The sequence below is a fragment of the Esox lucius genome, chromosome 2, assembly GCF_011004845.1.
Source record: "Esox lucius isolate fEsoLuc1 chromosome 2, fEsoLuc1.pri, whole genome shotgun sequence".
Lineage (NCBI taxonomy): Eukaryota > Metazoa > Chordata > Actinopteri > Esociformes > Esocidae > Esox > Esox lucius.
In genome coordinates, this window is record NC_047570.1 from 19,222,349 (window position 1) to 19,510,706 (window position 288,358).

Below are 288,358 nucleotides of genomic sequence, written 5' to 3' on the forward strand. Positions count from 1 at the left end.
AATCCTCTCCTTCACTCCTCATAAAAACTGAAACGCATGCACACACACACAGAAACACACGCACACGCACGCACGCACACACACACACACACACACGTGAATCCCCTCCGTCGGCAGCTAGGAGCCAAACTGTGTGTGAACAGGAGATGTGTCTGTATGAAATGATCTACTGTATGTCCTCTGCCCTAAAGGATAGGAAATACTTTGCTCAGCCTCATTCAAAAACTCTAAATCCTGACACGACCCCACTGAAGCATACACAATCCGCTAGCCTCCCTCTGCCTCCCACAGACTAACGCTCCACTATATGCTCTATCATAATGTCCTACATGCAGCCTATTAAAACGTGTCTAGCATCTCTGTCTCTTTCACCATCTGGCAATATACAGACTGTCTTCTGAAATCAATGGTGTGTGGTGGTCTCTTCTTTGCTGGCTCATTTCCCTTGAGCAGAGGAGGTGCTGGCTGATATATGAAGTGCCTCACTCACTCACATACATACAGAAATACAGACACACACACACACACACACACACACACAGAGGACCACAGAGTACCATCATCACACAAGAAAGGTTTGAATACATGCAGACATATAAGTGATTACCACGGGGTTATCTGAAATATAATGAGTCAACAAGGCCAATGCACCACATGCTGTTTAGTTGTTCTTACGTTGTTCTTATGCTGTTCTTATGTTGTCCTTATGCACAAAGCAATGCAGTGCCTGGACACAAACATACCTGGATTATTTGGACGTATACAACAAACCCCTGAGGTGCAATTTTGATATTATAAATTATGATTCTGATTACCTATGAAATTAGTAAGATTACAATAAAATATCCATGATATACAGTCTCGTGTACCATGTATTTCAGTCAAACTGCAGTCAGGGTCCTTTTTGCTTTTATTTAACCAGGTGCTACTAGTGGTAGAAAACATATAGGGACTGAGGCATTCGTTTTTTATACAGTACATGGTGAGCATATGAGGTAAAGTGATACAAGCTGTAAGAATACACGTATATCTAATTAATTCATTTAGAGTTGTGTACAAATGTATATTGAGATACACATCTATCTAGATAGAAGGTGGACAGGGGTTTGTAAGTAGTACAGTGCACCAATCAGCAAGTGACAGTTAGGAGGTTTCTTGTTGTGGTGAGCATACTGTTGTCTTGTTATTCTCTTTAGGATTACCGAGGGCCACAGCACAGGGAAAGAAACTGTTCAGGTACAATCGATATGTAGAGTCAAATCTGGATAAAATGGGAGATTTTACATTTATTTTCAGATGCCATGAGTAGGACCTCTGTTGGTGTGTCTTCATGGTAATCATTGTGGTGTCCTTTGCCCTAGATTGTAGGAAATGACAGACCCTAGAAATCGGAATGATTTAGTTGAACTTAGTCATGCAATTTGACGAGGGGTTAGCTTGACAAATGCATTGTTGAAGGCACAGTAACTGGTGTAGAGTGAATAGAGGAGGGGTCCGAGCACACATCTTTCACTGTAAAAATATCTTTGTAATTAAAAAAATAAATAACATACTTTATCTAGCAGAGTAAAGAAAATGTGCTTAATGTGTTGATTTGACACATGGCGTTAAGTTGAGTTGACTTTAACTATAGAAAAATGTGAAAGGTTCAGTTCGCTCAACCTTTTAAACAGAACCAATAACTGAAAAAAACAAAAGCAAGAATACAGTTGTGTTGACAAAAAGGTGAAGATATGATACAAGTCAGTACGTTTTCTTAAATTAGAAAATGAAGTTCACTCAATGCTCGATTCAGATCTAAGAATTAAAATGAAATAAAGCCCAGTATCAATTGTGTTGACTAAACCTACCAAGTTATAATGATTAAAATGAGTTACATTGTCTTAACTTACAAAATCAAGTCGAATTAGTTAAGAACTACATTCATTTGAAAAATTAAGTACACCGCATCTCAAAAGATGTTAAATTTGGACACATGGATATTTGTGCTAAATTCCAATGAAAGTAACCTAATTTAATTAATCACACCAAAAAAAACTTTGAATCCATCAATTAAAATGAACAGAAAATCAATTTCTTTAAGTGTAAAAAGTTTACACACTCCTTGCATTTACCATCACATAGAATGGCTAAAATTTGAATCAGGGGCACCAAAACAGAAGAAAAAGATTAGAAGATCATTGGGGAGTAAATTGTGATGGTCCAGCCTTTCCTAAACATTAGAAACCTGGTCTGGTTTGGTCTCAACCAAATAGGTGAGTGGTAAAGATCAAAAGACCTGTCAGTCCACAGAAGTCCACAGAAGAAAAAATATTGATGCACGTTAGTCTGGAAAGGGTTACAAATCCATTTCCAAGCATTTCTTAGTACATTATTCTACTTATCAACAGATCATTTACACATGCAGAAGAGCTTACCAAAAGATGCTCATGGAAGTCTTCAATAACCCCAGAGTAACATCAAGGGATCTACAGGCCTCTCTTGCCACAAACACTGACGAAGTGAATGAGTCAACTGTCAGAAAGAGACTGAACAAACCTGGCCTACGTGGGAGAAACATGATTGACGTTTGCCAGACAACGTTTGCCAGAGTAAAGACCAATTCCTACTGAAATGCTGTGTAGAGGAGTTGAAACTGGCCATGCATGCAAGAAAGTCCTTGAACATGAAATGGAGTACTCTAAAAAAAGAGTGGTCCAAAATTCCTTCATGTTGATGTAACTATCTCCCTGTATCTCATAGAAAAGATTTTAAGATATTGCTACTCGTCTATAAACCATTGAATGCCAAGTTACATCTCAGACCTTCTCTCTCAGAATGAACCATCTAGACCCCTCAGATCAGGGTCTGGTCTGCTAACTGTTCTGAGAGTAAGGACAAAGTTTGGTGAGGCAGCGTTTAATCATTATGCTGTGTAGAGTTGGAACAAACTGCCAGAAAATCTAGACTTTCTCCAACATTGACCACTTTTAAATCCAGGCAAAAAACTTTATGTTTTCTTCTGCCTTTTATAAATGTTATACTAATCTTTGAGCCATCTTAAATATGATGTTTTTATTTGTATGCTTTGGCTTTTATGCTACATTTATTTCTATAATTTCTACTATTCCTAGAAGTTTTTCTAATGTAATGCACTTTGAATTGAAATGTATGAAATGTGCTACACAAATAAACTTCCCCAGCCTACAAGAAATGCATTTCAGCCAGAAAGGGACAACAACAATTGTTGAATCTAAGGGTGTTAAGATCAGATATATTCAGTGTATTTGTTAAATTGGAATACCATTATCTGTCAATAGTGATAAAGTAAAGATTACATTAACATACAGTATGTCCAAACATGTAAAACATTAAATAAAATGTTAAGAGATCATTTTCCAGAGAATGTACTTAGGATTTCATGTGATTGTATGTGTTAACAAAACTTTCCATTCAGATCTAAACCCCTGTAAAGTCTACACACCCCGGTTAAAATTCCAGGATCTTGAGATTTAAAAGAATGAGACAAAGATAAATCATGTCAGAACCTTTTCCACCTTTAATGTGACCTATAACGTGAAAAATTCAATTGAAAAACAAACTGAAAAAATAAAACACTCACAATAACCTGGTTGCACACCCTTAAACTAATACTTTGTTGAAGCACCTTTTGATTTTTTTACAGCACTCAGTCTTTTTGGGTAGGAGTCTATTAGCATGGCACATCTTGACGTGGCAATATTTGCCCACTCTTCTTGCAAAAGCACTCCAAATCTGTCAGATTGCGAGGACATCTCCTGTGCACAGCCCTCTTCAGATCACCCCACAGATGTTCAATTGGATTCAGGTTTGGGCTCTGGCTGGACCATTCCAAAATGTTCATCTTCTTCTGGTGAAGCCATGCTTTTGTGGATTTGGATGTGTGCTTTGGGTCGTGCTGAAAGGTGAACTTCCTATTAATCTTCAGCTTTCTAACAGACGCCTGAAGGTTTTGTGCCAAAATTGCCCCGGTTCCAGCAGAAGAAAAACAGCCCCAAAGCATGATGCTGCCACCACCATGCTTCACTGTGGGTATGATGTTCTTTGGGTGTTGTTTTTGCGCCAAAAACATACCTTTTGGAATTATGGCCAAAAAAAAACGTGGTTTCATCAGACCATAACACATTTTCCCATGTGCTTTTGGGAGACATGACGTTTGTTTTTGCAAACTGTAGCTGGGCTTGGATGTTTTTCATTGTAAGAAAAGGCTTCTGTCTTGCCACTCTACCCCATAGCCCATTCATATGAAGAATACTCCCGTATTGTTATCACATGTAGCACATTGCCAATACTTGCCAGAAATTCCTGCAGTTCCTTTAATGTTGCTGTAGGCCTCTTGGAAGCCTCCCTGACTAGTTTTCTTCTCGTCTTTTCATAAATTTTGGAGGGACGTCCAGTTCTTGGTAATGTCTCTGTTGGGCCATATTTTCTCCACTTGATGATGACTGTCTTCACTGTGTTCCATGGTATATCTATATGCTTTGGAAATTATTTTGTACCCTTCTCCTGACTCTTTTAACAATGAGATACCTCTGATGCTGTAGAAAGCTCTCTGCGGACCATGGCTTTTGCTCTAAGAAAATGTCAGGAAAGTCCTACAAGAACAGCTAAACTTTATTTGTGATTAATCAGAGTCACTTTAAATGATGGCAGGTGCGTAATGACTTCTATTTAACATGAGTTTAATGTGATTGGTTAATTCTGAAAACAGCCACATCCCCAGTTATAAGAGGGTGTGCACACTTATGCAACCAGGTTATTTTACCCTAACACTAACCAGGTTTTTATTTTACACCCTCAAAGATTTTAGTTTGTTTTTCAATTGAATTGTTCACATTATAGGTCACATTAAAAGTGGAAAAAGTTCTGACATGATTTTTCTTTGACTCATTCTTTCACAGGGGTGTGGAGATTTTTAATATCCACTGTGTACAATGAGTTCACTGTACTGAAATGGCCCCCACAGTCACCAGATCTCAACCCAATAGAGCATCTTTGGGATGTGGTGGAACGGGAGCTTCGTGCCCTGGATGTGCATCCCACAAATCTCCATCAACTGCAAGATGCTATCCTATCAATATGGGCCAACATTTCTAAAGAATGCTTTCAGCACCTTGTTGAATCAATGCCATGTAGAATTAAGGCAGTTCTGAAGGCGAAAGGGGGTCAAACACAGTATTAGTATGGTGTTCCTAATAATCCTTTAGGTGAGTGTATATATGTTTCTTAATTCAGCTGTTGATATCATTAAGAATAAAATAACAAAGTTGGATGTGACAAATGTGAAGGTTGTAACGGTCCCAGCCTGATGGGACCATTCCGCTTTCTTTTTTCTGTTTGTCCTTTGCTTGTCATGTCCTTGTGTGGTCTTTCCTGTTCTCGTTTCAGTTAATCGATCTATTCCTTTCACCTGTGTTTAGCCACCACTTGGTTCTGTTCTCCTTGTTGGTCTATTTATTTAGTTTAGCCATTTTCTCCCTGTTCTTATCGGTCATTGTGTTTGTACGTGTCATGGTCATATTTTTGTAATGCACAGCACTCAGTTTTGGTTTCCCCTTTGGTTTGTCATTAAAAACGCCTCAAACTCTGCGCTTACCTCCGTCTCCCTCATTGGATTGTGACAAAGGTGAATTCAGTTTTATTAATCTTTTATTAATTTACATAAATGTAGCTTTATTTTAAGCAAATCAAGATTTCCATTTTATATAATTAAGAATGTTTATTCATCTTTTGAGATAGTCCTCATACTGACAAAGGTGAAGTGAACTTTTATTAGTCAACATTAATTTGTAATAAGCTACGCTAATGTGTATTACATTATGTCAAATGTAATGTATTCTGATCTTGAAAAAAGGCTCTGAGGTTGAGGTGTTGAAGGATGTAGTGGGTTGATGGTGTCTTCCCTGTTTGTTCTTTAGACAAACTGCAATGGGTCAAAGAAGGCCTAAGTGATGGTTTTGAGAGAGGATGGGATTAGACTATCAAAGGTTTTTGTGATGCCTGAGGTGAGTGACACTGCTCTGCAGTCGTTTAAACTAGACACCATCTGTTTTTTGGGAACTGGACCAATGATGGAGGATTTGAAATAGGCTGGAACAGTGCATTGCTGTAGTTACATATTTAATATGTCAGAGAAAACAGGGGCCAGCTGGTCATCAGTGTTTAAATGTGTCCGGAGAGCCTCCGTCCGGGCCAGCAGCCTTCCTGCAGGTCTGTTAACTTCCTGGTCTGTGATGACAAGGGGTGTGGAAAGGGTAGAGGGCAGCCTGGGAAAGGCTGGAAATGACAAGAGGGTGAGGGACTGTAAGGTCACCTGGTGATTGAGGGACCTTTTAGGGCCTAGTTGCACTACAACATAATTTTCAAATGGTGTGTGAATACGATCGATTATTATTTAAAAAGGACTGTGCATATTAAAACCGCTGTTTTTGTAAAACATCATAATAACAACTGGATTCCAGGTTTCTGAACTGAAAACTGAGTGTCATTTTGATTTAAGGGGCATCACATCCGAAATTACATTCTTGTGTTTTGGGAGAAATGTCAGTTTTTGACAGGGTGCTACTTGTGGTTTTTCAGTAGGAAAACCATCATAAGAAATGTATGTGCTCTGATAATTAATATAACCTACCAAAATGAATTGAAAAAACATTGCTTCCCCTTAACTTTGTTGATAATACATTTCCAATCAAACTAATGAGTAAATTACAAGTTCACTTTCTCACCCATAGACTAAAAACAAAACTCAAATGCAATTGAGCTGTTCAAATATACAAGCTTGGGGCAGTCATGATTTAGCTTAAATAGAAGGGGGCTACATTCTCCTAAAACATTCCAAAAAGTGTCTTTGTCCAAATTGCTCAGTTATGAAATTAGAATTATAGTGCTTCAAATCGTAAGTTTAGACTGGAAGGAAGCTGTTGAATATTTAACAAATATACCACGGCTAAGAGTTTCTCTTAGACACAACATAACGCAGAGTGCCTGGACTGAGCACTTAGCCATGGTACACAACACCACAGTATTCAACAAAGTCTACGGTAGGGCTGACTGACAGCTGTCTTTTTACACTAGCGCTCCACAACATGCATTGTGTTTACTTGTCATTAGCATCGTGTCAATATAACGTTCTACCTCATTCACCAGAAAACCCACCAAAAAGGTATGCCCCTCTCCTTATTTCCATGAATGCGCAAGTCAGCCATGAAAAATATAACCTCTGTGATTCTTGAGACATGGAGGCTGCCTTTAGACGTGACGCCAGCAGTAGAGCAACTGTCATTGATTTCAAAGGAGATATTCCTTAACAGCTGATGGCAACGCCTGATGTTCGACGACTCTAGCAGCGACTTTAAACAGTCAAAGAATGACTTTAAGGGATTGATGAACCCTGGCACATATCCCTTTAAGGAAGATATTCTCCTATTGTAGTTAAAATCCTTTATGATGGTCAATGTACAGTTTGGGTCAGAAGAGCTGGATTTAGATGGTATTTTGATGTCAGTCCACCACCCTTGAATTTATTGCATAGTTCAGTGTCATAATCTAGTTCAACTATGATGTGTCCTGTGGAATCCCAGGAGCTGGGTCAGGGAACACAGTTATAGAGTCTTGTTTATATGAGGAAGCTGAGTTGTGTCCAGTTCTGACAACAGTTAGATATTGTACTCTCTAAAATGTTATTTTCATCACCTCATTATGTTCAATCACCTTTCCTTCCGTAACCCCTCCCACTCTTTCCCCTGTCCAGGCCTGTGCCAATGGCTGAGCACATGAAAGCAAGTGTATCACAAAGAGAAAACAAACACCAGTAGGTTTCTCTGGACCAGAATATTTACCACATTTCCTTCCAGATCCCACTCTCAGTGGGCCAGGGGCCAAACACCTCTCCTCTCTCTGACAAGCTCTCTCTGTGGGCCATAAGCCAAGGTCCTCTCTGTCTCCCTCCCATACCCTCTCTCTCTACATCTACCTTTATCTCTCTCTATCTCTAACGTTACCCCTCTCCCTTTCCCTCCCTCTCTCCCTAACTCTCTCAAGGGATAACACCATTCCAGTGCATGGAAACTACTGAATCACGAGCCCATTTATCCTTGTATTCTTCTTCTGTAAACTTCACTGTCCATCTATGGCAGTGAGCTCTTCATAGGCGTGGTCCACTAGTGTTCCAGGCTCAAGGGAGCAGCAGTGTGTCTAAACTACAGTTAAACAGGCCATGGTATGAGTTTTACGAAGGGTTAAGGGATGAGTAGGAGGACTTAACAAGACCTATTAACCATGTGGATTCTATATACAGAACTTTGCTCTTCATCATTTGGTTAGCCCCCAATAACCGTCTTAAGTTGATGAGATTCTCCTCTGTTTCCAGATCTCTCCAAAGGTCTTTCTGCCGCGGAGATGTACTCTGCCAAAGTTTCCATATGCCATTTATTCCATATACAGTATATCTAGCAATGGTGAAACCCAAAACTCAACAACCAGTATGGAGTCTATGTCCACAAGGGGATATGGCTTCATCTGATCTCCATAGCTACTGATGTACTGCAGTGGAAAAGGTGAATCTGGGGCCAAACTGCTATCTACTCCTGTATAATGGATAATACAGCCTCCAAGGCTCAAGGCTGAACACATCATAGTATGGCACTATTCCTTCTGACTGTCTGGCTGTCTGTCTAATTGTCTATCTTCCTGCCTCTGGAGTTATTTAAGATCATTCATATATAATGGTTTGTATGTCTGGATGAAGGTGTCCAGAACAGTTCTTAGGCCTATGTGGCACACACTTGTCACCAGAAACAAAACAAATCTTGCTGCATGACTGTTTATGTGTGTATGTGATCCACTTTGATGTGTACCTGAAATCCCCACAAGTTCTTTTGGCAGGTAAGGTTACGTTAAGCTAGGAAATAGGGAAATTCATGTCTGAGTCAGGTCTAGGTCCCCACAAGGATAGGAAAACAATTGTGTGTGTATGGTAGAGCACTAGTTGAACAGTTCCTTGTTGGATATGTCTACAAAGTGTGTGTGTTTGTGTGTGTGTTTTAGGTCTTACTAAACTCATGGGGACCAAATGTCCCAATGAGTATAGTAAAACCAGAAAAATGTTGACTCATTGGGACCTTTTGCCGGTCCCCGTGAGGCAAAAGTCAATTTCCGACTCAGGGTTTAGGGTGAAACTTACAATTTATTTTAGAGTTAATTTCTTTGAGGTCCAGGCATTGTTAGTTAAGTTCAGGGTTAAGGTTAGGCATTACATCTAGGTAAAGTTTAGGCATAAATGTTACTTTATTGAGATTGAGGTTAGGTTAAGGTAAGGGTTAGGTTTAGGGTTATGATTAGGGCAAGGGAGCATGCCATTTCTATTTTCTGGTCCCCATGAGGGTAGTTGTACAAACTTGTGTGTGTGAATATGTGGGTTTTGGAGCAAATTGCTGATCTCCAGCTGTACTGAGCAGGTGGTCACATCACATTACTCTGTTCTGAACTGTTTAAAATACACCAGAGAGAACCTGTAAAAGAGAGAGGAAGAGTGAGCTAAAGCATCTTTTTGTGGCTATACGCATGTTCATTTGTGTTTATGTCCAGTGTAACATGCATGGGTTTGAGTAACTGTTTGGAAAGACAACTCCCCTCAAATCTCCCACAGCTTCCCAGTATAATGGCCAGTATAATGTGCGCGTGTTTGTTACTGTGTGGCTGCATGCATGTTTTCATGTGAATGTGTCCAGTGTAATGTGCGTGTGTTACTGTGTGGAAAGACAACTCACCTCAGCTCTCCCACAGCTTCCCGTTGGCTTCCCGGGATGAAAGGCAGTGAAACCCCAGACTGGTGGGGCTCCACAGCCAATTAGGACTGTTTATTTAACCAGTCACCGCTGCACAGCAGCCAAGCACCACTCATTGCCTGCCTGCCTGTCTGACTGCCTGCCTGTCTGCAGGAAGAGTTTCTCTCAATGTCCCACCTCAGTTCCTTCTCCCCCGTTTAGTCTCACCCCTACCCTCCTGCCTCCTTATCTCACCCCTCTCCTCTCTTCTCTCACTTTCTCATTTGGTCAATGCAAACCTCTCCAATCTCTGTTCTGTTTCACCTTTGTCCTGTTTTTCAGCCATTAATGTAATGTTAACAATGATTTTGGTTTGAAGATTCTTGATTATATAGTTTGTTGTGTGTCTGTTCTTTAGGTTTGCAGTTGTGAACCTCTTTCACCTTCATCACCCACATATAACCTTGTTCTCTAGTGCTTTAAAACTAATTTAAACCAAGCTTAAATCACGCCAATTTAACAGTGCCAATTTAACATATGCAGATTTTTATTTATTTATGAAAGGTATTCGGAAAGCTACGCTGACATCCAAGTCAGATACGTAACTTTTGGTTACAGATCTAGTTCATTAACTTAAAGTATGGGTTCTGGCTTACTATGAATGGCGCAGTAATCCGATGGCGTCACATTTTACACCGTGCGCTCGGCATGCTATGATTAGAGGTCCTGGCACAGGACACTTACGAGGGTGAACCAATCACAACGTTTCATATATATTATGCACATTCGCTTAGCTTGTTGACATTTCAGGAATGGGAAACTTAAAAATCAACTCAAGCTTTGTTAGCTATTTACTGGCAGAACTAATTTCCTCTTGCTTGCTTACAAACTTCATTTGTAAAGCCAGACTGTACAATAATACATACTTTGTTCAATCCCAGAAATGCTTCATAGATATTAAGCCAACAAATGTTAATCAACACCACAAGTCTGGATTAGCTGAGTCGATCCATTCACTGACACAATTCGGAGACAATGACATTATATATATAAAGCTTTCAAGAAGTACAAAAGTGTTATAATGATGAAAGTATTATTAATTGAGCCAGTTCTTTGTACACAGACACAGGAGTGTATATTCTCTGTACATATTGTTACCACATAAGCATTATTGAATTATTTTTAGAAAGAATACCTCAACAATCCAGTAATTCCTATTTATATAAATGGACACAACAGACATTCAGTCTACTCACCAAATATCCCACTGATACAGAAGGACACAGAGATTTACTAGACATGTACATTCTTTAAAGGGAAAATCCACTGTGAAACCCAGAAAGGGTACATCATTATGAGTAATTGGAGATTTCCAGACAAAATGATGTACCACTGCAGTACTTCTTTCTCGATGGGAAAGTTCAACCAGTGTTGTCATTGATTTATTGAGTCTCCTGTGTGATCTACACAAGTCACTCTTTATGAAACTGATTGTAGCCTTTGCGTTTTTTGATAACTCGATCACACTAGTGATATGGTTGTCCTTGTTCAATAGAGCCATTGGATTTCTCAACAATGTTTCTATTCGTCACAACATTCCAGAATAGCCAGATTGACACATTTTCCCTGGCTTTGTGATGACTATAGCTTGATGGGAGCCCCGTTCCTAACCATGAAGGTCGGGCTTTTAACTCAAACAACAGGACTGATTGAGGCAACCAAAGCTAGATATGTCATATTAAAAATGTTTTAGTAGTAAAAACTACCAAAGCATTAAATAAAGAAAATGAAATCAATATAACCAATAAATATAATTAAACAAGGAGGGATTGTATCCAGGGCAAAAAAAAATATTGCTCGCTATTCTGCCAGTTGACTCTCAAGCCTGAATAATTTCTTAGTTATGCTTTCTCATTTGTCAGCAGCAGTGAAGTTTTTAAATGGAAAGTAAAGAGAAGTGATCCAAACTGAATTGAACCAAGAAGTGAATCAGATCTGGTAAGGGATGGTTCAGCACCCAGGTGGAAAAACCCTAGCAGTAGGTCAGTTGTGGCCAGTCCATAAACTGTTAAGTTTCCACCCAGACTCTGCTCTTGTCAAATCTCCTATTGTTCAGTCCTAACTCAGGACAGTAATGCAGTTGTGACTTTTACTGTGTAAACCCCCCCCCCAAAAAATAATACTGTTTTTACTGCACAGTACGGTCATAGTGAGTTATATCTGTACCTGGATCCTCACGCATGCTGGACCCAGTCACAGTGTACTGTTGTTTTATTTCCACATGGACAGGCATATACGCAAGAGGAATACACACACCATATGAATGTGTGCCTTTCCTACGACCGTTTTTCTATTTGAGTTATCAGTGTCCTTATTGTCGGAGAGCCCTACGCCACCCACTCATGGAAGGGCATTGTCAACTCACAGTTCCAGTCATACATCAATGCAACCCACTGCCCAACCTGCTCACATCCCCTTTGATCCCCAATACACCCCCATCCCATTAAGGGCACATGTTTTGGTTGAAATTCCAGTGGGATGTTTTGGGGTAAAAGGAAAATCTGTCACATAATGTTCTCTCCCCCCATTAATCACAATGATAACTTTACCATATTCTCCTTTACCACTGTCTCCATTAGCAAGGATACAGTCAGATTAATGTATCTGGTCAACAACTGATGCCTGAGGGCACAAGGGATGGTGGAGGCAGGGGAGATGGTTTGGGAGGAAAGTGGGATGAAGTGAGGAGTGGGTAAAGGGAGGTGGGAGGAAATCTCAGTCCCAGACACATGGGCCTAAATTTGCAGATGATCTAGCAGAAATATCTGTCAAATGTGGCCTATATTAGTTTAAAAGAACCTTGAGAGAAATTCCCACTGCAATCGGCTTCGTCTATCTACCAAACAGGTTTTTACTGTAGAACTACACAGTATGTGCCACTTTGTCCACACCTATAAGACAGACTCTCATATATTCTCAATACCTCTACGCTACAGAGAAATTATCTAATGAATGAAATAACCCTCCTATCAACTGGGCATACACCCAAGCAAGCAAGCTAACTGAGTCTCATTGGCCACCAGAAAAAAAGAGCCTGTCCAGGGTTACACATGTCATAGTTTTTAACTGCTTTGGCTCCACTGCCTATGGAAAACAAACTCACTCTCCATTGCTATCTCTTTCTCTCACACACACACACACACACACACACACACAGACACACCTTCACTTCCATAGTAGCACTACCATTATAGCAGAATTAACGGGGATCTCTGTACACCCTACTGTAAACTGGTCCAGGGATCTGGGAGAAAAACACTGGGCTGGTAAAGTCATGTAATAATAATATAAAAAATAATAATAAATAAAGCTGCATTCAGCATTGACGGGCTTCAGCTGTGTAACACTGTGCCATGGTCAGGACAATTTGGACACGTTGCCACAGTTAAATATCCCAACTCAGCATAGAACACATCATGCATAATTTCTTACATGTATTTTTGCACCATTTTTGACAGACGTTGACTACTTTGAACGTCTGTTTCTGAACAAGAGCTTGTGTGATAACGATCAGCTTTGGTGTATAGCATTGAGGAACCCATATTTATAAACTTAAGTCTTGACAACAACAGTATGGCCGCTAGAAGCCATTGAACTTTCAAGAATGTTTTTCCCGGTCCAACAGTGCCACCATTTGGCCAAAGTGAACCATACTTTGCAGCTTAGCTAGATTCATGTCCCTCAGCTGGAAGTGAAACAGATCAAGAGGTATCAATCATTAGAAACATTAGCATTTTATAGTACCCCCATGTGGTCCATCTAAATGTGCCTGCATGTGTTGTGCCTGCATATGCATCTTGAGATTTTTTATTTATTTTTCACAAACTTGTCTGGATTGACTTGCGTAAAGACAGCTTGGTCCATAGATGCCAGATATCCAGTTAAGTGAAAGACATTTTGTATGATAGGAGTAGTGAACCAGTGAAACACAAATGATTATAATGAATGCCAAGAAACACAAAAGGGATTCAGTGCCTTTGCTTGCTTTTTGGAACAATCCCACTCGATCGACAGGGGGACATGGATTTCATTAGAGGCTGACAGAAACGGTGTCCCCTTGTTTATAGAATAACAAGAAACCAGGCAAGCCTAGTTCAGCCAGCCCGCAACAGAAAGCATTGCCATCTCCAGATTCAAACCCAGGTCACCCACGTGAAAGCCTCTGTTGTTAACCAGGACACCACAGAGCTGTACATTTGCCGGGTGTCAGTATAGCAAAATCCTCTTTTACCACTGGCCGTTTTAACAGTTAATTGGCCATTCGTGAATGACATTCATATAGTTAAACTGAATAACGTGTCTTACTAAGTTTAGCTCCACCAAAAATAGCATCCACGTATGGCTTTTGCCACTGGCTATTTTAACAGCGTATTAGCCAGTAAAAAGCTTTACCGGTATCTACTAAATTATTGGAATATTCATAAGAATTTAGCAATTGCTAGCGAGTCTGCCAAAGCTATTTCATGGCATAAGAAATGTTTTATTTCAGGCTTACTATAATGTAGACACTAATGGTTTTAGCCAGCAAAGTTTTCGTCTATAACCTATAATCAACAAGTCTGCTTCTCTAACCACTACGTTATTTAATAGGCAGTCAGTCAGTTAGTCACTCACTCAGTAAGAGACATTCGCTCTTCTTGGCTGGCTCCGCTTACACAGTCCGGCAAAAATCTAATTTTTCAAACTACCACAATTTTTGTAGAGCTCATTAGGTAGAGCATGTCACTTGCAACACAGAGTTTGTGGGTACAATTCCAACTGGGGACTGTTTAAAAAAGAATTGGGGGGGGGAAATTCCGATTTGACATAACAGGGAAGACAGATTTCATTGATGGCTGACAGAGACCATGCCAGCTTGTTAATTGAATCTATCCAGAATGACATACTCCAGAATGACATAAACCTATTGAATGTATTGGTATAAGAGAAACAATAACAAAATGGGTTTCTATATTTTTGGAACAATCCCTCTCAATTAACGGGGGGCACGAATTTTGGCACTTGTTAACAGAAATGGTGTCCCCTTGTTTGTTGGATGTGATGGTGAGAGAGTGAGAGACAAATTAACAGTAAGTTTTGACAATTTTGAAAGAATCCCTCACGATTGGGGCAGTGGCTGAGAGACACCATTTCCATGTTTATTGAATAACAATCAAGTACATCAAACTTTTCATACTATCTCCACCACTGCTTAGCTCTATTGGTAGAGCGTATGACTTGCCATGCAGAGGATGTGGGTACAATTCCAAAGTGGGACTGCATGCATTTATTTTTGGAAAATGTCATCTTGACATTCCAGGGGACACAGATTTAGCTGAGGACTGACAAACTGTGCCCTTATTTATTGAATGGCCATCTACGCCAAAATGAAAGACTAATTGAATGTGCTGGTGTGAGAGCGAAAACGATATTATATGTTTAGACATTTTAAGAGCAATACCTCACGATGGGGGGGCACAGATTTTTAACAATCCCTCAATATTGACAGGGGGGCACACATTTTGGCAGTAGCTGACACTGTCCCCTTGTTTATTGAATCAGAATTTAGTCTGTCAAGAGTTTTCAAACTATCACAATGACTGTACAGCTGAATTGGTAGAGCATGTCACTTGCAACGCAACGGCTCTCAGAATGATTCTGATGAGTGGCTGTGAACATTTCATAATTTAGGGAAAATTCCATCTTGGCCCTCCTAGGGGACAGATTTCGCCTATGGCTGACAGAAACCGAGCACCCTTGTCTATTGAAGGAATATCTACTTCAGAATGAAATAAACCTATTGAATGTGTTTGTGTAAGAGAGAAACAATCACATTATGAATGATTGAACTTGCTTATTTTTCCCGGTGCCACCATTTGGCTCGAACCATATTTTGCAGCTTAGCAAGATTCATGTTCCTCATCACACTGAGTCAAACGAAAAAGGAGATATCAATTGTTAGAAACATTTGCATTTTATAGCGCCCCCATGTGGTTGATCATAAAGTGCATGCACTTTTTGAGTTTTGCGATTGTTTTGAACATGTGTAAGTACCAATGCATATTTTGCAATATGAATATCCTCGTCTGATTTCTCTGCATTTATGTACCAGCCCATGTCAACACTAATGTTTGTTGGTCATTGGAAGCCATGTTTTTTAACAAAAGGTTTTAACCTTGGACATGAGCTACCATGTACTTTTTGGAACCATTGAGACGTTTTATCTCACAGAAAATGTTTCACCTAGTGATGGCCATTCGAGGCTTCATTACCATTCTTCTAGCAGCAGGATATTTTGCTAGCAGAGCTAACGCAGATTTTCTTTTTCAAAATGAAAGCCATCATTGAAATATATAAGGTAATATAGTTAACAATCTTGTATGTCAATCTAGTCGGTCATTTTATGTTTAATGTATGTTCAAATGTTGTTCTTGTCTGTTCTTTTTACAGACTAGATTCTTAACTATATTGCCTTATATATTTCAATGATGGCTTTTATTGTGATGAAGAAAATCTGGGTGCTGCCAGCATAATATCCTGCTGCTAAAATAAAGCTAATGAAGCCTCGTTTGGCCTTCAATATTTTCACCCAACATGGCAGAAGAAAAATAATAATAATAACAATAATGAATGCCAAGAAACACAATAGGGCTTTAACGCCTTTGCTTGCTGAAGACTTCATTATAAATTTTTCCTTACAGCCAACAACAACAGAGTTGTGGGTTCAGATACCACGGGGGTGTCAGTAAGAGCACTTGACAATTTTAGAAATATGGACACACACTGATCCATCCAATTTTAAAATAGCAATTTTGCCTGTCTTTTTGCAATAAGCTATCAAAAGACATATTCCCTCACCTCAAAATTCCACAAAAGGTATAAGAAACCTATAATTGCCATGTCCAAGGTCTGCAGAGTCAATGTACTACACACAGTGCATTTTCATTGGAAGGGCAACCAAGCGAAGAAGATACATTTCGAAACAGAAAAAATTAGAAAGGAAAGTTTAAGGGACATTAGTGCGTCCTTACGACACCAAAGAAAGAATGAAAATCAAGAAGCATAAAACAGTTGTTGAAGAGGAAACTGACAGTGAACCTCCAGATCCCCATAAGAAATAATTTATGAACTAGAAGAGGACCCAAACAAATCAGTGGTTGTTAACAGAAATGACTAATTGACTTTGCGATTCCCCCAAAAACTGTTTGCTTCAAAATGTCTTCAGCCATCTTTGCTGAATGCAGCAGCTCTTTCCAATCTTTGGTTGTGCAGGGTCAATGATTGGTCACCCAGTATGGCCACTTACATTTGTATAATGTAAAACAGGGCTGAACTTTTCTACAATTCCGCTTCACGGTTTAAGCCACAGGAGCCTGATGTTTGCTGGCTTTATTTTTTCTTTCATGGGTGTCCAGTTGAAACCTCTACAACCAGGTGAGGGAAGATCCATAACTTGTTAGTGTTATAACTAATTAGACACTCAACCCTACATGAAACTGGTTTGACAACAGTGGTTTCTGACCTCCACAGAAATCCCTGCACATTTCTCTGCACAGCCTCATTAAACATTTTACTTTTTGTGAAAATGTTGTCTTTGAAACCTCTGCATTGTTTCTTTGTTGAAATATATAACTGAAACATTCCCTTTCATTGTTAGACAAGAACCATAAAGATCCTCATGCTTCTAAGATCTAGAGAAAGGTGATAATGAATGGAGGCTTCAATAGATACAACTCAAACTCCCACCCGCAGTCTACAGTATGTGTCGACGCATGTGTTGACTTGTCTGTGTTTACACATTTACGTGTGTGGGTTAGCAAGTTTGAGTGTAGCAAAGGAAGTAAGTCTGCCTTGCTCTTTGATTCTGCCTCTGTGTGACCTATGGACTTCCTTCCTCTGTTAGCTATACATACCTGCTCTAGGGAATGCAATTAACCCGAAGCCTTATGGGTAATGCTCAGTGTTTATAGAGTAATCCGTTACTTTGATATCTGTGTGTGTCTGTGCGAGTGTGTGCCTGTTGGTGGGATTAGTTCACACTGCCCCCCACCCTCCTATTTCTGCCTGTCTCTCTGAGGTTGGCAAGGCTTCGGTGCTGGCCTGGCAGGGACATTGTTTTCATTTCCTATCACTAAATACAGCCTGGAAGGAGAGAAGAGTAGGGAGAGAGAGAGAGCTGGAGGGAGAGGCATGGATGGATAGAGAATGAAAAAAATAGAGACAGAGAAAGAAGAGGGGGTGTGGATCGTTGCTACCAGACAGCGTGTTTATCATAACAGCTGCTGTCCACAGGGGAAACTTGGCAGACTACATCAAAGACCCATTCACAGCCCATCTCCACAGGCTGACACACAAAATAAATGCAGCACACAATAAAACGCTAATCCTCAGGTAGGAAGAGGCTGTGTTACACTTTACAGCTGTGAGCCGCCAGCAGTGAGGTCTGTTCTTTGAATTGTTTTAGTTTTTGTGTAAATGAATTAAAGTTCCATTTGAGTGGCGCCCCTTGTATATGCCAACACATTCTTCCCAGGGAGAGCTGAGAGCTGGCTTCTCTTCAACAGTTCTCTCACAGGCACTCGTTAACAGGCTGGAGCTCTTACAATCCCTCTGCGACTACTGCGTATGTGTGTGCGTGCATGTGTGTGTGTGTGTGTGTGTGTGTGTGTTTGTGTGCAATGAAGCGTATATGAGCAAGTGCGTCAGAGAGCAAGAAAGAGTGAGAGGGAGTTTAACCATGCTCTTCAATAGTCCTGAGGGATGGGGTTAGGTTTTATTCTTCAATAAGGCTGCCCTGTAAAGCCCGTCTACTCTCCTGTGGGGCTAACACTAATGCTGACACCTTACTGCCACCTTGAGGCCATAACAATCACCTACACCCAAAACCTCACCTGTGGTCTGTTGTCGTTTCTATAGCAACAGCCTAGCGGTTACCTGGGGGGCAAGAGCTGGGTTAAGGCAAACAACTGTTAAACACTAGGTGAGGCTTGAGCAAATACAACATGAACACCATCTTCTCAGGGTAAGTACCTAGAACACATCGGCATGCTATCCACTCTACACCAGGGCTATTCAACTCTGGTCCTGAACAGCCGAAACACTACCGAAACCATTCTGTCTTTCAAATGAGGCTGACTAAGACTGAGTGCAATTAACCACCAGATAAAAGCAAAAAAAACAGTTGAATAGCCCTGTTCTACACTACTGCTGTAGTACCAATGGGATTGACCAAACAGTTACTGTAAATAGAGTCAGTGTCAGGCTAATCAGTGGAAAGTTTCATTTTATGTAGTTAAGTTCACATTTTCATCCTACTGTAAAGGTTCTATATTTTTCATTTTACTGTCATTTCAAAATGATGCCTGTAAACCACAGCTACAGACGTTTGCCCTTGGGAATACTATACATCTCATGTCAGTGCAACTTAGTCAACACCATTGACCCCTCATGGCTCTTTTGTCAGAGACAGCCAGATTAAGATAATGGAGCTGACTGTGAGCCATGCAGAGAAGTATCTGGGTCAGTTCTGCAGCCTGCTGGCCTCTTACACCCGGAAGACTGCAAAGCTGAGGGACCAGGCTGACATGCTGGTCCGACAGCTCAATGACTTCTCCAACACAGAAGACCCAGAGCTCCGTACCTGTCTGAAAAACCTGGCTGAAGACCTAGCCATGGTGCAAGACTACCGTCAAGCTGAGGTGAGTGGTGAAAGTTTAGTCATTTTTAGTGGGCAGCAGTGATTCCTCTATTGGGCCAGTGTAAGTGTTAATGAAACATCATAACAGTGAAGGTAGTATTGGAGTTATTCAATGCTTCATATAATTTACAAATACAGGTTTGACACCTTGAAATAATGGTCAGATGAACTCCCAAAGTTTTCAGACAGTGAACATTTTTGGGGAATTTGTATTCCAGTACTTAGAATTTCAAGCATTCAATGACAATGGGATATTTTCATCCATATCAGATGAACCATTTAGAAATGACTGCTCGTTCTTGTACATTCAGTGATCCCAAAATTACTGACACCCCTGGTAAAGATGAGCAAATGAAAATATGAATGGACATGGTGATCAACCAACATGGGGTAAAAAGATTGATGACACAAAAGCCCATAAATATGGCACTGATCATACCGATCACATGAACACTTCATTTGCTCTGCTCACTTTCTATGTACATTCAGTGTATATTAGCACATTTAAGGTATCAATTTATAGGCATTACTACACTTAAATTAATAATATTTAATATTGACTATATTTACATATTCCCATTTCTACATTCTCTGGAACTGCTGCTAGTTTATGTTATGTATATTTTTGCTATTATTTTTGCTTTAGATTTTTCTTAACGCCTAATACATAGATGTCGTGTGCCATGTCACAAGAATGTCACTGTTCAGATTGACACTGTTATTTGGTGCATCTGACAAACAAAAATACTTCGACATTGATTAAAAGTAGCTACATTGCCTGAAAATACACATCACCACTATTATGAAATAATGATGGTTTAAATTAACTGAAGCACTGATGAACCAGCCTGGAAAAGGACCCAAGTCTATTTTCCGCCCATGCACAGGGATATTGTTTGTTTGAAAGCCATCCAAAGATCACAGTTGAATAATTGCAGTTGAATCGGGGGCTCCCCAAGTCTCAAACTGCTGTTAGATGTTACCTCTATGTGAGCAAGCTATTTAGACATCTTAGAGATCTGGTACAAAAGAAACAGCTGCCCATTTTCAAGTATAGTCGTGGGTATGTGATGTTGTGAGGCTATTTTGCTTCCAAAGGCCCTGAGAAACTAACTAATGTGGAATTATGGCGTCTTGGAATGTGTCAAGTACCAGGAGATTTTTAGAACAAAATCTGTCAGCCTCTGCTAGGAGGCTACAACCAGGTAATTGTTCTTCTAGCAGGATAATGATCTAAGGCATACTGTACCTCCACACAACAATGCAGATGATGGCAATAATAGCAACACATATTTTTTGGGAAAAAAATATGTATTTCTTGTTTAAGTCTACTTGTTCCTTGTACAATATTTCCTATTCATAGTGTAAAATCTGATTTCTTTTTTTTACATTCATTATGAGGATGAGGAACACTCTCCAGCAGGTAGGTGGTGATAAGTCAGCCGCTACCATCAGCAGAAAACCCCACGTCTTCCTTGATGATCTAGCTGCTGTTAGCAGAAGACCTCACGTCTTCCTTGATGATCTAGCTGCTGTTAGCAGAAGACCTCACGTCTTCCTTGATGATCTAGCTGCTGTTAGCAGAAGACCTCACGTCTTCCTTGATGATCTAGCTGCTGTTAGCAGAAGACCTCACGTCTTCCTTGATGATCTAGCTGCTGTTAGCAGAAGACCTCACGTCTTCCTTGATGATCTAGCTGCTGTTAGCAGAAGACCTCACGTCTTCCTTGATGATCTAGCTGCCGACAGAAGCAGCAGGAGGAATTCTGAAGCATACTGAAATACAACGAAATGCCTCTAAACTCATCATGCTGCACGGCAATGATCCCAAACACTTGGCCATAGCTATAGAGTTTTCAAGGGCAAAAAAATGTAAGGTTCTAAGCTAAAGACAAGACTGATGGCAGAGCTTTATTGTACACAAGGTTAATCTGTCGGAATACTTTTGGTTCCTTAAAGAGGGGACCTATATACAACATGTGCTGTAATTTCTAAACGGTTTATCCAATATGGATGAAAATACCACTTAATTAAAGCTGCAGTGCAGAGCAAAAAAGTCACTGTCCAAATACTTTCACTTCGCTGTATCTTGTATTGAATGACCAGATATATAGTGGATATAACAAATCTACACACCCCCGTTAAAATGCTAGGTTCTTGTGATGTAAAAGATAAATCATGTCAGAACCTTTTCCAACTTTAATGTGACCCATAAAGTAAACAATTCAATTGAAAAACAAACTGAAATCTTTGAGGGAAAACAATAAATAAAATAAACTCGCAATAACCTGGCTGCATAAATGTACAAACCCTTAAACTAATACTGTGTTGAAGCACCTTTTGATTTTATTACAGCACTCAGTCTTTTTGGGTAGGAGTCTATTAGCATGGCACATCTTGAGGTGGCAATATTTGCCCACTCTTCTTTGCAAAAGCCCTCCAAATCTATCAGAGGCGAGCCCTCTTCAGATCACCCCACAGATGTTGAATTGGATTCAGGTCTGGGCTCTTGCTGGGCCATTCCAAAAAGTTAATCTTCTGTTGAAGCCATGCTTTTATGGATTTGGATGTGTGCTTTGGGTTGTTGTCATGCTGAAAGGTGAACTTCCTCTTCATCTTCAGCTTTCTAACGGACGCCTGAAGGTTCTATGCCAAAATTGCCTTGTATTTAGAATTGTTCATAATTCTCGCGACCATGACAATGGCCCCAGTTCCAGGTGAAGAAAAACAGCCCCAAAGCATGATGCTGCCACCACCATGCTTCACTGTGTGTATGGTGTTTTCTGGGTGATGTGCAGTGTTGTTTTTGCGCCAAACATACCTTTTGAAATTATGGCCAAAAGGTTCAACCTTGGTTTCATCAGACCATAACACATTTTCCCACATGCTTTTGTTTTTACAAACTTCAGCCGGGCTTGGATGTTTTTCTTTGTAAGGCTTCCTTCTTGCCACCCTAACCCATAGCCCATTCATATGAAGAATACCCCCGTATTATTGTCACATGTAGCACACAACCAGTACTTGCCAGAAATTCCTGCAGTTCCTTTAATGTTGCTGTAGGCCTCTTGGAAGCCTCCCTGTCCAGTTTTATTCTTAAACAATGAGAGCCCTCTGATGCTTTGGAAGCTCTCTGTGGACCATGGCTTTTGCTCTGAGATGCAACTAAGAAAATGTCAGGAAAATCCTACTAGAACAGCTGGACTTTATTTGTGATTCATCAGTCACTTTAGTGATGGCAGGTGTGTAATGACTTCTATTTAACATGAGTTTGAATGTGATTGGTTAATTCTGATCACAGCCACATCCCTAGTTATAATTGGGTGTGCACTCTTATGCAACCAGTGTATTGTAAGGTTTTTATTTTTCAAAGATTTCAGTTTGTTTTTCAATTGAATTGTTCTCATTATAGGTCACATTAAAAGTGGAAAATGTTTTGTCTCATTCTTTTACATCACAAAAATCTGGCATTTTAACAGGGGTGTGTAGACTTTTTATATCCACTGTACACTATAAGGGCAAAAGTATGTGGACACCCAATCATCACACCTATATGAGCTTGTTGGACATCCCATTCCAAAACCATTGGCATTAATATGGAGTCGCAGTCCACTCACAGTCTTGTCTTTATGGACCCTGCTTTGTGCACAGGGGCACAGTCATGCAGCAACAGCAAAGGGCCTTCCCCAAACTGTTGCCACAAAGTCGGAAGCACCTAGTTGTCTAAAATGTCTTTGTATCCTGTAGCATTAAGATGAGCTTTCACTGGAACTAAAGATGCTAGCCCAAATCCTGAAACACAGCCTCTGACCATTATCCACCCTCCACCAATCTTTACAGTAGGCACTATGCATTCTGGTAGGTAACTTTCTCCTGCCATTCACCACACAGATTCGTCCATCAAACTGCCAGATAGTAAAGTGTGATTCCTCACACCAGAGAACACGTTTCCACTGCTCCAGTCCAGAGGCACTTTAGAACTCTGTGGAGAGCGTTGAAACAGATGATAGTCTCTCTATGCTCTTTAACACTCGGTGGCCCTGCTCCATGCGTTTGTGTGATCTACCACTTCGTGGCTGTTGTTGCTCCTAGACACTTCCACTTCACAATAATTGCACTTACGGTTCACCACAGCAGATGTTGTATGGCAGAAATTTCCATTTTGACGTGTGGAAAAGGTGGCATCCTATGACAGTGGCACATTTAAAGTCACTGAGCTCTTCATTATGACCCATTGTACTGCCAAATGTTTCTATGGAGATGTCATGGCTACGTGCTGGATTTTATGTACCTGTGAGCAATGGGTGCGGCTGAAATGCCTGAACTCAATAATTAGTAGGGTGTCCACATACTTTTGGCCATATAGTGTATCTTGTATTAAGTGACCATTTGTACCTTGTACTACTGAGTGACCAGATGTATCTTGCATAAATGATGTACGTTTGTTTACTCTGTCTACCGTTAAAAGATAGAGAGGCTGGAGGCCAAAGTTGTCACTCCACTCAAGGCCTATGGAGAGATAGTCAAAAACAAAACAGTAAGTCCTCACACATGCAAATGAGCACATTGTAACCTGTACCCAGTAATTACCAGACCAAAGGAAAATCTCACACACACACCCTGTCTCCCTCTCTCTCATTGTCACTTCACACACTCTTCAGAGCCTCTCATGGCATAACAACAACAGTGGATGAATAGGCAGTCTCTTCTGAGACTGTGTTTGAAGTTGGATTGACTGGTCATATCTCTGACATGCAGGCAGATCTGAAGAGGTTCAATTCTGATCGGAACAGAGAGCTGAAAGAGCTGCAGAAACTGGAGAAACTCAGACGGAAGAATCCCTCAGATAGACAGAGCATTGTATCCTTTCTCTCAATCTATTCATATATGACTATATACACAAGTGGCATAATTACAACATGATTATGGTGTTTATATCAACCATCCTTGAGTCAAGACACATTATTGAAAAAATATACTCAGTAGGGAGTGTGTTAGTTGCATCTGCTAAACTATTCAAACGTAAACGTGAAATGGATGCCAGGAAAACATCTCCACACCCCCAACCTGTACCACTGACACCAGCCTGTACCACTGGCACCAGCCTGTACCACTGGCACCAGCCTGTACCACTGGCACCAATCAGTACCACTGAAACAAGCCAGTAGCACTGAGACCAACCAGTACCAAACGTACCAGTCTATATCAATGACACCAGCCTTTACCAATGACAGTAGCCTGTACCACTGACATCAGCCTGTACTGGATGCCAGGAAAACATTCTCCACACCCCTAACCTGTACCACTGGCACCAATCAGTACCACTGGCACCAATCAGTACCACTGGCACCAATCAATACCACTGGCACCAATCAGTACCACTGACACCTGCTAGTTCCACTTGATACCTGCCAGTACCACTTGATACTTGCCAGTACCACTGAAACCAGCCAGTACCACTTGACACCAGCCTGTATCACTGACACCAGCCTGTACCACTGACACCTGCCTGTACCACTGATACCTGCCAGTACCACTGAAACCAGCCAGTACCACTTGACACCTGCCAGTACCACTTGACACCTGCCAGTTCCACTGAAACCAGCCAGTACCACTGAGACCAACCTGTACCAAACACACCAGCCTATATCAATAACACCACCTTGTACCACCGGCAACAGCCTGTACCACCGACAATAGCCTGTACCACCGACATTAGCCTGTACCACTGACACCAGCCAATACTACAGACACCAAGCAGGATGTGTCCATGAACTACGTTATGGCAAGTCATAACTGTTCCCATCAGCATGACACAACACAATCAAGGTTTGGGAAGTCAGGCAATGTTTCACTCCTCAGTTATCCAGTGTTGGTGATTGTGTTTCCACTGGAGACACTTAATGTTTGTAGTTGAAATTAGTGGAACCCAGTGTGGTCATCTGCTGTAATAATCCATCCTTGACAAGAATCAACAACTTGCACATTCTGAGAAATCATTTTGCACACCACTATTGTACTGCACCCTTAATTGCATGATTGTGGCCTGTCTCTTAGCTCCTTCAACCTCTCACAATGAGCTATTTTCGCCCACAGCTAACTAGATGTGTTTTAGTTTGTTGCACCATTCTCTTGATACTGGTGTGTTAAAAAACAAAAAAACAAAAACCTGAAGAGCAGACATTTCTAAAATACTGGAACTGGGGCAGTTGGCACTGACGATCAAACCACACTCAGACACGTAAGTCACCCATTTAGCCCATCAGAAAATGTACTTAAGCATGACTAAATGTATTGGAATGACTGAATGCCTTTCTGTCTGTCTGTAAAAAGCAAGCCACTGAAATGTGAGTCCACTGTCTGTCGTAGTGATCAGTTCTATGCAAATTGGGTGATGTACCTGGTAAATTGACCCTTGAGTTTACTCATTGCCTGTGTTTCCAGGCATATTAACTTTACAGGTGGTACTTTTAGTGACATGTTCAGAATTGCGCATTAAGATCAACTAACCTGGTGTTAAAAATGTGGATGTTCTACAACCCCATTTCCAAAAAATTCATCATCATCATCATCTTCCGCTTATCTGGGGCCAGGTCGCGGGGCCAGCAGTCTAAGCAGAAATGCCCAGACATCCCTCTCCCTAGACACTTCCTCCAGCTCTTCCGGGGGGACACAGAGGCATTCCCAGGCCAGCCGGGAGACTCTCTAAGGGATCGCCCAGCCACCCTGTGGAGAAAGCTCATTTTGGCCGCCTGTATCCGGGATCTTGTCCTTTCGGTCATGACCCAAAACTCATGACCATAGGTGAGAGTAGGAACGTAGATTGACCGGTAAATCGAGAGCTTCGCCTTGCGGCTCAGCTCTTTCTTCACCACAACAGACCGATACATCGACCGCATTACTGCAGAGGCTGCACCGATCCGTCTGTCAATCTTCCCTCACTCGTGAACAAGACCCCTAGATACTTAAACTCCTCCACTTGAGGCAGGCACTCTCCACCAACCTGAAGTGGGCAAGCCACCCTTTTCCGATTGAGGACCATGGCCTAGGATTTGGAGGTACTGATTCTCATCCCCACTGCTTCACACTCAGCTGCAAACCGTCCCAGTGCATGCTGAAGGTCCTGGTTTGAAGGGGCCAACACGACAACATCATCCGTAAAGAGCAGAGACGAAATCGTGTGGTCCCCAAACCTGACACCCTCCGGCCCCTGGCTGCGCCTAGAAATTCTGTCCATAAAAATTACGAACAGAACCGGCGACAAAGGGCAGCCCTGCTGGAGTCCAATATGCACTGGGAACAAGTCTGACTTACTGCCGGCAATGCGGACCAAGCTCCTGCTTCGGTCGTACAGGGACCTGACCCTTAGCAAAGGACCCAGGACCCCATATTCCTGAAGCACCCTCCACAGGATGCCGCGAGGGACAGAGTCGAATGCCTTCTCCAAATCCACAAAGCACATGTGGATTGGTTGGGCAAACTCCCATGAACCCTCCAACACCCCGTAGAGGGTATAGAGCTGGTCCAGTGTTCCACGGCCCGGACAAAAACCACACTGTTCCTATTGAATCTACTATCGGCCGTAAAATTAATTCATCCCAATATTTAATTGAAAACAGTACAAAGACCACACATCAAATGTTGAAACTAAGAAAAACACATGCCCATTTTGAATTTGATGCCAGCAACATGTTTCCAAAAGTTGGGACAGGGGCATGTTCACCACTATGTTGCACAACACATTATTCCACTACAGAATCGTATCTGCTTTTAATGCAGTGCCGCCTGAGGGCCCGAAGATCACAGCCATAAAATATTGGTTTTCAAACTTGTCCCTTGCATACAGAGATGTCTCCGGTTTCTCTGAAACTTTTAATGATAATATGTACCGTATAGAGATGCAATGGTACACGGTATGTTATCAAACCATTCGGTATGCCCCCTATGGTTAAAAATGCACACGTGAACTGCAGAGTTACAAAATGCCAGTCATTTTCCTATAATTTCCTAAACATACTTATTGCGCTGTAGATTCAGAACCATACGCGTAGCTTGTGAACAGGTAGGGCAGGCAATTACTTGGGGCCCCAGGCCTTTAGGGGGCCCCAAGTAATTGCTATGAAGTAACACATTTTACTTCATAGCAATGTCTCAAAATGTGGCAATCGCAATGAACGCAACCCACTTCCCCTTAAACAACCAATGGACGATTTGCAATGACATCTCAGTAGGAAACCTCCCTAAAGTCGCCCCACAGAGTATCCACAGGTTTCAGCAAGTAAAATTTATGATTTTTGCCGAACTGCGTAAGCAAAGCCGGCCAAGAAGAGCAAATGTCTCTGAGTGAGTGGGTGACCAACAGACCCTTGTTAAATAGCGTAGTGGTTAGAGAAGCGGACTTGTGAACTATAGGTCCCGAGTTCATATCTCTTCGCAGGGCGAAGCGCAGAACACATTATGATTTATTCCTAATAGACAAAAACTTTGCTGGCTAAAACCATTAGTATCTACATTATAGTAAGCCTTAAATAAAACAGTTTACAGTTATATTACGACTGTTTCTGGTGGATTTTTGAAGTACGCATCCATGCATTCGTTTTGGGTCAGGATAGACAGACATATTTGCTGGCTTAACATACAGTAGTTATGTTATAGTAAGCCTTAACTGAAACTATATACAGTTATATTGTGCCTGTTTCTGGCATGGAAAAGTTCATCTTCAGTCTCGCTAGAAATTGCTCAATTCTTATGTTTATTTCTAGGAAGTTAGTAGTCTTGATGCTGCCTCTGGCTAGTAAGCTGTTAAAACGGCCAGTGGCAAAAGCAATACAGTTCTTGACACTATGGTGGAGGTAAACTTAATAAGAAACGTTAATCAGTTTAACACAATCCTCAATGGAGTCTAGCAACTGCTAAAATGTATAATGCTGTAGCGTCGTGGTTAAAGACAGTGCCTCTCATGTGGAAGACCTATGTTCGTATCTATTGAGAGCAACAACATTTATTAATTATTTCTGGTAGATTCCACGATTCTCTTGTCCTTTCACTTGATGAAAAAGTTAGTTATCGTCGCCTTTATTGATAGTTATTGTATAAATGTCATTCACAAATTAAAGAAAAAATCTATGTTGTTTTTCCATGAATGAAAAAAATCTGTTCTTATGGCATGAAATTAAATAGCTTTGGCAGACTTGCTAGCAATTGCTCAATTCTTATGACTATTCCAGTAAGCTGGTAGGTACCGGTAAAGCTTATTACTGGCTAATATGCTGTTAAAACCGCCAGTGGCAAACTCAATACTATTTGTGGTAGAGGTAAACTTAGTAAGAAACGTTAGTCAGTTTAACTGTTTCAATGTCATTCACAAATGTCATTCACAACACTGGCCGTTTAAATTAACTATTTAAACGGCCAGTGGCAAAAGAGGATTTGTTCAGGAGAGAGACAAGAGGCAATACTGACACCCAGCAAATGTACAGCTCTGTGGTGTAGTGGTTAACAAAACAACCTTTCATGTGGGTGACTTGGGTTTGAATCTCAAAATGGCAAGGCTTTCTATTGCGGGCTGGCTGAACTAGGCTTGTCTAGTTTCTTGTTTTAATGCCACTACAAACTCAATTTAAAACCAATTTCACAACAACACCCCATGCAAAAATACATAAGGACACAATTTGACCAAAGTACCCACAGTTGTTAGAGGAATAAGACTACTGCAAACAATAATGTTACTGGCTGTACTTCGAGGGTCTGTCGTCTGTGATATGATCAAAATTAACTGAGAAATGCAGGTGTTTGCTGGAGGCTTTTCGCATCGCATTTGTTGTTTTTGTGTTCCTCACAATTATGGGATTCCGCACATTAAAATTCCCGTAAATGTGCCAAATTTGAAAGACGTCTTGAAAAGAACAAAGTGGCTTCATTTTCTTTCCCGTCAACCGATTGCAACCACAAAGAAAAGTTGCTGTAGTCCAACAACTTCTGATTGAATGTGCATTTTCCCATGGCACCTGCGGGAAGTTTAACAGCCAATGTCCACTAGATAGCAAGCTAAATAACCTAGCTTATTGGTACTGGTTAGAAATCTACCTCATGATCATCGGTATTGGGAGAAAAGCAGCCACCCGTCTCAAGTGTCTTGCCAACATTCCAACTGAAATCATATGGTTTCTCACTGCACATGACCAGAGCAAAAATGCATTCACAAACTACACATTATTTCACCTTATATCACCTCTTCACAACGCTAACAGTACTTAAAACATTTAAGACCTTTAATAAGATGAAACAAGACAATATACAATATAATATTTTAAGGTGTATCATTGCATCCCTAGTACCGTAGAGGATGACATCCCCAAACTCTTTGGAATTTTATGTTGAGAAATGTTATTCATAAATTGTTGCACTATTTGCTCAGGCAGTCTTTCACGGAGTGATTAACCCATCCTCACTTTTGACAGACCCATCCTCTCTGGATGGATCTTTTCATTCCCAAACATGTTACAGACCATTTGCCAATTGACCCATTTAGTTTTGTGATATTTCACCAGGTTTAGTGTTTTAGCATTACATAACTTCTCCAGTCTTTTGTTGCCTCTGTCCCAACTTTTTTGAAACATGGTGCTGGCTTCAAATTCAAAGTGGGCATATATTTTTCAAGAAACAATACGTCACAGTTTCAATAATTGATATGTTGTCTTTGTACTATTGTCTATTGAATATACCATTTACATGATTTTCACAACATTGCATTCTGTTTTTATTAACATTTTACACAGCCTCCCAACTTTCTGTGAAACAGGTTTGTATATTCCTCATGCTCAGACATTTATATAAATTATAGATTTGGGATGAACAAGATTTTACCAGGAGAGAACATTTGAAAAATATTACGTCAGCCTGTAAAGAAGGTCACATTTCAAGAGCTGAAATAAAAGAGCTCAGAAATAATCATTTCTCATAAATTGTGCACACATTTGTTCACATCCCTGTTAGTGAGCATTTTACCTTACCATACCATACCATACCATACCATCTTCTTCCGCTTATCCGGGGCCGGGTCGCGGGGGCAGCAGTCTAAGCAGGGATGCCCAGACTTCCCTCTCCCCAGACACTTCCTCCAGCTCTTCCGGGGGGACACCGAGGCGTTCCCAGGCCAGCCGGGAGACATAGTCCCTCCAGCGTGTCCTAGGTCTTCCCCGGGGTCTCCTCCCGGTGGGACGGGACCGGAACACCTTCCCAGGAAGGCGTTCCGGAGGCATCCGAAAAAGATGCCCAAGCCACCTCAGCTGACCCCTCTCGATGTGGAGGAGCAGCGGCTCTACTCTGAGCTCCTCCCGGGTGACCGAGCTTCTCACCCTATCTCTAAGGGATCGCCCGGCCACCCTGCGGAGAAAGCTCATTTCGGCCGCCTGTATCCGGGATCTTGTCCTTTCGGTCATGACCCAAAGCTCATGACCATAGGTGAGAGTAGGAACGTAGATTGACTGGTAAATCGAGAGCTTCGCCTTGCGGCTCAGCTCTTTCTTCACCACGACAGACCGATACATCGACTGCATTACTGCAGAAGCTGCACCGATCCGTCTGTCAATCTCCCGTTCCATCCTTCCCTCACTCGTGAACAAGACCCCTAGATACTTAAACTCCTCCACTTGAGGCAGGCACTCTCAACCAACCTGAAGTGGGCAAGCCACCCTTTTCCGACTGAGGACCATGGCCTCGGATTTGGAGGTACTGATTTTCATCCCCACCGCTTCACACTCGGCTGCAAACCGTCCCAGTGCATGCTGAAGGTCCTGGTTAGAAGGGGCCAACACGACAACATCATCTGCAAAGAGCAGAGACGAAATTGTGTGGTCCCCAAACCTGACACCCTCCGGCCCCTGGCTGCGCCTAGAAATTCTGTCCATAAAAATTACCTTTGGAAAGAAAATCTAAATAATCACCTGACTGGAATATAAAGAAGTTTATTAAACAGCATAACCATTACAAAGGTGCATCTAGTGTTGTGGACAATAAACGGCCAATATAAAATGTGCAACAACACAAAGAATAGATCTCATGTTTAAGGAATTTGGCAATACATCCAAACTTCCAAATCCATACAGCCTTACAACTACTGACAATGTGTAACCACATCAGCCATGGAACACCAAATCTGGCTTCTTCACTTCACTTAACAGACCAGCCACCTGGACAACTGAAGACCTTTGGCACAAATCATCTTTGGAAACCATCTTAGGAAAGCTCATCTGTATAATTGACCATAGTGGGGAAATGTTCACCTTTGTGGGCCATTGAAACAATGGAGAAGTGTGAAGTTCACAGATAAATCCCAGTTTTATCTTTACCTGGCAGTAACACTAAAAGCTTCACAATTGCTGCTTATTGTGTTCAATTTATTGTGAGGACACTGCAACTGACATTTAAGGACACTGTAAATTACATTAGAATAGGAATTTGATGTAAATATTTATTTTAAATTATGAATCATTGTTTCCACCTCAGAGCATATCTCTTCTTATTTATGCATAAATTGCATGTCCGCTAGAAAGGGCCAAAATAAACTGCTGTGTCTAAGGAGGCAATTCATGTTTTGATCTTCTTTTTCTAGGTATGCGTCATTTCCTTATCCAATGTTTTCAGTCACAGGTAACATGATCTCTCCACTCTATAACCTTCCCCAATATCACCAACAACAGCAACACTAACACACTTCAGAGGTGCAGATATCTGATAGCTGGTCAGGTTTTGAGATGGGCTATCATAGCTTTTGGCAGTTGTCTTCAATAATCTCTCTTTTCAAGCAAAATTCTAGTCATTCTTTGTTTTGTTTGATTTTCAGGCGGAGGTAAATGCTCAGAAAGCCATCAACAATTGTAACCGCAGCACCAGACAATTAGAGGAGACCATCAATGACTTCCAGAGACAAAAGCTGGAGGACATTAAGGTTGATCTTAAATTAAGGGCTGTCGTACACACGCAGACACACAAACACAAATAACCAAATTATGTGATAAACTGGGGTTATTTTATACATTTGAATTTGCTAAACATTTTGTCCTAGGCTACTTTTCTTGTTCTTTTAACGGAAACTGATAGAGAACTGCTAGCATTAGGATTATTTACAAAAAGTGTTTTTAGCTGAGAACTACACATTCAACATTGGCCAACTGGAATCGATTACATTTTGTGAATAAAATCAAGTTAGTGATGTAATTTTACCTACTTCTATCTGTTATTTCAAATAATACTTTTTTTATGGTTAAAGGTTTTGTTTTCCTTCAGGTTTATGTTTGAACCTCACAAAAGAGAGATAAATCACTAGTTACCAAAGCTGCCAGTCACTCGGACTGGACTCCCTGCCCTTGATATAGATTTAGGGGACAAATGTACTTTGCTCACTTTTAGAATTGACCATCACCAAAAATCATACCAAAATCTCTAAAGTAGCTACATTATGGGCCTGTTTTTAAAAATACATAATGCAAGATTTGATGAATATTCAGATCAGTGTTTTGGGTGTGCCAATGACAAGGTCCTTCAATCCCCCATGATCAGCATTCAATCAACTTCTTTTCACCGAGTCATGAGCTGTTGTCTCCAGCATATAATCATTGGTAGGCTAACCAGCTAGATAACATTTACTTGAGCTAGACTATTAACATTATGAATTCTTATCAGAAAACGGATGAGATCCCTCATATCCTGTAGCTAACTATCAAGTTCATTTCAGCAACAATGTTATTGGGGCAAGGGAGGGTTAAATTAATCTTTTAAGGTAAGCTCTGGTGTGGTTACCACTGGTTGTGGATTTAAGGTGAGAGAAACATTCGACCATGTTTTGGTAAGGGATTAACCTATGTCAGACAGTGTGGATAACAGGGAATTGTCAAAGGCTTAGAACTCCATTTAATAAGTTGACAATACACTACATCTTCTTCCAGAAGATCTTTAAAGACTTTGTCACAGTGGAGATGGTGTTCCATGCCAAGGCTCTCGAAGTCTACACACATACATTCCAGAACCTGGAGAGCATGGACATTGAAAAAGACCTGGAGGTGAGAGTCACACGCAAACACACACGCGCACGCGCGTGCGTGACCAACAACTGGAGGTGCAAGGTTTGGTCAGTGGGGAGGGCGCTACAATTATGGGTCTGCAGGACTGATATTATCCTCTGTCTACAGCTGTTCACTGGAAGGATCAGGGTGTCTGAGAGCACCCTAGACAACCAGGCCCTGCTGACCTCTTCTATGGCCCACCAGCTTAGCACCTCTCTGGGCTCCAGCTTCAGACATACTGAGGAGTCGGGCAAGACAGTGAGATATCATGTCCTGCTGGCATTACAGATGAACTAATAACCTATAAACGAGAGGAAGCGCACACTGCAAAAATCAACAGTGATTACGCAGACAGGTGTAATGAAATGCCTTTTCATCAGAGTGTTACAAGTGTTTGATCAAATTTCCTGTTCACAGTTCCGTAGCACCATCCTACAGCGACAGAGGGTTGTAGAGGAGGAGGAGGAGGATGAAGAGGAGGAGGATGAGTCAGAAACAGATGCTCAGCAGACCAGGCAGTCCTATGCCTCTCAGTATGTCCGAATACACAGACAAAAGAAGTGACAGATGAGACACACAAACACAATCAAACAACAGTGTACCTTTCACATTTACAAAGCCTGTTGAATGGTCATTTACACACTGTACCTGCAATTTACCACAGCCGAGATAAATAACCCATAAAAACAAGGATCACCTGTCTCTAAGCTAATTAATTACAATTCTTCAAGAGTGAAAGTAATTTCATTTTTATTTAGTAGAAATGCACAATATCTATTTAGACTTTTTACGGTGTCTTGTGTTGTTGGAATATTATTCAAATCTACTGTGAACACAACACTTTCTCAATGTTTTATTAAATGTGCAGAAATGTATTAATCTAGAAAAAGGGTGTGAATTCTTCTGTCTACAACAGTGCATGTTCATGTACTCTAACCATCTCTGTGACACATCAGAACACAGCAGATGAGAATATGGAGTCAAAACCAGTTGTCAGGTTGAAATCATTACTGAGGGAGCAGCAATAGACCTACTAATGACTGTGCAGACATGTTCCTATGGGTGTGTAGTAAAATGATCTGAAAATATGGTTTTGTCAATGGGGGCTATTTAGGGTTAGTGTTGGAGCGATGACACCAAATTTAACACACCCGCTCCCCATTCACACCTTTGACCTTGTAACACTAACGAGTCACGACACCGGGGAGGGAAAATGGCTAATTGGGCCCAATTTGGACATTTTCACTTAGGGGTGTACTCACTTTTGTTGCCAGCGGTTTAGACATTAATGTGTTGTGTTATTTTGAGAGGACAGCAAATTGCATGTGTCAATATCACAATTTCAATTATATTTAGATTAATTGTACAGCCCAAGGCATTTGTCACTTAAGATAAACTACAATCCATTGTAGTCAGGTGTATCTGAGGAGTGCAAATGTATTTACATAATTATTTGGAAAAAGACAACAAGCTCGCAGGTGCCCAACCTTCAAAGAGTTACTAGCAGATGCCGAGGCACGCCAACCCTTATACAATACCAACCATGGATGGCACTGAACAAAATTGCACCATCAGATGTAGGCTGGGCCCAGGATCAGGTAGCAATGAAGCAGCTGAATCGCAAGTCAGTATGCTATTTGGGAACCCCCATGTGTTCATATTTAAGTATTGGAGTGGAAAGAAAAATATGTATTCCTAGATACATATGGAGCTGTTTGAATAAAATCCAAATGAGAACCTTCATCATCATCTTGTTTCCATATGAATGTAGTTATTGATAACAGCCAACTGACTTCCACTGACAGAAAACAATATGGATTGTTTTCTCAGATGAATGCAATAACCGCTTGGCATTGGTAATGCACTCTACACACCCAGTGAAGGATTACTGCAGAGCACAGTGGAGCTAAGCCCTTGACTCAGTAGATGGGTTTACGTTGCATTGCTTCCCCCAGTGGGATTCTTGGCCATTCCTTCCTTTCATGCTATTGTGTCCATGATAAGGCATGGCCTTGTTTCATGCCAGGACTCTTACGGAGACTGCCATTACCTGCGGCCGCCTTGTCATCTTTGTGAATCATGAGCATCATTCAGAGAAAACACAGAACATGCAGTCACTTATGTACTCTATAGAACATTACTATAATGAGGCACATTGTTTCAATGTTTCTACAGAAGTATGCACATGATTTTGCGGCTCACATACTGATGTACAGTTGTGCTAATAAGTTTGAATAGCCTGGCAGAAATTGTGACATTTTGGCATTGATTTTGAAAATATGATTGATCAAGCAAAGAAAATAATCTTTCTGGATAGTGTCATCATATGAAGCCATTTATTATCACATAGTTGTTTGGCTCCTTTTTAAATCATAATGATAACAGAAATCACCCAAATGGCCCTGATTAAAAGTTTACATACCCTTGAATGTTTGGCCTTGTTACAGACACACAAGGTGACACACACAGGTAAAAATGGCAATTAAAGGTGAATTTCCCACTCCTGTGGCTTTTTAAATTGCAATTAGTGTCTGTGTATGAAATGTATAAAATGTACTATAAAATGTATAGTCAATGAGTTGATTAGCTCTCACATGGATGCACTAAGCAGGGTACTGAGCCATGGGGAGCAGAATAGAACTGTCAAAAGTCCTGCATAACAAGGTAATGGAACTTTATAAAGATGGAAAAGGATATAAAAAGATATCCAAAGCTTTGCAAATGCCAGTCAGTACTGTCCAATCACTTATTAAGAAGTGGAAAATTCAGGGATCTCTTGATACAAAACCAAGGTCAGGTAAACAGAGAAAGATTTCAGCCAAAACTGCCAGAAAAATTGTTCGGGATACAAAGAAAAACCCACAAGAAACCTCTGGAGAAATACAGGCTCCTCTGGAAAAATAGTGTGATTGTTTCAAAGAGCACAGTACAATGATACTTGAACAAACATGAGCTACATATGGTCGAGTTGCCAGAAAGAAGCCTTTACTGTGCTAATGCCACAAAATGTGACATGCCTCACAGCTTCTGGCACACTGTAATTTTGAGTGACCAGACCATAATAGAGCTTTATGGTCACATGCATAAGAGCTATGTTTGGAGAGGGGTCAACAAGGCCTATAGTGAACAGAATACCATCCCCACTGTGAAGCATGGTGGTGGCTCACTGATGTTTTGGGGGTGTGTGAGCTCTAAAGGCACGAAGAATCTTGTGAAAATTGATAAGAAATAATATCAATGCTCACTCATGTTTTCTTTCCAAATGATACATATATACCAAATCCCCAAGGGTGTGCATACTTTTGAGCACAACTGTATATAGTGATGCTGTCACAGCAACTTCAATTTCTGTATTGTCACTCACTGACAGTTCTCTGATACAACTCAGAACAGCAACCCAGTGGAAGATTTGGAAATCAAAGCTTTGGCAGTGTGTATTGACCTCTGTGCTTAGGGTGTGATTACAGCGATATCCTCATGGCTATTCTGTCTGTGTTTTCTGTCTCTGGCCTCCCTAGGGCAGCAAGCTGAAATAACATTGGGCACAGGCCACAGTCTAGCCATATTCTATCCCCACAAAGACACTTGAGTCTAAACTAGAAGTTCACCATTTATCTCTTGCCAAAGACCATTCCAAAGAAACACATTTTTATGTAGCTCACATATGAAGGGGTTCTAAACAAGTTGATGCATGGTATATACAATAAGGATTACAATCCACATACTGTACGACTTCAAGGTGTAGCATTGTCACATACATGCATTTCTATGGTCAAAATATTTTAGTTCTAGTTAGTCTGTTTCTATATTCTGTTTGAATCCCCTGTTTTTATTGATTTCACCTGTGTCTCGCTGTATTGCAGTAAAGACCATGTGAAGCAAGACCAATTCAAGACCAATACCATAGCATATAGAGTTTGGGTCAAGACCAAGACTCTGGGGGGTCGAGACTGAGTCCAGACCAAGACCAGGGTAATGCGAGTCAGATTCAGTCAGTTTCACCACTATGCTGATACTATACTGTTACTATTTCACATGAACATAATGGATTCTTTAGACATATTTTGGATTAGTATCAGAAAAATATTAGGCTGGTCGTAAACTAAAGTGAATTCTCAATCACCATATAGTCTGCATTTTATTCTAGGACTTCTTTTAATCAGTGTCTTAAAATCCAAACAAAAGTAAATATATGGTATCCATAATGTACTTGATGAGTGTTAGTAGAAATGAGAGAAGGTTGACGGACAAATTATTTGCACTAAACTATTTGTTTTTAATACAGTATCTCTGAAAATACACTAAAAGTAAATGGTGACATTGTGTACTGTCAGCAGGCCCGGCTCCACAAGTTGGCAAAAGGGGATAGAATTTGTGCCCCCCCAGTTGTGTTTCCCCATAAACCCTGCAAATGGAATATGAATTAGATATGCCCCTTCATTTATAAAAAAAAAAATGCCCCCTCAGTTATTTCATCCTGGACTGTAAGATTTCAAATCCAAAAGGTTAGATTAAATTGAATAGAGCCAAATTAAATGTTGAGCTGCACTGTCAAAATTATAGAGGTGCTGTATATATTATGTAAAACAAGGAAGTCGTATAGATAAGACAGAGTGCACATTTAACACATTTAACGAGTCTTTGGCAGTACTATCTAAAGGTTAGATAAATCACAACCTATCTACAGTGCTTCAGTTCTAACTAGCAAGCAACAGTGTGGGCACCTGTTCACATTATGGAGCAAGCTAGCTTTTAGGTAGCTAGCTTATGTCAACTTACCTTTCCTTGTTTTCTCTCCAGGTGACAATAGTAATTGGATGTTGTCCCTGCTGTCTCAGTTATTTTAATTTTAAATTAAATCGCTCAAATGAACTAGAGTCCTTAATCTAACTTAAATTACAACTAAAACTTAAATGAACACATTAAGGCTTTCAAACAATGCAGCCATGTAGTTTTGTTATAAATAGATATAAAAATATGTATATTTGTATTGATTTCTTTTTCATTTGAGCATATTGGATGAAAATCAGGCTTGGAGAATCTTGGAAACAAAGTAGGTGGATGAAATGGATGCTGCATTTGTTATAATTATTCTAACAAAGCGCAAAGAAATGCTAAGAGGTTATCTGCATTTAATCACATATAATAATACAGACCCATCACATACAGGAATGATACTGTAATGGAAATCACAACATGGGCTCAGGAATACTTCCAGAAAACATTGTCGGTGAACACAATCCACTGTCCCATTCGCCGTTGCCGGCTAAAACTCTATAGGTCAAAAAAGAAGCCGTATCTAAATAGGATCCAGAAGTGCAGGCGTTTTCTCTGGGCCAAGGATCATTTAAAATGGACTGTGGCAAAGTGGTAAAGTGTTCTGTGGTCAGACAAATCAAAATTTGAAGTTAATTTTGTAAAACTGGGACGCCATGTCATCTGGACTAAAGAGGACAAGGACAACCCAAGTTGTTATCAGCGCTCAGTTCAGAAGCCTGCATCTCTGATGGTATGGGGTTGCATGAGTGCGTGTGGCATGGGCAGCCTACACATCTGGAAAGGCACCATCAATGCTGACAGTTATATCCAAGTTCTAGAACAACATATGCTCCCATCCAGACGTCGTCTCTTTCAGGGAAGACCTTGCATATTCCAACATGACAATGCCAGACCACATACTGCAATTACAATGGTCATGGCTGCATAGAAGAAGGATCCGGGTACTGAAATGGCCAGCCTGCAGTCCAGATCTTTCACCCATAGAAAACATTTGGCGCATCATAAAGAAGAAGGTGCGACAAAGAAGACCTAAGACAGTTGAACAATTAGAAGCCTGTATTAGACAAGAATGGGACAACATTTCTATTCATAAACTTGAGCAACTTGTCTCCTCAGTCCCCAGACGTTTGCAGTCTGTTATAAAAAGAAGAAGAGATGCCACACAGTGGTAAACATGGCCTTGTCCCAACTTTTCTGAGATGTGTTGATGCTATGAAATTTTAAATCAACTTATTTTCTCAGTTTAAACATTTGATGTGTCATCTATGTTGTATTCCACATCATTGCATTCTGAAACTTCCACATAATTGCATTCTGTTTGTATTTATTTTTTGGAATCGGGTTTGTAATTGGGGAAAACTAAAGGGTGTGCAACACACTGCCCTATGTATGGAATAATGTAGCATCAAAATGATGTCTCTGTCTCATGTTGAGAAAGCTATTGAAATTTTGAAATTTCAAATGCTCCTCAAAAAATATGTAGGTGCTTAACTGGGAAACCAAATGCTGTGCAATGTGTGAGCCTTCCCTCTAAAGATTATTAGAGTAATTTGAAACATCTAGGTCAAGTGGTTGGGTAGCTATTGAATTTACAAGTGATTTTCTCATGTACAGTGGATATAAAAAGTCAACACACCCCTGTTAAAAGGCCAGGTTCTTGTGATGTAAAAGAATGAGACAAAGATAAATCATGTCAGAACTTTTTCACCCTTTAAAGTGACCTATAACGTGAACAATCCAATTGAAAAACAGAAATCTTTGAGGGGGAAAAAAAACTCACAATAACCTGGTTGCATATGTGTCTTGTTTACCCCAATCATGTTCCTATTTTAGTTTCTCCTGCCCTAGTGTTTCTTGTTGTTCTTTCTTTTGTGTTTGTGACATCCGTGAATAAGTCGTTTAAAAAAGAAAACCTTTGTTTTCCACTTCTGCACCTGTGTCCTGCCACCACAGAACTGTGACAATTTATAAAGCATATAGAATACATCCCAGCTGCACTCCATTAAGGCGAGGTGATGGACATTACATAATCAAGATAGTATGAGTACTAAGCTTCTGAGAAATTGTTATCATAGTCTGTAGAGATACTTCCATGTATTTAGGGTTAGTGTTGGAGAGAGAAAAGTGTGTGTGTGTGTGTGTGTTAATACCTGAGTGCTGTGTAACACAAATGTGACACCACTGTGGCTGTTGCCATTGGAGATGCAGACAGGGACCTCTCTGCTTTAGGAACCACAGAGAGAGAAAGAGACAGCAGCAGCTCCTTTCTGCCAGAACTAATCATTATAAATCTGGTCACCAGGCAAGTGGCACGTTATTGACTCTGTGACATTCCTATTATGGTCATCATGCCCCATTGTTAATTACGGTTTAGTGTATAACAAAAAAGCTGCAAAACATTTACCAACAACAGATAAATACTGAACTGCTTATGTATTTACCAGAGTTGTAAACTGCCCAGGAAAACCTCTGGCCCCCGGTGAGCAGGTTGCTCAGTTGTTGTATAATAAATATGATGTTGTAGGTGAGATGGGTTCAGGGGCATATAGCCCTGTTATAATCCCAGCACCGTTCATAGCTCTGCTCCACAAGCCTGGTTACATTTGCAGAGGAGGCAGAAGGAACCACAGTTAGCAGGGACAGAGAAAAGGAAAGCAAGAGAAAGAAACAGAGAGGGTTGGGAATGAAGAGAAAGAAACTCAAATGTGATGGAGGCATTAATGCTGTGTCTGAAGACCTTACCCCAGAGTAGTTGGCTGAATACTCTCTTCTGCCGCCCAACCAACTCACCGCTAAAGCACCTGTGACCCAAGGAACTTCAACACACTGGTGTTACAGATGGACAGGTTAATGATGTAGTCAGGGACCTTTGTGGTCAAGAACATATCGTTTTTAACTGCCATTTGGCCTGGATGTGTAATATGTTGTTCATAAGTGCACAATCTATAATTAGAATCACTATCATATCTCAGTTAGCCATTGAATTGTAAGTTTAAAAGCAAGTGGTTCCGTGCCAGTCTTACAACCCGTGGCCCAAAGACACAGATTGCGTCTTTATAGCAATAACCTTAACAATTAAAACTAGAATAGCATAACTATTAGAATATGTAATAGCACAAATATTATATAGCAACACTTTTATATCTCTGATTTGCCTTTGAATCAAGTGAAGTAAATAACTGCAAGCCATTCACATTAACGAGAGCTTTTGAACAGAGCCAAAAGTGAATACATATGTTTTACCAGGAGAGGGCAGCAGAAAGTAACATCAGCTGGCCAACCCTGGAGATTACTCTATGACGAACATGAGAAAGCAATCTAAAGCAATCACATCTAGAGCAACAGGGAGTCTCTAACCAATAAGTTGCTCTGTTCCTTCAAATAGATCACATTCTACACCTAAAAAGATGCTATCATATCAACATCTGAATAGGCAGCAGTGCCCTCTGGAAGGGAAAGATGATTCCCTTCCATTTTCTAAATACCCTAACCCTCAAACTAACCGTAACCCTAACACCAAACAGAAGCTAATCTTAACCTCAATAACCTAACCTTTATGCTTAAAGTAACCCTAACCCCTAAAGCCTAAACGTAATACTAGCTCCTTATACTAACACTAACACAATTTTAGGTTTTATACTAAACATAACCACTAAATCAGAAATGTCTTTCATGTTTGTGGGGATTTTTTCAGATGCACATCTGCAAAATAAATGGTTTGGTCTGTCAGGTTTTACTGTTTTTGCGGGTACTTCTGATTCCCACATTTATAGTAAAACCAGGATCACAGACACCCTAACACACAGGGAAGTGTATGTGAGCTGTGTGTCCTGTGTGTGGAGATCTCATCCATTAAAAAGCCATGAATGAATCATGTAGTCTGACTTTGATATGCCAACGTGTGGGCCACAGGCTGGAGCACCTCTGGTCACACAGACACTGCATGTGACCCAGTCTGTGAAATGAGGGAGAGAGGGAGGGAGAGGGGAAGAGGTGGAGTGTTGGAGAGAGAGAGATATAAAGAGGTAGAGAGATAAGTAAATGGGAAGATAGTGAAGGAGAGAAAGAGGGTGAGCGAAAGATAGACACAGTAAGGAAGAGCGATAGAAGGAGAGAAAGAGCGGTAGATACAATAGAGAGAGAACAGGGGAGATAAACGTGACAGAGAGACAAGAGGGAAATACAGGAGGGAGGGGGAGGGTAAGAGACAAAACAGGAGAGAGGAAGGATGTGAAGGTGAAACAGGTTTCATTACTGTTTCATGAGAAGTCTTCTGATTACACTGGATGTCAACACATTATTACAGAGCATTGCCCTTTAGTGTAGCAATAATACCAAGAAGAAACGCTCGAGAACCACACATATAAACGCACCCACAGGCACAAAAAAAACCTACACATGCAGACAAACACACACGCGCACATATTCACATGCACTGACAAATGCTCCTGCATGCTAAAACATGCAGAGGGCTTTTCATGTTCTTCATGCGACGTTGATTTGCGCATGATGTAAAAAATGTCCCAAGCGTCGTCCCATCTGTTAGAAAAGATGGAGCGGGACTAATGGTTTTGAGAAGCATTGGTGGGAGTCACGTTTTGCTGAGTCACTCAGAGCGACAGCAGACTATGGGGAGTGGCCTGTGACATTACACATACAGACAAACAGTCAAGTCGTGTTGAGGAAGCGGGAGGAAGGGGGAGGACGGGGGAGGAAGGGGGAGGACGGGGGAGGACGGGGGAGGACGGGGGAGGACGGGGGAGGAAGTGCAAGGTCTTGGAGTTGTAAACACAATTTTCTTTTTCTGATTGATTTTGTGTGATGTGAAGTCTTGTTTATGCGATCATTTTCAGTATAAAATGACTTGTCGACGAAAGGAAGATCATTTGAGTGGTAGCTTATCCACAGAAAAATCTCACATTAACTGAAAATAAATTTTTGAAATTCTGGGGAACAATGTCCCTCTTTATAAGAAGGGGGACCGGAGGGTGTGTTCCAACTATTGGGGGATCACACTTCTCAGCCTCCCCGGGAAAGTCTATGCCAGGGTTCTGGAGAGGAGAATACGGCCGATAGTAGAACCTCGGATTCAGGAGGAACAGTGTGGTTTTCGTCCAGGCCGTGGAACACTGGACCAACTCTATACCCTCTACAGGGTGATGGAGGGTTCATGGGAGTTTGCCCAACCAGTCCACATGTGTTTTGTGGATTTGGAGAAGGCATTCGACTGTGTCCCTCGCGGCATCCTGTGGAGAGGGCTTCGGGAATATGGGGTCCTGGGTCCTTTGCTAAGGGCTGTCAGGTCCCTGTACGACCGAAGCAGGAGCTTGGTCCGCATTGCCGGCAGTAAGTCAGACTTGTTCCCTGTGCATGTTGGACTCCGGCAGGGCTGCCCTTTGTCACCGGTTCTGTTCGTAATTTTTATGGACAGAATTTCTAGGCGCAGCCAGGGGCCGGAGGGTGTACGGTTTGGGGACCACACGATTTCGTCTCTGCTATTTGCGGATGATGTTGTCGTGTTGGCCCCTTCAAGCCAGGACCTTCAGCATGCACTTGGACGGTTTGCAGCCGAGTGTGAAGCGGTGGGGATGAAAATCAGTACCTCCAAATCCGAGGCCATGGTCCTCAGTCGGAAAAGGGTGGCTTGCCCACTTCAGGTTGGTGGAGAGTGCCTGCCTCAAGTGGAGGAGTTTAAGTATCTAGGGGTCCTGTTCACGATTGAGGGAAGGATGGAACGGGAGATTGACAGACGGATCGGTGCAGCTTCTGCAGTAATGCGGTCGATGTATCGGTCTGTCGTGGTGAAGAAAGAGCTGAGCCGCAAGGCGAAGCTCTCGATTTACCGGTCAATCTACGTTCCTACTCTCACCTATGGTCATGAGCTTTGGGTCATGACCGAAAGGACAAGATCCCGGATACAGGCGGCCGAAATGAGCTTTCTCCGCAGGGTGGCTGGGCGATCCCTTAGAGATAGGGTGAGAAGCTCGGTCACCCGGGAGGAGCTCAGAGTAGAGCCGCTGCTCCTCCACATCGAGAGGGGTCAGCTGAGGTGGCTTGGGCATCTGTTTCGGATGCCTCCGCAACGCCTTCCTGGGAAGGTGTTCCGGTCCCGTCCCACCGGGAAGAGACCCCGGGGAAGACCTAGGACACGCTGGAGGGACTATGTCTCCCAGCTGGCCTGGGAACGCCTCGGTGTCCCCCCGGAAGAGCTGGAGGAAGTGTCTGGGGAGAGGGAAGTCTGGGCATCCCTGCTTAGACTGCTGCCCCCGCGACCCGGCCCCGGATAAGCGGAAGATGATGCGATGCGATGCGATGGGGAACAATGTACCCTTACTGGTTACTATAAACTATAACGGATCTCAACCTATTCAGTTTCAAAGTTTCATTCAGACAGTTGAAGTCAAGTGCTTGTAGACCTGCATCCTGATTTTCTTTTGCCAAGACAGATTTAAAATGTGACTGTTACTGGCCTTCCTGACTTCCTCGGAAATGGAGTAATCTGGATGAATGCATCTGGACCAACTTCCAATTTTAGTTCATTATATGTGACCAAATATATCTTTGCATCCAGTTAAAGGATAGTCAACCGATTTCCACTATTTCGTTTTATTCTCCGTGTCTCCCTACATCATTGCAGAGATTCAGACCAAAATATACACTCACCTAAAGGATTATTAGGAACACCATACTAATACTGTGTTTGACCCCCTTTCGCCTTCAGAACTGCCTTAATTCTACGTGTTATTATTATATTAATATTATATGGCCTGATGACAGCAAAGAAGAGCTTTTTGGCCTCAACGCTAGGTGATTTGTTTGGCACAAGCCTAACACTACACATTACCCCAGAGAGCATCGTCCCTACTGTGAAGCACAGTGGTGGCAGCATCCTGCTGTGGAGATGCTTCTCGTGGCCTGGAAAGCTTGAGAAGATTGATGTGTTAGGATTTAAAGGGAAATCCTTCATTTCCTCCCACCTTGTGGAAGTCAGCTGAATTACAGCAACAGCAAATTCAAACCAACTCTCCCATCGACTCAATTTAATTTTGGTTGATCAGCTTACAAAACAATATCTTTGAAAAAAGTGATTTAGATGGCACGATTACCTATTCAGTGCTTGTTTTCTCACTTGAAGAGAAAATGAGTGAACTGTGTAGAATTTTAGGACTCCTGAATGCTTTTTGATGTGTTTGAGGTGAATGTCAGGCAGGAAGACCCACAATCTTTGTCAGAGGACGAGTGCCCGGAGACGAGGTTGAAAAGGTAACTACAAAACTCCTTGGTAATCCGTTAAATTGATTAGGCCTTTCACACATTCAAGTGCATCAGTACCAGGGACAGCAAAACAAACCTGTTCATTATCAAACCTGCCCAAATGTGAAAGTAGCTAGGGTTTTCCTTTCTTCGAATGATTAATGGTCATTTATATAAATGCTGCTGATGTGCTTTGCCAAAAAGCCCCGATTTTGTTTGAAGGGTGCACAGGACATTTTCTCAGAAGGACATAGGATTGTTAGATTGGTTAGATTGGTTCGACACGAGCACACAGACACACACAAAGCCCCAGGTTCATTCAGGAGTCTCACACAGATCAAAGACAAGCCGAAGGCTGTGTCTACTATGAAGCAATTTAAACTGATTTTTGACTGACAGAAAATGTCTGGACTATAATTTCTGTACATTAACCGGACTTTGATTACTCAGACGGTCAGATACTGAAAGTATTATTTCAAAATGTAACATTTCTATGTTTCTGATCCCTTCTCTGATTAATGTCTTCCCTATGGCCGTTGTGGAGGGGTGTGTGGGGGGTTAAAATGTGTGTATTTATGTGTGTACCTTGTATTTGTGTGTACTTGCATGCATCTGTATTCTGCACACTTGTATGTGCATGTGCCTGTGTGTGTGTCTGGAATGACCAACTGAAGGATGAGAATAGGATAGTCATTATTTATGACCCTGGCTCCAGTACTGTTCCCCATGATATATAACATCTTCTGATGTCTGGATGCACACAGCCCCTTTGGAGAGTTCTATCAACAGTGATGTTCAGAGAAAGAGACAGAAAGAGGGTGAGTGGAGAGATTAGCCAATAAAGGCTGAGATACAAACTATTTAAACATAAATACTCAGCTGATAAAAAAGGGAAAAGTAATGAAAGTAATTCATAGGGAGCACCCACATCATGTTTGTATTTTCTCAGACTTGTTGTTTATTGCTCGCCATTTTCAGAACTAAGCATTCTGTAGCACCCAATGGGCTGTGGTCACTCAAAGATGGCAAGAAATTCCAATATCATGGATTTACCTGCTACTGATAAACAAGGACATATAGACAAGATTGAAATACACTCACCTAAAGGATTATTAGGAACACCATACTAATACTGTGTTTGACCCCCTTTCACCTTCAGAACCACCTTAATTCTACGTGGCATTGATTCAACAAGGTGCTGAAAGCATTCTTTAGAAATGTTGGCCCATACTGATAGAATAGCATCTTGCAGTTGATGGAGATTTGTGGGATGCACATCCAGGGCATGAAGCTCCCGTTCCACCACATCCCAAAGATGCTCTATTGGGTTGAGATCTGGTGACTGTGGGGCCATTTCAGTACAGTGAACTCATTGTCATGTTCAAGAAACCAATTTGAAATGATTCAAGCTTTCTGACATGGTGCATTATCCTGTTGGAAGTAGCCATCAGAGGATGGGTACATGGTGGTCATAAAGGGATGGACATGGTCAGCAACAATGTTCAGGTAGGCCGTGGCATTTAAACGATGCCCAATTGGCACTAAGGGGCCTAAAGTGTGCCAAGAAAACATCCCCCACACCATTACACCACCACCACCAGCCTGCACAGTGGTAACAAGGCATGATGGAACCATGTTCTCATTCTGTTTACACCAAATTCTAACTCCATCTGAATGTCTCAACAGAAATCGAGACTCATCAGACCAGGCAACATTCTTCCAGTCTTCAACTGTCCAATTTTGGTGAGCTCGTGCAAATTGTAGCCTCTTTTTCCTATTTGTAGTGGAGATGAGTGGTACCCGGTGGGGTCTTCTGCTGTTGTAGCCCATGAAAATCCCAGTAACTGAGCAGATTGTGAAATACTCAGACCGGCCCGTCTGGCACCAACAACCATGCCACGCTCAAAATGGCTTAAATCACCTTTCTTTCCCATTCTGACATTCAGTTTGGAGTTCAGGAGATTGTCTTGACCAGGACCACACCCCTAAATGCATTGAAGCAACTGCCATGTGATTAGTTGATTAGATAATTGGATTAATGAGAAATTGAACAGGTGTTCCTAATAATCCTTTAGGTGAGTGTACTTAATTGTGAATCATATTTTGCGCGGAGCAAGCTTTTCATAAACAATCCCTATGTAGTTAGCTAGTATTAGGTAATGACATTACTGACAAAAGTAGCTGCTGTTCAGGTAGGAAGTTAAACTGGCTTCCTTACTCTACATCGTCTGACAGAAAAAGTTGTCAACATGCAGGAGCTGGCTTAGTGCAAGAATAATAATGTTAGTTATAATTACTGACTTAGCAACAGTAGCTGGCTAGCTTGGTTGGAAAAGATTTACCATTGTGCATGATGCAGCATCCCTTTGCTTTCATATGAAATAGTGGCTGACTGATTAGCAGTCTTAGCTAATGGTAGCAACCTATGTTGGATAAATCATTAGAGCTTTGCTACATAGTCAAACTACAGAAATGCTGATCACTGGTGCTAAAGTAACACTGAACAACTGAAATGTGTTATTTAAAGAACATCAACACAATTTACAATATTTACAGATGTTTGTTTTACATTTTGGTTATATCAGCCTGATGGCTGTACAACTCGGTTTTATTTTCTTTACTGTGCACAATAAAAATGGCTGACCACTCCCTTTCAGACTGTGCCATGACGAATGCTATTGTTTCCAGAAGAGATGGAGTAAGGGATAGTGCAATATATTTGGGTGCAATACCTGCAGCTAAACTGCTGATGTTAGTGGTAATGACAGAGTAATATTGTTTATAGCTGGAGGTCAAACGGGTCCCGACTTGTCGCACCCAGCTCATTCTGGATGTGTATGTTTGTGTGAGATCTGTATTAAGGCAGAAAGAATAGGAAGTAGTGATATGTTCGGAGGAACGCCTTGCCTACTTATAGTGGGGTGAACAAGTATTTGATACACTGCCGATTTTGCAGGTTTTCCTACTTACAAAGCATGTAGAGGTCTGTCATTTTTATCATAGGTACACTTCAACTGTGAGAGACGGAATCTAAAACAAAAATCTAGAAAATCACATTGTATGATTTTTAAATAATGAATTTGCATTTTATTGCATGACCTGAGTATTTAATCATCTACCAACCAGTAATAATTCCGGCTCTCACAGACCTGTTAGTTTTTCTTTAAGAAGCCCTCCTGTTCTCCACTCATTACCTGTATTAACTGCACCTGTTTGAACTTGTTACCTGTATAAAAGACACCTGTCCACACACTCAATCAAACAGACTCCAACCTCTCCACAATGGCCAAGACCAGAGAGCTGTGTAAGGACATCAGGGATAAAATTCTAGACCTGCACAAGGCTGGGATGGGCTACAGGACAATAGGCAAGCAGCTTGGTGAGAAGGCAACAACTGTTGGCCGCAATTATTAGAAAATGGAAGAAGTTTAAGATGACGGTCTATCTCCCTCAGTCTGGGGCTCCATGCAAGATCTCACCTCGTGGGGCCTCAATGATCATGAGGAAGGTGAGGGATCAGCCCAGAACTACACGGCAGGACCTGGTCAATGACCTGAAGAGAGCTGTGACCACAGTCTCAGTCTCAAAGAAAACCATTAGTAACACACTACGCTGTCATGGATTAAAATCCTGCAGCGCAAGCAAGGTCCCCCTGCTCAAGCCAGCGCATGTCCAGGCCCGTCTGCAGTTTGCCAGTGACCATCTGGATGATCCAGAGGAGGAATGGGAGAAGGTCATGTGGTCTGATGAGACAAAAATAGAGCTTTTTGGTCTAAACTCCACTCGCCGTGTTTGGAGGAAGTAGATGGATGAGTACAACTCCAAGAACACCATCCCAACCGTGAAGCATGGAGGTGGAAACTTCATTCTTTGGGGATGCTTTTCTGCAAAGTGGACAGGACGACTGCACCGTATTGAGGGGAGGATGGATGGGGCCATGTATCGCGAGATCTTGGCCAACAACCTCCTTCCCTCAGTAAGAGCATTGAAGATGGGTCGTGGCTGGGTCTTCCAGCATGACAACGACCCAAAACACACAGCCAGGGCAACTAAGGAGTGGTTCCGTAAGAAGCATCTCAAGGTCCTGGAGTGGCCTTGCAAGTCTCCAGACCTGAACCCAATAGAAAATCTTTGGAGGGAGCTGAAAGTCCGTATTGCCCAGCGACAGCCCCGAAACCTGAAGGATCTGGAGAAGGTCTGTATGGAGGAGTGGGCCAAAATCCCTGCTGCAGTGTGTGCAAACCTGGTCAAGATTTACAGGTAACGTTTGATCTCTTTAATAGCAAACAAAGGTTTCTGTAGCAAATATTAAGTTCTGTTTTTCTGATGTATCCAATACTTATGTCATGCAATTAAATGCAAATGTATTACTTAAAAATCATACAATGTGATTTTCTGGATTATTGTTTTATTTTCCGTCACTCACAGTTGAAGAGTACCTATGATAAAAATTACAGACTTCTACATGATTTATAAGTGGGAAAACCTGCTAAATCGGCAGTGTATCAAATACATGTTCTCCCCACTGTAACTAGCAGAAGGCAGATTATTCATGATAAGTGCATAAATTATCCATATAGTGGTAGAATTAGGATTAACTATATTTTCTAGTTTAGTTTGGCTCAATCGGGCAGCTTTTAAAATTTGAATGCGATGGTGAGTCACAGGAAACTCCACACAGCTGATCTAGAGACACTTCCCTGAAAAAGACATCTTGATCTGGTCTGATGCATTCTGATGCTCTCTGGGTTAAGCTGCATTTTTGGAAATTAACTCTAATACCCTCCAAACACTTCCCTATTAAGTAGAATGATAAAAATAGAAATTACTTACCCCATTTTATTCATTACTGAGTTACTGAGACATAATGTGTGTTTACATCAGGTCAGGGTTATTCTTTAAAAGAACATGAATAAAACAACAATGAAGGAGAATGAATGAATAAAGATGATATCAGAGGCCGTGCAATAACACAAGCAGAATGAGCTGAACAGAGACCAAAAGGGAGTGATCAGCGATCCAGTGAAGAGGAGGGGAAAAACAATGCATAGACCAGACGGTGGTGTGAGAATGATTCAGTTGGATTGCCTTCACTTTGTATACCCATCATAGGGTGTGGGTTTGTGTGGGTGTGGGGGCGTTGACAAGACATCAAGTCACTGACAAGGCCATGGGTTTCTATCCGAGGGGCAACCAGAGCACCGGCGAGAGATACGCTGAGGACTAAAAAGATGCAAAGAGTTAAGTTGAAAAACACAAAGCTAACTGAGAGACACTGAGCAATAATAGATTACATGACATACAGTATCTCACAAAAGTGAGTACACCCCTCACATTTTTGTAAATATTTGAGTATATCTTTTCATGTGACAACAGTGAAGAAATGACACTTTGCTACAATGTGAGTGTACAGCTTGTATAACAGTGTAAATGTGCTGTCCCCTCAAAATAACACAACACACAGCCATTCATGTCTAAACCGCTGGCAACCAAAGTGAGTACACTGTGAGTACAAGTGAAAATGTCCAAATTGTGTCATTTCTCCCAACCTCCATCTGGCTCCTAATGAATTTTTTTTAATAAATAACATTCATTCTGGCTTTAGTTTTTAATTGTATGGCTTTTGGAGGCATACAATGGGCATTTCTCTTTATTAAGATATATTTTCAGGCATGCTTTGCTAGTCAGTCAGTGGGAATAGATAGATGCGATCAGAATAAGAAGAATCAACAATGGATAGATAGGGTGCCTCATTCTAAGCCATGATAACTGCTGTTTTGACTACAGTAAATATTAGTGTGATAGTTTTTCCATTATTCAGATGCACTCATTTCTTTGTCCAGTTAAATGCAATTTATTGAATAGATTAATTACTAGCTAATGAAGTGCCATAGTAATATAATATGGATGTGACTAGACCTCTGTGTATGTCTGCAGTCTGTTCTTCCATTAAATAACAGATGCCATATACCACGATGATATTACATGAATCTGCTTATTCATCAGAATGGAAAGTGTCAAGGACACACTATTGTGTTAAGGATACATTTTTTCTTAAGCTTATTCTCCTAATCATAACCCTAAATCTTTATACCCGCTTAATAAAATGGATACGCTTGATTGCTAAAAAAGAAAAGGTTTTCATTGTAAGGTTGAAGTAAATGTTAGAATGGTTTGATCCTGTACACTGATTTGCTGAAAGCTGTGGTATTTGAGACCATGTACCAAAGGTATGGCGGCAAATTAACTGGAGCATTAAAGCAATAAGGCACCTCTGGGGCTTGTGGGATTTGTCTTATATACTGTGGCTAAGGACTGCATTTAGTTAGTTCCCTTTGTGTTAGGTTTACAAACAGCCCCATTGTTTAAATTGCCTATGTAGCTGTTATGTGATAAAAGACAGAAAAATGTACAACACATTTTAATTTTCAACACAAAGGCCTTTCCTGCCATTGTTTTAATAAAATATAAGCTACATTACAAACTCACCATAAAAATAAGATGAAGTATTTCAACTGTGCATGCATACAGCTGAAATACAGTATTAAACATTCTTTCCAAACATAATGTCAGTTACCAAGACACATCAACACAGACAGGTGAAGAACTGCAGTACTAATGGTTTGCATAGGTTTAAAAAATAATATTAATAACATTATATGTCCAACTAATGGAAATAATTAGTTTGACATATAATTAGTTGGACATATACTTCCTTCACTCCACACATAATAATAATGTATTACATTTGTAAAGCATTTTTTATTTTAAAGGATAATCTCAAAGTGCATTAAATAAAACAAATACAAAATGAATAGCATAAGTCCTATGTCCAATATTATTTCACAGTGAGAGAATGCTGTGTAAGGTATCAAAGATGAGTGGGGATTAATAACATCTGGTTTAGTGGCTTTTTACAGACATGACAAACATACCAAACCCAACTTTTAGCATACCAAACCCAACCATAGCTCTTTTCTGTTGTATTTCTTCGGTGTACTATGCAAATATACTCAACCTTCACAGCTCAATACTACAATCATTAGTCACACCTTTCGTAAGTTTGATTCCCCAAAGCGCATGTTGTTTTTAGAAGAATGCAAAAAACATGTTTTGCCAAAATTCTCTTTAGCCAGAGTTTGCTTAGGCTGCTTTAATAATTATCCCATTTCGATCAACCTACCTAAACATTCCTTCACAGCTTACACATCCAGTTTGTTCATTTCAGTAAACTTAAGGCAATGGAACCCTCTGCAGATACACTTTATATACAACCTATGGAATATTCCTGGGACTTGCATGTATTTTGGCATGTTTACATCCTATTTGGATTTAATTGCTACAGTATTTTCAATTTCTCTTTTCAGTTCATAATTGGGTAACCAATTATTGATAATATAGTCATATATACAATTCTTGTCTACAACAAAATTACATTTATGGCCATTTCATCTTTCAAGCTTTTATCCAATGATCACAAAACCAATTATATAACGTAAAATGCTAATCATACTTTAACTTTGATTTGGACAATTGAAAATAATCATATAAAAAGGTGTGTACACCATGTAACAACCCACTGCTTGCCATTCAATGTTTTAAATGTTATTATGTAGCTGACAGAATCATAGCTGAAAGGCTTTTGATATGTGACACATATTACAAAGATATATGAACATGTTCATGGAATTATAATATATTCTTAATTTGTTTTGACAAATCACATTGTTTTGACAAAACCTAGAACATAACTATCTGGAAGCCCTTCATTCTTACCCTAAAAGCCATATGTAAATGTTTGCACTCACTACTGTAAGACACAAAATAGGACATAGCCAAAATAGTAGGTATGCCAAAATCTACTGGTACATTAAGATGAAGAAAGAAAGCACTGGTTAGCTCATCAATGGCAAATGAACTTGTACATCAAAACCTCCACAGTGGATTACCAAATAACCATTTAATTGTGGCTCACCATAATGAAAAACAAAACAAAGAACTCTTTAATATAAGGAACACTCGCCAAGAGATACCCATGGATGTGTCAGCAACTACCATTCACAGGAGACTTAACCAGACAAACTACAGAAGCTGGATTGCAAGGTGCAAAAATACTAATTAGCCACAAAAACAGGATGGCCTAAAAAGTACCTAAAAGACTCTGGAGAGTTCTGGATAAGGTATTGTGTACAGATTTGAAAAATACTAATCTGTACCAGAGTGGTGGCAAAAGGTATGTTTTGGGTTTTAAAAAAACTGACATACGAACTGATCTGCAAAATAAGATGGAGGGGGTTTTATGTTTGGGCAAGTATGGTTACCACTTGTCCTTACTGATGATGTAATTGCTGAAAGCAGCAGGATGAATTCTGAAATTTACAGAAACATATTGTTTGCTCAGATTCAACTACATGCCTCAAAACTCATTGGATGGCATTTCACCTTGCCGCAGAACAATGACCCCAACCGCATATTGCAATGCAGACAAGGGGTTATTTCGGGCCTTAAAATGGAATGTCCTTGATGGACCAAGTCAATCAACCAGCCTGAACATAACTGCGCATGTGTTTCACCTGCTGAAGGCAAAAATGCCCCAAATTAAAAGAGGAACTGAGGACGGCTACATTATCTGCCTGGTAGATGTGTGACCAGGAAAGACACCCAAAGCCTAGTGATGTCTATGGATCGCAGACTTCAGGCAGGCATTAAATACAAAGGATTTGAAACCCGGTACTAAATATTAATTCTATATTTTGTCCAATTACTTTTGGTCCCCTAAAATGGGGGGACTATGTACTGCATAGAAAATGGCGGATGTGGGACCTAAGTGAATTTCTTTTGGTCCAACCACACTCTATAGATTTGTCATAGAGATTAAAGGCCAATTCTAGAAACTCTGATAACACAAATATCTGTGATAAATAGTCATTTTGAAATGCTTAGTGGTGTTTTTACCATTTTCAATTTTGGGGGCAGAATAGCTTGGCTAGGCCCCCTCCAGATACTGGATCAACACTCAATGATGTTGACTTTACAGTAAATAACTATTCTATAAATAAATATTATTATTCTCAGAACTGCACTCAAACTAATTTAAGCTTCCTAAACAAAATAGAATATTGATACATTCCAAACTTTTATCACATAGAAAATGTCCACAAATGATAACTCAAATAAATAAAAACTAACATTAAAACATGCTATACAGTACATATAGACAAACGTTGTGTGTGTGGACTTTTGTGTGTGAAGTTTACATCCCATAGTATAATTTGTTCTCCATCTAATTGAGCCCTCTACAGTATGATGCCAATGTGTCCGTAGAGGAGTTCAGTTCAATTGCATTAGGTGTACAATATACTGTTCTAGCATTCAAACACTGCTCTTTTCTATAGGAAACTGTTAGTCAAGTCTAACATTGCAAATTTGAAATCAGCAGAAGCAGTGTAGATTATATCATTACAAGTGTGACAACTACTGTACATTAAATATAACACTACACACTGGAACAGTTATTTACAAAAAAACAACAATTATCAAACACTATGGTTTCACTGGACTGGATGAGTTTTGATAATGCCATGAGTGTCTCTATTTTGGATCTACAGTATAGTAAAAATGTATGTTTTACATTATTTTTTACCTGAATAAAAAGAGAAAAACCTGGATTTATTGGAAGATCGTGAGGTCTGCAAACGACAGTAAAAACGATCTGAGGTAAATGCATCCTTTTCAAGAGAAACAGTTGAATTTCAAGTCCAACAAGGAACACAAACACTTAGGTCCGAAGGTATAACAGAAATGTCAGTACGGTATCTGTGTAGACAATTATAATTGAGAAATGTCCATGTGGGTTTTTCATTTAAAGCTCAACCTTGATAAAGTAGAGGTGCTGCATGGGGGATGGAGTAATCATGACTGCAGAAAGATCTTGGTGCCATAGAAACTCCTCAAATATTTTTTACAACATGATACTTAGGTAATTATTATGACTGGTTGCCAGAGTGCCACAGCAGGAATGTTGTAAAATATAAACAGTAATGCCTACTGAGTTAATCAGATATGTGATTAGTAGTGCTGGACTGAAGATAAAATATAATATCCTGTACAAAATATTCTGTACAATTGTTTTTCTTTGTCAAATATACAATACCTACATGCCCTCTAGTTGAAAACTGACTAAGATATAATTTATGCACACTTTGGCATTTGAGAGTGGTAGAGTTGTAGCTACACATTATATTACTTGTTTAGGGGACATACCAGAGAATTCTACTTGGCTTTTTAGGGATTTTTATGACTTTTTAGGGCTACACTTTCATCAAGTTCACTGATACTGTGTTGTAATGCATTCATAGCCAGCAAATAAGACTTGCAGGTTGATTTCCGTTGTCAAACATCCCCTTGTTAAGCTGCGCCAGAGAGAACTAAATTATTTCCCCAACACTGATATAGTCATTATAAAACTGAATAAACCAATATCGATCAGGGTATACAGGAGCGGTTCCCCGTTATTTGTAATGGTCGACTTAAGGCATAGAAAAAGAGAATTAAAATAGCTAATGTTAAAACAAATGACATGGCAATTTGATGTATTTCCTTTCTTGAAGCAGCAAACATATTTAGGTGTCTGAAAACCTTCGATCTTCCCCATTCGGTACAGGCCTCGGATGAAAAGTGAGGATGAATAAATCGAGCAATGCAGCGTCTTGGAGAGGGGCAATGATGCGTAAAAGGGGAATATTCCGGGCACGTTTCAAATGGCACGTGCCCATGCATTACGTAAGAGTATGTTCACGATCAGGGCCTATCAAAGGGCACAAGGCTCTACAAACATATTCCATGTCAATGTCATTCTCTTCATTAAGGTTAACCGGTTCCTGTAGAAATCGAGCGATTTACGCACACAGTTCGCTGGTGAGAACGCCAAAGTACAAGTTAGATAAAGTGAATCCAGCCATCCTCCCACTCACGGGGTGGTGAAATCTTAAACCTGTGGCGTCGTACTTTATAGTTCTCTCCGTTATTATTGTCCCAATATTCATCTCCACCAACGCAGTATCTAATGGCGAATTGGAATGTGCCTCCGCTCTCCAGAAACGTCGTCGGGGTAATTATCTTAAAGGAGAATTTGTCTGTAACACCGTCGCTTGATTCAGGGACATATGATGCCAGACTGTCCATGAAGGTTATCCAGTTGTTGATTGAGAACCTCAAATAGACACTTTTCTCGAAAGCCAGGTTCAAAACACGCACAACGCCAGATAGACTAAACTCATCGGCTTCCGCACACTCCAACAACACTTTCACTTCTTTCACTTTCTGATTAAAGCCTGGTAGGGTCCCGGGGTTCGAAAATTGCAGCTCCATAAAAGTGGATTGGGTGGTCGGTGCCCGGGGGAACTTGTCGAATGGGTTTAGGTGCAGAGGACCCCGGTCGAATCTGGCCGTTATGCGCTCCGGCACATTGGGCATAACTGTGTCATCGAAGTGCTTTACGGATGTGAGCTCCAGGCCCAGAGAATCGGCGAAACGGACTTTTTTCTGGCTGCAAGGACTCCGGCTACGGGAGATTTCGAGCTTCGCTCTTTCTATGGGGGTTGGCAGAGACTTGCACCTCCGACGCAGGTTTGGACTCTGAGGGGGTTTGAGGAAGGATTCCCGTCCTCTTGGTCTCTCATCTACCACATGCATCTCAATGGGTTCGCATGTTCCGTTCAGCTCCATTCCGTCTACACCGTCTTCTTGTTTCGGCTCTGCTGCCAAGCTCCCGAACAGCCCAGCTATACAGCTGTAGTTTCTCGGGAGGCAGTTCTTGGGAGGCAACATGACCACGACAGGACGCTCAGCCTCGGTTTCCATAAAGCGCGAGAGGTCCGTAGAGTATAAATGGTCGCATCGAGAAAGGAAGAAGACGTGAAAAGCAAAACACACGGATAGGCGCCGTGTTACCCACGTCAGACTGTGACACTGCGCATTTCGTAACCAATAAGACAAGCCGTTGCAAGTGCATCTAAAAGAACAGAAAACATACCTGACCAGCATCCATAAATTCACTTCGCTTTCATTCTTATGTCACAGTCATAGTGTGAGGTGATTGGGAGATTTGCAATGCACTGTGGGATTCAATGTGAGGTTGGACTTCTGCTTAAGACAAGACGTGCCAAATAGTCTAATTTCAGCGATGAGCCAAACTGCTTCCTGATTTACAAGCACACCGCATCTCCAGACATGATGTGTAACCTAATATATCAACAGTCTCTTAAAAGGAACTAATAGATAAGCCTTTTAACAGAGCAACTTACTCATGTGAACCAACTATTTTAAAACCTACTGTATAATAGGCTGTTAGGCATATTATAATAGGCTACATTTATTGAATCGACTATGTTATATAACAGTGAATACAATAGCCTAGTCAATGGTTCCTAACCTTTTTTGGTAACTGTACCACATAATACTTTTTACACTGAATACCGCTACATTTGCATGTAATCAGTAAGCCTACAGCCTCATTCATCTTCTGAAGTAGCCCCTGTTGATCGGCCAAGTACCTTCAGTGGTCCTAGTACCCCTGGTTGGGAACCACTGGCTTCGGGAACCAAGCTTTCTTGACCGACGTTTTTAAACAAGCTTGACTAAATAAAGATTATAGGTTATTTATGTTTAGAAACATACCTACTACTAGGCCTAATAAAACGCATGGTGAAATAATACACAAGTATTAGACGGGCAACAGTGTTGCACAAGTACAGAATTGTATTTTAATATCACGCAGTTGCTTTCCTTTGCTTCCCTCTACGTCACTTCTGTCGGAGAGCGCCTTCTTGTAGCATGGTTGTCATGGGAACAGAGTTCTAGCCAAACAGTGCTTGCGGTCTAGAACGGTCTTAAAGCACACCTTTGAGGGTTTCTCTTGTGAGCCTCAAAACTGTGATAAATATTTTATGACCGTTCTGTGTTACTGTCTTTTATTAAGTTGACTGTAACAACCCCTAAGAGCCAATGAAAGTATTGCATAGTTGTGCTGGTGAGGAAAATCTCGAACTCGACCCCCTTAATTGTAAGTTGTTTGTTATTTTATAGCCTTGCTTGTTATTTTATAGCCTTGCTTGTTTTGTTCTGGCAGCCTAAACCTAAAGTAACGTTCGCTACTTGTTGTGTCTGTCCGTTGCTGTCGTTAGTAGCTTCGTTAGCGAGTATACTGTACAGTAGCTTACAAGAGAGCAATGCAAGAGCAATCTTTTTATAATAGCTAGAGCAAGCTTTCTATGATGACTTAAATACTAGATCAAATGCTTTTGCATTTTATGGACAGGTCAGAGTTTGTAAACATGATTAGATGAATCAAAAAAAGTTAACTATCTAGCTGAGGCTTGGTTGCTGCATAGTTAAATAACTTAATCTTAAAACATTTTTGACAGTGTCGGTCCTTACAATAAATGATAGCTTGTTGTCTCTAAACTATTTTCATACCAACTAGCTGACTGTACCTGTGTTAACCATAATAATTGAGTGCCTTGAGATGGGTGTTTTTTCTCTGCACAGATTTAACCCTGATAGACTTATTTTTAAATGGACATCTTCAATGAACGGGAACAGGATGCTTTTGACGTGCTTAATGAAAGAAATGTGGAATTTGAGGACACAGAATGGGACCAGAGCTTTCAACTACCTGACAGAGACCATGTCAATCTCCTTCTGGATATCAGCGAGGACATCACATCCAAAGAACAGGAGCCGTTTGAGTTCCTCTGTCTCTCCGGTTGGGAGGAAGCTGTATGTAATACATAGATTCTAATTTTTTGGGCCAGATTGTGAGTGACATTTCATTAAGCGGCAACTTTTGTTAACATAAGATGTATCGTGTGCACGTTTATGTTTTCATGCAACTAAGAAAACAGTAAAACAGTCAGTATGTTTGACCACATTTTCTCTGATACACTTCTTAAAAATGTCAGTGTGTCCCTTAATGCTATTGTGTTTGTTGTTGAGATAGATCCAGGGCTGGGGAAGGACTACTCCACTTGGCTGCCTAATTCAGACACAGAGGAGAGAAAAGAGGATCAAGACTGGAGACACAGACCACCACCATTGCCTGTTATGTATAGACCTTGTGAAGCTCTCAGAGCCCCATGAATCTGAGTTCATCTCAACTAAATTCCCAGAGTCCTCCTGTGACTCCTCTCTGGAACCTCTGGAGAAAGATGCCTCAACGGTCCTAGGAGACTTCCTGAACAGCTCTTCTAGTCATACCTCTACTATACCCTCTTCAAAGAAGCCGCCCCCAACAGAGTCCTTTCGGGACCTCCAGAAAGCCGCACAGAAACTGACGCTTCAAGGCAAGACGGTGGAGGAAAACGATGAGCTGTGTGAGACGAGTAACTTACTGTTAGGCTTGGCTTCGTCTCAGGAGCACCACCTCCACCACTCATTCTCACAGTGTCCCATAAGGGACAGACGTGGTGATATGACTATGATTCTCAACAGCTTTGCTATCCTACCGCCTGTGAAGACCTGCCAGCTCAGGCACCAGAGCCTCCCCAGCCAGCTCCAGAGGGGTGCAGCTAGCCGGGGACACAGTGCTAGGTCTGTAGATACCACGCCTGCCAGGGAGAATACAGGAGGTCTGGAGAGGGGAGAGGAGATGAGAGACACAGACACGGTCCCATACAAAGAAACAGTGCCTGATGACACCAACCAGGGACCCCTCACCTACAAGTATTGGCCGACCAAACAGAGCCCCCATTTACTGCCTGCTTTCAGTGGCCGCGTCCCCAAAAGATGTGACATGTCCATCAGTACACTGGCTGATCCTGTACCCTGTGTCACCTACCCCCTGGACAGACACCTCAGACAGGACACTCAGACCAGTAGTGGCCATAGACTATACTTTGGACTGAAGACAAAGAACCTGAAGCATTCGGAGCCCCAGCTGCCCATTCTGTTTGGGACCAGGGTACCTGTCCCAGCCTCGATACAGAGACTACTCTGAACAGAGAACATTGCTCTGCACTCTCCATAATCTCTTCCATCCCAAATGCTCATTATTTGTGAGTTTATGATTAAAAGAAGCTTTCTGCAAGATGCCTTCAAATAGATATATGACCATTATAAACTCTGTTAAATGAAATGAACTTGGTTCATCACACTAACTTACAATTGATCTGAGTTTACAGTTTGCTATTATTGGGATTTTTAGGCTATACCTAGTGTCATCACAATTCCTTACCAGCTTATGTTTCACACGCTAATTATAAGTTTGGGTTTTGTTCATCATCACTGTGATACTCCATTAAACTAGGCAATGCAAAATGTTCCAGATAGACGGAATACATTTTATAGACGTGTCATTTTAATTGGTGAACACTGGTTATTCAGAGGGAAATTTGTTAGGCCTTCCACTCCGTGCACCCACATAGGAATTTAAATATTTAAAATGAAGTGATAAATTAAAGAATATGTGTGTATGATTAAAGCAGAGCTTACTTCTACATTTTGTAGGTGATTTTCTATTCGTGCTCATTGAGTTTTTGTTCACAATTGAGCTTTTAGTTAACCAGAAAGTGTGCTACCTTCTCTACATTTTTGTAGGTCTGGTGCTTGGATTCTAGCATGTTAAACTTTAAACCACAGCCATTCTCATCTCAGAACCCCTCTGTGCTCCTCAGTATGACAGAAATATCCTGAGACTTTGCCAAAGCATCTGCATTTACTACCAACATGAAATGGAATGAAAAGTCAGTGATTATAAGTCTGTTCCTCATTCAAATACTTGCTGGGTGTGACCCCCACTAAAAGATTTGTGTAGCATTACTAGATTTACTGACCATAGTACAAGTAATAAAACCTGTAGTACAATCACCTTTACTGCCATACAGCCAATGGAAAACTGTGAGTGATTTGTAGCCTAAAATGAACAGTGTCTGTACAATGTGGAGTATGGTGTTGTATGTAAAACCTAATAAAATATTTGATTTGACTGTACAGTGCCCTCTGAAATTATTGGACCCCTTGATAAAGATGAGCAAAAAAATAAATAAAAATAATGTTTTTTAGCATGAGAAATCTAACCTTTCATTTAGGTAAAATTGTTCACACAAAAAAATATTAACCAGAGCCAAGGTGGACTCAAATGTTTCTCACCTATGTCTCACTATTATTCACACCCATCCACTCAGTACTTTGTGCACCTTCAACCTGCCAAGATAACAGCAGAGACATCTATAATGTTTATTAAGGTAGGAGATGACAAGAGATTAAAGACCGTTCATCCATGTAGAATCTCCCAAGATGCTTAAGTCCTTGGTCCTAACAGCTCAACTGACAGGTTTTCAATAGTTTTAGGTTAAGGCACTGAGTAGGAAAGGGAAAAGCTTGATCCTTTGGTCAGTTCATGATAACATGTAGCAGAGAAACTGGTTCCCAGGGCCTTTGGAAGCCGAACAGCCCACAATAGTCCATATCCACCACCCAACTTCACATTAGGAAGTATTTTCGGCATAACCATCTTTAAAAAAATATATATTGTTGTTTGTGGCCAGAAAGCTCTCTTGTTTCATCTGCCAATAGAACCCAGTTCCAAAGTTTCAACAGGCATTTAGGAAAAAACCTCTGCACTGACATGTGTTGATGAGTAGAAACCTTATTCTGGCAAGATTTCCAAAAAGCTGATTGGCATTGAGGTGACATCTAGTAGGAGTTCTAAACTTGCTGACCCCAAGATTCAAACTTTTGCAATTCTCCAACTGTGATTCTTTGATTTTCTCCATACTGTGCAGTAGGGAAAAATACACTTGGGTCCTTTCCCAGGCAAGCTCATCACACCTTCAGTTAAACTTAATTATTGACTTAATAGTGGATATGGGTATTATCAGGCGTGTAGCTATGACTATATGCCAATGGAACTTTGTCACTTTTGTCTGTATATATAATCCAGTGAAACAGGAAGTAGTGGATGACCACTTAAGAATTAACTTCTATTAAGACTAGGTCCATAAGAATTCCAGAGTTCTAAAAATGTTGAATTTTTTTCTACATTTGCAAACCATACTTTCCTCTCCTTTGTTTTGAAGGGAACTAAGCTAGTAAAACAACTGGCAACTTCAACTAAAAAATTCAAGTTGTTTCAATAATGATGCAATTTTTTGAAGAGTTTATTTGATCATCTGCTGCATAGCCTCCACAACCAAATAACAAGGCAACCTTTACCAACCCCCTACACACACACACACACACACACACACACACACAAGAAATAGAACAGAATAGTCTGCAAACAGAAATGCAACTGAAATACATTCTTCAGGCACCAAAGACTGCATGCACTCCCTACTGAGAAAAGCCAAAGCACTAGTTGACACCTCGGTGTAGTCCACTGTACATACTTTTTTTACAGCAAGGCAGCTTTCCCTTTGCACTATTATAAATCGAGTTTATTAACAATAATTTAAAATGCAGTAATGTTCAGTGCGGTACAATAAAATTAAGAAATGTAGTGGTTGAGTATGAAAATCTTTTACATACTGGAATGAAACAGTTCAGTTTCTTCAGGATACAGTGCAAAAACATGTATGGGCACAGTGTTATATACATTCTGCAGTTTATCGGTACAATTCAAAACCTACTGCGTGTACCACCGTAGGAGAAATGATGCCTTTGAAAAAAAATACTGCATATAAATTCTTAGAACATAGACATGATGTAGATCAGAGGGGTGAGAAAAAGTATTTACACTGTTGATAAAAATTAACAAAAGTATTCAAATACAGAGCTACGCTTAAAAATTTTTTTGGGATTGTATTAATTTTATGTTACTACAATTGCTCAAAAAAAACTAAAGTTAGTTTCTTTCAAAAAAAAATATGGTCGCCTCCGTTTTAAATATCTCACCTTAGCAAGAATAAAAGTTGCATAGCATCTGTCTAGAGAAGTGTTTAATGCTATTGAGCGATTTCGCTTCCACTGGTCCTGTGGCACTTTAGGTCAACAGGACAAACTTCAAGTCCTTCAATCCTTGTTGATTCTGCCAGGAGGCAGACAGCTAGTCGAAAGTGGATCTTCCAGCAACAATATGAGCTTCACCAACATATGAATACTATCTCACCCCTCTGGAAGACACCGTTTTCCAAATACTAACATTCTAACTTATTGTGCAACACAACATATCGCAAGGACAGAAAATGAAGACAACATGCAAATTAAAGATACTCAAGTGTTCTTTGAATATGCCTCCCACAAATAAATATAAGACTTGTTTTAATCCTCATCTCCTTTGTGCTTCAAGCAGCATTAAGTATCACAAACTGACCAGAACAAATACACAAAATCTGAAATACTTGGATTAAGGCACCAACAAAATCAAACATTAAGAAATACTGAAACCGGAGAGCTCTTGTAAAGTTCACAACGACATTGTATTGACAAATGTCTGTTTGAAAGAATGGGGTTCATGTGCAATGAGGTAGCCTAACTTAGGTAACAATGATACCAGCTAAGACCCATCCATTTCATTATACATCAGATTGTAACAACTCATCAAAAAGTCTGATATAAACTGCAACATTTAGACAGTTTATGATTAGTAAGGTTTAGCCTTGACAATATGTGGTGGACCCACAATCACAATGCACTCAATTCTAAAGAAAAGCTATATCCTCATAGTGTTTTTGTTAAGTATTGTACCACTTCAGCCCACTGTGCCGCTATACACTTACAGCCATGTAATGAATAAGTGAAATACAATGACAAGCTAGTCTGCTTACGCTGTGACCCCACCCAGCTTATACATAGCCCTACAACTACAGGCCGATTTTAACTAGACTGCACTTCACGATCACAGTTCAACAATGAGAGTGAGGCAACTATTTAGAATTTCACTCGTACAGCATGTGTGCCACATGAAAATGCCGGAAACATTCAACAGACATTTAATTAAGGAAAGACCAAAAGGCATTACAGACTCTTAATGAAAACATGACAGTTAGCACACTGGTGCTCTGATGTCGAAACATTGTAAACAGAATAAGCGGGCTTTCTGACAAATTATATACTTAAATAGTATGTGCAAATACATAAACAGGATGAGAACTCATATTTATGGACAGATAAAGTGCTTTGGAGCCTTCTGGGACATGCCATATTTTTTTGTGGAATGTTCTAAGAGAAGGCTCGCTTCTACATCTATACAAACATCCATTAGTAGAGGGATATTGACCATAGAGGATAAGTAGAAGCCCAGAAAACGCCCTCCTGGACAGACAAAAGAAACCTGTTTTATAGACTGATAAGGTAGCCTCTATGGAAAATGGGGTATTCAGCTGTTGGGCTTCTCAGAGTGCTGAAACAGTGCAAACAGCTCCTCACATGTCTGTGTCTCCACTGAGCTGAAGTGGGACTCCATGTTCCAGGCCATGTCAGCTGACAGGAAGTCATCCATTACAGTCTGGGTCTCGTTGCTGGTCAGGAAGAGGTTTCCAAAGCCCTCTGATGCCTTATGGGTAACTGTCTGAGTCTCTGCACTACTTAGAAGCCTGGCCTGGTCGCCATTGACGACAGAGGAAATGGTGTTGGAGTTTGGCGTTGGAGTCAGTGGTTGGCGGAGGTCTGTCTGTGTCTCAGTGTCGGAGGAATCAGTGCTAATAGAGAAGCTTGACTGGCGCAGAATGTTGCCCAGAGGCATGTGGCCTCCAGCGTTCAGCAGGAAGTTAAGGTCTGTCTGGGTTTGAGTGTCAAACATTTCCAGCTCCAGGTCACCTGCCTGGCTCCGGCCTGGCCCCTCACTGTTCACCAGGTCTTCCAAGAGGAGGAAGTCTGTCTGGGTCTGGATGTCCAGAACCTCCAGGTGCGTGTCAGCCCCCAGGCCACCAAGCTCACTCTCCTCCGTCTGTGTCTGGATGTGGGCCGCATTCAGGAACTCTTCAAAGTCAAAGTCAATGCCTGTGTGCTGTTCCTGAACCGAGCCCAGGCCAGACCCACAGTCTGTTGAAGAATCTACTAACACCTGGTGAGCAGATAGAGAGTCACCAGACAAGATGTTCTCAAGGTCGTTGAACAGAGCCAAGGTGGTCTGGGTTTGGTTGTCTGCTACGCTACCCGGCTGGAGATCGTCTGTCTGCATGCCAAAACACATTCCCGCGGCAGATTTGTCGTCGTCATAGAAACCGTGACCTGCGGTGGAGACGGGGCTGTTGACACTATGGGCTCTGAAGTGGGCATCCATCGGTGCGGTCTGTGTTGAGACACTGAGGGAGTAGCTGTCAAAGAGGTCTGAGCACATGATGGGCTGGTTGATCGGAGTCCTCTCTTCCAACCCAGCTAGCGGGAAGTTGGTCTGGGTCTGTCTGGTGATGTAGGGAGACTGGGAGGAAGAGAGGCAGGGAAGTTGGTTGAGACTGTGGGTGTCGGTTTGCGCCCCTATGGTGGTGGTGGCTTTGGCCTTAGAGGAAAACGTCTGGGTCTCAACACTGACCGGCAGTAGGACCTGAGCACTCACGCTAATGTCTGTCTGGGCACACGACGAGACCGATGGCTCACCGATGGGACACACATCCATCCCCATCCCAACAGGCATCCTGGATAAGTAGGATATGTCTGTCTGGATGTTGGTGGAAGTGCTTCGCCCCCTGGGTCCCACCAGGTCATTGGCAGAACCCCCTGGCTCTAGACTCACCTGCACCCCTGTGCTTACAGGCCCCAGGCTGGAGCGAGAGGCAGGCATGCTACCCCTGAAGCAAAGGTTCTTAGGGTCCAGGTGGGGCACCATGGCCCCCATAGACTGGGGCATGAGGTGGAGTGTGCTGAAGGAGCCTTGGCTGTCCACAGCCAGCACCACAGACCTCAAAGCCCCACTCTCTGTGGAGGGGAGGAGGACAGGGAGGTGAGCCAAGTGCATCACAGGGACATTCACCAGAGCCACTTTAGGCTTCGGTAGTAGGAGTTTCTGGAGTTGTTTAGGGGGGTTATTGTGGGAATGTCTGAATGAGTCTGGGGTGTGGCCGATCCTGCCTGAGGGAAGGGAGCCTTCTGAGAGTTCTCTGTGGGTTGTCATGATCTGACACATGGATTCACTGGGCTTGACCTTTGCTGCGCTGCTAATCTGTCTCTCCATCTTCCGCTTTTTCACGGGTGGATATCTACAAAACACAGGTAAGGAGAGAATATGTCAAGCAGCTAAAACATGACAGCATTTTTCTACATGGCCTTAAAAAAAACCTGGGTACTTGTAAAGGTAAAATGTTAACTAGGCATTAATAAAAATAGTACATGCTTTCAGATAAATGTACAGTGGCTATTAAGTCTACACACCCCTGTTAAAATGGCAGGTTTTTGTGATGAAAAAGAATGAGGAAGATAAATCATGTCCCCCTCAAAGATTTTCCAATTTAATTGTTTACGTTATAGGTCACATTAAAGGTGGAAAAAGATCTGACATTTTTCCACCTTTAATGTGACTTTTACATCACAACAACCTGGAATTTTAACAGGGGTGTGTAGACTTTTTATATCCACTGTATAACGTTATCAACCTTGGACAAAACTATATTGAAATTTCGTGAATTTAGTGACAATCCTGGACACACCGTATGACAGAACACCGGAGCAACACTATCATTAGCGTTTCATTGAGGTCAGCAATCACCGGTGGGCAGATGTCTGCCACAAATAGAAGTTGAGATTTTCACTGGCCAGAAGCCAGCAATTACCAGCTAACAGAGACACTGCCCTCAAGTTTGACATGCAGTATGTACCGGTGTTCTGTTGGGACCTCATGGCCAGTCCTGTAGATATGAGACAGTAGTGCAGCCCTGCTGGCGTAGGGGCAGCCACACGTGCAGCAATATGTCCTCCCACAGTCCTCTATGTGCCGCCTCAGGTCCCACTCTGTGCTGTAGCCATTGTTGCATTTGGAACATTTGTGCTTCTTCTCTGCATGCATCTTCATAAAGTGCTGAAAAGCAGAATATACACTATTGTATGATGAGAGATTTACTTGTTAAGAACAATGGACTACATTATTATTCTCTTCTTATTCCGAATTTGGTCATAATATAAACAATGTAATAAATGTAGTCTGATCGCAACAACTCCCAATAGATTCAGGAAAGTTGAAGATTGCAGAAAGCCTTCCTTTGGGGGGCAGCTAGCTTATAAAATAAATATAAGATGTAATTCAAGTATGACATCAATAGGCATTTGATGTTTTTAATTTAAATATCAAAACCATATATTTCATACCAGGGTAGAAAATAAATTACTAATTATCAATATTTGACCGATTGTGTTAAGAGAATTTGGGCCAATAATTGGTGCAGGACATTATTTTTGATTGCAGAACTTGGCTCTAATAGTTTTCCATTACCAAGTTAGTCAGTGACAATCTCAGAATATAAAAATTCTAATATAGAAATGCTCTATATCAGTTTAAATTTCAGAGTATTGTCTACAAGCTCAAGGTAGAGGGTGAGACATAAAAATTGCAAGTTTACTGATTATTCTTAGCTTCCAAGGGTGTCCCCCTGATATCTGAAGAGCATATCTCAGACTGAATAGGGTATTTCACAGTGGTGATGTGGTACCTGCTTAACCAGAGAGAACTGGGAGAAGGGTCTGTTGGGACCACGTGGACAGCCCTCTATTGGACAACAATACAACTTCTGGGAGCCCTTCAAGTCCTTCCTGATGGTGGGGTTGACAAGACCATCCTAAGGGGAGAGAGGATATTAGTTTGTAATTCTATAGGCTTCCTGGTTTAGTGTAGTCGATCTGCACTTCATGTAACTAAAGGCTGCTTAATTATGATGTACAGGGGTCTTCACAATTTCACTCACCAACAAAGAACTGTGGTATGTGTACAGTGTAAGCTTCAAATTCTAGTAAGAAAAACTAAGTAATGGATGAGGAGGATGTAAAATTAACTATCCCAGGTGAAGCCTGTAAAAATCTGAAGTAAGGCTGCCACTTGGAAATTTTATGTTATGATTTAATTTTGACTGCTTAAACTAAACTGCCAAATGAATGGTGAAATGTATAAAGAACATCACATTTTGCCTCTAGGGTAAACGCATGTCAGCCATTTCAGTCTCGGTAGTGCTAAATTAATATTTGTAACAAATGAGCTTAGTCTGACCTTTATTACCAATGTCTTCAAAATGACTAGGTTTAATGTCTCCATGTTATAAGAAATAGGCTTCAGACAACAAATGACAGGTATTGCTGATAATATTACATAAAGAATACAAATATTGTCTGCTGCTGTCACCACATTGAGAACAACTTTTATCATTTAGAAAAATTGGGACACCTGGGAAAAAATTAAAACCACTGTGGTACATGACTAGATAAAAGCTGACAGTCAATTCTTGATAACCTCACTTTCAGAGTGCAGAGCAAAATGCCTAGTCGTCCAAGAATTACAGCAAATGACTATTAAGGGGATGAGATTCAAGTAATTTGTTTAATAGCACAGAGGTTGTGTTTTCCACATTATGGGCTACAGCACTCCACACTCATTGTTCCCAGATACCTGCGTCAAAGCATCTATCAGCAGCTGTCAGCAGCACATGGTATTAAAACAAATGAACAGCATCATGATTACATAAGAGCACATCAGGCACTCAGCTTGGCATGCCTCACAGGCCACAGATAAGACCTCAGCTTCCACGCCTGTGTACAGCCCAACCACCATAATTTGGACTTCAGAGCTTTCACTGTTCACCTGTGGGATACAATTACTCTGCATCACCAGCTCATTTCTGATAAACATAAAATGAGCGGTCTTCACAGTGAAAATATGAACTGTATAAGCATGTCCCTAACTATAGTACAGGCAGTGTATGAGGAGCATAAACGCTAGAACTACTTACAGCAGCAGAGTTACAGGTTAACATTCAGACGATGTTTGAGCCAAAATCACAGGCCTTGAACTACTCTGAATAAGACTCCATTCCTGTATGTCGTTTCCCTAGTCAGAACAGCAACAGTTCAATCATAAACAGTGACTCGGGCAGGCAGGGAGCAGGAAGCTTTATTTCTAGCCACTACAAAACATCTTGGGTATCGTAGCAATATTCTGTACAACATCATATATACACCAGATTTATGGCAATTTTTATATATACTCTATGGGTGGGGCTGCAATAAGCATTGTTTGATAACTGAATAACATCAGGATTGGTATTTTAAAAGAACACATTCCAACAATGTTAAAACAAGGTTCTGAGTGTTTGTTTTCCAAAACACACAGCACTATTTAACGTTGGGCGGTACGTGATCGCAGCATCCTTGAAAGACACTAAACCAGCTGGTGTGATGAAGTAGCCATTGAGCCTGTTGCGTACATCTACCGTGACTACAGTTGACATGTATGCCGACCTTGTCAGCATCTAAGACGTTGGTGTCCCTCGTGTGTAAACTGACAAACATCCCCTTCCATTTCCCCTTTTCACTGGACGCCACTCCTGTGGGCGCTCTTTTTCAAGGGGTGATGAGTAGTCAGCAAAGGTGGGATGGATGTATTGTGCTGATGGATGTGTTAGTGACAGTGGTGCTAAGTCTCTGTGCAGGGCTATGCAGTCCTTTCCCAATGGTCTTCCTCAGAAGCAACTTCAGCAAGGTAACGTTAGTTTAGGACGTGTTATTCAGCAAATATTCTGTTTTCGCTCTTCAATAGATATTAAGCCAACCAATCCAGAACTGTGAGAACGATATATCATGAATTATTGGGAGGATGGACATCCACACAATTTTAAATGACTTCTGCAAAATCTGACATCAATAGTCAATAGCACTTACAAAAAACATGTAATGAAAAATAAATTGTGTGTTAAATTAGGGGAGAATGGACAGCAACAAACACCTTTTTGGGGGTTGAAAATTCAATAGCTTCTTTTTTAAACAATTGCAAAAGTCACATTTATTTTAAGAAGTAAAAACTGGAGGACATGGACTGTTGTCCAACCTCCCAATCCGATGTACATAATTTTAAAAGATGCCATCTTTGGTCACTGGTTGTAGAAGTGGTTCTGTCAATTAACATGTCTGCGTGCACCACTCACTTAAACTTGGAATTTTACACCTCTGAGGCCCGATAGTGATTCTACTTATAGATTATGCACATAAATATTATATATTATACACATCCAGCTTAAACGGGAGGTTAAAACAATTCTTATCCTCAATGTCCCGGAATGCACTTTCAATAGTCATGGCACAATTTTGTAAGTGCTATTGAAGACTGCCATTGGAATCAAGCTTTTTTTCCTCCCTTAACAATAAAAAAATACAATGTATTACATCCAAAATTGTTTTCATGGAAAATTATAAAGAGAAATGCATGATCTATCACCACCAGTATCTAAATGGAAAGTTCCACAACCTCATCTTCAACAGGCGCACCAACAGACAATTGACGACAACTTGATATTTGTATGAGGTTTGATTGAACAGTATTTATCATATGGTCATCTAAACCTGTTAAGACATTAGTTTAGCGTAGCAGAACTTAAAATTTTTTATTATGTCCTTGGTACATCAACTCATTCAATTGAGGATGAAGTAGAGCCCATGAAACAGAAATATAATTACATTTCTACTGGGCAAAGCATTGGGTTATCTTGAACTGTGAGTAGCATATCTGCCATAGAGGGGTGAACTTGCTGTTTAGTCTGTTATTTATTATTTATGTGCAAAGAAGATTAGGGAAAATTAAGTAGTTTGTATTCTGAGAAATAAGCAACTAATCCTGGTAGGCCATTTTCCCTCTCCTTTACGTTGAGGCCACACTACTACACAGATTTGCCCTGTGCTCTGACCTGCACGGCTGGTGGTTTAGATTCTTGGACTCCTTACAATTCTATTGTAACCATCTCAATCGGCAGCAATTCATAACGGAAAACATGCTTAGCCAGTGTATGAACTGCAGCTGAGGCAGAGTAAACAGCCTAACATTTTCCGGCCTGATGACTCAGATAGGGTAGCATTACCTCTGCTGTCAGCTGTTTCCCGCAACCATGGACATTAATTATGTTCGCCCGACACAATTTTGTCCCATTTGACATTGTATTTCCTTCATGAAATAATGCACAATGCATTTACCCCAGCTCTCATTCTTCTGCATTAAGCCAATGAATTAAGATTGAAAACAGTTACTGTTGCATGTACGTAGGGAGCTGAAGGAGCATGAGCTGCATGGAGTGCTTTTCATACCTAATTCAAACAGCTAGATCCCACCTGAGAACCATGTTCATTTTGGGAAAACTAGCCTCTTAAGAACATATGAATGCTACACTAAGCCTGGGAAACATTTGTTTAAAAGGGGTGGAACACCAGTGTATATAAAATACAACACAATAAAATGCTTTGTTTGGGCAGAGTTCCAATAGTTGCACACCAGACCAGTGCTACAGAAAGCTGGACCTTGAACAGAGTTCCACAGAACATCATTGACAACCTCTAATCAGGGATTTATTTAAACCTGGGACACCAGTGGATGGATTTAATGATGAGGCAGAAAAACTTGCAGACTCTGGACATCATAGGCTAAGAGTTGAATACCCCTGTACTAGACTAAAGTCTCAATTGCAACACTGCGGCATAATGGCTGCGAAATCTGTGACTAAAATCCCATCAACATATAATGTAAGCCATGTTTGCTAAGTACATTTCAGTTAGTGCGACTGGACTTGACACAAGCTTTAGGGTATATAAAAAGTATACGTAATGCTGAGTTTCCGAAGGCAGTATGTAGGACCTATCACAATGTCCTACATAAGTCTGGCCTTTGAGTACATTTCTTTAAATCTAATATCCATTAGAACTCTTAGCAATAGGTGTCACTGAAACCGTTCTTAAAATACAAAAATGGAGGACATGGAGGAGGCATGATGGGATATGGCAGTATTGCCATGCATGGCCAGGAAGAACCAAATTACATTAAAACATACTTAACTACACACAAGCGCAAAGACTGTGTGAAGCTAAATATCAGATCATTAAATCGCTCCTTAATATGTGGCCAATTTAAACATTACTTTACTGTAGCAGGGTTATTTTAATGGGTCTAATTGATAGAAACATCAATAATCCAAATGCCGGTCAATGACTAAAGAAAGGCTAATTGGGCATGATGAACGACAATGAGATAGTAAAAACATGCTAGCTAAAAACATTACGGATGAAAATCAATAAAGAAATGTGTAACCGACAGCAAACTTCCGTTAAATATTCCTCAAACAATGTCCAGTGCCGACTGACCGTCAGTGTCACTACTAGCTAGTAGCATGTATCATTTAAAAAAAAAAAAGACGACATACTGAAAGATTTGGTTAGACCCTTTAAGAGGCTAACAAAATAGCTAACGTTAGCTACCTTGACTCTGTGGGACTTTACGAGATGCATGTTCAGGGCTGGCGTGTTCGGTAAAATCTTGCCACATCCTTCCACAGTGCAAAGGATATTGGTCTGCACTTCTTTGGTGAGTTCCATAATGGACGGTTTGATAATCTCTCGCGTCTGTGCGGGTGGCTCTTCGCTGCATTTTTGACTGCCCACAGAAGCATTATCATTCTGATATGCTTTCCCCGACGCAGAGGAAGCCATGTTTCTGTTGACAAGCTACCCAACGTCGCCTGAAGATGCAGCCAAAAATACGAGGACGCTTCCACTTCCGGGAGACCTCTTAGCAACAGACCCCTCCCACAGAAGGTCAAGGATATTCTTAATGAAAATAAGAATATCATTGGCCATTTTATAACGCTTCCTCCCAAGACTAAACAACAAAGGGTCAGATTGTCATGCTTGACAAATCTGAATCAACTAAATTAGCTAAGTACATTACCACACAGAGTTAAAGTATGTTGGGTTGGCTTACACCAGTGGTTCCCAATTACGGTCCTCAAGTACTCATATTCATTGTAGCTCCAGTCAAGCACAGCTGATTCAACTTGTCAACTAATCATGAGGCTCTCATTGAGTTGAATTGGGTGTGCTTGTTCAGGCCTACAACAAAAATGTGTGCTGTTGGGGGTACTCGAGGACCGGAGTTGGGAACCACTGGCTTACACCACCTCGCAATGTTCATTATCTTGTAAACATACTTTGGACAAATTGAGTTTGGTCAATTGTGGCTAAATAAGCTTTTTTTTTTATTTGTAGGCTAGAGTAAATTTAAGCCAAAATGTTGACAAAATGTCTCCTGGTGAGATTCACAAGATTGTCAAACCGCCCAAATCATATGCGTCTATCTGAAGTGATTCTAAAATTCCTTTATTCCTGGAATAAATGAAGAGAAATGCAAAAAGAATCAGTGTCTCTCACTTTGCCATAAGACTTAAAGAGGATTGTCGGGCGTGGACTAGCCTGTTTCAGTTTATAAACCAGCGTTTTATTCCTGTATTCATTTTCAAGACACGCAAATCCATAAATTTTGGAACACTGGTCAGGGTATTACCAACAACCAATCCAGTACTAACATTATTGAGTAGGCTATGTGGATTAACTCTGGTTGGTTATTTAATTTAATATAATAAATAAAATAAATATTTTCCAGTCCTTTTCAGTAGAGGATTTATCCAGGAAATATTTATTTGTATTAATTTAATATTAAGTATTTTGTTATCAAACTACACACAGAAAACAATGACAAATTGATCAACTTTTTAGAATTGTGTGCCAGTTTATTGAAAATGAAAACGGAAATATCTGATGCATTTAAGTCTTCAGACCCTTTGTCATAGCAGACCTCAGTAAACAAAGATTAACAGATTCAGACAAGATCATCACAGACCCAATTTCTAAGGTGGAGGATTGGATAACATTGTATTTATATATGAAATGTTTGGCTATTAAACATATGGCAGAATTAGTTGCAGAGGATACAAACCTTTCCAATCCATGACCGTGGGAGCATGTCAGTTCTCTCAGGCACAATTTTGTAGCAGAAGTATTTGAAACATTATCTAATAACATTCAGTATAGCAGCAGGAACACAAAATCATAGTTAAAAGCGTTTGAGGACCACCCATCGCAAAGTCAAATAATTTAAAATGTTATAAAAGATAGACACACTTATTATTAAAATGTGCATTATCATAATGGCACAATGCTTATAGAAATACCATTAATACTACCATAAAAATAAATCTGTACAAAAACAACAACAGATGAGAGTATACATTGTAGTGAAAATGGTATATTGTAAAAGTGGACTGAATTAAAAAGACAACTCTTATCAACAGCATAAGAACTGAGTTTTAATGTCAACATTGCATTAATTCAGTTACGCATTTGTGAAATTCCTCCATATAATTGCTGACTTTATTTGTTCAAACATAACAAATTGACAAATAAGAAAGAAAACCTCTTTCAGCATGTATTTAGAAATGCCTATTAAATCAGAATATTTAATACACTTAAGGCAGTTTCTCATGTGTTTTTATACTCCTTTGTCAGTTACAACAAAATAGTTTCTCCCTTTCTGTGTGATTGATGAGAGAAGAGGGGTGACTGGGGTCGATGCAATACCTGTCAAACGCAAGCAAAAGCTATTATTGGGCTGCTTTTTGCTCACCCAATTCAATGGATAGGCTGGGCTTGCAGAGGCTTAAAGGTTATTATTCTTAACAGTGTACTTTGTACGGCATTCATGACAACACTATAGTCTACCACAGAACACAGGAAAACTCTGCAACATCTGTATGCATATCCAGATTAAACTGATTGAAATTAAAATGGTTAGCCTAGTAGGCATGTGTTTAATCAGTTTGTGTTCCATTAACATTACACTTTACTGTTATCACAAAACATTTTACCGTAATGCCTTTTTAGATTTCATTTTAAGGCAACCAAATGTGAAGGCTGTGGGAGTGATTGTGTAAATGTTCAAAATGCACTGCAGATATAGTACCTGAAGACACAGCATGCCTGAGTGACTCCAACAGGTTGGTGCTGGTAAACTCAACAACTCCTCTGAAGGGCTCATCACTGCCTGTCAATGTCCTGTTGGAGTTATCTCTGAACTTGGTTTCCAGCTGAGGAGAGAAAAAATTTATTGTCACATACAGCACAGAAGGCCAATAAGGAGAATGTTTCTTTGAAACTGCCACTAGTGTTCATCTTTGTGCACCTGGTATACAGCCTTTTGCAGCTGAGGAAGCGTCCCATCACCAAAAGCCTCACAAGCCATCTGAAGTCGGTTCTCTGTATTCTCAATCTGTTCTTTCTCTATATTGGGGTCTAAAACACAGTGTCAGTGAAACACAAAACAAAATCAATATTCTATTTATAATTAGTTGTGATTGTCATCATGATTAACATCTAATTTATATTACAATTAGGGCTGCAACTAACAATTATTTTAAGAATTGATTCATCTTTTGATTACCACGTCAATTTAAACATTTTACTTAGGAGAAGGGAACAGTACAACACCACAGAGAATCTTACAGTCTTATGTAACTGGGGACGCATTACGCTCAAAGTTTGTAGTGTCCAATCTAACTAAACAATAATGAAAACAGTTGTCAGTAATTTGTATTGATGATGTTAACGACGATTAGTTGTTACAGCACTAATTAAAACTACTTTAGAATCGGACAACAAAACATACTTGTAGGGACATGATTCTTTTCCTGAAGAGGTTTTGGATGTTTGGTGGGGAACACCTAGACATTTGATACAAACAAGATCTTAGTTAGTACGCTAGGGCATTAGGCTTTCCTTGTCAGCTGAAAGCAATGGACTGGTTGTGCTGGCCCTAAGATGGCCTTTTCCCCCTTATAGGCTTTCTGAGCAAAGGAATAAAGCATAGGGCCAAGGCCTACCTGTTGGTATTGCCTCATCAATAGGTCTCTGATGGCAACGAGGTTCCTTCCACTGAGGGAAGCGTCCTTAATAGAGCCATACCTGGTGGTCAAAACCAATGCCTGCAGGACAGAACAGTCTGTTAAACAGGCAACACAGGATTTAGTAACAATTCAACTAACTTGCAATTATGATGTTATAAATCCATGGGTGAGAATTAAGAAAGCATCCTTGCCTGATTTAAAAGAGGCTTATGCTTCACAGTTAGGCCGGTCACAAAGACATAAGGGGTCTGGAGATGGTGGACTGCGTATGTGGGCTTGAGGTGATTAGGCTTTGTGAAGTTGTCCCCCCAGGCAATACGTATCCATACGGCCTCATCTGTGTGCTTCTTTATTTTAATAGACACCTTGTAACGAAAGATACATACAGAAATTGACTGAGATGGCATACACAAGAACATTAGTTGTGAGGGACATTACAAGCCAAGGAATGTTCGCTTTCTGTGAGTCATGTACAGTTAGGTACGGAAATAATTGGACACTGATAATTATATTTTACCAAAATGTATTCAAGTTACAGTTAAATAATGAATATGGGCTTAAAGTGCAGTCACTCAGCTTCAGTTTGAGGGTATTCACATACAAATTGGAATTACAACTCTTTAATATGTAGATTTTGGTCCCTCTTTTTCAAGGGACCAAAAGTAATTGGACAATTGACTCAAGCTGTTTCATGGACAGGTGTGGGTCATTCCTCCATCAATTAAGCAGGTAAAAGTTCTGGAGCTGATTCCAGTGGTGGCATTTAGAAGCTGATGCTGGGAACCGACAACATGCGGTCAAAGAACCTCTCAATGCAAGTGAAACAGGCAATCCTTAGGCTGGAAAAAATATATATATATCAGAGAGATAGCAGGAACAATAGGAGTGGCCAAATCAACAGTTTGGTACATTCTGAGGGAAAAAAGTATGCACTGGTGAGCTCTGCAACACACAAAGGCCTGGACGTTTCCATGGTAAAGAAAAACCACTTTACAACATCCAGCCAAGTGAGGAACACTCTCAAGGAGGTAGGCATAAAATTATCCAAGTCTACCATAAAGAGAAGACTTTATGCAAATACAGAGGGTTCACCACAAGGTGCAAACCATTCATAACCCTCAAGAATAAAAAAAAGCCATCTAAGTCCTGGAACAGCATTCTTTGGATAGATGAAACGAAGATCCTGTACCAGAATGATGGGAAGAAAAAAAATATGGAGAAGGCTTGGAATGGCTCATGATCCGAAGCATACCACATCATCTGTAAAACACAATGGAGGCAGTGTGATGGCATGGGCATACATGGCTTCCCATGGCACTGGGTCACTAGTCTTTACTGATGATGTGACAAGACAGAAGCAGCCGGATTAATTCTGAAGTGTATGGGGATATATTGTCCGCTCAGATTCAGCAAAGTTGATTGGATGGCACTTCACTTTACAGATGGACAATGACCCAAAACATGTTTTTTTAAGGCAATGAAGTAAAATATTCTGCAACTGCTGAGTCAATCACCTGAACTCAACACAATTGAGCATACATTTCTCTTGCTGAAGACAAAACTTAAGGCAGAAAGACCCATGAACAAACAACTGAAGTTATGTCCATGTGTTCCAGACTTCAAGCAGTTATTGCCTGCAAAGGATTCTCTACAAAGTATTAAGTGAACATTTAATTTATGATTGTTCATTTGTCCAATTACATTTGAGCCCCTGAAATAAGGGGACTGTGTATGAAAATGGTTGCAGTTCCCAAATATTTCATACAATATTTTTGTTCCATTTCAAATCCATTGAGGTGGCGTACAGAGCCAAAATTAGGAAAATTGTGTCAGTGTCCAAATATTTCTGGACCTAACTGTATGTTTTACAAGGTTTACATACTTACATGGCTGTTGAGCTCTGTAAGGTGGGCCTTAAACTGTTCCTTGAACTGTGTCAGCTCAATGGATGGTGCATCCTCTGAGGAAAAAATAACTAAATGTGACTAATATGGTTTGATCATGATACCTTCAATACTTCAGAATAACAACACTGAATAGGGTCATTTATTAAAGGTGTTATTGAGAGGACCAAATAGGCTACAAAATGCACAGGAAGATATTAGGAAGCTATAACTTACCCCTTGCATCAAGAAGCTGGAAAGCACGCCACATTACCTGATTTGGATTCTCAATGATATCTGGAAAACATAGTAGACGTCAATTATAGATTTAGTACACAACATTTCTACCCAAACATTTCATGCAATAAATTCAAGGGCATAAAAAGAAATGCAGATGGAAACAAGATGTTGGTAACATTTGACAGAAGTAGACAGATAATTGGTTTGCCAAATGGATGGAAACCTATTAACATGTGGATTGTATTCCCTGTTCTGAACCCCATACAACGGAATCAAGTTGCGAAGTGTGAGCAGACGCATTGCCTTGTATCAGATACTTACATATCATTTCGAGTTCTGTGATGTGTTTCACTGTCGTGCCCTTCCCCTTGGGAGAAATTACATAACGTTTTGATGAAGGTTGATAACAATAAAACATGTCGTAATATATAATGCATTTTGTCCAATATTAACTGAGCTAAACTTAATCTAATACATTAGCTAGACAGAATGCATTTGATACCTCACATAGAGAAAGCAGATTTTCCGTGAATAGACATTTTGGTTGTGTGAAATCCAGCAAAAGCAGGTCCTCTTCTAAAATATGTGCCCACTTGCTTAGTGTTGTCTTAAGCAGTTGAAATGGAATTCGTCGTATCAAACGTTGTAATGTACGCTTCATTGACTGATCCATACTTGTTTGTTTTAACAAACACAACTCTCAAAACGCTTGCATGTAAAAAGCAAAACAAATCGAAAATAAACCGCCGATTTGGAGTCGACCAATCGGATTAATTTGGAGTGTTCACCCTTCCTTTCGTGGTGTTTCTTCTATGGTGTTCGGTTGGCTGTTGGCACGCAATGTTAATGTGCATTACTGCCACCCACTGTACTGGAGGGTAGACAAGAAACCCGCGTACTACTACCACACTGACAGAATTAGAGAGAACCTAATCCACTTATTCATACCACAATCTGTCTGTATATTCTATCGTCCTAAGAAACGCAAATATAACTTTAAAAATAGAATGTTTTTATATTTTAATGTTATATTTGTTCATGGTTTAAAAACAATCTTAGTGATAGGATGGGTGTGAATCTACAGTTGTGCTCTAGTTTGCATACCCTTGTAGAATTGGTAATATACACTCATCTAAAGGATTATTAGGAACACCATACTAATACTGTGTTTGACCCCCTTTTGCCTTCAGAACTGCCTTAATTCTACGTGGCATTGATTGAATAAGGTGCTGAAAGGATTCTTTAGAAATGTTGGCCCATATTGATAGGATAGCATCTTGCAGTTGATGGAGATTTGTGGGATGCACATCCAGGGCACGAAACTCCCGTTCCACCACATCCCAAAGATGCTCAATTGGGTTGAGATCTGGTGACTGTGGGGGCCATTTCAGTACAGTGAACTCATTGTCATGTTCAAGAAACCAATTTGAAATTATTCGAGCTTTGTGACATGGTGCATTATACTGCTGGAAGTAGCCATCAGAGGATGGGTACATGGTGGTCATAAAGGGATGGACATGGTCAGAAACAATGCTCAGGTAGGCTGTGGCATTTAAACAATGCCCAATTGGCACTAAGGGGCCTAAAGTGTGCCAAGAAAACATCCCCCACACCATTACACCACCACCACCAGCCTGCACAGTGGTAACAAGGCATGATGGATCCATGTTCTCATTCTGTTCACGCCAAATTCTGACTCTTGTAGCCTCTTTTTCCTATTTGTAGTGGAGATGAGTGGTACCCGGTGGGGTCTTCTGCTGTTGTAGCCCATCCGCCTCAAGGTTGTGTGTGTTGTGGCTTCACAAATGCTTTGCTGTATACCTCGGTTGTAACGAGTGGTTATTTCAGTCAAAGTAGCTCTTCTATCAGCTTGAATCAGTTGGCCCATTCTCCTCTGACCTCTAGCATCCACAAGGCATTTTCACCCACAGGACTGCCGCATACTTGATGTTTTTCCCCTTTCACACCATTCTTTGTAAACCCTAGAAATGGTTGTGCGTGAAAATACTCAGACCGGCCCGTCTGACACCAACAACCATGCCACGCTCAAAATTGCTTAAATCACCTTTCTTTCCCTTTCTGACATTCCGTTTGGAGTTCAGGAGATTGTCTTGACCAGGACCACACCCCTAAATGCATTGAAGCAACTGCCATGTGATTGGTTGATTAGATAATTGCATTAATGAGAAATTGAACAGGTGTTCCTAATAATCCTTTAGGTGAGTGTATGTACCATTTGTAAAGAAACATTAGTGAGCACATATATTTTATTTATTATGGGATTCACATTCAACTGTAGGTCATAACATAATGGCACAATCATAAAACAAAACAAGGCAAAAAACAAAACAAAGAACTGACCACTGTTTAAAAGTCTGCATACCCTTAGTTCTTAATACTGTGTATTACCCCCTTTAGCATCAATGACAGCGTGCAGTCTTCTGTAATAGTTGTCTATGAGGCCCCAAATTCTTACAGGTGGTATAGCTGCCCATTCATCTTGGCAAAATGCCTCCAGGTCATGCAGAGTCTTTGATTGTCTTGCATGGACCACACATTTGAATTCTCCCCAGAGTAGCTCAATGATATTAAGGTCAGGAGACTGTGATGGCCACTCCAGAACCTTCACCCTTTTCTGCTGTAACCACTGGAGGGTCAACTTGGCCTTGTGCTTAGGGACATTGTCGTGCTGGAAAGTCCAAGAGCGTCCCATGCGCAGCTTTTGTGCAGAAGAATGCAAATTGTCTGCCAGTATTTTCTGATAACATAATTCATTCATCTTGCCATCAATTATCACAAGATTCCTCGTTCCTTCAGAGCTCACACACCCCCAAAACATCAGTGAACCACCACCATGCTTCACAGTGGAGATGGTATTCTGTTCACTATAGGCCTTGTTGACCCCTCTCTAAACATAGTGCTTATGGTTGTGACCATAAAGCTCTATTTTGGTCTTGTCATTCCAAATTACAGTGTGCCAGAAACTGTGAGGCGAGTAAAGGTCTTGTCGGGCATATTGTAACCAGTCTTTTTTGTGGCATTGGCGAAGTAAAGGCTTCTTTCTGGCAACTTGACCATACAGCTCATTTTATTCAAGTATCGTCGTCGTACTGTGCTCCTTGAAATAACCACACCGTCTTTTTCCAGAGCAGCCTGTATTTCTCCTGAGGTTACCTGTGAGTTTTTTTTTGTATCTCAAACAATTCTTCTGGCAGTTTTGGCTGAAATCATTCTTGGTCTACCTCACCTTGGCTCTGCATCAAACAATCCCAGAATTTTCCACTTCTTAATAAGTGATTGAACAGTACTGACTGGCATTTGCAAGGCTTTGGATATCTTTTTATATCCTTTTCCATCTTTATAAAGTTCCATTACCTTGTTACGCAGGTCTTTTGACAGTTATTTTCTGCTCACCGTGGCTCAATAACTACCCTGCTCAGTGCATTCAAGTGAGAGCTAACAAACTGATTTATTATTTATACACAGACACAATTTATACACAGACACAATTTAAAAAGCCAAATGTGAATTTCCCACACCTGTAATTGCCATTTTCACCTGTGTATCACCTTGTGTGTCTGTACTAAGGCCAAACATTCAAGGGTATGTAAACTTTTGATCAGGGCCATTTGGGTGATTTCTGTTATCATTATGATTTAAAAAGGAGCCAAACAACTATGTGATAATAAATGGCTTCATATGATCACTATCCTTAAATATTTTTTTCTTTTTTTGCATGATCAGTCATATTTTCAAAATCAATGCCAACATTTCACAATTTCTGCAAGGGTATGCGATCTTATGAGCACAACTGTAAATGTATTGCATTTCATAAAGGAGTTCCCCAGGGTTCGATTTTGGGTCCGTTACTGTTTACCATATATATAAATTATATTTGTAAACTTGTAGGAAAATTTTTAAACAGTGTTGTATGTGGCAGCTCCTTCTCCTGCACAAGCATATTTGCACTTGCAGTCTGAATTCCATGCTTTACAAAATTCCATTTAAATGCAAATAAAACCAAGTAAATGGTGTTTTCGAGGTCCGGAAACATAGGTGTGGATAATTACCACACTAGACAATTTGGTTTTAGAATGTGTTACTTCATACAAATATCTTGGTATTTGGTTAGATAATAAACTCTATTTTTAAAACCCATATTACTGAGTTGAAAAATATGAGATCAGAATTAGGTTATGTCATTTATTGGATGTTGGTTGGGATTCCTTGGATGCCAGGAAGGCAAGATGCTTTTTATTGTTTGTTTATAAAGCCATCCTAGTGAAACTTCCAAATTATCTTACCTCCAAAATTATATTGAAAAACGGCTCTAATCAAACATGATTGAAAGATAGTTTGAGGAACCACAGGCCAAGTCAAAGATAGTTACAACATCATTCTTCCTCTGTGCCTCTCAAATGTGGAGGATACTGTGTCCATAGCACATTTAAAAAAACTGTCTGACTGAACATTTTAAAGTGAGTTGTCCTTGCGTTTTTTTTATTGTATAATATTAGTTTTAAAATATTTTCTTATAAAGAAATGTATTGATTGAGGTTGTAATACAGGGCACCACTGTAAATGAGATCTTGGACTCGGCTGGTTTTCCCTGTATAAATAAATAAAATTTAAAAAAAATGTCCTGAGGGTTTATTTAATATTGCCTCTGCAATGACAACCTCCATACCCGTCTCCCTTAATAATCTTCTTTTGAAATCATTCCCCTCCCCATTAATGTTGTTTACTTTCAAATAGCACTTGCTGAACAGACTCTCTCTCTGGCAATAATGACACTCCCAATATTCCACTCTGTAAATATAATTGAAATATGTAGGCCTATAGTACTATTTCAATTGCAGAGTCTGGAAAGATTTGGATGGAGTACAGTGCGAAATGTTTAAATATGAGTGTCCCCTTGCTTTATTTAAAGCCACTTCGACCACAATGAAAGTCCAGGAACAATTCCTATGGCGATGACATTGCTTTTTGTGTAAGCTCACAGTTTGTATTCTGCAGATTTTTGAACTAGACTGGACCCTGGTTGCATGGAAAAATTGTTGCAATATTTGTAAACTGTTCTTAATTATGTGACATCAAAAACGGTTTATTGCTTGAAACTTTTAACACTGTTCACCGTAGTGACATCTGCTGGTTAGAAAGAAATATCACGTTTAATGTTTATACAGATGTCTTTTGCCGTCATGGTGGTACCTGGCGAAATGGTTATACATGCGTTTTGACAATGGTGATCTGTGGGTTCCAATCCCTCATATCTCTTGCATTTCCAGTCATTTTTAAAAAAGTTTTTGGATGATGAAGTCACTAGTGTCATAGTATACACCAAATAAAATTTAAATAATGCTGTTTCAACTGAAGACCTTTTCTAAACGCTAACAGTATTTCATCTGGTACCAGATGTCGAAAACCTTTGAACCTCACGTTTCAATCTTCGCACCACTACCGATAAAAGACACAGTAATATTTAGACAATCATTATTCATACTAGAAACATTTGACACATTCTCTTGTATGACTGTTTTTTAAACATCGTGACCCGGAAGTAATGCATTTGTTTCCGATAAATCGAGAAATCAGGTGTCTGTCAATACTATAAGAAATAATTAGCGTCATGCTGGCGTTTTGGGAGCAACATTAAGACTTCCGGTTGTCGGATTTTGCCTTTAAAATAAAAGGAGGCGGTATACACAGTGCAAACACACAGTGCCCCTTGATTTCCAGCATATAATCACTATATACACTCCCCTGAGCATTTCCTACAAACATTCACTGCGGTGAATAGAATATTTTGTTCTGTGAAGGGCAACATGTATTTCAAATAGCCAACAGTCAACTGTATTGTGGCCAATGGTATGGGTGGAGTAAAATGGCAGCAACAATTGCAAATACATAGTGCCCCTTGATCTTTTAGCATATAATCATTCTATACAGTCTCCTGAACATTTTATACAATTTATTCACTGCGGTGTATAGAATAGTTTTTTTTCTGTATTGGGAAATATAAACATGTATATAGTGTTTTGTATTGGGGCTAAAGAGGGTGTGGAAAATATTGTGTTGCTAGATGTAGCACACCATTCCCCATGATACAGGTTTGACTTACTCTACACATTCTCCTGCTTCCTCTGTGGAACATTCAATAGTTTTGATCTATGAAATATATATTTAATATTCAGTCATTCGCATTGTCTGACTTTTGACCTCGGAACGTGTTTTAATACCCACCTTTTATTGATATTATTCTTAAAAATGATAAAATATGAATTGTCATCAACGTTTTGAGAGGTACATTTTCTTAAACAATAAATTACATTTATATCGGTTTTGATGTAATTCGTTAGCCTCCTTTATTTTGAAATGTTCCTGCTTTTTTGTTACCCGGAAGTTTTTCTTTTTAATGTTGCTAACAAGACGCTGATCTGACGATCTCAACACCAGACGCTGATTAAGGAGTAGCACTCTTTCTATACATGTATATACACAGCTATAAATTTTTTTAGTTATTAAGGATTATGTCGTTTTTTTACTAACGTTTTGCATGAGTTTGCTAGAAATTTGACAGTCAGTGTGCTGTTTTTAAGCAAGGGGTTGAAATAACAGCGCGTTTGCCCTTCGGTGTACTATAATTACCCGTGAACTTTTGGCTTTGGCAGCCAAAAGCTAGCTGAATTTGTTTAACTTCTACTCAGTGATTTTGTATTCCTGGAAGATCGCCTGTTTAGATAATTGCTGAATGGTACCAATTTGAACTGGTAAGAACCATATTCAACTGTCTTTTTATCCAGAGAAAATCAACCCTTTCAACAATTTGGTAGCAGCTCTGAACTTGTACACCTGATTCACTGGGGTTTGATGAGCTGAGAAGTCAGGTAAGCTATGGAATACATCAAAGACATGGATCTGCTAGGGGTCAATAAGGAGAGGGTTGAATAAATCTATTTAACTGTTCTGCCATACCACGACCACTCTGATACTGTTATAGCACCGTCAGTGTGGTTTTAATGCATTAATGAATAGCAACAAATACCAGAAATCATAGCAAAGATATTCTTTCGTTTTCCATCCACAATTACCGTACATACCTTGATGGCAACAAGAAGCATTAATTCCATGATTATGATTCCATAATTCATTAAAGGAAATAGTCATAACTGTCTGCAGCAATGTACAGTGATTAAACTGCATCATTGGTTCTTGTTTTATTAGAAGCTTAAACCTAACCATTTAGTTTGTGCAGTTTTAGAAACGCAATAAATCACAAACGTAATACAAATCTGGAGCTTTTAGTGTAGTAATCCTACTAACGTAATACGTTTCCCACAAACGCAATGGCAGTTGCCTACTACAAATGTCTTAACTGTTACGTTTGCAGGGATTTTTTACGTTTGAGGGATGGCGAAATTCTTAAGCTTTCAAAATTATAATAACTTCCCACAAATGTAATAGCTCAGTAATATGTACATCTCTCAAGATTTCAGTCAGTCCTAAGACTAAAAAATAAAAATTGCCTGTGAAAAAGATTTAGAGTTGGCAACTTGTTGATTATATTAGTGGTGATAATAGTGACTCCATTAAGATTGTGATAGTTGTGAATCTTCCTGGGAGTGGGCAACTGGCACAAGTATGCCTCAAAAAGCATGGAGTAAAACAATCTAAACAGTCACAAATAATCATAGAACATTCAGGGATCTGGAGGGCTCTCTTTGTTTATGACTCCACCATATGGCTGAACCAAAGTGGGATTGGTTACACAATAGCAAGGTGGAATCCACAGCTCACTAAGAAGAACATGAATGTTTGTGTCAAGTTTGCTAAAAAAGCACCTGGATGATCCTCTAGAGATAGGTAACAATGTTCAACAGACAGATGAGTCAAAGTGGGACTACCACAGTTTCAGTTTAAGTCTTAGCTTAGTCTTAGTCTTAAGTCTTAGTTGTATTGGGTTACAAAATCCAATTTTGCATGTAATGCAAATTAATTGATAGAGAAAACTCTAACCCTACATTAACTGTTGTAAAGTAAAAGGAGGCCTACTATATAACAATTGAAAATAATAATGTTATATCGTAGGATATTGCATAGGAAAAGCATGTGCATTCTTTGCATAGAAAATGCATGTTTTCTAGCAAGGACTGTTCCTTTAAATCCAGTTGTTTGATGCTACTACCTCAATCCAGATCAGAATCAAACATGGATTCTGTGTAGTTTTGCTTGTAGTGTACACTTGTTTGTTTCACATGTGTATCTTACCAGCTAGCTTTACAGACTCATAATTGGGCAGCATCCATGTTTGATTTGATGGTGGGTAGTGGATTCAGATAATTGGCTTTGGTTTTGCTTATGACCTAAAAGCTACATCACTAAGGTAGAAACTGAGTTATGTCATAGACCAATATGAGCCAATTACACATCCTTTGAAAAACTCTGATGTGCAACAGCGTGAAGACCTCTTTATAGCCAATAGCTTAATGCGCCTATATTGAATAATTTAAGATGGTCTTTCCTTTCATCTGTCTGCACTGTTCCTTCGCTGAAAACCAGCAGCTGTTTCTAGAATAACTTGCTTACAAAATGTCCAGACATTTTTCAAGCCTTGCTTCTAGGTCAGAGAGGGTTCTACATACAGTACCCTCAGTAATTATTGGAAGTGAAGTATTTGTTCTTATTTCGTCTCTGTACTAAAAGATTGGATATTAAATCCAATACTGACTGCAGTATGAGGTTAAAGTATAGTTTGACAGCTTTTATTTAAGGGTATTTGTGTAAATATAGGTTTCACTGTTTAGAATGGATAACACATTGGATACAAAGTCACCCTACTTTAGGGCACCCAAATGTTTTGGGACAGAATAATATAATGGCCATATTAAGCACTCCCGTTTTATGCACATCCTTTTGCATGCAATAACTGCCTGTCTGCTACCCATTGACCACAACAGACTCCGTCTTCTTTGGTTATACTCATCCAGGGCTGTGCTACAAACATCGTTAGCTGTTTTTTTTTTTTTTTTAACCCCAGAGTAATTGTTTGATTTCAAATTGACTTCAGATTTCATTGAGTCCATAACTTTCCATAATGTCCCTTTTGTATGACAAATAAAACATCAAATTTAAACTCAAAACATTGGATTGAATAAATTATGTACTTTTATTGGTAAATGCAATAAGCCTAGAAATAGCCCACTAAACAAAGCCCACTAATATCCAACTGTAGAACTGCCAATAGGACAGTGTTTTATGTGTCTGTGCCGTTCATGCAAGCTTTCCTAACAATAAGCGCTATTCCCTATTTAAACCAAAACTGGTGAACAGCCTTAGTTCATATGTTTAGAAGAAGCTCCTGTGTCCTGTCATAAGGACATAATGCTTAATTCTGGGAACATAATGTGTACTAATGTAGGTTTACTTAACATTACCTGGGATTATTAACAACATTTATTTGACAAATTGACCCTAACTGTTCTGCCTGCAGTCTTATCCACTGTTAAGTGTGGAATATGGACAATATACCAGGCCTTAGAGCTGTTCTTAGGCACAATGCATCACATTGTGATTTATTACTCTTTTAAACTGGTTACCAACATATTTACAGCAGTAAAAAGGGATGTTATACCTGTAGAATATGGTCTACATTTTCTTAGAAATCTGTTTTCTGTTTAAAAGAAATAATCATTTATTTGATAGAAAAAATATTGCCGAAAAGTATCTTGCCTTGCTCACTAACTTGCCTAGTTTTTTTCATAAATGTTGCTCCAAGCATTTCCCTCATTTTTCAGTTCCTGGGATTTTCTAGGGGGGATCAAAACATGTACCAATATATGTAGATTGGATTTCCTCACCAATTAAAATGTTCTGCTCATTGAAATCTCTTGCCAATGCAAATAATTTCCTTGTATATTATTCTGCAAATTAAGTTGACATCTATCTTACCGTTGTTGTCAAATATGGGGTAGAGCCTATAGCAATGTATCATTAGTCAGGCAGAAATGGATTATGTTTTGTAGAGAACCATAGCAAGCATGCAAAAATTCTTGTTATTGGCCATTATTGAAGTTCATATCTTGGTCCGCTATGTTAACATGCAGGGTGAGAATAAATAATATTGCCAATAGCAAGCAGGACTTTAGCTCACAATATATCATTAGAATTTTGAATTTAACCTGAATAATATACTATATTGTACTGAAATAAAAATGCATTATGACTGCAGTACAACAAAAACTCTTATGTTGCAAAATACTGTATATTTCTCAAAACTCTAATAATTTGCATTAGTTATTGCCTTGCATTATGTCAAGAAGACAGTTCAGCTTGGACTTTAATATCCCAAAACAGTCGTGGTTCTCTTAAGTTTTTGTTTTCTTATGTCCCCTAACTGCCAGCTAAAGTTTAACCTGATAGTCAATGTGTTTCAACAGTTTCCCCGCCCAGTCTCGCCCAGTCTATGCAATCCTACAGTAGTGCGGAGTGTTTTGCCCAAAGCCCAGAGTTTCTGCTTGTAGAGTAGTTGGTACAGTATCTGAAAAGCTTGTTTTTAACAATATTTTTTTAAACCGTAAAATGTGAACACATTACAACACGTATTGGAATTGTTACATAATCCATAATATAAGAATATACAGTGGGGAGAACAAGTATTTGATACACTGCCGATTTTGCAGGTTTTCCCACTTACAAAGCATGTAGAGGTCTGTAATTTTTGTCATAGGTACACTTCAACTGTGAGTGACGGAATCTAAAACAAATCCAGAAAATCACATTGTATGATTAAGTAATTAATTTGCATTTAATTTCATGACAAGTATTTGATACATCAGAAGAGCAGAACTTAATATTTGGTACAGAAACCTTTGTTTGCAATTAAAGATCATACGTTTGCTGTAGTTCTTGACCAGGTTTGCACACACTGCAGCAGGGATTTTGGCCCACTCCTCCATACAGACCTTCCCCAGGTTTTCTTTGAGACTGTGGTCCCAGCTCTCTTCAGGTCATTGACCAGGTACCTGCCGTGTAGTTCTGGGCTGATCCCTCCTCATGATCCTTGATGCCCCAAGTGGTGAGATCTTGCATGGAGCCCCAGACCGAGGGAAATTGACCGTCATCTTGAACTTCTTCCATTTTCCAATAATTGCGCCAATAGTTGTTGCCTTCTCACCAAGCTGCTTGCCTATTGTCCTGTAGCCCATCCCAGCCTTGTGCAGGTCTACAATTTTATCCCTGATGTCCTTACACAGCTCTCTGGTCTTGGCCATTGTGGAGAGGTTGGAGTCTGTTTGATTGAGTGTGTGGACAGATGTCTTTTATACAGGTAACGAGTTCAAACAGGTGCAGTTAATACAGGAAATGAGTGGAGAACAGGAGGGCTTCTTAAAAAAAAAATAACTAACAGGTCTGTAAGAGCTGGAATTCTTACTGGTTGGTAGGTGATCAAATACTTATGTCATGCAATAAAATGCCAATTAATTATTTAAAAATCATACAATGTGATTTTCTGGATTTTTGTTTTAGATTCCGTCACTCACAGTTGAAGTGTACCTATGATAAAAATGACAGACCTCTACATGCTTTGTAAGCAGGAAAACCTGCAAAATCGTCAGTGTATCAAATACTTGTTCTCCCCACTATATCCAAGAGAAAAAAAATGTATTTCTTATCTTATGATAATTGGAAAATAGGTCAAGATTCTTGATGTCAGTTATGATTTAGGGAACAGGACCAGATTATTGACAGGAAATGAATTGTCTTTGATCTCATGTTTTATTTTTGAAAGGAAAGTACCTTCATTCATTATCTCCTCATCACCATTATGAATCGAAAACTATCTTCTGGGGTCCTCAGGATGAGAGGGTGGGCTATTACCTGTATAGCCAGTCCTTATCCTGTCTGATGCTGTCAGTCAGTTCTTTCTACACAGGCAGTACTATCCCTGTCTTTACCTGTGCTTGTAGTCATTTTTAATGTGCCCATTTGTGTTTAATACCTGTTTCTCTCTTTTTGCAGGTAAGTGTTAACAGATCTGTGAATTGTATCCTCAAAATGTCTTTGCAAGATGGAGAGGGACTGGGTGGATGGAGTATCCTTTAAAATAGACACTCATTATAGAAAGCCACATGACAGTCATTCTAAGCAAACTGGGTTGATTCTTTTTATTCATGCTTGTGTCTTTCCAGGAGTTGTAAGACCTTAACTCAGAATGCATCCTGATCTGTCACCTCACCTGCACACGGAGGAGTGCAACACACTTATAAACCTACTGAAGCAATGCCACTCAGAGGTAAGATAACAAAACGGTCAGAGTACCTGAGCAGTTAGAACAGGGTTGCCCAAATATTTGGGCTTGCTGGGACAAAATATTCTCTAACAGTTGGGCCGTGAGCTGAACATACACATCATCTACTGCATATGCAAATGTAATGATCAACAGAATCGTTTTGGGGGCCTTTAAACAATAGATTGTTAGAAAACAATCATGAAATCACACTTCAAACAATAATCACATTTTAGCCACATCTTAGCCACAATGTGACACCTAAGAAAACAGAAAATATCTATATATATATATATATATATATATATATATATATATATATATTATATTTTTTTTTTTTTTTTTTTTTTTTTTTTTTTTTTTACAGCACAGGAAGGGGCACCAAATCTTTATGTTCACAAGGTTAATAACTTGATTGTGGTTGAAATAAATGTAATATGGTAAATGTTTACACCTTTGTATGCAGGAAAAATTATCAGGGAAGCTGATCAAGCAAAATCACCCCTAGATCCTCATCTTTCACAATACTTTATTTAACCCCACTTGAGATGGAGATGGTTTTATGAAGTGTGTATAGCAACAGGTGTTTTAAGAAGCTGTTTTAATCATCAGTATAAAAATTATTTAATTCAAACTGTTTTTATTTTTAAAAACTATGAACTCCAATTCCATTAGTACAACCAGGTTGTTTACGTCCTTATTTTTCCACTGATGGCATATACTATAATAGTAGAGTGTTGTACTTCATCCAAAATTGCACTGTGTTTGGATCTGTAAATAGAGTAAAGAGAAATAGAAAAGGTGACACATTGCAGAGATTCTTACACCAAGCACCAAGTGAGTCTGACCTGATACATATTGATCAACATATCTTTGACACTGTCATCTATAACATAGAAAATGCTTGCATGCATGCTTTACTGTAAACAAGCCTCCGGTTTTCATTACCTCAGCATTTAGCTAGCATGCTTGACTGTAAAGATGACATGGATTTCCCACTGGTTAAGTGGTGTTACTGCATTTTTTTAATAGTATTATTATGTAAAATGTCTACATACAAAATATGTGCTGTATTGCTGTACCCTTACAGTGAAAGATACAGTAAAAACACTGTCTAACAACAGAAAAATATTGTAAGAAAACATGACATGAATAATCTGTAAACACAGGGTCATTTTGCTTAAAATAAAGTATTTTCCTTCAATTTCATGGCAATAACCCCAATTCTCACATGAAATCCTCTTGAGCTGGTATTTCGGGTTTTTTACAGTTTGTTTGTAATATTGGGATCAACATTCTTAAAATAACACAAAATAGATTTTTGTCATTCTGCTTCATGGCTTCTTAATTATTTTTTTTATTAGAAAAATGCCTGCTTTTACAAAAATAGTCTTTGAAAGTTCTAACAAATTTCTTCAGTTTTGTGGTTGAAAGAAGACATACCAAAATACAGCTCTACTGTATTACAATTACAAGACCAGGAAACGGACAGAGCACACCTTTCACATGCAGACGTCCATTACAGATCATACCAAACAACATAGTATTCACTAGTATGGTTGCATAACAATTCCTAAAGGCAGGCACTTAACATAAACAACAGGCTGAAAAAGAAAAACTCAAAGCCATCTTCCATACAGTCACAACAAAGATGAATATTAACAGAATTGACAGCCGCAAAACATGTTATTTTCTGTATTCCAGAATAATGGAAGGATGCTGTTGAAATTACAAAGATAGACCAACATTTACCACATCTTCTGTGAAATAACTGCAACAATCTATGATAAAATTGAAAATATTTTCTGTTTCTCTCCAGACTTTGATTCCTTGATTACAAAGATAAACTGTAAAAAAAGCTATATATCTTTTAGTTATGGGTAACCCAACATGTACAAATTGAAAGCAAATTATTCTAAAATAACCTTTTTTGTGCACTGTTGTAGCTGTGTGAAATCAGACAATTTAGCTGCACTCTTACCTGACAAAACATGCCATTATTGTCTCACCCTCAGCACAATGTCTTGAAGTTCTTTGGCCACTGTAATGATATGGACCGTGCCATGAGGGCCTGTTTGAAGGACGAGGTGAGGACTGGCAGAAAATGTATCTAATGAGTTGCCTCAGTAGGTGACTACATTTTGTCATATTTTATTGACGTAGCACTTACGTAGTCAATGAATGTGTTTCGCTTTCTGATCAACAGCGAATTGCAAAGAGGGAGAAGAGCAAACAGCATGCTAAAGAGATGAGACAGAGAGTAAAAGATGGCCTTAAAGAGGAATTCTGAGTTGCACAACTGGCTGAGCCTTGGAGCCAATGCCCCAGGAATGGGCACAGAGACTGGGTACAAGGGAACAAGAGGTCAAGCAACCTATCAAGAGAACCTTATCTCATTGCCTGGATATCTTACAACAAGAGGACTCTAATGTGTTTGATTCAGTCTGTGTTGAATAGTTTTGGGTGGAGTGATTAGTCATGGACAATGATAAATGACGGAGAAGGAGGTCCTGTGGTAATCTCCGGACCCACGAATTAAATGATTCAGTAATGACTGGGATATGGCAATGATGAAAAAACACTGTAGTTTTGTAATAAAGTGTAACAAAACAGAAATACCTTGATGTTCTTTTCATACAGGTAGTCAGAGGCTTTACTTGTTTAACATACCATGTCCTCCGAACAAAAAATATGTATTTCTTAATTTAAAATCAAGTTAAAGGTTTATTTCTTTCATATTTGGAATGTAAGATCAAGCCGATGTATAGCAAAGCAATTTTTTCGTGTTTTTTGCTCATCTTTACCAACGGGTTCTATAATTCTTGAAGGAATGTACTGTCAGCAGTTACATCATCAAGTGAGCCAGTTCCTCCATACATGCTCAAAACATAACACCCCCTCTACCATCTTTCACAGATGAAGAGGTATGCCAGTTCCTTTTTTCTTACCACTCTTTCTTCGTGCCATCATTCTGGTTTGTGTTATTCTTTGTCCACAATACCTTTTTCCATTACTGCAGGTTATTTTAGGTAAGTTTTAAGCCATCCTGTTTTTGAGGCTAACTAGTCCTATTGTCCTGGTGGCAGACACATCCACTCTTTCCAATCATTCTTAATGTTTTCATTCACTTTACATTTTTCCAAATGTTCTTACGTTACAGCTGTATCCTAAAATGTATTTAATAGATTTTTTTTCCACATAATGACAAAGCACAAAACTGAAATCACATTTACATAAGTATTCCGACCCTTTGCTATGACTCTTGAAATTGAGCTCAGGTGCATGTTTCAATTGATTAACATGATTGCACATGATTTAAAGAACTACACACCTATAAGGTCCCACGACTAACCATGCATGCATGGAAAGCATAATTATAATTTATTTCCATGTATATTCCTCTATCGTATTCCTCTCTTTGGTGTCGGTAAGTAGATCACCTCCTACAGGAAAGTAGAAATTAAAGCCATTGGCATTTTGATCAGTAATAGGTCCAAAAACGATCTGTATTAGGGTGTTCTTCAGGGTTTTTACTGTTTATCAGAATTTGGAAAGATATCCATTACAGCTGCTTTTGTTCTGATGGGATATATACATGGGTTTCTAAATTTCTTAAGTTTACCTGTCCATAGACATTTAAGACATTGATTGGAACTGTTCTTGACTCTGATCCTCATATGCTTAACTGCTATGGAGGCAAAAACACAAGTGAAATATTCTATATATGCTGGCTTGGTCTCTGAATTGGCCAAATGCAATCAATATCAGTAAAGAGCTTGTAAAAAAGCTTTGTTCACTAAAATGTATTTTAGTGATAAAATATGGTTTGTCCGTCAGTATAGGCTCTGTGCACCAGCGTAGTGACGAACTTCCGCTTTTGTCTTGAAGTCGGTATTGCAGTTTCCGGTTTACTTACTAATACTCATCCGCATTAGTAAACACCACAACAAGATGAGTGATGCTGTTGTACGGAAAAAAAGGAATATAATGTACGTGACTCATTTAAGTTTCAAGGTGCAATTGGGGCATCATTTTAATCTGGAGAATATCCTCTTTTTAATAAAATATGGCTTGCGCCATTCAATGACTTCAAACGCTAGACTAGAAACCACGTAACGCAGGTTTAAGCGCAATTAATACCAGATGTTTACTTCCTATGCCAGTTGTTATTTTTCAGTTTCGTTGTGAAATGAGGTTACAGTAGTAAAATAAAAGAGGAGTCCTGTTTTAGTGCTTTTTTGGGGCTATGGCTTTTTAAGCTTTATTCAGGTTGAAGAGGCTGAACGAAGGTTCGTTTCATTTCACTTGCTATGGGGACGTGCTAGCGTTCCAGCTCAGCCAGCATTCTTTTGCCGTTTTTGAGGTTAGGGTGAATTTTTATGCGTTCTATTGTCCTGCCTAATACTATACTAAAAAGGAACGCGTCGCTAACTAGCTTAGCCGATAGCCGGCCGGCAAACCACAATAAACTACTTACCCTCCTAGTTGTGCAGATAACTCAATACATAGAGTTTGAATCCCTTGTTCCGCTTGCTTGTTGGAGCAGGGGACCAGGCATCATCAATTCGATGGACATCACTAATGCTTATTTTAGGCAGGTCTTGGAGACATCTACTAAAAACTGAAATATTGGGCGACGTGGGTGATTGCCTTAAGTATACTGGAAAATGATTTGCCGACATCTGGCTAAAGCGGAAGTTCATCCATACGCTTGTGCACAGAGCCTATTCTGACATTTCTAATGCATACACAATCAACAATGACCATTGATATATAGTTGAAATACACCACTTGCCATATAATCTCTGGAATATTTATCAATATAGCTCCAGAAAAAAGTTGAAAAGGATTGTTTTGAGTGAGGAACAGAAACGATCAATTTGCAGTGGTCTCTTGATTTAATCCTGGAGCTGTATATTTTATGTGGATCTTCTAGGCTCCTTTTGGCCATGTGGTGATTAGCTGGGTTAAGTGCAGTCCAAACTATCAGCTTCCAGTGTTTCCCAGTCTAGATTAAAATATGCAACTGATAGAAATGTTGTGTTTAGACACCTCATGAATTAGCATTGCACCATGCCCCCAAGAGAGAAAGCTGGTAGCTTCAGGAATCTTCGGGGGCAGCAAGCAGGGCCAGCCCCACCCCTACACACATGCCTCCAGTTGGGACCTCATCGTAGAGGTATTTATGGGCACCAAGGCCAGCAGTAAACAGGTGACCAATGTGGCACCGGATGAGGAAGACAGCAAGGAGATTACTGCCAACATGTTACATGTTGCATTAGCTGAGGCTTGCTTCTTGTGACTAGCTGATAATGAGTTTATTTATGTTGTGTGGTGATGCTTTGTTGCAATTACAATAACATATTTGTTGAGTAATTTAGCTAACAATTGCAATTGCAATTGCAAATGCAATTTCATTCTATAGAACACAATATGAGAAATTTGTAAAAATGCTGGAAATAGTATTAGGTGTAAAAATAATCTCAAAATGTATAGCAATTATGTGTAAAAAGGTATGGGAAGCACATCGGGTTCTTTATTCCGCCAAAGAAAACATGAGCAAAAATGTTTGCAAGAAAGTTCACAATGAACAAATCCAGGTTTGTCCATCCCCTTTTTGATCTGTTTGACATAACATTGAGGGGCCAATACCTACATATTCTGCAAAAGAACCTCTGTTTGACTTTTTATTTGATGAAATGAATACTACACTGGCTTAGAGTCTTACAAACCCACTGCATTTGTTATCACAGTAACTAAAGCCTTTTCAGAGCAAACAGATTTTGCTCACCTGAGAGTTATTCTCTGCTGCACTGAATTGTTACTGGTTTTGCACATCAGTCAGACAATTTTGCTTCTAGTCTTTGTGTGTTTGAGTCACAACAAAGAAAGGAAGCATCTGGATATCCATACACTCAGCTGGTTAGTTCTGGTTAGAGCAACCCCCCTTCCTGGAAGGATAATTCAGTGAGTCATTTCTGGACAGCATAGTGATAGTGAAAATAAATGCTGAAGAAGCTTGTCAGAGTATATAGGGGAGCTAACAATTCATGTTTTGGTATTTCATGTGGAGTGTTCAAATGGACAGTAATCTAAAGATTGTTTTCTTTTAGTTTGGCCTATAATGACTGTATATTATTAATCTGAGCCAGAATGTGTATCCTTTTATCTAAACATGGATACTACAGAAACAAAGCAAACAAATTCAAGGACATGATCATAATGTGGTAGGGAAACGTTTGTTTTAAAGACACCCCAAAAACACCATGTTAACATGAACGTAGTAGTTTATTCAAAGCAGCTCAACTGCTAACCCCTAATTACGTATGGATACTGCATCCTACAGTCAGTAAGAGATACAACTTCTAAGGCACCCCATGGTGTGATTTTAGACTAAAGGAAGGGAGTAAAAAGTTAACATCCTATATGTAAATGCCTGGATGAGATGCAGAACAAAACTAAATAATTTAACAACAATAAAAAAATGCTTTTACTTCAAATACTTCAAAAGTACCTTTACAACACAATGTTAATTTATGAGATAAAGGAAAACTCAAACCTTTAATATTCATATAAACGTCATCTTACACAATTAACTGATTAACAGGCAACAAAAAAATATTTAGAAAATTTGGAAAATAATTATAATTAAAATATCAGTAATACAAAATGTCTTTGATTTTTTCTCCACTATAAATAGCAATATTACTGGTTATTAACAGCCCAAAGAAATTCTACATATAACTTTTCTTTGTGTTCACCACTACAATCTGAAGGTAGGTAGGGAAAAAAGCCATTTAGTGATAATATCTGGAAGTTGTCAAATTACATTTATTGTGAACCAATATATCCTGTGTTATTTTTTGTGTCATTCTTTTCTATGATAGGGGTGTGAAAAGAAAAATGTTGACAGTAGATAGGGAAAGATGTGCCTTTGGTGAGAGGGAAACTTTGTGGCACTGCAGCTCCAAAGAGAATTTGAGCACAAACTTTAAATAAATAAAAAAATAAATTGTGCAAGATTCCTAACATCACTTAATATAGCAATACAAAACATACCCTGAAATATAAAGTATTTTGACAGGCAACACATGTATCTACAATATTGTACATGCATATAGTTACACAATATCACAGCTACATGGTTTATATATTATGTGTAAAACTGCAAAAATCGACAATTTCCTGAATTATACAAAACATTTTCCACAGAACTACATTTGATTATTGGGTAAACCAAAAATAGATATCCATACATACAACGTATATACAGATATATTTACCATTTCATAAAGCCATCATCACATGCAGGTAAAGTCAGCATCTGCTTCAGCTGCAATACTACTGGGCTGTTCTCCTTGCTGATACTACTGCAAAACTTTCCATTTTCAAAGAAAACTAGTGTTTCTATTGGACAGGTTAAGCAAACGGAAAAATCTTCTTAACTTTTTTCACCAGAAAAGCTAGTCTTCGTTGCAAACAGATTTGGCCTAATGAAAACACACGCTGCATCTTTACAACAATAGTAGCCAATAGACAAAAAGTGCAGTGAACATTGGGACAAAACAAAATGTCTATGCTTTACAAAAATACACAACTTTTCACTAACTTCCGATTGCATGGTAATATCAAAATTAACATCAGTCCAAATATCTGAATTACACACTTCATACTATAACATACACGCCTTTATTATAAATCAGGCATCAAACATTGGCTGTCTTAATGCAAGACAGCAGTAGTCCACTTAGCTAAAGGCAGAACATTAGCTCTGAGAGCCATAAAAGTTTAGACAGTGAACCAACTCTGCTACACGTTTGCACTGTAATATATTTCATATTTACAGTGGATATAAAAAGTTTACACCCCCCAAAATATGCCAGGTTTTTGTGATGTAAAATAATGAGACAAAGATAAATCATGTCAGAACTTTTCCCACTTTTAATGTGACCTATAATGTGAAACATTCAATTGAAAAAAAAAATGAAATCTTCGAGGGGGAAACATTTAAAATAAAATAAAACACTTATGCAACCAATAACCTGGTTGCATAAGTGTGCACCCCCTCTTATAACTGGGGATGTGGCTGTGTTCAAAATTAATCAATCACATTCAAACTCATGTTAAATACAAGTCATTACACACCTGCCATCATTTAAAGTGACACTGATTAATCACAAAATTCAGCTGTTTTAGTAGGCCTCTGTTGGGCCTGACATTTTCTTAGTTGCATCGCATTAGATATACCATGGAACACAGTGAAGACAGTCATCATCAAGTGGAGAAAATATGGCCCAACAGAGACATTACCAAGAACTGGACGTCCCTCCAAAATTGATGAAAAGACAAGAAGAAAACTGGTCAGAGAGGCTTCCAAGAAGCCTACAGTAACATTAAAGGAACTGTAGGAATTTCTGGCAAGTACTGGCTGTGTGCTACATGTGACAACAATCTCCTGTATTCTTCATATGAATGGGCTATGGGGTAGGGTGGGAAGACGGAAGCCTTTTCTTACAAAGAAAAACACCCAAGCCCGGCTGAAGTTTGCAAAAACAAACATCAAGTCTCCCAAAAGCACATGGGAAAATGTGTTATGGTCTGATGAAACCAAGGTTGAATTTTTTGGCTATAATTGCAAAAGATATGTTTGGTGCAAAAACAACACTGCACATCATCCAAAGAACACCATACCCACAGTGAAGCATGGTGGTGGCAGCATCATGCTTTGGGGCTGTTTTTCTTCAGCTGGAACCGGAGCCTTAGTTAGGGTGGAGGGAATTATGAACAGTTCCAAATATCAGGCAATTTTGCACAAAACCTTCAGACGTCCGTTAGAAAGCCGAAAATGAAGAGGAAGTTCACATTTCGGCACGACAACGACCCAAAGCACACATCCAAATCCACAAAAGCATGGCTTCACCAGAAGAAGATGAACATTTTGGAATGGCCCAGCCAGAGCCCAGACCTGAATCTTATTGAACATCTGTGGGGTGATCTGAAGAGGGCTGTGCACAGGAGATGTCCTCACAATCTGAAAGATTTGGAGCGCTTTTGCAAAGAAGAGTGGGCAGATATTGCCATGTCTGTATGTGCCATGCTAACTCCTAACCAAAAGACTGAGTTCTGTAATAAAATCAAAAGGTGCTTCACAAAGTATTAGTTTAAGGGTGTGCACACTTATGCAACCAGGTTATTGTGAGTTTTTAATTGTTCCCCCTCAAAGATTTCAGTTTGTTTCTTAATATAATTTTTCATGTTATAGGTCACATTAAAGGTGGAAAAAGTTCTGACATGATTTATCTTTGTCTCATTCTTTACATCACAAAAACCTGGAATTTTAACAGGAGTGTGTAGACTTTTTATATCCACTGTACATGTACCTTGACTGATGATAATGATGGTGCAACACATGTTGCTGCTGATAGAAATGATAATGCTTTGACCATGCTTTGATGGCTTCCTTTCTCACCCTCTCTGTCTGTTTCCATCCTTTCCTAGGGAGATATCTAATGTTTAAACATTAAAACATCTTAACGACCATGGCATTGTTAACTTTATGAAATATATAACCAAAAAACGATTTTATTCATTTAAAAATATACAAAGATAAAACAGTTATCACTAATAATCATATATTGTTTCTTTTATAAGTTGTCACTGCAACAAACCAAGAGAAGCTATAAGCTAGCTAGCTAGCTCACATTTTTAGCTAACTGTTTGTAGGCCTGTAACATAACATTATAGGCCTAGCTGTTTGTGGCTGTAGCCTGTCCTTTTACTGTATTTATAATGTAGTAACTTATAATAACTTACTACACTGAGGCTACAGCATGACTTTGCTGGTTTGATGACGTTGTGACAACATCAAGCCTGGACACAACATTTCACATGACATATATTTTCCTTAGTTTTAATGGAAAAACGCAAAAAGATGCCTGTTTAAGTGTTACGTGAAATGGTCAGTTTGTCCCATGCCTACTGTTGACAGTATCCACATTCTAAAGAGGAGATACTGTCAGACAGCATCTCTATGGCAGTGTTGATCATGGTAAGAGGGCTCTTCTATACTTCTACAATAAACCAAAGGTGAAAAACACCCTTCGAGACAAACCAAACACTAAATAAACACTTCCAAGAGAATCTCATAAAATGGTCTACCAGTATATCAATCCAGAAAGTGTTCAACAAAGTCCATTCACAGTAAATTCCCTATCCCTTGAATAGGTATAATCAGGCTTTACCTATAATTCTTCCTCAATGCCACTCATATTAAACGCCAATTCAACTGACAGGTTTCCCTTCAATTATTCTTTACATCTTTGGCCAGGATTACTGAATTGTCCAACTCATCATGAGGAGAGGATGGAATATAAAGTGAGATGATCTGTGTTCCACTCTGTCCTCAACCAAACCATTGATTTTCACTTTGCCTACTCAGCGCCCAAGTTGGACACTTCACTTAAAAGCAGGCACGGTGCCAGGATTCTTTCTCTCCCAGGGAAAAGGGGGAGCTTGACAAATACATGGGGGAATAAGACAATTGTAGATTTTCATGACATCAGAGTTTATGGAAGTTCTCATTTTTAAAATACTAAAATGCTTGAGGGGGCTGAACTGGGGCTATGCAGATTTGAGACGTGGCTATAGGCCCCCCTAGCCCCAGTGTATCGCCGTGCCTGCCTAAAAGTGACTAAAGGAATATACAAAAAATAAACAGCAGATCAATGAAACATATATATACACAGTATACTTTCATATTTTTTTGCATTTAGGAACAAATCCAAATACAATTTAAAATAAATAATTAAACAATTACATTAGCCATCAGATTAGCTCTTTTTCCTCCACACACTCAGACAACATTTTGGTGCATTGCCTCTTTTCTAAACAGACACGTTCAGCGCCATTACTTCCTGCTCCAGGTCAGGGCTTCTTCTGGAAGAAGTTTACTGTACTTCTAGCAGGCTGATAGGAAAACAGCATACTGCAGCCTGCTAGAGTACTACAGAGTGATGCTTGACCCACAGCTAAAAAACAGTAGGCCTAGCATATCCTCTGTTACAAGCTAGGAACTTAAGGGATGAAATGAATGTGACCTGCAGGTCCTGATGTTGACAAACAGAGTGAAGGCCTTGTAGAACGGCTGGTTTTTGAAGAAGACCAAGGACCAGATGTGTCTGTTGGAGACTGAAGACCAAAAACCTATATCTTCAGCAATGTAGATCAATAACTGAAGAGTAGATATTTTGGCCCGTAGATAATTCTGCAGGTGTGTGTAGGTAAGAGGTCACAGATGAGTGGTCCAAAGTCAGTTGTCATACACCTTGTTCTGCAGGTAGCTGAAGAGAGCCTCCAGTCCCTTGGTGGAGCACCACAGCTGTTTGAGCATCTGACACTCCTTCTCATTCACCTCCTCCAGGACCGACTTCAAGATACTCCTCACCAGGCATTTAGACTCTTCCAAAACCTTCCATGTACAGATAGAAACAGAGTAAGAGGTAGCCTGTTTCCAGGATGACAGGCCGTTCATTTTCTAACCTTTAATCTGTTACCATTATACTGTATTAGTTTCATACCAAATCCACATAAATACAAATAAACTGAGATTTAAACATATTTCTGATTTCCATTTGTGATTAAACACTATAATCTAAGGGTTGATTTAGTTTACAGGCCAATGCACCTGGCATGACCTTGCCTGTGTAGGGTTTTCCCAGACTGAGACATGTGTACACCACCAGAGTAGGCTGTTCCCACACTTGCTTAAGCGGGCCAAATATTATGGTAGAACCATTAGCTCTCTCAAAATAGGGAACAACTACCGGACTGTAACCTAGAACATACAGGTGCTGGTCATAAAATTTGAATATCATCCAAAAGTTTATTTATTTCAGTAATTCCATTCAAAAAGTGAAACCTGTATATTATATTCATTCATTACACACAGACTGATATATTTCAAATGTTTATTTATTTTAATTGTGATGATTATAACTGACAACTAATGAAAATCCCAAATTCAGTATCAGAAAATTTGAATATTACTTAAGACCAATACAAAAAAGTTTTTTTTAGAAATGTTGGCCAGCAGAAAAGTATGAACATGAAAAGTATGAGCATGTACAGCACTCAATACTTAGTTGGGGCTCCTTTTGCCTGAATTGCTGCAGCAATGCGGTAATTCAGTGTGGTAGAAGCCACTCAGGTGTTATGAGAGCCCAGGTTGCTTTGATAGTGGCCTTCAGCTCTTCTGCATTGTTGGGTCTGGCGTATCGCATCTTCCTCTTCAAAATACCCCATAGATTTTCTATAGGGTTAAGGTCAGGCGAGTTTGCTGGCCAATTAAGAACAGGGATACCATGGTCCTTAAACCAGGTACTGGTAGCTTTGGCACAGTGCCTAGTCCTGTAGGAAAATTAAATCTGCATCTCCATAAAGTTGGTCAGCAGCCGGAAGCATGAAGTGCTCTAAAACTTCCTGGTAGACGGCTGCGTTGACCTTGGACCTCAGAAAACACAATGGACCAACACCAGCAGATGACATGGCACCCCAAACCATCACTGACTGTGGAAACTTTACACTGGACTTCAAGCAACCTGGATTCTGTGCCTCTCCTCTCTTCCTCCAGACTCTGGGACCTTGATTTTCAAAGGAAATGCAAAATGTACAGTACAGGCCAAACGTTTAGACACACCTTCTGATTCAATGCGTTTCCTTTATTTTAATGACTATTTACATTGTAGATTCTCACTGAAGGCATCAAAACTATAAATGAACACATGGAATTATGTACTTAACAAAAAAGTGTGAAATAACTGAAAAAGTCTTATATTCTAGTTTCTTCAAAGTAGCCACCCTTTGCTCTGATTACTGCTTTGCACACTCTTGGCATTCTCTTGATGAGCTTCAAGAGGTAGTCACCTGAAATGGTTTTCCAACAGTCTTGAAGGAGTTCCCAGAGATGCTTAGCACTTGTTGGCCCTTTTGCCTTCACTTTGCGGTCCAGCTCACCCCAAACCATCTCGATTGGGTTCAGGTCCGGTGACTGTGGAGGCCAGGTCATCTGGCGCAGCACTCCATCACTCTCCTTCTTGGTCAAATAGCCTTTACACAGCCTGGAGGTGTGTTTGGGGTCATTGTCCTGTAAAAAAATAAATGATGGTCCAACTAAATGCAAACCGGATGGGATGGCATGTCGCTGAAGGATGCTGTGGTAGCCATGCTGGTTCAGTATGCCTTCAATTTTGAATAAATCCCCAACAGTGTCACCAGCAAAGCACCATCACACCTCCTCCTCCATGCTTCACGGTGGGAACCAGGCATGTAGAATCCATCCGTTCACCTTTTCTGCATCGCACAAAGACACGGCGGTTGGAACCAAAGAGCTCAAATTTGGACTCAACAGACCAAAGCACAGATTTCCACTGGTCTAATGTCCATTGCTTGTGTTTCTTGGTCCAAACAAATATCTTCTGCTTGTTGCCTCTCTTAAGCAGTGGTTTCCTAGCAGCTACTTGACCATGAAGGCCTGATTCGCACAGTCTCCTCTTAACAATTGTTCTAGAGATGTGTCTGCTACTAGAACTCTCTGTTACATTCAGCTGGTGTCTAATCTGAGCTGCTGTTATCCTGCGATTTCTGAGGCTGGTGACTCGGATGAACTTGTCCTCAGCAGCAGAGGTGACTCTTGGTCTTCCTTTCCTGGGGTGGTCCTCATGTGAGCCAGTTTCATTGTAGCCCTTGATGGTTTTTGCGACTGCACTTGGGGACACGTTCAAGGTTTTCGCAATTTTCCGGACTGACTGACCTTCATTTGTAAAAGTAATGATGGCCACTCGTTTCTCTTTACTTAGCTGATTGGTTCTTGCCATAATATGAATTCTAACAGTTGTCCAATAGGGCTGTCGGCCGTGTATCAACCTGACTTCTGCACAACACAACCGATGGTCCCAACCCCATTAATAAGGGAAAAGATTCCACTAATTAACCCTGACAAGGCGCACCTGTGAAGTGAAAACCATTTCAGGTGACTACCTCATGAAACTCATTGAGAGAACACCAAGGGTTTGCAGCGCTATCAAAAAAGCAAAAAGTGGCTACTTTGAGGAATCTAAAATACTGTATAAGACATGTTTTCGGTTATTTCACACTTTTTTGTTAAGTACATAATTACATATATGTTCATTCATAGTTTGGATGCCTTCAGTGAGAATCTACAATGTAAATAGTCATGAAAATAAAGAAAACACATTGAATGAGAAGGTGTGTCCAAACTTTTGGCCTGTACTGTACTTTCATAGAGAACGTAACTCAGCAGCAGTCCAGTCCTTTTTGTCTTTAGCCCAGGCGAGACGCTTCTGACACTGTGTCTTGTTCAAGACTGGCTTGACACAAGGAATGTGACAGCTGAAAGCCTTGTCTTGCATACGTTTGTGCGTGGTGGTTCTTGAAGCATTGACTCCAGCTGCAGTCCACTCTGTGAATCTCCCCCACATTTTTGAATGGGTTTTGTTTCACAATCCTCTCCAGGGTGCGGTTATCCCTATTGCTTGTACACTTTTTTCTACCACATCTTTTCCTTCTCGTTGCCTCTCTATTAATGTGCTTGGACACAGAGCTCTGTGAACAGCCAGCCTCTTTAGCTATGACCTTTTGTGTCTTGCCCTCCTTGTGCAAGGTGTCAATGGTCGTCTTTTGGACAGCTGTCAACTCAGCAGTCTTCCCCATGATTGTGTAGCCTACAGAACTAGACTGTCAGACCATTTAAAGGCCTTTGCAGGTGTCTTCAATATTGAACCATTTAACAATATTCAAATTTTCTGAGATACTGAATTTGGGGTATTCATAAGTTGTCAGTTATAATCATCAAAATTAAAAGAAATAAACACTTGAAATATATCAGTCTGTGTGGAATGAATGTATACATTATACAAGTTTCGATTTTTGAATGGAATTACTGAAATAAATCAACTTTTTGATGATATTCAAATGTTATGACCAGCATCTGTATTTTCAGTAGTAAAAAGTCTGTGGAGACTTGGATATTTTAGCCTACCATGGCACTGCAGGTGGCCATCTCTTTTACGCGCAGCATCACTTCCTGGTTGAACGTGGTTGGCCAGAAGACTTGTGACACCAGGCCCCGACTGCAGGCTTCCTGTGCCGTGAGTTTCCTCCCACAGAACAACATCTCATTGGTCTTTCACAAAGAGGCGAGGACAGAGAATAATTTATGATTATAATTTTTTTTAAACATGGTGATGAAATAACACATTGTTTTGGTGTTTTACTCTAGTACTTAAATAAAATCACAGACTCACCAGAGCCACTCCCAGAATCTGTGGGAATGTATAGGAGGAGCAGCCAGAGGGGGTGAGACAGAGGGCTGCACAAGGCGTTTGGAACCAGGCCCGCTCGCTGGCCCACACCACATCACACAGGGGCAAGATAGAAGCCCCTAAGCCCATGGCAGGCCCATTGATTGCCACGACGATAGGCTTCTTAAAATGGATAAATGCCAGCACAAAATCCCTGGGAGACAAAAAACAAAACAGTGGCTATGTCCAAACTTAAGCTTGCCTATTACTTAAATAGCACACTGTGTCCCAATCTTACTATGTTCTATTTTGCATTAGTTCTATATATTTTAACGGGTACTGTTTAAAAAATATGAAGCCACCACCAGAAACATTACATTTTATTATTTGTATTTAATTCTCCAGCACTGAACTTTGCTGACAGTTAATTCCTTTAGTTAAAGGATTGTCTATTTTTGTTCTGTCCCAGAGAAAAAGTAAAACCCTATTCGCTCCTAGGCTGTTGCCGTAAATTAGCATACATGCCTGATAAAATAATGGTTAAAACTAAATCTCTAAAAGCCTACATTCAAAATCTCTTTTTTATTGTGATTTTGAATACTCAACATTAAAAGGCTTGAGTACGCAGCTAAAAAGCCAAATAAATCTAGAATATTTGACCTAAGCAACTGATGCACTAAAAGTAAGTGGATGATGAGTTATAACATGCTAAACAAAACTAAATATCTATTTAACAATTGGTAGATGGTAGATGACAGGCTCCTACATGTGATCTGATTCCTTATTATTGTAGCCTAGATTAGCCTTTCTAATCAATAAAAATAATACATTTTGCAGTATCTAAGTATTCATGTTTCCTGCATGGTCTGATTTGATTCACGGTGATGATCATCGTGTATAAAAGACAAAACAACAAGAGCTCAGTCTAATTACATGTTAATATGAACCACTAGCTATACCCACATGCATACCAGAGAATGTAACTTAAATTTTAACTGCTTTTCAATCAGATTTGGCAGATAATCCTACTGTAGCCAGCATATAAACATAGGATAGTCAATAAATTACATACATTTCACAGACAAGTACCAGTGTGTGCATTTTAGTACCATAGCAGAATATTTGTTGCTATGAAGGCTCTTCTTGTAATTATGAACCAAATGCTTGCAATTCAAGCTGGATTTAGTTAAAAACTAGCAACTTTGTAAAATGTGTCCAAACTTAATTTTAAAAGCTGGTAAAATATAACAATGCATATGAAGACAAAGTACATTACTGAAAAACTATTACGATAAAAAAATAAGTGTACAAAATGTTAAAAAAGTGCAATATAATATGCGTTTTTTTGTCCTTTAACTATTACGTGGCCTCAACAGCAAGTAACCCTTTCAAAAACATTACATTTTGAACAAGGATCTAGTTCTTGCCTAACTTTAAAAGTAAGACAGCCTCATGACCTTAATATAATCGAGCCACTCTGGGGAGCTATCAAACGTGTGGTTCATGCAAGACGACCAAAGACTTTGCATGACCTGGAGGCATTTTGCAAAGACGAATGGGCAGCTATATCACCTGCAAGAATTCAGGGCCTCATAGACAACTATTACAAAAGACTGCACGCAGTCATTAATGCTAAAGGAGGCAATACACAGTATTAAGAACTAAGGGTATACAGACATTTGAACAGGGGTCAGTTGGAAAAGGACAGTGTGGTTGTTTCAAGTAGCACAATACGACAATACTTGAACAGAAATTAGCTGCATGGTTGAGTTGCCAGAAAGAAGCCTTTAGTGCGCCAATGCCACAAAAAAGACTGGTTACAATATGCCCGACAACACCTTGATACGCCTCACAGCCTCTGGCACACTGTAATTTGGAGTGACAAGACCAAAATAGAGCTTTATGGTCACAACCATGAGCGTTATGTTTGGAGAGGGGTCAACAAGGCCTATAGTGAACCGAATAGCATCCCCACTGTGAAGCATTATGGTGCCTCACTGATGTTTTGGGGTTGTGTGAGCTCTAAAGGCAAGGGGAATCTTGTGAAAATTGATGGCAAGATGAATACAGCATGTCATCAGAAAATACTGGCAGACAATTTGCATTCTTCTGCATGAAAGCTGCGCATGGGACACTCTTGAACTTTCCAAAACTTCCATGACCCTAAGCACAAGGCCAAGTTGACCCTGCAGTGGTTACAGGGTGAAGGTTCTGGAGTGGCCGTCACAGCCTCATGACCTTAATATCATCGAGCCACTCTGGGGATCTATCAAACGTGTGGTTCATGCAAGACGGCCAAAGACTTTGCATGACCTGGAGGAATTTTGCCAAGACGAATGGGCAGCTATATCACCTGCATGAATTTGGGAGCCTCATAAACAACTATTACAAAAGACTGCACGCTGTCATTGATGCTAAAAGGGGTAATACACAGTATTAAGAACTAAGGGTATACAGACTTTTGAACAGGGGTCAGTTCATTTTTTTCTTTGTTTCCATGTTTTGTTTTATGATTGTGCCATTCTGTTATGACCTACAGTTGAATGTGAATCCCATAAGAAATAAAAGACGTGTTTTGCCTGCTAACTCATGTTTTCTTTACAAATGGTACATACAGCTCCGGAGAAAATAAGGAGACCACTGCACCTTTTTCTTTCCTTTCCAAATTTTTTTTAAAGGAAAGTTTTGAATGAGCAACAGAAGTGTTGAATTTGCAGTGGTCTCTTAATTTTAACCCTTCTGTTCCCTCACTCAAAACTTTCCTTTTAAATCCTCACTCCTTTTTGACTTTTTTGGAAAGAAAAGGTGTAGTGGTCTTTAAATTTTTCCAGAGCTGTATATTACCAATCCTCCAAGAGAATGCAAACTTTTGAGCACAACTGTATTAGCTGTGTACATTTTGTATTGAAATTAATAAAAAAATCCTTACATTTAAAGCACACATGAAATAATAAAAAAATATATTGGCCTACTATAGTATATGGACTATATACTATAAAGTACAATGCCAGCATCTCAGTATTTACTTGTGCTCATCCTGCTTTAGTTTAATCAGTGCTAGTATATGTTTCATGCACAGAACATCCGTGCAAATGTGCGTTCAGTTTTCCTTGTTCCAGCGACATCCTACTTCGGGGGGATAATGGCAATAACAATGTGTTAATTCTCTCTGTTTGGGTGGGTTTGAGGCATATGCTCTCCTCTTACCGTACTGCTTCGGTAATTCGGCTGCTCTCTTTCCTGCGGTCCGTAGAGAGGCGTCCTATCAGGTACGATGGGTCCAGGCCACTGCAAAAGATCGTCCCTACAGCACTGAGCAGCAACAGTTTACTGTCATCAGCTGCTGCATTCCCTAGAGCCCGACACACCTCCTTCATTATCTACACCAGGGGAGGGTGCAGGAGAGAGAGAGGGAGGAATGGTGGGTTTGGGAGAGCAAGGGGGATTAGTGAGATAGAGAGAGGAAGATTGATCAGTTCATTCATGATTCATATCATACCCATAATATAAAGACAAGATCAAAGTGAGTGTGTTTGTAATTTGTAAATACATTCATTGTTGTCTTGTACATCAGCGCTGTGTAAAAAAAAAAGCATGACTCATTTGCACTAGCACATGCCGGCCTCCTGCTGCATCTTTTGTCTTTACGACTGCTACAAGGTCCCCATTCTTCAGACTGAGACAAAGTCAACAAAACATTGCTTTTGACACCAGCTTAAATTTAACCCATAATGACAGAGGGTCGAAGCCAAACTTAAAAGAGCAGCAGTTATTTGTCCTCTATTTATCATACATGTATCATAGAGCCGCAGTCAGTCAGTCATTCTGTATTCAGAACCATTAAGATCTTTCTATAAATGATTAGGAGTATGGGAACTGCCACTTGGCAATGCCATTGGTGTATGAAACCAGAGGTTGCCTGGAGCTTCCAAAACCATCCACAGTCTCTTGTTGTTTCATGTCTTCTGATTCCCCCTGACACAAATTAACTAGTTTCCCAGTTAGATAAATTCAGCAAGAAATCCTACACACTGCATGGACTGTAGCTGGATGTGTTGACAGTGTGTGTATTTGCTCCTGCGTGTTTGTGCCAATGTCAGATTAATTGCATGGTCAATTAAACCCGCATAGAGATAGACAGGGCAGGAGAGTGATACTGACAAAAATAGAGGGGGGTGGGGTTGGTTGTCTGTGGCAGTGTTGACACTGCTGCCAAACGATACCATTCAGAAGCCAGCTATACACTGGCCCTGCCCAGAAGCAATTTGTAAATAACTAGCGAAGGGCACCCACAACAAATTGGGTTGATACCATGTTATGTGTCAACTCCCTGGGATTGAAAAAGACACCACCTTGGGGACAGAGATAAAAAAAAAAAGCTGGATGTGTAGTGTATCTGTGTGTTAAACATGGTATAAGGAACCCATGCCAGGACCTAATGTGAGATTTTTTGTTGTTTCTCAACAACAATAAATAAACATATTCTGTGTAAAAACGGAGCAGGGCCAGACTCCATCGATCATTCTACACCAATACACAACAGGCAAAACATCATCTTTAGACGTTAGTAGTAGCGGGGAATGTCTGTCAGGAATATACACCACGAAACCTAGGGAAGGTTTTGTGTGACATTTAAGATTGACACCTATTTATACCATAAAAAATGTATATCCGACACAAATCTGTTCACAAATGTTGTTCTATAGCTTGTGTGACTGTTGTTGGCAACGGTGCTTAGCCACTGACGATATGGGTTTTTGCAAAGGTTAAAGTCTGATATGAGGTCCTCTGCCCTCCTTGGGTCTTTGGCATTGTCTGTTTTCTGTGTCACAAGCAGAGCTGAAAAGGCATGGCCAAGTTTGCACAACTATTCTGGGTTATTTCTGATACTAGCTAAAAGGTGGAAAAAACGTCTGACACGATTTCAGCCTTTACAGCCACAAAAGTCACATTTTCAAAAAGCTGTTCAGAGTTTTGATATAAACTATAGCTACTGTCACTTCTTCAAAAGACTGTTTCAAAAATAGTAATGTTCTCTGATTCAAGTTCCATATGTAAATATTATCTGCTCTTTTTTGTTCTTTTCTGGACCGCCTGTTTGTCTTGTGGCTTATTATGCATCTTTCATTTACATTTATCAGTGTGCTTCCACTAATGTGGGATCATTTCAGATCAGCATGACACTAATATAGTCATGGTAGTTTCAATTTAAACACATCACAGTGTTGTCTAGAATTAGTGCAGACAAGATTTTCACACTTCCAATTTGTCAAGGATGATCTAACATTGTTATAAATACTGAATAAAATACGTTATAGGTGTTACTTTGCATTTATATGCTTGAGATGAGATAGCAGCATCCCATCACTCAATGGCATTCACCAGAGAGTCAGGATTGGATGAAAGCAGACATGCTCCTCTTTCGTATTGCATCCATCAATGCTGAAAAGTTCTAAGTAATCGACAAAGGGAAATCCTTTGGACTGGTTTCATGGCCAAACATGTAGAGATCGCAAAGAACTGGAACATGACCTGAGACAATCGAAAGCCTGCCAAACGCAAGAGTCTTCTTGAGAAGTCGGATTATAAAAATGCCTAATACGTCAAATAGCAGAAGGTTGAAAGTTAGTAGAGAAATGACGTTCTAAAAACAATGCATATAATGTCTTGGAGGAAATGTATTCATCCATTAACAATGTTATCTGATTCATATTTGTGTTTTAAATCAGTAAAAATTTTCAAACCATAAATATTTAACAATATATGATAATATTGATAAATATGTGAACCTTTATAATGAAAATCAACAGTTATCCAATGACAACATCATTTATGGTTTGTAACACTGCACATGGAAAATATCCAAAAAGAATAGCTACACCAGTAGAACGAGAAGAGCTTTTAAGTTATCATGAAACAGACGTTTAGACTGAACTGTGATTCTAACCCTACTCAGTTCCATTTGATGAATTGCATAAAAATATATATGGCGACCTCTGTAATAATTGGGGCAATTAAGGAATTTTTCATTTTTAAGGTTTTGAAATCAAACAATTACTAGGAGGTTAAAGTATAATTGTGCAATCTTTAGTTGAGGGTATTATTGTATATATTGGTTTTACTATTTCTTACTGTTACAATAATTACAGAAAGCAATGCAGCATGTGTAATAAAAAGCAACAACTCAAGCAGAAGCCTTGAGAAGAGATTACATTTTATACTGATATATATATATATATATATATATATATATATATATAATTTTTTATTATGCCAGGTTTAAGCCCCCTGATGATGTGAGGCCTTTGGGAGTTGCCTCTTACTGATTCTACCAATGGTTTAACAATGTTATTATTTTGTGTGCATGCATTTGTGAGTGTATGCGAATTGTATCCAATACCTCTGGTGTTAATGCGTTGTTGTCTGACGTCTGACTGGAGAGTAGCACATGCGTAAAGCCCTCCTCCTTCCGGACAACAATGTCACGGAATCGACAGTTGGTCTCATTCTGTCGCACATTGTACCTAAGCCTCTTGTCGAAAACATAGCCTTTGTTGTCGCCAAGCTTTCTCTTCACAGAACTTTGCAGATTAATCCCACCGTTGGAGATTGTGGAACCTGTTGGAACAAAGAGAGAACAGTCAATGATGAGGATCAGATTAGGAGGAGTCAGTATCCCAGCTTGGAGTGGGGTGTATTGTATGCTGATAGTGAGAATGCAAAACAATGTAAACTTAAGTGTCACTATTTGACCTGTTTAATAACACTATTTGACATGTAAAATAACAAATATATTAAAGAACTATCCAGATGGTGTATACAATATTCACAAAAATTGCCTTCAAATCCAAACTTTTGGAGTACAGAGGCAAAGGAAGCAACAATTGTTCCAATATGTAATGACTGCCCTAACAGATTGTGATTTAACTATGACAGAAATGCAAAGGTAATCAAATGTAATCATTAACTTAGTGAAGCTAGTTTCGGACTGTGACCCAGGACTGGAATACAGTAGCACTATACTGAGCCATGAGGAACTCAGAGAGCATGTATTCAGCTAAAGGTCACTGAGACATCCTTAGCCTCCTTTACATAGTGTTTCTCACAGATATAAAATAGTTTTCCAATTAAACTATGACTGTAGCGAACTGTTCAGGCTTCAATGATTGTCCAGTGGTTTTCATGTAAATAGCTACTTGGTCTGTAACCTGAATAAATACTGAGCTGGGAAGAAGCAATGCAGGATAGTCTACTCCCCTTTGGACCCACTTAAATGTTTGTTATGTCAGTACCTCCAACATGAGAGAATCACCCCTGACCATTCTCTCATGGAACACCACCTTCCTAAAGGACTGAATGGTGGCGGTGTGACCACTGCAGCACATGTCCACAGTGCAGGGGGTGCAAACTGCAGACCAACCCTACAACGGCCCAGCAGAGAGAGTTCCGCCCTGGAGATGCTGGAACATAAGATTCAGGCTCAGTGGCAGGTCCCCTATGAGGCCGATCAAGGTCTCCGTTCTCAGGAGACAACTCAGGAGATGGTGCAAATAACAACGTTGACTCAGGGGCTAATGGGGTTCCATGTGGAAGGAACTTTGCAAGAAAAGGTTCTCTTTGGCGAAATGCATGCTGCTCAGCAGCTGCGTACTCGCGAAAATTGTCCTGCTGTTCCAACGGGTCTTCTTGACTACACTGGGGCAAACATCACTTAATCACCACAAAGCCAGGATGTTTAATTGGGGTCCGGGGAGGACAGATATGCCTAAAATTCCCGTAAAAATGAAATACCTTCAAAACAGTTTATGATAGCGAGACTCAGTTTTCTTTGCTGTTTTCCTGAGATTCTGCTGAAAAGAGACAAATGTTTTTTGTTTACGTGGGACATTTCCTGGTTGTCGAGTCATCCATTCCAAATGCAACCTAACCCTAGTGCAACTGACCAATGGATGGGCTGTTGCTTGACAGTATCCAATGCACAATTGACCAATGGAAGGATGTTTATATGCTAAATGTTTTCTTTTACCCAATCAGGGGAAGGTAACTGTTATGTATTCTAGCAAATCAAAAGGTTGGGGGGTGAGACATAATGAGTTTTGTTTTCTGTATGTGCTCAGTGACTAGAACACAAAGAGGCAAAGGCAGTAAGCTAACGTAGCATGCTAACCCATCATGCTAACAGAGCACGCTAACGCATCGCACAGACAAATAAAGGATACGTGTTTTCAACAGCCTTAATAGTATTATTATTAGTATAACATAGCAAAACCTAAAAACACTTTTACTCAATGTAGCCATAGTCCTTTTCGGTTTTCACACGCTGGATAGCTGAGTTACCAGAAAACAAAGGAGGAATGCTAACAACATGGAGCACAATAGGATTCCAAATATAGGGCTAGTAAGTAACATCAAATAACCTATTTATCATGAAATAATGTAATACAAATGTGATCATTATTGTCTGTTTTGCGTATTTGGAATGGGAGAACTGTTCCATATGAATGTTTGTGACCTGACATCAATGATAAATAAATGGGTGTCAAAAACGTATTGGACTGCTTGCACAAAAGGTGCATTTTTATTTCATATGTATTGTGAAACAATGCATATTTGGGTCAGAAAAATGGTTTGCAAAGAACATTTGTATCCGAATTGTTGTGTTGTGGTCAGAATTCAATGAAATATCTGATTTCGCTTTAAAAAAAGTATTTACATTTACATGCATGCTTATATCAGCGGAGGTTATTTAGAATCATTTTATGCCAAATACCTGATGATCCATAAACATTACATATTGTTTATAAGCCCAAATGTAAGAGTAGTGAAAACCGAAAAACAAAGCTTAGGTCTGGTTACGAAACGTATTAGCTAAAGATAGGTCTTTGATGTGTCGATTCTTTATAATAACTTTATAATTCATGATAACAGCTCACCGTTATATTGTGCGCATCATGTATTGTGCATATCATGTACATAATCAATGTTATTTTGGCCCGTGAAAATTATATTCTATTTGTTTTCTTCTTGTCATTTTCAGTAGGAAAGCGTTAACAATTAGCATACTATATAGACAAAATTACAATTACAAAGAGATCTATGTATAATAATGTACAGCTCTAGAAAAAATTAAGAGACCACTGTTTCTTTACTTTCCAAAAAAGTTGCACTGTCAAATGCAATGAATAAAACACAGTTGACATTATGTGTGTGAGGAGATGATAATATAGAAGCACCGTAATTCCTGAGGGACGATCATTTTAATTAGCCTACTATCAGACACCCCACACACACTTTTATAGCCTACACATGTACACAGGCCAGGTAGGACTACACATGTACACAGGCCAGATAGGACTACACATGTACACAGGCCAGGTAGGACTACACATGTACACAGGCCAGGTAGGACTACACATGTACACAGGCCAGGTAGGACTACACATGTACACAGGCCAGGTAGGACTACACATGTACACAGGCCAGGTAGGACTACACATGTACACAGGCCAGGTAGGACTACACATGTACACAGGCCAGATAGGACTATACATGTACACAGGCCAGATAGGACTACACATGTACACAGGCCAGGTAGGACTACACATGTACACAGGCCAGGTAGGACTACACATGTACACAGGCCAGGTAGGACTACACATGTACACAGGCCAGGTAGGACTACACATGTACACAGGCCAGATAGGACTACACATGTACACAGGCCAGATAGGACTACACATGTACACAGGCCAGGTAGGACTAATTCATGCTCAAGCTCTATTCAACATATAAAGGAAAACACACACATTAGAAAGTGAGTGAGATACGTTCATAATACACACTCTTCTTGGCTCCACATTTTAAAATAGGAATGTCTTTATGAAAATACTAAATTGTATATTGTGAGAAATCGTAGACTGGCCCAGCTGTAATATAAAATGCAGGAGCAAGATCAATGGCCACTGCCAGACAGGTTAAAACAATTTAGAGGGCTTAATGCAGCCTTTTTGTCTTTCGGACACATTTCTATCTGGTATCCTAATTAGACTATCCGACAAAAATTAAGATCTGTTTATACCTCATCCCTGGCATATTTTGGATTGGATATGGCTGACTTTAGATGTCAGTCGGATTGGGTATTGGTTTTACAACAAATCAGATGGATGTTTTCGGGATCAGATAAAAATGTCACGGATACAGTTCGGCAGGGATATATATTTCGTGATCCCACAAAGACATCGACCTTAGGACATTTTCTTGGCAGAGTAGTCAAGAACACTTAGTCAAGAACACTTACTGGAAAGAGCTTTTTCCAAGTCACTCTTCTGCTGATCAGAGGTGAAAATAGATATAATTTCTTACCGGTACTGACATGTGGGTGCATGAACTGCCTTGTGAATTTTATGTGCCTTATTAGCTAACGATAGGCATATTTGATGTGTCAACTCTTCATAATAACTTTATAATTGTATAATTATAACAGCTACCGGTTATGGTTATGTTGTGCGCATCACACATTTTGCAGATCAGGCAGATAGTCAATGCTATTTTGGCCCGCGCAAATGATATTCTATTTGTCTTCTCCTGTCACTTTCAGTAGGAAAGCCTTAACAATTAGCCTACAATAAAAACAAATTGGAATTAGAAAATCGAAAGAGATATATGCATAATAATATATATCCTATTCATATATTCTACAATTTGCAGTTTGTTAACAAACCCAACTCATGATGACATTTTAATATTCTTCTATTTACGCTAACATTGACTGTACATTGCAGAGGATGTTTGGTGGCGTAGTACAAAGTGAGATGAGATGTGTGCTCTACTTTTCAAGTCGCTCATGTGAGGATTATCCCGATTTACGATTATCCCGATTATGGAATTTCTCCACGATTTCATAATCATGAGTATTTTCCATCGCGATTAGTACTAAAATCATCCCATCCCTAGACACCATCATAGATGATAGTGTCACGCCAGAAAATGGCTAGGAGGGCCGTCAAGGAAATGTATATGTGGGTCATAGACACATTGATGAGTGACCCCATCACCATGGTTCTGAAACCCGATGGATCAACACGTTCTGCAATGACTTGCCGGGGACTCACGCCATTTAGCGGTTTGACGTCTACTCAATGCCTAGGGTTGAGGAGCTGATCTAGCAGCTTGTAATAGCACACATACATACACATATATTCATTACCTTGACCATAGCAAATGGTACTGGTGTTAAACCTATGGCCCTAGAAGACTGCCACAAGACCTTCTACGTTACTCCAGATTGGCTGTTCTAGGACGTTGCCCTCTCAAAATATGGTCCATCTGGGAATGGCCATGGCCCAGGGACAAGAAAGGAGTCTGTGTGCTCTGAATTAACCACAGCTGGGTTCACTGACTGCACTGATTGCTTCCCTATATTTAGGGTTAGGAGACACCTGCCTCGGCCACTTTGAGCAGCTACGGGGGAGAGTGGATGCAATTCTTACCTGGCCAAGAATCACCAACAAATGATGTTTGATTGAGGGCATTGATTTCACTAGTGCTAGGAATAGCATTCTTTCTCTCCCCCATGATGTTTTACAGTGCATTAGCTAGAAAGAGCCACACTTTTCTGGACTGTGTATTTTACACAGTCCAGGACCAGAAGATATTGTTCTTCTCGAGTTCTCCCATACTATTGATTGTTTGTTGCTTTGGATTGTTCCATTTGGTGCAAAAGTAAAGAAAGAACCCCTCTTTATAATACACAATTTAACTTTCCCTCTTTCACTTAAATTCTTGAGTCACATCCCCACATGTCTTGTTATTGATCCAATAGTTCACTGTACATGTTTATTCAGTCAGTAACTATGTCTTTTCTAGCTGAGTCTAGCTTGGCAAGACAAATTCATACCTTTATGCAAGAGTACACAACACGAGATTAAGCAAAAAGAAACAATGTCACAAAAATTCGCACAAATAAAATAAAAGGATGTATGGTATATCCCTTTCAGATTAGATCACTTACCTAGTTCGTTGACCAGTGGTGTCCCAGTGTTCTCCACTTCTCCAACTACCCTCTCTACCCTGCCCACTCTGTCCTGGGGCAGTCTGTGTGTCCTGGCTGCTGCCCTGTACAGGGGTGTGTCCGACTCTCCATTCTGTAGTCCGTTATGAGGGCCCCTCACCGGGGGCACAAACTGCAGTCCCCCTGGAGACGCCTTGTAAGTCATGGCTTTGGTCACCCTGTGTGGATAAACATGCTTCCCACCTCCACCTCCTCTTCCACCTTCAGCTCCTCCTCGACTCACCTTCTTCTGCTTTTGACAATCTCCGGTACCAGCCTCCAAACCCTCACCCATCCTTCCCCCCGGCACCGAACCCATCTGTGCCATTGGACTACCACTAGTCTTTTTCTTCTTGCGTGCCTCTGTCTGGCCTCTAGGACTGTCCAGGGCAGTAGGACGGGTGTTGAGAAGTCGTGTCCCCACCCCCCCTGGGGCCTCTCCTGGCCTCCCGGGTCCCCCTGTTACCCCAAGGGGCAGCTTGGGGGGTTTAGAACGCTTGTGTCCGGGATACAGGTGTAGGCTGTTGAACTGGTCAATGAACTCCTCACAGTGCAGCAGGTGGTGCTCCGGCTCCCAGGTGTCCTCCTTGCTTCCGTAGCCCTTCCACCGGATCAGGTACTCCCACTTGCCCTTCTTGTTTCGCCGCTTGTCAACAATCCGCTCCACCTAGGGGAAGACAAAGGTACCAGAACATGTGACATTCAGAATTTGCAATTTACATTTCCCTTTTCCTAATGTACATTTCCCTTTTTTAATAAATACTTTCCTTATGTATTCATTAAAAAGGAATGCCCGTTACAATATTTAAATTAAACGTAAATCAAAGAAAAAAATAACTACTGTTAACATATCATTTGATGGTAAGAAGCTGTTATAGGAATTCAAATTTGACAATGATAGAGATCCACAATCTATCCTGTTCAACCTGTAACTGAATTGGGATATATAAAAGTATTTTTCTGTAACCGACAGACATGCTCAGTAGGTCAATAGTCCGCTCAAGTGATTGCCAACTCATGCCAACATGTAGCCAAAAAAGGGAGCCGAATATCTTACAGTCTGTCTTGAATTTTTTTAAATAATACCTCCCGCCAATGGGACCACTAGGGAATGTTTTTTTTCTTCAGAGTGCAGGCTCCAACCCATGGTGGGAGGAGAGGGAAAAACCCAAACCAATCAAACCGTTCTCCTATGGTGAGGTGGCGTCATCTGTGGTAGCCTCAAGGTGGCAGGTTTGGAGGGATGGGAGTGTGCATCCAAATCCACTTCGGACTCAGCTCCCTTCGTCTCCAGGCTTTATTCCTCTTCTCCCATTGTGTAGTTCTATTTCTTTAGATTACAATTTAATTTGTCCCAATTTCGATATGCATATGTTCTGTTAATAGTAATATTATCAACATACGTTCAACTGCTTGCTAAGGTTAGGGTTAGAATAAGGTTTAGGGTAATGTTAAAGGTTGGGGTTTGGTTGAAGATTAAGGTTAAGGTAAGGGTTAGTAGATTAATCAGTACATAATCTGTAGAGCATTTACAGAAAGAAATTAACACTGTCAAAAGTGTTTCCCTTCTCCCTTTGGCCACAAGCTGCTCCTTGGGAGCATTTAAATATCTCGCTTGACAAGGTCCCTAGTGGGAGGCAGCTGTACGGGTGAGGGGCTGCCCCTGGAGGATTCCGGAAAGTGACAGCTTTATTTTGGGGCATTGGTGAGCTGTTTAAACTCAGTAATATAAGAGAATTGGTCAGAAGTCTGAATACTTTTTCAAGGTTCTGCATATATTCACAACATGAGATCTGATATGGCAGCACATGTGCATAGACAGACACACACACACACACACACACACACTCACACTTCCATGACTGAACAGAATGATCTCTAATGGGAAATAACAAGTGTCAAGGCTGACTAAATCATTTGCTTTTCCCCTCAAGTCACCCACACAACAAGACAGACAGAACCCCATAGCATTCCTAAACTCAATGGAAAATCTACATTGAGTATGTTTTATAGTCCATGATGTTTAATCTGTGTATGTGAAACTGGCCCATAATCCACATTACTCAAAGTGGCAAACATTACCAATTCTGCGGGGCTGATAACTTCAAGGCAGCATATTCGATTTTCGTCCCAAAATAAAGCTAAACATCTCAGACTACTCTAGATTAGCACAGATTAACACACACTTTATACGCCAACTTCATGAATTGCTTATGTTCATTGGCTTCAGGGGAGTGTCAAGTCCTAAAAGTACATTCTGTAAGGAGTTGCTCATGGAAGATAGAGTAGGGCCACATCCACTGTAAGAAGGAGATAAGAACCCATAGGCTGCCTTGTAGAGACATTGTAGGGAAGGAACCGCTCAACAGGACCTTTTTTACAATGAAGGCAATGTCTTAATGCTATGCATGTTTTTGTTGTTGTTATGTTAGTGTTTTAATACAATACTAACACATCTTTTATATCTATCTTTTATATTCACCTTTTTTAATTAGTGCTTGGTAACAGCCATAACATGCATTTATTTACTAATAACCCCTTACATAGTGGCCTATATACAAACCAATGTGGCTATTATTTGATGTAACATGTCCTTAGGAAAATAAAGAATGTCCAGTAACTGAGTAATATTGCAAAAGAGTTGTCAACAGAGGTATATTGCAATAATAATAATTAATATTTGTAGGTTATGTTTAAAATGTAATGGAAACTAAGAAAGTTTTAAAGTAAAACGTATTGATCATTTTGACTTCAAGTACTAATGCATTGTCTTCATGAAATAGTCAGTATATTTGAACAGTTGGAGTGTGATTACATTGCCTATTCTGTTTCACAAGTTCAGACAACACAGCACAGTAAAGTAGAAGATAGTACATTTATATACAAGTAATGTAGCACTCTCATAAAGTGTAATGAGTGCATACATTTTCGGTTCTCTTCTCTTATTCTTTGATATGGAGCATGCCAATCTGCAACCCGAGTTAAAACACTAGTGACATGCTCTAGTGCAGAGGTGTCAAACCGGTTCCACGGAGGGCCGAGTGTCTGCAGGTTTTTGCTCTCTCCTTGTACTTGATTGGTTAATTAGGTCACAGATTGGTTAGTTTCTACCCTCACCTGGTTGTGTAGGTATGAACTAGTTACCAATTTATAGGAAAAACCAAAAACCTTCAGACACTCGGCCCTTTGTGGAACCGGTTCAACACCTGTGCTCTAGTGCCAGCTTGGCTTCAAGGTTCTTATGGTATAGGTCTTGTTAGAGAGCTTGTTCATTAAATGTATTTTTGATAATGTAAAGTTTGGTCCTCTGAATAATTATATCTCTGATGCAACAGGATATTGGACATTAATATCTAGCAGAAATACACAACTTGAAACATATTTATCAGGGACATCTGTCAATATATAATCAATGTAGACTATGTAGTCATATAACAGTTGATTATTTCAGTTCAATTACGTGGATCCACGGGAACAATTTTTACAAAACAGTATAAGTGTAACGAGGACGCGCGCCACCCCTCCCGACGTGGTGTTCGGCGCACGTCATCGCCGGCCTTCTAGCCACGCCGCTCCTCCTCCCACGGCACTGTCCTGTCTTGTTATTGCACACACCTGGTGTCCATTCCCTCATTAGATGGCATATATAAGTTCCTGTGTTTCCGGCTGTCTTTGTGTGGTATTGTTCTATGTTCGGTGTTAACGTTTGTGTAAGCTGTCTGCACGCTTGTTTTGCGCCTGTGCGCTCTGAGTTTTTTTACGCGTGTCCTTTTGAGTGAAGAATATAGGGATTTGAAACTACCTCCCTGCGTTTGGTCCTTATTCACGCACCTCGACTACACCGGTTAAAATAAGTCGTTTCCTTAAGATGTGGCTGTGTTGGCTCAGTGTTTAGTTGGGTAAGATTTTTTTACTATTGCAATCCTATATTTCCCAGTTCAATTTAAAATCTCAACAAATTATATGAATGATGCTAATAGATTGGTCAGATGGTTTATCAGAAGCTCTTTTGCAGAGTTACTTCCAGTAGGCTCATATTAATAAAAGTGTAATGTTACTTGACACATGTTTGTAAACAACAGGTGCAGACCAAAACTGAAATGCTTACTTATGGGTTCTTTCCAAATAACATAAGAGTTAGAAAGTATGAAGAAGATATTGGAGCAGAAGATACAAATTAATGATAAAATATTGTAATTTAAGGATCATGTACACAATGAATATCAAATAAAAGCAACAGCTTGGCAATCAACAGGGAGTAGTACAAGGTTTAAGTACTGTAAATATAGGTGGGGGTAAGGTCACAAGGCAACATAATAGATTATAACAAGTAGCACGGTGTGTGTGACTGAGCATGCATGCATGTGTGGGAGGATGTGTGTGGGAGGAGGGTATAGGAAAGTGTGTTTGTGTGTTGGTAATCTTTGCCAGTTTGATTAATGTGGATTATGGGCCAGTTTCACATACAAATACAGACATAAAGTCAGAACTAAAGAGTTAGTGCAGAAAGGGGACCATGTGAATAGTATGGGTAGCCACTGACATTTTGCTGTCAAGTTTAACAGTCTTATTTCATGGCAGCCAGTAAGAGAAGAACTATGACATTGTTGGTTGGAGTCTTGACAATTTAAAAACAAAATGTCTTATTATATACATATATAATTACATGTAGTAAATAACAATACAATCCCATTTATTTAGTAGCCTCTAGGCAAAGTAGAAGCAGGAGGCCATGAAACCTTCCTGATGTTCAAGGCGATGTCCTAGTGACTCGTTTTTATTTGTTTTACAGTGGGCCTAAATATTGTCTCTCGATACATTCTCTATTTGCACTTCAATAAAATAAATCAAAATTAAGAAAAGCAACAATAGGCTTATTTATACGAAAGTGTGAGGTTTGTCTTTCATCAATATTTATTGGCACATCGACTTCTTTAGGAAGCCACACAATGTTAGGAAACGGACATACAGTTGTGATCAAAAGTTTGCATAGCCTGGCAGAAATTGTGAAATGTTGGCATTGAAAATAGGACTGATCATGCAAAGCTCTTCTTTTTAAAGATAGTGATCATATGAAGCCATTTATTATCACATAGTTGTTTGGATCCTTTTTAAATCATAATGATAACAGAAATCTCCCAAATGGCCCTGATCAAACATTTACATACCCTTGAATGTTTGGCCTTGTTACAGACACACAAGGTGACACACACAGGTGAAAATAACAATTAAAGGTGAATTTCCCACACCTGTGGCTTTTTAAATTGCAATTACTGTCTGTGTATAAACAGTCAATGAGTTTGTTAGCTCTCACATGGATGCAGTAAGCAGGCTAGATACTGAGCCATGGGGAGCAGAAAAGAACTGTCAAAAGACCTGTGTAGCACGGTAATGGAACTTTACAAAGATGGAAAAGGATATAAAGTTATCCAAAGCCTTGCAAATGCCAGTCAGTACTGTGCAATCACTTATTAAGAAGTGGAAATTTCAGGGATCTCTTGATGCCAAGCCAAGGTCAGGTAGACCAAGAAAGATTTCAGCCAAAACTACCAGAAGAATTGTTCGGGATACAAAGAAAAACCCACAGGTAACCTCTGGAGAAATACAGGCTGCTCTGGAAAAAAGACAATGTGGTTGTTTCAAGTAGCACAATATGACAATACTTGAACAAAAATGAGCTGCATGGTTGAGTTGCCAGAAAGAAGCCTTTAGTGCGCCAATGCCACAAAAAAGCCTGGTTACAATATGCCCGACAACACCTTGATACGCCTCACAGCCTCTGGCACACTGTAATTTGGAGTGACAAGACCAAAATAGAGCTTTATGGTCACAACCATGAGCGTTATGTTTGGAGAGGGTCAACAAGGCCTATAGTGAACCGAATAGCATCCCCACTGTGAAGCATTATGGTGGCTCACTGATGTTTTGGGGTTGTGTGAGCTCTAAAGGCAAGGGGAATCTTGTGAAAATTGATGGCAAGATGAATGCAGCATGTTATCAGAAAATACTGGCAGACAATTTGCATTCTTCTGCATGAAAGCTGCACATGGGACACTCTTGAACTTTCCAAAACTACCATGACCCTAAGCACAGGGCCAAGTTGACCCTGCAGTGGTTACAGCAGAAAGAGGTGAAGGTTCTGGAGTGGCCGTCACAGCCTCATGACCTTAATATCATCGAGCCACTCTGGGGATCTATCAAACGTGTGGTTCATGCAAGACGGCCAAAGACTTTGCATGACCTGGAGGAATTTTGCCAAGACGAATGGGCAGCTATATCACCTGCATGAATTTGGGGCCTCACAAACAACTATTACAAAAGACTGCACGCTGTCATTGATGCTAAAAGGAGCAATACACAGTATTAAGAACTAAGGGTATACAGACTTTTGAACAGGGGTCAGTTCATTTTTTTCTTTGTTTCCATGTTTTGTTTTATGATTGTGCCATTCTGTTATGACCTACAGTTGAATGTGAATCCCATAAGAAATAAATGATGTGTTTTGCCTGCTAACTCATGTTTTCTTTACAAATGGTACCTATTACCAATTCTCCAAGGGTATGCAAAATATTGAGCACAAGTGTATCTCCATAAATCATTGGTTTACAGTACCCGCCCAACGAGTAAACAGTAAAGAAAGATATTACCAGGTACTAAATTTAACAAGCACTATAATAGCAATACCTGTGGCAATGAGCAAGGTACGCAGTACCAACACAAGCTAAGTCCCCAGCAGATCAGCAAAGTGAGTACCCTGACTGACTTAAATACACATACTAGATAGGCCATATTAGATTTGGAAATTTTAAGACTGTGTTAGGAGCAATCCTGACATAAAATGAAGGGTTCCTTGAATGAACTAGCTGTGCTCATTAATTTCTCAGTTTATTGTTCTCTAGTATTGCTAGTTAGAACCATTACTTTTAACCAAATAACTTTTCTATCTTCCCAATAGCATAACTGTAAACTGTTGATTGAGCAATTTCATTGTTTTCCTAAATTACTGTCTGGCTTTAGGGGGAAAGGTTTCATCTCTCGCAGGTGATTTCTATTTTATTTATTAGTTTGAGTACTAAGCCCTCCAAGCTCCTTTAGTGTCATCTTGTCAAGCAGCTGTATTGTCGTCTGAAACTAAGACTGTCGCCTGAAACAAAGACAGTTCTGCCAAGTTGTTCTGCAAGGTTATGACAATAAATAGAGTTCCGCCATGTTGTTCTGAAGAAAATAAAGGCTCAAGGAGCTCTTGAACTTGGGTATCTTACCGGGGCTTATAAATATACAAACTCTTTTCTTTTCAAGCAGTTCTTCTTGCAGATTTCATCATAACTCCTCTGACTTTTTTGGGGGTTATTTTCCCTCTCCAAGTGATCCTACTGAATAAAGGATCCCACTGATGTCTGCTCCAGATAGGTCCTAATAATCTTTGCAGACTTTTTGGGGTCTTTCTCATGCTAAAAGAAAGATTTTGCCAATCATTCACAGATGGCTATTCCTCATTGTAACAATATCAACCAGTGCTCGCAATAATCAAACAAAATTTAATATACTATACTATTAGGATGATATCTTGTCCCCTCAACAAAGAACAGCATCTTTATTTGAATACACTCTGAGACAGGCAGTTATCTTTAACTTATGGATAATATTAAAAGGCACAGATAAATATGTAAATACCATAATATGTCATTTCAAATATGTTCCAGCTGAAGCTCATATCCAAGCACCATGGTGCTTGCCTACAAAGGGGAACTCCCAGCTTGAGGCATTGCTCAAACCCAGCATCCCTATCTGAAGCTCATTCTTTCACCTCTAGTCTCTTGGCTCCCGCTCAGCCCAGTGAAAACTTTTCTGTCCTTGCAATCCAACAGTGGGATCAGCTTCCTCTTTAAGCTAGGATATCCAAGTCTCTGCCCATTTTCAAGAAACATAAGCATTGACTTTTTGTTGGAAGATTAAGATGAAGCCGAGGACACCATTGTCGCGAGATCACCCACACTCACCGCTGATCTGCCCCAGCGACACAGGAGCCAAGGAGGGAGAAAAACAGCCAGGAGACGGAGGGCGTTGAGATTGCTCAGGAATCGACTGCCCAAACACATACCCCCAAAAGCGCAACAGCGAGGCCGCCTCTGACGCCGCTGCCTCATTCTTATAAATAAAACATCCTCTAGTGCCCAGGACACTTGTGATGTGTCCATTCCCTGTATCTCTCCCTGTTTCAATTTTCAAAAGATCTACTAAATAACTCCACAGTGCCCTCACAGTTAGCCCTTACTTGGAGGTGCAACAGGCAATACGTGTGTGTTGGTGAGTACACAGAGGAGAGTTTAATCTAATTACATGTTCCTGTGTTTAGAAGAAAAGAAGCAACAAAGCACTGACCACACAGGAAAGATCAAGCAGATTCGGGTCTGAAAGTAGAAAACACAGACTGGCCAAACACTCACATATACACACACAGCCTCCCATCAAGCCCATTACCGCATAGTTGAACACTAAGCCTGAATGGCTGTTTGACTGCCAGAGAATCCATTACCAGACAGTGATTGGCTGGTGCAATAGGGAAAGAAATACAGAGCTACTCCACATTGTAACTTTGCTAGCCTGTATGTAACAGTTACACAGTGTATCATTTTGAGCCTAAATGGGGGTCTATGCTGAAAGTGTCAGCTTGCTTATAACCAGTGAGAGGAGAGATAATTACAGAGATGTGTGCTGTGGAGAGTTTGCATAATTCCCATGAACTAGCTGCTTCTTACAGCCCAATGGCGGGCCCGAACATTGTATACTACTTCTGACAATGACCACCCACCAGCTGGAGAATCAGAAGGCAGCAGATGATCAGTCTTTTAGTGATACAATACATGGCCATTGTCCTCACTTCGCCAGCTTCTTCATGTTTTCCAATACTGTTGAGAACTTTTGGTTTTCAATCAGCTGAAAATTCATAGTAAGTCATTGATATTTAGCCTAGCCGACTATGAAAAGTTGTTGTAGTTGTTGTAAACATGGCCAAATGCTGACTGGAGGAAGGGACACTTTTCTACTCATAATTTCAATGGGAACGTTGTCAGGTCCATGGGCGACACTTGCACGACATTGTTTGGTCAATCACTGTCTTCCTGAAAATCTTTGTGTCTGTATGTTTTATTTATTTATTTATTTATTTTTTTTTTTTTTACAGAGGATAACTGACCTTTATGGATGTTCCTATCTCTGCTTTTGAGTCTGAAATAGACACACACATTGAGATTTATTTATCTTTCTAGACTTTCAAAGTGGTTTCTATCATTTGAAACAGGATTACTTTGTTAAAAGGTTGAACTTTGAGAAATAAAGCTAAATTACTGCACCCAAATAGTCAATTTCAGTTAATTTCTGAACAAATTGGAACAAACCAATAAATGCTCAAATGCCAACCAAGGAACCCTGACGCCCAGCCCTCTGGCCAGTATGCAGTCAGCTCTCTATGTTTGACAACATTTTATGAAGTTGCAGCTTGGGGAATTGTTTATTCAAGATGTGAAATGTATTCTCGGCACATTTGGAGCTTTTCCACTTCAGAGGAATGTGCCATTTAATGTGTGAGGTTTATGACCAATTGTACAACCTGATATTACCAGGTTCAGAGTACTAGATAGAAGTTTCTACTTAATCCATCCAATCCAATTAATCCATGAAAAATGCAGGCTGCGACTTTTTGCAGTCTGGGGGTCGGGGACAGGTTTTGGGCTGGATGTATAACATTGTATATATATGCATGATATACAGTTAGGTCTGAAAATAATTGGACACTGACACAAGTTTTATTTTGTTAAGTTACAGTTAAATAATGGGCTTAAAGTCTTTAATTTAATTTGAGAGTATTCACATGCAAATTGGAGGAAGGGTTTAGGAATTACAACTCTTTAATATATAGCCCCCTCTTTTTCAAGGGACCAAAAGTAATTGGGACAATTGACTCAAAAGCTGTTTTATGGACAGGTGTGGGCGATCCCTTCATTATTTCTTCATCAATGAAGCAGATAAAAGGTCTGGAGTTTATTCCAGGTGTGGCATTCGCATTTGGAAGCTGTTGCTGTGAACCCACAACATGCGGTCAAAGGACCTCTCAATGCAAGTGAAACAGGCCATCCTTAGGCTGCAAAAAAAATCCATAAGAGAGATAGCAGGAACATTAGGAATGGCCAAATCAACAGTTTGGTACATTCTGAGAAAAAAATAACACACTGCTGAGATCTGCAAGGCCTGGACGTCCACGGAAAACAACAGTGGTGGATGATCATAGGATCCTTTCCATGGTAAAGAAAAACCCCTTCAAATCACGTGGCCAAGTGAAGAACACTCCATGAGGTAGGCATTTCATTATTCAAGTCTACCATAAAGACAAGACTTCACGAAAGCAAATACAGAGGGCTCACCACAAGGTGCAAACCATTCATAAGCCTCAAGAAAAGAAAGGCCAGAAAACATCTAAAAAAGCCAGCCCAGTTCTAGAACAGCATTCATTGGACAGATGAAACTAAGATCAAGCTGTACCAGAATGATGGGAAGAAAAAAGTATGGAGAAGGCTTGGAACGGCTCATGATACGAAACATACCACATCTGTAAAACTCGACAGAGGCAGTGTGATGGCATTGGCATGCATGGTAATGTGACAGAAGACAGAAGCAGCTCGATTAATTCTGAAGTGTATAGAGATACACAAAGTTGATTTGACGCTTCACTTTACAGACCAAAACATGGTGTGAAAGCAACCCAAGAGTTTTTAAGGCAAATAAGAGGAATATTCTACAATGGCCGTGTCAATCACCTGATCTCAACCCGATCGAGCGTGCATTTCACTTGCCGAAGACAAAACTTAAGGCAGAAAGACCCACGAACAAACAACTGAAGACAGCTGCAGTAAAGGCCTGGCAAAGCATCACAAAAAAGGAAATCCAGCATTTGGTGAAGTCCATGCCTTCCAGAACTCAAGCAGTCATTGCCTGCAAAGCATTCTTGCCTGCAAAGTATTAAAAATGAACATTTTATTTATGATTGTGATTTGTCCAATAACATTTGAGCCCCTGAAATAAGGGGACTGTGTCTAACATGGTTGCAATTCCTAAATGTTTCATACAATATTTGTGTTGATATTTTTGGGACCTACCCAATATTAGGCAGGTGGTCATAATGTTACAGTTGATCGGTGTATATACACACTATCATTCAAAACTTTAGGCTCACTTAGATGTGTCCTTTTCTAAATGACCCCAATGGAAGGCTATCACTCCACTGTGCAACGCCATGCCATACCATGTGGTCAGCATTTGATAAGAGCCAATTTCCTCCTACAACAGGACAATGACCCAAATCACAGCTCCAAACTATGCAAGTACTATTTAGGGAAGAAGCAGTCAGCTGGTATTCTGGTTATAATGGAGTGGCCAGCACAGTCACCAGATCGCAAATCTACTGAGCTGTTGTGGGAGCAGCTTGACCGTATGGTAGCTAAGAAGTGCCCATCAAGCCAATCCAACTTGTTGGAGGTGCTTTAGGAAGCATGGGGTAAAATCTCTTCAGATGACCTCAACAAAATGACAACTAGAACTGGACCGCCATATCAGTGGAATCCAACACCCTCTCTCTTTCATTGGGAGCACAGACACCTGTTTGTTATTACTACCCTGACAAAAGTGCCAGCTCGCCAAAACCACTCTGTATGCTTACTACATTTCTTCAGTGAGGGGAACAACGCTAAACGTACCATGGCGGAAGTAGCTAGTCTGTTTTTAACTAGTGAAGTTTGCAGAACTTCCAAAGACCCCCAAAATATTTTAGTCTTTAGAAATTTATGCTGAGACGGTTTTGGAAATGAAACTTTAACTAAACCAATGTCTGGATGATGCTCGACCACTAAAATGTATGAAGAATTCCTCTCACCAGTTAAAACTGAAGAATGAAGTTGAATAAATGCAATTAACTGCACACAAACTGACAAAATATGTTTTAGATGGTACAATGATTCCCTATATTAGTTGCTTTCCCCCCGCATTTGAACAGAAAATGAATGAAATGTGTAAAATTGAAAGAAATGACCAAGGGATTTTGCTTTCCCTAGCTGCCATTGTTCATGTCAGAAGGGAAAATTGCACCGTAGTGAAGCCGATTGTAGAGACGCTGTTTCATTTGAAAATAAAAGTTGCTGTTCTTTCTGTCAACTAATTTCAGTATCTTAGGACACATTTTTGTAAGCCCCCGTAGAGGTTGTCCTAATATACTCTGAACCTTGATGTACCACTTATAACAGCTGAAAAAAATGAACAAATCTCCCTTCTCCCAGTCAATTCTAAAACGGCTCCATGCATTAATTGTGAAATCCACCCACACTTACTCCATCACCCTCTGCCCACTGCAAAGGTAAACTTCAATGCATTACTCCAAGACAAGGAAGTGTTCAAGCAAGATCATTACTGACTTTTCCCACCCTGATAACCCACTGCTCCAAAAAGTATGCTGTGGCAGACAGGGGCCAGAAAATAGAGGTCAACCAATCCCACCGCCTGAATAGTTTCTTTCCCTGTGACATGGCCCTCAGAACCCGAAAATCTGTCCCAGGGAAACGTGCAAGACTATGTTCACAACATTGAGACACCCTTCAAACTGTTAACTTCAGCTGCACTATATTGGACACATAGCTACTCATCTCCTAGATACATACTAGAACTGTACATCTGTAAATGTCTACATCAACTGTAAATTAATGTACAGAATATACTCACTGTTAATTTCCTTTTATCTTACATGCTCACCACACATTGTATAAAATGTACATCCACTTTATATACATTGTGTATTTTGACCCTATATGATATATATCATTAACAGCAACATTACACTGAGGAAATGTGGGCTGCGTGTAAATGTACTTATAGATTCATTCAACTTAAAGCTGATTCTGAAAGACACTATAATCTACAAATGCAGTCATATACTTTGCTTCTACTACTATTTATTTACTATACACTGCTACCTACATGCATAAACACAAAATAACCTTGTACCCCTATACATTTCCCTTATTAGTCGTTATTCTTGTTTTATCACTCTATGTTCCTAACACCAGTACCATTGGCTTGCAAGTGGTCTGTGTGACCCTCCAAGGGTATGCCTCCCCAGACCATCACTGACCCACCACCAAACCGGGGCACCAATGCCCATTCCTGCCCATTCTGGTCCTCTCTGGTGAATGCCAATCAAGCTGCATGGTGCTGGGCAGTAAAGACAGATCACACTAGAGGACATCGGGCCCTCATGGAGTCTGTTTCTGACCAAACTGCACTCCAGTAGCACACTGGAGGTCATTTTGTAGGGCTCTGGCAGTGCTCTTCCTTTTCCTCCTCACACATAGGAGCAAAGGAGTACTGGTCCTGCTGCTGGGTTGATTTCCTTCTATGGCCCTGTCCAGCTCTCCTTGTGTAACGGCCCATCACCTGATATCTCCTCCATGCTCTTGAGACTGTACTGGGGGACACAGCAAAACTTCTTGCGAAGGCACATATGGATGTGCCATCCTGGATCCTGATTAAATACCTGTTCTCTTAATGTTTTTGAGCAGTGTACATTTTTTATTTTGTTTATTTCTGCATTTGTGAAAAAAAGACCTAGAAATAAGTAGTTCCCTGTTAGTGGACACATGATTTTATAGAAGCATATGAGAAATGAAATGTTATCTTGATAACATCACATCACAAATCACACACTTATACGATACAATCTCATCCAACACACCTGAATCCATTAGTAATAACTGAATCCATTAGTAAAAACTGAATCCATTAGTAATAACAATTTCTAATAATCTGATCTCATTAATAATATAATACTAAAAAGAATACTGACAACAAAACCTTAATGAAATGTATCTATCTTGGTAGAACAAAAAATACAGTACTAAATGTGGTCTGTATTGCTTCCTCAACATGTCTTCTTCATTACTAACACTGGTGTACAGATTTGAGTGACAAAAATAGTCTGTGAGCCCTTTCTAAAAGCCTTGAAATTTTATAGACTGAAATACATTACTCTATGATGGCCAGACTTCATGCAGTTTCCTACATACACTGATCAAATAAAGTTTGTTATCCAAAATGTAGATCTTAAAGATAATACAGAACATGTTTTAATTTGGATATAGTTAATAAAATGTTACGATGCTCAGGGTGACCTTGATGTGGAATCATCCAACAATATACCTTGGAACATTGAAGTGCATTTCTCATGAACAGTGCTTTATGGACACAACATATATCACAACATAGCTACTCAATTGATTCAAACTCCTTAAGAAAGGTATGGTGGAAAGGTCATATCGCAATGTTATAACTAAGAAATAATCAATCTACAGCCCAAGGTAAACAGTAAACAGACTGAACTATTTCTCAAAGCAAAACTGAAACAATGTAACCGAGTAAGCTTAGCTAATAAATTATGACAGCATTGTAAATGCTATATGTGAGGAAAACATACATTTCAGTTACAACAGCAAAGAGCAGAAAAAAGCTCACAGCTCTGGACCAGCATCAACATCAACCTGGCCAAAAGTGACATGTGGCACAGAGTCACTGTAAAAAAAGAACAGAGTGGCTGTGGATCCAGCTTTTCTTTCAACTTTCTGCACATGAGCAGAATTCTATGAACATATTTTGTCTGGTGCAGTCAAGGATTCTACACATTTTGACATGTCTTGTAACAGTAGGCTACCACACAAGCATGACAAATACAGGCAGTCTATTTAGGCAAGCTATTAAAGCAGAATATAAAACATAACCCAGACAGACAGGCAGTCTAAATACCAATTTAAAAGGAAATTACATTACAATTTAAAAATGAGTCTTAGTTTATAAAACATTGACTCATTTTTCGACTGTGCTCTCAATGGGATAGAGGCAATGCTAGACTTTTGACCCCAGGTCACACACCTGTCTCAGTGAAATAGACATGATGGCTGGGTACACCCTGGATTATTCCAAGAGGTTACACATTTATTTAAATAATAGAGCTTGTAAAAAATGTAAACAAACTACTGTTCCTACAAATGGACATGGAACTATAGAAGATACACAGTGGATAAATCAAGAACAGAGATGATATATTACACCAGGTCAACCTGTAACGGAGCATCACAAATATTTTTCCTACTGTAGCAAAGCCTGGTTCAAGTGCGAGGCACATCTACGATCTGCGATTAGAAATGAGGGAAACTGACATTGCAATTAATTAACTTGTTGAGCAACCTGTCTAGGCCCCCGTAAAAAGAAACCGAAACATGGTCGCCATAACTCTCCCAATAAAGAAGAGTTGGAGTCAGCAACATTGTCAACAAAACAATAAGCACAACAAGTGTTTCGAAGACAGCCCTATGTGGCGGCTTAACACCATCAACGGGCCAATATATCCATATAAAAGTAATTAAATGTCCGTGTTATATTGATACCTGGCTATTTCACCCATCAACACCCAACATTTTGCCAACTTTGCGCCCCGGAATTGTAGAGGCGCACAATTTGGCACGTCAAATTCATCACCCAGTTAAACAGAACTCTAGCGAAGCGTCTCTATGAATGAATGTTGTTACATATTTTAGTAGGCCTATTTAAAAAGACAAAATACCACAAATCTAAACAAAATGTTTGCTAATAAACATTCTTTCATCTGGCATGCGCACCTTATCCTAACCATCGTCTGGACCTATTCACCATGTCCGTTTAGTCCTGTCACTTTATCACGACTTTCAACTCGCGCGACGGACAGGGAGTTTACATTTCATGATCGTATCGTACACTCCAAACTATGTACCATTTTTACCCGATACAAAAGTAGCATATCGAAAGAAAGACGAGCCGTATCTTCTTGAGCACGGAAGGGCTGGTTAGTTACGACTGTTAAAGGGCTTTAGGACAGTTTTTTTCTCCATAAACGAGGACCTCCCCTTACTTCCTAATTCCTGTATTCGTCGTAGTAGCCTATTTCCAATTGACATGATTTCACAGTAGCCTACCTCGTAAAGGTCTCCCGAAGCCATCCTGGGGTGCGGACTTCGGAGGCGCGGCGTTCTTGCCTGCCTTGTTGGCTTTTTTGGATTCTCTTCGCTCAGTGTTTCGGCGAAAGCCCTGATAGACGGGTATTAGCGAACAGCCTTGTTATTCTGAGCCAGCCGCAGTAGCAGATCAGCAGACAGTGTCAATCGAGCCCGGCGCTCTGCTATGGATCGCTCTTCTCAAACCAAGGGGAGATTGGGGCGGTGCTGTTTATTCAGTGCGGAGTGGATGACTGAAATTAGTCAACGTATGAACGTAATAATCTGAAATGCGCTTCAGTCCAAGGACTGTGGAGTTAGCCAAATCATAAACCAAATGGAAGATCAATAGACTTTTTGAGTTGACACAATGATTAGCTCACTCTTATATCTGTCCAGATTAATTGAATAGATCATTTGAAGACCTAATTGGGTATTAAAACATATTTAACTAACACAGTGAGCAATGTTGATCAGGTTATTTCCTTTGCTTGGTATATAGCCTACCTTTTGCCCGGTTTCATTGGTTGAACACACCTTTACTGAACGTTCAGTGACTGGCGCTTTCCATGTACCCTATAAGGTTGTCAACAATATATCAGCCTTAATCACTAGGTCTGGATTAAATGCTAATTAAAATAGTTTGGATTTACATAATTACATTCCTAAATTGGTGCCTACCTAAATTGGTTATTAATGTAATTAGAAATAAGATGAATTCCTGCAAAAGGCAGTGCAAATTTTCTCAGCACTGTCCGATTTTGGGGGGACTCCTTAAAAACACAGCATTTTGCCAGTTGATACGGTGTGCATGAAACATGTTCCAATCATCACTCTGTGGGAAGCAATACCAAGTTCTCTTTAATGGGCAACCTATAATACAGAAAGAACTCAATGACTGTATAATGTTCTTAGAAATCTGGCCTTATACTGTTTAATTGTTACTGTGTAGTTTATTATAAACAATCAGGTGGATTGCAAATGATATGGTTAAGAATGTAACTGAAATGGTTAAACATCTGAACATTGTGGCATCCAGTAGCAATCACCAAAAGCAGCAGCAATCAACACTTTTTTCACCTTTAAATGCATTTCATTTGTAAGTGGTTGAAATTGCTACTTTTCAGTAAATTCTATACTCCAGATACAGTATGTATAATTTGAAATAAATACAATTTCTATGTTGACTGTGACACACACCAACTAGATGTGTCACTTTCATAAAACCTTTATTTTAAACATTGTACAGATTGAGAGAGACAGGCAAGTACTTACTGCGCAGAGAGAACTTAATGTTAGGCTGTGGAACAAAACCTCATAACAACTAGCTATGATGCCACATGTCAACTTTCTGTGAATGAGACATAACGAAACGGTTACATTACAGCATGCTTTAAAACAACAATACTCAACATGGTGTACATGTATTAGAAATTATGCCTTGCAAAATTAGTCACACCCCTGACCAATTCATTCAAATCATTGAATTACAAATGATACATTAAAATTGTATCTTTTGATATTTTACAGTAATTCAAATATTTATCCTCTGCTGATTTAATACATTTGCCCACTGACAAAGAAATTATCAGTCTATAATTTTAATGGTAGGTTTATTTGCTCTCTGCTCTTTGCGGATGATGTTGTCGTGTTGGCCCTTTCAAACCAGGACCTTCAGCATGGACTAGGACGGTTTGCAGCCGAGTGTGAAGTGGTGGGGATGAAAATCAGTACCTCCAAATCCGAGGCCATGGTCCTCAGTCGGAAAAGGGTGGCTTGCCCACTTCAGGTTGGTGGAGAGTGCCTGCCTCATGTGGAGGAGTTTAAGTGTCTAGGGGTCTTGTTCACGAGTGAGGGAAGGATGAAATGGGAGATTGACAGACGGATCGGTGCAGCCTCTGCAGTAATGCGGTCGATGTATCGGTCTGTCGTGGTGAAGAAAGAGCTGAGCCGCAAGGCGAAGCTCTCGATTTACCGGTCAATCTACATTCCTACTCTCACCTATGGTCATGAGCTTTGGGTCATGACCAGAAGGACAAGATCCCGGATACAGGTGGCCGAAATGAGCTTTCTCCGCAGGGTGGCTGGGCGATCCCTTAGGGTGAAAAGCTCGGTCACCTGGGAGGAGCTCAGAGTAGAGCCGCTGCTCCTCCACATTGAGAGGGGTCAGCTGAGGTGGCTTGGGCATCTGTTCCTGATGCCTCCTGGACGCCTTCCCGGGAAGGTGTTCCGGGTCTGTCCCACCGGGAGGAGATCCCGGGGAAGACCTAGGACATGCTGGAGGGACTATGTCTCCTGGCTGGCCTGAGAACGCCTCGGTGTCCCCCCGGAAGAGCTGGAGGAAGTGTCTAGGGAGAGTGAAGTCTGGGCATCTCTGCTTAGACTGCTGCCCCCGCGAACCGGCCCCGGATAAGCGGAAGAAGATGGATGGATAGATGGTTTATTTGAACAGTGAGAGACAGAATAAAGAAAAACATCAAAAAGGTTATAAATTGATTTGAGTGAAGTAAGTATTTGACTCCTTTGCAAAACATGACTTAGTACTTGGTGGCAAAACCCTTGTTAACAATCACAGAGGTCAGACGTTTCTTGTAGTTGGCCACCAGGTTTGCACACATCTCTGGAGGGATTTTGTCCCACTCCTCTTTTCAGATCTTCTCCAAGTCATTAAGGTTTCAAAGCTGATGTTTGGCAACTCGAACCTTCAGCTCCCTCCACAGATTTTCTATGGGATTAAGGTCTGGAGACTGTGTAGGCCACTCCAGGACCTTAATGTGTTTCTTCTTGAGACACTCCTTTGTTGCCTTGGCCGTGTGTTTTGGGGAATTGTCATGCTGGAATACCCATCCATTCTATGCCCTGGCTGAGGGAAGGAGGTTCTCACCCAAGATTTGATGGAACATGTCCTGTCCCCTTAGCAGAAAAACACCCCCAAACACAATATTTCCACCTCCATGTTTGATGGTGGGGATGGTGTTCTTAGGGTCATAGGCAACATTCCTTCTCCTCCAAACATGGCAAGTTGAGTAAATTAGAAATTAAGCTGTGTTGTTCTGTTTGTTGACCTGTCGAAGGCATGATTCAGTAAATCACTGAATCTTATTGAAAAAGCTGTCTTCATTGGGCCTGGCCAAGGATACTTGCATCTGGTTTCAAAATGACCTAATGACAGAGAACACAGGCTATTGTAGCTGATGGAATAAAATCTTAGTTTCATGTAGTCCACAAAGGAGTTCTAGATGGTTAAATTTTGGGTCCTATATTGTTCATTCTATATATTAATGATTTATGTAAATATTTAAGGAACATATTTCATTATTATACCGACAACACAGTACACTCTACGGCTCCCTCTCTGGAACAAGCTGCACGCCTGCAGTCGATTTCCAAATGTTACAAAAAGAATTTATGGACCATAGGTTGGTACTAAATGGAAATATAATGAAGTACATGCTTTTTTGTAGGTCACAGAACATAACTTTGGATGACCCTAAAATGAATACCCTTAACGGTTCTTTTATGGAATGTGTTGCTTCTTACAAACACCTTAGGATTTGATTAGATGAAAGTCTGTCTTTTCAAATGCATGTTAGTGAGTGGGTGAAAAAGCTAAAGATTTTCATTTCTTTAATATAAATGAATCATGTCTGTCAGCATGGAAAATATATTGTGCAAGATATTCTTATGTTGCTACTAAATTATGGGAATATATATGCATGCTTCAGCTTATGTACTCAAGTCTCTGGATGCAGTCACCTGCGGTTTATCTCAGGTGCAAATGTTTTCAGTCATCACAGACAAAATTAGTTTGAAGAACAGCAGTTACTAAATACACTCTCAAGACTGGATAATGATGGAGATACCATGTGTGTGGTAACAATGTATGTGCTATTTCGATTTTTTATTGTTGTAATACAGGTGTCAGCTGTAAAAGAGTTCATTTCTCTGTATAAATAAAGGTAAATAAAAAATGAATACAAATTAATTTAGAGTTCACCTAAACAAATGTATAATTCGGTGCAACCGCAAAAGCTATAAAAATATTGAATCATCTAACAACCTTATATTCCATTTATATTTCACTTACAGTTCTCTTATTAATGCAGAGATGCATCTCAAATGTTTTTAATACATGCTTAGCCTTTTATCAAGACAATGTCTTTTCATCTACAGAACACAAATTTGCACCATAGAGCAAATAATAGTTTCCCCAAAGTTGTTGGTACTGTGTCCAAATTAAGCAACTTCAAAACATGCGCGTACATTGACCATGAGTATGTAAAGCTGCTAGTCGAAGGATGTTGCCATAGAAAGCTGCTGTGAGCGAGTATGGAACTGTACTGTGAGCGGATTTCCAATACCTAACTGTGCTAGTATACTCTGTTCACTGTTCTCCACTGGCTTATATCTAAGTGAACTCAGTAAAGATTTGTTTTCTAACCTTAACATGTGTTGCCTTGTAATCTGGCATAACACAACCAGTAATTATGTTTTCATTTGATTGTCAGACAAGATCACTGAATGTTGCAATAGGCTTAAACATGGGCACATAAATGAACAGATTCCCTGCCAATGTAACAGGAGGGAGGCAACACTGTGGGCCAAACTAAACATATTTTTTCCCCTTTTTCACTAACTCTTCAAAATACTCTACCAGTGAATTTTGTTTGGATGTTCTGACAAAATGGAACAGTAGAAATGTTTTATTGTGGGATTGGTGCAGGGATTCAATGGTAAAATGTAGAAAGCATTTTGTTAAGCCAATAGGGTTGTTTCAATCTTGCAGCACTGGGACAATTCAGATCCCACAGAGATGATAATAAATGAACAAAAACTCTGATCAGCCAGCTTTTGCTGTTCCCATCCTGTCAAAATAAATGTGAGAGTGCTTGGTCGGTCCCATACAGTCAAGAAATTGGTTTTACTTTCAGGTGTAGAATATAGAACCCTTTTTCTACAAAAGTTAGGATGCTGCATAAAATGCAAATAGAAACAGAATGCAATCATGTGCAAATAATTTATCTGCATATTTAATTGAAAATAGTAAAATAGTCCCTTGCATACAGAAATTTCTCTTTTAATAACATTATGTACTGTAGATGATGAGATCCCCAAACTCAGCAATTTCATGTTGAGAAATGTAATTTTTACGTTGTTGCACTATTTGCCCGTGCAGTCTTTCACAGAGTGGTGAACACCTCCCTGTCCTCACTTCTGACAGACCCATCCTCTCTGGAATGATCCTTTAATACCCAATCATATTACTGACCTGTTGCCAATTGACCTAATTAGTTGTGATCTTCAACCAGATTTAGTTTTTTAGTACTACACAACAGTCTTTTGTTGCCCCTGTCCCAACGTTTTTGTAATGTGTTGCTGGCATCAAATTCAAAGTGGGCATATATTTTTCAAGAAACAATAAAATATCTCAGTTTCAACATTTGATATGTTTTCTTTGTACAATTTTCTATTGAATATAGGGTTAATATGATTTGCACATCTTTGCATTCTGTTGTTATTTACATTTTATGCAAAGTCCCAACTTGTTTGGAAACGGGTTGTACTATAAAGACATGAAATCGGTGTTGTTAAATGTGGAAATGTTTCCTTGGATAATATACATTATTTTTCTTCACAAAACAACATGTTGCTCAAGGCAAAAACAGTTGACAGCAATATGTGTGTATACATGGTATGAGACCACAGAGGAGGCACAGATTTTGCATGAGGCAAATCTCTTAACTTATATCAACTTAACTAGTATTAATATTACATTTTACCTTTTTCACAGTCTTTTAAGATTCTCTGCCAAGTGTTTTGGTTTGTATGTTCCACCAAAAAGGACATAAGAAATGGTTTATTGATGTTAAATCCCTGCACCAATCTCAAAAGTACAATGGTTTTGAAAAGAGGAAGCCCATCAAAGATCAGTTGTAATTTTAAAGTATGCCTGTTTGGAAGCTTATTCTCTCATGCATAGCAGTCTCAAGCATGACGCCACCACTAACTCTGACATCAACAGCCTCAACATAATCAACTCATCCTGGACATCACCCTGTTCTACATTATCGGTGTCCATCAAAACATCCAAAACATTTTCATCATCTAAGTCAAGACCACTGTTGTAATTATTTTGGAGGCAGGATATAATTTTCTAAAAAAAAATTAAACTGATGTTGTTGGATGGGACTCAGATGTCTGGACACGTTTGCAGAAGTCGTTTATTGAATTTTGGTCAAAGCAGCAGGTGAAAGCATTAATGATGGCTGTCATATATAGACACAGTTTACATGAATTAATAAGTGAGAGAGAGATGTAATTAAGTGGTCATTCAGGTCAACTTCAGATTACTGTCTACTCTACAGAAAAGACAGAGACACAATTGATTACAGGGGTTGCTGTCGCTGTCTTGCTGGAATGTTTTCAGTGTTGCTAAACCAACAAAGTATCCCAAATCACAGCCCCTTTCACAGTCAAGACAATGCTCAACCCCAAATCAACACCTACAGTGGGGAGAACAAGTATTTTTATACACTGCCGATTTAGCAGGTTTTCCTACTTACAAAGGTAGAATTCTGTAATTTTTATCATAGGTACATTTCAACTGTATTAACTGCACCTGTTTGAACTCGTTACCTGTATAAAAGACACCTGTCCACATACTCAATCAAACAGACTCCAACCTCTCCACAATGGCCAAGACCAGCGAGCTGTGTAAGGACATCAGGGATAAAATTGTAGACCTGCACAAGGCTGGGATGGGCTACAGGACAATAGGCAAGCAGCTTGGTGAGAAGGCAACAACTGTTGGCGCAATTATTAGAAAATGGAAGAAGTTCAAGATGACGGTCAATCTCCCTCGGTCTGGGGCTCCATGCAAGATCTCACCTCGTGGGGCCTCAATGATCATGAGGAAGGTGAGGGATCAGCCCAGAACTACACGGCCGGACCTGGTCAATGACCTGAAGAGAGCTGGGACCACAGTCTCAAAGAAAACCATTAACACATTACGCCGTCATGGATTAAAATTCTGCAGCGCACGCAAGGACCCCCTGCTCAAGCCAGCGCATGTCCAGGCCCGTCTGAAGTTTGCCAATGACCAACTGGATGATCCAGAGGAGGAATGGAAGAATGTCATGTGGTCTGATGAGACAAAAATAGAGCTTTTTGGTCTAAACTCCACTCGCCGTGTTTGGAGGAAGAAGAAGGATGAGTACAACCCCAGGAACACCATCCCAACCGTGAAGCATGGAGGTGGAAACTTCATTCTTTGGGGATGCTTTTCTGCAAAGGGGACAGGACAACTGCACCGTTGAGGGGAGGATGGATGGGGCCATGTATCACGAGATCTTGGCCAACAACCTCCTTCCCTCAGTAAGAGCATTGAAGATGGGTCGTGGCTGGGTCTTCCAGCATGACAAAGACCCGAAACACACAGCCAGGGCAACTAAGGAGTGGCTCTGTAAGAAGCATCTCAAGGTCCTGGAGTGGCCTAGCCAGTCTCCAGACCTGAACCCAATAGAAAATCTTTGGGGGGAGCTGAAAGTCTGTATTGGCCAGCGACAGCCCCGAAACCTGAAGGATCTGGAGAAGGTCTGTATGGAGGAGTGGGCCAAAATCCCTGCTGCAGTGTGTGCAAACCTGGTCAAGACCTACAGGAAACGTAGTTCTGTAAGTGCAAACAAAGGTCTCTGTACCAAATATTAAGTTCTGCTTTTATGATGTATCAAATACTTATGTCATGCAATAAAATACAAATTAATTACTTAAAAATCATACAATGTGAATTTTCCGGAATTTTCCTTCACTCACAGTTGAAGAGTACCTATGATAAAAATTACAAACTTCTACATGCGCTGTCATTTTATGCAGTATCTCACAAAAGTGAGTACACCCCTCACATTTTTGTAAATATCACTGAAGAAATGACACTTTGCTACAATGTAAAGTAGTGTGGGTACAGCTTTGCTGTAAATTTGCTGTCCCCTCAAAATAACTCAACATACAGTCATTAATGTCTAAACCGCTGGCAACAAAAGTGAGTACACCCTTAAGTGAAAATGTCCAAATTGGGCCCAATTAGCCATGTTCCCTACCCGGTGTCATGTGACTCGTTAGTGTTACAAGGTCTCAGGTGTGAATGGGGAGCAGGTGTGTTATATTTGGTGTCATTGCTCTCACACTCCCTCATACTGGTTACTGGAAGTTCAACATGGCACCTCATGGCAAAGAACTCTCTGAGGACCTGAAAAAAAGAATTGTTGCTCTACATAAAGATGGCCTAGGCTATAAGAAGATTGCCAAGACCCTGAAACTGAGCTGTAGCATGGCGGCCAAGACCATACAGTGGTTTAGCAGGACAGGTTCCATTCAGAACATGCCTCGCCATGGTCGATCAAAGAAATTGAATGCACGTGCTCAGTGTCATTTCCAGAGGTTGTCTTTGGGACATAGACATATGAGTGCTGCCAGCATTGCTGCAGAGGTTGAAGGGATGGGGGGGTCAGTTCTCAGACCATATGCCGCACACTGCATCAAATTGGTCTGCATGGCTGTCGTCCCAGAAGGAAGCCTCTTCTAAAGATGATGCACAAAAAAGCCTGCAAACAGTTTGCTGAAGACAAGCAGACTAAGGACATGGATTACTGTGGTCCTGTGGTCTGATGAGCGTTTGCGGCGGAAACCAGGTGAGGAGTACAAAGACAAAAAGTGTGTCTTGCTTACTGTCATGCATGGTGGTGGGAGTGTCATGGTCTGGGGCTGCATGAGTGCTGCCGGCACTGGGGAGCTACAGTTCATTGAGGGAACCATGAATGCCAACATGTACTGTGACATACTGAAGCAGAGTATGATCTCCTCCCTTCGGAGACTGGGCCGCAGGGCAGTAGTCCAACATGATAACGAACCCAAACCCACCTCCAAGACAACCACTGACTTGCTAAAGAAGCTGAGGGTATAGGTGATGGACTGGCCAAGCATTTCTCCAGACCTCAACCCCATTGAGCATCTGTGGGGCATCCTCAAACGGAAGTTGGAGGAGCGCATAGTCTCTAACATCCACCAGCTCTGTGATGTCGTCATGGAGGAGTGGAAGAGGACTCCAGTGGCAACCTGTGAAGCTCTGGTGAACTCCATGCCCAAGAAGGCTAAGGCAGTGCTGGAAAATGATGGTGGCCACACATAATATTGACACTCTTGGGGCAAACTGGACATTTTCACTTAGGGGTGTACTCACTTTTGTTGCCAGTGGTTTAGACATTAATGGCTGTGTCTTCTGTTATTATGAACGGGACTCCAAATTTACAAGCTGTTATACAAGCTGTACACTCACTACATTGTAGCAACGTGTCATTTCTTCAGTATTGTCACATGAAAAGATATATTCAAATATTTCCATAAATGTGAGGGGTGTACTCACTTTCGTGAGGTAGTGTACCTCTTGGTCAGTTATACATGTCCACTCTGTCCTTCTATGAATGTCAAATTATGTCCTAAAATATACATAAGAGTATAGTTACATGACATGTTTTATTCTTTCTTAATCAAATAAACATTGTGGTGTTTGTTGGGACAGGGTCTCGAAACCACAACCATTAGCACAGGCAGGTACACTACCGACCCTCCCATATGGAGGTATTACCAAGCCCTTATAATCCACACTTCATTGTCAAGTGCTTCCTTTTCTCAACGTTAGTCTATATCAAGGATATTCAACTCTTACACTTCAGGGGCCAGAGCCTACTGGTTTTCTGTTTTAACTCATCATTAATTGCAACCACCTGGTGTCCATGGTCTAAATCAGGGGTGTCAAACCGGTTCCACGGAGGGCCACGTGTCTGCAGGTCTTTGGGTTTTCCTTTAAATTGGTTCCCAGGTCAGACCTGAACAACCAGGTGGGGGTAGAAACTAACCAATTAGTGAACTAATTAATCAATCAGGTACAAGGTGAGAGCGAAAACCTGCAGACACTCGGCCCTCCGTGGAACCGGTTTGACACCTGTGGTCTAAATCAAAGCAAAAGTTAATGTCAATGTCTTGTTTACTGTCAAATGCACAAAATTACATAGTGTCATTCTGAGCAGTGAAATTCTTATAACATGGCAAGCTTCATCTACGCAATAAGCGTAAGTAAAATATAAATATAAATAGAAATATTGAACAATGTAAACTAGCAGCAATTCCAATAGTGTAGAAAAAGGGTATATGGACAACATGAAACTAAATATAAAATACAATACGAAATATAAAATAGTACAAATATAAATATTAGTGTAATATATGGGGTATATGGCCAGAGTTGAATACCCATGGTTTATATCAAATTAACAAAACCTTTAAATAATTTAATAACCGGAACCCCATTTCATATGAACATGCTACGCTGATGAGTTCAAAAACAACCGAGCATGTTGCTTTGAGATGTGTTCAGAACGAGAGGTGGGGGGCAGCCTGTTCAGTTTACAGTCATTGAGCCACCAGTGGCAGGCACAAGCACAGGTCTTGGTGTCCAGAATGGTTGTCCCAAATGCAGGAAGTAGGTCCTTGATGAATGAGAGGAAATGGTATGCCTGTGTTTATTCAGTATAAATAAAATGTAGGGAGATAAGAAGCTATTCAGGGTCCAGGTCAGAGAGAGACAGCATGAGTATCACAGTATAAGTATAGTCATATTTGGAACAATCCATCCTGAATGACAAGAGGGCGCAGACTGAAAGTCGCTGACAGAAACAGTGCCCCTTGTTTATAATCAAAAATATTCCTCAGAATGAAATAAATACATAATAAATTTGTTGGACATAATTAAAGGTGTTGTTAAAATGCAAAATAACAGTAGCCTATAAGTTCATTCATTTTTCCTTGTCCATTCATCTTGATTGAGGGTATAGGTGATGGACTGGCCAAGCATGTCACAGATTTTGCCCAATGGGCACAGATTTTGCCAGTGGCTGACAAAGAGTGCCCCCTGGTTTATTAAGTAAAAATAAAATATAGGTAAAATAAACCTGTTCAGAGTGCAGATCAGAGTGAGACCCAATAACAGTATGAGTTTAGTAATTTTTGTAACAATACATTTTGATTCAAAAAGTGTCTGTGACTGACTGAAACAGTGCACCCTTGTCTTGTCTCAACCTTTTAAATTAGAGAGAACATTCTGAAAAAACTAAACTGTATAGCATGAACCATGTATTTTATCTGCCAAACAATAACAAAAGGCATATTAACAGTTAACGTTCCCTGCAAGAACAATTAAAACAATTTGGTGAGACTAGAACCTATCTTTTGGATACATTTGGGTCTGATATATCTCCAAAACATTTTTAGTCAGATTAATCTCTGGCATATTTTCGGATCAGATATGGCCGACCTCCTATCCCACTCGAATTAGGTGGTGATTTTACAAAAACAGACAAATCTGTGGGTGTGAATTTCATGAATACAGTTCGGCCTGTATATCAGGGCTCGCAACTAACCTTTTTCCTTATTGTCCCGGCACCATCCCGAAATGCATTTTGAACCATCCCCAACTGAACTTTAAAATTAGAATACTTGATTTCTTTACATTTTGAAATACCAACATGGGTTCAGGTCATTTGTGTAACGTGGTGGAAGTGTGGAGGAACCAGACATAGGCTGACTTGCATTCGAGTAGTTGAATTTCATGAAAACAAACACGGAATGCAAAGGGGCTGAAGTGAGGGGAGCAGGGGAGAAACATTTAAACACTGATGGAATGATTGGGACCTGGTGTGAATGACTGAAGACATTTTTTTGGTTAATTATTTAATTTAATAATTGAACTTAAATGACATAATATTCCATGGAGATGATGTTGAGATGTTGTATTCCACCACTAGCTGCCCGGTAAAACAACATCACACCATAATATATCCTACTAAAAAGCACGTGTTCCCCAAGCACGTGTTCACTTTCTCTGATTCACCCACACTTTTTATCCTGTAACATCAGCCAGCAAAGTATGTAGTTACTTGATCATAGTGCTACACTTGGGCGGCTAGTAAACAGATTTTTTGTAGCTAGCTAGTGAAGTTAGTTCACATTTGCGAGCTATGCTTAGACTAAGGCTGGTCATTTAGATACAGGTCAAAATTACCATTAATTAACATTCCAATATGCCTAAATCCCCAACAATATAAGGATTTTCTTTTTTATAATGTTTCTGCATTTACATAATGTAAATAATTACATAATGACGCCTAGCCAGGCATCATTGTTTGAAACCTGGACGTTTTACATAGCCTATCTTAACTTTCTTTTAATAGCCCATAGCCAAAATCTGACCATAGAAAAAAAGACTTCCGGATTTACCATTGAAACATGCATTTATTTCCTATTTGGTTTACAAAATGTTTATTGGACTGTCCAAAGGCAGTTAGGCACAATCCTATAGTTGCATCTTCCGTCTTTCAATGTTTTCCGATGAGCTAGTCTTTATATCCATCTGAATTAAAATATTCTAATATGCATAGAAAGACATCAGAGCAATTGGAATATTCATATGATCAATATGATCCTAGATCATTGCCGCAGGTTGAGAAGCCTTATGGGCTGAGGAAAAAAACTTTAAGTCTGGAAGTGCGTGCCCTGACGCTCCGGTAGTGTTTACCAGATGGCAGCAGCATGAAGAGACCATAGCCTGGGTGGCTGTAGACTTTGATGATGTTCCGTGCTTTCCTAAGGCATCATGTGTGGAAGATGCCTTGCATGGAGAGGAGATGGCAGCCGATGACATGCTCCGCAGACTTCACCACCCTCTGGAGGGCCTTACGATGCAGCCTGAGAGGATGCTCTCAATGGTCCACCTGTAGAAATTGGTTAGAGTTTTTGCAGACATGACAAAATTATTGAGTCTCCTCAGGAAGTATAGTTGCCTTTGGGCAGTTTTCACTGGAGAATCTGCTTGCCTGGACCCGGTGAGTTCACCTTTGATCACACACAAATGAACACACCAAGGAACTTGAAGTAAGAGACTCTCTCTACTTCAGCTCCATCGGTGTGTATGGGGGCATGACCTCCCCCTGCCACTTCCTGAAGTCCACGTTCATCTCCTTAGTCTTGCAGATGTTGAGAGAGAGGTTGTTGCCCTGGCACCATGTAGCCAGTTTCCATACCTCCTCTCATCATTGTTGGATATGAGATTCTGGATGGTTGTATTGTCTGCATACTTAAGGTCTGTTTGAAGCTGTTGGGTACTGCAGACAGAGTCCGGGAGAGGTTGGCCTGGAATGACATCTGGCCCTGGTGACTTCAGAGCGTACACTCTTTTAAAAGCTTTCCTCACGTCAGCCGTGGCAAGAGACAGAGTACAGTCATCCTGGTCCTTTGCAAACCTTTCAGAAGGGATGGTGTTGGTCGCCTCAAAGTGTGCATAGAAGGGGTTGAGCTCGTTGTGTAGAGAGGTGGCAGGCTGGGCATCATTGCTGTTTCTCCTTTGTAGTTTGTGATGTGTCTCATTCTACACCTCATGCATCTTGGGTCAGAGCTATGATAGTTGGGTCAGAGGTATGATAGTCTCCAAATTATCCCTGTAGTCTCTTTTGGCATCTCTGATGGCCTTCTGTAGGTCATATCTGGACCTTCTCAAAGCCTCCAGGTCCCCGGAACTATAGGCAGAGGACCGTGCTCATTACCATGAAACCAGGGCTTTTGGTTAGGGAAAGTCCACACATTTACCCCTGGGACTACATCACTGATGCACTTGGAGATATATGCTGAGACAGTCTGTGTATTCATTAACGTCCCCATCAGCTGCATCACAGAACATCTGTTTCAAAGCAGTCCTGGAGACTGGTAATGGATTCCTCATTCCAGCGTTGCACTGCACGAAAAACCAGTTTATCCTGTTTTAGGCATTTTCTGTAGGAAGGGAGGAAAAGAGTCGAGGTTGTGATCCCGCCTTACCAAAACCCTGCGGGGAATGGGTTTGTAACTGTTCTGTATTTGTGTATAACAATGGTCAAGGGTCTGATCCCCGCAGGTAGCAAAGTTAATGTGCTGGTGGTACTGTATTTCGGCAAAACTTTCCTCAAATTTGCCCTGTTGAAGTCACCAACAACAATAAAAGCTGCCACAGGGTGAGCGTCCTCCAGTCCATTAATTACTCTGTGTAGGTCCTCCAGCGTGCGTGTTTTATCCACCTCCAGGGCTATGTAGACTGCTGTGATCATAGCGGAGCTGAATTCCCGTAGAAGGTAGAAATGCCATACTGTTAGTAGCTCCAGGTCTGGTGAACAGTGTGTAGAAAGTACTGTAACATTCAAACCCCAGCGAAAGTTAACCATAATGCAGACCCCTCCACCTTTACGTTTTCCTGACTCAGAAGTTCTGTCCTGCTGGTAGAAGTAAAAACCAGCTGGGGTAATGGCCACGTCAGTTGAGACAGGTCTCAACAAATGCCAGCACACAGCATTTCACAATGTCCCACTGGAAGTTAATCCAAGCATGTAGTTTGTCTATTTCTTTTTCCAGGGATTGAACATTTGTGAGTAAAATCCTTGGTAACGGCTGATTGCAGTATCTCGTCTGAGATCTACATAGGATACTGGCACATTTCCCTCTCTTCACAACAAGCGCTCTGGTAAATAGTGAAAAAGTCCATAATTACCAGGGGGCACAGATTTTCGCAAGTGTCTGACAGAAAATGTGCACCATTGTTCATTAATTGGAAACTCTTCTCAAGGAAAATGAGCATAGCCAGTTCAGCCAGTAAACCTGAGTGGTAATTGGTCAGCAACTTAACAGGTGATGCAGGATCACTCCTATCACCATGAGGCATTGTCTGTAGGGAAGGGAGGAGAATCGAAGTGATCCCGCCTTTCCAAAACCCGGGCGGGAAGGGGTTTGTTAATTGTATACCTGTCTATTTAATCATCAGATTGTATACCTGTCTGTTTAATCATCAGATTGTATACCTGCCTATTTTATCATCAGATTGTATACCTGTCTGTTTAATGGTCAGGTTACTCACTCAGTCAGATGTTGATGCTTGTACTGGCATGTGGGTGCACGCCCACTCACCACCCGTCTCCACCTTTTCAGTTCTGTGTTCCTTATGGGGGATCGGCACGGTGCACCTTGCTCATTGACATGGGAATTGCATCAATAATATCAAGGTTATGCTATTGTTGGTAGTATCGTATACACGGGTATGTGATGGCAATGAGTTACTCCAGAGGAGCAGGACCTAATGCCCATACATTGCATGCACAGCTGTGCATAAGTTCTCCAATAAATGGTTAAATTAATATGTAGTGTTTTCTGGCTGAACTGTGGGTATGTGTACTGTACATGTGAAGAATTTCTTCACAAATCGTCAGAAACCGTCTCAAGGACACTCATCAGCATGGCCATCCTCCTCTCCAGGATCTTGACCTGATTGCAGTTTGGTGTTGTAACCGACTTCAGCGGGCAAATGTGCCATTAGCCACTGGTACCTTGGGGAAGTGCGTTCTCGATGGAGGAATCTTGGATTCAAATATGCCGGGCAGATGGCATACAGTGAGCATGGTGTCGAATAGTTTGCAGAGGGCAACGTTGTGAAAAGCATGTCCCATCATGGTGGTGGGCTTAAACGAACATTTTATGTTAGGAGGTCAACTACAATTTTCACATTTATGGAAATGTTTGTGTTCTTGGCTGTATTTTTGTCTTCTTTGCTCTAAATTACTCTCACCTGTGACTTTATAAGGACCCGATTAACTCGATAACAACATATATCATAATAGCTTTGTGTTAAAAGGGGCTGAGTAATTTTGTGCCATATTCCAATGCAGTTTATACATTCTGCTAACTAAATTAGTGTAATTAACATTAAGATGTACCTCGATAACGATATATATTGTCATTGAGGTATCACTTCTCGCGATACAGATTTTTGTTGATATCGCCCAGCCCAGTTCAGAGATGCCCTTCTGCATACCACTGTTGTATAGAGTGGTTATTTCAGTATTTGTGGCCTTTTTGTGAGTTTGAACGAGTCTCACCCTTCAGTTTTCACACACCGCTCTGGCTTATATCCTCATTTCCAAAATGAAGTAAGGATCACAGGACTAGACCTGAAAATAAATTCCCCACTCAATCTATGCTTCCTAAAACAAAGTGGTCTAACTCATTGGTCAAGCTATAGTAATTAAGGCCTGACCTTGGGTCCTATATCTGTCATGAATACACAGACAATAGAAGTGGATCCAAGCTCAGAGCGCTATATTTTTTAATAAAGACGCAATCCAAAATCCAAAGACCAGAATACACAGGGCAAGCAAAAGGTTGGTACACGGGAACGTCAGAATAGACGGGATCAAAGGTACAAAAGGTCTAAGGCGGAAACAAGGTCAAAACTCTAATTGGAAGGCAAAGGTCTAGTACACTGGTAAATACTTAGACAAAAAGGTTCAGTAGAGTTGCACATACAAACAATACCTCACAAAGAAACTGAATGATGAACAGAACTTAAAGACACTGATTACAAACAGGTGCGGAAGAAAACAGGTGAAACCAATTGAGACATCGACAGACATGACTAAATGAGGACCGAGCATAGATATGATACTAGAACTGTGACTGAAAATAGAGAAATTCAAACTGCTACAAATAATAACAGGGAAACAAAAAACAAGGAAAAAACAAGAAACCTCACAGTATCCAAACCCTCGAGGGATGTGACACAGATGGACATTCCAATGATACAGAATAACCAGACACAGGTCTAGCACATGATGATACAAAATAATAAAAAATCATTTAACATGTAAATAGTTATAGAATTTCCATTTTTCTATTCCTTCACTTTTTACATTAACATGTGTACCTGATAAAGTGGTGAGTGTAGAACACTTAGCAAATATACACATCCCACCACACAATAAAATAACTGAGGCCCTACAGGAGGGGATTACAAGGTAAATAACAATACAACCCATTCAAGTATATGAGCCTCTAGTCTTGATGCATTTTAATCTACAGGATCTGTTTATTTGTTTATTTGAAGTCAGACTTATATGGGGACACCAAAACAAAGTTCAGTTTTTCACTAGATGGCGCTGTTGTATCATAAAATAATTAATAAAAAACCTCTACAAACCACCAAACTGTTGGTAGATGTTGCCTTGGCTTCAGGCAAATATTTTGAATCAGCAAACCAACCACCTAATCAGCAATTTAACAAATGTAACTATAGGGACAATGGGGAAAGAAGGCAAATTCAGTAACAGGCCAACATTGTTAATCACATGTTACAGTTTTTTTGCTGAAAAACACACTACCCAAAAGTCTTGTCATATTCACAAAATATTTAACATTATACTCAAATGCCACACAAAAGCATAAAATACAATGACATGGCTGAGTGGAATTTAGAACACTATTAAAAAAAAGGCTTTCATGAATTAATAACCATATGGTGTTTGCACTTTGCATGATATTGTAGACTATAAATTATGTTTAGAGAGTATGCTGAAGTGTACAGAAAATAATCACATACCACAGTAGTTAATTTATTTGTGGGGGATTTTGCACTGTGATTAACCAACACTTGATTTTTTTTTTTGGTTGAGTTATATGTTTATAAAAAATAATGTGTTTATTCTGCATCAGCCTTAGTTGCCTGTCTCTGATCTGGGTAAGAAATGTTCACCTACATCTTAGTCTCAGGCCTGGCTCTAAGGGGGGCAAAGCCAGGCCTTGACCCCAGATAGAATCTGTGCCCCTCCCAGTTTTGTTTCCCCATAAACACTGCAAATGGTAAATGAATTAGATATGCCCCCTCATATATAAAAAAATGCCCCCTCAGTCATTTAATCCTGGAGCCAGGCCTGCTCAGGCTATATATTCTAACTGCCTCTATATATTGAAAAATGCAGTTGTTTTGAAATATTCTTCTTGACTGGATTTCCTTAAATGTTAAAGGCAGTTTTTGACAAATAGGTTCCCAATGGCTAGTTCTTGGTCCTCAGAAATCTTGTGTGACCTACCACCATTAAGAATATGCACATGGCTAACATATACATTTAGTTTTTATAGATCATAAATACAGGTCTTAAGTTCATGTAATTATATTAGTTCATGTACTGTCATCGTTGTGCTAATGCATACTGATTCAGGGTAAAGAAAACCAGATAGATAAATACCAGGATTTTGTAATGTAAAAGAATGAGACAAAGATAAATAATGTCTTTTTCCAATTTTAATGTGACCTATAATGTGAACAAAACAAACTGAAATCTTCAATGTGGAAACATGAAAAATAAAAACCTCGTAGATGGTACTGTAGATGGTAACATTGTTAGGTACCGTGTCACGAATCTCTACAGATCGTTGTTCTCCTTCCTCTTCCTCTTATTCTTCCTCTATTTCAACTATTGTTTCAAAACACAGGTGAGCCTTCGATCTAGCCTTAACGCCATCATTTTGTGTTTATTGCTTATAAAACCAGTTCTAGCGTAAAAATGTAATGCAATACCTAGAATAGGTCATCATTTGCCCTGCTAAATTAGGTGCCATTGTTGACCAAAAAGGATAGCATCATCATGTTTCACATAAAATGGTCTTTAGCTAATTGTTTCTCCTCCATTATGGCAGTTTGAAATATTGGCAGATCTATGTCCTATTTCATATCATGTGAAATGTAGAGATTATACCAAAAAGTAATGTGTGTATCCAGTCATTCCTCTCACCAGCTACTTTTATTATTATCCATTTGCCTTTTTTAGCTAGCCTAATTTATTATTAATATTATTGCATCAAAAGATTAGGTGGTCATTTTTGAAAACATTAGAAACTGTTCTGTTTACTCACACTTAATACAGAAAATTGTAGCTTGTCCCATCAGATTACCTGGCACATACTACCTCTATGCTAATCTTACCAGAAGGTAATGATTAAGCACTTTTTCTACAGTGAATGGAACCTTTTCAGCAAAGACCCAGACTCAAAAAATGTATAACCCAACAAATAACTCAAACTCTGAAATCACAGTAAATTAGATGCCTTTTCATTTGTGTTAGATCTTTGGATATTACATTTAAAGACATTAATGATCCTGCAGCGTGATTACGCCTGGATCCATCATTACGCCTTTAAGTATAGTCTATACAATGTAACTTGTATAGCCTGAGTGATATAGCCTTGTGCCTATCTGCCACAAAAAAGGAGAAATCTCCTTATTTTTAATCTCATCAAGTTATTGGCTGTATTTAAGTTTTTAACTCCAGAAAACAAATGCTTGAATTCTCCAGTCTTGCAGATAATATAATTGTAAATGTACGAGGGGGATGTTCAGTACATGTTCACAGAGAGGAAGATACCATTCTTTGGCTTTCATTAACAAGTGTTTGCTCATGTTCAACTAAGGAAAGAATTTTAATTATCTGTTTTATCATGTGCAAGTAAAGCAACTCTGTTAATTGGCTAATACACATTTTGAACTGGCAAAACTGTTTATATTTAAACAGTTTCTTATGTTCTTAAGTACAGTATGATCCCCAGGTGTATAGTCCCATCATCCCAGGAGGTTATGAGTGAGGAACTGGGTTTTGTTCATCCTGCAGAGGGCAGACAAGCCTTTCAAAATTGAATGTCTGGAGCCATATTGTTCACCATTTCTACACCTGTGCTTCCATACGTTACACAGACTCTTTCCATTGAAGGGATTTAGCATGAAATGACTGGTGAATTTGTTAATGGGCACTTTCAGGCATGGAAATACTTGAATAATTTGAACACATTCTGTATTTGTTGATCTTCTGTGTACAACAGCCTCCTGATTTTATTTGGGATAATTTCTTAACTCCTTAACCATCAGCTACAATCTGAACTGAGATAAGGAACAGCAAAAATACATACAACAACGTTGTATTATGATTTTCTTTTCCAATTAGTGACTAGCATCACTGCTGTATCTGCCTCACCTTCCCTGGCCTCTTCACTCCACAACACTAAATATTAATTTATTCAGGTACAATTAGCAAGATGTCAATTGTAATTGCCACCTGTGCTGTGCTCCTCTGACATTCAAATGGCCTAATTGTGAAATCGTGATTATGTCTTGCACATGCTAATTTCTTCATTTTTTTAATCAAGGCAAGCCAATGTACACAGAAATTACACAAACCCATACCTACACAAACACACACTCTCACACACACACACACACACACACACACACCAACACTGCATGTATGAGAAAACTAGCAGATCTTTCATATTTTTTGATGAATAACTAACATTATCCCACAGTGAATTACCCAAGGAAGCTATTCTTTATGCATTGTCTTTTCTGCGGTATTTACTGGCACTTCTACAGTTTACTGGCATATCCAGCCCCCTCTCTCTCTTTCTCTCTACCGGTCCTTCTCCCTCTCTGGCTGATGTCTACCATTCATCCCCATTAGTGATCCCGTGTCGTCTCCTCGCCCCTAATTCCCTTCCATTGGTCTAAGTGACTGTTACTTACCTGCCTCTGTTGTCCTTTTGTCCATAATTCCCTTCCATTGGTTTAACTGTTATTTACTGAGCTGGAAGCCTGGGCCTGCTCAGTTTTTTTTTCTCGTAATGCTCATTATGATAAGGATTGGTGTAGTGTATGCTACTGAGATACATTGCTTTGATGATGCTATGGAACTTCGTAATTCCTGCAAAAATATTTTTTTAATGCCATGTTTTATTGATATACATTATCTATATATTATAATGTATGTATTCAGACCACTGTGCATTCCAAAAGTATTCAGACCACTTTTCAAAATAAAAGTCTGGTTTATTAAGAAACTGGTTCATAAAAATAAGAGTGAGTGTGCCATGAGATTTCTGCAGCATTGAAGGTCCCCAAGAACTCAGTGGCCTCCATAATTCCAACAATTGAAGAAGTTTGGAACCTTCACCACTCTTTCTAGATGACCAAGAACCTGTTGATCACTTTGACAGAGCTCCAGAGTTTCTGTGAGGTTCTCCCCTCACCGTACAGAAACTCCTCACAGAGTTTCTGTCAGGAGAGGGGAAAACCTTCCACAGGGACAGCCATCGCTGCAGTACTTTACCAACTAGGCCTGCATGGTATAGTGGCCATACAGGAACCAGTCCTCAGTAAAAGACACGTGACAGCCCACTTGGAGTTTGCCAAAAAGCACCCGAAGGACTCACAGACCATGAGAAATGATTCTCTGGTCTGAGGACATCAAGTTTAAACTCTTTGTCCTAAGTGCCAATCATCACGTCTGGAGAAAACATATCACCTTGCCAATACCTTCCCTATGGTGAAGCATGGTGGTGGCAGCATGATGTTGTGAGGAGGTTTTTTCAGTGGCTGGGACTGGGAGACTGGCCATGATCAAGGGAAAGATGAACAGTGCAAAAGCACAGACAGATTGTTGATGAAAACCTGCTCCTGAGCACTCAGGATCTCAGTCCGGGGCAAAGGTTCACCTTCAAACCGAACAATGACCTTAAGTACAGAGCCAAGACAACACAGGAGTGGCTTTGGGACAAGTCTGTAAATGTCCTTCAGTGGCTCAGCCAGAGCTCTGGACTTGAACCCGATCCCTGGAGAGACCTGAAAATACGATATTCTGCATCCAAACTGACAGAGCTTTAAGGTGCCAAAGGGTGTAAATCCACCCACCTCACCTGCCTCCACATTTGGTTTGGTTCTGTGTTACCTTTGTGGGGGGGTCTGTACTGCGTACCGTGCTCTTTGTCCATGGCGATGGCTATTAACAATATTATGGCAATGCTATTGTTGGCAGTATCGTATACATGATCATGTGATGGCATGATGGTTAAAACTAGGTTTATTCTGAATTTGAATGGAACAGTAGTGCCTTTTGTTCATATAATTTACATTTTCATAAGTGCAACACATTGTGTATCCCAGTGCTTTATTACCTCTGTGTACATACATGTGACTCACTATTCCATTTCATGGTAAGCCTGTGTGTTTGTTCTTTTTGTATTGGTTTATGGATAAACCTGCTCAAACTCACGAATCCTAGGAAGTCCAAAATCATAGCTCATTCTGTATTGGCCGGTCATGACCTGTGCCGTGCTGGTCGTTGTCGTTCAATGTTCTGTGTGTTTTAGTTCTAGTTTTCCTGTTTCTATGTTTAGTCTCGTCATTGTGATTGCTTTCCCCTGTGTCTCGTTAACCCCTTAATAGGTCCCTCTCTAAGTTCCACCTGCCCTAGTGATTCTTGTCAGTCAATGTTTAATGTCACCGTTGCTGTGTGTTTCCACAAGTTCCTGAGAGCAAAGCATTGAATGTGAGTCAGTCGTTGAAGAGTCATTTCTTTATATGTCCCTTGTGTCCTGCTTCTCCAACTGTCACACATTCATTGCACTCTCCCCCTCTACCACACAGCCTTATCTCCTGTGGTTTGATAACAACCAAAGTCCCTGCAGGAGTCCCTCCTATACCGTATATAGTATGCTAATTTTAAAGGGTTTTTCCCTCCATTATCTTTTGACAGTATATATTTGCGATATATATTGATATTGAATCTATACTTAAAGCACTTTTGAATGCCTAATGTTCATAACCTCTACTCTTAGGTCGCAAATATGCAAGTCACTTAGGCAATGTCGTCCGTTGTTGTGTTTACAAGCTACAGAACAGTTATATTTCATATACAACAAGTTTTTAAAATAGCTGGCTCGGTTTATGATTTGTTTGAAAATTTGGGTTACAGTCCTAGCATATACATTATTGCCTGTGAACATCTCTGTTAATCTGAGGTATACAGTGATACTGATATGGTTACAGCCCTAATGTACACAGTATTGACTGTGAACATCTCTGTTAATCTGAGTTTTATTGTGAAACTCCTATGGTTTCAGCCCTAATGTATACAGTATTGCCTGTGAACATCTCTGTTAATCTGAGTTTTACTGTGAAACTCCTATGGTTACAGCCCTAACATATACAGTATTGCCTGTGAACATCTCTGTTAATCTGAGTTTTACTGTGAGACTCATATGGTAACAGCCCTAACGTAAAGTGGTTTTGCCAGTTAAATGTATTCAAGACTGAACTGGCGTTTTTGCAGATCACCCCGTCCCCTCATCCCCCTCTTCAATCCTTTTCTGATCTACTCCCCTTTGCCTGATACCAGGAAATGTTAATATGGGTTTTGTCCCAGGAATATATATTCTTATTATGAATTATTCCAAGAGTGATTAAGAGAGAGAGAACATTATTTGGTTGGATACTTACTTGGGCTGGACTTGGAAAGATTTAGTCTAGATTCTTTGGGGTCTTCCATCTCTTCCTGTGGTGACTCCCTGTCATCATTACTGTAACTGTCTTGTATGCATCAGTTAACGATTTGGGAAATGGATGATATCTATTTAATCTGTTGACTGATCCGTTTATCAGGTCTGTAACAAACCATTCACATCCTTGGTCAGTCATATTATCCCCAGCGGACAGAACCGTATTAACGTGCAAACATTTTTACCCAAACCCAGTGATCAATGCTGATTACCTTCTCCATATAAAACATAGTGCTGAGGTTGGGCAATAGATAATACATAAACTACAAGCTGGATGGTAACATATGCTGTATTTACACAATCAGATATAACGCTGTAGGGCTTTGTCCAAGTAACACAAACATCTGCTATAAACTGATTTGCATGGTGTTTGGTATTTGTTGATACACACACACACATATATATATATATATGTGTATATGCATTTAGGGGTGTGTTTCTGGTCAAGACAATCTCCTGAACTCCAAACTGAATGTCAGAATGGGAAAGAAAGGTGATTTAAGCAATTTTGAGCGTGGCATGGTTGTTGGTGCCAGACAGGCCGGTCTGAGTATTTCACAATCTGCTCAGGGATTTTCACGCACAACCATTTCTAGGGTTTACAAAGAATGGTGTGAAAAGGGAAAAACATCCAGTATGCGGCTGTCCTGTGGGCGAAAATGCCTTGTTGATGCTAGAGGTCAGAGGAGAATGGGCCGTCTGATTCAAGCTGATAGAAGAGCAACTTTGACTGAAATAACCACTCGTTACAACCGAGGTATGCAGCAAAGCATTTGTGAAGCCACAACACGCACAACCTTGAGGCAGATGGGCTACAACAGCAGAAGACCCCACCGGGTACTACTCATCTCCACTACAAATAGGAAACAGAGGCTACAATTTGCACGAGCTCACCAAAATTGGACAGTTGAAGAATGGAAGAATGTTGCCTGGTCTGATGAGTCTCGATTTCTGTTGAGACATTCAGATGGTAGAGTCAGAATTTGGCGTAAACAGAATGAGAACATGGATCCATCATGCCTTGTTACCACTGTGCAGGCTGGTGGTGGTGGTGTAATGGTGTGGGGGATGTTTTCTTGGCACACTTTAGGCCCCTTAGTGCCAATTGGGCATCGTTTAAATGCCACGGCCTACCTGAGCATTGTTTCTGACCATGTCCATCCCTTTATGACCACCATGTACCCATCCTCTGATGGCTACTTCCAGCAGGATAATGCACCATGTCACAAAGCTTGAATCATTTCAAATTGGTTTCTTGAACATAACAATGAGTTCACTGTACTGAAATGGCCCCCACAGTCACCAGATCTCAACCCAATAGAGCATCTTTGGGATGTGGTGGAACGGGAGCTTCGTGCCCTGGATGTGCATCCCACAAATCTCCATCAACTGCTAGATGCTATCCTATCAATATGGGCCAACATTTCTAAAGAATGCTTTCAGCCCCTTGTTGAATCAATGCCACGTAGAATTAAGGCAGTTCTGAAGGCGAAAAGGGGTCAAACACAGTATTAGTATAGTGTTCCTAATATCCCTTTAGGTGAGTGTATATGTATGTGTATATATGTATGTGTATATGGGTATATACGCACACACACACAATAGATGAGTATTGATGGTGGTGATAAAAAGATATAATAATGTCATAAAGCCAGAGAAGACAAGGTGCTGTAAGTGGAAACAGGCTCGGCAGTGTAACCACTCATCAGAGCAGTGGGTTAAAACATTGACAGTATATGTGTGTGGCCAAGGAGTTAGAGAGGATGTGGTGGATAAAGGGCGAAGGTCTGAGGAGAGATGGAGGATAGACAGGACAGGAGGAGGCAGAGTGGGACAAGAGGTCACCCATCGGAGTGGGAAACCATTGGTCTCAATTTCACATGACAATACCATAGACCGCAGTTTAGCTGAGGTAACTGCAGATTTATGTGATGGCTCTTGGGTAATACATAATGTCGAGAATACCCTAAAATACATAATGTCGAAAATACCCTAAAATACATAATGTTGAGAATACCCTAAAATACATAATGTCGAGAATTTGTTTTTGAGGAAGAATGAAAATATATCACGATGCACTCAATGTTTCCTTTATACCGTATAATAGTGGAACTGTTAATCACTTCAATTCATCTCCCTCTCATTAAATTCTTTTCACTCCAGATTTGGACCTGTTCTGCTCAGTCCAATCAATATCTTTTATTATAATGTTTTATTTCCTCACTGAGATTCACATGTCCCTGGAGAGTGGTCTTATTAAACACATGTTCTTAGTATTATGGAAGAACTTGGTAAACTGCTCCAATATGGCTCCAATATAATGTTTGACCTTATCGTATTTGACCCAAGTTACCTTCTGCCCCCCCCCCCCCTTTGTTGTATATGAAAAATAGTTTCGGATGTGTTTAGTATTAGGTGGACAATGAAAATAATTTTGAGAATTGTAATCATGTTTGGTTCTTTTTCTACAAATGTTTGTTATGGTACTGTAGGCCAAATCAGTTATTATGTGCCTTTATTAGCAGTATGCTGCCACTAAATGAGTACACAATCAACTCATCATACACTCACAGATTTTTTGGAGGATCAGAATCAGATAAGCAACCTTTACAAAACAACCTCAATCAAAGGACTGTCAGGAGAGAGTATAAAAGGAACTACAGGCGTCTTGGTTTTTATAATCACTTCCACTTTACCGTGTACCATCACTAAACTTTGAGAAGGTTTCACAATAGCATCAAGGGATCTGTACGTGCAGCAACTTGATAATCCCCTTATCAGTTTCCACTATTCAGATTTATTTTCATGGGCTAAATTAAGTATCCTACATATATAAAATATATTTGGTTACACAGAGTCTAATAACAGTCTATTTGCCATTTGTCCTACCACCTCAATTACCCTTCATGTAAAAGCAACAGTCCATTGGAAATAGCATTTCACAATCTGATTATGGCATATATTTGTGCTTTACATTTGAGATTTTACATAATACCAAAAATATAGGAACTATTTAGAATTGCCACTAAAATATTGTATACACTTTTGGTAAACTCCTATATCTTACATCCTGCAGATCTTTGGCCAAGCTGATCCATGATGTATTAGGCTAATTGAAGAGCAAATTATCCATCTCTTTGAATGGAGATTTCATAATCTTTTTATGCAATTGCATTTGAGATTCTATTCAATTCATAGAAACTTTATAGCCTATCCTTTATATGTTAGTGCAGTTGCATTTGAGATTTGTGTCAGGGGAAATTATATTTTTAATGGCACATTTTGGTATGTGATATTATTTGGCCTAAAATAAATTAATGCTTATGATTAATTTTGTGCTCAAACCAGAAGTAGTACCTGTCATAAGAGCTTGACATTTACAGTGCTTGATACACTGACAGTATTTGATACACTGACAATTTCGCAGGTTTTCTACAAAGCATGTAGAAGTCTGTAATTTTTATCATAGGTACACTTCAACTGTGAGAGACGGAATCTAAAACAAAAATCCAGAAAATCACATTGTATGATTTCTCTATAATTAATTTGCATTTTATTGCATGACATACATATTTGATCACCTACCAACCAGTAAGAATTCTGGCTCTCACAGACCTGTTAGTTTTTCTTTAAGAAGCCCTCTTGTCCTCCACTCATTACCTGTATTAACTGCACCTGTTTGAACTCGTTACCTGTATAAAAGACACCTGTCCACACACTCAATCAAACAGACTCCAACCTCTCCACAATGGCCAAGACCAGCGAGCTGTGTAAGGACATCAGGGATAAAATTGTAGACCTGCACAAGGCTGGGATGGGCTACAGGACAATAGGCAAGCAGCTTGGTGAGAAGGCAACAACTGTTGGCGCAATTATTAGAAAATGGAAGAAGTTCAAGATGACGGTCAATCTCCCTCGGTCTGGGGCTCCATGCAAGATCTCACCTCGTGGGGCCTCAATGATCATGAGGAAGGTGAGGGATCAGCCCAGAACTACACGGCCGGACCTGGTCAATGACCTGAAGAGAGCTGGGACCACAGTCTCAAAGAAAACCATTAGTAACACATTACGCTGTCATGGATTAAAATCCTGCAGTGCACGCAAGGTCCCCCTGCTCAAGCCAGCGCATGTCCATGCCGTCTGAATTTTGCCAATGACCGTCTGGATGATCCAGAGGAAGAATGGGAGAAGGTAATGTGGTCTGATGAGACAAAAATAGAGCTTTTTGGTCTAAACTCCACTCGCCTTGTTTGGCAGAAGAAGGATGAGTACAACCCCAAGAACACCATCCCAACTGTGAAGCATGGAGGTGGAAACATCATTCTTTGGGGATGCTTTTCTGCAAAGGGGACAGGACGACTGCACCGTATTGAGGGGAGGATGGATGGGGCCATGTATCGTGAGACCTTGGCCAACAACCTCCTTCCCTCAGTAAGAGCATTGAAGATGGGTCGTGGCTGGGTCTTCCAGCATGACAACGACCCGAAACACACAGCCAGGGCAACTAAGTAGTGGCTCCGTAAGAAGCAGCTCAAGGTCCTGGAGTGGCCTAGCCAGTCTCCAGACCTGAAGCCAATAGAAAATCTTTGGAGGGAGCTGAAAGTCTGTATTGCCCAGCGACAGCCCCGATACCTGACGGATCTGGAGAAAGTCTGTATGGAGGAGTGGGCCAAAATCCTTGCTGCAGTGTGTGTAAACCTGGCCAAGAACTACAGGAAACGTATGATCTCTCTAATTGCAAACAAAGGTTTCTGTACCAAATATTAAGTTCTGCTTTTCTGATGTATCAAATACTTATGTCATGCAATAAAATAAAAATGAATTACTTTGTTTTAGATTCCGTCACTCACAGTTGAAGAGTACCTATGATAAATAACAGACCTACATACTTTGTAAGTGGGAAAACCAGCAAAATCGGCAATGTATCTAATACTTCTCCTCACTGTATCTGGCCGACTGTGATCTGTGATGTAAGCTCATTGCCACAAAACGTCATGCACTGCATGACTACTGGCCCACAAGCTTAAATTAGTCTTTAATTAGGTATGATGAATAGCTATTAAACATCTATTTCCCTCAGTTTTCACTTCAGAAATCTAACAATGACTTTGCACGGTCCTGTTTCATTGAAGCATTTGGTGAGGTTTAATTACATACAAAAACTAATACAAAACTTAATTCCACTTTGCTTAAACACTGCAACACCTGTTAAACTTTGAAATAACTTTACAAGTGAAAAAACACTAGTATTGTCATACAGCGCCAGAAGGTTGCACCACCAGAGTGGCTCGTGTGAATGATTTACACAACTTTACACTACAAAATAATATAGTGTCTTGAGTACATTTGTGAAAAGTTATTCTAGTCTAACTATAAGCCCACTGAGAACCAGCTTTCCTGTCAATTAATGCATACTGAGAGGAGTGTGTTACAGAAACGAAGGAAGGACTACAGGGGACACCCTTTGTGCTTATTCGTGCCTTCAATAGCAGAGGACGTGTACTAGAATATAGGAGAGGACCAAACAATGGAATACTAGAGTATGTCAGAAAAAGAAATTGCTTTAAGGAAAAATAAAGACAAAACATGATTTGCAGAATAGAAGTGCACATTTATCGGACATTGTTCAATATAGTTTATTCCAAAACATTTTTTAATATTTCCTGAGGTGGTAATCTCTCTAGGTGCGGGGAAGGCATTCAACAGAATTGAATGGGAATACGTTTTGATGTTCTTAAGAAGTTTGGATTTGGGGACAAATTTGGCTCATGGATCCGTCTATTGTTTTGTATATGTCTCTCCATACCGGTGTCTGTATTAACACCCGTTCTGATTATTTTGCCCTTGAACGTGGTACCAGGCAGGGTTGCCCCCCATCCCTTCTGTTATTTGCCCTCGCTATCGAGCCTCTTTTGATAGCTCTACATGCATCTTCCTCTTTCTAGGGTGTGTCACGGGAGGTGGTTGAACACAGGTTGTCGTTGTATGCTGATGATTTTTACTCTATTTCAGTAACCCTGCAACCTGCTTACCTTCCATCCTCTCTATTCTGGATCTTTGGATCCTTTTCGGGTTACAAGCTGAATCTCCAGAAGAGAGAATGCTTCCCAATAAATCCAGCAGTGCTGCAGTTTAAGCCGACTGACTTGCCTTTCCAAATTAGCCGCTCTAGCTTCACATACCTGAGTGAAAGTAACCTGTTCACTACCTGCCCTTTTTTCTGCAAACTTTGCTCCCCTTCTTGAGTAAATGAAGTCTGACTTTCAGAGAAGGGGTAGCTTACTGCTACAACTTATAGGCCATTTTAGGGAGGTATGGTACCCAGTGTCAGCCATTCTTTGATTCAGAAATGCATATTTAGTGGAGGGCTGGCACTACCCAACTTTTTGTAGTACTAATGGGCTGCCAATTTCCAGAAATGTACATTCTGGTTGCATGCTCCAGATACCCCATGGTGCCACCTTGAGGCACGGTCCTGCATTTCTACATCTTTTTCTGCTTGCTCTGCTGTTCTTTACGTAATGGTGACATTTGCGTGATGAGTTTTTTCTATTGTGCGTTTGCACGTCACGTTAATGATATCATGTCCCTGTGTGGGACTTTGGGTCAATTAACCTTGCTGGAGTAGGCACCCTGATTATAGTTTGTGAGCTAGGCCGATTACTGCCTGGGAAGGTCTCCCCACTGGAAATCTGAGGTAGGGGGAGTAGGGGAATCTATCAAAATATCAGACCACTAACTTTGAACGTTACTAACGCAATTAATAAAATCAATCACACTATGAAATGCTACCAAATAAACCACAATTCATTCATAGTACTGTGATTATATAATTTCACAAACATTGTGTTGCATTGTTTTCTGGTTTGAGCGAAATTGTTAAGAATAATATAAAACCAGTCTGCACATCACCAAGGTAAATTGGTTTAGTCTTGACTCTTTGTTGACAGTGCTGGGGGATGGGTTATTTATTGATGCTTGAGTGCCAAATGAACACAAATGGATTAGAAAATGTTTAAGCCATCAGGTGCCCAGTTTAGGAGAACAAGGAAATAAGTGGAGAATATTAATATTATGCCTGTAATGTAATAAGCTAGTATAACCAGCGCTTGACTTGGGATAAAATGAGTGCAGGAAAAGACAAATCGCACATTGGACAACGTACATGAAAATGTATGTGTTGATAATGCATGCCCTAAAAAAGGAACCGGAACTCTATTTGCCTACAATTAGAAGTATTTCTGTACCGTCCTGGTCCAAGTCAACCACTGAGTATGACACCAATTTTTGTTAGCCTATGTTGCTTGCTATGCAATTACACATAAGGCGACTATACTCAGTTTTCGGTCCAACTAGCTTACAAGACATTGGATATCATTTGACAGCCTGCAGCAAAACGATTATAACCTAGCGCATTATTGATTTGGTTAACTTTCATTGAGGTGACATCATAAAGTTTTTTTGTGATTGTATTGACTAGGTCCTGAGCTCAGTAAGGGGGATTTCCAATGCTCTAGGCTAACATAGAAGACACTTATATAATGCAGATTCTTTTGTATCTTTTGTGATATATTGACTCTTTTAGTACGTCTTATGCCTAGAATTAGCCAAGGTTGTGTGGTTCATTTGGTTCCTATTCTGAAAGCTTGATTAATTGTGCATAATGTCATGTATATTTAATTGTGCAACAAATGTATTTACAGGATGAGGAGCCGTCTAGGCTTTGTACAATTTAGTTCATATACTTTTTTGTTAGAAATAGGGTAAACATTCTATTCTCTTTTTTATTTATCTTTATATACTACAAGTTATTCCTGTTTGTCTTTGTTACTTTTTGATATTTATGAGACTTGTTTTCGTATATTTTTATATGGGGAGGCGCTGAACGGGGGTTCACCCAGGGTGACATACAAGCTAGAACTGCTACTGCTGGTCTGTAAATACTCTCTAACCCCCTCTAATTTCTTTCCTTTACCTGCATGTCAGGCATTGTCTCATCACAGTTTTCTGGCTTTCTCGTTGAGCCCCCTGGCCGACCCTGGGATAATATATAGTCTTTACTACATCGACAGAAGGAATTAACCTCTCAAATCTATTTGGTTATTCTGTCATTGGACAAGCACTCCACTAACAAAGCTAAATCTGCCTGGGAGTGGGAGATGGGCATGGAATTCACACAGGAGTGGTGGGATGAGGCGATTGACAGGGTACGTTCCACTACATCTTGTGGTCGTCTTGTCCTATACAGTTTAAAGTTGTGCATAGGGCAAATTTTTCCAAGTTGACGCTAGTGGAAATCTATCTCAATGTGAATGATGAATGTGATGGATGTCATGTCTCCCCATGTGACCTTAATCATACGTTCGCTCTGTGCCCTGCCCTTAAGAACTATTGGGAATCCATTTTCCAAATGTTATCTGAAGTGCTAAACATTAACCTGCAACCCTGCCCCAGGATAGCTGTTTTTGGAATTCCAGACCACATGTCCTCATTAGCCCCTAGCCAAGCAGACATTGTGGTTTTTGATTCACTACTGGCTCGACGCAGGATTCTTAGTTGTTTTTTTTTTTTTAGGTCTTGAGAAAATGTAGTGTTGTATTCTTGGTTTTGTATTTGTGCTTTATAAAAATTCAGAAAAAATATGTGCACGTTCATGTTCAGGTAAAAGGAGTGTAGAAGAGCACTGATTTGGAGAGGAGGGAGAAGGGAAGAGAGAATGGGTGAAATATAAGCAGAGAGTATAGTATATGTATGAAAAGAGGGAAGGGGTGAGAAGGACAGCCGGATGGATTGGAGTTGGAATAATGGAGAAGAGGAACGGACTGGTTGAAGAACCGAGTAGAAAAGAGAAGGGTGGGATGGGGGATGGCCCACATGTCAGCCCAGCCCCTGCAGTTTACATTGGCGCCAACTCTGCTTGTGGCTTCCAACATCAACAGTCACTCTCTCTCTCTCTCTCTGTCTCATTCTCTCCTTATACCCAGTGGGAGGGGCTGGGGCCAGGATGTGGTATAGAGTGTGAGCGGAGAGAGAGTGGCCCCCTCTGAGAAACTAGAACCAGATTCTGGGGTTGAGAGCGTGAAGACGCCAGTGGGCTGAGTCTCGCCGTGCTGGTCCTGAATGGGTCTGAATACCCCAGCTACACACACACGCGCACCCACACACACACACACACCGTGCCACCCTGTGTGCTAACACTATCCAAAGGGATTCAGGGAAACCATTGTGGTAATGTGCTTTCTTGATACAAGTTCAATGAGTTGGTTAGACTTCAGCCATGGGTGTGGTTTAATGCATTACTGTTACATGGCTGACTTGTTTGTGCTTTTTGTGTTGTACATCTCAGACTGTCAGTATTTGTTTCATGATCCGTGTTTTCATTATTTGAACATGCGGGGGATTTAGCTGTCATCCCCTGTAACTATACTCCCTGCTGTATACATTGATGGTTTTACTGAACAATACACATTTTATGATCTGAAGACCGGTCTTTATATTTCGACGGCACTGAGAACCGTACCTCTGTCTGGTGTCAATACCCAAATGTTAAAATTAGACCTCCACTCAGAATCGTATATGGTCAAGCCAAAACATTGCAAGGCGCCAGATTTCAGTGGCAGTGGTGGAGGAGTCTTATGTGGTTGAGAGGGTCATGTGTGTTTCCAGGTCGTGTGTTTCCCCTTGAATGACTGTCGGGGTTTGACTCCAAGGGGGTTTGTGATAACATTTGCATGTCATGGTTACATAAAGGAACAGCCATTAGTATTTTGTGAATGGGCATAACGTGGGGATGCTGTTGGCACCTTCGGTGTTAAAAGCAGATGTAGAGGATAGAAAAACAGTGTTCTATCAATAAAGGTTATGATGTGATTTGATACCATTACTGTCGGTTCATCTTGCTTATGGTCAGATGTTTGTTCCCCAAACTGCCCGTGGCTACTGTATTTGTTCTTGCATCATGGAACACGACTGAGCCCTTCCTTGTCTAATCTCTTGATTGTATCTGACTCAAAAGGTAGTAGGTCTTTACCCAGGCTCATTGTCCCCTGTCAGTCCACAGGGTACCACAGGGTCAAGTTAGGATTGTCCTCACTGGTGTTACAGTCAAAACAACATTGTCCATCCCCAGTGGAATGGACAACATTGGTCAATGGCCTGTTTTTCATACAAAAGCCAAGGTGGGTTCGATCAGTAAAGTAGTGGATGAGAGGAGCTGGGCTCGGCTGTGTGACTCCTGTGCACTGGTGAAAATAGAAACCAGATGTCAGCCATACTGTAGCTGAAGCCACTAATATGTCTCCCTCAGAGATCAGGCTAACATTAACACCTAATCATGCAGTGTTAATGCGCCTCCAATAGAATTACAGCTACAACACGGAGACACCCAGCCTAACACCAGCAATGGCATTTAGAATTGGTATAATGTAGCATAAGTTGTCGGAAAACTCTGGACTGTGTTTTTAAGCTAAGGCCCAAGGTTATTCCAAGGCAAGTCACATTTGTCTGGAGAAACCTTGAAACATCTGTTTTCCTTTTTGTGATGTTCCACAAGTAAATGTGTAAGCTTCACTCTACAACAGCATGAACATCTCTTGACATTTTTGCCTTAGATTTAACTAAAGACTTTACTCACTGTTAAATGTGCCACTGTCAGAGGGACTATTTCATAACAGCTATTTAAAACAAATTCATTTTGAGTGGCAATTAACACCATAATGCCTAATATAGGTACAGGGAACACAATACATCTTTTTGAGGGAAGGATTATTTTCTTAACGGGAAACTTTATCTTTTCTGGCCAATGCCTGAGTTCTGACATAGGCTCACAAGTTGTTCACATCAAATACAAACAAACACACAATTCTACAATGTATCAGATTGGTGTGAAAGGATTAATTTAAAAGGACGCTATGAGCATTTTAGCAGCTGACATCTGACCCCTTCAATCCCAAGAAGTCCGGACTGAGAGAACGTGACATAAAGCACCGGTTGTTTCTGTTTTATTTCAACAAGCAATTAAACCAACATCTCAAACATCTCAGCTCTGAAATGGTCTCTATAGTTAGTTGCATTCATGCAAACACTGTTCTGTTTCCATTTAATCTTTGAGAAATGTTTACTTTGTCAACAATATTGTAATAAGGGCTTAACATTGTATCAATGCACCATTAAACCATGTCATTTAATGTCATTTAATCTGTTTAAAGAAATGAGAAATTTAGGTTTTCATTCATTGCTCATCATACCACCTGATATTGAGTTCCGACCACTAGATGGTGCTGTTCCGGTTGGTTGGTAATTTAACTATAATTTTAGTGAGTTGAACCTCAAAACCTTTCCACAGCCCCCAACAGTTCCTGGTTTAGTAGGAAGCAGGGATGCTCGGGGGCTGCAGCCCCTGTTGTAGATATCAGCACCTCATGAGATTCTGACAGTCACTTCTAACTTTGGATTGTCTAGACTCAAACTGTTATACACCTATGTCAACTTTTCTTTGCCTGTTTTCAAATGTCTGTCAGTTAACCTTACCATTATTGTGAGTCTCACAATATGTTCTATGCTGTGTAGTCTGAGACAAAGTTTGAAGTCTGTTCCTGTGGGACATGAATATGACCTTAAGCATCGAAGCTGCATTAAGATGTAAAGTCCCGGCACCGCCAGAGGCAAATTCAGTACAAAAGTGTTTTGCTGATAAAGCTTGGAGATAACCTAAGCCTTCGGCAAAGGCTAGAGCCAGGAGTAATGTGGTTTTTTCGGACAGGATCTTATGATCAGTGGGAACTTTGGTTTGAAAGTAACAATAGAGAGTGTGTCTGGATCTAGCCCAGGTGTTTTTTATCCAGTTTAAGCCAGCATGTGCCACTCCTGCCCCCAAAAACGCACAGCCTGGAGGTGCCCACCTAGGGTTGCTCCATCAATTCCCACATGACAGGCTGAGTAGACCGGCATACATTTATTGATACATATTACCTGCCCTGCTCAAGGAGCTCTTGTAAGGACATTAAGATGTCCACATCAGAGCTCTTTGAGGCGATAATTCCCTGTCTTGGCACCAGGCTTCAAGAAACACAGCATTTGAATGCATATGTCCTGGCAGAGCATGCTTCTGACAGAATGGTAGAAGAGGCATTTAGTACAAAAAGACCAAATAGCTCATTGGCTACATTTGACTTGAAAAAAAATAAGCTATTTGCTATGTGTTGATATCCTTCAAACAATGCAAATACATGGAGTTTAATTTAAAATGACTTAGGCAAACATTAGAACCAGTGAAATGGTCAGATTACATGGCCAGTATTAATATAATACAGTCTTGTTTTCTTATCTTTAACAGGAGTGCCAATAATTTCGGACCTGACTGTAAGCTGTTCAGAGTAACCCATCTGGGAAAATGAAGCCATATACCATACATTAGTCATACGTTTTATGCACATATGATTGTTTCTTGCAGTGTGGTAATAAATGATCAGTTCTGAGCATACTTTTGAGCACACATCTATTCATAACCAGCATGACAAATAGATATTTGCTCATATTTCACCCAACAGGGAGACACAGAGAACAGCACATGCTATCCCTGTAATAGCAAATGTGAATGATGTTGTTGAAATGTTGCCTGTTGGCTATAGAATATGATTTATGATGGCCTGGAAGTCTCTCCTCACTCCAGGGAAGTGGAGGGATTCAGGAATACTTTGACATCCATGAAATTGGTCACAGTCATTTAAATGGATGAATGAGGGGAGGAGGATGTTGAATGAGACTTTCTTTTCTGTGGGCCTGTGAAGGCTAGGTGTTGATTTGAGTGTTGCATGTAGACAGTTGTGATGTTTGTAACACAGGTGCATGTTTGAGATTAAAAGGCCTGTCTCGCCAGCTGTGCAACATTTTCACTGAAGTCTTGACTGGTACATTTTCTATGTACAAATTTACTCTAACAATTTACATTCTGATAGGTTTTTGGCTGTGCCATTACCTTAAAAATATATCGTTTTTAAATAACCCATTGACAATATCAAACCATGATGTGACTTGTTAAATTTTAAAGGTGAATTGAACCATAGCTCCTTTAACATACTAATGCTAATTTCCTTTTGACAAGCGAATTCATGCTCTTTCTCTGCTTGCCAAGCACAATATTTAGAAGCAAATGTATTATAAGCACTGATGTTTTCTGCATTTCATGTTGACCATACCTTCACGGTTATCCCGCTGAAGTCGGCAAAAGCACAAACATTAACAAACGTTTAATAACAGAAGTATGTTTTTCAAATGTAATTAGTTCTATCAATAATGTAATCTTTTGTTCTACTACATGTTTACTAACTAGCATAATAATTGTATGCAGGTGGACAGATCCCTATAAAGCACAGTTAGTTTCCAATGTTGCAGTTTCAACAAGAGCCATGTCTAAAAAAGTAGCTATATCCATGGCCTTCCCCAATCCACCCTTCTCCAAACCACCCCTTCTCCTTGGCCTTCTCCAAACCACCCCTTCTCCATGGCCTTCTCCAATCCACCCTTCCCCAATCCACCCCTTCTCCAAACCACCCCTTCTCCAAACCACCCCTTCTCCATGGCATTCCCCAGTCCACCCCTTCTCCAAACCACCCCTTCTCCATGGCCTTCCCCAATCCCCCCTTCTCCAAACCACCCCTTCTCCATGGCCTTCCCCAATCCACCCTTCTCCAAACCACCCCTTCTCCAAACCACCCCTTCTCCAAACCACCCCTTCTCCTTGGCCTTCTCCAAACCACCCCTTCTCCATGGCCTTCTCCAATCCACCCTTCCCCAGTCCACCCCTTCTCCAAACCACCCCTTCTCCACGGCCTTCCCCAAACCACCCCTTCTCCAAACCACCCCTTCTCCAAACCACCCCTTCTCCATGGCCTTCTCCAATCCACCCTTCCCCAGTCCACCCCTTCTCCAAACCACCCCTTCTCCATGGCCTTCCCCAATCCACCCTTCTCCAAACCACCCCTTCTCCAAACCACCCCTTCTCCTTGGCCTTCTCCAAACCACCCCTTCTCCATGGCCTTCTCCAATCCACCCTTCCCCAGTCCACCCCTTCTCCAAACCACCCCTTCTCCACGGCATTCCCCAGTCCACCCCTTCTCCAAACCACCCCTTCTCCACGGCCTTCCCCAATCCCAACCCTCTCCTCCAAACATCCCTTCTTCAAACCCTCCCCTTACAGAGGGTGTAGGGGGCTAATCATAACTACTGCTTTAAAGCCTGCAATTCCTGAGCAACATGGAATTCCTAGAATCGTGTAATTTTGCACTTTGTGTAATTTCACGGAACATAATGGAGTGGTAGACCTAATTAAATGACACATGCATTTTTTTTGTCTGATGTTGAGACGTGGACATGCATAAACCGAAAGCAATTACTGAGGTTTACATTGTGTTAAACAAGATGGATTTGTTTATTTGAATGATATAGACGTTATATTATTTAAAAGTAGAATATGAGTTGCATATATTCAAGTTATGAGTGGGTTCCAAGGTTGATGGTTTATCGATTCCCTCCAATTCTGGATGTCACAGTCTGGGTTTTCTCAGTAACACATGACAACAACAGTAGGCTCTACAAGCAAGTTTAAGGCCGGGTGGAGGAGTGGGTGTGTGTGTTTGACATTCATAGATAGAGTGTGGTTTGCTCATTTGGTAAAAGTTCATCCTAAATCCTCTTTTTTCTATCCTCCCCCAAATGTGATCGGGAAACCGAGTGTCAAGGAGATGCCAATTCGTTAACGTATATACAGACTTTGTTTGGCTTCTAGACAAACCTGTGCAAGGCACATTTTAATAAAGACCTCTGCTTAAAAATCTATTATACTGTTTGTCCAATTTACTTCTGAGATTCAGTAGCAACAACATAGCTTATAAAATGTATTTAAAAAAAATCTGATTGTGAAATCAATTTTTATCAAGGATACTCTGGTATAGGCTATCCTACCACAGACGACTTTTGATATTTGCCACACACCCTTAAAAACAAAAAAAAATTTAAACAGTATGTTCCTTTTTGTTTTATAAATGTCTGTTAATATTTTTTATCACTTTGACACATTTATTTTGGGATCCGCCAATGTAAATGCTATTTGCATGATAACTCATGAGAAGGTGGGAAAAGGGCTGCCTCTTTCCAAACAAATGCATGTTCCCCCTTCCTCTCAAACCAGAGAGGATGGAGCAGAGAGGCAGGAGGTGAGGAAATGAATTTGAGAAACCCCAATGAAAGAGAGAGGGAGGAATAGGCATCTGTATAGATGTTTGCATTCATTTATGTGGTTTTCCTGGAATGTTACCAAAATGTGTTTACATTTTAGGCTATAGCATAAGGAATAGTACTGTTGACTTAGGTATAAAACTTGTCGTTAACAAACACATTTGTTTCACTTTATTTATTTGGATCGCAGTTGGTTTATTTTCTCAAATACATTTGAATTAATCATACACAATGGACTCATATGAAATGGCTTGCTATCAATTTTGCATGGCACAAAATTTGTTTTTACCACAGAAAACAATTCAGGTGTACTTCATGATTAATTTATGGCATTAAGTACCAAGATGTTAATTAATTTTTTTTATTTTTTATTTGTCTGCTTAATTGCTATGAAAGTATTACTGTACAATCTTTATTTGGCTGGAAAAAATGCATATAGCTTTTGTTGTAAGACAGAATACATATTGTTGCATGACTGCATAATAATCACATTTAGAGGATGTGTTAATTTCAATAAATATTTTTTTTTTTTAAAGCAATTAAAATGCTCTATATCTGGTGAGAGGAAAGTGTAGATTACTTGTATAGTAGGTAATTCAGATAGCTAAGCAGTACTGTAGTGGTGCCAGGAAAAGTGTGAGCATTTCCTGCAAAACACCCCTTAAAACGTTTGCTCACATCCCTACCATAAATCCCTTGCATAAAGTTGCTAACAAATAATAGTTCATCCCAAAAAGGACATACTTACATCGTGGGAGGGACCAACTGGACAGGGGTCTTTGTTTCTTCACCCAGGACAAATTATTTTAAAACAAATTTCTGCAATTCTGCACACTTTCACAATGCCATTTTGCTAAATTGACCACGGATTAGGCAATCAGATAAGCACCCTGAACATTTCCTACCAATAGCAGTTCATGCCAGGGTGGTCATGTATACAGTCTCGGATCCATGGGGGGCAAAGCCGGGCATTGCCCCCCACCGATTGAATCTGTGGCCCCCCATTTTTCCCCCCCTTAAACACTATAAATGATATATGAATGTATGTATGCCCCCCACTGATAAAAAATTTCCCCTCAGTCATTTCATCCTGGAGCCGGTCCTGCATGTACAGAACAGCACAAAGTCGGAATGTGATAACAGCAATGGACTGAATAAAATGTTAAGGCCTGTAGCTTAGACAAAACAAGCTGTAACGCCGAGTCCCTAAAGCTAACTAAATACAAAAATAAGTTAGCTTTGCAATTGAACTAGCCAATAATGCAAGTGAAGTTGTAACTGCTAATTGCCTAGGCCCAATCTTACTCATAAAGTGAAGTACATTGTTAGCTAGCTCATATTTATCATCTATACATACACTACCATTCGAGAGTTCGGGTCCACTAAGAAATGTCCTTGTTTTCCATGAAAGCATACATGAAATGTGTTTGAATAGGAAATATGGCAAAATGAAAAGGATATATAGTAATTGACAAGGTTAGAAATTATGCTTTTTAATTGAAATAATAATTGTCCTTCAAACTGTGCTTTCATCAAATAATCCTCCATTTGTAGCAATTACAGCCTTGCAGACCTTTGGCATTCTCGCTGTCAATTTGTTGAGGTAATCTGAAGAGATTTGACACCATGCTTCCTGAAGCATCTCCCACAAGTTGGATTGGCTTGATGGGAACTTCTCGCATACCTTACAATCAAGCTGCTCCCACAAAAACTTAATAGGGGTGTTATCCGATGGCTGTGCTGGCCACTCCATTATAGACAGAATAAAGTACAATATAGACTGCTTCATCCCTAAATAGTTTCTGACTATTTTGAAGCTGTGCAGTTGGTCATTGTCCTGTTGTTGGAGGAAATTTGCTTCAATCAAGTGAATGCCTTCCTTATTCAAAACCCCTTTTACTCTGTACAAATCCTCCACTTTACCACCACCAAAGCACCCCCAGTCCATCACAATGCCTGCACCTTGCATGACAGATGGTGTCAAGCACTCCTCCAGTATTTTTAATTTAGTCTGCGTCGAAACAAATATTATTTTTTATGATACGAACACCTCAAATGTATATCCAGTCTTCATCTGTCCTGTGTCTGTTGTTTATTTTTTTATTTATTCTTCTACCGGTGCAGATCAGTCTTTAATGTCAACCAAGGCAATGGTGAGTACCATTTTATTTCTTTTTATAAAGCGTAATTTCACACTCATTCACACACAAAAAAAGACACAAAATACAGACAGGCAAACACAATAATATGTAAGTGGTGAGATGTGAGATGTGAGGGCCCACGCTCCAAGAAAACCACAAAAACAATTGGTACATGGGTTGGTGCACCAGTCTCGAATGAAACTTTAACAATGTGTGCAGTTGGAAATCCAGTGCATTTGTCTGAGTGATAACCTCCCCGGACCTAGAAAGCACCACATCTTCTTGGTCTAATCTTGTGCTATTTGTTCAGCACAGATCCCGTTTCTGGGTTACGTACATGTACCTTGGGTTCGTATATTGTGGATTGTGACCAGATGCATGACTGTGCCTGTCTTAGGTTGTCCCGATACCACAATTGGGATCTTACCCGTCATTGGCTAACCAGCCCTCTTCACTGGTCACACTTCAGGGGACATTTCTGTGTGTCTGTGCCCATCCGAATCGTTTTATTGGCCAGTCTGAGATGGCATTTTCTTTGCAGCTCTGCTTAGATGGCCAGTATCAAAGAGTTGCCTCTTCACTGTTGACTTTGAGACTGGTATATTTGCGGGTACTATTTAATGAAGCTGCCAGTTGAGGACCTGTGAGGCACGAATGTCTTGTTCAGTTGTTAACCCGGGGCCTCCATCTCCTCTTTCTATTCTGATCAGTGCCAGTTTGCGCTCTTCTGTGAAAAGAGTTGTATACAGCATTGTATGAGATCTTAAGTTTCTTGACAATTTCTCGCATGCAATAGCCATCATGTCTCAGAACATGAGCCAATATTCGAACCCATAATCGCTGATACTCCTGATACCCGTAATACTCCTGACACTCCAGATACTTCTGATACTTCTGATACTCCTGATTTTCCTGATACTCCAGATACTTCTTATACTCCAGGTACTCCAGGTACTCCAGATACTCCTGATACTCCAGATACTCCTGATACTCCTGATATTCCTGATACCCCTGATACTCCTGATACCCCTGATACCCCTGATACCCCTGATACTCCAGATACTCCAGATACTCCAGATACTTCTGATACCCCTGATACTCCAGATACTTCTGATACTCCAGGTACTCCAGATACTCCTGATACTCCTGATATTCCTGATACCCCTGATACTCCAGACACTCCTGATACCCCTGATACTCCAGATACTCCTGATACTCCTGATACCCCTGATACTCCTGATACCCCTGATACTCCTGATACTCCAGATACTCCTGATACTCCAGATACTCCAGATACCCCTGATACTCCTGATACCCCTGATACTCCTGATACTCCTGATGCTCCTGATACCCAACTAGTCTAAAGAAATTTGGTTGCGTCTCTAAACAGCACAACATTTTTCAGCTGTGGTAACTTAATTGCAAATGTTTTTTTTAAATCACCAAATAGCCTTTTAAAATGATAGACTTGGATTAGCAAACATAACGTGCCATTGTAACACAAGACTCATGGTTGCGGATAATGGGCCTCTGTATGCCTATGTAGATATTCCATTAAATATCTGTCGTTTCCAGCTATTTACAACATTAACTGTATCTACACTGTATTTCTGATCTATTTTATTTTATTTTAATAGACAAAATACAAGCTATTTCTAAAACAATGTAATATCTAAGTGGCCCCAAACCATTGAACGGTAGTGTACATAGTTAAAAGTCTGGGGTGAAAACTAATTCCTGGGGCATGAGTAGGGTTATTAAAGAGTAATGCATCTGGAATGGATTTAGGATGATGGCTTGCCGGGCTTTAAAATTAGAGCAGAAGTACAACAAGAACAATTTCACCTGCATATAAATGAGAATGTTATGATTATCATACATGCAGTTGAGGTTATGGGAGAGATACAGTGCATTCGTTAAGTATTCACACCCCTTCACTCAGTATTTTGTTGGAGCAGCTTTGGTTATACACTACAATTTTCACGTACCTGTATTTGGGGAGTTTCTCCCTGCACAACCATTTAAATGTCTCCCCAGAAATTTTCGATAGGGTTCAAGTCCAGTCTACGGTTGGGCCACTCAATGATATTCACAGACTCTGAAGCCACTCCTGCATTGTTTTGACTATGTGCTTAGGATCAATTTTCTGTTGGAAGGTAAACCTGGAGCAAGTTTTCATCAAGGATCTGTCCTTTGCCCCATTCATCTTTTCCTCAATCCTGGCTAGTCTGTCAGTCCCTGCCACCCATAGGGGATGGTATTGGCAAGGTTATGAGTGGTACCTACAGTAGTTTCCGCTCATTTAGAGCAAAGGGGTTTCATCTTGGTTTCATTGGATCATACAATGTTGTTTTTTATGTGTGAGTGCTTTAGGTGCCTTTTTACAAACTCCAGACAGGCTTTCCTGAGCCTTTTGCTGAGGAGTGGCTTTCTAGCATGACGGCCTGATTGGTGCACAGCTGCAGAAATAGATGTCTTTCTGGAAGGATCTTCACACAGGAACTCTGGACCTCTGTCTGAGTGGCCGTTGGGTTCTTGGTCACCTCCCGGTCCAAGGCCCTTTTCCTCCGATTGCTTAGTTTGGCTATATGGCCAGCTCTAGGAAGTGTTGGTGGTTACAAACTAAATCCATTTCAGACTGATTGAGGCCACTGTGTTCTTGGACCTTCAATGTAGCAAGAAAATGTGCCTCATCACAGTCCTGTCTTGGAGCTCTGCTTTTCCTTAAACCTTTTGGCTTGGTTTTTGCATGGGAAAAAAAAAGTTTTTTCTTGATCTTTACGTGGAATGTATGTAGATTGATGAGGAGAAATGTACAGGTCTACAAACACGTACAGCATGTACGTGTTTGTAGACCCCACTATACCACTGACTCTGAGTCTTTGATAGAGTGTAAATGGACCTGTTTGACTATTGTATAGGGTCAGGTGTGTGTCTGCTGGAATTCCTCCGGAAACAACCACTGAAGGTCTGAAGGGGGAATTCCCAGAGTAGCAGGGAGTGCAGCAGGAACCACAAAACCTCCCAACGTTGCTCACACGGCAAGTACGCATGTACATACACACATACTGTACATATTGTCTGTTTTCCTGGTGAGAGGTAAGCAGTACATGAGAGTGTGGGCGGCAGATTGACAGCTTTTGGCAGGGCTGGCGGTGACTGGCTGTGCTTCTGACATGGCCGTAGCCCACGGATCCTGCACAGGGCACGGAGAGCAGGGGAGAGGGAGGCGGACCTCTGTTTACACAGCTGAACTCTGGAGCTCTGGACAGGATGCCAACAGCCTGACCGGGCAAAAGAACGTAGGTGTATGTCTGTCTAGGCCAAACTAGCGTGGACCAGAATGATCTGCTCTTTAAAGAGACTGGTTAAATGCAGCCAAGCATCAGTCTTTTAGGTATGACTCCAATCCATATGTATTAGTTCTGATGTACTGTACTGCATTCCAACTACATATCTACAGTATACATGATTTTCCAGTGAGGCCCTTCTAGCCGGGAGACCTACAGTGGGCCCCTAAGACTGTACGGAGATAACACTGGCTTTCCACTTCCCAAACCTGTGAGGTTGACAAGCATCCAGTTTCCCCTCCCCGACCCTCCCTCCATATTTCTCCTCTGTTTCCGTACTCTCTATCTGATAGCTTTATCACTGCCGTGGGGTCAGTTGCTGACACCAGCATAAGGGGGCGCTTAAATGGCTCTAAACAACATCTATCATGGACCCTATAAAACAGGCTTCGCGGCACAGCACAATACCCAACTTGGCCTCGCTCTGGCGATACGCTCGTCTATCATATGCCTGTTTGACTCCATGAAGCACTTTTTGACGATGTGCACAAGACAGAGAGGAGAGAGGAGAGAGGAGGAGAGAGGTGTCCTCTGACTGTAATCTGTCTTTATGAGTAATAAGGCACAAGGCAGCGTAGATCTCTCTCTCATCAGCCAGACATTTTGGGAAAGTGAGGGATGGTATTGTACAGTTCAAAATGTGGATCTGGAACAGCTTGGGATAGACGAAGCGTTGAGATGGAAAGTGAAATAGAGATATGGAGATAAAGCCTGAGACATCCAGAAATGAAAGAGAAAGTAAGAGGGAGGCCCTTAATATGTGTTGTTTTCAAAAGCTTTAAGTGGGATGGAGCAGTTGAGGTAGGTGGACGGGACAGGAGTAAGGACGATAATTGACTTTGATTATTGGCCTAATATTATGGCACGCTGACAGGTCGCCCAGATTTATGGCTGGGCGAAACAGAAACAAATGAAATGCAGGTGCTTGAGCGGAAAGAGATGCTGTTATGGCCCTTAAATCACAACAACCCCCCTTCCCCCCACCGCTGCCACAGCAACCGCTTGATTAATCGCCGGATGCTAATAGATTACAGCAAATTGTTAGCTCTCTAAAGTCAAATAAAGACAAAAAAACAAGCATTGAAAGAAAAAGCCCTCTACGATGTGACTAATTTGCCCGCACCGCCACTCTGTGTGTTTAACAAATGTTCTGGTTGCTGTGAGGCGCTTTATGGGGACTGGAGTGGGTTGGTTGAAATAATGAGATTTCAGATCCAATGACAGCTGCTTGTTTCTGCTTTCTGCCTCTGGAAAGAAGGCATAATCCAGACGTTCGTATATTTCTGTGGCAATTATAGTCATTTAAGCTCTTTAAAGTGGGGTGGGTAACATCACTCAGGCCTGCGATAGTTGTGTATGGACAAAATGGGTGCCACGGTACAGTAACCAGCCCCAAGTTAAAGCCTTTTCACAAATCTCTTTCAGAAAACACACCATGGAGCTTTTAAATGGTGGAAGTGACATCCCAGGTTTCTTCTGTTTTTATTCATTTTTGTTTAACTTTGTTCATTGGAAACCTTTGAGACCATGGTCAAATTCTTAAAGGGGCCATAAGCACATCAATACAGTAAGCACAAACATTCAAAACTTTAACTCAACTTTCAACACCATAACACCTCAAAATTCCTTAAAAATGATAATTTATTGGGCTGCATTCCAAACATATTTTTCAATGATACTTTAAATCTTATAACTACAAAAGACCACACTTGTGGATCCTCTTGATTCAGTTCCTGAATCTTTCTAGCATGTCCCAGAATATGACAGGATAAAGTAACATATGCATGTCCCAAAAGCCTGAGGATCCAATCCTAACACTGATCCAAACCAGTAAGCCCTGGTATTTGGGCCCAGTCGCAGTTCTTTTCACATGTTTTTAAGTTGAACACAGAATTTGCAAAACAAAGAGCAGATATTGATTAACTAACCTTGTCTTCCACTGAATGAGAACATGCCCTGGCTTATGCTCTAGGTGGTGCTGTTCTCCCTCCTACACATGTTGACAGGTTGACCAGTCTGTTTTTAATATCATGGGTTGATTTAACACATTAAACACATTATATTTGATGGTAGTAGATTAGTCACTTCATGGCCAAAAAGGGGGAAATAAGCACATTAATGAATCACCATGAATGTAATAACAGTGTTGACTTCAAAAGTGAGGGGGACAGTATAAAGGTAAAAGTTGTCTGCTTTTTATGAAATATCAGTTTAACCCTTTTGGCAGTGCCAAACCTTAGCACAAAACCTTTCCTTCACTTTACATTTATTTCCCTCCACTTCAAATCAGAATTACAAATTCATGACACTCAGGGCAGGTCTGGCCTCCACCCTGTGCCACTTCAATTTGGAAGTCTGATTTATAGTAATCAGGAAGGAATCATCGAACGTAAGTCTCCAGCCGAATAGAAAAATGGGTCTGATGGAGCCAAAAAGAAGAAAGATCAATGACCGGGAAAAGAGGAATGATTGTCCAAGCCCATCACTTAATTGCCTTAAAAGCCTTTTGAAAATGCAGGGCTGCCCAATGTCCACCCAGTGAAGTTAACACTCCCGATATGCCATACAATTTAATTATCAGGACATGATTCACTCATCGAGAGTGAACAGATTAAATGGCTCCATTTATGGCAGAACGTATTCTTACTTCTTTTGGTCAGTAATCACTGAATATAATTTAGATAGTTGATTGAAGAGGGGGGCTTTGCTAATTAATAGTTTTTGTCGAGTGCGTAATCATTTTTGCTCGCTATTCATCAGGAACAATGTGGTGATTAGACCTCATAGAAGACTGCTTTCCTGAACACTATATAATTTATTTTTTTTTTAAAAACATCTACACAAGGGATTATATTCCACAGAAAGGGTCTGTACTCCAAGTCTTTGCTGGCCAATGAAAAATGACCATTCAAAGGTATTAACTCAATAAAATCAGTACAGCAAGGAAGCCTTTGTCTGTGGTTCTGACAGACTTTCTGTTGGTGTGATGATGCTAAAGGTGACCCAGTCTCTCCATCCATCCTTCCATCCATCCAGTGTACGCTAAACCAGGCCAAGGCAGAGACACCCACCAGAGAGGAGGCACACGGCCTGGACAGTACCATACCACCCGGCTCGGCCTGGTCCTGGACGTGGATCCTTGTTCGTATTCCCTTTCATGTGTCAATATTTGAAGAATCAACAGTGCTGCTGAGGACCCCACAGTTCTATTAGCTGGGATAATATGGGGGAGTTGTTTTTTATTTTCTCAGTTTGTTTTTTCCTTCCACAGTAGTCCCTCCAGTTCAAACAGGCCCTAACCAAATGTGTGGTAAAGGCAAGGTCGAGTCTCTCACGCACCGGGCCATACTGTACAGGGCTTATAACAGGCCATCTTTTATACGCTTCTGACGTAGCAGAGACGGCTGTGCCAAAATGAACACCTGTAACAGGTTGTAAAACATTTTTTTTTAGTTAGTATGACTTGAGAAGGAATGTAACATTATTAAGTGAGACACCATAAGTGTGCAAAAAGCTGCAGTAGGCTCTGTGCACCAGCGTATGGACGAACCTCCGCTTTAGCCAGATGTCGGCATATTATTTTCCGGTTTACTTAAGGCCATCACCCGCGTCACCCAAAATTTCTGTTTTTAGTAGATGTTTTCAAGACCTGCTTAAAATGAGCATTAGTGATGTCCATCGAATTGTTGATGCCTGGTCCCCTGCTCCAACAAGCAAGCGGAACATGGGATTCAAACTCTACGTATCGAGTTATCTGCACAACTAGGAGGGTAAGTAGTTTACTGTGGTGTGCCGGCCGGCAATCGGCTAAGCTAGTTAGCGACGCGTTCCTTTTTAGTGTAGTATTAGGCAGGACAATAGAACGCATAACAATTCACCCTAGCCTCAAAAACGGCAAAGGAACGCTGGCTGAGCTGGAACGCTAGCACGTCCCCATAGCAAGTGAACTGAAACGAACCAATTCGTTCAGCCTCTTCAACCTGAATAAAGCTTAAAATTCCATAACCTCAAAAAAGCACCAAAACAGGTCTCCTCTTTTATTTTACCACTGTAACCAACGAAACTGAAAAAGAACAACTGGCATAGGAAGTAAACATCTGGCCCTATATGGTATTAATTGCGCTTAAACCTGCGTTACGTGGAAGTATATAAAAAATTGCCTTTTCTGACTATTTCTAGTCTAGCGTTTGAAGTCATTGAATGGCGCAAGTCATAACTTATTAAAAAGAGGACATTCTCCTGATTAAAATTATGCCCCACTTGTACCTTGAAACTTAAATGAGTCACGTACATTATATTTATTTTTTTCCCGTACAACAGCATCACTCATCTTGTTGTGAGTTTAGGTGTTTACAAATGCGGATGAGTATTAGTTAGTAAACCGGAAACTGCAATACTGACTTCTAGACAAAAGCCGAAGTTCGTCACTACGCTGGTGCACAAAGTCTATTGGAACACTGTTATGTCAGAATGTGAATGAGAATCACCTTTATTCCCTACGTACATTAAACGTTCACACAATTTGACTTGGTGTAAAGGAGCTGTTACTAGTAGATAATAGATAATAAAAAGGGAAAGATTACACAACGTTTACAACCCCGTTGGGAAGCTGTGTAAAATGTAAAGAAAAACAGAATGCAAGTATGTGCAAATCATTTAAACCCTATATTAAATAGAGAATAGTACAAAGACAATGCCCCCGCCTTCGCTGGACCCAAGCTAATTTAAAATGGACTAAGGCAAAGTAGGAAACTGTCCTGTGGTCTGACAACTTTGATTTTTGGGAATCATGGACAGGTTAAAGAGGAGAGAGACCATTCAGCTTATTATCAGCACACAGTTCAAAGGTCAGCATCAGCGATTGTATGGGGGTGCATTAATGCACATAACATGGGTACTAATGGCATCTGTGAAGGCACCATTAATGCTGAACAATATATATAGGTTTGGAGCAACATATGCTGCCATCCAAATTATGTCTTTTCCAGAGGAGGCCTTGCTGATTTCAGCAAAACAATGCCAAACCACATTCTGCACGTATTACTGCATGGCTTCATAGTAAACGAGTCTGGGTGCTAAACTGGCCTGTCTGCAGTCCAGACCTGTCACCCACTGAAAACATTTAGCACATTATGAAATGAAAAATACGACTAAGGAGACCCCGAACTGTTTAGAAGTTAAAATCCTATATCAAGCAAAAAATGGGAATACATTTCATTTTCAAAACTACAGCAATTGGTCTCCTCAGTTCCCAAATGCGTAGAGTATTGGTAAAAGAAAAGGTGATGCAACACAGTGGTAAACATGCCCCTGTCCCATCTTTTTTTAAATGTGTTGCTGGCATTGAATTCACAATGGGCATGTTAGTTTCAACATTTGATGTTTTGTCTTCGTACTATTTTCACTTAAATATTGGGATAAATGATTTGCACATCATTGCATTCTGTTTTTATTTGCATTCTATGCATCGTCCCAACTTTTTTTGGAAACGGGGTTGTACTTTAGACTTATATTACTTGTGACTGTTGCTGATCACACATCTGGTTATACAATATTTGGTCCGTCAACAATCCACAAAACTGTAAAAAAAAGAAAGGAAAAAAAAAGATCAATACTCTCTGTTATTAGACTCTTGTACATGTTTGTAGCCTAGGCAACAGTCTCTTCAGCTGGTACATTACTCCTTTAAGGCATGACAAACAGGGTGAAAGTGTTGAAGGATAGCTACAGACCCTGGCACCCTAGGCTACTATGCAAGCATGGGAATGAAACAGCTGATTATATTGTGGACCTTTGGGTCATCAGATTCTACACTGGGAGTCTTTGGGAGTCTTCTGGGGCAGGCATCTCTATGTCAGCCACCCAGCCACTTGACCAGATTTCTTTCCAAAAATCAGACAACCAGAGGGGGCTTCAGAATACATTTTGGTTCACTGCCTGCCCCCAAACACCTCTGTCCCCTGGTGCTGGAGTTGGACCAGGCTCTGGGCCTATGTAGTAGAGTGGAGAGAGTAAGAGACTGAGCTGTAAAAGGGGAAAAAAAACATTTGAGAGAGAGAGAGAGAGAGAGAGAGAATAAGAGAGAGAGAGTGTGTCTTGGCAACGGAGCGCAGATTCTATTTACGACTTTTAACAGAAATCTGATTAACGGAGGCATTTTAAGCAGAGTGACCCGGAGGAGTGAGGAATGAGAGAAAGAACGAGAGTGAAGCCAGGAGGAACAGACGCATTCATTAAGTCAGCAATCGATGCCAGCACTCCTCAGAGACCAACACACCACCAATAAAGGAATAAAATAAAGTAGCCATTTCCCACGTTTATCTACGACAGCTCTGGAACTGTACATTTCTTTTTGGGGGGGTGGGGGGTGGAGGTATTCAACAATGATTCCATTGAATATAGAATTTATATGTAGTGTAGATGTCTTCAGAGGGCAGACCACACATGCATTTGAGAGGAAACATTTTAACATTGCATCCGGCATACAGAATTAATGTCATAAAGAAAACTTCTAGAAATGTCCTCAAAATGTGTGTGGTCACCACGAGAGGTATCCTAAACTTAACCCGTTTACTCTGTAGAGCTGCTCCGAAAACATTTTAATTGTGTCTAACTGGGAGAGACAGTAACCATTAAAAACACCCTTAATCACGCAGCTCAGTGATCAAAACAGAGCATTTAAAAGCTGAAAATTATGAAACACTTAATGATTTCCTAAGAAATAAACCTGAGGTGATTGGCCTGAGGGTCTGATAAGCAGGCTGCATCTGCCCAGCTGATAGAGCCATTCCATCCAGCGTTATGGCTCTAATTAGACATGGCCACCGCTCAGAATGATACGTCTTCATCCAAACGATCACTTACCAGGCCTGAAGTGAAACCTGGGAGACCCATAGAAACTCTATAATAGGCCATATCAGACCCCATTATTGGACGCCTGGAAAAACAAACATCTATAGGCGGCAGTGTTACAAGGTACATCTACTTTAAGAGCAAGCCGTTGTGTTCGAGATGGTCGTTAGGATTACTCAAGGGTGGACGTTAGAAGAGAGAGCTCACTGGCTAGGTCGGACATTTCGGAAGCCAAGTAAGAAGTTATACTTGCTTAATTCACCTGCTTCAGCAGTTTGCTGTGGAGTGCATGTTGTAATGGTAATGGTGTTGAATATAACAACTTCAAGTCTGAGGCCAGAATTTCATGCACTATTCAGGGCCAGTGCCCTGAATAGTGCATTACACTACATAGTGTTATCACAATAAAAGTTCTGCATATTTCCCATTGTGCTAATTTCCATGAAGTATGGGGTGGGAAAAATAGACCTATACATAAAGTAAGTATTGATTGTTCGAGAAAAAGAATCCGCATTGAAGTTATGAAAAATGTAAGTGAGGATGCCTCGATAGAGAAATCTATTTCTTGGTCAAAGAAGCGACAGAGCGAGGAGTTCAACAATACTTAAGCTGGGGCCAATCCCTCTACCCCTGTGACTTAACACAGACAGAGAGCCCCCTGGAGAGGGAGTTTGGTGTTGATAATCCGTCTCCCAGTTTATGTGTATGTTGGATACTCACCGTGCCACTGGGGAGCAGCCTCACAGATGCAGTCGAGCAGCGGGAATCGGTCTCCACGATTCTCTGCGCTCCGACAGGGATTTAACTGGAAGCTCCACACATGATGGATCGAGCATGGAAATCGCTCCGGCGGAGCAGAGAGAAGGGGCACAGAAAAGGGGGGCAAGGGACAGGGGAACCACCTGTGGTCTGCGTTTAGCAAACATTTTGCGAATGGATATGTCATTTTTGATGGTCCATTTGATGCCATGGTGAAAACCCAGGGACTTTCCCTGTGTGAATGGATGGTTAAGCACAGTTGCAGTGTTGTTTTAATGTGGTAGATTCTGACCTTCTGACCTAACGATTCACCTCGGCCACAATGCCTTACTTACACAATAACAAATATAGGCCAAAGTCATGACACAGCTCAAGCTGCAACTTCATCCAAAGCACACTGAAAGTTAAGTGACCACTCTGATGCTGTGTCAAGTCTCTGTACATTAATTTGCCCTCTCAGCCAGCTGGAGATGTAATTTTTTGGCTTACTTCAGCCTTAATGTTCTCCCTCTCGATACCCTGCATACCATTTCCTTTGTGTTAGTCCATTGCAGTGCTGGCGATGAATTGGATGAATAGAGCACAGGCTGGTGGTGGGATGACAGGCCGTGTGGCCTGCACACTGATAAATCGCCTGGGTTTATTTAGATTAATCTGCTTATGAGAGACTAGCCACTCTGTTCTTTCAACTTAATAAGGGTCCCAGGGAGATTCTTATCCCGGGCAGGTGGGCCGGGTACACAGTTCTCCTCTTTAGGTAAGCACCTCTCCTACAGCCACACGCCTAATGATTCCAGCCAGCATCTGGCACAGCTGGCCCAAGTGATTTTTCTGCTGAAGATGGATTGATGGATTGAAGTAGACAAAGCTAGTGCCTTCTCTTTTCTCCCCTCCTACACTCTCCCTTTCTTTCCATTTTTCTTTCTTTCTCTTTCCGTTTCTTATTCTCCCTGTTAACTTGCTCTCGTCAACCATGACTTTCTTACATTCTTCTCCTCTGCTCATCTCCCCCTGACTTTCCTTCCATTGCCCATCTGTCACTGTATCTTTCCCTACTTTCTCTCGCTCTAAACCACATTGTAGACACATGTGGTTGAGATTTGTCAGCTTCATTATGTGAGTTTAGAGTTAAGAGAGGAGAAAAATTTATGTTATGAGGGGCTTTTACAATACGAGCGCTGTTCCTCTTGTTTGGACGGTTCCGCAGGTGCAGCTCTTATGGCCCAGCACGGAGACCTCCATAAACCACAGTGGAGCATTAGAACAGCAGATGTGCTCCTTTGAGACTAGCATTGGCTAGCCAGCTAACACACTACATGCAAAGGACTGGGACTGGAGAGACGGCAGATCCAGAGGGATAAAAAAGGGACATGCCTTGTGCTTCACCGGACTGTCTCCATGTCTATGCAGTCGGAGGACTGTGACGAGGGCCAGCTTCCAACACCTGGTCCAGGACCAACAGAGGTGGACATCCTATGGTGTAGATTCCTCAAAGAGAGATGTTTTGGACGGGTGGAGCGACTGCCGAATGCATGAGCAGACAACTGGATGGACATGTGGACAGAAACAAGAAAAGACATCGACATTGTTTTTGAGGAGTTTTGAAGTGGATGTTCCTATGGCCAACTTTGTCCCATTCATTAGAGTAATTATACGGCTCCAATACGGCTGTGTCTTCACTAGAACCACCAGGAAGTAAACTGAGTGATGACGACATCGCAAATATTTAGCCAATCATTCATCTTCATCTGTCATCCTTCCTCTCTTGTAACTTACCCACTGAAAAATACTTCATCACACCCTCACACCAAAGCAAACAGGCACTGTTTGATTTCACTGCAGCTGCTTTCTCCATCCCATCACATGAAAATGTATTGCATAGTTTTTACATGGCTGTTATTTATTTGGATTGAAATCTCCTCACATGATTGTGAAGAATGAGATGAAGACTATGCTCCTTTCATGCATAGAATGTTCTTGTTTTACCTCTTGGAAGAGCTCCCTGACTTCAGGGAAATACTCCCAGGGACTTGTGGTTCCACTTTGCCTGGCATTTAGTTTGTTGTACCTCTCAAATTAGGGACCAGCTGTGAGCTTTTAGTGCGCAGTATTAGAGGTGTAATACTAACATATCCACTAGAGTGGGCATATATCAATCTTAGGCCTGGAACTGCGTGTTTTCATTATTCAATCTAAATGAACTCTAAAGACTTTGAGAAGTGATAATTGTTGGTGTTTTGATATAACACAAATCTCTCAGTCACGTACATGGTCAACATTCTCAGTTACATTATATTTTGAGTCACAATTTTCATCTGTAGATGTTCTATAGATAGTAATACTAACAACAGCATTTCCACAAACTATTTCTTGATATGCATCTGCTTGTTAGGTTAGGGTTAGGTTTAGAATAAGTAGTTAAGGATTATGTTTTGGGTAAAGATAAAGTTAGAGTTCGGGTAAGGGATTGTAGATTGTTCATATGTTTCCTATAGTCAGGAAATAATCTGTAGAGCATCTACAGAAACACTTTTGGCACTCTCAAAAATAAATTGTTACCAGACCTCCTTCTAAAACAAACACTAACACTAACCATAGCAAGCATTTGCTTATCAGCAGACAGTTTGTTGAAAGTTTTTTCATAATATTATTATCTATAGAGCACAACAGATGGAAATTGGCACTCTCAAAAAAAGTGAAAACAAAGTTTATCGAGATAAATGTGCATGTACCAAAACGATGTGAAGGAAACAATGTGGAGGAAATAAGGAACTGACCACCTCATATGTGAATTATGGCGGAGTGGGTGTTATGTATATATATATATATATATATATATATATATATGACCTGAAACTGGAAATTACTTCCTTTTCAAAATGACTAATGTAATAGCTGATGGCAGCAGCAAGATGAATTCTGAAGTCTAGCCCAAAAATATTGTCTGCTTGTAATGCCTCTAATCTCATTTGACAGGGCTTCTTCATGTAGCTGGACAATAACCTCAGACACATTGTCATAGTTACCAAGATGTTTTTGAGAGAAAATTCTTGACTTGCCTAGCCAATCACCCAATCAGAATTTAATAAAGCATGCCTTTCCCATGCTGAAGACAAGATTGTAGGCAGTATTACCCTGAAACGAGCAGGTACATACGATTGCTATGACACAGGTCTGGCAGAGCAGTGTCTAATGATTTCTATGAGTCACAGACTTCACAATGTTATTGCATGCGAAATACATCTAAGTATTAAACATGACTCCTTAATTGTACATAATGATACTCGGTCAAATATACTTTTGTAACCCTAATTCTATTATGTTATAATAGCAGTAGGCCAATGTTAGTGTATTCTTGAATTTTTCATATTTCTGTTCCTAAAACTTCATATCAAATTGTAGGCTTAAAACCCCAGACACCAAGGTGCAAAATCTGCCAATGTGCCCTTGAACAAACTTAAACTAAACTAATCTATATCAATCTGTCCAGTTAGGAAGCAAAAGCGATTGTGAACCTGTTTTGGTGCAAATGGTGCACAGGAGAGGCAACAGCAAGACAACCATCAAAAAGGGAATGGTTTTGCAGGTGGTGGCAACCGGCAACTGCTCTCTCCTTATCCTTCCTGACTGATTCTTCTCTACTTTAGCATTTTGCTAGTGTCCTTGTCACTACTGATAGCATGAGGCGGTACCTGCAGCCCATTCAGGTTGCACAGGTAGTCCGGCTCCTCCAGGATCATATGTGCCATCCCAAGAAGGTTTGCTGTGACTCCCAGTATAGTCTCTAGAGTATGGAGGAGATACCAGGAGATGGGCCGTTACATCAGAAGAGCTGGACAGGGCTGTAGAAGGGCATCAACCCAGCAGCAGCAACCGGTATTTGCTGCTTGTTGCGAGGAGGAACAGGAGGAGCACTGCCAGAGCCCTACAAAATGACCTCCAGCGGGCAACTGGTGTGCAAGTTTCTGACCAAACTGTCAGAAACAGACTCCATGAGAGTGGCATGAAGGCCCGACGTCCTTTACTGGGACCTGTTCTCACAGCCCAGCGCCATGCAGTTTGATTGGCATTCGTTAGAGAAAGCCAGAATTGTCAGGTCCACCACTGGCACCCCTTTCTGTTCACAGATGAGAGCAGTTTCACGCTGAGCACATGTGATGACGTGAAAGAGTCTGGAGACGCTGTGGTGAACGTTATGCTGCCTGCAACATTATCCAGCATGACTGGTTTGGCGGTCGGTCACTGATGGTCTGGGGAGGCATATCCTTGGAGAGTAACACAGACCTCCAAGTGCTACCCTGACTAATGTTAAGTACCGGGATGAAATCCTCAGACCCATCGTCAGACCTTATGCTGGTGCAGTGGGCCCTGGGTTCCTCCTGGTTCAGGACAATGACAATGAGTGTGTCAGCAGTTTTTGGAAATGTGTGTGTAGGCAGTTCCTGGATGACGAAGGCATTGATGCCATTGGCTGGCCCTCCCAGACCTGATTCCAATTGCGAACCTCTGGGATGTTATGTATAGGTGCATCTGACGCCAACAAGTTGCTCCACTGATCCAGGTCTGGAAGGGGATCCCCCAGGACACCATCTGCCGTCTCATCAGCAGCATGCCCATACATTGTTGGGAGTGCATACAGGCACGTGGGGGCCATACACACTACTGAATCTCATTTTTCGTTGTGTTTGAATCCAGCCCTCAATCAGTTGGAGATTTTGGTTTCCATTGACTGTTGTAACGTAATATTGTTCTCAACGAATTACACAATGTACAGTAAAGAACCGTTTTGATTTAATATACAACTCTGGAAAAAAGTAAGAGACCACTGCACCTTATTCTTTCCTTTCCAAAAAAGCTGAAAGGAAGGTTTTGAGTGAAGAACAGAATGGTTAAAATTAAGAAACCACTGCAAATTGAATGCTTCTGTTCCTCACTCAAAACCTTCCTTTTCGACTTTTTTGGAAAGGAAAGAAAAAGGTGCAGTGGTTTATTAATTTCATCTGGAGCTGTATTTCATATATTTAGTTCATTGAGACCCGAAGTGTGATTTGTGTTCCCTTAATTATTTTTAGCAGTGTGTATATATATATATATATATATATATGTATACATGTATATATATACATGTATAGTTGCAAGGCAATGAAGTGGACATTAAGTCAGCTGATGAAAATGTCGCCTGAAAGAGTTGTGAGAAAATGGAACACGCTCTGTGGGTGGGGCAGGTTACTCCTCATTAGCTATTGGGAGACAAAACATGTGGTAGGGACAAAAATCAGGGCCGAACTTATTTCCCTCTTTATAGCTGCCCTGATTGGCTCTCATTATAGGCAAGTGTGGAAGGGTGGAGCTGACCCAACTGCCTCTTGAATGTCCTCACTTCTTGCGCGGCATGTTCTCCTTTGCAGAAACTTTCTAACTTCTCCTGGTGCGCGCTGTCCATGGTCCTGAACCACTGTGGGCAGTACGCCACCAGGTCGCAAAGGTGAAGGTTTCCTTAGCTTGGGATATCCACCACATCAGGATGTGTTCTGCCGCCGGGGTAGTGCGGTCCCAGGAGGGGATAACACAGCTCATGGATGGCCCAGATTGCTGATGAAAAGGACCGGATGCTCCTTCCTAGTGCCCCTCGGACAGCTCCAGGATGGGGATGCAGCAGGAAGTCCATCAGATGCAGGAATGTCGCAGGGGTCATGACTATTGTTTTATTTCTCTGGTGGCCGGGCCAGGGGCACTGCCGTTACCCCATGATTAGATCCAGAGTAGAAATGTACCAGGCCCCGCCTAGTAACACTACAGGTTCATGTTTGAACTTGGAGATGTCAGTTAGCCCCTGGAAGTCGTTGAAATGACCAAACGGTCTCTCTGCAGGTTGTAGACTGAAGTGCAGTGATGTTGCACCTGGAGGAGTCTATAGAGGTCCCATCAGACTGGATACAAAGGGTTGCCCATCTGAGGGTGATCTTGGGTTGAAAGGGGAAGTGCTACCACCACATCTATCACGATTCTCTTGACTGGCATCTTGCCACTGTGTCAGATAGTAGAGGAGGCCGTTGTATACTGGGAAATGAGCGGTTGGGAACCATTCCCCAGTGCGTGGATGATACTCCAGAGCTACGACCTGTTCCCAGCAGTGTTTCAGCCTGTTGTCCTCCAGTTGGGAAAGATCACACACAGGGTTACAGTAGGTACCAAATTCCACCCAACTTTCTGGTCCAAGTAGCTGTCCTCCTCACTGGCCAGGATCATTGTCCCCAAGTGACATTTTAAGTGAGTGAGAAGAGGTAGGGCTGGAGTCATCACTCCACCAGCCGCCGAGATGAGATTTCTGCCAGTGTGTCGGAACCCCCAGTGTGTGACGCCAATTGGAGACATGTCCAGATCTCCGCTTTGAGCCCAGGGTAGTTGTGGGCTTCCCGGAGAGGCAATGTGTAGTATTCTTGCTGGGTCTCTGTGGTCAGGAACAGTTACAGAATAAAAGCCCACTGCTCTTGCTCCCAGCCCTCTCTCTCAGCCACCAACTCAAAGGCTTAGAGCCCTTCATTGTCAAGGGGGTTGAGTTTGGTTAACAGGAAGGAGGCTCACTGTCTAAGGTCACCCCACCTGGCCCGATGAGGGGTAGCCGAGGCCATGATTTTGATGTCCAAAAGGGCATTCAGCCGCTGGAACAACTGGGTCTGCTAAGCTGTCACCTGAGCTAGTTGTTGGTATGCCTTTTCCATTATTCAACACATTCACACTCTAGTGACACACATATAGTGACAGAGAGGGAACATCATTTGACAAGGAAGTAGGGCTCCCGTCAGGCTGTAGTTTTTACAAAGCCATGGAAAATGTGTCAGCCTTGATATTCTGTAATGTCGTGGCTGATAAGAACATTGTTTAGACTGGTCACCCCTCTGAGCCTGGTTCCTCTCTAGGTTTCTTTTTAAATTTCGGCCTTCTTAGGGAGTTTTTGCTAGCCACTGAAATTCAACACTACTGTTGTTTGCTCCTTGAGGTTTAAGGCCGGGTGTTTTGTAAAAGCACTTTGTGATAACTGCTGATGTAGATAGGGCTTTATAAATAAATGTGATTTTTTTTGATTGATTTAGACCAAAGTTCTAAGGTTCTGTTGAACAATGTCGGTCAAGTGGATCTCCACTGTTGATTATCACAATTTTTTTCCCTTGATAAAACTTTTGCTGTTGTACTACAGTTTCCATGTTTTGAGAAAATGTATCATGACTGCAAATGATAAAGAAGTTGTCTTAAGTACTCAAAGGCAGGGAGATTTTAAATGACATATAGAGGTTTTTTGTAGGTAGGTGAAGCCTAATCTATACTTTTTTTGTAACTACACATGAAGGTGAAAGAAAATTACCCTGACATCACATATTGGCCTCACCATGTCGGTCCTAAAACTCTAAATGCAGTAGCTAAATGTTCCATGGTATGACCATCTTAAAACTATTTCCTATGTTAACATAGTAGATATCGCAAACTAAGATCAAAGAACCTCTGGGTTTCAACCAATGCCACAGTGGCAGAATGCATGTCTAATGTCCCTGATTACCTGTAAGGTCTCTGCTTATCTTTTCACTCCGTTTCCCTAGAGACAGAATGCTGCAGTATGTAAGGGTGAATGGAAGGAAAAGGGAAAGAAAGGGATGCATGGAGAGTTAAATAGAGGAACCCCCAAAAGAGTTCAATTAACAGTTTATCTGCCCCCTTGACAAAAAGTGTACATCCATGTTGCCTTTTAACAACCCCCCATGTGAAACAACCCTCTCTTTCACACCCCCACCCACTGCTTAGTTTGATATGCGTAAAGGATGCAAATGAGCCACTTAGTAACCACATCAATTACCCACCTGGTCTCTTATCAGCTTCTCTGTGTTGTTTGCAAGATGCTCGTTACGGTCGCGCAGTGATGAACTCGAGTGGTTGCCGGCAGAGACCACAGATTTAAAGTTCGCTCTGGAACCAATTAAGACTCAATACACACTGTCCTCAGAGACTGCTAAAACCAGAACCAGAGTTCAATGGGTAGGACAGTTCCATTCATTCAGGACTCTCCTGTGAGGTGTGTGAGTGTGTGTATTTTTTGATATCGACTGTACTTTGGTGTGGGCTTCATGTAAATCCACAGATGACACACATTGAAATAAGTGTCCAGGTATTAGGTATGCAGTTGGTGGGGGGGGGGTGTAAACAGAGATCCAGCTGAGTGAAGGATGGGTAGAGAGAGAGTGAGACAGAGAGAGAGAGAGATATGAAAAGACAGAGAGAGGGAATGGGAAAGCAGAGAGACGGATGGGAAGGGGGAAGAATGAGAGAGGCATGACAAGAGATTATGAGAAGGAACGGAAGACCGAAAAGGAGAGATGGATAGGAAGCGCTTGAAGGAGGGAGAAGGATCGGAAGAGAGAGAAGGAGAAAGACAGGGATGGGAAGAGAAAGGCGGAGGGCGAGCGGATGCGAAGGGAGAGGAACTGCAGAACAGAAGCCATATTTCATATTTATTTTTAGTGGTAATCTACTCTCTCCCCAGTGTCCCATGTTCTCTATAAGATGACGTAGGCAGGCGGCAGGATTTTTCAGGCGCTCCTCTATTTCTGGCAGCGTGCGACGGGCCTCTTATGATCCGGATGTATGGCCAGATAGTCCCGGATAGAGGACGTCTGCGTGGCGGAAAGGTAGAAGGGAGAGTGAAAGGTGAGGATGAGGAGGAGGAAAGGTAAATGGGGCTGAAACTGATCTCTCATTATGTCCTCTGTCTTTGCCAGATAGATGCAGGAAACATCTCAGACTCTTATCCAGCGTTTAGGGGTTTTTTTGGTGCTATATTTACAATTATTTCTGCCAGCTGCCTCCACAGATTGTCCCATGAAACAAAAGAATTACAGTAGGATTTAGATGTGTGTGTGTGTGTGTGTCTGAGTACACAGATTGCATATGAATGCGTGCCTGTGTGTGTGTGTGTGTCTGTGTCTGTGTGTCTGTGTGTGTGTGTGTCTGTGTGTCTGAGTACACAAATTGCATATGAATGCGTGTGTGTGTGTGTGTCTGTGTGTGTTTGAGTACACAGATTGCACATGAATGCGCGTGTGTGTCTGTGTATTAATGTGTCTATGAGTCACAGTCCACGGTCATATAATACGCTGCAAGGGCTGTTTCTATGTTATGAAGAGGGAGCACATTTGGTGGACCCTCGTGGGGTTTGTAATAACCTCCAGTGTAACCTCACCGAAGCGTTTAGGACGCGAGAGCATTCCGCTGACCGCTGTGACCTCAGTCCCATGGAGGGCGAGGGACAGTGAGGCCGGGTGTGTGTCGGGTTCATGCCGTCACTGAATGGCTGACCCCGTGAAAGGCACTGCAGCTCTACATTGAAGGATGCAGAACATCTTGGGAGCACACTGTACCCGTTAGGATCAAAGTCTTTCCTGGGTCAACGCGACTGTTTGGGCCTTTTATGTTAACACTTACACTAACTACAGCAGTCATTGACCATTCAAACGTACTTAGGCCACCGAATTCATATTGAATTCATGTCTTTTTGAACTGGCACTCCCAGAGTCAATGGCTTGTGTCACTATGTTAAGTGAGGGTTATTTATTCATGACCTCACCGTAGGTAGTTATGGGTAACCTTGTGGCCTTTGTCACTGGTGTTACTCGCCTGAATCTACGTCAGTGCCGAGCGACAGGTGTACCGTACATCTGGCCTGTTCATAAAGGGAGCTGGCTCCATGATAGGCCTACATAACACACCCAGGGACTGATGCACTGCCACTTAATGCACAGCCTGATCTGCACGTGCCAATCCTCAAAGCCCCCGATTGGAGTCAAATATTTTAACTGCACAATCCCAGCGGCGCTCCTCAGAATGATCTTATGCATTTTTAATGTGCTCTGTATCCCCTGGACTGATGATTACTGTAGTATCTCAGTCTTCATCTGTATTGTCCTTTTGTTAGTAGTTCTCGCCCCCTTCCATTCTGCCTCTGAATCTCTGTCATTAGGGAGTTTCGATGGGTATTTTGTTAATTGGTGTAACCCTGTTTGTTGCATTAAATGCATTTTGAAATGCCTTCGTCCCTCAATTCTTGAACAGAATCATTTCAATAACTTGATATTTAATCTGCCCTGTAAGTCTTTTATTGTCACACTTGCGTTGGACCTAACTACACTGATATTTCTTAGTAATTGGCACATGCGCAAACACACACTTTGTTTTCCTTGTTTTTTAAAAGAATGATGAAAAAAGAGTGAACAATTTAGCAATAAATCCTTGAAATATGATTTTTTCAATGAGTTTTATTTAGCTTAGATAGACAACTCTTTCTCTGATAAAAAAAAAAACCCTGACACCTGCACTATGAGCCATTTCCGTTACTTGGCTTGTTAGAGAGAAAAAAACATATTGACCTGCTACTGTACGTTACCCCGTTCTTCTTTCCTGCAAGTTTGTTAGCTGCACCTGTGCATTGGAAGTCATACTCCATTCAGCCTGTTCGTCTCTTTTCCGCTTATGCTTCAAATAAAGAGCTGTTTCAAAGCACCCTGCACCATATGTGTATTTTCCACACTTTGGAATATGTAATATATGTAGGTTGGTGGTAATCGCTCACACATTTGGACAACAGAGGGAAATAAGTGAGGAGAGGTGAGGAGAGAGAAGGAGAGTAGAGTAGGAGAGGAGAGTCGCTGATGTTTTAAAACATGTATGGATGATTAATTACCTGGACCTGCTGGGGGAAAATAGTGGATTTTAAAGAACACAGAGAGAGCCACAGCAAAACCAGTGCGTTTCCTCTCCTCCGTCAGAATAATTGAAATTTGATTAAAAGGGAAGCAGAACCCTTCTTTTGCCTGGGTAAGCAGAATATCACCACAGAGGAGTGAAATGCTAAAGTCTCGCTCCTCTCTCCACCTTCAGTACTGTAAAGTGTCCGTGAGTTCTACCACGCAGGGTCATTTGCCAAAGGACATGAAGGTAGGTCATTACTGACCTCGTTTTACCTGTAACCTCCAACAAATGCATATTACATTGAGTGAACTGCCGTCGATCACTTCAGACTTTACAATTACAATCTATCAACAAGGCTGTCAAGACAAAAGATCCCCAGGCTGAAGCTAGTAATGATGGGAACACAGTTCAAACACCGGGGAAAGGCCTTTTAAGTCCCCTTTCTAGTGTTTTTGTGTGTGTGCGTGTTTGTGTGTGCATTTGTGCCTGTATATGGGAGTATGTCCATGCCAGACAAGACCCTGTGCATCTCTCTAATGAAGGAGAAGTCTGAGGGACTGCTGACCAGCCAATAAAGTGCTAGCTCTCTTTAGTGTAAAATAAATGGTGATCCCTCTTATCTCTGTCGTTGAGTCCACAGAGAAAGTAAAGTACCTTTTTGCTTTATAAGCCAGGCAGGTGGCATTCACCTTTCGGACCTCAGAGGTTGTGAACTTTGAACTCCCACCCTGTCCTGACCAAAAGTAAGTATTTTGTCAGTTTGTTTGCACATTCTAGACAGTAATGTTTACAAACTGGATGTTTAAATAACAGACAAATGACTGTCTAAGTCTGCATTTTCTAAAGCGATGGTTTGTTATTTCACTTTTCGCATGGCTTCTTCATTACCTGGGGTCTCCCTGCTGGCATATTGGTCAGTGTACCACCAGAGCCTAGGTTAGAAGATGGTCTATGGTCAACCATCGATTTGAAAATATATTGTGCCACTCTCTGATAAGTGACTGGAAAGCCCCTTCAACTATGCAAATCTTTCAAGATTACCCAGGAAGCAAAGAGGCACAATCACGCTGCTCGGATTCATGCAAACTAAGTAAAGTCAGCAGAGAAGTGTGCCTGTCCTCACACACATGACTTCATTGTAGACTGAGCAGTGTGGGGAAAAATAATTGCTTGGCAGGGATTTCTATGAGGAAGGCTTTCCATAATCTTCAACTCTCCTGAATCTATTGTGAGTTGATGTGATGAGACCTGGGAAGGGAGAAACTGGACAGTGTTGAGATGGGAAAATGCAAACCTGGGATTGATATGTTTGGGAATGAGCATGCGTCCAGGTCAGTATTCCCGTGCATTGGAATGTCAGAATCTCCAGTTTCAGTGGGATTATTAAACAGGGGAGAGAACATGTTCTGGATCTGGTGCGAGCCATGCACACAGCCATGCACACATGTCCTTCATCAAATGGACGTGATATAATGTATGCAAGTAGGTGTCCAACACACTGCCCGACATGAGGATTATAGGGTGCGGTCAGACTGCAGTCACATTGCTAAATAGGGTTATTGGTATCAAGGTGCATTCCAGGAGTTTCATTAGGTTTCCTGACCTCCATTGACCTGAGGGTCCAAGGGCGAAATGTCCATATAGTTTTACATTACTCTAACCCTATCACCTGCTTCTGGGAATTAACCTAGGTTCACATTATGGTCAAATATGTATATTTACTGTCATGCCACTGTATGCTATCGATGTATGACTGTCGATATACGCTGTGGTTTCTTGCTTATGTTTATAAATATAAAACAGTAGAATGTACATGTGTTTCCAACTGTGAACTTTTAACTAAATTATTTTGTAAGACACTCTTAGCCTGCGCAGTTAAGATGCGTCATGTTTTCTTTGTAGAATTACAGTATATTGTCTGAGCAACAAGTATGGATTCCTCTCCCGAGGGCTTCGGTCCAGTGTCAGCAGTGTAGTAACAATAATATTAAACTCCCTGGTTAAGTTGCAGTAGCCCAAGTCAAGCTACTCTAATCAGGATTTCAACCACCTCCACTGTGTCCAGAATAACATATGTTCATTTACCTGTGCCATTCGCCTGTGCCATTCGCCTGTGCCTGGCCTGACCATCATTTCATTCATTTTTCCTTCTGGCCTTCGTGGCTATAATTGGACATAATCTGAAGTTTTAAAAACAGCTCAATTATTGAGGACATTTATTTATGCAAACAAAAGCATGGACTCAAATGCCAAGGCTTTATAAGCGTAAGCTGCCTTGGGCAAAGTCGTGAGTGTGCGTGCGCGTGCGTGTGTGTGAGTCCAAATTGACAATGGTGTATATTCGCTTGAGTTCGCTTCCTCAATAATATGAGTGGAGGTGTTTTTAACGACTTTATGAGCTGGCATATTAGCATACATATTTACTGTAGACGGAAGGAGACGCTATGCCATAAGAATCAGTAAAAAAAAAAGAAACTCCACAAATCACCAAGCTCACAAGTTAATCCACATTTTATTATGGCTGGCAAGCCAGCGAGGGGTAGATTAAAAACAACATGTTTTTGAGTAGGTTCATGAATCAACTATATTAAAAGGGAGATTAGTTTGCCTTAGAGATTAATGTGGAACTCACCAAATTATCATTGGGAGATTTAAAAATGCACAAAGGCTGCAGCACAGTACTGAACAGTACATAGCTCTCCCTCACCAGAAACACCTTTTCTCCCTCACCTCATTCTCCAACTGTTGTGCACCATTGTCTGTAGAGATTAGCAAGCACTGGTTTACAAGGATGTAGCTACGGTACACGGTTCTTTATTTGAGTGCTGCGCAGAGCCCTCCAATATAGGGTTAAATAAATGTTGCTTTTGGCCAGAATTCAATTGTCATTTCACTCTTGGTGACATGGGTCTATCAACATCTCTTCAGGTAAGGAGACCAAGTTTCTTGGGCAATAAGTGACTCATAAGTGATATAAGTGACCCCACTCTTTCATCCCTCCATATACAAACCCTAATAAAACACATCTCTTGGGGACCAGTCAGTTGGCAGATTTTAGACCACACAAACACACGCACACGCACACACTCCCTAATTTAATATCCATAACAACATAACCTTGAAGAAAAAAACGCAGGACTCATTTAAATGCTAATTTGTTTGTTAACATAACATCAAGATTCCACACGGGACAGGTTACGGAACAACCCTGTCACTTGATATGTATATTTTATTCTACTTTGTTGTTTTTATTGGTACTTTGATTATGATAATACAAAACACTAAATAAAACATTAATATAAACAGGAAGGACTTCAGGAACATCTTTTATGTATTTGTTTCCAATGAGGAAATGGGCATATCATAGACCCCAATATAGAGAAGAGCAGGCATGCGAGAGAAAGAAAGAGAAAAGGAGGAGAGAGATATTGTGAGAGATGAGTACTTCATATTTTCTTGTCAATGTTTGAGTAGTTAGACACCATCGTCATTTGCAGGAGTGGAAATGCACACATTTGAATCTCTGGTCTACCTGACATACTGTCAGTCCACTCAAGTGTTTGAGCAGTGAAAAGAGATTGGGGTACAGAGCGCTTAAATCTGGGTCTGTGGTTTTGTCGCACATTTTTAACGTGCACAGTTTCATTTACAATGAGGTACCTTTACATTTTAGATAGGTTCAATCCAACCCTGGTGTTAGTTTTGGGGAAGGCCAATAATGACTGATGGTAGTGGAGAGACAGCAAAAGAAAAAGATCAAAGCACCCGGCACACGTGCCCCTCTCCCTCCCTCCCTCCCTCCCTCCCTCCCTCCCTCCCTCCCTCCCTCCCTCCCTCCCTCTCCCTCTCTCTCTCTCTCCCTCTGGGTGTTTGTGTTCATAACAGTGGCCCGCCCTCCTGTCTGTCTCCCTGGTAGCCGTGACACAAAGCCCCAGTGTGTTCCAATCTGGACGACGGACAACCTTAGTCTGACGCAGCTAGCATAAACTACAACCCCTTCCAATAGCAATGATACGGCTGTTGTGGAGCAGGGATATTAACAGGAAGAGCACTTAAGCGTAAGAGAGGAGAGGTGGAGTAGAGGGGTTCTGGCTGGCAGTACCCTCATTTCCAGACTCTGCCTTTAGAAATGATATCTGTATATTTGGTTTGAGCTCCCCTGAGGGTGTAGGTCTGGCAGAGCCACATGGAGCTAGTATGTAGCGCTACATGGCAAGCTAGCGCACAGTGTGTTTATTGTATCACTTAACACAGTTCATCAGAGACGTCACTTCTGAAGGAGTTTAGCAAGCTCGTCTCGCCATGGAAAATGTGGAGGCTTGTTTGCGCTCTCTCTGTCACTGAAAGGGGATATGGCAACACTGAAGCTTGTGTTTTTTGGCCTTTGCCAACCTGTGTGTGTGTGTTTGTGTGTGTGTGTGTGTGTGTTGTCGGGGTACATGTGAATTTCAGTGTGTATGTGTGTTTAAGTGTGTGTGTGTATTGGGCTACGTGTGTGTTTGTGTGGTTTAAAAAAGACTTATTAGGCCCACCCTGAGGGTCCCCTGTAGAGATTAGTTTCATAACACATATATATACACACACACACACACACACACACACACAGACACACACATTTTAGACTACACAACCTCTTCTCCCTTTCTATTTTCCTTTGTAACAGAGCTAGCCTGAATGTGGGGGAGCCTACAAGCAGAGTGTAGAGTGGTCCTGTCTCTAATGATCTATAGAGTAAGCGGTTTGGACAAGCTCCTCTCCATTTGAGTCCCGCTCCAGCTCCACGCGCAATATGTCAATGTCGCCCGCGATACACCGAACCATATGTCTGCTCGTGGGCCTCATACACAGGAGCAAAGATGGTACCTTGTCAGGGATGTTACCACAGCAGAACGTTTTCATCATTATGCATTAGGATCCCACAGTGTCATCACAGACAATGGAGAACGTTGTTATTCTGTCTCTGGGTGATTTGTCTACCCTGTGTGTGGCTCAGCTGCAGTAGTGTTGATGGCACTGGGGTGGCCAGACACAGTGACTGGCTGGCAGTAGTTACAGAGAGACAATGCTTTCTTTCCTGCAGGGATACTCGATGGCCCTACGTTCTTACGTCGTAAAAAGGGCCGAGCGTATTCAGACTGTAGATCAAGATCTTGTAGGTCGAGATCGTTCGACTTTACTGTTCATGTAAATAAGCCTGAAAAAGGAGGCGATAAATGTGTGTGTGTGTGTGGGGGGGGGGGGTGGGGGGGGGGAGGTGGGGGGGGGGGGGTGGGTCCAGAAATGAAAGAGCCAGAAATGTCCACCCCCTCAGCCCTGACCCCTTTGATGCAGATTAACTGTGTATGCACAATCACACCCAGCAGTGGAGGAAGTATGTCCGTAGATCCACATTTACATTGTAACTTTGACGTCAAACGCAGGCACACACACACACACACACTCACAGGTGTTTCCAATGAGGCAGATAGACTAGGGCAGTAATGATAAGTGGCAGGAGTGGGGTCAGGTTCCCCGTAGGTCTTGTCGCACAGTGGCGAGGCGTGGGTTTGGAATTGGGTCAAGGGGCGTGGGAGGAGTGTGTGTTTTTCTGTGTCTGTTTGGGTGTGTGGGTGTGTGTGTCTGTGTGAGTGAGCTTAGGTTGTTTTTCTAGGTATTTGGTGGAGTAGGACCCACCCTGTGCCTGGAACAGAGGGCTGATTGTGAGACTGAGGGGAGTGTAGAGGCTCTTTATGTAGAGGTGCAGCCCTGAAATATTTCCCCAAAAAGCCACACCCTGACAGGTGGCAGTGGGAAAGGTGTCACATTAAATCCATTCCTGACACTTCTAAACCCATTTAGTGTGAAAATGAAATAAACAACATTCAAAACATTTTGTATTGTACATATATAACAGAATACATATCACCCTCTGATCAGAGCATTGCACTTAGGACTAACATGACCAAGTAATAATAACACAGACTGATGTTACTGTGAGAGAAAATATGACTGCATTAATTCCCTGCATGCATGATAAGTCTTCAAGTTTTACCAGTGAGACATCCATGTGGTGCCAGTGAATCTTCTAAATTCATGGTGATATTCATTTGATCCTTTTGAGTTATTTGTTGGATAAAAGTACCATGTGTTGTTTTGAATAATGTACAGTGAAAACATTTTAAGCAGATGGTGTTAACTGTTGCATAGCCCACCAGTGCATTTTGTTTACAATGGCGTGTCATCCACACAGTAGTTGGATTCTCTGTAAATATGAAAAAGAAATAATTTAAGCCTTTCTCTTTGTGTACGATGCATCTATCGGATCTTTTCATAAATGATACTGATAAGCATGAGTATTGCTTTCTTTCTTGCTGTCTCCCCTTTCTGTCTCCTTTTATCGCTGTTTCTTCCTCAGTCTCTTTCAGTCTTTCTTTCAGCCCAGTCTAGGTCTGTTCTAATTTCCCAAAATACAGAAGTGCTACCAGGGGATCCGTCGACTAGATTACGAGGTTAAGGCCTCATTTTGTCTCTGGGCTTGGGGAAAAAAACTAAAAGCAACAAACTTCCCTCAATGACCTGTGATGATCCACTGTCCCTGGTAACCCCCCCCCCCACCATGCCAGAGGTGTCAGAATCAGACCCTTGTTTTCCCTGAGGTGTCTCCTGCCTCCACTCATTTCACTCAGTGTTTCAAACATTTATTGAGCTTCAGTCCTACAGGGGATAACCCAGAGATATTGTTGAACGCTTGTAAACATCAGTGAGATTGATACAGTACAGCTAGACAAAGCCAAAAGTCACAACCCTGACTACACAGACACAAAGAGCCCAGATGTGTGTGTGTGTGTGTGTTATTTATAAAAGGACTTAGGTATACTTATATATTTTGGAACAGGTGGACTAGGGATTTCTGTCATGGATACAGGGAGGGTTTTTTCGAAATTGTTGTTTGATTAGATTTTTTTCAGAAATGTGTGGACATTCTCTTTGAGAAGGGAAGAATTCGGTTTCATACCTTGAATCCTCAAGTACGTAAATTTTTCACCAGAGATCTTAAACTGGAGATTCTCCAGCCGAGAGTGGTGTTCCATCCGTGCAGGTGTTATTTAGCTTCCCCACAGCCCCCAAGTACGTAGGATGCCCGACTTGGGAACATCACGTCATCACACACTGCCACCTAATCTAGTTGTTATACTTCATGTTTCAATAGCCACATCACCACACAGTTTTTTCCCCACAAATAATGCAGGAAGCACATTTAACACCAGTGGATTCAAAGCTGTGATAATACCCCCAATAATCAGTTACTCAGTAGCTATACGGAAGCTTAGCATTCCTGGTATGGACTGAGCAACGCACAAAGCCGCTGTGTTGCTGTAATCGTAGTCTCGGGGTTCATCGTACAATGACATAGGTCGAGGCCATTCATCATCTCTCCTCCATAACACTTTCCTAGGCGACTAAATTACCCGCGGTGCTGCAAGAATTGGATAACAATTGCAATAAGGTAAAATTGTTATCGTTGTGGATGATAACACTCACGGGTCAATGAGCCAGGAACGTTAGTGGGAATTAGCAAGTGACTTTTTCTCCTCTCGGCCATCCCATAAAGTGGGAATGGCAAACCTCTAAATATAGCTGGGTACTCAAACCTATTCAGTGCTGAACCAGACTACCCCATGGTGTTGACAGGAACATAGATACAATCAGATCAGCACTCACAAATAGTCACATATGTTTACTAAGTAAATAGTAGGCAGAGAAAAATTTCGAACATGGCCATTGTCTACTTTCTGCTGTTAACCGATTTACATGTGATTGGGTTTCTTATTTGTCATTTTTATTCAGGCAGAATTACATTTTGGTCATGTTTCCCCTAAACATTAGTAGCACGACTCTCATGAATGGAAGCCTCGTAAGCTGCATTGTTCACTTAACTCACAAATGAGCAAAATGAATGTGAAATGATTCATTGGAATCGTGAATTGCAAATGAGATTTAAAGCCATTCCCATGTTAACTGTGTTGTGTGCAGAGTTAAGGGTAAAAGTGTTACTGACAGCAGGACATTACCCACCAATTCCCTTGCTCTCCCCTCGCTTTCATAAATATCCCCTCTACCCCGCTTGCCCCTAATTACCTGGTATGAGCATAGCCGTTTCCACTTCCCCTTGCACATAATTGAAACTGTTTTTTAATAACCAGGTGTCATAAAATGTCTTGCTGACTTAAGAAGATGTGGGAAGCAGGAGAAGCAATAACAGAAAGGGAATGCAGGCTTGGGGGGGGGGGGGGGGGGGGGTGGATGGGTGGGATGTACTGGCCATGCAGATGGGTGTAGTAGGGCCGAGGGGTGGGGTCGGGGTGAGTAGACTGGGGAGGGATGGAGAGGAGTAGCAGGTTTGTTGCAGTTGGGAGGGATGGGTAATGTCAGCTGTCGACCTTTGCACTCCCAGCCCCTGTCATTCTGTGTATGTGTTGCAAATGTCAGATGTCGACATTGATAAGTACCTTAATTAGAACCCAAGGGACGTACAGTAACATGATATGCATTACGTTACAGCTCAGGCAGTTCACAGAGCTGTAAGGGTTTGATTGACAGCCGTTTGGTACACAGGAACGTGCCCCCATCCCTGACTCTAATAGGGCAACTTAAACATATTTGAAATGAACTTCTGCTTCTCTGAATTCTGGAGGAATGTACAGGTACAACCTACACTGTTCACCCAAACCTTGGACATTGTTGGCAGCACCATCCAGGAATATTCTGATCATGTTACTGATCCCATTCAGAGGGTTTTAAAAATGCCTTCATAATGGTCACACATTGACATTTAAATGGCGTTCATAAGTTCATCTGACTCTAGCTGTGTTGAATATCTACCTAAATATTGAGATCATGAAGTATCCATTCAATATTAGGGAGCTATGTGATTTTTTTACCTCACCTAGAGCTTTGGCGTTTACCCAGGGTATCCACATTTGCTGAATTCTTAAATAAGTGAGGTCTTCTGAGGTCAATCAGGTCAACATAGGTAAACCGTCTGAATGTTACACCAGATAGGTAAACCGTCTGAATGTTACACCAGATAGGTAAACCATCTGAATGTTACACCAGATAGGTAAACCGTCTGAATGTTACACCAGATAGGAAAACCGTCTGAATGTTACACCAGATAGGAAAACCGTCTGAATGTTACACCAGATAGGTAAACCGTCTGAATGTTACACCAGATAGGTAAACCGTCTGAATGTTACACCAGATAGGTAAACCGTCTGAATGTTACACCAGATAGGTAAACCGTCTGAATGTTACACCAGATAGGTAAACTGTCTGAATATTACACAGATAGGTAAACCGTCTGAATGTTACACCAGATAGGTAAACCGTCTGAATGTTACACCAGATAGGTAAACCGTCTGAATGTTACACCAGATAGGTAAACTGTCTGAATATTACACAAATAGGTAAACCGTCTGAATGTTACACCAGATAGGTAAAACGTCTGAATGTTACACCAGATAAGTAAACCGTCTGAATGTTACACCAGATAGGTAAACTGTCTGAATATTACACAGATAGGTAAACTGTCTGAATGTTACACCAGATAAGTAAACCGTCTGAATGTTACACCAGATAGGTAAACTGTCTGAATATTACATAGATAGGTAAACTGTCAGAATTTTATACCAGATAAGTTAATAGTGCAAATTAGTTAGAAAATACAAAGCAGTGCTAAACATTTACATACTTACTTCTTCCTTAGTATTTTACTTCAATCTTTCTCTATTTTACTTCAATCTTTGTTTGTTTCTTAACTATTAGTCATCTGAAAGTACCTTGAAAGGTTGTATTTTAAAGCGGTGAAAAGACTGAATGAGTATTGCAACTCGGATAAATTAATAAAATACATATTTTCTTCCAAATATGGCACCTCTGAACCTGTAGGCCCTATTTCACATTGTTATGGCATTTCCACTTCCTAAAACCTTAACAGCCTCGCACTGCAGAAACAGCCAATTTTGTGGCTTGATTTCTGATTAGGGGACTTTATAGACAGCTTAGCTTTTATAAGCTGTCATTACTCAGACATCTTGAATGTTTCAGCAGGACCATTCTTCAACCTGCAGCAAACCAAAGCCCACCCACTGGGAAAGGAGTGACTAATGGTGGCTTTTGTTCCAGTGCATGTTTCCTCATATTTAGAAGTCTACAGTACACATGCATGCACACAAACACACATACACACACACATACACACAAACATCCTGTCTCACACACAGACATACAAACACACACGGGCCTTAACAAGAGAAGTGATTTTAGTCACATACTGTACGAAACCCTTTACTTTTCCTCTTACCACTCCAGGAAGAAAATTAGGCCACATGCTTTAATCATATTTGTCATGTTGATCCAATACCTGCAAATGTCTTTACCTTGTCACTTTTGTTTTGTCACCTTCTGTCTTCAGCCATGGATTATGTAAATATGGGACTGTGATGGCCCTCGCCCACCCACTTTCATAAAATAAAGTGTAATAATTTCCCTGCCCCTTTTGGGAAGGCGTTTCCCCAGAAACCCTCTGCCTTCCCCTTCCCAACCTCTTTGGACTCACTCATTGTTCACTGGGCTGTGTGTGATGAATAGGTTGTATTTATTCCCTGTTATTCACTGTTCTTTGAATATGACTCATTTTGGGCCATTACCTATTCATGGCCAAGGGTATATAGGGAACTTATAATGAATGTGCCACAGTGGGAGGTGTCAGTAGACTGTTGGTTGATGGAAGGGAGGCACAATCTGATGTACAACACAAACAACATGTCCATCGTCCCCAAAACATTTTTTCAATCTTTCTCTCATCATTAGATTTCTTATTATTTTTGTGCAGAACACAACTACTATAGCAGAGAAAATTCCAGAAAGGGTCTTGGATGGTATAAAATAAGTTGTAAGCAAGTGTCAGATTTACAAAAGTAAGAGTGTTAACAAACCCTTCTTTTTGATGTGCTTAGTGCCATGAATAAGGGCAGTAGATGTATAGAATATGTGTCCATGGGTGGAGCATGTTCAGGGATCAGTCACGCGTTATTAAAGGGTAGACCCCCCCCAAACTAAACTCGGGACCTCAAAGCCAGTTCCACTCAGTATTTTCATGGCAACTGACTGATAAGGGACTGGTTATGACCTGGGACACCAGGTAGGTGCAATTCATGAGGCAGAACCGAAAACCAACAGGCTTCATCTGGTAGGGTAAGAGTTGAATAGCTCTTGAATATGCCATTGTGGTTTAGGGTGGTAAGTCAATTTTAAACTTTGTTTGGTTGGGTCTTAAGATGCCTGTATACTTGGTCGGATTTGCTTCTAGCAGAACTCAGCAGAAAAAAAAAAAAAAAACATTTTCATTGTAAGTATACACCTGTTGTTAACAAGCATAAATACTACTTAATTTTAATAATGCTAAACCATGTTCGGCTTGCTCAAGAAAACATGTTGTGTGAGCTGCTGAAAAAGCCCAGATGTGTCATAATACATCATGCTAAGATCAAAAAAGCTCTCTGAGGTTCTTAGAAGAATGATTGTTGATGCTCATTAGTCCAAGAGGGGCTATTTAACAATTTCCAGGTAATTTAAAGTCAATCATTCCTCTATCTGATGGATCATCTACACATTCCAGACTAGTGACAATCAATCCAAGACAGGCCATCCTACCAAGTTTAGCCAAGGGGGGAAAAAAATCAATAGATGTAAAGGAATCTTTTGTCCCAATCAATGTCAAAGTGCATAGGTCTGTCAGAGAGTAATGTCTCAAAGACAGATTAACCAGGGAGAATCTGTCAAGGCCCAAACAGCATTGGGTGATTATGAGCAGTTGAAGGACCTTTTTTCTTTTATTTTTTTGATTTTGGAGGAACCAGGTTAGAGCAAATATTCTAAATGTGGGACAGTGATTTCAATAGTTTTAGAGTGGATGATTAACACTTTCCCTAGATTCCAATGGCACAAAACTGAAATGATCTATCCTGTAAAAATGAATTATTTTTTGATTATGAGCAGCCGTAGCAGCTGCTTCCAAGTGGTAGGTTATTTGGAGGACTCTAGTTTGATCAAAGGTAAAAGGTTTATTCCGCAGCCAAAAAGTCAACATTAAACTTTTTTTTGGCCACACTAAACATGGGTAGAATTAACTAAAAGAAGGAGTTCCAAAAGATAAGAATGTAAAATTATAATCACAGTATTGTAATAAATAACATAATTCACCAAAGTAAAGGAATGCATGATTAAAATACAGAAATTTTGAAATACATTGTTCCAATAAGAAGAATAAATAGAATGACTCAGTAGTAAATCAGTGTCTTTGGAACCGTCTCTGAATACAATAATTTATTTAAGTGTCAACTAACATTTTGTCAAATACTGGATTAATCATTATGTAACCATTTCCAGGTAGACCCAGCAGGTTATAAAATTTCCCATTTAATAGCTCCGGAAACAAATTAAGAGACCACTGCAACTTTTTCTTTCGTTTCCAAAAAAGTTGAAAAGGAAAGTTTTGAGTGAGGAACAGAAGCGTTAAAATTGCTGTGGTCTCTTAATTTTAACCCTTCTGTTCCTCTCTTAAAACCTTCCTTTTCTACTTTTTTGGAAAAGAAAGAAAAAGTATCTTAATTTTTTCCGGAGTTATATAATCCTTTTCTGATTTTGCATTATTGGTTATAGACTGCAACACACCGACCACTGAACAACTAGCAGGCAGGGTTATTTAAGAAAAATATGTAGTTCATGGATAACTGAACATAAGCTGCCTCCTACGGTAACATATGAAATAGCCACTGAATTTGGATGACTATGACTCCAACACAGTTGTTGGGGAGTAGTGGAGAAACGCTTTGGGATTGTCCTTTAAAAATCAGAATTGGCTGAAAATTAGTAGCCAAAATAGAATGTCTAAATGTCGACTATAATTATACAGATTTTATTTGAGGACAAAGCATTTCAACAGCTTCACCATACAGGATACAAAGCGATAGGAAGACATCTTCATGTTCCAATCTCATGGCACATGGGTGTTTTTTTGCCTGAATTTGGAATTTCTTCTACACTATGTATATATGGTATTTGCAATTTGATTTTCAGGACCTTTGAAGATATTGAAACGTTTGCATATGGGTAATATAGCTAGTTATTCTGGCTTGATTCTTCAGATTTAAAACACATATGCTTTTCTTATATGCTTTTCTTCTGATGGGTAACAAAAGGTCGTAACAAACATTTCGTATGTGTCTCAGGCTGTGAAAGTCATATCTAAAAATCACAAAGATTATCATGTTCCTACTGGCGTGCTTCCTGAATATCTAATTGACTTGTTTCTAGCTCAAAAGATTGGTATTTGTCTGATGAAACTTCACATTCCACAAGCCCTATGCAATGCAATAATAGATTTGTCATATTCCAGCGCACTGAAACAGGAGAGACGTGCACAGTGAAAAACACAAAGATGCATTCATAACAGAATCTGATCATTGGACTTGGATGTTCCTTCAATTACAGTGTTATAATCATGTCAACTTTTTTGGTATTATATTCTTTTCAATAACACTTCTGGTTTTAAACCCGACTCTATATCCCCTCTTCTCCTGCCCAAGCAAACAAGAGTTAGTTAGTCTGTGGGTGGCAGTGTATTTAAGAGGTGGTATGTAAGAGCTGAAGGGTGGTCTGTGAGTATATAAATTTTATATACATATTCCCCCACCCTCCACTGACTCAGACGCACAGACATGCATGTACACATGTAGGCATGCACGCACACACTCACTAACAGTGGTGTTGGACCGGGTCTTGGGTAATGGCCAGTCTTAATCACCCATCGTTTGTTAGCGTTAGCCACCCTGACCACTTCCAGGTGCATGACCTGTTTTCCAGACTGGGTAGGTGGTCCTGAGGAAGGGAGGCACGAGACTGTTGATCACACACCCTGGCCTGCAATCCATTACAGAAAGGGAAGTTGTGTGTGTGTGTGTGTGTGTGTGTGTGTGTGTGTGTGTGTGTGTGTGTGTGTGTGTGTGTGTGTGTGTGCGCGTGCAGTCTGCCCTAATGTCAAATGACAGCTAGATTTATGGTTGTTCGCTTTCTCTTTTTAATTTCAGCTTTCTCTTTCCCGCTCCCTCCTGTAAAAAGTCATTTCACTTACAAAGCCTATGCCAATGTCTGTAAATACAGTATGACTGCACCCTCATGGCCATCATCACTTCCAGACCTCTCCACGGTGCGTCTTGACTTCACATGGAGAGGCATGTCCACAGCCAAGGCAAATATGGTAAACGTGAGATATATTAACGTGAGCTTTTAATAGTCAATGTCCATGACCCACACTGTAGGGGCTTGAATTGTGGTGGTAACAGTGGTCCAATGTTTTTGGCACCACGTGAAAGCTCTTTAAAATGACTTTTTAAAGTTGTTATTTCTAATGGTGTTTTGTAAGAAAAAGTGTCCTACACACTGCAAAAATATGTATGTGTATCTTTAACATCTTATGGTGGCTTATGATAACATGTTTTCACAAACATTATGGAGTCAGATAAGGTTAGATTCTCCCGCACTATTTTTTCTGCCTGTCTCCTCAATGATATTAAAGTGGTTACAAGTGGTAAATCTTTACCTGTTAACTACAATGGAGGTGAATTTAATTTAAAAAAAAATTGGGGAAGGGGACTGTGTGTATAAAATATATAAACCACATTTAAATGTTCATAATCAGGTGTTTCTAAACGCCATTCATAATCTGGTGTTTCTAAAACTTTACTATGTGTCTACAAAAACGACAAGGAACATTATGAAAACAAAAAGAGGCAATATATTTCCATCCCTAAAAGCAAGAAAAGGATTAAAAAAAAAGAACAATTCATAAATTGGTGATCAAAACAAATAGACAATTCCTGTGAAATTCTAAATTCTTCATGTTTTTCAAGGGTTGAAGATTGTGTTTTGTGGAATGTGATGTTTTGAAAGGATAGTTATTTCTTATGTCCTGTTGACTCTTAAGACCTGAGCACTTGGACCTCAGGACTGTCTGGCCAAACAGTTCCTAGCTATTCCTGTCCGAAATCCTTTAGATGTTGCCTAATGATTCCTGCTGTCAGCGCCCAAAACCTTGTCGTTCCTGTCCATGTCCCCCAGGTTGAGCAACTAATCTGGATTCAGTCGAATATCCTTCTTGCATTTATTAACCTGCTGGTCATTTGAACTTGGTTCCTATCCTATTACTGAGTTATTCCTAACCACTATTCATCAATTTGTGTTGTTGCCTGCTCTTCTGGGTTTCAGACTGCTGATATAAAATAGGCTTTATTAATTATTATTTTAGATTTGATTTGATATGGCCGATATAGACAATTTGGGCAACGGTGACATCTGACACCGATCTTAAGTGCTCTTAATTCTCAATATCTTGTAAAGACATTAACTGAAATCTTCATCCATTTGAACATTATTTAATTTTTTTTGTATTAGCTGTCCTACCCCCAAATGCCCCTGAGAGATTTGTTACTCCCTATAGGTGTTACTCCAAGTGTTACTCCATATAGGTGTTACTCCAAGTGTTACTCCATATAGGTGTTACTCCAGGTGTTACCGGGGTTGGGTAGGTTACTTTTTAAATGTAATCCATTACAGATACAAGTTACCTGTCCACATTTGTAATCAGTAACTTAACTATTTGATTACTCAAATTCAGTAAAGTAATTTGATTACTTTTAGATATGCCCTGCCATATTCTGAGATGCAAAGCAAGCAGAATTACATGGCCTACCTGAATGGACGGAGTTGAGGTGGTTGAGTCAAATGCAAATAATCATCCTTTGGCAGAATGCTTCCCAACACATCTTTTCTCCTTAAATATCGTGATTCATTCCATATAATGTTTTATCTTGAAGGCAGCGCCATGTTACAGTTATTTAACAAATATTTTCCTAATTTTCAAAAGTATTTACTGTCTGAGTTGTTCAGTGCAACTCTTGGCTGTGTTGTTCGGTGCATTTGACAAATAGATCTTGAAACTTGAAAAATGGAGTCTAATGTCTATCATTGTTCTGAGAAAGATGCATCGAGTAGATAACTAAATCACATTTAAATGGGTCGGCTAATATTATCCTAGATACACTGTTTTTACCAATTAAACTAGCGCTTCCTCACTCACTAAACTGGTTATGGGCGTCCACATTTGCACACATGATGGTCACACACATAGACTGTAAAAAAAATGGACGACGCCCTTTCGCTCTTTGCCATTGGTGAAAACTGAAGCCGCCAGTGTCCCGATACGGCGCTGACATCTTGGACTTGCGTCTGCACAGATAGCGATCTTGGGACCAGTTCTGCGCAGTAGTTATGCGCAGTAGCGAGCAGGAAGTAAAGCCGTAAAGCCGCGAAATCAACGGCCCCACCCCTGTGCCCCACCCTCACTCTCCCTCGCAGAATGCGCATACCGTAATCAATCGCAAGTCAAAGTACAGTACAACCTTTGCTTGTTGAACCTAGACGATATGTTATAGCCTAACTTACATCATGTTTAACCTTAATTTAGAATAGGCCTAATACAAAAAGAATTAGTAACTTCTAGCTAACAATCCCCTGCTAGCTATTAACATGGCTATTAACGAGGCTTGTTGTCTTTTAGCTAACGTTAGCTAGCCCATTACATTTATTTACTAATTAAATAGCTTATAAATTTAACTTACCGAAAACAATTCAAAGATCGATTGGAAATGCCAGATCGGTTAGCACAATGTACTGCAGAACAACCCATTATGTCCGTGTGAAATTATATCAATTATAGAAAGTTAGAGATTAAATGTAAAGTTCCAATCTCCTCAGTCCTCCGAAGATTCAGTGGCTCCTCGGCTCAGATAGCTGTCAATCACAGCTGTGAATCACGACGTCACACCACCGTTTTTAGAGCATTAAATAACTAACTAAAAACCAACTTATTTTAAAAACAAACTCTTGAATTTACATTAGCGTGATACAAACTACAGTAAATGACAGAAACCAGCTTCGGAAAAAATATATTTGAGGGGTAATTTAATTGCTTAGTTGGTCTCGCGTCCCATTGAATAACATGGGGAGGGCGGGGTTTATGACCTATACTGGGACCACTCACCAGGGGGCGATCGAGACGTTTTGGCTTCACTTTTCAGGGCTTGTGCGGCACGCTTGGTCACACACAACAACTGAGGTGCTCAATTGTTATTTTGGTTCAAATAACAATGTTTTTAAAACATTAAATAAAAAAATCAAGCATGCAGAGTGTCATAATTATTTCGCGCATCTAATCTTTTTCAATTGAAGTAATCTGTAATCTGATTACAATATTTTAGTTGGTAACATAACTGATTAAGTTTTTTTTGTTACATGTTACTTGTAATCTGTTATTCCACTCCCTAATACTGGGTGTCACTCCATATAGGTGTGACTCCAGGTGTAACTTCATATAGGTTTTACTCCATATAAATTGTCAGGTACATATCCATATCCTGTTACATTATTATTGGTTGATTATCTAACAATTTCAGAAGGATGAAAAAAAAGGCTTTTTATGAAATTACATTTCTTTCAATGATTCTACTGAAATTTTATCCGTGTTGCGACATTTAAGTACCACTTTAGTAGATTATTTGGTTATTTCATAAAATCCTAATTTATCAGATGCATAATAGTTAACACTTTGGTGTCAATTGTCCTTGCTGAAGGCTCAATATTACCACAATGGTAGAACACATGAAGTCGTTAAGTTATTTAGAACAGGTTGATGTACCCAAATACAGTCAGTTGAAGAGAGAATAACATTTTCATAACTCAAATTAATGTTTGTATTACTACCCAGTGAAATAGTGACGAATGTTCAAGGGGCCCACCACGTAAACTCTGAAGTGATGTTTCAGGCCACAGTTTGTAGCCTTGACACAGCCAAGTATTATCCAAATTCCACTATTTAGAGAACCACTGTGCACACACACACCACCTGCCCAGAGATGTACACTTTTTTTCTTCCGATGCTTTAGTTTTGTGTGTTTAACCGTGGTTGAGGCATACAGTCTCTCTCCACCCCTCCAGACATATTTTCACAGGCCTTTAATCTTATTAGAAGCATTTATGTTGTTTTTTGTCCAACAGGATTAGATTTGGTATGGAATAATAAGACAAGGCCAGGGTTCTGAATGGGCTCTCTGTCCCCCCTGCTTGTTTTAAACAGATTTGTTATCGTGTTATGTTATATAATCGTTTTCGGTCGCATATTGTACACCACTTTACCTTAAGCTTACTGTAAACGGCTAGGGTGCAGCTGGCTGTTATTTGATATGGACTCTATGGCTTAGGAAGCGTTTGTTTTTAGGACTTTGCCAGAGGGTAAACCCGATGTGAACCCCAATTTGATAACCCTATTTGATATTATGGCATTATGAATAGATCTGGAGGATTTACATGCCAGACTGTTGAGAAATATACCTCAAAACATTCTGTGCTTTTGTGGTTTGGAGGCATGTACTGTTTTATTATTTTTTTATTTTTTTATTTTACAAGAATATATTGTGTGTGAACACCTACAGCGGTTTTGTGGATGCTGTGATAGTAATCTTATTCTCTCTCCCAGCTGGTTTAGTTCATCTGATTGAATTGTACATAGCATAAACAAGCTGAAGAAATGTAATTAGATTGTTGGTGTGCAGCTCACCACGTAAGCTTTGGTGTTAATTGAAACAGAGGATTATGACAGGGCTCCAATAACAGGGTCTTGGAGCCTATGCAAGGAAGTGAGACTACTGTATACATCTACTCTACATTTACATCTCAATTACTTTCCAATGAGTAATATATCTACTTTCTCTCATTCGTGTGGATTTTAATCATTGCAGTCATCATTTACGGTAATGTATTCACCTGCATCCAGAGGGCTATCTAGCTGGCACGACTGAAGCAATCTTGAAGTCAATTTGAAATATTGTGAAGACGTAAAATAAGAAAAAAAAAATAAACCTTTAGATTTCCATAACCATAAATTCAGATGAATTTAGTGCCTTCCTCTTCCTTTCAAATGCAAAACAGCTTGTTATTTTTTGGGGGGATGTTTAAATGCACGCTGCTGCCCGACAAATATGAAAATGCCGGCTGTGGCCTTTTAGGTTATGATATGTTTAAACATTTCTGTAGTGTTTATGGTGTGTGAAATGCACTCTTGGAAAATGTCCAGTTTGCCAAGGCGGGGAGCAGGTTTTAATTTAATTCCAACACATTTCAGAGGCACCTCAAAAAGCCAGCCTCAAATGTAATGTGAAAGCCAGATGCCACATTGAACATAAGCAGTGTTGGTTTGAGTTACAGGCAAGCACAGATAGAACGAGGTCCAACGGGTTTGGTTATTGCTCAAGTCAAACACAATCAAAGGGACTTTAAACAAAATATGTGCAGGGCCGTAATGAAATGCTGAGTTGCTGAATGTTATTGATGTTGTGATAATTATCCACAGTTATGTGGTTCAGATTCTTGTTGTGAGTAGCCAAGTCCTTAAAAGTTGCAGTTTTTAACAAAACACATATATGGTTTGTTTTGTGCCAAACGTAATATTAACTATTTATTTTCTTTCATGTCTAAAACATGAAATGTATCTCAATGTATATCAGTCCCCGCTCACACAAGCGTACAGTGCATGTTCTCAGAAACACACATGCAATCCAATTTGCAAAAGTTCTTTCATGAGTATCCAGACTCAATTCTGTTTCAATTATAATAAATCATTATTTCTATAAATTGTATGGAAAAGCCACACAGTTCTGAGAGCGTGCTCTGCATTCCGATAAAATCAATTGTTAACACAAGCAATAAAAACAAATTTTAAAGTCTAGTGTAGTCTCGTGTACCTTAGTTGGCAGAGCATGGCCCTTGCAATGCTAGGCTCGTGGGTTTGATTACCACGAGGGCTCCATAAAAATAAATAATAATGCAAACACTACTGTAAGTCACTCTGAATAAGAGAGTCTACTTAATTACTTAAATCTAGAGCCTGTAACAGAAATGCAAACTGTTCTCTAGATGTGTTTTTCTTGGTCCGTGCTTGTATCAACAACTAGCGAAGACTTTAAAAAAACTAAGCTCAGTGTTAAGGTTTTCAACATGCCCCTGTAACTGCTCCATGTCTTTGATACAACCCTGGTCAAGGTTAAAATCAGAGACAGAGCTTTGCAGACGGACCTCACCTTTAGACATGCGATTAGCTGATTAGCGCCAATAGATTCACCTTACAGCGCAGATTGATTCTCCTGCATGAGAAAGTAGCTTCTTCCTTCTCACATTGCAGAGGTCAATCAATCAATCAATCCATTGGCTACACAGGTAGACACCACTTGCACGCAAGAAAGGCTCCTTCACTTTGGTCTCAATTTTGCTTTTGGGAGTGTGACTCCCTATTTTTGTTTAATGTATTAAATGATCAAATATATTCCAGACGTACATTTTTGACACCGCTTGTTTTCAGCTAAAAATGATTTAAAACACAAAATAGTGTCTAATTAATAAGAATGTCTTTTATTGGCCTTTTGATGTTACACTACTGCAGAGTGTTTTTGTTTACATTGCTACACCGACGTATTTACAAATGTCCTCTTCTTCAAGCAGTTCCTTTAAACTCTGGTGTACTTGAACCTTTTTACAGACCTCTAATAGTTCTTTAACAGATATAGAGTGGACCCGACAGTCCCCCAGCTCCATACTGTCTCAGTAAGGCAGCCAAAGGACCAAGAATAGCATCTCATCAATGATACAGCCACAGGCACTTCCTAGGAGTCAAATCCAATACAGTTACTATGCTACTGAGGATTACCACACAGTCCATATGAGGGCACTTCAAAGCTGTAGTTGGTCGTTAAGACTAAAAAGAGACAAAATCAACAAGCTTTATTGGTCAATAACTCAGATGTTATGTGTTCAGCAATAGGGGATCAATTCAAATAATACCTCGTGTAAACCACCACCTACCACTCATTCTGCATGAAATCTGGGTGAGAAATCTTTGAAGCAATCTCTGAAGTGGAGCGGGATATTGAGCTGTACTGTGAAGGAATCAGCGCTGCCAATGCGCAGTTGTATTCGTTTGGGTACATCTCAGTGTGTTTCGTAAAACATAATCTGTGAGCATAAAATGTTTAAAAGATTTCTGAATGGTTAGTAACTACAGGTTTATCTTCTTTTTAACACACTGTTAGTTCACTGCTCCAGTATTGTACAATCCCTTCACATTAGAATAAAATAAAAAACACTGCGAGGGGAAGTTCTTATTATAGCCTGGGTTCATCGGGGTGTTTCATTATGTCTTGTGCATTACTGGAGGGTCCAGCTGTATTAATGACTGATATTAAAATGTTCATGGTCCTCAGTGTGCTATTCAGAAAGTGGTTATATTTAACAGACACATCTTTGAAATATGTGAACCCTGAGATCACACCCATGCGGACCATTGTGGACAAAGCAATAAGAACACCACTGAAAGCGTGTCGCTATTACTGGCCATCAATTATTTTTTTTGGGAAGAAAGGATATACCCCAGTAAGTTAACGTAATTGTATGAGTTATTCAATTGGCCAGCATTTCAGTTCTTAAGTTTCAAATGCATATTAATTATTGTCACCGGTGTCCAGTTTCATTTCTTCTTGGCAAACTAATATTAATCACATTATCTTCCAGGCAATAACTTCCAGCACAATCATAACTGGATAACCCCGAGCTTATCAGACTTACCCCTAAGTTAAGTCTGATTCCGCTTCAGCCTTCCTTCTCTCATCACTTCCTGAATCCTCTCTGGTAGTGCTACTGCCTCCATCATTAATCAGAGGCTGGGTGAGTGCTTCTGTTTCTGACTGGGCACGGTGCTGGGAGAAATACTGTACTTGTGGTCCTGTCTGGCTGGAGTACAGCCTGATGTGCTGGATGCAGCCGGTACAGTTAATTGGGCCCAGTTACTGAGGATCAGCAAGTTTGGGCCCACTTCACATGCTGCTCCTCCATATGGCTGCACAGGAGTCGCGCTATTTGATTAATGCTTGGGGTAAGATGATGTTTTCAGGATAATGTCCAGTCCGATCATGATTCAACAATCTCAAGCTTTCTTTTTTTTTCCTTTTGGGTTTTACGTGTACACATTTAACTCACACAGGTGTGTTTGCAAGTCACAGGAATTCCTTTAGGTTTCATTGTAATATTTATTTTGCTCAGATCTATAGAATTAGTTAATCGATCACCCTTTGCTTTAGTGTGAATTATTATTTTGCTGTCCAATATTTCTTCAGATATGTAAAAATTATAATTGATTTACAAATACATCATTTGTGTGGCTGCAGGCTCAAGGCCAACACATTCGAAGCAAGTCAAAGGGGACCTTGGTGTATGAAGTTAACTCTTACCTGACACCTCTATTTTGGGTTCAGAAAACCAAATTTGACCTCATTAGTTTAGGTATTTATCATATTTTTACATGACGGGACCTAAAAGTGAGTTTTGGAGCATCAGAGGTTGCAAATTGCCCCCAGCCTTATTTGCCTCAGCGGGCCTATAGAGGTGTTACTGGTGTGGTCAGCACTCTGCACACTCTTTGAATTGCAAATGGCCCCAGTAACTCAAAAGTAATGCAGCGTTGAGCATCACCTCGTCATTTTTCTACATTTGGGTGCGTGGTGCACCAGTGAGGAGGAAGTGTGGTTATTGTTTCTGTATGTGTCGGGACTCGTCCTTATTGTAGCCCGGACTGAGGCCTGCTCTCTAATGCATCAGGAGTCTCCCTCAGCTATAATATCACATCTCAGTGCTTTATGGTGTTCTGAAGTAAGCGCCACAGCATTTAGTAAATCAAAAGAAACATTTGCAATTATAGTAACAATGCTTTAAAATGTGTTGTATCATTCTAATAATATACTTCTGTTAGAATGATACAACTAAATGGAAAGTGAATAATTTAATGGACAAACCTTGTTGTATTCCACTGAACAGGACAACTCCCACTACCTTGGCCTCTTTGGCCATTTTCCCTAAAACCACTGAAACCCTATCTTTTTAAAGAGTATCTAAAATTATTCCGCAGCTACCTCATTAAGTAAACATTTTAGACAATGTAGTAGCTTTGGAGTCATTTCAGATGTCCCAGGTCCCAGGTGGGACCACTGCCCAACCCAGTAATTGTAAGTACATCTCACTCTTACTGAGTTGGGCGGGGTTCCCATCTGTCTGTCTTGAATTCACTAACTGTAAGTCACTGCTAAAGGGCTAAAAGGTAACATAAAGAAGACAAGAGCCATATTGTATTTCCCCAGTGAATTAGCATGAAGGTATAGAGTGGGCCAGTCGAACAATAGTAGAACAGTGTAGGAGGACTAATAAAAAAAAGAAATACATAATTTCACACTGTGGGAAGAATAAAATGGCCTTAGAAATGCAAAAAGGCCTATTCTTATCATCAGCATTTTTTGTGCTTTGAACGGATCATTCGTTTGCAAATCAGGTTGTTTGGAGGTGTAGGTGTGCTGCTAATTTCATGCTTTGATGGATTTATTCCAGTACTTTAATAAGGAAAATATGTTTTGGTCTCTCTTTTATATGCCATTAAGGCTTCACTTTCTCTCATTGTCCAATGTAAGGCTGCTATAGTGGTGTCAGTAAAATCCCCCAAATTAAACTCACAAGGTTCTGATTGTTAAGTGGAGATAAGCTAATATTATTGTCCAGACTTCTCATCGTTTCGTATCTGTTATGGCAGGTCTGTAGGCCCTATGCTGCCATCTCCAGTGTCGTTTTAGTGTTGGACCCACACAATGCACAAATGGGATTGTGTTGCATGTATTAGATCTGTGAGACAAATCAATTTCCTGTTGGGGGCTGACCCAATGGTAGCCCCTTCTATTATCTGACCCCTGACCTCTTTATTGTTCCGTAAGCAGGAGATGGATTATGGCCTTTTATTGTGGTCCTCTATTCTATTGTTGATGTGTTTATTAATGTGTGTGCGTGCGTGTTGATGTGTTTGCACCCGAGGCTAACAATTGCAACATTTCATTACAGAATTGTAATGCTTAGTGTAACATGTTTTGTTTGGTGTAATCAAGCATTCAGCTTACAACAAAACTCTACCTAACCCCTCTCAGTGATTGCCTAATAATAGCGAAGTACCCATAAATGTAAACACTAAAAATGAAAACGATATCACTTGCAATACAAACCTGAATTTTGATGTAGAGGCATTGTATATTGTACAGGCATTGTAGGATTGTACATTGTCACAATCCTCGGCCACCATCCACAGATGTCCCACAATTTAAACAACTTCAAAGCAAAGACATTAATAGGCACTTGTTATAATTCCCACCTTTGTTCGTGGCCATGTCAGAAGTGAGTTATGGGAATTACTAAGGGATTGATGAAGTGGCTAGCACCTCTCTCTTTCCTCCGTATCGTGTGAACCAGCACTCCTTAATTAGTGACATTACGAAGCGCGTGCTCTCCGAGGGTAATCGGGGATCGAGGACACCATGGAGGGGTCAACAAAAGACCTTCTCTCTTTGGCAGCTTGATTAATTCACCTCTCCATTCTCTCTTCGCCTCCAGCCCCGTCTGACTCTAAGCTTGGACTAGAACTCAGTTTACATAAACTCTCGTCCTGTCTTCTAGAAAGTGACCTTTCTTTAACTCACATGGAGCTGTTTGGATGTGAAAATAAATGAACAAATATAAAAGTTCTCTTCACTAAATATATTCCCAGGAAAAGAGAGGCAACAAGAAAAGTACATCATACATTAATATGGACAGCAATGTTCGCTGCAGGATATGTTTCAAAATAAGGTTTTCTTTTCATTTTAGCAGGCGGCCTAATCCGTTTCTAATTACTGAGTAAGGAAGTGGGGCGGCAGCAGCGGTCAGACTGTTGTGAATAATCTCCTCTCTGTGCATAAATATGAGCACTTCTCATCAACAGGGTCAGGGCAAAGAACTCTGGGTAATTACCTGTGGCATAGAGTATATTCCAATATCATTTCTAAATCTCTCTTTCTCTCTCTCACTGTGTGTGTGTTTGTGTGTACTTGCAAATAATGGTGAGAGCTGAGCAGTCCAGACAATATGACATTACCTTCAGAGATTAGTGTAAAATTGAGGAATTCATCCATGTAAGAAGGAAATGAGCCAATGTTTTGAGCCCTAAAAAAAAAAAAAGGTAATTACAGATCCCATTTCTTAAAACTCAACCCATTCTGGATCATGTCTGAATAGCATATGTTTTATCTTTGTTGTCATTTCAGGCCTATTCTGCCAACTCAATTAAATACAGAGGAGAGGAAAGCACATGGATGTCCTCTTCAGCATCCAATCAGAGAGTTTTATGCTCCACTGCTCTTAGTATGTGTGTAATGTGACGTATGCACTGTGTGCCTGGCAAGGAGCCTTCAAACCAGTGGACAGAGGAACATGAGGTTCACCTTTGTAGAGGTAGCATCAGTTCTTGTCAACTAATGCTACACTTTATATTTGAACGCCATGTGGTGTTGAAAATTCTTGAGTTATTAAATGTACTTAACAAAAATAGACTACTTTTCTGAGAATGCTTTTAAAAAAATTACAATGTATAATGAAAGGAAAACAGAACAGATATTTTTGATTGAACTACTATGTGAATGCCTTAATATGAAGTACTATAATTTCCCAAAGTTATTTTGGCATCAGAAAAACAATTATGGGATCAAAGAGCTTCTATAGCCGTAGTGGTGCAAAGCCTTTTCCCCTTCCCATTGATACAAAAGTTTGAGAGGTATGGTATTCTATCTCTTCCACTAATACACTTGCCCTGTATCAAAGGCAGTGAGAGCTTCCCCACATCCTCAGTGTGGTACAAACATTGCCAGAAGTGGAAAAGCCCTGTCATCTCTCTGAAGCCTTAGGTCCAAGGAGAGCCCATGCTGATTTATAAAAGAACCTAACATGAGAACACTTTTCTGACACTTTTTCAGCTGACGTCTAAAATGACACAAGTCTTCCCTTCCCTTAAGAGTTTAAAGCAGGACCAGGGAAATATCATATATGTTTTTATGTATATATATGATGTATATATATTTTATCATGACAAAGTTGGACCATTATAGCCAAATCTCTTTGCTGAATTGCATAATGAGCCCTACATAATTGTGTGATTTAAAGGCTTACTTTGCAGCTCGGAGACTTCATAGTACGTTGCACTAAAACGCCTATCATTTGGCTGGGTTTGTGTAAGGAGGAAGGTGGTCCAGGGATCTGCTGGAAAAATATGCAGCATAAGCAAACCTACCGGAAGGAGTAGTAAAAAAAGATTAGGATAGAATTGTACAGTAACATAGTTCTACTTTATGTAATTTCACTGAAAATGAAGGCCATTCAGACCCATAACAACTGTTATTGTTGTTTCTGAAGTAATTGTTGCTGTTTTCAAGTAGTAATGAAATAGATGGAGTAAAGGACCAGGGGAAGATGAACTTCATCGGCACCAGTAGACTGCACATTATTGTAGATAAATGACAGACATGATGCTATCTGAAGCTATACGTTGGTGTGATCAAGCTTCCAATTCTTTACCACTCGATCAAGACATAAATGAATCTTCCAGCTAGCTAGCACCCAGGAAGTTCCTATCCTTGGTCCACGCATAATAAGCTCCATAAAGTCCTTCATAAATCAGTCTAATTGAAAGGGCTTCCTCCCTGGCTGCTCCTTACAGAAGTCGCCTTCCAGAAAGCAGACAAAGTACGTGGTGAACAATCCCTGATGCTCCATTTGAACTCTATATGAACTGGAGACCAAATTCCCCCTCTGGTAAAAAAAAAAAAAAGAAGGAAATATAAACCATAGAAAAGGATACAACATAAAGAAAAGATAGGAATGAGGTGTTGCAGGCAGAGAGATTCCCATTTATAATCATTTGATCTCCGGGCTGCGGAAAAGGACCCTCATTTAATGTTGGCCATTTTAGCTAGGAGTTGAGTGTTTTCATGTGGCTCTGCTGTAATTGATTTGTAAGGAGCGGGTCTGGATTTGGGTGGAGAAGGGTATGGTGTCCACATACATGTCTGCATAGATAGATCTGCTGGGGCTCATTATTCAGCATGTACATCGGGGAAATGGGCCAAGGACCTCTCTCTATGCAGATGGGACTGTTTCTGAATGGGAACAAAGCTCAGAGTTACAACATTATATTCTCTACTGTTCAGATGTCAGTGAATTCTCTGGTTGAGGTTACGCTGAAAGCTCCATGCAAAATCACATAGGTGTTTCAATGATGTTTAACAGTTAACAAACAGGTAGCTGGGTCCCATTCTGACCTAGATAAAAGCATTCTACACTTAGCCCAAGAAGTTGACACTACACTACCCAGACGCCCAGTGTAGGCTTGCTAAAACAGTCTCCCTCTGGTTGGTCAGGTAGCTTTTTTTTATTTATTTTCATCACATAACGATGGCTCTCCCTGGAGCCTGAGGGAGAGGTGAGAGGCCACAGCATTAAATCACCAAGCCACTACATTAAATCTGTCTTACGCCATGGCCATTAAAGACCATTCCATTGCCATTAAAAGGGTCACAGTGTATCTCCCTGATCGTTTGAGTGGAAAAGACTGGGGCTCATCTCACCTCCTCTTAATTTGATGGGGGTCTGTGGTAAACTCAACATATGACAAGGTAAAAGCAAGGCTAAGGCCTTTTAAATCCTATCTGGCTTTTCATCAAGTCTGTCTCTATAGCCATTCCTTAATCATGTCCTATTTCCTCTCATCGGCTGTTCCCCTTATTACGCATTGCATATTCTACATAGTCTTTTAGTCTACATACCTGACAGTCCTTTGCGTGGACTTTTCCAGTGTGTGTTTGTGATGAAGTAGTGTTATGAACATGTCCTGTGTGTGTACAGTATATTGTGTGTTGGTGGGATATGGATGTTGGAGCTGGGCGTATGTTACCTGTGTGTGTACAGTATATTGTGTGTTGGTGGGAAATGGATGTTGGAGCTGGGCGTATGTTACCTGTGTGTGTACAGTATATTGTGTGTTGGTGGGATATGGATGTTGGAGCTGGGCGTATGTTACCTGTGTGTGTATGTAGAGCGTGTGGTATTAGGAATATTCTGCCAGCTGTGTGTGTATGTCCAAATTGCGTTGGATACGGGCATGGTTACCCAAATATTCAAACAGATTTTATAATCAATGTAATTCACAGCTTTCATTTTAGGAGAAATTGAAGGCCTGGAATACAAATATAGTTGAAATAAATATGCTTTGTCTAAAATGTGATATAATTATCTTTGAGACATTGCTGTTTAAACTTGTACAAGGTTAGTCCTTTTCAGAAACAATAATATGCCCCATAAAAAGGAAGAAATATTCTGTACATATTCTGTACCAACAGGGTAGGCTGCCCTCTCAAGCTGACTGTCTCTTGGGTTGAGAAGGTGTGACATCCTGCCATTCATTTAGCTACATGTGTGCTTTAGGTATAAAACAAATCATAATTCTGTCCATCTGACTCTTGTCAAACCGTTTGAGCTACAAGCAACTAATATACATTCCTTCCTTAGATGTAACTACATACTTAAGAGCTTACATAGCTTAATAAGGCTATTTTATGATGAATTATTATCACAAAATGAAATACTGTGACCTAATGCTACAAACACATAAATACACTCTTTAGTCTCTGCAGAGTTTTGCTCTATTACACCCACAAACTTTTTCATTGATCTTGTCAGTACTATTCCTTCCCAGCATTTTACTGCTGGTTTGTCACATAAACTAAGCAGAGTCAGTGCTTGTCGGTCCCTGGGAGACCAGATGCTGCTGTAGGTGGTGTTGCAGGCCCAGTAAGGGGCCATTTTACACCTTGTGTAAATACAGTGCATTTAGAAAGTTTTCAGACCCCTTCACTTCCAAATGTTGTGATGTTACAGCACATTCTAAAATGGAATCAATAGATTGTTTTTCCCTCCTCATTTTACACACCATACCTCATAAAGAAAAAGCACAAACAAATGTTTCCAAATGTTTTTAAATATAATAATCAGAAATATCAAATTTACATAAGTATTCAGACCCTTTGCAATGACCCATAAATATCTGAGCTCAGGTGCTTCTTGTTTCCAACCATCATCCTTGAGATTATTCTACAACTAGATTGGGGTCCATTTGTGGTAAGTGCAATTGATGGACATGATATGGAAAGGAACTCACTATAGATAAGCTCTCACAGTTAACAATGCATGTCAGAGCTGAAACCAATAAATGAGGCCAAAATAATTTTCCCTTGAGCTACAAGACAGGATTGCGTCAAAGCATAGCTCTGGGGAAGGATATCAAAACATTTCTTAAGCATTGAAGGTCCCCAAGAAGGTCCCCAAGGTGGCCTCCATTTGGATGTTTGGAATCACCACACTCTTCCTAGAGCTGGCTGCACAGCCAAAGTAAGCAATGGGAGAAGGGCCTTAGTAGGGGTAGTGGTAAAGAACCCGATGGACACTGACAGAGCTGCAGACTTCCTGTGTGCAGAGGGGTGGATTTCCCAGAAGGACAATAGTCTCTGAAGCATTCCTCCAACCAGACTTTCAGAGTAGCCAGATGAAAGCCACTCCTCGAGTAAAGGGTACATGACTGGAGTTTGCCAAAAGGAAAAAACAAGATTCCAACAGGACCATGAGAAACAAGATTCCAACAGGACCATGAGAAACAAGATTCCAACAGGACCATGAGAAACAAGATTCCAACAGGACCATGACAAACAAGATTCCAACAGGACCATGAGAAACAAGATTCCAACAGGACCATGAGAAACAAGATTCCAACAGGACCATGAGAAACAAGATTCCAACAGGACCATGAGAGACAAGATTCCAACAGGACCATGAGAAACAAGATTCCAACAGGACCATGAGAAACAAGATTCCAACAGGACCATGAGAAAACAAAATCCAATAGGACCATGAGAAACCAGATTCCAACAAGACCATGAGAAACAAGATTCCAAAAGGGCCAAGAGAAACAAGATTCCAACAGGAACATGAGAAACAAGATTCCAACAGGACCATGAGAAACACGATTCCAACAGGACCATGAGAGACATGATTCCAACAGGACCATGAGAAACAAGATTCCAACAGGACCATGAGAAACAAGATTCCAACAGGAACATGAGAAACAAGATTCCAACAGGACCATGAGAAACAAGATTCCAACAGGACCATGACAAACAAGATTCCAACAGGACCATGAGAAACAAGATTCCAACAGGACCATGAGAAACAAGATTCCAACAGGACCATGAGAAAACAAAATCCAATAGGACCATGAGAAACCAGATTCCAACAAGACCATGAGAAACAAGATTCCAAAAGGGCCAAGAGAAACAAGATTCCAACAGGAACATGAGAAACAAGATTCCAACAGGACCATGAGAAACACGATTCCAACAGGACCATGAGAGACATGATTCCAACAGGACCATGAGAAACAAGATTCCAACAGGACCATGAGAAACAAGATTCCAACAGGAACATGAGAAACAAGATTCCAACAGGACCATGAGAAACAAGATTCCAACAGGACCATGAGAAACAAGATTCCAACAGGACCATGAGAGACAAGATTCCAACAGGACCATGAGAAACAAGATTCCAACAGGACCATGAGAAACAAGATTCCAACAGGACCATGAGAAACAAGATTCCAACAGGACCATGACAAACAAGATTCCAACAGGACCATGAGAAACAAGATTCCAACAGGACCATGAGAAACAAGATTCCAACAGGACCATGACTCTACACATACAGCCAAGACAACACAGGAGTTGCTGTCCTTCAGTGGCTCAGTCCGGACTTGAACCAGATCGAACATCTCTTGAAGACACTTGAAGTGTTGTAATATTCCCCATCCAACCTGCAAAGCTTGAGAGGATCTGCAGAGAAAAATGAAAAATAAAATACAGGTGTGCTATGTTTATTGTGTCATACCAAGACGATTTGAGGCTTTATTTGCTGCCAAAGTTGCAGTCAACATGTAGGTCAACCACCTGCCAGTCACCCAAAAAACACTGAATGTTCCTAAACCCTAAGATTAAACCTTAGTATTAGTGTTTAATCTTAGGGTTAGCGCCTTTGTATTAAAATGCAGGTAACACAGGTAAGATAATGGTGTTAAATATGTTACCTTTGTCTGTGTGTGTGTGTGTGTGTGTGTATATAAAGGAAGTGTGTAAAGTATTTAGGCAGTATGTTGATAGTTAATGGTATTTGGAATAGAATGCTAGGCAGTGTATTGGTGAAGTAGTTATGTTATCTGAGTGTGTACTATTGTAGTGAGGATAAGATGCCCAGTGCTACCTGTGAGGACGCTAGCTGCTCTCTGTTGTGCCCTCGCCCAGGGAATGCAGGGAGATTTATCACCTATTGATACACTATCTCGCTGAGCGCGCCCCCAAAGACACCCCACAGTACATTGTTGACTCATGAGCTATGTAGCCCTTGGCCCATGAATCATTCCTATAAAAAACAGAGTATCCCCCCTTTCCTCCTCTTTCCTCCTGTTTCCTCCTCTTCTCCCCTCTACCTCCTTCTCAGTGACTTTCTTACTCACTGTCAAATAGATAAAGTACACTCAGATGCAAGCCAAATAAAGAAACAAATGTTTTTTTCTTATCATTTCAAAAAAAGAAAAAGATTATCCACTTCCCTAGTTAGAAGTGGGAGAGGATAGAACGATACTGTAGGCTATTTTGCCACTAGCTGTTAGCACTGTCACCTGGGTTTCTGGTGCTGCTCATTCAGCAGTAAAATGGGGAATGCTCTTTGATTTTGTCTCCTCTTCTTCTTTCCCTCTGTCGTTATCAGAGAACGCCCTTCAACAGCCTAGAAAAATAAATCCCTTCTCCTGTCCATTATTCCTTAACCCGATTTCTCTCTCCTTATTCTCCATCTAAGCTCCTTGTCCTCTCCGACACAACTAGAAAGCCATCTATGTAATTGTCCAACCCTATTGCTTTAATCGTTTTTACATGTTTTATTCTGGTCCCCTGTTTCCTTTCCTGTAGTCTCATAATCCTCCACCTTGCCGGCCTTGTCTGGCGCGTGACACATCACCTCGCATTCAGTGCTACAGACCACCTCAGTTCCTGTGATTCTACATCCTCCCAGTCCCACTCCTGGAGTTGAGTGATAGATCTCCCTGCTCTCGGCAGAGACATGGCTAAGGTAGAGCGATGACAGACGTAATAAAAATAAACCTGCCTGTCGGGGCTCCCTCCTCCATTCATCAGCCCATCTGAGTGAGCCGTCTACTGTGCCGTCTGGGCCCCGTCTATAACACCCACAGCCTGGGAAGTGCCATTTGTCATCCGCTAAATGCTGCCATTGGCGGAGTGTATACCGGCGAAGGCCTCCTCTTCTTCCCTCGTGTCCCCTTAGGAGGGATGGATGCACCGTACAGGTTTATTTATGTCACCTGAAAAGTACACACTAAGTGTGATGCACAGGAAACGCGTCATGATGGCCTGATGTTTAGTTATGTTGCCATGGCTGAGCTCCTCCTTGCTGATGTGACAGTGGTGCATGTCGCCATAAGCGGAGGATAAGTGCAAGGTGGATGGAAGGGAAACCGTTTCAAAGTGCCTCTTGGTTTATTGTGGACACTGCTTCATTTGGAGGTGAGTCGTTTGGTGTGTGTACGTGCATGCACATGGATGTGTGCGTCAGAGAGCGGGAGAGTGATTGTTATCATATTGCTCATACAAATACAGATTCAGTATCCCCCTCCACTTGGGTTTGACATAAATGCACAAGCTCCTTACCCCGTTTATCAAATTCTGGTCACCTTGAATCCCGTTCTCACAAATATTGCAAAGTGACTCAGTAAATATACATCGCTCAGCTGTATGACCCAATATCAAGTCTACTCTACAATCTGTATAGCTTTTATCCTGTTCCCCTTTCACCCAGTCTGTCTCAGGTGGAGTGGCTCTGTGGAATTTACATTGTTGGGGTACAGGTTAGATGATGTGAGGCCCATTCAACTCTACACTGCCTTTTTCACAAAACTTTTACTAAAGGCCAGATAATATATCTGTTTTGACTCATTGGAGTAGATATTGAATAATAATTTTAAAAAAATACGGTTGATTCTCATTTTCTGTGAACATATAGTGAAACATAAAAGGTGCTTATCATGTAATGGTTGACAGTCAAGAGAGCTAAGAGGCTCTCTGTCATATTTTTTATGGTGTGGTCATACATAATTTATCGGGCAACTTTATGGTTGACTCCACAACAGGCATTGAGGCTGAAGGAAGAAGCTATTTCACATTCCAGTCTTTGTGGTTTATGATAAATGTACACAAAGTGCTCCATTTCTACCCCTAGAGCACATAAACTAGGTAAACACATAACTCTCATGCACAGCTTCCCAAAACATATCCATCCACCCAAACAGTATCCCCTCTGTGAAGCTGTCTTTCAAGACAGACATTTGTGATAATCCAGTCTCCATCCAGGTATGGCTGATTGAGGTACTTTGCTGTCATGTAAGGCTCATGTAATTTCTGTAGACCTTCACGTTCAGTCATAATTTCTGTTGTAAAGACAATACATCTTAAATTAAAAACTATCCTTTTGATTAGCCAGTCAAGTTTTATATGTCAGTGCATGTCTGTGTATATGGGATTTGGAGTCTTCAAAAGTCACACAACACATTGGAAAACATAGAGTTCAATTCAACAGAGAAACATCATCATCTGAGTGAGTGATGGGACACATTCACTAATAATTAGGAAAGTGTCCATGTGCTGTTGTACTGTTTCGTAGTAGACTTCGCTAATCACTATGGCAACCCAGGATAAGGTTTGTTTGTTTCTTGTTGTAATCATTGACACTGCCTGTGTTTAAATAATGCAAGGGCTAATATATTTCTCAATCTTTATTGTTTTTCTGTTTTTTGCAGTCTATTGATTATTCTTGGTTTCTCAATTCTATTCCACTATTTTACTCCTTCCTTTCATTTCCTCTCTTCCCAATTATAGCCCAATACGGAATAAAAATTATCACAGAGATGCCAGTGGCCAAAATACAATTTATGACCTTTTCCTTCACCTATGGCACAAACGTTCCTCACCAACACAAATTAGCGTCGGCCCAGTGCCCCCAGCAGCAAAAACTGGTAGCTTCCGGAATATTCTGGGGGCATCCAGCTGGGCCAGCTCCGCCCCACACACCTGCCTCCTCTTGGGACCTCGTCAAGGGAGGTATTTCAGGGCTCCCAGGGAACAGCTTAGAACGAAGGCCAGGCGAGCAATCCGGCACCAGGCCTGGCTGCAAGAAGGAGGTGGAGCAAGACAGCCAGGAGACAGCCAGGAGACAGCCAGGAGACAGCCAGGAGACAGCCAGGAGACAGCCAGGAGACAGCTAGGAGACAGCCAGGTGACAGCCAGGAAACAGCCAGAAGACAGCCAGAACGTCAATCATACAACCGTCAGCACCCATTCCTCCCAAATCCCCACCAGCAGGCTGCCCAAGAGTCGACGACGGCTCCCCAAAATGGGGGTTTGTGGGTTAGTGTTAGCATGAAGGCTACAGGTAACTTTGAAAAGACAGAAAAACAACACAATTCCTAAACAAAAAATGTCTTGCCTCTCGCTGGAATCTAACTTGCGAAAGCAGAAAAAGCCAATCTAAACAAAACAATTCCCCTACAATTAAATGTGTTGCCTGTTGATGGAATCCAACTCACAACCACCAGGCTGAAAACTAGTTGCAGAAACAGCCACCCACAGCTGATAAGTTCATACTGAACATAATGGCGTTTGGCAGAATAGTTACATGTGCACATAATTCCTGTGAAGATACGTTGATGCCACTTTTCCACCCAGTGACATAGAGTATACTGTATGTATTTATGCTGTATGTGAGATTTGACCAAATTTATATAAGAAATACAGTTATAGGTTGTCTGTAAGATATGATTGGTTCTGTCTGGATGTGTTTGCTTAGCTGGAAGTAATGTTTGCCCACATATGTTTGACAGGGACTGTTTGGATAGAATTGTGTGAGAAATTTTAATGGAAGATGAAAGTGAAAGTTCCGTCCAAACATTCCACTTCGAGAGTAAAGCATTCTCCTCCTTCTCGTCCTGCCCTCACCCCCCTCCCCCTTCCTTGGAATGATACTTCTTCCCACTGGAATTTAACTTGAATGTAACTGATTTGTGAAAGATAAGTGGGAATCAAACATATTGGGTGACATAGTTTTCATAAACAGTTGGTTGGCAAGTAGTCATGTTGGTCATTAACCCCTAATTACTTTTCAGTTTTATAGCGTGATTCATCAATTATAAACAATTTATTCATCCAGTTTGCAGTATTTTAACATTATGTTTAAACACTTGATCTTACTTGAACTCACTGTTACCCAAACCTCTACCTGTTTAAATTGTTGAAAGAGAGCAGCACCTTTAGCATCTCTAAATGGATGTTTACACTGGGTATTTAACTACGGACTTGTATATCATCTCTAAATGAATGTTTACACTTGGTATTTAACTACGGACTTGTATATAATCTCTAAATGAATGTTTACACTGGGTATTTAACTACGGATTTGTATATCATCTCTAAATGAATGTTTACACTGGGTATTTAACTACAGACTTGTATATAATCTCTAAATGAATGTTTACACTGGGTATTTAACTAAGGATTTGTATATCATCTCTAAATGAAAGTTTACACTGGGTATTTAACTACAGACTTGTATATCATCTCTAAATGAGTGTTTACACTGGGTATTTACACAACAGACATGTATATCATCTCTAAATGAAAGTTAACACTGGGTATTTAACTACAGACTTGTATATTATCTCTAAATGAAAGTTTACACTGGGTATTTAACTACAGACTTGTATGTCATCTCTAAATGAGTGTTTACACTGGGTATTTACACAACCGACTTGTATATCATCTCTAAATGAAAGTTTACACTGGGTATTTAACTACAGACTTGTATATTATCTCTAAATGAGTGTTTACATTGGGTATTTAACACAACAGACTTGTATATCATCTCTACACTGGGTATTTTCTGGCATTTTTCTCCTCTGCGGGTGGATTGAGACATGGTCTCAGTGGCCACCGTGACTTTCCAAAAAGAGATGCTGTTACACTGTAATTTACAGGGATTTATTTTGGGGCCAAACTCCGAAGAACTCATCCTGGCAAATGTATTCCGCCTTGCACTTTTAGTACAGCTGTTAAGAAGAGGCAGAAAAGTACTTAAAATCAGGCAGAGTACGATAGCACATAGGCAGACAAAAAAGCAGCTGAGCCACAGATCAAGTATCATACAAGCTTTATCTTTGGACACGCTACGCAGGACCCCTGAGCAGATGGACAGGAGGACATTAGAGCAGGGCATCTGAATGTCGCTAATGATAGACACTGTGGGTTGTGCTGACGTCAGGCCATGGCCAGAGCCACATGCCTGGAATTCAGTCTTGGTCAGAGCTTTGCTTGCTGCCGTGTCCTGGTGGTTTGCGGGTTGAGGGATGATTGGTCGACAACAGCAAAGAAAGGAGGGAAAAAGGAATGCCAGAGGCTGTTCCTGTTGGCAGGGATGGGCGGGGATCCTGCGCGTCCTCTGGCCGGGTCGTCTAGCCTAGCGAACCCAAGGGAGGCCCAGAGCTCTGCTAGCCTCCGGCTGCCCCCAGGCCGAGCAGGGCCACGTCCGTACCAGAACCACAGGTCCTTTGGCTTGGTCTACAGCCAAACAGCAAGCCAGTTCCCACACCTTGCTTACTCCATACTCTCCTCTGTCCCTCCTCTCTCCGTTCCCTATGAACACCTCCTTTGTTTATATTACCAAAGAAGATGGAAAATAGGAAAGGTAAAATAATATCATAAATGAAAATATCAATGCAATAACATGTTGAAATTATGAGGACACATTACACCCAAGTTTCTAAAGCAAACATGTATATATACTCCTTATATATATGCAGTGTAGTGCCTCTCTCCTTCTTTGTCATTTCTCCCTTTCTCTCTCTTCCTCCCTCTTTCCAAATACTGATTACTCATCCTGCTCCCCTCTTTCAGATTAGGTCCTTTCTCCACCTCACAGCTGAAAGTGCCCCTCTTGACAAAAATGGTCGGGTGGTGGAAAGTTGATGGGCTTGTCTTTGTTTGAGAGCGGCAGATTGATTTAGTGTATTCTTTTTTTATTCCTTGCTCTCAGTCTTTGGCCTATTGAGAAATGGGGACAGTCATCTGCACAAACACCACCATTTACATTCCCCATCTGTCCCTTAGGTGACTTTTTGCAATTCTAAAGGATGTCCTCTCCTGCATCCGGCATATTTTAATTGGTGGTGTGAATGAGATGAGATATCACTTGGGACTTCCAAACTGATATGTTTTTTACTTAATGACCAACATGGGGTACTGAAACCCAGACCTGGTGACTGCTGCGCGTGACCCCTTAGAACATGGCTGACCCTCAGACGTTCTTTTCACCCTTCTGACCCCCCACTACTATTGGCCGGCAGAGGGGTCAGGTGGTGTCACACCTGTCAACATTTAGGGTCACCCGTTCTGTCTCAGGTGTTCTGAGCAGTATGATAGATTATTGTTTTTTAATGAGGCTTGATGAAAACAGCTTTCCGGGACGGATATATTGCATTTATGTCAATGTAAATAGATGCAATAAGCAAAGCTGTATTGTGATGAAGACTTCTTTCTTTTTATTCTTTTAATTAGCTAAACAAGTGATTACGTGAAAACCCCTACCCTTACCTGTACAGTATATTTTCTGAATCATTATGCAGTGTGTCTCTTCTCTGTCCCTTATTCTGTTCTATTTTCTCCCTATGGTTTCCTGGCCCATATTTCCTGGCACTATACCATACCCTCTCTTCCTTCTTTTCTGTCTCACTCTCCCTGCCCTCTCCTTTTTCTCTTCTCTCCCCTTACACCTCACTGTTGCTGGTCCCCTTTTGCTGCCATGTTTTTCCTCCTCTCTTCCTACCCTCTTCATCATGTCCCCGCTTACACTCTTTTCTCTCCACTCTACCTGTCTATCTGCCCTCACTTCTCTCCACTCCACCTGTCTATCTGCCCTCACTTCTCTCCACTCTACCTGTCTATCTGCCCTCACTTCTCTCCACTCTACCTGTCTGTCTGCCCTCACTTCTCTCCACTCTACCTGTCTATCTGCCCTCACTTCTCTCTACTCTACCTGTCTATCTGCCCTCACTTCTCTCCACTCTACCTGTCTATCTGCCCTCACTTCTCTCCACTCTACCTGTCTATCTGCCCTCACTTCTCTCCACTCTACCTGTCTATCTGCCCTCACTTCTCTCCACTCTACCTGTCTATCTGCCCTCTCTTCTCTCCACTCTACCTGTCTATCTGCCTTCTCTTCTCTCCCCTCTCTTCACTTGGACGATGGGAGCCCCCCCCAACTCTGCAGTGCCCCCCTTCTCTGTGGCAAGGTTGTATTTCTTCATTAGGACCTCTGGGGGCCGGGGGAGTCCCAGAGGATGTCAGAGTACATTAATTCTCATCAGGACACGGGCCCTCTCAGGTGTGAATGGCAGCGAGCAGCTGTCGACGGGGCTCTCTCAACCACACCACAGCTCATATATCACTCAGTACACACACTCACACACAAATGCACGCACCTACGCACACATGCATCTACATATCTATACACATTTCTGAACACGTATGTGAATACACACGCATGCGCAGACACACTCGAAAACACTCTCACATAGCCACAAGTCACTGGCATTAGCTTTTATAAACAAATCATACTGCTACATTCCAGGCAATTCTCTCTGACATTTTGATATTAAAGAATTCATTTAATTTCTTCCATTTGAATATTGACTTTTACCTAGATACAGTCGACCATGGACATACAATCCACTTATCTATTGTCATTAAACTCTTGTATAAGTACAAATGACATACGTTCAGTTGTGGCAAAAAATAAGGTATGTGCGAAAATATCAGTTTAGGACTTGACCCATAGTAATTGCAAAAGCAGTCATATATCTTTAAGTCTTTAGGGGGACAGAATGCCGTCTCTGGTTAATTTTCCATGTGAGTAAATTTGCTTGGAGCATTTTGAGAGCCGTGTGATTGCCTCATAGTCTCTCCACTGAGGGCCCTAACCGCCAAAGCTTGGGATAGATCACTTCAAATTAATCTCTCTCCTACTCTATGGCTCTCGCTCCTTTCCTCCTGCCTCTCTCTCTATATGTCTTTCTAATTCTCTTTTCTCTACGCTCTTTTTCTTTCTACCTGTTTCTCTCACTTTCTCTCTCTCAGCGTGTGTTTTCCTTAGATATTTATCTCCGGTAATTACATCAAGTAATTCCTCCCGATGCAGTTGTTATGGCTCCCAGCAGAAGAGGATACAAATGACTCATATTTGCTCTGTGGTCAATGCTCTGAACAGACTGAACAGTCCCACTGGGCTTAGAGGGGGAGGTTATGATTACGATAGTCTGGACTATTAAACTCATTTGTTAAGGTCTTCACTCCTGAGGAGGACTCAGCTCTATGGGAATCTGAGTGAGTGAAGGGAGGTTAGCTACGGTTACTTGTGTTGTTAATTAGCCCAGTTTGTTAGAGGACTTTGCATAAGTACAATTCAAAAGCCAAAACCAAATCCCCAACTCTCATTTCAACTCAAATAGTGGTGCTCAGAGCAATGGAAAATCCTCCTATGCCCCTGGATTGTCCATGGCAGAGAGAGGACATGTAAGCGCTATGGCACACGATTTCCTCTTAATCATACTTTGACAGTTTTGTCAAACCTTTACTATGTTGTCTTGATTTGCATCGATTTTCCAAAATCTCGGGTTGTCCCGTAAATGATCTATTAATTATTCATTTAGACCTTACTGTTGTATATTTGGTGTCTGCATATGCAATCTACTCTCTCTCTCTCACTTGTTCTCTCTTTCTTTCTGTTCTATGCAGCTGTGGTCTCGCAGGGCCTTTTATTAGTTACTTATCTCTAATTAGAAGAAAGCCAGGATGAAATAATGATTTATCCCATAGAAGCTGAGGGAGTCTGATAAAACAGAAGCATGTTTATACTCCACCGGTAGGGGTACCAAGAGCCATTATGACTACAAATGATGCCTAGTGACAGAACCAAGAATATGTTGTTTTAACTGCCTTTGGTGGGGGGGGAATGAAAAGTGTTAGGTCCAAACCAGTCCTTCCCTTCTGTGTTATATAATCAACACAGAGGGAGCAGTTTCCTATCAACACAGCTGTATGGAGGAGTTGGGCCATTCGTTCAGACATACTTGAAGTATTAAAAAAAGACCTTGACTTTTGATTATCTTGTGAATACTTTATTACCTTTGTAATGCCTAAAGGATGTTGAATTACCCAAACTAGCAATAATTCCTCGGCAAGTTGGATGTAGGAGACAAAAAGTCTGAAATGCGAAAATATAAACAACCAGAAGATACATTCACAGACTGTAATTATAATGAGTGTTTGTTTCCGTCATGGAATCTTCTGTTGACGGTGACTTGGCACTGCTCTTGCACCCCAACCCCAGGGAGGGGCGAAGGGCACAGGGGAGGAACATTAGAGAAGGTATGAGTGTGGAGGGAAGGAATGAGAGTGAGAGTGAAAGAGCGATAGAGAGAGAGGGACAGAGAGTGAGCAAGTTCTGTATTCTTCAAGGTCACCCATCAAATCAGGCACAAGATCCCAGGAGCCAAGTCAGGGAGGCTGTAGTGTGCTGGCTCAGACTGGAGCTCCCCACCACACTGGGGCCCAGCCATACAGTCCACTGTACTCCCCACCACACTGGGGCCCAGCCATACAGTCCACTGTACTCCCCACCACACTGGGGCCCAGCCATACAGTCCACTGTACTCCCCACCACACTGGGGCCCAGCCATACAGTCCACTGTACTCCCCACCACACTGGGGCCCAGCCATACAGTCCACTGTACACCCCACCACACTGGGGCCCAGCCATACAGTCCACTGTACACCCCACCACACTGGGGCCCAGCCATACAGTCCACTGTACACCCCACCACACTGGGGCCCAGCCATACAGTCCACTGTACTCCCCACCACACTGGGGCCCAGCCATACAGTCCACTGTACTCCCCACCACACTGGGGCCCAGCCATACAGTCCACTGTACTCCCCACCACACTGGGGCCCAGCCATACAGTCCACTGTACTCCCCACCACACTGGGGCCCAGCCATACAGTGGACTGTACACCCCACCACACTGGGGCCCAGCCATACAGTCCACTGTACTCCCCACCACACTGGGGCCCAGCCATACAGTCCACTGTACACCCCACCACACTGGGGCCCAGCCATACAGTCCACTGTACTCCCCACCACACTGGGGCCCAGCCATACAGTCCACTGTACACCCCACCACACTGGGGCCCAGCCATACAGTCCACTGTACTCCCCACCACACTGGGGCCCAGCCATACAGTCCACTGTACACCCCACCACACTGGGGCCCAGCCATACAGTCCACTGTACACCCCACCACACTGGGGCCCAGCCATACAGTCCACTGTACACCCCACCACACTGGGGCCCAGCCATACAGTCCACTGTACACCCCACCACACTGGGGCCCAGCCATACAGTCCACTGTACTCCCCACCACACTGGGGCCCAGCCATACAGTCCACTGTACTCCCCACCACACTGGGGCCCAGCCATACAGTCCACTGTACACCCCACCACACTGGGGCCCAGCCATACAGTCCACTGTACTCCCCACCACACTGGGGCCCAGCCATACAGTCCACTGTACTCCCCACCACACTGGGGCCCAGCCATACAGTCCACTGTACACCCCACCACACTGGGGCCCAGCCATACAGTCCACTGTACACCCCACCACACTGGGGCCCAGCCATACAGTCCACTGTACACCCCACCACACTGGGGCCCAGCCATACAGTCCACTGTACTCCCCACCACACTGGGGCCCAGCCATACAGTCCACTGTACACCCCACCACACAGGGGCCCAGCCATACAGTCCACTGTACTCCCCACCACACTGGGGCCCAGCCATACAGTCCACTGTACTCCCCACCACACTGGGGCCCAGCCATACAGTCCACTGTACACCCCACCACACTGGGGCCCAGCCATACAGTCCACTGTACTCCCCACCACACTGGGGCCCAGCCATACAGTCCACTGTACACCCCACCACACTGGGGCCCAGCCATACAGTCCACTGTACTCCCCACCACACTGGGGCCCAGCCATACAGTCCACTGTACTCCCCACCACACTGGGGCCCAGCCATACAGTCCACTGTACTCCCCACCACACTGGGGCCCAGCCATACAGTCCACTGTACACCCCACCACACTGGGGCCCAGCCATACAGTCCACTGTACACCCCACCACACTGGGGCCCAGCCATACAGTCCACTGTACACCCCACCACACTGGGGCCCAGCCATACAGTCCACTGTACACCCCACCACACTGGGGCCCAGCCATACAGTCCACTGTACTCCCCACCACACTGGGGCCCAGCCATACAGTCCACTGTACTCCCCACCACACTGGGGCCCAGCCATACAGTCCACTGTACTCCCCACCACACTGGGGCCCAGCCATACAGTCCACTGTACACCCCACCACACTTGGGCCCAGCCATACAGTCCACTGTACACCCCACCACACTGGGGCCCAGCCATACAGTCCACTGTACACCCCACCACACTGGGGCCCAGCCATACAGTCCACTGTACACCCCACCACACTGCACAGATACACCCAGGGGCTGAGCCAGGCTCTGGATTACAAATGAACGATTACCCTGGGTAGAGTTTCGGTCCATTCACCCCTTTTCATTTAACTCTGTTTTTCTTGTATCTCCGCGTTTGCTTTAGGACTGAACCCGCTCGCTTTGCCGCCAAAAACAATCCCTGGTGATCAGCGCCGTGGTTACAGTCAGGGGGAGATGTAGCCATCCATCCACACTAACTGCTCTTGACGTTCAAACCATATTTGAAGTAATTTTACCGTATGTCATTTCATATATTACATGAAACATATATCTAGGCTTTTAGACATATCTAAGCTTTTTTTTTTCCCACTCCCTGTCTGAGTATAACCTACAAGAGGTCTATCTTGACAATTTGATCATTTGCCTCAGGTTATATTGAATGTTCCCTTGCACAGCAACCAGCATAGATTTTTTGATGTTAAAGCCACAACTTCACCCACAACCACTCCCAGTTGACAACCAACCTTAACAGTCCCACCCACCTACTCACTGAAAGGCAGGCAGGCAGAAACACACACACACACACACACACACCCTCTTCCTCTGTCTCTCTTTAACTGCTCAGTGTAGGGAAGCATTCCACAATTAGACTCAGGAAAGGGAAATCAATCAGGCTAAAATAGTCGTCTACAATTCCTCAATTGAAATATTTTTGTAATTGCTTGAACGTGTGGCAATTTCATTATGTTCAAGTCTTTGGGCTATAATCTGCCCCACCTGTTTAAGTCTTATGCCAGTTTAAGAGAATGTGGTTCGATTCATGTTTTTTCAATTTCAAGGTTTATTTGTCAAATGCACCGAACAACACAGATTACAAATTATTGAGATATAATAGGTGGAAATACACAGTTAGATTCTGCCACCATGACAAAAAGCTATCTGTCATTGTCTGGAGGTTGCTAAACATTGTATTGGAAATGGTTTCTATGGTCAGATGAGATGTGATGTGATGTTGTGAGGCTGTTTTGCTTTCAAAAGCCTGGAAATCTAGTTAGGATGCAAACAGAAAGAGATTTTAGGGCAAGATCTGTCTGCCTCTTATTTCCTGCTGTGTGTTGACCCACCTCATCAAACATTATAGGAGAAAACTCAGTGCTGTTATCTTGGAGAGTGCACCATCCTAAATGTGGGGGTGACAATAATTGTGTCACGTGCTTTTGAGAAAGTAGGTATTTCTTGATTAAAAATTATTTTCTTCTTTGAAACGTTTGACCGCAGTTAGAGTTTAGGTTTCTCTCATAGTATTAGTGTTAGATCAAGTTGAAAACCAAAAATATAAACATTTTCATAGCCTTTATTGTTCTTTTAATAAGGGGTCCAATAATTTTGGCGTGCACCATATCTATTGTAAGAAGTAACATACACATATCTAAAACATTCTACAATGCTTGCATTTGGTTTGTTCATTTGTTCATGGTCCCCACTGAAAAATCAATTTGTCCTATGCATACTGAAAAGATGAGCGAGGCTAGTTCACTGCATAAAGAAAACGTAAGTGAGATAAGAAATGTTGCAAAGACATTAAGTCTCCTGAATGTATGGTGCCTTCTCGTTGTTACTAAAAACAGTGTCAGTATAGCAGAGCTTGGAATGGGGCCCAGAAACACATGCAATATAACAGGGTAGTCCCATTAGGTTCTCCTAATCAAGTCTCCTTCTCTCGACCCCTCCTCCCTTCTTCCTCTTATCCTCCCTTCTGCCACAGTAGAGGCAATGTTGTGTCTGAGGCAGTGTGAGGCTGGGTGATGAGGATTCAAGGTTCTGTGTGTTTATTTTGGAACGAGACCAGGGCAAGGACCAGCAAGCCTCCTTTATCTGCCCACCTTTCCCCAAGGGAGGGCTGGCTAGCTGTTGGAAAAACAGTTGAACAGCCCATGGGGCTGGAGCTGCGGCCTGGGTTATGTCTGTGGCCTGGCTTATGACTGGGGCCAAGGCCTGGGTTTACTGCTGGGGCTAAAGCCTGGGTTACGGCTGGGCCTAGGGCCTGGGTTACGGCTGGGCCTAGGGCCTGGGTTACGGCTGGGCCTAGGGTCTGGGTTACGGCTGGGCCTAGGGCCTGGGTTAGGGCTGGGCTTATTTCATGGAGAGATGGAGGGAGGAAAGTATAGGAGTGAGGTGTTGCAAGATGAAGAGATTGTGATGAAGAGACAGAGCGGTTCATAGAATCAGCCATTTTGAGAGATGTGTAGAGAGCAGTGCATACAGGCTGGGAAAGATAACAGGGCAAAGGACAGGCAGAGATGTAACATTTTAAGGCTTGTTACTATTTCAGATTTACCTAAACGCAAACCTCACCACTGGGCAGTACCTGTACACTATAATTATCTGTTCATCCAAAGATTCATCTGAGCATCCAAAAGCAAGCTGGAGTTCTTGTGAGACCTACTGTATGTAGTCCCATAACTCTTGAGCGTTAGAGCATGAAGGCCAGCCATTTCCAGCTCTCTTAAAGAACTCATTAACCGGGTCTCATATTTGTTCAGCTGCCAGCTACGGGCCACGAGGTTAACTGAACTGGCCCAAAGTGGGTCCACACCTAGCCTGTGTGGAAAGTACACGGTGAAGGAGGAGTGTAGCGTCTGAAGAATGGGGCTGAACCACAGATTTGTCGGCTTTCATTCCCATAAGAGGTATTGGCATTATGTGTGACCCCTGAGAGAGGGGCCTGAATGACTGCTTTTAAATTCTGTAATTTAGTTAGGGTGTGGAGCAGGGTTCCACGGAGTTCAGAAAAGCACATCTTTCCCACATGTGTAACTGTTAATGTTTGCTCTTGAATACGAGATTAGCAGAAAAAGGGAGAAAGAAGAATGTTTAAACGCAATCTGCGATACAGCTTCATGAATAAACAGAAATACATTTAGCCTAGTCTCAAAATAAATCAAACATCTTAAAAAGTGAATGTAGTGCTGAGCTTCTCCCCTGGCATTTATTAATCAATCAACAGGGAGATGTGTAGGGGTAAACATGATGGATGGGCTCCCCAAACAGTTCATTTATACACCCTCTCCATATTAGAAGCACCATGACCCCTCTCTGTCTGTGCGCATGCAGCCAGTAGTTTCCCGATGTCCTCTTCTTCAGAACAGCGCCTGCTCCGAATGGAATCAATCCATAAACACAATAGGCCAGAAATACGGCGGATTCCTCTGATAAGCAAAGCAAGGAGCCATAGTAAGGCAGCCGTTAGAGAGTATTGGGACGTGGCCTGGGCGTAGAATGGAGGACCCCGGCTGACTCAGGCCTCTCCCTGTGGCTTAACCAAGCGTCCCCGCCCGGCCCCTCTGGCGGAGCGCAATTGATTTTGGCGGTGGACGGAATAGAGATTGATTGAATCAGAATGGAAAAGACCTCGCAGGGGGATCGACCATGCAAGTAACCCCTGAGCCTTGGACGCCTTTGCCAAAAAACGACTCTGAGTTATTCTGGCTGAAGGGACGATGCGATTAAAGCAGAGCCTCCACATGGTGATACACCGTCTACCCCCCCCCCCCCCCCGCATCCATCCACTGACTACCGACTGAGGTTAGAAATAGGAGTGGGGGTGGGGTGGGGGCGGGGGGCTGTTGTGTGTGTCTGTGTGTGCGTGCGTGCATGTGTGTAGGGGGTTAGCGTGGACCATACACATGTGTCTACCACAGTGTGGTTATACTGTTCATTAAGGGAGAGTGTAGCTGTGGCCAGGATTACCACCGCCATGCGCTCACTGCTGATGAAGGCATGGAAAGGCTTGTGGTAATGCATGTCATCACGTTGGTTGGAAATCATTCTCGTTAGATACATAGCGGAAAATTAACACAAGCACTAAGGTTTGCTACGGACATTGTCTGTCTATTGAAAAATCTGGCCAGATCGGCAGTGCGTGATGTGTTTGTGTGTGAATTGAACAGGGTTGGTGGGAGAGAATGAGCTAATGCAAAATGCTGTCTTCCTGAAGGACAACACAGAGCAATAATGAATCTACTCTTTCGCTCGACAGTCCAGTCGCGAGGAGAGAGTGACGATTAAACAAGACAACTTTTCCCATTTTCCAGCTGTACGGTGTGGCGGTAAAGCTCCACAGTTGTTTTCATTCAAGCCTTTGCAAAGCTAGACAGCCGCTCGAGGGACCCTACTCAAGTGTGCTCGTTAAAATGTGACACCGGGATATTCCTGCAATTACGGGATTATGATATAACTGGCACATCAATGGCTTTGCCTCTGCAAACTTTAACTGAACACAAACACGGTCGTCTGGGAGGTCCCTGTCATCTCTGCCTCAGCCAAGTGTGTGATGTGTCATTGCCAGTGCAGTGCGTATTTACAGCATCATTGTAGCTACCTAGCTCGGTGCTAGCTCCTCTACCCTGGGACCTTGTCTAGCACCTGTCAGAATCAGGCCTCGCCAGAGACAATCAAAGAGTGGCGCGTGGCGTGTTTGATGTGTACTCAGACATAATGTGCTGTGAAAACATTGCAGCGCTCTGCCAAAACTCCGCTCACGCTCCCTCTCTGCGGCTCTCTGGCTGCTTTCTCCTCCTCCTACTCCCTCTTCGTCCTTCTCCTCCTCTTCATCCTCCTCCTCTGCGGCTGTGAGGCTTGTGTTAATCCTTGTATTATGATGTTACTCAGAGAGACAGACACTGCAGACATACAGTATGGGCCTCTGAGTAACTTAACAGGACCATCTGCTGTGGATACCCTGATGAGACTTGTTTTTTTTCTGTTTGTTTGAAATACAAGGAAGCTTCTGTGAAGTGGTTGTAAGCTGGCGTGCCGCACATATGAAGTATGTTACTTTTGATACTAGAAAATTAACAAAACTAAATACACCAAAACTATTGGTAACCATACGTCATGTACAGGGTATGGGGGTTTGTTCATATCAAGGATCATGTAAGGCCATTCAGATTGCTGATCTGATTGAAACAGTCTATATAGGACATGTACAGGGTATGGGGGTTTGTTCATATCAAGGATCGTGTAAAGCCATTCAGATTGCTGATCTGATTGAAACAGTCTATATAAGACATGTAGAGGGTAGCATGTTTTATGTGTAGTACCTGGAACAGTACCTCAGGTAAACAGTCAAGCTATATATCATTATGGTACAGAACACATAAGAGGATCCAATACAGCAGATAGAGTACTATCTAGAGACCTGCTAGTACCACATCCTCCTCATTCAGAAATAACATTTTTCCTGGCAAAGCAGGCCTCAGCCTACGAGAGGGGAACAGTTAATCTTGGACAGCATCGAGGCCTCTTAGCAAACAGTGAGGACAATTCCCCGTGCACTCTTTTATGATTTCCCCACTCTCTGCCTGCCCTCTCCTCCTCTTCTTTTTTCATTTGAAGTCAAGAAAAGTTGTTCTGCACTCTCCTCTCTGCTGGAAGCCATAAGGATATACAGTTACTCATTTCCCAACTCGGGTCCTGGCCAGGAAGTGGAATGCAGTGCTCTGGCGTGCCGTGCTCAGTGCCTGGAGAAAGAGTTCCTCCAAGGAGCAGCTGGAGTGTCCTAGGCTTGGACCACCCCACACTTTCTGGATATTGTGGGATTTCTCACAATGCTCACCCTCTCAGTGTCAGAATGGAAAGATAGTGTAATCGGAGAGGTGGAGAGAACTTGGTGGATCTATAAATGGAAGATTTAGGTTTGATTCAGCTTTATTGTCATTGAACAGTACAAGTACATTAGAACAAGATGCAGTTAGCATCTAACCAGAAGTGCAAATAGAATAGGGAAAAACATTTACAAGTATTGCACATTTATAAGAATTAAGTTTAATATATGTTACGAGTGGGATGAATAGATGTGCAATGGAAACAAATTGAAGGTGCATGTGCCACCAAAATGCTTGCAGTAATTAATTTCAGCAAAATTTACAAGAGAAAATGTACAAGTATTAAGTATAATGTATGATTCAAGTGGGATTTATAGATATGCAAGGAAGGCAAGCTCAAGTACAAATGGCATTTCTTGTTTCATATTCTTCCACAGTTTTTAACTTGGTTCATTTATTTTGCTCTTAAACACTTTGGCATCTTCCTAATCCTTTCATTATAATAAAGCATGTAGGAAGACAGATATTTGTCCACACCAAGCCACAATAAGGAACTGCAGGACACACAGGTCTTTCATTTTATGAACACACTAACACACACACACACACACACACAAACAAACCATGTGATGTATCTGGAGTCAGATGGCAGCAGTTGTTGTGGATAGTGATGAAAGCACAGAGACACAAACTGTTTACTACACTCTTCTGTGGGAAAAGTGGAGAGTTTTACAGAGGGAAAACATACGCCAGTTGTCTCTATCTTTCACTGTTTATCTCGGTCACATTCTGCCCATTCCTGCAGGGGCCATTTGAAAAGTATTTGGCTAGCTATCCCCATAACTTAACATTGGGTTATGTAACCAATCCTCCTGTTGGCCTTGGAAATTTGCATGGGTCTGTCTTCCACTATACCGCTGGGTGTGGGTGGTGGTGATGGGTGGCTGACTGTTGGTTCTTCTCCATGAGCAGAGCCAGACCCAGGGTGGTGGCCACATTCAGACCATCTAAAACTCCATTGTCCTCCACTGTCTTGGACACGACAGCTGATCGATGTTCCCCTCATCTTACTCCTCCATAACCCAGTAAGGTCTAAACCCCCTCACCACCCCCCACACACACACACACATTTTCTCTCCCTTCCCTCCCATTTTTGTTCCTAGTTTTCATGTAGAAATAGTGCTGGGTTTTGGTCGGTACAGTGCTGTTTGCTCAGCTGCATGGCATATTTACCTGAAGTAAAATCCACTCAGACCTTCTCATAAAACACAGGATCAAATGAAATCTAAAGAGGAGAGAGAAAAGGGGTGAGGGCAAAGACAACATCTGCCAGAGAGAGTAAGAGGAAGCTGGGGGCTGGAAGGTGGTTGGCCCTTTCTTCAGGACCGGGCTGCTGTTAAACCTTTGGGGTGAGGCCAAGCAAAGCAGCCAGGCAGGAACCTGAGAAACGGTCCCACAGGTTTTGGCTGAAATGTTCTCTCTCTCCCTTTCAGCCTCTTCTCTTTGGTTAAGCCATTGCAAGGTTTGAAGAGAAAAGAGAAATTGCAGACTAATGGAAAATACTTTGTTGATCCTCTTGTGTATGAACCTGTGGTGTGTTGCTGTATAGAGAAGGGCCCAGTACAAGGACCAGACTGCACCTGTGGGGAAGCAGCTTCCTACCGATCCCCTGGTTCTCTCTCCCCTCCAGAGGTGTGCCCTGAAGATACCATGCCCAGTCACCACCACCAGTCACTGACTGCAACAACCTGGTATGACATCCGCCTCACCCAGCCACAACCCGGTCCAAGCTGTTGGCCACGGCCTTGTGTCATGGCCTGAGGCCTGGCTACTGACACTTACCATAACCCCGGCCACAGCCTTAGGGAGGTCTAGAATATTGGAGTAGTTAATGTAATACCGTTATTTTTAATTTGTAGCGTCATAATATGAAGGATGTAAATGGCTATCACCCACTCACAGAACCTTCAATTTATGTTACACCGTTGCATCATCCATGTAGTTTAGTGTATAAGAGCACTTCACAATAACAGCTCAAAATCCCCCCAAGACACAAGCAATATCAGCAGTGGCATCGTTATTCGTATAAACTTCAAATTAAATGGGGAAGCTTTCTAAATGTATGTCCTAAGTGCGATTTGTTGTCTCTGTGGTTATGTGTGGATATTATTTCCTAAGAGTCCCTTTAATAAAGTGCGTGTTACATTTCTTTAAACCTTCTTTATGGAAGGGTATTAAATGCACAGGGCCTCTGTTTAATCCAGCCAATAGTGCCTCCTAAATGGCACCCTACTCCTTTGAAAGTTCATTGCTACTGACCAAAGTACAATGGTACTGGTCAAAATGTGTGCACTACACAGGAAATAGGATGCAATTTAGAAATCAGCCTAAGAGTATTGCCCTAGACGCTAAGTGTCTTAGCCGTAGCGTCTAGCACTGGTGACATTAGCTTGTTTATTGGTTGCAGGGGTGTAAAGATGCTTTTGTTTTAATTGCTTGTACATGCTCCTGGGGTCCATTGAGATTATACCAGGCTGCAGACGCAAGCATAATGCAGATGGGAATAAAGCTATACAGAATTAAAGAGAGAGAGAGAGAGTGAGAGACAATGCATTCATTACGTATGTCTGCTTTGGTTTGTCACCCATGGTTTAATGGTGTGTTGTAGAAAGTGATTATTTGGTCATATTGGCGTAAGCTGGATCTCATTGAAGTATTCAAGGATCGTCCAGTACATAAACATTTTAACAACTTAGCAAAGACTATTATCAAAAGTGACATACAGTTGGTTCATACATTTTAAGGGATCTAGGTGAGACAAAAACACAATAAATTAGGTACACTGAACTTAATAAATTGGCTATCAGCAAAGTCAGTAGTAGATATGTTGGGTGAGGAAAGTAGAGCTAACAACTCTGAACTGACTGAATTTTATGTACATTTTAATACATTAGGGTTAGAGTAAGGATTGAGGTCAGTGTTAGGTTAGGGTTTGGTTGTTAATAGGGACTGACCTTGGTTAAACCTCTACTTAGAGTATTCAGCCTTTTTCAAATGATACTCGAATTTTCCCATCCAACTGGGGTTTTGATGTGGACGAGAGCTTCAAATGGAAGCCTTTGTCATGAGCGGAAGAGCAGGGTGACTTGGAAGAACTTGGGAATGTCGAACACCATGTGGGCAGAAGCCATACCATCAGTGAGGTTCAACAGTGCAGGTGTGAGTTGAGGTACATAAGGTTGTACTCTAATAATCTTGTAGGGCATAAACCTGCAGAGTCACCACTTTGTGGAGAACAACAGGGTGTTGCCTAGGGTCACGCCGAGGGGCAATTGCAGAAGGGGGGCACAGTGTAGTTGTCAGCTGTGATGAGAGGTCCTGGAGCAGACAAGCCTTCCTGGAGGTAGAGTAGCCCTCGTGAAGTTTGAGGGGGTGGGCTGATGTCCAAGCAGAGATGTCTGCCAAGCATGCATGCTTGTCGCTACCTGAGTTTTAGAAGCAGGGAAGGATAACAAATATTTGAGCATCATCCACATAACAGTGATAGGAGAGACCATGTAAGGATATTACAGAGCCAAGTGACTTGGTGTTTAGAGAGAAGAGGAGGGGCCCAAAAACGGAGCTTTGGGGGACAACAGTAGAAAGAGCCCTCGGGCAGACACAGATCTTCTCCATGTCACCCAGTGAATGATACACCCACTCCTGAGTGGAAAGATCGGGTGGTCAACAGTGTTGAAGGCAGCGGATCTAGAAGGACGAGAACAGATGAGAGCTTGGGCAAGCCAGAGAGTTTTGAGAGATCAGTCTTGAAACCTGACTGGTTAGGGTGGATGAGTTTGTTCTAAGAGAGATAACATGAGAGATGGTTAGAGAGATAACATGATGGTTAGAGACAGCATAGTCAACTGTTTTGGAAGGCACAAAGGAGTAACAGTCTACTGTTTTTGACATCTGTGTTGGTTGTGTGAGGGATGGCTGAGGGAAATAAATGGGGCTGTATAGTGTATTGTAATAATTAATGGAAGTGCCACTAGAAATCACCTACATAACACATGCTGCTCCTACAGTGATTCCCTTGATTTTGAGAGGGGGATATGGCTGCATGTTTTTCCAAGAGGCAATACAGGATGCCCTACTGATCACATGATCATACTGATCACACATGAACATTCCATTTGCTTTGATGTCCTTTGATGTCCTTTCAGGTACTTTTAATTGGCTTTAAAATATTCCTTTGCATGTACCATACATAAGCATATTACACTCATATTTATCTATAATACTCAATGCTTCTACCATACTGTTCATACTCCCCATTCTACTCATAATACTCAATGCTTCTACCATACTGTTCATACTCCCCATTCTACTCTTTCAAAATTGATACTAGTTTAAATTACTGCCATATTTACCATATCTACAATATTCAATATAATTACCAGTATTGCTGCTAGTTTACAGTACTCTTTATAAACTGCTGCTATGTAGTGTTATGTATATTATTGCTCTATCCTTTTGATATACATTTAGCTGTGTGTACATTTATTTTTTCTTAATTCTCACTACGTAGTTGTAGTGTGCTCTGCCACCATCCATAAACTTATTGCAATCATATGTATCCATAATATCCAATAACTCTACCAATTGCTGGTACAGTAGTTCACACTGTTATGTATATGACTGTCATATCACTACCCAGAATGCTGCTATATCAATAACACTACCCAGACTGCTGCTATATCAATAATACTACCCAGATTGCTGCTATATAAATAATACTACCCAGATTGCTGCTATATCAATAATACTACCCAGATTTCTGCTATATAAATAATACTACCCAGATTGCTGCTATATCAATAATACTACCCAGATTGCTGCTATATCAATAATACTACCCAGACTGCTGCTATATCAATAATACTACCCATATTGCTGCTATATAAATAATACTACCCAGATTGCTGCTATATCAATAATACTACCCAGATTGCTGCTATATCAATAATACTACCCAGATTGCTGCTATATAAATAATACTACCCAGATTGCTGCTATATCAATAATACTACCCAGATTGCTGCTATATCAATAATACTACCCAGACTGCTGCTATATCAATAATACTACCCAGATTGCTGCTATATAAATAATACTTCCCAGATTGCTGCTATATCAATAATACTACCCAGATTGCTGCTATATCAATAATACTATCCACATTGCTGCTATATCAATAATACTACCCAGATTGCTGCTATATCAATAATACTAGCCACATTGCTGCTATATCAATAATACTACCCAGATTGCTGCTATATAAATAATACTTCCCAGATTGCTGCTATATCAATAATACTACCCAGATTGCTGCTATATCAATAATACTATCCACATTGCTGCTATATCAATAATACTACCCAGATTGCTGCTATATCAATAATACTAGCCACATTGCTGCTATATCAATAATACTACCCACATTGCTGCTATATCAATAATACTACCCAGATTGCTGCTAGTTTACAGAACTTTTTCTTAAACTGCTGCTAGTGTACAGTGTAAGGTATATTGTTGCTTTTTTTATTATTATTATTTTCTGTCTAGCTATATTTTTCTTACATACTCTTCTTCTTAACTCTCACTATGTTGTTGTCGGGCGCCATGTCATAATGTCAAGTCCTGACTGCAGAGGTGCCTCTGGGCATCTCCAAGTGCACAACTGTTTAATTATCCCCAATCAGAGGCAGCTGCTCCCAATTGCCTCTGATTGGGGATCCTATTTAAGTTGCCCTGTTGTTCCCTTGGTGGTTGGTCATTGTTTGGGGTTACCTGTCTGTGGTGCTGCGCTTCAGTTCTGGTTTGTGCCGCTCCTTAGGTTGTTTTCTTTTCATTGTGAGAAAGCAAACTATTAAACGGATGACTCCCTATAGCTCTGCACCGTGACACACAAGCATTTCATTGTGCAGGATGACGCTGTGCTGTTCAATGCATTTGACAAATAAACCTTGAAACTCTAATAATGAGAGATATGTCATGTTTACATCCAGTGCTACCTTCAAGTTCTTCTAATCGATCTAAAACAATGCTAAATTGTTATGGACCCTGTCCTCATCATTAAAACTTATACATTACATTTAAATGTTTACTCTTTTACACTAAATCAGAAAGTTATGAAATTCCAAGATTCAAAGCAAATGGTTTTGATGACATGCGGCACACATTGGCACATACTTAATATAGTATGCAATTTTGGGGGGCCAGTTTTAGCGTGACAAACAGATTTTTGCGCAATTGCATTTTGAAATGTTTTAGCATCTGCCTGCTGGTCACTGACAGCCACAACTCTACGAGCAACTGCTGTATTTCTGGCTTTGATAGCAAATTTGCAGACTCCCTGACTGCTGGATGTAATAGTCAGCCAACATGAGGTGACAAAACATAATCAGGCCTTGTTTTGCTGCAGGTGCTATGCTCTCCCCAAAGCCGTATAATATTTTCAAAATGTCTTTAATGATTCTTAGCTAACATTTCCTAGCCATATTGTTACCCTATGGGTATGTCTAAACAAAGCTTAAGAAGACTCAGATCTCACATTGGTTAAATTATCAAAATGAGTCCCCCTTGTCTCAATGCAGTGCAAATGCAGTGCAATCAGTGGTGGCTGAAAATATCTTGATTGAGCACCCATTGCAAATGCTTTAGGGGTTTTATTACAGTTGAAATACTTCTAAAGTTTCATGTAAACATGAACAAATACATAGGCAACATTGCCACTCTGGTGCATTACAACTATGGATCACCAGCTGTCAACATATGAGAGGAGACAGACTCACCGGCTGGGAAGATGATATCAAGCTGTGGCCATCCATAATATAAGCCAAAGAGCGGAAGTTAAATCCATCACTTTTGTTGTTGGGCTGTGCCCATAGCAACGTTGAAAAAAGAAGTGGATTGGGATCCTTTGCTGGATGGAGGGGAAGGAATGGTGCCAAAAAGACACATGGACAGGCCAGTGACCAGGGTCCTCATGCCTCAGGGCCCTCCCAAACACACGCCTACCCACTGTACCCCATAGTTTACTAAATCCCTGTTTCCCATGTTCCCGTCTCCCCCTGCCTGCTGCCTCTGGCACTCAGCTACCTTTTTACATATTCACGAGGTGAACTTTTGACCAGGGCCCTCTGGTGTGACATTAGCCAGGAGGACGAGGTGGAGAGAAACAGAGAGAGCAAGCCAGAGGCCTTAACAAGTTCCTTGGAGGCTCCCAGCCTCGTCTCGTGCTGGTGGGGGTAATTCCACCATGTCGCTAAGGGGCTGTTCAGTGACTTAAATGTGACTTGCTTCCTGCTCCCTCTCTCTCATCAGCCCCCTCCTCCCTACAGCCCCTCCCCCCGCAGCCTACCCCCTCTCCCTCCACCCTCTGCTGGTGTCCTCTACCCACCCCACCGGCTCCCTGCTCTGCTCCCTGCCTTTTCCAGCATCTGGCAGTGGGACTGTGGTGCATCTCACAGCTCTTGAAGGATGTCTCCCTGTTCAGCTAATAAGGGTCCCACTTCACCCGCTTCACAGAGGGGACGGCTGTTTAATGAAGTGCCTGACACTCGCTCTGCCAGACTCTCTCACGACTCAGGCTCTCCTTCCAGCAGCCTCCTCCTCTCTTTTCCCCTTTCCCCTCACTCCCCCTCCTGTGCCCCTCCTTCTCCCAGGACTCCTAAAGAAGAGTCTCTGTGGCATGCCGTCTGCCACAGTGGCGGTGGATTTCCCCGGCAAGGCCGTTGCCGGGGTCAGCCGTTGTTATCGGTTGGAGAGAGAGGGTGGGGAGATGTGGCAGTGCTGCTCTGACAGCCGCGCGACGCCGTGGTCACTCGGGCAGAACGTGGCGGGCAGAGGTCCCACACCCCAGGCGACCTCAGCTGCCTCCAGAGCAAATGAGCTGCCAGGCCAAACTAATGGAGTCCTAATTGGTGATTAGGAGAAAGGGAAAGGTGAAGGAGCGTCTCACATAGCAGGCTGCTGGGTTGCTGGAGAGCAGCAGGCTGCTCTATTCACTAGCACTCGGAAATAAATCAGCTTTGGCTCTACCTATTTGTACACAGCACAACATCTGTACTGCTTGGACTGGTATTACCTTTTTAAGTACCACGTTTTGTCTGATGTTTCTGCACAGAAAAAAAGGGTTTGTCATGATGTACGTAAGTAAAAATTGATAAGGAAAAATAACCAGTCAACAGCAGGTTCGTTTGTAATAGCTTCCAAATGTGTGCCGAATTAAGTTCAATTAAATGGGCATTATGTAAAAAAAATACAAATCGAATATAAAAAAACAAATATATCTGCAGTAATAGTGTTTTGCAACATTAGTCCCTGGGAAATATTTCGGGTGTGTACAAATGAGCATCAACATTTCGAACAGGTAAATTGAAGGCTTCAACAGAAAGCTTTGGTCGAAAGAAAGCTCTCTTTCACTGGCGTCAAGACACATTTATCTCTCATCAAATGAGCAATGGCAGAGTGGGTCAAGCTAATATTCAACACAGTTCAATACATTTCTGTTCATGGGAGAAAATACCATAAATATTCAAAATGATTGTCTTTATTGCTGTCATAAACTGGTAGGTGAAATGTGAGAATAAACGTTGCTCATGTGGAGGCAAGAGTTAGATTGTTATTGCTTCAATTGTTACATTTCATACTGGTTTCATGCTTCACATTCTTGTATTGCAATGAATGACTCATCCATCCTCAGAATAGGGCCCACATTCAGTACCAGGAAACAAGAAAGAAAAACTAGCCAAGCCTAGCTCAGTTGGCCCGTGGGTAGAAGTGACTCTGGTGAGCCGGTGGGGAGTTTGATGAGCAGCTATGGGCCAAGGTCATCTTTGTTGTGAGAAGGGGTCAAGATATGGTTCCTGTGGGTGAGGTTGTATATGTGATATCAGCATATGTGGATGGGCCATCACCTTATCATACAACATGCTGTTAATTCAGCAACCTATGCAGGGGTCCTCTTTGTGGATTTTAGCTCGGCATTTAACAACAACACACCAGAACAACTGGGGACCATTTAGCCATGACTTTCTGTTCATCTCTGGAACATGATTTTATTTCAAAGCTACAATGAGTCTGTCAATAAGGCAATGCAATATAATTTAAATGGTTGGCAGCGTATAATAAAGGCAAAATGGTAATTACAAAGCACCAGCAAGCCAAGACGTTGTACACAGGAGACAGCAGCAAGTACCAAAAAAGTAGGAGGCCAATCTAAGTTGAGCATGCAAGTCCATGTCTCAAACCACTATGGTGCCAAACAATGAATAGCTATTGGGCAGAATTTCAAAAATATTAAAGACATGCATGCTGAGTACAATGTAGAACAGGACACGTTGATTTTGTTCAACTAGTCCAGCATTGTCTGTCTGGAACTTATACCATTAAGCAATGCCTTTAGTTAGTCTGGGCAGACTAGAATGGAAATCTGCTTCATAGCTAGAATGAGTGGAGGATCATAAGATCATAGTATAACACCAAGTCAATTAAACTTCAGGGATACCAATCTGTCCAGTTAGGAAGCATAAGTGATTGTGAATCAATGTCACCTGTTTTGGTGCAAATGAAAGTGACCACAGGCGCACTGGAGAGGAAACAGCAAGACAACCCCCAAAAAGGGAATGGTTTCGTAGGTGATGGCCACAGACAATTGCTCTCTCCTTATCCTTCCTGACTGATTCTTCTCTAGTTTTGCATTTTGCTAGTGTCCTTGACACTACTGGTAGCATGAGGCGGTACCTGCAGCCCATTCAGGTTGCACAGGTAGTCCAGCTCCTCCAGGATGGCACATCCATACATGCCGTTGCAAGAATGTTTGCTGTGTCTCCCAGTACAGTCTCAGAACATGGAGGAGATACCAGGAGACGGCCGCTACACGAGGAGATCTGGACAGGGCCGTAGAAGGGCATCAACCCAGCAGGAGGACCAATATCTGCTCCTTTGAGCGAGAAGGAACAGGAGGAACACTGCCAGAGCCCTACAGAATGACCTCCAGCGGGCTCCTGGTGTGAAGTTTGGTCAGAAACAGACTCCATAACGGTGACATCAGGGTCTGATGACCTCTATTGGGGCCTGTACACACAGCCCAGTACCGTGCAGCTCAGATGGCTTTCGCCAGAGAACACCAGAATGGGCAGGTATGCCATTGGACCAGGTTCACACTGAGCACATCATTACATTCTGAATATGCCGTGGTGAACGTTATGCTGCCACCAACATAATCCAGCATGACCGGTTTGGCAGTGGGTCAGTGATGGTCTGGGGAGACATATCCTTAGCAGGTCGCACAGACCTCCACGTGCAAGCCAACAGTACCCGGACTGCTGTTAGGAACCAGGATAAAATCCTCAGACCCATCGTCAGACCTTACGCTGGTGCCGTGGGCCCTGGGTTCCTCCTTTTGCAGGACAATACCCGGCCTCATGTGGCCAGAGTGTGTAGGCAGTTCCTGGATGACAAAGGCATTGATGCCATTGACTGGCCCTCAAGTTCACCAGATCTGAATCCAATAGAGAACCTCTGGGACGTTATGTATCATTGCATCTGACACCGCCAAGTAGTGCCACAGACTGTCCAGGAGCTCACTGATGCCCTGATCCTGGTCTGGGAGGAGATCCCCCAGGACACCATCCGCTGACTCATCAGGAGCATGCCCAGACGTTGTCTAGAGTGCATACAGGCAGGTGGGGGCCATACACACTACTGAGTCCCATTATGAGTGGCCGAGATGAAATTCACGCAAGTTGGAGCAGCCTGTGATTTCAATTGTTTAATTTGATTTTCGGTGTGTTTGAATCCAGCCCTCAATTAATTGGTGACTTTGGTTTCCATTTTGTTCTCAAAAAATTACACAATGTACAGTACATATTTTGATATTTAATATATTTTGTTCATCGAGACCCGATGTGTTCCCTTAATTCTTTTGGAGCAGTGTAGATGCACTATGCTGTACTCAAAGCTCTGCCTCTACATAACATTGCATATAGAGGAAGTGTAAATCTTTAGATCTGCACAAATAATAAATAGCTGGGAGGGTGAATCTTTGTGTTCAGCATATGATTTCCAGAGGGTTACACATCCGGAACAAATTATAGCTAGACAATCATTTTGACTTGTAAGAAATTATTTGAACAAGCATTTTGGCTTGTGTTTGTGTTTTCCACTTTAGATTGAAGATTTACACTATTCTTATTGTTCTTTAATTATATTTAAGCATTTTATCGAAAAGCTTTTTGGAGCCAAATCAGCTGACTTTGTTAGGGGAACGGAACCGCAAGAGGCTGAAATGCCAATTACTAGTAATTTTCACATACAATTAGGAGTATGATTTTAGAAAAAAATATGTAAAAGACAAATAGATGTAAAATGACATTTTCTCTAATGTAATCAGATGTCACAAAGTGAGTGAAAGTCACATGAAAACAATGGTGTCTTGTGGCATAGATCTTCTGCTTTCGTATGGACACACATAGCTAACACAGTCAGGGTTTTACAAAACAGTTTGGTTTGATTCTCTTAATGGAAATAATTATTAAACACTAAGTTTGAAACTTCAATTCAATGACCCTTTCAATGCAATGCACAAATGCCTTATATGAAACGATCAGGGGTGATAAAGGTGACTCAGATTCAGCACCCTGACACACTTCTGTCTACTACATCAAATTAGAAAAATGACCCTGAATTGTAGATTGTCTTACATATTGACTTTAAAGGGTCTAATACAAAATAAATTGAAGCAGTATCCTGTTTGAATATCAGATGCTGAAACTAGACCAAGCTATTCCTTTTTGTGAATGGAGAGGACGAGGTCCGTCTGCTGTCTGTGTGTAGATGGTTTTATGAATGGGAGGAAGGAGGCCCCATGACAGATAATGGTTTGAGTGGGGATAGGATGGTGTCTGCCGGGATGGGGGGGGGGGTGAAAGAGGAGGTAAGGGGGTGTGATGACTGTCTGTTTCCTCTGCCACTAATCTAGGCACATTAGCTGACCGTGTCACTATTTATAGCTAACAGCCAGGATGTGAATAGACTGTCCAGTCTCACCTTTCATACAGACTGTAATTGTAGTGCTCTTTTGCCTCCCTTCCTCCCTCACTGTTTTCTTACATTTGCTCTCATGTTTTGGAGATTCTGGCTTATTGGATGTTATATATTATGACAAAAAGAGGCAGAGGCAGAAGGAAGGAGTATTGGGGCAATGGGGTGCTAATGTTTTTTAGAAAATATGAATCGATCATTTTACAAAAAGAACTTACGTTCAACAACTGAAAACCCTATACTCCGTGAATGTTTTTGGGGCATAAAGTTTTTTTAACAATGAATGTTTATTAAGAAATTCTTCATAAACTACCATACTAGGAATGCAGTTAATATCAAACATTTTCAGAAGAAGGGTTGGTCCTCACGGTCCCACATGTATACTTAGAACTGGGTAACATTGATATTAGTCACTGTCCTCCACTGTCAGGGAATGAACTGTAGGAAACATAAAAACGTGATGTTATAGTTTCTGTTGTTCAATTCTATAGCAATTAAATAATTCTCAGTAGAGACATTTTCATATTTGAATTAACTGTGTCTTTATAATAAGTTGTATAATATGCCTAATTGATTGATGTTTTTTTAATATGCCTAATTGATAGCAAATTATTTTTAAGATTTGATTGTCATCTGGATTTTGTTATCATTGAACTCTTAGTAAAGAAACCCTAGTCTCCAGGTATATCTTATAAAATAAAGTTGCTGTGTTGATGTGATTTTATTCAGGCCAGGTTCTGTTGATGCATGTAGACACAGCATCCCATGGACACACACTTCTCTACTTTGGAACATTCCTACACATCTGGAACCTGTTAATGAACAAATATCAGAGGAACTTTTAATCGTTTAAACTTTTGAATCGTTTAATCACACGCACAGACAAACACAGACACACACACACTATGCATTGAGATCTTGAAAGACCAAAGTGAAATATGTTAGATTTGCTGGGCACTAACAGCTCAAGATTATACACATATCCATGCACATACACACACACGCACACACCCACACGCAAACATACGCACACACTCAGGCATACACACACAAAATGCCAGCAATCCCATTTGCTAATATTGACATGGGTGTCCCCGCTCAATCCTGTTACAAGGATTATAGTCTATAGAGATGCCATTTCATTAGGCTAAAACACACACCCCTGTGGGCTGGGTGGGACTGCCGCCGGGCCCCCAGTCTGATTGCGACAGGGAACTCTGTAAATGGTTTTAATCTGGATCATCGGAGGCATCAAATCGATATTCATGTGACTGGCTTTGGCCACACTGGTGGGAATGGGCACCAGCTACAATACTGTTTCAGAGGTCTTTCCAATAGCAAGCATTGCTACAGTTCACGATTACACAGTATTATTAAAGTGTCCTTTATATGTCCTGACAGCTAAGTGGTAGGGGTACTTCTTCCTGTACTCGGTGTGAACTGACGTGTGTAAGACTGACGTGTATAGAGTAGGCTGTGGGGTGAGCTCTTTTGAATGACATATTCCATTTGAACGCCACTTTTCCCCTTCCTCTTTACTTAGCCATATCAAAGATATGAGATGTTGATCCACTCAGCCTTCACCCCCACGCACACCCCCTCCCCCCAACACACTTAACCCTCCCCATTATGAATAGATACCTAATATGAAAAGCTCATTACATAAACAGAAACAGCAACACACACAAAAACAGTGAACCTTTGCATAAATCCTTTAATTGAATTTCCAGTGGAGGTGGTTGGAGGTTCTCTTTTTAATTGAATCCCTGGTCTGCTCTGTGATTTGCATTTGGCGGAGTGGGCTCTGTCCCAGATAAAGTGCCATTGATCCTTATTAAAGCTCACCTCTGGGCTCGCCCGCCGCCGACTAACAGAGAAAATTAAATGTGTTCATGGTGCATACACTTACTGGCCGCATGGCAGGGCTGGGTGAGAGAGGGAGGGAGAGGGAGGGAGAGAGAGAGGGGGGAGAAAGAAGGATAGAGATAAAGATAGAGAACGGATGAAGGCTGAAGAAACAGACAGATAGAAAGAGGGAGGGAGGGTGGGAGGGAGTGAGGGAGGGTTAAATATCCTGAAAGTTAATTTCCTAAATTATCTTTTCTCAGTAATTGTATTAAGTAATTTTTAAAGTGACCATTCTTTATATTCAAACAAACAGCGTAACCCGTTGGAGATACTGTATATCAGATGTTTGGAAACCAATAACGTTATTGACTCACAATTTATGAGCAGGGTATGAAACGGGAGCAGAAGGTAGAAGGTAAACATGTTAATTATGGCATTTTCCTAAGGGTTTTTTGTATGGTTAGAGGACTGCATTAGTTTTTTACTTGATTAGGTGTGTGCATCCATGTTTATACTTCTGTTTGCTGTTTTTCTGTGAGATGTCCTTTAGCCTCAGGAGATTAGCATCTTCTGTAAAGCATTTTTTTTAAATATATATATCCAATCTAATACTCCTGTCATCTCACAGACTGACATAGAACCACCTGTTAGCACTCAGACTGTTGACTCCCTGAGACAGGAGAGGAGAGGGAACAGTGTTGATTAGATATTATCTGCCTAGATTGGGCCAATGATATCATAAGGGATCAATCCTCTGATTGCTACTCATTGATCAGCGCTTCTGTTTGTTTGGAACAAAGCATTAGCCACGCGTAGCGTTCTTATTGGATTCTCTGTTGTCTGAGGAAGATGCAGCAGAGTCCCGGGTATTTCCATCACGCCTTATCGATACACCCCCGACACGCACCTCAATCAAGGAACGTTGTCCTACACTTCCCCTACCATGTGTCCCTGTGGATGTGTGTGGCTGCCTGCTTCTTTGTGTGTGTATGTGTGTGTGTGCGTGTAGGCCGGCACATATAGTATATTGTCACTCCCAACTGTTATGGCCTCGATCAAATAGTTCCTGGAGTGTCAGTGATTCCTAGTCTTTGTCAGTGGCTATCTCTCTGACTGTTATTACTACGGTGGACGTCCCTCTGAAGCACTCAAACACAGACTAAGGAAAATCAATGGGGATTAACCTCTAACCTCCTTCACATACTTATACCTCAGCCGCTGCCTCTCTGCCCGATATTTCATCAGTTTTCAGGCCAAACTCTGAAATAAACTCAATAAGACAGAGCACGCTAATTAATTTCAAACATATGGATGCTCCTCCTCCGATTCAAAGGGTGTCAGGAAGCTGGGGAGAGACAGAGGATGTGGGTACAGAGAGATCATTAATTAATCAGTGTGAGTCTATGATCATGTATGACCAATATGTATGACCAACAACTTCATATGGTATTACGTGTCTTTTGCTCTGTATCTTTACAGTGTGGGCTGTAAGGATAGTCTTCTTTACAGTGTAGGTTGTAATGACAGTCTTCTTTACAGTGTGGATCCTAAGGGCATTCTTCTTTGCGGATTGTAAGGACAGTCTTCTTTACTATGTCGGTTGTAATGACAGTCTTCTTTACTATGTGGATTGTAAGGACAGTCTTCTTTACTGTGTGGATTGTAAGGACAGTCATCTTTACTGTGTGGATTGTAAGGACAGTCATCTTTACTGTGTGGATTGTAAGGACAGTCTTTTGGATTTGTGTTAATCCCAACAGGCACAGAAAGTCATGTCAACAAAATGTCAACTGTATTGACACAGAGAGGTGTAATTCCTCATGTCATACTTTTCCTCTCTGTGTGTGTGTGTGTGTGTTAGGGTGTTTTTGTCCAGAGTTATTCATGACCAAGTATCTGTCTATGTAAGTGTATAAAGGTCTGTGGTATTCTGTAAATGTCATATTCTTTTTACGATCGAACACACCTTCCTAAACGATGATTGAATGAGTTAATTTTTCCTTTCAAAAGCCAGCAGGGAAATCCAAAATGCTTTTAGCCAAAGCACCCATTTAACCAAACGACTGGGAATCCAACGACTGGTTGAGCAGGCTAGAGGTGAAGGGAACAGTCCATTTCAGCTGTGTGTGAAGTGGTCTCAGCTGAGGTAAAGGTAATGCTATTACTAGAGAACACAAATTGGTTTACATAATACTATTTGTAATTGCACTTGGGCAGGCATGGCAGAATGACTTTTATGATGCTATATATTCAGCGTGCCCACCTGCAAATGGCTCAGTGCATGTGGCCTTTGAGCCCCCAAAGCACTCAGGTAATAAAAAGTATAAAGCGCTACGGTAGAAAATGCATGCTGTACAAACATTAGCATAAAGAAATCGTCTGTTTGACATACAAACAAGTGTTGAAACATGGTAGACTTATTTTTTTCTGGAGACTGGATGGGTGAGTTTGAGGTAAATTGTTGTTAATAATGTGCGTGTTTGATAAGAGATAATCAGCATACTATGTTTACAGGCAACTCAAGTGTCTTCAATTTTTGGCTCCAGGAATTGTAAAGGAACAACTATTGAAGTGACAGATTGGTCCCTAACAAACATCCACAAACACTTGGTCAAGTCTGCCTGTCATTAAATACCACTGCTCCAGTAAGAATGCTCAATTTCGTTCATTGTCTTTAACTATAATCTCCTTTTTGTCTCTGCATTCGTAGCATGAGGAGTACGCTGGTATCTTATTATGCCTTTCTGTCAGCCTCTTAACCATAGAGTGTACCTCCACATTCACACTTAATTTTTGGAGTCGCAAAATGATTTCATCTCTTTTAAATATAAAGAATTCTAGGCTTGGTTTGAAATGTGACAATGTTGACATTCCACAATTTGCAAAGTTTGTCACTAAAACACCCTGGCAATGGTGTCAGTTTTCCCTGGAGACTCTTAAATATTTCATTACATTGACACTCTCTATGTCCTGTGTGTCGGAAGTGGTGAAATGCTACGTGCAGGTCAAACCTGAATCTGACCTGCTTGACCGGGGCCTTTTTAACTGTCTCCGACACACATCGTCTTGGATATGTCACCCTAGGTCTCATCCGACCTGTTGAAGGATGATGCACACTAATTCTTTTCACACTATTTCTGTTTCGTTCTTCTTCTCCCTTCCTCCTATATAGTGTGGACTGAGCCTACATGGGAGGAATAGTTGTATTACTGACTGCCACCATTGATTTAGCGCTGTCTTTGCAGATGCTATGACAAAGTGCAAATAGATGTTGTAAATCAAAATGATGCGCCTTGAATGAGCATCAGTTTTCAATTGTGTAGGGGATTAATGATTTGTTAATACCATTGATTCCACACTGTTTTCATCTACAGCAGAAAGCCCTGGCTCTACAGTAAAGAGCTAGTTGTTTGATCTAGATGGCTGTGTGGTACAACGTCCCTTTGGCCTTGACTGGTGGTGATATCACTGAGCACTTTGGATGTGTAATCTATAAGACACCTATAGACATCTAGCAATGGTGCTCAATGGCTGTTGTAGACACCTATAATTCGCCGTTAACTCTGATGCAGGAACAACTATTTCCTTACGCCCCTTTTGGTTAGAGATAGCATGACCAAATCTGAACATGATCTGGAAACTGTGGGTAGGGACATCTTTTCCCAGGATCATGCAGCCAAATGTCTCTTTGGGACAGATTCAATAGGTTAGTAACCCTACCTGGCACAGGACTGGCTGCAGTTGGCTGACAGAATACAAGAAATTAGAATTGCTTAATGAAGGCAAATTGTGGAAATGTGTTCCATCAGAAGCTATTAGCCCCAATTAAGCTGTGTTCATGCCTGAGTGTCTCTGTTGATTTACATACTCATTCAAAAATATAGAGGGATGAGGGTAGATTTCTTTCCTCTGTCTCTTTTGGTTTCTGTATTTCCGTCATCTTCCATAATCCGCATCATGGAGACGGATGACATGTACCATCTGAGTGAATCACACAGGAATGTTGTGGCCATCGATGGGCCAAAAGGCCACTTGTTGAGTCTGAAGGGAAAGGGGCAGGGGTTCAAGCCCCTCCTGGGGTCTATCTGCACATGTGCCTGCAGGTGTTTTGATGTTTTAATGATCACGTAATGATACTAACAACTTAATCGAGACTTTCTCAAAACCTTAAAGTACTGTATATCATCATTATATCATTTGTATCTACTATTTGTTATTATTGTTAACTTTGCCATGAAATGCGTAGGAGCAATACAGAACCAACTTTGGAGGTATGCAAAATTGTATTTACCGATGTTCTTACATCTGTTACATATACACCACCGTTCAAAAGTTTCTCCTATTTCAACATTTAGAAACCCTTTTTTTCAGCAGAAAAGTATGTTAGCGCAGCTGAAATCTGTTGTTCTGATTAAAGAAGCAATACACCTGGCCTTTAGACTAGTTGAGCATCTGAAGCATCTGCATCTGTGAGTTTGAGTTGAAAATGGCCAGAAACAGAAAACCTTCTTCTGAAACTCATCAGCCTATACTTGAGAAAAGAAGGCTATTCCATGCGAGATATTTAAAATCTTGTACAATGATATGTGGTACTCCCTTCACAGAACAGCACAAACTGGCTCTAACCAGAACAGAAAGGGGTGTGGGAGGCCCTGGTGCACAACTGAGAAAGAGTGTCTAGTGTGACGCCTCACAGGTCCTCAACTGGCAGCTTCATTAAATATTACCCACAAAACACCAGTCTCACCGTCAACGATGACGAGGTGACTCCGGGATCCTGGCCTTCTAGGCAAAAATCCATATCTCAGACTGGCCAAGAAAAAAGAAAAATTAAGATGGGCAAACAAACAAAGACCTCTGCCCAGAAGGTGAGCACCCTGGACTCGCCTAAAAGTTTTAGTTCATGGCAAGTTTTTATTTATTGATTAAATTCTTATGCTAAAAAATGTTGGAGACCATTGCTCTTCTTTTATTCAGAACTTTCAGTTGTGGTAAGAGGGTGAGAGAGATAGACAAGAACTGAAAAACAGGAGACAATCCAGGGGAAAGCTCAAGGAGTATAGACAAATAAAGAGAGATGGCTGAGCAATAGGTTCTAGCTCTCTGTGTCTGTGGGGTGTGTTGAGTGATCTGTCGCTGGCTCCTAATGGTCCTTTGCTAACAGATGACTTACTGTGTTGCACAATTCTGTGTGGCCCTCAATTCTAAGCTGCCTCTGGGGCCCGGGAAAGCCACCTTTGTTTTTTACTAAGCCACCATCATACTGACACAGTGTGAGGTGTCTTCCTTTTAGGAAAATACTGAAAACACCCACAATCCTTTACATTTATATCCAAAATGCTAGGACAAGGGACGTCCTAATTTGATGGCTTTCATTCTTCCACCCTACCATTCTTGCTTGGCCTGCTGAGTTGTGGACTGGATGAAACAGTGACCATGGCCAGCAGATTAAACACTCCAATCAGTTTTTTTAGGATAGGTACACATATTTTTTTCATATTTATAGAGTATGGCCACTGTACACATTCATAACTCAACCATAACTACTTGATTTACTTTTGTACAAATGTTTGGACTGCGCCCATATCCCTTCTTCCTGTGGTCATATTTCCAACATCAGACAACGTTACGGGGGTTTACAATAAAACAAAAAGCTATCACCTCATTCTTGTCTAAAGAAATTTAGAACACAATATAAAATGACTTCAGGGTAAACTTTGAATTATTTCATCAAGGACAGACTGAATTGTCCTATTTCAATTTAAATAACTTTTAATTTTCTTGGTTCCATGACAAAAAAAAAAAAACATTGTATCTCTAATGGAAAATAAAGTTTGTTCTTTCTTACACCTGGCTGGAAGTGGTGTGTCTTTGCTCGTAGCTGTTACATCCTTTCGTTTGATGAAAGCTGTGTTTTCTCCCCTCTCTCTGTGTGGAGTGGAGAGACACTTGATTAATCACGTTTGGGGAGGTGAGATTTGGAATGAAAGAGAGCCCTCTTTGGCCCTCTGAGGTTCTGTAGGGTTTTTCTTTTTAAAAGTCGGATTGTTTTGTTCACCGCACCCTCTTTCCTTCCAAACCAGGCGCAAGCCTCTTTTAAGTACCCCGGCGCCTGTTAAAACAGCACTGGGTAATGAAGCTGCCGTGTTTGAGAATTACAACTTTCTTTTTTGCCCCCTCCTTAGCTCGTCTTATTTTCATGTCTGTCCTATGGTTATGAGATCAAAGCCTCTTTAGATATGAGAACCTTTGAATCATGGAAAAAGGTTTAATTGAAATAAAAAGGGGGATAGGACTTGAGTTTAATGTGCTCCACTCATAACTTCTTTTGGCTACACGGCATGACTTCTCTCTCATTTCTCTCCCTCTCTCTCACACACACACACACACACACACCAAAGTCTTTAGCGTGAAGTTAAAGTTTCCCTCTTCAAACTTTGCTTTTCTTGTATATCCTTTGACAATTCTTATCAGTTTTGAAGAAAAACAAAGCAAGGGAAGATTATATAAAGCACGTTAATTTAGTCACATGTTTCCCGGTGTATTTACTCCTACTGTGCTTACAGGGTAAGAGGGAAAACTGTAAAACAATACACGTTCTGTTCAGTATATTGCTTAACCTTTCATCTACTGCAACTCCTTAACTCACCCACAGCATGAACGCTGAAGCCCCTTCCTGCTCCACTGCCCCTGGGTAGTCGGGAGGGAGGTGTGGGTGGCAGAGAAGCAGTGGGAGCCAGCCAGGTATATGTGTGTGTGTGTGTGTGTGCATGGTAGTCGACATCCAGGAATCTAGCTACACAGGGAGCAGAGAGGAGTTCTGTCAGAGTGGAAGGGGAGCACGGGGAGGGGTGGGTTTCGCCTCCAATGGAGCACATCACAGCTATACAGGCTGGCTGAGTACAGCCCTGCCCAAACCACAGACACAGTAGGCCGGAATAACACTGCACTCTACAACAAGTTAGCTCTGTGTGATCTACATCAGGCACGCTCGGTCCGAAGACTCATGAAATATGAAACTGGATTTCTTGTACACCTTGTCCATCTTTGCAAAAAAATATTCTGTACAATACTTTTTGATCCAGGATGCTATATATTACGGACAGACCCTATAACAGGTTACACTCCATACTTACAAGGATGGACCCTGGATCTTCATGACAAAACCTGACTCTCACCTAATTAATCTTGGTGGCTGTGACAAGGAGGCACTGGGTTAGTGGGAGATTTGGCGTTTAGATTACGGTGTATTGGAGTGGGTAGTTGTGAGGGATTCAGCTGTTAAAACCAGTCTTACCGGGTGGCCGCTATTCTTTATTCTATCGCCACATTTCAGCAGAGAGATCTGCAGGGATCAGTAGAGAGCTCTGCAAGAAGGTCCACAGAGAATCAGCAAGGAAATGTACCAGTAAGATCAGCAGAGTGAAGTAGAGAGATCAACAGGGAGTAGAAGAGATCAACAGACACCTGCAGACATGTAAGGAGAACAGCAGTTAGCTTATAGAAATATGAACAGTAACGCCCAAACTCACAAATGTATGTCCACGTGCACATGCGTGCACTCACGAACACACACACACACACACACTCACATAGTGCCATGAGAGCTCAATGAAACAGCCAGCAGCGCTGTGTCTCCTTTTGCATGCATTCACTGCTACAGGCATGGCAGCTATAACTGAGTTAGCAGTAGATTACCTGCTGTGGTTTCTTTTATTATCTTTATAATTAATATTTAAGTAATATTAAGAAACTTGATTATGGTGGCATGGATCGTTATAGTTGGATAACATTTGTACATTAATAATGTAATATTCCATGGTAGTTAGTAGGTTAATAAGGACAGTCTTTGAGGTTTGAGGTGATTGCACTTCAATGTGATTTTTCTGCTGACTGTGCTGAAACACAAATCAGTCCGCTTGCTTCTGGAGAAGGGGGCTTCTATCTGAGAAGAACAGTGCAGTTCATCACCAATAGAGGGCATTGTTGTTTAACTGCAGGCCAGAGAGCAGGTTCTTTGTTTGTTAAGGTATGCATGAATGTTGTTGTTTTTGTTTCCATCTCGCTCTTGCTCTCTCTTTCACCGTATATCTCTTTCTCTTGCTCTCTCTCTCTCTCTCTCTCTCTCTCTCTCTCTTGCTCCCTTTCTATTAACCAGTCCGCATTTGAGTGTTCTGCTTGCATACTAATATGAGCATCAATCTATCAATTTTAAATTCCACCAGACTCTGTGTGGGGAGTGCAACTACTCTGAGAAGTCCTTTATCTTTTGTTTTCCTGCAGCACTTAAAATTAGTGCATATTATGTATTATATGAGATGCAAATTAAAAGGATACATTTCATCAAGCCACGGCCAATTTAACTCTAAAGGGAATTTCAAGAAATCCTGTTTTCATTTCTCTCATTCCCAGGGAGTTATTTTGCTAAAATATGTAAATAAAACGAACTCCTCCATTCTTTCTGTCACAACCATTATTGCAGTGTTATATTATTGTAATTTGGTGTGGCACAAGTGAATTGGACTACATCGGCGGTGGGACTTTAATAGAAAAAGATAGGGTTTAATACATACCCCCATAATGAAACCCAGGTGTCTCTTCCTCTGGGCCCTTGAGTACTGAAATGAACATTACACTTTTGCTTTAGACACCATTTGGGGTAAAGATTATGTTTCCCTCCTTTACTCTATCCTTTCTTTAAATAGTGATGTACCAATCGGATAGTAGATCAGATAATCTGAGTTTGAATCCTCAGATTGCTGGTCATGGTACCACTGGGTTCAGATGAGCTCAGGAGTCAGTAAGCCTGGTATGTTTTGAGTTAGCCTGAGGTACTTCCTGTACGTTTTTACCCTAACTAAGGCAGAGCGATTTGACTTTGGCCAGAGAGCCGTCGGTCTGTCATAGAAGTCTCTTCTCACAGATGAGAACTGCAATTGACTATGTATCAAACAATGAATGTGCATCTCTCACTCCCGCCACACCTCACTTTCTGTTTCTATCCATGCACCACCTGTTTGACTAAATTGATTCAGTGCATCATCTTGTAAGTTATTTTTTAAGATATAAAATAGGATTTTGCTTCTTATTTCTGCTATTACTCTCAGAGAGAATTTGCCCTATAGCAGTTGAAAGCTGCTATTGTTACTGAATTAATCTTGGGAGGGGTGCACTATCTCTGAAAGCCCAGAAAAACGGTATATGTACACACACACATACACATATATGCACACATGAACACACAGGCACACAAACAGGCCCCGCCCCCCTACACACACACAGACCCCGCCCACACACACACACACACACACACACACACACACACACACAGGATAACAACCACAAGATAAGCCATCCACCCAGAGTCACATTGGCAAAACAAGATCACACATGTCACATTATTACACATTGCCCCCTGCGATATCCCCACAAAAGGGCCGCCTTAAAATATAAATAATGAAATTACATTTAAATGCAGAACAGATCAATTTAACTCTGCTCTTGGTACTCAATTTGCACAGCTGCTTTGATGCTACAACAATATATTGAAGATAGTTTCTTTCCAGTTTTTTTGTGTCCGCCACAGACAAATTGGGTTTGCTCAGGAAAATGTGCTAATTATCTCATATAGAGTGTCACTTTGCCCTTTGGAGGCTATAGTCTGTCTTCACTATATCACCCCTCTTCTGATATCAGATAATTCATACTGCTTGAAATGTATTGATCATTTATGCTACCTAGAAACCTGAGAAAAGGGCACACCCATTACCATCATAATAAAAAATAATAAAATTATTGAGATTGGTGGCTGATTTCAAGGTGAAAAAAACTTTCTTCTGGTTTCACCCTCTTCCAGGATCAATAATTGATACGTGTTCACTTGATAATTCAATAGTATGTTATAAGCACTAGCATGTATTTTCTCATCATGATGAATGTCAAATCAATGGTTTCCTTGAGAGGCTGTGGATTCTAGTGTTAACCTTTGTTTTAAAAAAACTCATTGGCCAAATAAATAAAATTATAACTAGCCTCCTTTTCACACAATAGATGAGCATTCAATCAAATGCATGCCAATTTATTGAAGTCAGATCAGTAAGGATCTAAAGGCAGCCTGTAGTCATTAAAAGTGTATATCTGAAGATAGACAGTTGATTGGTCATACATCACTAATGGCAGAAAATCCCTTCATTGTATTTGTTTGTCCATCACTTTCTATATCTGTATTTTTCTTTTCAATCTTCTGTGGCCATTATTTTCCCCAAAAGGGTGAATGTCAGCAGTAAAGACTTCAAGTGCATATAAAAATGTCATGTGATGCTTACTGTACTTTTGTAAGTGCTGTATTTTGTGTGAATCTAAATTATTATTTTTTCTCTTTCAATTAAAATGTATTCTTATTATATAATCTTTTATTTGATTGTTGTCCACTTTGGAGAATCAGGAGTTTTTAATACAGCTGGGTTTACCCACCAACCTTACTGCACAGTATGTGCTATGCACCAGCACCTTCTTCTTACTATTCTAGCTTAGTATTGCCCAAGGCAAGTGTTGTCAATAAAGTTTATTGTGTAGGGTTAAGTGTCGATAGCCTCGGATGTCCTGTCTTTGGGGATAGGATAGGGACAGGGGGTAATTAATATGCTGCAGCCACAGTTGTGGGACAGCCATGAAATTTGAAGTTAAATTGATTTCAGGTTCATTGTGAGCTTTGTCCCCGACTGGACTCCATACTACCTGGCTGCAGCCTTATAGTTGGACCAACCAGTCAACAGCGAGACAACAAAGCCATCACTGGAATGGAAAAGAGGGTCTGCAAGACACAAATATCTCATTCCTACAGGCCCTTTTTTCACACCCTGCTGTCTGTTTATTAATTATGGTGTTTACAAAAATAAACAATGAAGCATAAAGTATTGGGAGTGTTGAGTGAATGCTTTCTCTGCAGGGGTGGCCTTCACGTCATTTGGTAACATTTTAACATAATGTACCCTGCTAGAAATAATATATTACAAACACTTTCTTATATGTTCAATAAACTTTATATATATTTTGTATCTATTAATGTAAGTGTATTCATTACACATGCCAAATACAACACATTTGCTTAAAAGTAAGTGTAAACTTAAAAGCTCCATCCAGACAGTATTTTCTGTGTGTGCATCAATGAATCACATTTATTTCAAATAGCCCATTTTAAATCAGCAGTTTTCACAAGATGATTATACAGACACCCAATCTAAAAACCAAAAATGCAAGCAGAAAACAGATATCTAAGAAAGTACATTGTGTTTTAGGGGAAACTCCTTGTCGATTGAAAAGGGGGCACGGATTTCAGCGGTGGATGACAGAAACCATGCCCTAGTTTCGCTGAATGAAAATCTACTCCATATATTTCTTGGACTATTGCTATCTACTGTGTACCTCTGTTTGTAGAGCAGTGTTCTTCTAAAGCCAGCGGTTGTGGGTTCAAATCCCTCAGGGGTTAGTATAAAGGAGTGGCTTTTGGAAAAATCCCTTTTGATCAATAGGAGGGCATATATTTTGCCAGGGAATGACAGAAATGTTGTCTGCCGGTGGCTGGTAAAGACTGTTCCCTTTTGTTAGGTGTATGAAAAACTTGGAAATGTACTCCGGAATGAAAATAACCTGTTGAATGTGCTGGTAAGTGAGAGACACAAAACATGTCGATTGACATGGGGCACATCATTTGCCGGTGGCTGGCAGAAACTCTGCTGCCTTTTTTACTAAATGAAGATCTGCTCCAGAATGAAATCAACCTATTTAATTTGTAGGTGAGTGAGAGATAGTACAAGAATAGAAGTTAAGTCATCATTGACGGGGGCACAGAAACCGTGGCACACAGAAACGGGGGCACAGAAACAGTAGACATTAGTAATAACACAATAACAGCAGAAAGGAGGGCACAGATTTTGCAAGGGGCTGACAGAGATGGGGTCCCCTTTTTTATTGATATAAACTTCACTCTAGAATTAAAATAATTCTTAGAAGGTGTTGGTGAGATAGAAACAGAATAAATGTTGTTTTACTTTTTTGGAAAAAGTCCTGTCAATTGACACGGAGGCACAGATTTTTCGGTGGATGACGGAAACCATGTCTCCAGTATCTTTGAATGAAAATCTACTCCATATATTTCTCAGACAATCGCTATTGACTCTTAGCTCCGTTTACAGTTTACAGTGTCCTTTTTAAACCTAGAGGTTTAAGGTAAAAGAAGGGTGCAGATTTTGACAGGGCCTGACGGTATCCCCTTTTTTCTGAATTCAGGTAAACTCTAGAAAGATATTAACCTGTTGAATTATTTTTGAGTGAGAGACATAAATCAGTTAAGTCATTTTGGGAAAAATCGCTGTTGATTGACAGGGGCCACGGATTATGCCGGTGGTTGGCAGAAACTGTGCCCTGATCTATACTGAATGAAAATCTACTCCAGAATGAAATAAACGTATAGTTGATGAAGGAGAGGGAAATAAAATAACAAAATACGTTTGGACACTTTCAGAACAATCTATGTTGATTGACGGGGGGCACGGTTTTCAGCAGTGGATGACAGAAACCATGCCCTGAGCTTGATTGAATGAACATGTGTTTTTCTTGGATAATTGCTATTGACTGTGTATCTTTGTTTGTAGAGCTGTTTCCTTCTAAAGCCAGAGGTTCTGGGGTTGAATCCCAAACAGGTTAGTATGAATTAGTTGTTTTTTGGAAAAATTCTTTAGTAGGGCTCCAACCATGAAGATACCTAGAGAGGAGCCAGACTCTGAGGGGTGGGTGGAAATCTTCTTAATATATTTAAACATTCAAATGACCAGCATGTTAAAAAATACTGGTTAGAGCACACAAGCTTTGAACAGAGTCATCAAGCAGAATTCAAAGTAACAACACAACCAAACTCAACATCAACAGTGATGAGGCGACTCCAGGATGCTGGCCTTCTAGGCAGAGTTCTTCCTGTGTCGAGTGTGTGTGTTCTTTTGGCCATCTTAATCTTTTATTTTTATTGACCAGTCTGAGATATGGCTTTTTGTATGCAACTCTGCCTAAAAGGCCAGCATCCTGGGGTCGCCTCTTCACTGTGGACATTGAGACTGGTATTTTGCAGGTACTATTTAACTTCTTAAAATGATAAACCTGGATTAGCAAACACAATGTGCCTTCGGTTGATGATAATGGCCCTCTGTACGCCTATGTAGATACTCCATAAAAAATCAGCCATTTCCATCTACAATAGTCATTTACAACATTGATAATGTCTACACTGTATTTGTGATCAATTTGATGTTATTTTAATGGGTACATTTGCTTTTCTTTCACAAACAAAGATATTTCTTATTGACCCCAAACTTTTGAATGGTAGTGTAAAAAGTTTGTAAATATATATATATATATATATATATATATATATATATATATATATATATATATATATATATATATATATATATAACTGTCCACTCTAACTCTATATTCAATCCTAAATTCATGTTATAATTTAATGACAGTTTCCTCCATTCTACTTCTCTAACTGGATGGACGCTTCTTTTTAATCAGCAGTTTGTTTTTATAGCCCATATCCATCTTTGATGGCCCATATCAGTCAGTAGCACACTGACCTGCATTATTCATATGGCACTGGGGTCAACATGTGATCTGAAAGAAGTAAGTCCACTGATTACAGTAGGGACAGGACAGGTAGTGTGATGGGGCGTGGCGTCCTGCACTTTTGACACAGCAGAATGTGCATGTTATGGAACATTATATATTGTTTCTTAAGTTATCCCGCAAATTATTAGATTTGACAGAGTTTTATAGACATATTTAGACAAGTCTATCACCAGAATAGACCCTCTTTGCATTTTCCTCTCTAGCTGTGGTCAGTGAAGTGAAACCTGATCAATGTCCTTTTAGTTTCTTTGAATCTGGTGCATTACTGTGTTTGGAAATGGTTTTAATTTCATCTGCGCACTTTCATCTATTAGACAATACACATGTATAACAACCGCTTTTGATGGCGTCCAACAGTATTTCAGTCAATTTTTAATATCTATGGCACTGACAGCATTTTACAGGTGACCAGAGATTTGCACATCAGTCGACATCACATTTCGCTATTTAATAAAGAAAATAAGGCGCATTTAAATGGAAGAAATTAATAGAACATTGAGATCAGACAAAAAGTAATATCAGGGTGTGCAGAGAGGGTAGAATGTTAACATAACTGGCAGTGTGTGTAAGGGTGATGGATGGGTTTGGGATTGTGGAGGTGTGGGGGTGGAAGGTGGCAGGGGGGATGGTGTTGAGGATGTGGAATGGGTAGTCTTTGACCTTGGCCATGGACGGAACAGTAAGCGCTAGCTCAGATATCTCACATGATACCCATTACGGAAGAGAGAAAAGCCCCCTTGCCTCTCCCTGTTTAAAGTGCACAGCTCACCACTGGCTGGGTGACAGGGGCAAGCCTCGCACTGCTGACCTAACAATAAGACAGTGGGGCCATCCCATCATCCAAAAACCAAAGCTCAGCGCACTGGCTCTCTTATCCCTTAGGCTGACCAACGTTATACTTGGCACAGCTGCATGCACTTGTTCATGCATATAAAGCCAGCAAAAAGTTACTTTGAGGCAGGGAATGGTGAAGGTTGTTCTCTACACTCCAAACTGAAGATAAAGCTCAAGTTGTTGTGAATAACATGCAAAACACAAGTGTTGAGGTAACATGCCACTCTTAACCATCCATGATTACCTGAGTTTTAAACACAACTTATCTCAACTGCAGCTGTATCATCAGAGTTGCACTGTAAATCACACTGGGCACTGACTGCACTGGCCAAGTCCTTAAACAAATAATTTGTACTGAGTATAAAGTATATATTATTCATACTTTCTTATTTTAAAATGCTTTTAAATCTATGCGCCCTCCACTGTAAAAACAAATCCATGATTCCACTCTGTGACAGCAACTGTTGCTAATGGTAATCCTTGGATGCTGGGTTATTGATGGTTTTAATTGACTCATTCTCTTTTTCATAACAGCCATGTTGTAAACCCTTTTATCATCACATTTTATGACGGAGAAAGATTACCTCGAAGACAGGGCTAAGATATTCACTGACAAATGGACAACTTAGGTAAATACAGTTATATACACAATATATTTCAGACATTTGATTTCAAAGATAATTTTCTAAATGCATTCATGTCATTAAGCTAACCTTATTTTGTCTTTCTTGTCACATTATTTTGAGTTTTGTATGGTGCTTCACACTGATCCAGGATTGAAACATTTGAGTCATGTAAATTCATGTGAATCATATTGGTTGAATAGTTTACATGTGTACACCAGTGCTAAATATAGCTGCAAGCAGCAATAAACAGATTCCTAGTAAAACAGTGACAAAGCCAAATTTGAATGCAGGAAAACCATTACAGATTGATGTAATAAGATTAAAGTGCCCAGTGGATTATGATGAGTTTATCATACTTTGATCAAGAAAACGATTGTTCCCCTGTGGTGTATTCGTTTCTGTAGGTTTTCTACCGGAGCCTTTTTGCCCGTGACCACTCGAGTCTAGCAGAAGTTGAGTCGGTATTGCACAATTCTTCAAAAAAAGCCTTGAGTTCATTGAGGGATGAAGGAGGTGGAAATGGTATGGTATCAGATTGATGCCAAATGTTGCGTGCACGCCGTATGACTCGCAAGCAAGATTTATACATTGTCGAGAGAGCTGAGGATGAGTTGCAAGCAGAGAACTAGACTTGCGGGGAGTAATCCAGCACCAGGCGGAAGAGGAATCCAGCATCAGGCAAGCATAAACTTCATTGCACGCACAGCCTGAGTGTAGTGCAGAAATTGCATTTGAAATCATTGTCTCATATACCACAGCTATCAGCCAATCAGAATTCATGATTCGAACAACCCAGTTTATAAGAGACCGTATATCATAGGAATGACACATCACATTTTACTGCTCTAATTGCATTGGTTACCAGTTTATAAGAGCAACAAGGCACCTCGTGGTTTGTGGTATGTTGCCAATACACCACAGCTAAGAGCAGTGTCCAGGCACTCCACGATGAGTCTTGACTACGAACAGTTCTTAGCCTGTTAATTAAGATGTCCATACCATGGCTATGACAAATAGACATTTGCAACTGTTAAACATTTGTAAGTTCTTCATGATACCAATAATACACATTTGAGAGTTGTGACATACAAACAATTGAACACAACTATGGGCTTTATCCAGGCTGTCCTGGAAATGTTGTGCATAAGAAAAGCCTTTTGCAGTTCTACTGTTTATTCGCTACATAACAAATCGCCTTGGGCCTTATTGCACAAATACAGCATTTAGCCAATGCTTTTTTTTTAAAGTGACTTAGTCGTGCAGGCATTCTTTACCAGCGTAATGCATGCACAAAGGAATTATATAAATACCAACATTTCAATTTACATGGTCTCCAAAGTCAGTGCTTAAGCCACCCTTTACAAACAACAAGTGTATATAATATCCAGCATAATGGATTATGTCACATTTTACATTTTTACTGATTATGTCAACAGTTATGTTATGTTTGTGATCTCTTTATAATGTATCACATACATTTATAGATGCTTGGTTACACAATTATGCAGGGTTATGAAGGTATTAAGAAGTCCTTATGAAATATCTGAGCTAAATATAATTTAAAGTGCCACACAAATGTCAAATCTCTAGGTCAAACAGGGTAACAGTTATAAGTGAGACTGCATAACCTATGAGCCGATCAGTGCCATTTATTTACCATGTTATTCATGGCCACTCGTTCATTTGGAAAAATAAATGTAAGCAAGAAAGAAAACTAAATCCAAGAATAACATACTGTAGGTTTCCCAAGAAGCCTAACTACACAATTACGCCCCTCTTAAGTGATGCCAATAAACCACATAAGGTCATGTCAAGGAGAAGCTGCATGAGGGAAGATGAAAAGTGCATTTTTTCTCAGATAAATGAACATTACCCCTGGTCAAAACAGAGTTACAGTGTTTTCCCTGCATTTATTGTGTGTGTGAATGGAAGTGTGCATTAACACTGTGTGTGTATGTGTATGTGTGTGTGTGTGTGTGTGTGTGTGTGTGTGTGTGGGTGTTTGTGTGTGTGTGCGTTTGTCTAGTGTGTGTGTGTGTGTGTGTGTATGTTGCCATTCGCACATGAGAGTTTAATGCAGCCAGATACAGGGCCACCCCATTTAAAGAACTAGTGTGTGTATTTCCAAATGTCGGCACCATGCTGCCCTGTCTTGTTCTGGGTGGACAGGCCTATCTGCTCCAGGGTAACCTCTTATCAGAGCCATCGGCATCGCTCGAGCGGCATGACATGATCAATAATCAGAACTGTTAATCAATGGTATTTTAAATAAGAATTGATCGAGCCCACAAGGTTAGCCAGCTTTATTGGTTCACCTTAAGCAAAGCAACACAATAGACAAAGCTCCATGCCTGTGACAGACCTGGTTAACCCCTGTTCATCCTTCTCTGGGGAAAGATGGGAATATATGTAGGGATGGGGATTCTTGGTTTTGTCAGTATAGACATGTTTTTCAATTCTCTTTGTTGTTCATTGTTGTGTTTCAGAATGAACGTAAACATAGTTATTCTCATGTCCATGTATGTGAAATACAAAGGCTTTTCCAAAGTACTTCTGGAGTCTTTTGACACTGTTTGAGTGATGGTTTTACTCGCAGCAGCAGCTCTTTTACATTGGTGTCACACATGCTACTTCATTTAAATACAATGAGCGCCTGTTGCATCTCATTATCGACACTGCCATGTGGACAGAGGTCACTGGTATGTGTCACACACAAAACGGCAGAGTCTCTCCTGACCTGGGCAGGTGATCCCTGTCCTGCAACAAGATCTCATAAAGTAACTCTAGTTCGGACGTTTCTCCACACTTCTACTGGTAAAGTGATGACACACTTTGTTTTTTGACGCAAACATCTGTGGGTGACATGGTTAAGTTAATGCATAGTTTCCTAAACTCTGCAAAACTGAAAGCGAAAAACTAATTGTGCCACAATAGCTTACTGGGAACCAACAGTTCACTTTTGCAGAGAGTTTCCCAAGAAGGCTTCCCAAGAACAGAAAACTAGTGAGGGGCCAGTTCTCAGAAGCCATGTACTTGCACAAGGCTCAAGATTGTGTACACACAACTCATTCACTCAAGGTCGGCGTGTTACACCCACCCACCATCGTCAAGTCCCTAGCAAGTCACCGGCCTACTTTACAGTAGTAGCACTCTCCATAGCCCATAGCTTTCAATGCATGCATTGCTGACGCACGAAAGATGAGTCTAATTTCAACAGTGAAACTCCTCCCTGGTGTGAAAGCGGTTAAGGGGTTTCAGGAGCCACCTACTAGCTGGGAAAACAGCCAGGGGAAGGCACGTCTTCCAAACTCCCATACACTGGAACACAGGACCAACTGTGATCAGGGTAAATCAGATTATGTACAGCTGCAAATAGGTTTTAAATTATTATTAAAGTCCAAATATCCATTTGAATGCGATGGATTAGATGGGCTGTCATTTTGTTCCCCCTTATTTTATTCATCTGTGTTGGTCCTTGTTTGATGGTTTGGCGTGAAAACAAAGAAAATTGAGCGGCGAGGGCGGAGTTGCAAATTTCAAATAACAGATTTGAATAACTGAGGTACAATGAGTGTAACCCAGAATTTAGACTAAATAAAATGTGTGCATTTTAGGCATGTGGATATGATGATGGCACTTTCATTTGGAGGCATCTCGTCAGCCGACATGCTTTTCATCTTCTCCATATGATAACTATCTCGGTAACGTTGATGCCCTGTAACACTACCTAGTGGAAAATTAGACAAAATAATAATCCTTTTAACCACTGATTAGCTAAACGATTAGCTTAGCACTAACAATAAGGCTCCATTCGTCGAGCTGTACAGTTTGTGGCTCTCTGCCAGAATCACAGCTTAGCTCATTTCAGCCACTGAGAGAACGGTCCTACATGAGTACCATTCATACACCACATCTGTCATTTGATGTTCTTTTTGGTTAATTGAGACCGGCCAACGGATAACAGGTGTGCACGGTAGTTAAAATGTATAAGATCTCAATCAAATTAAGAGAGCAGATGAATACAATTGAAACAGCTGTAAAATGTCTGAGCGCATCTACTACTCTCACCATCTCCCTCACTCTTTCTCCGCACACATATGCGAACACACACACACACGCACGCACACACAAGCACGCACACACAAGCACATAGGCGTGCATGAACACACAAGCACACATGCACACGTTGCATACACACACGCACACTAAACATAAAAACAAAGTCAAGTTCGCAAACATTTGGCATGGGGCAGTTTGGGAATTGCCAGTGAGCGAAGAAAACGAATTCTGCTAATTTTGCAATTTGTATGGTCTGTTATCTATTATGTATGATATCAATTTCCAGACATGGCTACTAAACCAACATAGAAGCCCACAAAACAAGTAGCGAGCTGTAGTGTTGATGCTTCTTTGATCTCCCAGATGTAGGATTTATTTCCCTCTTCATAGCTTCCTGTCTTTCACTCTCTCCTCTACATTTCTCTCATTCTCTCTCTCTCTCTCTCTCTCTCTCTCTAGTCTATGAAGCCCCCACTCTTTTATATCTCCAGACAACATCTCTTTCTTCTTATCTCTCTATCCTTCTATGGCTCGTTCTCTTTGTCCCTTGTGACAGCCCCTGTCACCCCTGGCCCTCCCTCCCTCCCAGGCTATTAGGAGCTGCTCTCCTCCCTCTTTGCCCTCCCCATGTATTACCATTAGAAGACATGCATCCTGGGAGCCTGCCGCTCCGTGCCGCTCGCTCCTCCGTGTTTTGATTAATATTTTAGCAGCCGCAGGGAGGAAATGGGTCTTCCTCACAGCTCATCCGTTATGGGAGGAGAGGATGCATGGAGAGGAGAAAGGGAGGATGATGGAAGAGGAGGGCCAGGGTCTACACTGTTTGCATAGTTGTGTTGTCAAAAGTTGTAGATGCATAGGTTTGAGATCAGGCACCTTCCTATAGCTTTGGAAATAGGCACCTTTTTATTGTATTGCATTTCAATGGTGGACACATTTAATGAAACATTTAATTAAAGATCAAGCATTTTTTTTATTTTACAAGGTGATGGATATGACTAAATCACGTAATCATTTTCTGTATTGACCTGGAAGCAATTAATGTTAACTGCCTCACCCAGGGACTGAACAAAATATTTACTCTTGCTGGCTCCAACTTTTGTCACCACTCACAGGATCTAACCACTAGTGAACCTGCCACCCATTTTGATGAATCTGTAAAACAAACTTTAATAGCAGCTTTTTTTTCTCTGTAACATTGCAAAATATGATATATAAAAAAGATATCATTAAGGCTCTGAAGTCATTAGCACAATGTTTCCGCTATTCTCCTTTCTGACTCTAGAAATAGGTAAGAGTCTTTTTAGACACTTACGTATTTCTGGATTTGGTTTGATGGACCTCTCTGTAATTTGCTCTGTTCATCCTTCCATCAATCCCTCAAAGAATCTCTAAGCTCATCCAAAACAAAAAATACTTGGGCATGCCGGCCACACAAGGCTTGACAAATATAAATAAAAAGTTCATGTATTATATTACTATCCAAAAGTGATTGCTATTTGGGGAGGATACAACCCAAGCAGTCAGATAATTAGAATGCTATCAACAGGCCAAAGATCTAAACTTCACAAACGGAACAGTCATAACACAACACTGGAGGTAAGGAGTATTGTTCTGTCCACTGTTGACGGTTTTCAACAATATTCTCTGGTTTAACTTCTCCAAACTCCTTGAACTGCTTGATATCTTTGCAACAAAAACAGAAATGACTGTTATCACTGATTGAACTTGTCTGGTTGGTATCATGGGAAAGACGGTAACCATGTCATGGTTTGCTGGCTGGTATCGGCCACTGCATCTTTGGTGAAGTTGGGGGGCAGGTTTTATTGCTATTTTTTTTTTTTTTATTGCAGGGAAGTTCACAATTTACATGGCAAGTTGGCATCAGAATTTCAACAGTCATAATTTTATCAAAATATATATTTTTTTATTCATATAAACTTTTTTGCTGTTCAACGAGATAGCTAGCTAGCGTGAAAAGCATGTGCACACAGTAAACACAAGCAACATTTGTTTTTTGGTCACGTCATGTGGTCAGTAACAGTATTGTTGGAGAACTGGAGTTTGGTTCCCTGACAATTCAACTCACTATGCAAAATACTCAGGACTGGGTTCGTGAAGAGAAGTTTACGGAGAAAGAAATTTCAGACAGGCTAGATTTTAATAGAGTAATGAGTCAAATCTTTGATCAGTAACTGTAATATTATTACTAAAATGAATACCCAGTTATATTACTTGTTAACACACGAAGTAAAGGAGTTACTTGGTTGCCCCGCACTGCTCATGAATTGAATCTGATTACGTATCCCAAACATTATCGCAGAACTCTGGCAGTTCTTTACTTTAAAAAGTTTGAAGTGTAATGTAACAAAGTTATTATCATGATACAATGTGAAGGTACTTTAATTAGGATCCTTATCATATGTTTTACAAGAAATACCATGTGTTTCTGTCTGAAGGTCTGGTTTGTGCTTAATGCACTGACTGTTTTTACAGTGTCTCTTACATTGATTCTCACTCTCTTTTATTTATGTTTGTTTACCGCACCGTTTGACTCGAGAAGCTACCTATCGTTTTTATTGTCCAACGCAATGAAGGGTGCTTTTATCACCATTTGCCTCCAGGTCAAAGGTGACAATGGAGACAAATGGGCTACTGTACAGGGTGATGAACAGGCTGCTCTGAACCAAGGAACAACCATCCAATTCAGGGATCGCAACAATGTTTTTTACCATTGGAAACAACTAAATGCATCTCAAAATATACAACACAAAAACAAGCCAGGATATACAGTATATTGCAAACCAAATTTATTGACATTCATTTTGAGACAGGTGTGAATCGGAAATCTATATTTTATTATAAACGTTGAGGGAGATAACCAGAAGATTCTAGACACATTTATGCTGTAGGAATACACCACTGTATGTTTCAGTCTGCCTTATGATGTATCTCCAAATAGTTAATGGTGAAACTCTAAGACGAAGGCACTTCCTCCACTTGGTATTACTCGCAGACAGTGTAACCTTGGCAAAGAGTCATGTGACCCCTGATGCTAAACACTGCTTTGCCCATTAGTTGTGTTGACCAATAAATGAATTATTCTGGCTGTATTGTTCGTGAATTTATCCCACTGGTATTGCCATGTTGATGAAGTGCAGTATGGAGGTCGAGTGTTAGCAATTACTCAGCGTATGTAGGAGCAGCGGACCACGTACAGTGAGAGAGGCCTGGTACATTAGCAAAATACAAATGAAGGCTAGGCCTTACTGGTGTTGCTATTTTTTTTAAGCTCATGCCAGCCCTTTTACACCGCTGTGTCCTTGGGCTGGTGCTGTTTTGCATGATTCCACTAGCTAGGTGTTGTCTGGCTAATGAAGGTGGGTTTTAATTTGGTTAAATGCTGCAGGGATCAGGGGTTTGGCTATCTGTATGGAGAGGATAGCATTACATGGGTAGAAAAGACAGGATCCATTGGCTTAAAGAGGCCCACCCCCCATTGCCTATTTTCATAGAGTGCATTATGCTGTGTGCATGACAGGGCATTCAGCGGGGGAGGGGTAATACAAACATAAGGAGGAGGATACACTCACCCCTTGATAGTCCTTTAGCGACTGGTGGTATATTTCCACACACGACACGTAGGGCGAGAGTGGGAGAAAATCTATGTGAACTGCTTGTGCTGAGAATACATCAGCAGATAATGCAATGACGAGGTATACATCAATTAGATTGGTGTTTCCTGTCTTTGAGTAAGTCGTCTCTGACCTACGTTTATTGGATCTAGCATGGAACCTGGTGCTTCAAGGCCATCAGATTTACCATTACAAAGCCAACGCATATGGTTGGAGCAAGGTTACGTCCATTGGGTTCTACGGAATGTCCTGTCTCCTTCTACACGTCAACGTTTCGGCCCATGAGTCCGCTGCAAGTCCACCCAGCATCTCACATGAACATGGAATGACACAAAACCATGTGCAAAGAGTTACTCCAGTCTCTTTCTCTCTCCTTTTCTCGCCCTCCCTCTATAATGTAATGTGGAGAGGTTTCTTCATTAAAACTGACAGAGGAGCCAGAGGCTGGCAAAGTGTTATAGCTCTGCAGACCTGTCACCACTTTCTCCACAAACTATAATTTAATGCTGTACAATAATTGAAATAATTCTTTCATTTACTGACAAGCCTGCCAAATATTGAACCTGAAAACTGCAGACAGCAAATATAATGTGTTCCCTCATGGCTTTTTCTTTTTAAATTCATTTTCTATTCTAATGTATTAAATACATAAATTCTCTCGCTAATGGTTTGTGCGAGCCAGAGAAACAGCCCATTCAATGATGCATTTAGTAGGAGATTTTATGCTTAAAACAAGAACAACTCTAATAAATGCCAATAAATCTGTGGAGGTGTCCATTTTTCTGTAGCCCTAAATGTGTGCTTAGTTTAGCCCTTGCTCTGCGTTGGCCATTTTGCAGGAAGTAATGGGGAAGGTTTTGAGCAAGCAGGAAACTCTATAAGGAAAAGTAGCATTACATTTTGTCAGAATGGCTAGAGAGGGTAGCGAGACCACACAACGTACTGATCAGTTGCAGGCAATATCCAAAGCTAGCCATATTCTTTACAAAATTCGCTCAAGCAAATACTCCGTTATCCATTCTTTGCGGGACAATTCAAACATTCTAAACTTTTATTTCACAACTGCATACTGCATGCTCATCCCACACATTCTGTAATTACAGTCAAAATTACAGAATATTTACAGAACAGTCAAGATATCAAATGTTGAAACAGAAAAAAGTTATTGTTTCTTGAAAAATATATGCTCATTTTGAATTTGATGTCAGCAACATGTTTCATAAAATCTGGGACAGGGGAAACAAAAGACTGGAAAAATTGTGTAATGCTAAAAAACCTAAAAAACATCTCATAACTAATTAGGTTAATTGGCAAGAGTTCAGTAAATTGATTTGGTATTAAAAGAGCATTCCAGAGAGGATGGGTCTGTCAGAAGTAAAGATGGGGAGGCGTTCACCACTCTGTGAAAGACTGCGCAGGCAAATAGTGCAACAATTCAAGAATAATGTTTCTCAACATAAAATTGCAAAAGGCAGCAATAATATATCTTCCTATGTCCCGTTCACCCTGAATAAAAGGCTGTGCATACAATCAGCGATGACAGTCCTGTACCTACCCCTTACGTTTTTGATTTAATGTTGTTTCGTATTTTGGGGGAATGCGTTTATGCTTGTGGAAGGTGTATTTTATTGGGAGTGTGTCATCGTATTAGTGGTTAAATGTATTAGTGGTTGTGTTTTGCGCTATTGGGAAAGTATTTTTATTGAGGGGGGTGTAATTGTATTAGTGGTTGTGTTTTGCGCTATTGGGGAGAGTTTTTTTTATTGGGGGTTTGTAATTATATATGTGGTTGTGTTTTGCACTTCCGAGCCACCGTATTAAGGAGACCCTGAACAGTTGAGCTGCTGCAATCTTATATCAAGCAATAATGGGAAAACATTTCTCTTTCAAAACTACAACAATTGGTCCCTTCAGTTCGCAAATGCTTACAGAGTATTGCTAATAAGATGAGGTGATGAAACACAGTGGCAAAATGTCCGTCTCCCAACTTTTTTGAAACATGTTGTTGGCATCAAATTCAAAATGGGCATATATTTTTCCAAAAACATTAACATTTCTCAGTTTCAACACTTGATATGTTGTTTTTATACTATTTTCAATTAAATATAGAGATACATGATGTGCACATCATTGTTTTGTTTTTATTTGCATTTTACACAACTTTTTTGAAAACGGGGATGTAAATAAAAATTACATTTTCACACTCTTTTTTGTAAATTTTTACTAAGGATGCCAATAATTCTCAAGGGCATTGTATGATAGCTTTATGCTTTGTTTCATACTGCATGTGTAGTTTTACAAAACTCCCTGACTGTCTACTGCCGTCGTCTTTAAGATTCAATCTCATCCACTGCGGCTTGAGGACATTCCAGTACATTGTCGCTCTATGCCCTAGGGTCAGTTACTTTAGCCAACAGGCAATTACAGGGGGTCTATTCTGTCCGGACATAAACGAGAGTGGTCAGGGGAGTAACCACCGACAAGAGCTCTGTAGCCTGGGCCATTATTCAACCACTGTGTTGAAAGAGAAACTTCTCTCTCTCTCTCTTAACATTCTGTATGTAATTTTTCTTAGTGGTTATGATTCACTGGTCGGCAGATCCGGCCTCTCTCTCCTCTCCCACTCTTTTCCTCCGGGGGTGATGTGTGATGACCAGGGAGGGTCTGTATTACTGGAGAGAGTCTCCATTGTGTTGATTACAGTAATGACAGATAGGTGGCAGGATCTGTTGAATGAGTCGCGAGAGACAGGAGGCACTGTGGAACAGGGAGATAGCATATAGGTAACAGTGAGTAGAGAGAGCTAGAGAAAAAGAGAGAAAGATAGAGAGAGGAGTGAATAGGTACTTGGGCCTTTGCCTGAGAGAGTAAGAGATGAGTGCTTTATTTACTGCAAGCGATCCCCACTTACATCAAGGTCCTGTTCCACCCAGCCTCTTATTTTATAATGGGAACACATCTCTGCATTCAGCTAAAACGTCTGCTACCATAAACACACATTAACCCCCACCCACCTACCCACCCCTCTACATGCACACACACACACACTTTACAAATACAAAAGTTCCATCACTACCACTACCACCCCCTCACAGACGCACCACACCGATGCTACCTGCCATATCAATTTAGTGGGTAGTTTAGGCCAACTTTCACATCAGAATACATATGATAATAGCAGTCGCTTAGTGACATAAAAGCATGTTTATGTTCTCTATCATTGACTTCTCTCTTTGTGGGTTCTTAAACATTACATCAGGGGAAGTGTTTTCTATATAAATGGAATTTTAGTCAATCTGCAAAGTGGGGTTCAAATGGGACTGATGCGGATATGTGAGTACCTGTTAATGTCAACTCCAAGACTAAAATACTGTGGTGACTGACATCCTGTGTATCATTATTCCAAACCGACCGCTCGCGTTTTCATATTTAATGACACGATTGAAGTCCACTTGGATGTTCATTAGGATCAAGTAATGTCCATGTGATCCTAAAAACATTCTGGAATAATGCTGAGTGTAACATTGCCGCGTTGTGTTAAAGTCTAACAAGAACACTTTGATTGGAATTGCTTATTCAAGACGTTCTTTTCCCCTCTGTGGCCCTTCAGTTGACCCATCAAGACAATGAAAGACCCCCATCCACATTCTCCTAGATTCAGATTATATCACGCCCTTCCTCTCTCGGTAGCACAACACATTCCTCTGCCGCACACACAGCAAACCAATATGGTGGCCATCTATGGGGAAAGATGTTTGATTGATTAGCTGAGCTTTTACCAATACAAGGAGAGGAAAACGACCCCCAAAATCCACTTACGTATCAGTGAGCCGCTTTTATCCCTCCCTTCACCATGAACATGATTTACAGCAGTGGTCGATGCATGGGCTGCGTACACGTGACTACATAATGAAATGGCGGGGGAAACCTCAGAGTGCCGGCCCCTTACAGAGGAGCGTTTTAGTTAAGTGTACAGATTAGCATAAGAAAAGCAATCGCAAAACATAAAGAAGAACATCTAATTGAGGCATTGTTCATGTAAGCTAGGGCATATCGCTGTTCATTCACCCACCCCCCTCCCGTTGATGCAGTCTACCTCCCCCACACACACACACTCTCTCTCACACACGTACACACACACACGGACAAACACACACGAACAAACACACAGATACACCCAAATTATTGTTTTATAGATTCTGAGAAAGTTTGTAACAGTGTGTCAAGGGTGTGTGTGTTTACATGATTGTGTGTGTGTGTGTGTGTGTGTGGAAGGCATCTCTCACCATTGATCTCCGCCCCTCTACGGGAACAGGAAAGATGGGGTGTTAGCAAGTGGACGCTAACTCAGCCAATAATGAGTACGGTGGTTATAATGTGAAATCAATCGCCTTCCAATCGAGGAGGTCCATTGATGAGTGGGATGGGGTCCTGTTTCTTTGATTTGTGTACATTCTCACTTAATATCAGATCACTGTCCGTTCCTCTCTCATTTACCCCTACACAATTCTACAAAAAGGTTATTTCGGGGTTATAGAAGTATTCACGGTGGAGTCCATTAGTATTTGGACAGTGACACAGGTTTTGTTGTTTTGGCTCTGTACTACAACACACTGTACTGGAACAGGATTCGAAATGATACAATGACGACGAGGTTAAACTAGCAACTGTCAGCTTAAATGTGTGTGTTGATCCTCCACCTTGCCTTCAAATCGGCCTGAATACATTGGTATTGCAATGCTATCCTATCTATTATAATTGCAGGTATCAAAATGAAGTGTCACATTTTGAGAGCAAAGTTTCTCAAGGAAATATACGATCCCCGTGATTATTCTTATCAACTGCAATGTGACTTTTGACTTGCAGACTTTGCTGGTGCTGTCTACCCCCCACTTTCCAGTTCCACAATGCTGAGTGAAAATGGGAAATGTTCTTCATCTCACAGCAGTTAATATAGTTGGAGTAAAACAGCTCTGAGTCCCTCAGACTGGTTCCATCGGAAGTGGAATTCAGGATGGAGACAGAGAGACAAATGGGTTCAGTCACCTTGGCATGGGGTACTTCACTTTCCCCCTTTTTTCCCCTATGACTTTGACTGTGAGGAGTGGACGTCTCGCTCCCTCAAAGCTTTTAACAGGCAGCCGTAATAGCCCTGTGGTTTTGAAGAGGCCAAGGATGGAGCTAGATGGGACGGGCTCCCTCTTAAGCAGCCTGTGCGTTGGCCTCCTCTGTGGTCTCAGATGTGGTCTAAATTGTGCTTAATGCACAGACAGGTAATCTATCTGAAGTCAGGAGCCCGCTTGAGGAGGCTTTATTGCAATTTACGGGTGAAATCAGAACCCCGGTGTGGTATTAGCTCCTGTGTCTCCTGTGATTATCCCAAGCTATTACAGTATGCAGAGGTGATGGGATACAGATGTGGCTGTTTAGATCAGGAGAGCTGTGTGATAAGAACACCTTCACATGGGCTGGAATGACAGCCACAGTGATGGATGCTCTTCCTCCAGGTTAGAGGGATGGTGTCCGGCTGTGGGGCTGTGGATTATTGGTTTAAATCAATGAATGTGATGTGACTGATTTAATGTTCAAGCAATAAGTAGTTCTTAGTCTCTTGATTCTCCTCTGGGTTCTCATATCTCCTGAATTTGTGGAGTACTGCAGTCATTAGGCAGGTTGGTTTGGAAACAAGGCTTCCTCATTAAGTATAACCAAGTGCAAGCTGTAAGCAATCTGTTCCTGTCATTTTACTATGTCATAAGACAGAGCTGGTTCCTGGAATTGAAAAGCTCCTGGTAGTTGGATTATTAATCAGACATGTTTGTAAAGTAGTGTCTGTTTATGTTTCACATCATGGTGATACGAATCCTAAACAAAGACACGTATTAATCTGCCGTAACTAGTATTCACACATTGCAGAAACCTCAGTCACCCACATGGTCCTCCCCGATGTTATCTTATAGCCTGTTTCCCCACAGCCTGGTTCTCCTGAGACCACCAGGCTCTCAGAGCGGAGGAAAGGCGTTAGCTTCCGGAGGCAACGACAGCACTTCTTCCTCTGAAATAGAAGAACCTATTACATATTTTCTGTTTTCTTTCCCTCCCTCCTTTCCATCACTCCTTCTTTCCCTCCCCCCCCTTTCTCTCCACATCACTGTGGTTTTATCCATTGCATGTTTAGTGAAACTCCCCAAAGGCAAGCCAACGTGAGGCAACGAGACGCCACAAATCTTTGATATCTTAAACAGAGGGCATAGTGCCAGCGCTTTTGCCAGATCGGAGCCGGCGCGGTAATCCAAAGGGGGAACATCACTCCTGAATCAAACAAAATGAATAAATAATCGGGGCTACACTTTCATACTCGCGGTGCGTGTCCGTGGAGGATTGGCTTACTAGCTCAAGCGATTAGTCTAGTCTGCCTGCAGAATTGTTTCCTTTCTGTGGCCCAGCCATTTACTGTATGATATAATACAGCGAGCAGCTGGGATCCATCCACACAGCCCAACAGATCAACAGTCCACA

The 288,358-nt window shown here is 40.9% G+C and overlaps 8 protein-coding genes across 14 annotated transcripts; 4 read left to right on the plus strand and 4 right to left on the minus strand.

Annotated features, from left to right (window-relative positions):
* Positions 1–18,773: 18,773 nt before the first annotated feature.
* On the plus strand, positions 18,774–34,434 carry cibar2 (CBY1 interacting BAR domain containing 2). Of its 2 annotated transcripts, none has more exons than XM_010899313.3 (9): positions 18,774–18,843; positions 19,285–19,519; positions 23,984–24,052; positions 24,274–24,375; positions 32,161–32,166; positions 32,360–32,464; positions 33,462–33,575; positions 33,705–33,836; positions 33,996–34,434. In XM_010899313.3, the coding sequence occupies exons 1-9, from the start codon at positions 18,824–18,826 to the stop codon at positions 34,140–34,142; spliced, it is 930 nt and encodes a 309-aa protein (XP_010897615.1). In that variant the 5' UTR covers positions 18,774–18,823; the 3' UTR covers positions 34,143–34,434. The 2 variants fall into 2 exon arrangements, with proteins under 2 accessions (XP_010897615.1, XP_019908067.1); XM_020052508.2 differs by having other exon boundaries at positions 33,465–33,575.
* An 18,412-nt stretch (positions 34,435–52,846) lies between these two features.
* Positions 52,847–57,676, minus strand: LOC105027283 (protein phosphatase 1 regulatory subunit 3E). The gene has a single exon (XM_034287186.1). It carries the CDS (start codon positions 57,654–57,656, stop codon positions 56,550–56,552), a length of 1,107 nt encoding a protein of 368 aa, XP_034143077.1. The 5' UTR covers positions 57,657–57,676; the 3' UTR covers positions 52,847–56,549.
* A 624-nt stretch (positions 57,677–58,300) lies between these two features.
* Positions 58,301–61,598, plus strand: si:ch73-103b9.2 (uncharacterized protein LOC100150067 homolog). Of its 2 annotated transcripts, XM_020056785.3 has the most exons (3): positions 58,301–58,674; positions 59,160–59,390; positions 59,611–61,598. In XM_020056785.3, exons 2-3 carry the CDS (start codon positions 59,187–59,189, stop codon positions 60,604–60,606), a joined length of 1,200 nt encoding a protein of 399 aa, XP_019912344.2. In that variant the 5' UTR covers positions 58,301–58,674; positions 59,160–59,186; the 3' UTR covers positions 60,607–61,598. The 2 variants fall into 2 exon arrangements, with proteins under 2 accessions (XP_019912344.2, XP_034143071.1); XM_034287180.1 differs by having other exon boundaries at positions 58,301–59,390.
* Positions 61,599–62,831: 1,233 nt separating this feature from the next.
* atmin (ATM interactor) lies at positions 62,832–73,417 on the minus strand. 2 transcript variants are annotated; one of them, XM_010899316.4, is made up of 4 exons: positions 72,978–73,417; positions 68,189–68,314; positions 67,361–67,560; positions 62,832–66,745 (listed from the first exon to the last, which is right to left on the minus strand). In XM_010899316.4, exons 1-4 carry the CDS (start codon positions 73,206–73,208, stop codon positions 64,927–64,929), a joined length of 2,376 nt encoding a protein of 791 aa, XP_010897618.2. In that variant the 5' UTR covers positions 73,209–73,417; the 3' UTR covers positions 62,832–64,926. The 2 variants fall into 2 exon arrangements, with proteins under 2 accessions (XP_010897618.2, XP_010897619.2); XM_010899317.3 differs by lacking the exon at positions 72,978–73,417 and having other exon boundaries at positions 67,361–67,579; positions 68,189–68,271.
* Positions 73,418–74,282: 865 nt separating this feature from the next.
* On the minus strand, positions 74,283–79,378 carry cenpn (centromere protein N). Its single transcript, XM_010899318.3, has 10 exons — positions 79,079–79,378; positions 78,898–78,943; positions 78,574–78,633; positions 78,340–78,413; positions 76,645–76,818; positions 76,430–76,531; positions 76,216–76,270; positions 75,733–75,842; positions 75,514–75,637; positions 74,283–75,131 (listed from the first exon to the last, which is right to left on the minus strand). Exons 1-10 carry the CDS (start codon positions 79,247–79,249, stop codon positions 75,043–75,045), a joined length of 1,005 nt encoding a protein of 334 aa, XP_010897620.1. The 5' UTR covers positions 79,250–79,378; the 3' UTR covers positions 74,283–75,042.
* A 5,615-nt stretch (positions 79,379–84,993) lies between these two features.
* cmc2 (C-x(9)-C motif containing 2) lies at positions 84,994–93,478 on the plus strand. 4 transcript variants are annotated; one of them, XM_010899320.5, is made up of 6 exons: positions 84,994–85,066; positions 85,380–85,463; positions 90,595–90,667; positions 90,798–90,868; positions 92,878–92,949; positions 93,069–93,478. In XM_010899320.5, the coding sequence occupies exons 3-6, from the start codon at positions 90,631–90,633 to the stop codon at positions 93,150–93,152; spliced, it is 264 nt and encodes an 87-aa protein (XP_010897622.1). In that variant the 5' UTR covers positions 84,994–85,066; positions 85,380–85,463; positions 90,595–90,630; the 3' UTR covers positions 93,153–93,478. The 4 variants fall into 4 exon arrangements, with proteins under 4 accessions (XP_010897622.1, XP_010897621.1, XP_010897623.1 ...); XM_010899319.3 differs by lacking the exon at positions 85,380–85,463 and having other exon boundaries at positions 85,000–85,346; XM_010899322.4 differs by lacking the exon at positions 90,595–90,667 and having other exon boundaries at positions 85,003–85,066; positions 90,765–90,868.
* Positions 93,479–100,172: 6,694 nt separating this feature from the next.
* LOC105027289 (chromodomain Y like 2) lies at positions 100,173–134,481 on the minus strand. The gene is made up of 7 exons (XM_010899324.3): positions 134,272–134,481; positions 118,190–118,895; positions 112,580–112,797; positions 109,387–109,559; positions 106,183–106,393; positions 105,918–106,061; positions 100,173–102,329 (listed from the first exon to the last, which is right to left on the minus strand). The coding sequence occupies exons 1-7, from the start codon at positions 134,293–134,295 to the stop codon at positions 102,171–102,173; spliced, it is 1,635 nt and encodes a 544-aa protein (XP_010897626.1). The 5' UTR covers positions 134,296–134,481; the 3' UTR covers positions 100,173–102,170.
* Positions 134,482–171,067: 36,586 nt separating this feature from the next.
* Positions 171,068–171,772, plus strand: LOC114828916 (extensin-like). Its single transcript, XM_029114186.2, has one exon. The coding sequence runs from the start codon at positions 171,068–171,070 to the stop codon at positions 171,770–171,772; it is 705 nt and encodes a 234-aa protein (XP_028970019.2).
* Positions 171,773–288,358: the final 116,586 nt, after the last annotated feature.

What these genes read in the sequence shown, in the direction of transcription:
- cibar2 (XM_010899313.3), top strand. Translation starts at nt 18,824, where the DNA reads ATGAACACCATCTTCTCAGG. An exon ending in AAGACTACCGTCAAGCTGAG is followed by an intron (nt 19,520 to 23,983) that starts GTGAGTGGTGAA and finishes TACCGTTAAAAG; the next exon opens with ATAGAGAGGCTGGAGGCCAA. An exon ending in CTGAGGAGTCGGGCAAGACA is followed by an intron (nt 33,837 to 33,995) that starts GTGAGATATCAT and finishes TCCTGTTCACAG; the next exon opens with TTCCGTAGCACCATCCTACA.
- LOC105027283 (XM_034287186.1), bottom strand. Translation starts at nt 57,656, where the DNA reads ATGCTGGTCAGGTATGTTTTCTGTTCTTTTAGATGCACTTGCAACGGC.
- si:ch73-103b9.2 (XM_034287180.1), top strand. Translation starts at nt 59,187, where the DNA reads ATGGACATCTTCAATGAACGGGAACAGGATGCTTTTGACGTGCTTAAT. An exon ending in TCTCCGGTTGGGAGGAAGCT is followed by an intron (nt 59,391 to 59,610) that starts GTATGTAATACA and finishes TTGTTGAGATAG; the next exon opens with ATCCAGGGCTGGGGAAGGAC.
- atmin (XM_010899316.4), bottom strand. Translation starts at nt 73,208, where the DNA reads ATGGCTTCCTCTGCGTCGGGGAAAGCATATCAGAATGATAATGCTTCT. An exon ending in TAAAGTCCCACAGAGTCAAG is followed by an intron (nt 68,315 to 72,977) that starts GTAGCTAACGTT and finishes CTCTCCCCTTAG; the next exon opens with GATGGTCTTGTCAACCCCAC. An exon ending in AGTTCTCTCTGGTTAAGCAG is followed by an intron (nt 67,561 to 68,188) that starts GTACCACATCAC and finishes TCTGCTTTTCAG; the next exon opens with CACTTTATGAAGATGCATGC.
- cenpn (XM_010899318.3), bottom strand. Translation starts at nt 79,249, where the DNA reads ATGGATCAGTCAATGAAGCGTACATTACAACGTTTGATACGACGAATT. An exon ending in ATCTGCTTTCTCTATGTGAG is followed by an intron (nt 78,944 to 79,078) that starts GTATCAAATGCA and finishes ATTTCTCCCAAG; the next exon opens with GGGAAGGGCACGACAGTGAA. An exon ending in CACAGAACTCGAAATGATAT is followed by an intron (nt 78,634 to 78,897) that starts GTAAGTATCTGA and finishes TATGTTTTCCAG; the next exon opens with ATATCATTGAGAATCCAAAT.
- cmc2 (XM_010899320.5), top strand. Translation starts at nt 90,631, where the DNA reads ATGTCTTTGCAAGATGGAGAGGGACTGGGTGGATGGA. An exon ending in TGAAGCAATGCCACTCAGAG is followed by an intron (nt 90,869 to 92,877) that starts GTAAGATAACAA and finishes TCTCACCCTCAG; the next exon opens with CACAATGTCTTGAAGTTCTT. An exon ending in GGGCCTGTTTGAAGGACGAG is followed by an intron (nt 92,950 to 93,068) that starts GTGAGGACTGGC and finishes TCTGATCAACAG; the next exon opens with CGAATTGCAAAGAGGGAGAA.
- LOC105027289 (XM_010899324.3), bottom strand. Translation starts at nt 134,295, where the DNA reads ATGGCTTCGGGAGACCTTTACGAG. An exon ending in CTTCGGGAGACCTTTACGAG is followed by an intron (nt 118,896 to 134,271) that starts GTAGGCTACTGT and finishes GTCTTCCCCTAG; the next exon opens with GTGGAGCGGATTGTTGACAA. An exon ending in ACCACTGGTCAACGAACTAG is followed by an intron (nt 112,798 to 118,189) that starts GTAAGTGATCTA and finishes TTGTTCCAACAG; the next exon opens with GTTCCACAATCTCCAACGGT.
- LOC114828916 (XM_029114186.2), top strand. Translation starts at nt 171,068, where the DNA reads ATGGCCTTCTCCAATCCACCCTTCCCCAATCCACCCCTTCTCCAAACC.